This window comes from Pseudophryne corroboree, chromosome 2, assembly GCF_028390025.1.
Source record: "Pseudophryne corroboree isolate aPseCor3 chromosome 2, aPseCor3.hap2, whole genome shotgun sequence".
Lineage (NCBI taxonomy): Eukaryota > Metazoa > Chordata > Amphibia > Anura > Myobatrachidae > Pseudophryne > Pseudophryne corroboree.
In genome coordinates, this window is record NC_086445.1 from 353,795,973 (window position 1) to 354,084,330 (window position 288,358).

Here is a 288,358-nt window from a genome sequence, read left to right on the forward strand (position 1 = left end):
TGCTACCAGGTTCCAAGCAACTACAGGTAGTGCACCCTGTGCACCTATAGTTGCCCGGTTTACGAGTCAAAAAGTGTGGCAATCTTTCTTGACCCAAGTCAGATATATCATTGTGGACAACTATGTCTTTTATGTTGCGTCCACGTCTATATGATGCCATGAGTGTGGTGTCCTTAAAGGACGATAATTCTTTGTCTCTAGCAATCACTGGCCATATGCCCTTAGCTTGACGGTATAGTTTCTAACTTGCCGTCGTGTAATCTTGAGTCCAAATCATTCTATTATGGACACTTTTAGAATCTTTAGGAAGTAAAGTGTCTTGTCTGGGTGTACTGAGCGCTTTAGACAGACATCGCCAGCTGCAGAGATTCTTGGGAATATCCTCTAGTTTTAAATTTTTTTTTTTTTTTTAGCCATGATTTGCATCTGAACTTGGGCATCATCCTCATTACTGCAAATCCGTCTGATTCTCAGAAACTGCGAGAATGGAAGACTCCATTTCATAGATTCTGGATGATGGCTTTTTAAAACTAGAGGATATTCCCAAGAATCTCTGCAGCTGGCAATGTCTAAAGCGTCCGGCGGCAGGGAGAGGTAGACGGAGCCACGCGATTGGAGTCTGGTAAGGTACTGGTGTTGTATATATATGTGTTGTATTACAGGGTACTGGTTGTGTCTTGATAAAAGGGAGCAATCCCCGAAACGTTGACCGCATCAGCGTTGCCTCTGCGGTCGTTCTTTCTGAGTGCCACCACATGTTTCTCTAAATGCTCATATTGAGAGGTTAGGCACCGGACCTGTTGTCACAGCTGCAAGCGTGAGTGCCAGACATTTGTCTATATATATATGCCTTGTAGGTCACTGGGCACATCCCCTGGATCATTGATTTTTCTTGGTCTTCATTGGCAAAATACTTCACTTGGGGAATAGCCATCTATCCCCAAAAAGGATACTGTATGTTATTACTAGTTTAAAACTTTTGGTCATTTCAGAACATTTTGGGTTTCATACTGTACATTTCCGATGGGAGCCTACCCCTGCGATGTATAAAGGAAAGTGTTCGCATCAGCGACTTATTCTGCAGATCTATAGTACTGTGCGCGACTGACTGTTATTGGGCAGGGATCACCCAAAATGGTGCTGTCTTCCCGCTCTACACAGGATTATACTGGCCTAAGGTTTGATGCTGGCTGAGATCCGGTGACCCCGACAGGCTGTGTGACCAGTTTAGGGTATAGGAGCTGGCTCAGGGCGCCCCCTCACAGTGCCGCACTATGTACCGCTGAGCCTTCGGAGCGCAGTTAATACTGCGCTCCTACCCTGATGCCGCTATCTTCACTTCATGACCATGGGGTATAGACGGGATCCGCAGGAGCCATGTGCACTCTTTAGACTTTTCAATGGGTGTGAACTGGCTCCTCCCTCTATGCCCCTCCTCCAAACCTCAGTTATAGGAACTGTGCCCAGGGAGACGAACATTTCGAGAAAGGATTTACTTTAATACTAATGGTGAGATACATACCAGCTCACACCTCAACCATGCCGCACAACATGGCATTCAACATAACACACGCCAACAGGCATGAACCAATTACAGCAAACATGCTTAAACTAATAAAACACAACATGTGTAACTAATAAACAAAACTGCAGATAAAGTACGCACTGGGACGGGCGCCCAGCATCCTCCACGGACTAGGAGAAAATGATTTACCGGTAGGTATCAAAATCCTGTTTTCTTATACATCCTAGAGGATGCTGGGGTCCACTTCATGACCATGGGGTTTATACCAAAGCTCCAGTACGGGCGGGAGAGTGCGGATGACCCTGCAGCACCGATTGACCGAACTTGAGGTCTTCATCGGCCAAGGTGTCAAACTTGTACAATTTTGCAAATGGGTTTGACCCCGACCAAGTAGCTGCTCGGCAACATTGCAATGCCGAGACCCCCCCAGGCAGCCGCCCAGGAAGAACCCACCTTCCTAGTGGAATGGGCCTTCACCGACGTCGGTAACGGCAATCCAGCCGTAGTACGAGCGTGCTGAATGGTACTTCTGATCCAACGCGCAATAGTCTGCTTGGAAGCAGGACACCCAATCTTGATGGGAGCATACAAGACAAACAAAGACTCTGTTTTCCATATTCGCGCTGTTCTAGCGACATAAATCTTCAAAGCTCTAACCACATCTAGAGACTTTGACTCCGTGAACGTGTCAGTAACTACTGGCACCACAATAGGTTGGTTTATGTGGAAAGATGAAACCACCTTTGGAAGGAAATGTTGACGAGTTCTCAACTCTGCCCTATCTTCATGGAAGATCAGGTAAGGGCTCTTGTGAGACAAGGCCCCCAACTCAGACACCCGCCGTGCGGATGCCAATGCCAAAAGCATCACCACTTTCCAAGTGAGAAACTTCAACTCTATCTCTTGTAGAGGCGCAAAGCAATCCGATTGAAGAAACTGCAACACCACATTAAGGTCCCATGGTGCCACTGGAGGTACAAATGGAGGCTGGATGTGCAGAACCCCTTTCACGAAGGTCTGAACCTCTGGAAGAGAGGCTAATTGTTTTTGAAAGAACACTGACCAGGCCGAAATCTGGACCTTGACTGACCCCAATCGGAGGCCCACCTCCACACCAGCCTGTAGAAAATGGAGAAAACGTCCCAACTGAAACTCTTTCGTAGGAGCCTTCTTGGATTCCCACCAAGACACATATTTTCTCCAAATACAGTGGTAATGTTTGGATGTTACTCCTTTCCTGGCCTGAATAAGGGTGGGAATGACTTCCTTGGGAATACCCTTACGGGCTAGGATCCGGCGCTCAACAGCCATGCCGTCAAACGTAGCCGCGGTAAGTCTTGATACACGCACGGCCCCTGCTGCAGCAGGTCCTCGCGAAGAGGAAGAGGCCGAGGATCTTCTATGAGCAACTCCTGAAGATCTGGGTACCAAGCCCTCCTTGGCCAGTCTGGGGCAATGAAGATTGCTCGAACTCTTGTTCTCCTTTAATCCTGAGCACCTTTGGGATCAGCGGAAGTGGAGGGAACACATACACCGACCGGAACACCCACTGGGCCACTAGCGCATCCATTGCTATTGCTTGAGGGTCTCTCGACCTGGAAAAATATTTCTGAAGCTTCTTGTTGAGACGAGATGCCATCATGTCTACTTGAGGAACTCCCCAAAGACATGTCACCTCTGCGAAGACTTCTTGGTGGAGGCCCCACTCTCCTGGATGGAGATCGTGTCTGCTGAGGAAGTCTGCTTCCCAGTTGTCCACTCCCGGAATGAAAATTGCTGACAGAGCTTTTGCATGCCTTTCTGCCCAGAGGAGGATCTTTGTCACCTCTGCCATTGCTGCTCTGCTTTTCGTTCTGCCCTGCCTGTTTATGTACGCGACTGCTGTTACATTGTCCGACTGGATCTGCACGGGATGATCTTAAAGAAGATGTACCGCTTGTCGGAGGCTGTTGTAAATGGCTCTCAATTCCAGCACGTTTATGTGAAGGCAGGCTTCCTGACTTGACCATTTTCCTTGGAAGCTTTCCCCGAGTGACAGCTCCCCAGCCTCGGAGACTTGCATCCGTGGCTACCAGGACCCAGTCCTGAATCCCAAATCTGCGTCCCTCTAGTAGGTGCGGACTGTGTAGCCACCACAGGAGCGAAATCCTGGCTTTGGGGGACAGGATTATATTCCGGTGCATGTGTAGGTGGGATCCGGACCACTTGTCCAACAGGTCCTACTGGAATACTCTGGCATGAAATCGGCCAAACTGTATGGCCTCGTAGACGCCACCATCTTCCCCAACAACCGAATGCACTGATGGATCGACCCACTGGATGGTTTCAATAACTGTTTTACCATTTTCTGGATTTCCAGGGACTTTTCCACCGGAAGAAATACTCTCTGAACTTCCGTGTCCAGAATCATCCCGAGAAAAGACAATCTTGTTGTCGGTTCCAATTGTGACTTTGGATAATTTATGATCCAACCGTGTTGTTGGAGTATCGACAGGGAGAGTGTGATGTTTTGTAACAACTGCTCCCTGGATCTCGCCTTTATCAGGAGATCGTCTAGATAAGGAATTATATCGACTCCTTTTTGACGCAGGAGAACCATCATATCTGCCATCACCTTGGTGAATTCCCTCGGCGCCGTGGAGAGACCGAAAGGTAACGTCTGGAATTGGTAATGGCAATCCTGAACCGCGAATCTCAGATAAGCTTGGTGAGGAGGATGAATGGGAACATGCAGGTAAGCATCTTTTATGTCTACAGACATCATGTAGTCCCCCTTCTCCAGACTGGAAATCACTGCCCTCAGTGATTCCATTTTGAACTTGAATCGTTTCAAGTAGAGATTAAGATTTTTCAGGTTTAGGATCGGTCTGACCGAGCCGTCCGGCTTCGGTACTACAAAAAAGGCTTGAATAAAACCCCTCCCCTTGTTGTGGCAAAGGTACCAGGACTATGACCTGATCCTGACATAATTTTTGGATTGCCGCTGTTACTGCTTGCCTTTCTGGAAGAGAAGCTGGCAAGGTCGATTTGAAAAATCGACATGGGGGAACGTCTTGAAACTCCAGCTTGTATCCCTGGGACACTATTTGCAACACCCAGGGATCCAGGCCAGACAGAATCCAACCTTGGCTGAACAGTTTGAGAAGTGCCCCCACCCGAGCGGCCTCCCGCAAAGGAGCCCCAGTGTCATGCTGAAGATTTGGCAGAAGTAGGGGTAGACTTCTGCTCCTGGGAACCTGAAGCTGCTGTGGACTTCTTTCCCTTTCCCCTACCCGCAAAGAAGGGGGAACCTCTCGCTTTTTTGTATTTATTAAGCCGAAAGGACTGCATGTGCTGGTGATATGTCTTTTTTGCCGGTGCAGGCACAGAGGGCAAAAATGACGACTTACCTGCGGTAGCCGCCGAGACTAACGCATCCAGTCCATCGCCAAATAATGCCTCACCTTTATATGGGAGAGAGCCTCCATATTCCTTTTGGAATCTGCATTCGCGTTCCACTGGCGAATCCACAACGCCCGCCGAGCCGATACTGCCATGGTAGCGGCTTGTGAACTCACGAGTCCAATATCTTTCATTGCTTCTAGCATGCATGCGGCAGCGTCTTTGATATTCCCTAACTTCAGGAGTATCTCATCTTTATCAATTGTGTCAATTTCTGATGACACGCTTTCTGACCATTTTTCAATAGCGCGACTCACCCACATCCCTTCAAAGAGTGTATTTAGCTCGTTGGAAGGAGGGAAAGTGACCTTAGATTTCCTTTCTTTATGGAAATAAGCCTTCTCCTGAGGTACAGGAGTGGCTTCCGTGACTTCCAGAACTTCCCTTATAGCCACAATCATATATTGTATATTTTTGGCCAATTTATGATCTATTTCTCTGGAGTCACTATCGTCAACACAAGAATCAGTGTCTGTGTCGGTATCAGTATTCACAATATTCGCAAATGGTCTCTTTTGTGACCCAGAGGGGTCGCCTGAGGATAGAAAACAGATTTTCTCCAGCACTCAGCATGAGATTCACACTTATCTAATCTCCTATTGATATGATGCATACTATCACGTATTTCTTTCACCCATGCAGGCTCTTGGTGTGCCGGCAGCGTCACCACATTACACTTCTGTGTCCCTAAAATGGTTTCCTCCGGGGAGGAACTCCCTGCCTCTCACATGTCTTACACATGTGTACAACACACACAGACACACTGGGACTTATAGGGGACAGACCCACAGCAAAATCTGTCAGAGGGACAGTTTAGGAGCAGCCAGTTCACAACCCCAGCGCCAGTATCTAATATGAGAGGGGGTGGTACCAAGAGTGGGGTAAAGTGAAAAAGCAGAGGGAAGACGTTAGTATAAGGCAGTAGGGGAGACAAACAATGTTAGTACCTTTGGCGGGCACAAGGCCCTGCAGGCGAGAAACAGCCCCGACAGCAGAGTCCAAGCTCCGATTCCCAGCACCCAGACGGCAACAGGCGCCGTCGTCTCAGGCACCGTGCAAACACAAGTAGTCTATCACCACCTCCGTCCTCAGGAACAGCAGCGTGTCTGTCCCAGAGAGTCGGGCAATGCGCCCGCCGGTATAGGGCCAAAGAACCTCCCTGCGGCTAGCGTCCGTTTCCAGCACGATCCATCCGCCCGGGCCGGGAGAGGCAGAACTTACAGCAGGGTCGTGGGCCTCCGGCTAAGCAAAGGGTCCTCGGCAATAAGGGATCCCACACACCCCGACAGTAGCCCTCAACGTCAGGGACACCCAGCAGCAGCTCTTTAGGTATGGCGCCAGCCACCCGTACGCGGGAGCCCCGGGGTCCGGGCAAAGAACCCACAGGGTCCGTGCCGGAAAGTCAGCGCAGGGGGCAAGTCTCCAAGTGGGTACCCCAGATCAAGCGCCCAGCCAGCTCACAGAATTAGGGTTGCTTCCCCGCCGCAGCACTGTATGGGGTCCCCCCCAGCTGGGAGCTGCGATCGTGCAGCTTCCAGCGCCGCCCAGTAGCCCAGGCCGGGAGAAAGCTCCGCTGCTGCGTCTATTGTGTCAGGCAGGATGGGTGACACGGGATTCCTCTCTGTTGCAGCGGCCTCTACGTTCCCCACGCCCGCAGGATCCGGGCCGAGCGCCGCTCAGCTCCCGGCGCGGCTTAACAGCTAGGGTCAGGGTAAGCCGGTCCGCTGTCAGAGCCGTGCAGCCACGCGAGACTCGCCGGACAGAACGGGGCAGAAAGGATCTCCTCTTCGCCGCAACCACTGCTCCGTACGATCGGCGGCTCCCTCACATCATCCGGCAGCAGGATCCAGGTCAGAGGGCAAGCAGAGTCCCGAGCGGCAACCAGATCAGTCACTCACGCGGGTCCCGCAAAGGTCCGGTCCTCCCACAGACTGTCTCTCTTCAGCGGTCTGCACCCGACAGCTGGTATCCGCCTGATGCCAGCGAAGCAGGTAGGAATAGGGTGAGCCCGCTACAGGCCCGTCACCGCCATCTTGTTCTCGCCAACATCGGCGTTCATGCGGGCCATCACAATTTGTGGCCATAATAAAGGGGTTTTACAGGTGCGCCTGAGAAGGATTGTGTCTGCAAAGAATAGTAAAAATGACCTCTTTTCCTGATTTAGAATACAATTGGTAGGTTACTGTGGTCAACAAATGAAAGTAAGTAAATATCTTGATAATCACAAATGAGAGTAAATAAGAGAGTAATGGTCTTGATAATAACAAGAAGGCAGTAAACAATATAATGAAAATAAAACTTGTCTTTTTATTTTTAGAATATGTTGTTATATCTATTACTTTAAGAATGAATGAAAAAAGGGGGGGGGGGGGACCGGGGAGTTGTGGGCTAGGGAGAGATTGAACTGCTAACAATGTAGCAGTGAAAAAATCCCTGATTGTATACAGGTGTTAATAGGAATATAGTTGTTGTGGTAGTTACACTTCAGAAAAGTGGCGTCCCACCTCTGAGTGAAGTCTGAGATAATTGAAATTGTCCAGAGCTGATGATGGGGCTAAAATGTCTTTTTGGCACCGGTGGGATCCAAAAGCAAAAACAAAAAGAAAATAAGGGGTACCCCTGAGTTGCCACTGGCAATAAGGGGTCAGGATAGGGCTATTGCTAGGGTAGTGAGGACTCCAGACAGACCGTACCCCTCTACGCCCTGGATCACCCCGATGTCGCTCTAATGAGTGCACCGTGGTGCCCTGGGCAGAAGGGGATAGATCGTGAGTCTTGGAGAGAGAGGTAGGGGCTGCTTCTAGCACTGTCAGTGCTGTCCGCCGCGCCTTCTCCTCTCCTACAGAGTCCCTTACCTCTAGTTTCTGCTCCGTCTTCTTTTTCCCTCTGCCAGCGGTCTGTTCCGTGTCTGCTTCACCCGGTAACGCGTCCTCCCGCACTTCCGGGTATTCCGTCCACGTGACTAGGCTCAGGTGTCCCCGGGTCTCGTCTCTAGCGTCTTTCTTCCTTCCTCCTCCAGGTCACCGTTCAGTCGCTCTGTTAATTCGACGGGGGTATGAGAAATAATTGTAGATGAGTTTGTATGATTCATGCGCTCCAACGCGTATCGGCCAGTGTTGGCCTTCGTCAGGGAGTCCTGTTCCACCATCTTGGATGTGGGCTTTTTATGCCCACATCCAGCGGGAGTGGCCTAATAGATTTACTTCATAATCAAAAAAAGGGGGGGGATGGGTATGGTTTGAAATAGGAGGTTTTTTAGGGGAAACAGTTGAAAATGGAAATAAAATAAATATAATAAAATAAAAATAAAAATAAAATAAGACAAAAATAAAAATAAATAAAAATAAAGTAAAATAGAATCAAAATAATAATAATAATAATAATAATAAAAGTAAAAATAAGATAGGAATAAGTGATGGAAATTGAGATTTGAATTAGTGGGTTTTAACCCTCTTGTTCCTATGTGTCCATAAATTAATAGATGGACGTTGTAATATTTATAATGCTTATTGCAATGTTGCACTTCAAATTCATAGAAAAAAATAATAGTAATAGGAAAAAATAATATAATATAATAAAAATAATAATAATAGTGAAAAATAATAATAATAATAAAATAATATTGAAAATTAATAATTAATAATAAGTAAATAAAAACAAAAACAATAAAAATAAATCAAGATTTCTAAATAAGTGAGTTTTAAACCTCTTAATCCTATATGTCCATATGCTAGTTAATGAATACTGTAATATTTATATTACTTATCTGCAGTGTTGCACTTTAGATTCGTAATGATCAATATTCATGATGCGATTTATTAATCAATAATGACAAAGAAGTGAGATGTCTAAATAAGTGGGTTTTAAACCTCTTTCTCCTATGTGTCCATATGTTAGTTAATGAATGCTGTAATATTTATAATTTTACATCTATGTGTGTAGCTGCATGCACACAAATAATCTAAACTTGGGTCACTGATCACTTGCCTGTGATTATTGCTCTAACCTCATTGTCTAAGTTTAACCCATGCGGTCTTAAAGTCTTTAGTGTGAACATCCAATTTAACTCTTCCTTATTAATCATCCTTATAAAGTCCCCCCCTCTCCAGTTTTGTTTCAGCATTTTTATCCCTATAACTCTCATCCCTTCTGGATTCTGCCCATGTTTCTCTCTGAAGTGATTTGAGAGGCTGTGTGTCTCCAGACCTTTCTTTATGTTCCTTATGTGTTCTGAGGTTCTTGTTTTCAGTGGCCAGACTCCGGTGGCTAAAACGAATCCCGGGGAGATATAGGGGTCATCCGACTCAGCAGCACTTCTAGAGCCCGTATACGTGTTTAGTGACCCCAAGATTTGCCCCAGAGTGGGGGATGCAGGCAGATCATAGATCTCTAACCCGGGAGAGGAGTTAAAAGGCGGCCATACTCGATGCCCCGCCCACCGGAACTATAAAGTGACTTTTATGTTATGTTAGGTGCATATTAATATGAATTTATTTTATGATTGTTACTGAATAAATTACATTTTAATTCCCAACTTCAGACATTTTTTCTTCCTGTAAAGTTTCTTTGTTTTCTATTTAATACAAATTATTATTTAATAAGCACTTTCCATTTTTTTTTTCATGGTATGAGCAGTTTTGCTGCCATGGAATCAGGACTGGTTGCCACCACTGATGAAACCATGAATTGCAGAAGAAAATGACATTTATTGGTGAATTGAAACTAAACAGAGGTCTCGCAGCAAAAAAATAAACACACAAGTTAAGGCCCCATACATCAGCGAGAAATTGCTGCAGTTTCCTGATCCCCCAATGGCCTGGTCCGTGAGTCGGGAATATTAAACATGTTTAAAAATCCTGTTTCCCCGATTTCTGAATGAAAACGTCCGAGATTGGCAAGCCCAGGTTTTTAACATGTTTAAATTTCCCCGATGGATCACCGAACATTGCTGGGCGCCGATTGGCAGATGGACCGTTCTGGTTGGGGAATTGGCACTTCGATGTATCAGGGTCTTTAAATCAAAAAAATAGATGTTTGAAGCGAAAGAAAAAAAATAGTCAAAAATGCCTGAACGTAATCCAGTAGAAAATTGTGGCAATGCCTGAAGTAGGGTGCTCATGGAAGAAAACCCACGAACACCCATGAGCTGAAGCAGTTCTGTTAAGAGTAATGTGGTACAATTCTTCCAAGCCGATCTGGAACACTGATAAAAAGCATTCTGGAAGTCCGTTACAGCTTACGTTCACATAGATTTCTGACAAAGACACTTTGTGTTGGAAATTTTTAATCAATAAACAAATGAAAATATATCTCTCCGTGTGTTATTTGAAGTACCTGGTTTTCTAAAATTTTATGATGTAGATGAAGATCTAAACACATTTAGGGGTATAATCAATAACTGTCGGAAGCTGCCGTCTTGTCGGAAAGACGGCAGCTTCCGACAGAAATAGGTCGGAAGGGGTTCCGACCTATTCAATAGGGGCAGAATAGCCGCCGGTCTGTGTGCTTCTGTTGAAAACGGGGCCAAATCCGACAGGTTTTGGCCCCCTTTCCGACAAACTCAATCCGACTTGAAAACAAGTCAGATTGAGGTGAGGAGACGAGCAGTGCTGCGGGCGGCTAGGGGAGCTGAGATTGTCGGCCAGCGGGAAGAGCTGACAGCGGGGGGACATCTCTGCGGCGGTTGGCGCTGCAGGGATAGAAGTGGGGGGACGGCCATGCACCTCTCTCCCTGCAGCAGCGCACCCTCCCCCCCCCCCAGCAGACATGTCCCTCCGCTGTCAGCTCATCCCGCCGGCCGCCAATCTCAGCTCGTCCCGCCACCCAGCTTACCGGTCCCCGCATCCAAGGATGAAGGGCAGAGCTGCTTCGGACCCGGGGAGGATGAGCTAGTCTGGGTGGCGCACGGCGCCGGGGTCAGCAGCAGCACCGAAGATGAGGACGCCCAGCCGGCGGCGAGGGAGCAGCAGCAGGGAGGTTGAGGACGCCCAGCTGGTGCTGCGATCGGGGTGAGCAGCAGCAGCCAAATTTGACAGTCGGATTTGGCTCAAATCCGACAGTCGGATTTGGCAGTTTATTGAATAGTGCATGGTCAGATCCATTCCGATGAATATACCCCTTATGGTCACATTTATACAGAAATTCAGAAACTTCTAAAGAGTTCACCAATGTTCTAGCTCCACTGAAGACATTCCATTGAAACCTATATATCTAAAAAGCATAACATCCCAACGCCAGAAACATTTTATCCTTCAAATGCATATTTTATTTTACTTATAAAGCAATATTGTATTTCCACTGTTTATTACACCTATACCATGTAATCCAATCCACCTGAGGCAAATATTTAACAGTCATGGACAATACATGTATAGCAAAACACCAAGGCTAGTGCCAAACTAGGTAAGATAATGTGACAGTTATGGAAGGAAAATAACACCCAACATTGGTCCTTTTTACACCCTCAAATATCATTAACCATTATTAAAGACAAATTATTATCATTGTATTATGAGGATTAATGAATAGCAGCATTCAATAGAGCATTAGTGTTCTCTGAAATAATACCATTCTATTGTTCCATAAGGTGCCTGTGAAACTGGAATGGGTAAATAGACAGTACTATAACATACCAACAGCACTGCTGGTATAAATATGTGCAAACAGAAAAGTTTTCTACAAAGAATGACAAAAAAAGTATGGGGATTAGGTGTAGATTTAAAAACAGTTAGGTATATTTTAAGGTTCAGCATCCATATAAGGAAAAAGCCCTTATCTGGAAACATTGTCATTTCACACATTGGGGCAGATGTATTATTAGTCCCTTAAAGTTCGGTATTCCTGCTTTTACACTTCACCGCTTTTTCGTGGTGATCTGCTGTCACATACCACCTTAATGCATGTCCGCTTGGCCTCACCTCATAGCGATGTGCTATGTCTTGCCCCTGGTAAAGTGTAGTCTCCCCTCATAGCGCAGATGCTTGTGCATTGGCTCTCCTCCCGTGCATGCGCAGAAGGTCTCCTTCCCAGTGGTCTCTGTGACTGTCTCCCCTCGCATGCGATCTGGATCCTCAGGGACGCCGATGCTGACGAGGCGCAGGGACACCCGTTTGGCTGGAGCAGCGGATAGAAAACAAGCAAAGCCAGCTGGGAGGAGACGAAGAGAGCAGGGAGACATAACGAATCGATAAACGCAATGTCCCTGTTGATACATAAGGTACAGCAGCGGGTTGCCATAGACGGCAGCGGCTCCATAAATGAGGCATACGGCATATTCGCTAATAGAAATGCCGCTATGCACGCCCGATAAGCAGGCGGTAAATCACCATTCATAAATTTAGGAAAAGCGGTAACAGCTGGATATAACGTGTGCTATGTGCACATAGCGCACGTTCTTACATCTGCCCCATTGCTCCTATGACCATCCCTGCCTTATTAAACAGTGCTCCCCACAGTGACTCTTGGGGCAATATTCAATTGTTTTATCACGCCCAACCTCCCGTCTAACGTGACGGGAGATCAGGGGAGAGATAGTTAATTATTTTATCGCACCCTAAAAGACCGCTGCGTAAAAGGGCTAAACACGACTACACAAATGGGTACAGCGCATAAAGTGCCATTTGGGCACCCAAACGGGTCACTTTTCGCACATTTCAGCTTGCCACTACCCTAAGGTGCGAGCTGAAATGTCGATGCCTGCAGCTGTTCGCGCCTGACAGGAGCCAACAATTGAATTGCTCCATTGGACACACAGCAACTGGCATTCCTGTGTATAAATAACTCTTCCTTGAAATAGACTTCAGTGCAATATCTTCCCTTTTATAGCATTTATTTGCTCCTTTTATTGTTTCTCATTTTTAGTATTTATAGATACTGAGTTTTTGGAAAATGCATCCCATACTTGTAAATAAAGTATTTGCAGTGTTTGTCCAAGTGTTTAATCATTTATAGGTAAAAAGTATTGCCCATTTTTAGGCCACAAAAATAAAACCTTAAACTAGCAGAAATATATATCCAGTATGTAACTGCCCTTCACATAAAATATTTAACTGGAACAGTAGAATTTGCAGACATACACATTAGATAATTGCAGATAATTCACTGCTCTGTCTGAGTAAACTCAGTGCCTTTTTTAAGATTTGAGCTATAGTATGCCTCTAACGGGAGGCACTCGATATACCGGCTGTCGGGATCCCCGGTATACCAACACCTAATCTCTCTCTTGGGTTGTCCATGACACCCCTGGTGGGAGAATAAATAGCCCACCGTGCCTGCAGCGTGGCGAGTGCAGCGAGCCCGCAAGGAGCTCCTTTGCGCTCGCCCTGCTGCGGTATGCTGGGCGCCAGGATCCAGAGCGCCGGCCACTCATTGTACACCCGCCTCAAACATAACATTGAGCTTACCTTTCATTTAAACAGAGATCAAGCCACTCCTGTAAACTGCTCTATGTTACATGATTCATCTACCTGCACTCTGATCCATCAGTCCTGCCAAACAGTACTTAGATGTGCAATAAAAATACTTTTAAAGACTGTTTTTAACAAAAATAATTAAAACAAGATTTAGATTAAAAAGGCACATAGGAAGAAAACTATTCAAGGTTATCTCCAGGAAGTAATTGTACATATTTGGAGATTAGGTAAAATGGAGCATGGCCAAGACTGAAAATTGTGAGATTTCCAGTAATTTTTCTAAAGGAGTCCCAAACCAGCTTTGCTATCTAGAACTTTCCTGTAGCAAAGGGGTACACTGTTGTCTGTGAAGTCCATGGTTCAAAGGAACACTGGAGAAAAAGCCTGTAAAATAAGTTGACCAGCAGTCCCAGTTTGTCTCAAGTGCTCAATCGTTTGTCTGGTCTTGGAACACATTTGGTGATAGCTACTTTCCACAGGGCAGGTGCCAGAAGAAGGCTTAAGGTTGTCACGCTCAAAATAAGGAGGTAGACCTGAAATTAGATGGCAAATTCTTTAAACAAACACTAAAAGCAAGAAGAAATTTTACCAAATATCATCATGGTATTACAGGATAAAGTATACACTTTACACTTTTAGGCATTAACGTAGATCTAACCTTAAACGTAAAGCTCATTAGCTAAATGCAGTTTAACAAACATATGAAATGCTTTTGAAAATCAGCGCAGAGCCTTGCCCCTGCCTGCCTGTAATGCACAATGGGCCTGATTCAGATTTTGAAGCAAGCAGAAAAAGCATGTACTGTACGTTTGTATCTGGATCAAACCATTTTGCAATGCAAGGGGAGGAAATACATCTATATTTGTTCTGTGCATGGTATATATGGTCTGATTTTGAAAGTAGCTTTATTTTACACTGCAATTTAGATTTCAGGTTGGACACACAGCCCACCCAAATCTAACTCTCTGCACATGTTACATCTGCCCCACCTGCAGTGCAACATGGTTTTGCCCAGTCGCTTGGTTTTTTGGTTTACTTTTACATCTGAATGGCCTCTATATGTGACAAGTGAATCCTATAAAAAGTTGGACACTGCATTTACAGGTTTCTGTTCTGACAGAAATAATGTAACCCTCTCTTCATCTTAAGCCATATACACATGGGTCATTCCTGCAGTCGACACATGTCTTTGACAAAAGGAAAGTAAACTTTGCTATATGTATCCAAACTGGATAAAAATCCCATTCGTTAGGCAGAGCAACAGGACTGGCTCCTGGGACTACACAAGAAAATACTTTTCAGCAATACTACAATCTGTACATACACAGTACTCACCTCGCGGGAAATTATCCCAGACCTGCGGGCTCTGCTGCCTAAAACAAATGAGAACTCACTGACTTGAGCTAGACCAGCAGACACAATCCACTTAATGTACTGGCTGCTTTTAGGCAAAATCAAAGATAGTACCAGCACTGCCAAAACAAACTGTGAAGAGAGAAATACATGTAGATGATAAATTATAAAAATAAGCAAACTTAAAAAAAAAAAAAGTGAACATTTAATTGTTTAACGCTAATATCAGTATACTCTTTATGCAGTTTGTCATTTGTGATACCATTTACTGCATTTACTCCCATACTGCATTCAATATGCGTATTATTAAAATAAGAATTTACTCACCGGTAATTCTATTTCTCGTAGTCCGTAGTGGATGCTGGGAACTCCGTAAGGACCATAGGGAATAGCGGGCTCCGACGGAGGCTGGGCACTCTAGAAAGATCTTAGACTACCTGGTGTGCACTGGCTCCTCCCACTATGACCCTCCTCCAAGCCTCAGTTAGGTACTGTGCCCGGACGAGCGTACACAATAAGGAAGGATTTTGAATCCCGGGTAAGACTCATACCAGCCACACCAATCACACCGTACAACTCGTGATATGAAACACAGTTAACAGTATGAAACAATAGAGCCTCTCAACAGATGGCTCAACAATAACCCGATTTAGTTAACAATAACTATGTACAAGTATTGCAGACAATCCGCACTTGGGATGGGCGCCCAGCATCCACTACGGACTACGAGAAATAGAATTACCGGTGAGTAAATTCTTATTTTCTCTGACGTCCTAGTGGATGCTGGGAACTCCGTAAGGACCATGGGGATTATACCAAAGCTCCCAAACGGGCGGGAGAGTGCGGATGACTCTGCAGCACCGAATGAGAGAACTCCAGGTCCTCCTCAGCCAGGGTATCAAATTTATAGAATTTTGCAAAGGTGTTTGCCCCTGACCAAGTAGCAGCTCGGCAAAGTTGTAAAGCCGAGACCCCTCGGGCAGCCGCCCAAGATGAGCCCACCTTCCTTGTGGAATGGGCATTGACAGATTTTGGCTGTGGCAGGCCTGCAACAGTATGTGCAAGCTGAATTGTACTACAAATCCAACGAGCAATAGTCTGCTTAGAAGCAGGAGCACCCAGCTTGTTGGGTGCATACAGGATAAACAGCGAGTCAGATTTTCTGACTCCAGCCGTCCTGGAAACATATATTTTCAGGGCCCTGACAACGTCTAGCAACTTGGAGTCCTCCAAATCCTTAGTAGCCGCAGGCACCACAATAGGCAGGTTCAGGTGAAACGCTGACACCACCTTAAGGAGAAACTGGGGACGAGTCCTCAATTCTGCCCTATCCATATGGAAAATCAGATAAGGGCTTTTACATGATAAAGCCGCCAACTCTGACACTCGCCTGGCTGAAGCCAAGGCCAATAACATGACCACTTTCCACGTGAGATATTTCAGATCCACGGTTTTTAGTGGCTCAAACCAATGTGATTTTAAGAAACTCAACATCACGTTGAGATCCCAAGGTGCCACAGGAGGCACAAATGGGGGCTGAATATGCAGCACTCCTTTCACAAATGTCTGAACTTCAGGTACTGAAGCTAGTTCTTTTTGAAAGAAAATTGACAGAGCCGAGATCTGTACCTTAATGGAGCCCAGTTTTAGGCCCATATTCACTCCTGCTTGCAGGAAATGCAGAAATCGACCTAGTTGAAATTCCTCTGTTGGGGCCTTTTTGGCCTCACACCATGCAACATATTTCCGCCATATGCGGTAATAATGCTTTGCTGTAACATCTTTCCTGGCTTTAATAAGCGTAGGAATGACTTCCTCCGGAATGCCCTTTTCCTTCAGGATCCGGCGTTCAACCGCCATGCCGTCAAACGCAGCCGCGGTAAGTCTTGGAACAGACAGGGGCCCTGCTGCAACAGGTCTTGTCTGAGCGGCAGAGACCACGGGTCCTCTGAGATCATCTCTTGAAGTTCCGGGTACCACGCTCTTCTCGGCCAATCCGGAACCACGAGAATTGTGCTTACTCCTCGCTTTCTTATTATTCTCAATACCTTTGGTATGAGAGGTAGAGGAGGGAACACAAACTGACCGGTACACCCACGGTGTCACTAGAGCGTCCACAGCTATCGCCTGAGGGTCTCTTGACCTGGCGCAATACTTCTCTAGTTTTTTGTTTAGGCGGGACGCCATCATGTCCACCTGTGGACGACCCCATTGATTTACAATCATTTGGAAAACTTCTGGATGAAGTCCCCACTCTCCTGGGTGGAGGTCGTGCCTGCTGAGAAAGTCTGCTTCCCAGTTGTCCACTCCCGGGATGAACACTGCTGACAGTGCTAGTACATGATTCTCCGCCCATCTGAGAATTTTTGTGGCTTCTGCCATCGCCGTCCTGCTTCTTGTGCCGCCCTGTCGATTCACATGGGCGACTGCCGTGATGTTGTCTGACTGGATCAGCACCGGCTGGTGTAGGAGCAGGGATTTTGCTTGACTTAGGGCATTGTAAATGGCCCTTAGTTCCAGAATATTTATGTGAAGGGCAGTCTCCTGACTTGACCATAGTCCTTGGAAATTTCTTCCCTTTGTGACTGCCCCCCAGCCTCGTAGGCTGGCATCCGTGGTCACCAGGACCCAGTCCTGTATGCCGAATCTGCGGCCCTCCAGAAGATGAGCACTGTGCAGCCACCACAGAAGAGACACCCTGGTTCGTGGAGACAGGGTTATTAAACGATGCATCTGAAGATGCGATCCGGACCACTTGTCCAACAGGTCCCACTGAAAAATTCTGGCATGGAACCTGCCGAATGGAATTGCTTCGTAAGAAGCTACCATCTTTCCGAGGACCCGCGTGCAGTGATGCACCGATACCTGTTTTGGTTTTAGGAGGTCTCTGACTAGAGAAGACAACTCCCTGGCTTTCTCCTCCGGGAGAAACACACTTTTCTGGGCCGTGTCCAGAATCATTCCCAGGAACATTAGACGTGTCGTGGGGACCAGCTGTGACTTTGGGATATTCAGAATCCAACCGTGCTGGCTCAGCACTTCCTGAGATAGTGCTACTCCCACTAACAACTGTTCCTTGGATCGTGCCTTTATTAGGAGATCGTCCAAGTATGGGATAATTAAAACTCCCTTTTTTCGAAGGAGTATCATCATTTCCGCCATAACCTTGGTAAATACCCTCGGTGCCGTGGAGAGTCCAAACGGCAGCGTCTGGAATTGGTAATGGCAATCCTGTACCATAAATCTGAGGTACTCCTGGTGAGGATGGTAAATGGGGACATGCAGGTAAGCATCCTTGATGTCCAGGGATACCATGTAATCGCCCTCGTCCAGGCTTGCAATAACCGCCCTGAGCGATTCCATCTTGAACTTGAATTTTTTAATGTATGTGTTCAAGGATTTCAAATTTAAAATGGGTCTCACCGAACCGTCCGGTTTCGGCACCACAAAAAGTGTGGAATAGTAACCCCGGCCTTGTTGAAGTAGGGGTACCTTGATTATCACTTGCTGGGAATACAGCTTGTGAATCGCTGCTAGCACCGCCTCCCTGTCTGAGGGAGCAATCGGCAAGGCGGATTTTAGGAAACGGCCGGGTGGAGTCGCCTCGAATTCCAGCCTGTATCCCTGAGATACTATTTGAAGGATCCAGGAATCCACCTGTGAGCAAGCCCACTGATTGCTGAAATTCCTGAGGCGGGCCCCCACCGTACCTGGCTCCGCCTGTGAAGCCCCACCGTCATGCGGCGGACTTGGAAGAGGAAGCGGGGGAGGACTTTTGTTCCTGGGAACCTGCTGTTTGCTGCAGCCTTTTTCCCCTGCCTCTGCCTCTTGACAGAAAAGACCCTCCTTTTCCCCGCTTGTTTTTCTGGGACCGAAAGGACTGAACCTGATAAAATGGCGCCTTCTTAGGCTGTGAGGGGACATGGGGTAAAAATGCTGACTTCCCAGACGTTGCTGTGGAAACTAGGTCGGAGAGACCATCCCCAAATAATTCCTCCCCCTTATAAGGCAAAACTTCCATGTGCCTTTTGGAATCTGCATCTCCAGTCCACTGGCGAGTCCATAAGCATCTCCTAGCAGAGATGGATAATGCACTTACTTTAGATGCCAGCCGGCAGATTTCCCTCTGTGCATCTCTCATGTATAAGACTGAGTCTTTGATATGGTCAATTGTTAGCAGGATCGTGTCTCTGTCTAACGTGTCAACATTTTCTGACAGTTTATCTGACCACGCAGCGGCAGCACTGCACATCCATGCTGACGCAATAGCTGGTCTGAGTATAATGCCTGAGTGTGTATATACAGACTTCAGGATCGCCTCCTGCTTTCTATCAGCAGGTTCCTTAAGGGCGGCCGTATCCTGGGACGGTAGTGCCACCTTTTTAGACAAACGTGTGAGCGCTTTATCCACCCTCGGGGGTGTTTCCCAACGTAACCTATCCTCTGGCGGGAAAGGGAACGCCATTAGTAGCTTCTTAGGAATGACCAATTTCTTATCAGGGGAAGCCCACGCTTCTTCACACACTTCATTTAATTCATCTGACGGGGGAAAAACTACAGGTAGTTTTTTCTCCCCAAACATAATACCCTTTTTTGTGGTACCTGGATGTAAATCAGAAATATTTAACACCTCTTTCATTGCCTCAATCATGCAGTGAATGGCCTTAACGGGCATTAAATTTGACTCATCGTCGTCGACACTGGTGTCAGTATCCGTGTCGACATCTACTTGTGCCACCTGAGATAGCGGGCGTTTCAGAGCCCCTGATGACTTTTGAGACACCTGGACAGGCACGAGCTGAAGACTCGGCTGTCCCACAGTCGGCATGTCGTCAAATTTTTTATGTAAGGAGTCTATACGTGCACTCATTTCCTGCCATAATACCATCCACTCAGGTGTCTGACCCCCAGGGGGTGACATCCCTGCTAAAGGCATTTGCTCCTCCTCCACATCATTATCCTCCTCAAACATGTCGACACAGCCGTACCGACACACTCCACACACACAGGGAATGCTCAAACAGAGGACAGGACCCACAAAAGCCCTTTGGGGGGACAGAGTAAGAGTATGCCAGCACACACCAGAGCGCTATATATATATATACAGGGACTAACTGAGTTATGTCCCTAATAGCTGCTTTTCAATATAATATACTGTATACAGTGCCAATTTTAATGCCCCCCCTCTCTTTTCCCTCTTACTGTACTGTAGAATTGCAGGGAAGAGCCAGGGAGCTTCCTTCCAGCCAAGCTGTGAGGGAAAAATGGCGCCAGTGTGCTGAGGAGATAGGCTCCGCCCCTTTTTCGCGGCGTATTCTCCCGCTTTTTATGTGATTCTGGCAGGGGTATTTATCTCATATATAGCCCCAGGGGCTATATATTGAGGTATTTTAGCCAGCCAAGGTGTTTTTATTGCTGCCTCAGGGCGCCCCCACCCAGCGCCCTGCACCCTCAGTGACCGGAGTGTGAAGTGTGTATGAGGAGCAATGGCGCACAGCTGCAGTGCTGTGCGCTACCTTGGTGAAGACAGGATGTCTTCATGCCGCCGATTTTCCGGACAATCTTCTTGCTTCTGGCTCTGTAAGGGGGACGGCGGCGCGGCTCCGGGACCGAACATCAAGGCTGGGCCTGCGGTCGATCCCTCTGGAGCTAATGGTGTCCAGTAGCCTAAGAAGCCCAATCCGGCTGCAAGCAGGCGAGTTCGCTTCTTCTCCCCTTAGTCCCTCGCTGCAGTGAGCCTGTTGCCAGCAGGTCTCACTGAAAATAACAAATTCTAAGACTATAACTTTCTAAGAGCTCAGGAGAGCCCCTAGTGTGCATCCAACCTCGGCTGGGCACGAAATCTAACTGAGGCTTGGAGGAGGGTCATAATGGGAGGAGCCAGTGCACACCAGGTAGTCTAAGATCTTTCTAGAGTGCCCAGCCTCCTTCGGAGCCCGCTATTCCCTATGGTCCTTACGGAGTTCCCAGCATCCACTAGGACGTCAGAGAAAATAGTAGTACAATTATTGCCATTATGTGTACAAGTAAATGACTGACATATTATGTCACCTTTATCTTTGCAACTCTCAGTCTGCAGAAAAAACCCATACAGTCCTTAAAGTGAATAGTCACAGTACACAAAGCACTTTTTTCCCCTATGATAAATGGTGAACTGGCCCAGAATCTGTTTTCAAGCCTATGGGGTATATTCAATAAAAGTTGGATCCATTCCAACATGCATTTGTAGGAATGGATCCGACAAGCCCTATTCAATGAGTGGCCAAATCCCACGGATTTGGCAGTTGTCTGTGCCCCGTCCGTGCTGCAGCTGTCAGCAGCTCCCTGTGTGCGAGATCACAGGGAGCTGCTGGAGGAAGCCGCAGCGGTAGTCGCTGGAGTGAGCCGCAGCGGGAGCCGTGGAGGTAGCCGCAGCGGGAGCCGTGGTGGCAGCAGCTGGAGGGAGCCGCAGTTGGAGCCGTGAAGGGAGCCGCAGCTGGAGCCGTGGAGGGAGCAGCTGGAGATGGAGGGAGTAGCAGCAGGAGCAGCTGGAGGGAGACGTGTAGTCCAATGTCAGTCGGAAAGCGTTGCCGGGAGAGAGGAGCCTGTCCGGGGGGACGCCAGTCATAGGTACCTGCCCGCCGGCAAGCACTCTCTCCCTCCCTCGACCCGAACCCCCATCTGATCTCCTCAATCCGACTTTTTTTTAAAGTCGGATTGATATTGTCGGAAACGGGGACAAAACCTATTGGATTTGGCAGCGTTTACGACAAAAGCACGTGGATCGGCGGCTATTCCGCCGATCCACGTGTTTTCCGACAAGTCGGGAATTCCCCACTTGTCGGAAAAAAACGAGTTTTATGGTAAGAACTTACCTTTGTTAAAACTCTTTCTGTGAGGTACACTGGGCTCCACAAGTCTGGACAATGGGGTGTAGAGTAGGATCTTGAGCCGAGGCCCCAACAGACTCAAAGCTTTGACTGTTCCCAGAATGCACAGCGCCACCTCCTATATCACCCCGCCTCCCAGCACAGGAGCTCAGTTTAGTTAACCAGCCCAATGCAGTAGCAGGAAAGAGATGACAACGGTTAGTAGCCACATACACCACACTCATGACAAGAGAAGTGTCAGCGGCTAATGCCATAGCAACCCAAAGAAGCTAAGTGCGTCAGGGTGGGCGCCTTGTGGAGCCCAGTGTACCTCGCAGAAAGAGTTTTAACAAAGGTCAGTTCTTACCATAAAACTCGTTTTCTGCTGCGGGGTACACTGGGCTCCACAAGTCTGGACAATGGGGATGTCCTAAAGCAGTTCCTTATGGGAGGGGACGCACTGTAGCAGGCACAAGAACCCGGCATCCCAAGGAAGCATCCTGGGAAGCGGCAGTATCGAAGGCATAGAACCTTATGAACGTGTTCCCGGAGGACCACGTAGCCGCCTTGCACAATTGATCAAGGGTCGCACCACGTTGGGCCGCCCAAGAAGGTCCAACAGACAGAGTAGAATGGGCCATAATGTGAGCAGGAGCTGACAGATCAGCCTTCACATAAGCATGTGCAATCACCATTCTAATCCATCTGGCCAGGGTCTGATTGTGAGCAGGCCAGCCACGTTTGTGAAATCCAAACAAAACAAAGAGAGAATCAGATTTTCGAATAGAAGCAGTTCTCTTCACAGATACGGAGAGCCCGTACCACATCCAAAGACCGCTCTTTGGGAGACAAATCAGGAGAGACAAAGGCTGGAACCACAATCTCCTGATTAAGGTGGAACGAAGAAATCACCTTAGGTAAATATCCGGTCACGGTGAAAAATCAGATATGGGGAACTACAAGACAAGGCACCCAGATCCGACACTCTTCTAGCAGGCAATAGCCAGCAAGAACACCACCTTAAGGGAAAGCCACTTAAGGTCAGCTGAACCAAGAGGTTCAAATGGAGGCTCCTGCAACGCCTCCAAAACCACCGACAAGTCCCAAGGAGCCACAGGCGGGACATAGGGAGGTTGGATACGCAACAAAGTAGGAACATCAGGTAAAGTCGCAATTTTTCTCTGAAACCACAGCGACAAGGCAGAAATATGAACCTTGAGGGAGGCCAGACGCAGGCCTAAATCTAGGCCCTGCTGCAGAAAAGCCAAAAGTTTGGCTGTACTAAACTTGGAAGCGTCATAATTGTTAGATGCGCACCAATAAAAATATGAATGCCAGACCCTATGGTAAATCCGAGCAGAAGCTCTTCAGGAAAACCCTTAGCCCTCAAGACGGAAGCTTCAAGAGCCACGCCGTCAAAGATAGCCGGGCTAGGTCCTAGTAGACACAAGGGCCCTGAACGATGAGGTCTGGGCGTTGTGGAAGTAGAAGTGGACGCTCTGATGATAGGCCTAGCAGGTCTGAGAACCAGTGCCGTCTGGGCCACGCCGGAGCTATGAGAAGCAGATTTCCTTTTTCTTGCTTGAACTTCTGAATTACCCTGGGCAGGAGTGACACCGGAGGGAACATGTACGGCAGCCGAAACCTCCACGGCACCGGCAGCGCATCCACGAATGCTGCTTGAGGATCCCTTGTCCTTGCTCCGAAGACTGGAACCTTGTGATTGTGTCGAGACGCCATCAGATCCACATCTGGAAGACCCCACCTTTCCACGAGGAGTTGAAACACTTCTGGATGGAGGCCCCACTCGCCGGCATGCACGTCCTGACGACTGAGAAAGTCCGCTTCCCAATTCAGGAGTCCCGGAATGAATATTGCCGGTAGATGGCGTTCTGCCCACTGTAGAATCCGTGAGGCTTCCTTCATTGCCAAACGGCTTTGAGTGCCGCCTTGATGATTGATCTAAGCCACTGTGGTGGCGTTGTCCGACTGTACTTGAACAGGACGGTTCTGAATTAAATGCTGGGCCAGGTTCAATGCATTGAAGACCGCCCGCAACTCCAGAATGTTGATCGAGAGGAGAGATTCCTCCTTGGTCCACCGTCCCTGTAAGGAGTGCTGCTCCATCACCGCGCCCCAACCTCTTAGACAGGCATCTGTCGTCAACAGGACCCAGTTGGATATCCAGAAGGGACGGCCCCTGCACAAATTGTTGGTCCTGGAGCCACCAGAGCAGCGACAGACGGACCTCCAGAGTCAATAAGATCATTTGAGACCTGATCCGGTGAGGCAGGCCGTCCCACTTGGCTAGAATCAGCTTCTGGAGGGGGCGAGAATGGAATTGAGCATACTCCACCATGTCGAATGCTGACACCATGAGGCCTAGCACCTGCATCGCCGAATGTATCGACACTTGCGGACGAGAAAGGAAGCAACGAATCCTGTCCTGAAGCTTCAGGACTTTCTCCTGAGACAAGAACAACCTCTGGTTGTGAGTGTCCAACAGCGCTCCCAGGTGCACCATGCTCTGAGAAGGGACCAGGGAGATTTCTTCCAGTTGATGAGCCACCCGTGGGCTTGTAGAAACCGGACCGTCATATCCAGATGACACAGGAGAAGATCTGGGGAATTTGCCAGGATTAACAAGTCGTCCAGATACGGCAGTATCCTGACCCCTTGATGGCGGAGTACCACCGTCATCACCGCCATAACTTTAGTGAAGACTCGCGGAGTCGTTGTTAAACCAAAAGGTAACGCCCGAAACTGGTAATGGATGTTGCCAATAGCAAACCTCAGGTATTGTTGATGTGACACTGCTATAGGAATATGCAGGTAAGCATCCTGTATGTCCAAGGAGACCATGTAGTCCCCAGGTTCCAAGGCCAGAACTATAGAGCGAAGGGTTTCCATACGGAACTTGGAAATCTTCACAAACCTGTTCAATGCCTTGAGGTTGAGAATGGGCCGGGAGGGCCCATTCGGTTCCGGGACTAGAAACAGCAGAGAATAGTACCCCCGGCCCCTCTGAGCAAGAGGCACCTGTACTACGACTCCTGTATCCAGGAGGGTCTGTACCACCGAGTGTAGAGTTTTTGCCTTTGTCCGGTCCAAAGGGACGTCTGTCTGGCAAAATCGATGAGGGGGTCTTTTTGAAGGCAATGGCGTAACCTCGAGTGACGACTTCCCGTACCAAAGCATCTGAAGTGGTCTTCAACCATTCCTGGGTATACCCTAGAAGCCGGACCCCCACCCTGGGATCCCCCAGGGGGAGGCCCGCCCCGTCATGCGGCAGGCTTATCGGTCTTGGCAGCTGGCTGACGGGCAGCCCAGGCTTTTTTGGGCTTCGGCTTACCAGGTTTGGAAGTGCGGGCCTGCTTATGGTACCTGAAGGACGAAAGGGGCAAAAGGACGTACCTTTAGCCTTCGACACAGAAGGAGCGGTATTAAGTAGACAGGCAGTTTTGGCAGTAGCCAAGTCAGCCACTATCTCATTTAAATCCTCCCCAAACAGAATATCCCCCTTGAAAGGGAGTACCTCCAGGGTTTTTCTAGAGTCCAGATCCACAGACCAGGATCTCAGCCACAATATCCGGTGAGCCAGGACTGACGTAGTAGAGGCCTTGGCTGCCAGGATACCGGCATCAGAAGCCGCCTCTTTAATATATCGAGAAGCTGTGACAATATATGACAAGCATTGTCTAGCATGGTCAGAGGAGATTTCAGCTTCTAACTCCAAGGCCCATGCTTCAATAGCCTCAGCAGCTCATGAAGCTGCAATAGTAGGCCTTTGTGCAGCACCCATGAGGGTGTAAATCGCTTTTAGACAACCCTCCACACGTTTATCCGTAGGCTCTTTCAGAGACGTGACTGTAGTGACAGGTAGAGCTGAGGAAACCACCATCCTAGCCACATGTGAGTCCACTGGAGGAGGCGTTTTCCAATTCTTAGACAGCTCTGGCGCGAGGGGATAGCGAGCCAGCATCTTCTTTTGAGGCACAAACTTCGTACCCGGGTTCTCCCAGGGTTCCTGACGTATATCCACTAGGTGGTCAGAGTGAGGTAAAACCTGTTTAACCACCTTCTGACGCTTGAACCTATCTGGTTTCTTAGGAGGCACGGATGGCTCGGGATCATCCGTAATCTGCAGAATTAACTTAATAGCCACCAAAAGGTCAGAAACATCCACATGTGAACTACCCTACCTATCAGCCGTATCGGAGTCAGAACCTGTGGGGTCAGTGTAAGTGCCGTCCTCATCAGATGAGGTGTCAGTGACAGCAGTGGATTGTGAGGAGACGAGCGCTCGCTTAGAGGACCTCTTGGACTTAGGCGAGCGTTGGTCAGACTTTAGTAGTCAAGGACTGGTTCAACTTCTTTAATTGAGCAGATAAATCGTCCGCCCACAGCGGGTTAGCTGCAGGGACCACATACGGTTGTACCGGCATTGGGGGTCCCATAGGGGGTGTTAGTTTATGAACTAGCGTATGCAGAAGCGTGGAAAAAGCGGCCCACGGTGGGTCAGTAGGTGCCTCCGTTGCCACAGTCCCACTGGGGGCAAGGAGCCCCCAGAACCAGAGCCCACAGCTGCTATATTCTCCTCATATGTGCCTGTGGCTTCAGCAACACCAGCAGTGTGTTCCGCTTGTGGAGCCCAGTGTACCCCGCAGCAGAAACAGTCACTATTGAATAGGTCGGAACCCCTTTCAACCTAAATCAGTCGTAAGCTGCAGTCTTTCCGACAAGACGGCAGCTTCCAACTCTTATTGAATACACCCCTATACATTCATTTCCCCAGAACAGCAATAGCAGTAATTTTTTATGCATTTCTTATGTATTGTTAAATAGGAGAAAACTTAAAAGGTTACAGTCTTTGGCTCAACAAGCATGCCATGTGCAAAAAGGTGGCTAGTATTGCATTTATTATTAACCTGAAAATGTTTACTTGTTTTATATAAAATGTATTGAAAGGTCACAGTGAATACAGGCAATTACACAAACCAGTCATCAAATAGAGTAAAAATGGCAAAAATAATTTTACATTTTTTATTATTTATATTATGTTTACAAAAGGAGATAAAGAAAAAAATTATACTGATTACCTTCATTATGACCAGTGTCAACGTCAAGGACAAAAGAATAGTTAACTCATACATTACAAAGGTTGGAAATACATGAAGCCCTGTTAAAAAAAGAAGTTCATATAAATGTATAAATAGCATATTGAAAAATATTACACGGAATTGTAATGTAAAATATTTATAAAATACTGCCAATGAAATTCTGATCCAGTTGGATCTGATAGGGTATAGGGAAAACAACACATCTTTAATGACACTTGCCTGTATGCAGGGGGCTTGGGTAATTCTGTACAATCAGGATGTGAAGGCACCCAAGTGTACCCTACAATCTGGCTTGTGCACTTATTTTCTTCTAGCAATGGCTATAAACTATTAACTATACTTGGTTTGTATATATAGGGGTATATTCAAGAAGAATGGATCCAACAACCCCTATTCAATAGACGGCCAAATCAGACTGTCGGATTTGGCCATACACAGGGTTCTGTCCTACCGCTGCTGTCAGCAGCTGCGGATGCGCTGACAGCAGCGGCCAGGGATGCAGATGGCGGCGGGCGTGAGCTGGGTGGCGGAGGGGAGCAGAGAACAGCGGCTGGAGGAGCTGGCGGCGGGAGCACACGTCTGGGGCGGCGGGGGGAGACGCTGCAGGGAGAGAGGTGCCTGCAGGCAGCGGAGATCGGCGGCCGGCGGGAGGAGCTGGCTGTGGGGACACACACACACACGTCTGCGGCGGCGATGCGGGGAGAGAGGTGCCTCCCCCCGCCGCCACAGACATGTCCCTCTGCAGCCAGCTCCCCCCGCCGGCCGTCGATCTCAGCTTTCCCAGCCGCCCACAGCACCGCTTGTCTCCTCACCTCAATCCGACTTGTTTTCAAGTCGGATCGAGTTTGTTGGAAAGGGGGCCAAAACCTTTCGGATTTGGCCCCATTTCCGACAGAATCAGACTTGTTGGAAAAAATAAGCCCCTATTGAATAGGTCGGAACCCCTTCCGACCTATTTCTGTCGGAAGCTGCCGTCTTTCTGACAAGACAGCAGCTTCCGACAGTTATTGAATACACCCCATAGAGATCATTTTGTTGCTCTGTGAAAAACATTGGTGAAATGCTATTCTGCACCCATCTACTGAGGTAAAATAAAATATAATACATAAAACATAAAAAGCAATGACATTTCAAATAGTATAAACTCTGAAAGACCTATTTCCACAAAGTAGGAAACAGGTCATTCATCATACCTTTCTGATTTACAGTGAAATATTTGTGTCCAGAAAAAAACAAACCCAATTGTGTTTCTAGGATTAGGGAGATTTTCTCTGATTAACCTGTTCTAGTAAACTGCCATAACAAAATAAAGATGTTTAAAGAACTCTCTTTATAAACACCAGGTATAATCTATAATTATAAAACTGGAGCCTGATACTAATTAGGTTCATCAGGCATGATTGCGTGATGACCTAATCGAGACTGTACTACATGCACGTCACATCCCCCAGGTTCCCTACGCACGCCGTATGTGATGTGTACGCTCTGGGAGACAAGGGGATCGGGGACTGGAAAGGGGGTAGGGTGTAAGTATTACGGGACGGGAGGAATGGAAACCATTTATTTATAGTATTTACCTATAGATGCAAAGAAAATGATAGCCAGGAAGTCTCGTATTGGCTCAATGCATGACATAATCTCCTCTGTGACCATGTGTCCTTGGGAAGAAATAAGAGCTCCAGCTAGAAAACACCCCAGCTCCATCGACACATCCAGTAATTCTGTTAGCTAACAGGAAACAGAACATTTCATGTTAAAGATGAAACAAACCGAGCTATCAAATCAGAACACCAAGTTCCCGGGCAGTTTCAGTGCAGTTCAGTTCTGAATAACAATTAGCATATCCACATTGCATGTTTTACACGTGGATTTAACATTATCCTTTGTTCTGTTTAGAAATACTACTAGAATAATGATAGAAAATAAGAATTTACTTACCGATAATTCTATTTCTCGGAGTCCGTAGTGGATGCTGGGGTTCCTGAAAGGACCATGGGGAATAGCGGCTCCGCAGGAGACAGGGCACAAAAAGTAAAGCTTTAGGATCAGGTGGTGTGCACTGGCTCCTCCCCCTATGACCCTCCTCCAAGCCTCAGTTAGGATACTGTGCCCGGACGAGCGTACACAATAAGGAAGGATTTATGAATCCCGGGTAAGACTCATACCAGCCACACCAATCACACTGTACAACCTGTGATCTGAACCCAGTTAACAGTATGATAACAGCGGAGCCTCTGAAAGATGGCTCACAACAATAATAACCCGATTTTTGTAACTATGTACAAGTATTGCAGATAATCCGCACTTGGGATGGGCGCCCAGCATCCACTACGGACTCCGAGAAATAGAATTATCGGTAAGTAAATTCTTATTTTCTCTATCGTCCTAGTGGATGCTGGGGTTCCTGAAAGGACCATGGGGATTATACCAAAGCTCCCAAACGGGCGGGAGAGTGCGGATGACTCTGCAGCACCGAATGAGAGAACTCCAGGTCCTCCTTAGCCAGGTTATCAAATTTGTAGGATTTTACAAACGTGTTTGCCCCTGACTAAATAGCCGCTCGGCAAAGTTGTAAAGCCGAGACCCCTCGGGCAGCCGCCCAAGATGAGCCCACCTTCCTTGTGGAATGGGCATTTACATATTTTGGCTGTGGCAGGCCTGCCACAGAATGTGCAAGCTGAATTGTATTACACATCCAACTAGCAAAAGTCTGCTTAGAAGCAAGAGCACCCAGTTTGTTGGGTGCATACAGGATAACAGCAAGTCAGTTTTCCTGACTCCAGCCGTCCTGGAACCTATATTTTCAGGGCCCTGACCACATCTAGCAACTTGGAGTCCTCCAAGTCCCTAGTAGGCGCAAGACACCACAATAAGCTGGTTCAGGTGAAACACTGACACCACCTTAGGGAGAGAACTGGGGACGAGTCCGCAGCTCTGCCCTGTCCGAATGGACAAACAGATATGGGCTTTTTTGAGAAAAAAAACACCAATTTGACACTCGCCTGGTCCAGGCCAGGTCCAAGAGCATCTTCACTTTTCATGTGAGATGCTTCAAATCCACAGATTTGACTGGTTTTAAACCAATGTGTTTTGAGGAATCCCAGAACTACGTTGAGATCCCACAGTGCCACTGGAGGCACAAAAGGGGGTTGTATATGCAATACTCCCTTGACAAACTTCTGGACTTCAGGAACTGAAGCCAATTCTTTCTGGAAGAAAAATCGACAGGGCCGAAATTTGAACCTTAATGGACCCCAATTTGAGGCCCATAGACACTCCTGTTTGCAGGAAATGCAGGAATCGACCGAGTTGAAATTTCTTCGTGGGGCCTTCCTGGCCTCACACCACGCAACATATTTTCGCCACATGTGGTGATAATGTTGTGCGGTCACCTCCTTTCTGGCTTTGACCAGGGTAGGAATGACCTCTTCCTGAATGCCTTTTCCCTTAGGATCCGGCGTTCCACCGCCATGCCGTCAAACGCAGCTGCGGTAAGTCTTGGAACAGACATGGTACTTGCTGAAACAAGTCCCTTCTTAGCGGCAGAGGCCATAAGTCCTCTGTGAGCATCTCTTGAAGTTCCGGGTACCAAGTCCTTCTTGGCCAATCCGGAGCCATGAGTATAGTTCTTACTCCTCTACGTCTTATAATTCTCAGTACCTTAGGTATGAAAAGCAGAGGATGGAACACATACACCGACTGGTACACCCACGGTGTTACCAGAACGTCCACAGCTATTGCCTGAGGGTTCCTTGACCTGGCGCAATACCTGTCCCGTTTTTTGTTCAGACGGGACGCCATCATGTCCACCTTTGGTAATTCCCAACGGTTTACAATCATGTGGAAAACTTCCCCATGAAGTTCCCACTCTGCCGGGTGGAGGTCGTGCCTACTGAGGAAGTCTGCTTCCCAGTTTCCATTCCCGGAATGAAACACTGCTGACAGTGCTATCACATGATTTTCCGCCCAGCGAAAAGTCCTTGCAGTTTTTGCCACTGCCCTCCTGCTTCTTGTGCCGCCCTGTCTATTTACGTGGGCGACTGCCGTGATGTTTTATCCCACTGGATCAATACCGGCTGACCTTGAAGCAGAGGTCTTGCTAAGCTTAGAGCATTATAAATTTACCCTTAGCTATATTTATGTGGAGAAAAGTCTCCAGACTTGATCACACTCCCTGGAAATTTTTTCCTTGTGTGACTGCTCCCCAGCCTCTCGGGCTGGCCTCCGTGGTCACCAACATCCAAAACTGAATGACGAATCTGCGGCCCTCTAGAAGATGAGCACTCTGTAACCACCACAGGAGAGACACCCTTGTCCTTGGATATAGGGTTATCCGCTGATGCATCTGAAGATGCGATCCGGACCATTTGTCCAGCAGATCCCACTGAAAAGTTCTTGCATGAAATCTGCCGACTGGAATTGCTTCGAAGGAAGTCACCATTTTTTTACCATGGCCCTTGTGCAATGATGCACTGATTTTAGGAGGTTCCTGACTAGCTCGGATAACTCCCTGGCTTTCTCTTCCGGGAGAAACACCTTTTTCTGGACTGTGTCCAGAATCATCCCTAAGCACAGGAGACTTGTTGTCGGGATCAGCTGCGATTTTGGAATATTTAGAATCCACCCCTGCTGTTGTAACAGTATCCGAGATAGTGCTACTCCGACCTCCAACTGTTCCCTGGACTTTGCCCTTATCAGGAGATCGTCCAAGTAAGGGATAATTAAGACGCCTTTTCTTCGAAGAAGAACCATCATTTCGGCCATTACCTTGGTAAAGACCCGGGGTGCCGTGGACAATCCAAACGGCAGCGTCTGAAACTGATAGTGACAGTTCTGTACCACGAACCTGAGGTACCCTTAGTGATAAGGGCAAATTTGGGACATGGAGGTAAGCATCCCTGATGTCTCGGGACACCATATAGTCCCCTTCTTCCCGGTTCGTTATCACTGCTCTGAGTGACTCCATCTTGACTTGAACCTTTGTAAGTGTTCACATTTTTTTAGATTTAGAATAGGTCTCACCTAGCCTTCTGGCTTCAGTACCACAATATAGTGTGGAATAATACCCCTTTTCTTGTTGTAGGAGGGGTAATTTAATTATCACCTGCTGGGAATACAGCTCGTGAATTGTTTCCCATACTGCCTCCTTGTCGGAGGGAGACCTTGGTAAAGCAGACTTCAGGAGCCTGCGCAGGGGAAACGTCTCGACATTCCAATCTGTACCCCTGGGATACTACTTGTAGGATCCAGGGGTCCTGTACGGTCTCAGCGTCATGCTGAGAGCTTGTCAGAAGCGGTGGAACGCTTCTGTTCCTGGGAATGGGCTGCCTGCTGCAGTCTTCTTCCCTTTCCTCTATCCCTGGGCAGATATGACTCTTATAGGGACGAAAGGACTGAAGCTGAAAAGACGGTGTCTTTTTCTGCAGAGATGTGACTTAGGGTAAAAAACGGTGGATTTTCCAGCAGTTGCCGTGGCCACCAGGTCCGATGGACCGACCCCAAATAACTCCTCTTCCTTTATACGGCAATACACCTTTGTGCCGTTTGGAATCTGCATCACCTGACCACTGTCGTGTCCATAAACATCTTCTGGCAGATATGGACATCGCACTTACTCTTGATGCCAGAGTGCAAATATCCCTCTGTGCATCTCGCATATATAGAAATGCATCCTTTAAATGCTCTATAGTCAATAAAATACTGTCCCTGTCAAGGGTATCAATATTTTTAGTCAGGGAATCCGACCAAGCCACACCAGCTCTGCACATCCAGGCTGAGGCGATCGCTGGTCGCAGTATAACACCAGTATGTGTGTATATACTTTTTATGATATTTTCCAGCCTCCTGTCAGCTGGCTCCTTGAGGACGGCCCTATCTATAGACGGTACCGCCACTTGTTCTGATAAGCGTGTGAGCGCCTTATCCACCCTAAGGGGTGTTTCCCAACGCGCCCTAACTTCTGGCGGGAAAGGGTATACCGCCCATATTTTCTATCGGGGGGAACCCACGCATCATCACACACTTCATTTAATTTATCTGATTCAGGAAAAACTACGGTAGTTTTTTCACATCCCACATAATACCCTCTTTTGTGGTACTTGTAGTATCAGAAATATGTAACACCTCCTTCATTGCCCTTAACGTGTGGCCCTAATAAGGAATACGTTTGTTTATTCACCGTCGACACTGGATTCAGTGTCTGTGTCTGTGTCGACCGACTAAAGTAAACGGGCGTTTTAAAACCCCTGACGGTGTTTTTGAGACGTCTGGACCGGTACTAATTGTTTGTCAGCCGTCTCATGTCGTCAACCGACCTTGCCGCGTGTTGACATTATCACGTAATTCCCTAAATAAGCCATCCATTCCGGTGTCGACTCCCTAGAGAGTGACATCACCATTACAGGCAATTGCTCCGCCTCCTCACCAACATCGTCCTCATACATGTCGACACACACGTACCGACACACAGCACACACACAGGGAATGCTCTGATAGAGGACAGGACCTACTAGCCCTTTGGAGAGACAGAGGGAGAGTTTGCCAGCACACACCAAAAACGCTATAATTATATAGGGACAACCTTATATAAGTGTTTTCCCTTATAGCATCTTTTTTATATATTTCTAACGCCAAATTAGTGCCCCCCCTCTCTGTTTTAACCCTGTTTCTGTAGTGCAGTGCAGGGGAGAGCCTGGGAGCCTTCCCTCCAGCCTTTCTGTGAGGGAAAATGGCGCTGTGTGCTGAGGAGATAGGCCCCGCCCCTTTTTCGGCGGCCTCGTCTCCCGCTCTTAACGGATTCTGGCAGGGGTTAAATATCTCCATATAGCCCCCGGAGGCTATATGTGAGGTATTTTTGTAGCCAAAAATAGGTTTTCATTGCCTCCCAGGGCGCCCCCCTTCCAGCGCCCTGCACCCTCAGTGACTGCCGTGTGAAGTGTGCTGAGAGGAAATGGCGCACAGCTGCAGTGCTGTGCGCTACCTTAAGAAGACTGAGGAGTCTTCATGCCGCCGATTCTGGACCTTCTTCTTGTTTCAGCATCTGCAAGGGGGCCGGCGGCGAGGCTCCGGTGACCATCCAGGCTGTACCTGTGATCGTCCCTCTGGAGCTAATGTCCAGTAGCCAAAGAAGCCAATCCATCCTGCACGCAGGTGAGTTCACTTCTTCTCCCCTAAGTCCCTCGTTGCAGTGATCCTGTTGCCAGCAGGACTCACTGTAAAATAAAAAACCTAAGCTAAACTTTTCTAAGCAGCTCTTTAGGAGAGCCACCTAGATTGCACCCTTCTCGGCCGGGCACAAAAATCTAACTGAGGCTTGGAGGAGGGTCATAGGGGGAGGAGCCAGTGCACACCACCTGATCCTAAAGCTTTACTTTTTGTGCCCTGTCTCCTGCGGAGCCGCTATTCCCCATGGTCCTTTCAGGAACCCCAGCATCCACTAGGACGATAGAGAAATATATGTACGTTTTCAGTCTGAAGCAAGTTGTGCAAATTATTTACATAAAACGCTCAAGGTAAAATGAGACATGAATTTTTCACAGCTCAAAAATATTAGCTCTGAATGTGTCAGGAATGAATGTACACAGGACCACAGAACTGAATTCTAGTTTAACATGTTCATTTTTTCCCCATGTCTCAGAATGTGCAGAGCTTCTACAAGCCACAAAAACACGACTGTTCTCAGTAATTTATACAGCATCAGCAGCTGTAAGGAGTATAAAATCCTGATTTCCTTTCCTCTCTGGTAATATAGGTATCAATGAGAGGTGTTGTAAAGGAGAGTTATTTAAAATGTAAAAATAAATAAATAAATTACATTTTCTAAATGTACAGTTTCTAAACTTACTGTCAGCATAAGAAAAACAAATGCAGATATTCCCATGACAAGAATTTCTTTATTTCCTTTACTTTCAGTATGTAGCTTTCGATAATACGGTCCAATGAGATAGGTTTTCATAATAAGACAGATAAGAAAGACCGCAACCAATGAAAAAAGTATTTGTCCAGTCAGTATCAGAATTCGGAAAATCTCCAACACAACACTACAGAGAGAAAAATAAAATAAATACACCAACATCACACACAAAATAATGTCCCTACAAAAAAAAGGTTCCTTAACTGCGGAGGACGAGTTGTGCTTGACCTCCTTATGAACTTAAAACTGCACAGGACAAGTCATCATCCACACTGATCAGGGTAGTTAAAAAAAAAAAAAAAACCTAAAAAACCCCAACTTGCCAACCAGTGGGGACTACTGGCAGCTCATGCACAATGATGTAACTTTAATGGAATAAAAAGAAAAAAGAAAAGATGAATGGAATTTATGGGCGTATGATCTTTAAGTCCCTATAGGTCATCGACGCCTTGTTTTAAAAAGGTGGTTGTGATCAATAGACATTAAACCCTTCAATGCCAAAGAATGATGGAGTCCAGGGATGGGTAGCCCCTAGTAATATTACTCTGCACTACAGAAACATTTTATGCATATGGGTGGGAGAGCACTACATGCCCTAAGGCCCGCTCGGACATAAGAGGATACCCACATTTGAAAGAAGGAAGTTGCCCATTTAAAATGTTGTGGCCCCCTTGTAGTTAGTATTCTGTATATGGGCCTATAAATGTGGCGGTACCCATATTTGAAAGAAGGGAGCCTTCTCTTTCCAATGATGTGGCCCCTTAGCTGTTATCGTCTAAGGATCAGAAGACAAAATAACCCTGCGCTAGAGGGCGATATTCTCTGATGATCATCAGCCTTTTTTGGGCTACATATTATTTCAATATATCATAATGAGCATTAACTCTGGACGCAAAAATTAACAAACTAAAGAAGTGACATTTTAGATTTTGTTGTGAAAATCTCAGCATAGAATACAGCTTTTTTCAGTTTCGGAAAGGTGGAATGATGTTAAACCAAAAAACACAAAAAGTAAATCTTTATGGCTTGCATAACAAACAAAAAAAAAACAAAAAAACATACATTTGATTTGGTTCACATTTTGGAAACATTTTATTTGATGTGTTAGAACGAAGTAGCAAAATGACTAATGGTACTGTACCACAATGCAAGGTCTTCAACAAAAATGAATTGCATACAAAACTTCGGCGATATCGCTGTTTGAATGTGACTAGTGGACACGATGTAAAATGGTCACAACACAGCACTTAGAAAATCCTCAACAAACAAAGGGGTTAAAAGGAAAATAAGCAATATTAAATGTAACATTTTATTTCCATAACACTTAAATATTGTTTATTGCCAAAGCTCCCAGTAGTGACTAATGATAGAAACAGAGACAAAAGATTACATAAAAATATATTTTCCAAAACAATAAAAGAAATCTCTCAAAAATAAAAAATAAATTAAAAAAAAAGTTGGATTAAGGGAGTGAAAACCAAACATTTTTTTGCAATTTTTCTCCAATATTTTTTTTTTTCAGGTTATCAACTTTGGTCACCTGAAAATAATAATAATAAAATCTCCCGAAAACTGAGCTGTTTTCAAGGATTTGGTTTCACCCAAACTCCCCAAATAAGCAGAGGCTCACACCGGCTTATCAGGGCTAACTGAATAGCCCCTGGCAAAACAATGATCTCGGGTAATTGAATTCCACCTGTTGTCAGAAATACAGAGTGGAGCAAACTCTAGGAAACATATTTGCACTGTTTCTATTTTATATTGCTGGAATACTTTTCTGCATATTGCTGTCACATTTCACCCTTTAAAGACAAAAATCACCTGGAGTAAGTGCTCCCTCCTGCTTGAATAAGAGTTGGCATAGCAGCAATGAACAAGCTAAGCTGGACGTCCTGCATCACAAGCATGCCAAGTAGAACACTACTATAGTCAAGGTCACCTGCACAAACACAAACATGGAAATTGGTTTAGTGTCCAAAGCATAAGAGGGGGACATGTCATTTAATAGACAAATCCATAAAACTAATAAAGCTGCTTCATTAAAGCATGTCAATTAAAAACACTGCTGTAAATGGCATGTAGCCTCAAATGCCATAGTATAATGTCAGGACAGCCCTGCTAAGCCTTTTTTTATGGGTTTTAGTATGTATACTAGTTACAAAAAAAAAAAAGAAGAAGATCGTCTCACAAAAAATAACTACCGTATATAGTCGAGTATAAGCCGACTTTTTCAGCACTTTTTTGTGTGCTGAAAAAGCCCCTTCGGCTTATACTCGAGTCAGTATATAGGAGGGACACAGAGGGCACAGCGCACGGATCTCCTGTGTCCCTCCTGCGTCTCCGGCGTGTGTGTGTTAAAGGAAATGCACGAACCGGCACTTCCTTTAAGTACGGTAACTGGCACTGTGGGGCATATCTGGCAGCATGAGGGCACATCTGGCACTGTGGGTCATATCTGGCAGCATGAGAGCATATCTGGCACTGTGGGGCATATCTGGCAGCATGGGGGCATATCTGGTAGCATGAGAGCATATCTGGCACTGTGGGGCATATCTGGAAGCATGAGGGCATATCTGGCACTGTGGGGCATATCTGGAAGCATGAGGGCATATCTGGCACTGTGGGGCATATCTGGCACATCTGGCACTGTGGGGCATATCTGGCACTGTGGGGCATATCTGGCACTGTGGGGCATATCTGGCAGCATGAGAGCATATCTGGCACTGTGGGGCATATCTGGAAGCATGAGGGCATATCTGGCACTGTGGGGCATATCTGGCACTGTGGGGCATATCTGACAGCATGAGGGCATATCTGGCACTGTGGGGCATATCTGGCATTGTGGGGCATATCTGGCAGCATGAGGGCATATCTGGCACATCTGGCACTGTGGGGCATATCTGGCAGCATGAGGGCATATCTGGCACACCTGGCACTGTGGGGCATATCTGGCAGCATGAGGGCATATCTGGCACTATGAAGGCTGTGTGTGGCTAGAGCTGCATTTCCCACCCTAGGCTTATACTCGAGTCAATAAGTTTTCCCAGGTTTTTGTGGTAAAATTAGGTGCCTCGGCTTATATTCGGGTCGACTTATACTCGAGTATATACGGGTAACTATGAGACACTGACTACTCTGGGAGACCATTAGAGGCAAAAAGCCCTTGTGCCTTTAATGGGATGCTCTTTATTGATGGGAGTACAATCTCAAACATATAATATATTTGGGGAGGTCACAATCTATGCAGTACTCTGAGGAACAGACACAAACCTGAGCTTACGTTCTACCTTTTCTTAAGTCACCCAATATGCAGTTGTCTCTAGACAACGAGCCACGCTGTTATAAGTATTACTAACATATTTCTCAGCACAGTAAAACAGATCTATGGCTGCATGCAAGCAGCAGTTACTTGTCTGACACTTAACGGACTGGACATTATCGTGTCCTTTGTTAATAATTCCACAACATATTTATCTTTATGCTTATTACCAAATGTAATCTTTACAGATTTAAAGAAATAAAAAAGAATACACTTCAAAGAAATAATAATTTGCGGCATACTTTCAGATTAAAAAAAAAAAAAAAAAAAAAAAAATCCTATTTCCGCAAACAAATTATCCATTTTATACTAGGAAAGTATGTCAGTACGAAGTGCATTTTATTACCATCTTTATCTCCACGAGACCCGCCTCCAAGGAACCTGGATACCAAGGGTGTGCTGGACAAAGACAAACACGTTGAAATGAAGACACTTTGAGTAGGTTTGATTTGCAGGAAGTGGCCCCACAGCAAGCCAAATGCAATCATTAGAATTGTCATAAAGCATGGGCCTTGCACTGCTATTTTCCACACCTGCAGGACCAAAAATTAAATGTTGCATCTCATACAACACAACCATTACACCAGCAATACTGTTTTATAATAGTGGCCCGCAAAGCTACAGTTGTGGAAGCCATAATTCATTTCAACTCGTTTAAATGCATCAACGCCACTAAAGATGGGTACACACTAGACGATGTGCTCCGTGAGCGACAACGCCTAGTGTGTCCCCTCCAGGCCTGGGCCGCCCAACGGGAGGGCATACACACTGTGCGATATCACTAGCGATATCACAGAGTGACGTCATGCCACGGCCGGGACGTACATGAGCTTTGGACGATGAGTCCAAATTGAGCTGCATGTACGGCCGACACCTTGGGCCGTGCATCGGCCGTCGTCAGCTGCATACACACTGGGCGATATAGTAAACAATATCACTCAGCAGGGGGAAAATGAGTGATATCATTTACTAGATCGCTAAGTGTATATATAAATATTTATTTAGATTAATTCCAAAACAAAGCTTCTATTAACAGGAAAGAAGTAATTGATTTAAAAAAACAAAAAAAACTATTGTTTTGGAGTTCAGAAGATCTAAATTATCAATACAGTGGCTGTTTATAATATCGGTCACTGCACTAATCAGCTGAATTAGCTAAGAGCTTTCTAAGTATTCTAAGAGCTTCATACATCACAATGTTCTTCTCAGTCACTAGTAGATATTAACATTTAATATGAAATAATGCATCATTACCTTTCATTAAGTTATGGAGAACTCCATCAACATCCAATGATAAATAGAAATGTTATATCAAATCATTGTTAATGTGCTGTCTTTAGTCTCATAACATGTAGGTAAAACAATACCTATAAAAACAGAGGCATCCAGACCATATACTGCTTCATTCCATATAGAAATTGCAATTGCCATAGAAATTAATATTCATAAGCAAAATATATGGTCTTTTTTCTGTATGTTGGCACTGGATTAACGCATTCTTCAACGGGGGCGAAACAAACTGCCAGACTAGTAAATAGAAAACTCCTTTCATACATGCTGGCTTCAGCAGAGAACATCACTAACCATCATTTACACATTTTTTATTTATCTATTGGAAGATCAATATCTTAAATAAAAAATAAAGTTAAGTTAAGATTACACAAAATATAAGTATTTGCATAACAAATCATTGAAATACCATCTATGTATTGTGTTCCTTTTAGCACCTTGCCCCTGTCAGAACACGTCCAGTTCCTCTTTCCTGCCTGGGGTGTCCGTCTCTGCACTGGTACTTCTAGCATATTCTGGTCTGAATCTCATCGCTGAGATACAGACCAGAGTGTGTTAGAAGCACCAGAGCAGAGAGCGACACCCCAAGAATAAAGAGGAACTGCATGGGTTGCGACATGTGCAAGGTTCTAGAATGAACACTGTATGTAAGAAAATCACCAATTCACAATTTGACCTTTGAAAATAATTGCTTGTAGTTAATGATCTACTATACATAAATAGCACTCATTAAAAAGCATAAGAATGAAACTGTACAATGGTCATATTGTAGGATAAAGGTGGGTTCACACTTGGCGATTGACAACCATATAATTGAACGATATAGCATTCAACGATATAGTGTGTACACACTGAACGTTACTGGAACAGAAATATAATGATAAAGTCCTTGTGCGCACAATTAGGCAGCTCTAATTAACCATGAGATAAGGGATCACACCCAAGATCCCAAATAGCGGTACAAAAAAAACCAGATCATCTCTGGAAACTTATATGGTGACGGTTCTCTGTTATCAGCACTATATATGAAAAGCCTACTCTCTTATTCACTATTGTGAGTGATTTGATTTATGGGCAAAAATAAGATTTTACTCACCGGTAAATCTATTTCTCGTAGTCCGTAGTGGATGCTGGGACTCCGTAAGGACCATGGGGAATAGCGGCTCCGCAGGAGACTGGGCACAACTAAAGAAAGCTTTAGGACTACCTGGTGTGCACTGGCTCCTCCCCCTATGACCCTCCTCCAAGCCTCAGTTAGGATACTGTGCCCGGAAGAGCTGACACAATAAGGAAGGATTTTGAATCCCGGGTAAGACTCATACCAGCCACACCAGTCACACCGTATAACTCGTGATACTATACCCAGTTAACAGTATGAAATATAACTGAGCCTCTCAACAGACGGCTCAACAATAACCCTTTAGTTAGGCAATAACTATATACAAGTATTGCAGACAATCCGCACTTGGGATGGGCGCCCAGCATCCACTACGGACTACGAGAAATAGATTTACCGGTGAGTAAAATCTTATTTTCTCTGACGTCCTAAGTGGATGCTGGGACTCCGTAAGGACCATGGGGATTATACCAAAGCTCCCAAACGGGCGGGAGAGTGCGGATGACTCTGCAGCACCGAATGAGCAAACTCTAGGTCCTCCTCAGCCAGGGTATCAAACTTGTAGACTCTTGCAAAAATGTTTGAACCCGACCAAGTAACAGCTCGGCAAATTTGTAAAGCCGAGACCCCTCGGGCAGCCGCCCAAGAAGAGCCCACTTTCCTCGTGGAATGGGCTTTTACAGATTTAGGGTGCAGCAGTCCAGCCACAGAATGTGCAAGTTGAATCGTGCTACAGATCCAGCGAGCAATAGTCTACTTAGAAGCAGGAGCACCCAGCTTGTTGGGTGCATACAGGATAAATAGCGAGTCAGCTTTCCTGACTCCAGCCGTCCTGGATACATATATTTTTCAGGGCCCTGACTACGTCCAGTAACTTGGAATCCTCCAAGTCCCAAGTAGCCGCAGGCACCACAATAGGTTGGTTCACATGAAAAACTGATACCACCTTAGGAAGGAATTGGGAACAAGTCCTCAATTCCGCCTTATCCATATAAAAAATCAGATAAGGGCTTTCGCATGACAAAGCCACCAATTCTGATACACGCCTGGCCGACGCCAAGGCCAACAGCATGACCACTTTCCACGTGAGGTATTTTAGCTCCACGGATTTAAGTGGCTCAACCCAATGCGACTTCAGGAAATCCAACACCACGTTGAGATCCCACGGTGCCACTGGAGGCACAAACGGGGGCTGACTATGCAGCACTCCCTTAACAAAAGTCTGAACTTCAGGCAGTGAAGCCATTTCTAGTTTGGAAAAAAATCGATAGAGCCGAAATCTGGACCTTAATGGAACCCAATTTTAGGCCCATAGTCACCCCTGACTGTAGGAAGTGCAGAAATCGACCTAGCTGAAATTCCTCCGTTGGGGCCTTCCTGGCCTCACAGCACGCAACATATTTCCGCCATATGCGGTGATAATGGTTTGCGTTCACTTCTTTCCTAGCTTTAACTAGCGTAGGGATAACTTCCTCCGGAATGCCCTTTTCCTTCAGGATCCGGCGTTCAACCGCCATGCCGTCAAACGCAGCCGCGGTACGTCTTGGAACAGACAGGCCCCCTGCTGCAGCAGGTCCTGTCTGAGCGGCAGAGGCCATGGGTCCTCTGAGATCATTTCTTGGAGTTCTGGGTACCAAGCACTTCTTGGCCAATCCGGAACAATGAGTATAGTTCTTACTCCTCTCCTTCTTATTATTCTCATTACCCTGGGTATGAGAGGCAGAGAAGGGAACACCTACACCGACTGGTACACCCACGGTGTTACCAGAGCGTCCACAGCTATCGCCTGAGGGTCCCTTGACCTGGCGCAATATCTTTTTAGCTTTTTGTTGAGGCGGGACGCCATCATGTCCATCTGTGGCCTTTCCCAACGGTGTACAATCATTTGGAAGACTTCTGGATGAAGTCCCCACTCTCCCGGGTGGAGGTCGTGTCTGCTGAGAAAGTCTGCTTCCCAGTTGTCCACTCCGGGAATGAACACTGCTGACAGTGCTAACACATGATTTTCCGCCCATCGGAGAATCCTTGTGGCTTCTGCCATCGCCATCCTGCTTCTTGTGCCGCCCTGTCGGTTTACATGAGCGACCGCCGTGATGTTGTCTGACTGGATCAGCACCGGCCGGTGTTGAAGCAGGGTCTAGCCTGACTTAGGGCATTGTAAATGGCCCTTAGTTCCAGAATATTTATGTGTAGGGAAGTCTCCTGACTTTTCCATAGTCCTTGGAAGTTTCTTCCCTGTGTGACTGCCCCCCAGCCTCGAAGGCTGGCATCCGTGGTCACCAGGACCCAGTCCTGTATGCCGAATCTGCGGCCCTCTCGAAGATGAACACACTGCAGCCACCACAACAGCGACACCCTGGCCCTTGGAGACAGGGTTATCCGCCGATGCAGCTGAAGATGCGACCCGGACCACTTGTCCAACAGATCCCACTGGAAGATCCTTGCATGGAACCTGCCGAATGGAATTTCTTCGTAAGAAGCTACCATCTTTCCCAGGGCTCGCGTGCATTGATGCACAGACACCTGTATTTGTATTAGGAGGTCTCTGACTAGAGATGACAACTCCTTGGCCTTCTCCTCCGGGAGAAACCCTTTTTCCTGTTCTGTGTCCAGAACCATACCCAGGAACAGTAGACGCGTCGTAGGAACCAGCTGCGACTTTGGAATATTCAGAATCCAGCCGTGCTGTTGTAGCACTTCACGAGATAGTGCTACTCCGACGAACAACTGCTCCCTGGACCTCGTCTTTATAAGGAGATCGTCCAAGTACGGGATAATTATTTCGGCCATTACCTTGGTAAATACCCTCGGTGCCGGGGACAGACCAACGGCAACGTCTGGAATTGGTAATGACAATCCTGTACCACAATTTTGAGGTACTCCTGGTGAGGAGGGTAAATAGGGACATGCAGGTAAGCATCCTTGATGTCCAGTGATACCATGAAATTCTCCAGGCTTGCAATAATCGCCCTGAGCGATTCCATTTTGAACTTGAACCTTCGTATATAAGTGTTCAAGGATTTCAATTTTAGAATGGGTCTCACCGAACCGTCTGGTTTCGGTACCCCAAACATTTTGGAATAGTAACCCCGGCCTTGTTGAAGGAGGGGTCCCTTGATTTCACCTGCTGGAAGTACAGCTTGTACATTGCCGCCAGTACTACCTCCCTTTCTCCGAGGGCAGCAGGCAAGGCTGATGTGAGGTAACGGCGAGGGGGAGTCGCCTCGAACTCCAGCTTGTATCCCTGTGATACTACATGCAGAACCTAGGGATCCACCTGTGGGCAAGCCCACTGGTCCCTGAAGTTCCCGAGACGCGCCCCCACCGCACTTGTCTCCACCTGTGGAGCCCCAGCGTCATGTGGTGGACTCAGAGGAAGCGGGGGAAGATTTTTGATCCTGGGAACTGGCTGTCTGGTGCAGTTTTTTCCTTCTTCCCTTGTCTCTGTGCAGAAAGGAAGCGCCTTTGACCCGCTTGCTTTTCTGAAGCCGAAAGGACTGTACCTGAAAATACGGTGCTTTCTTAGGCTGTGAGGAAACCTGAGGTAAAAAATTTTCTTCCCAGCTGTTGCTGTGGATACGAGGTCCCAGAGACCATCCCCAAACAATTCCTCACCCTTATAAGGCAGAATCTCCATGTGCCTTTTAAAGTCAGCATCACCTGTCCACTGCCGGGTCTCTAATACCCTCCTGGCAGAATGGACATTGCCTTAATTCTGGATGCCAGCCGGCAAATATCCCTCATATATAAGACGACGTCTTTAATATGCTCTATGTTAGCAAAATATTATCTCTGTCTAGGGTATTAATATTATCTGACAGGGTATCAGACCACGCTGCAGCAGCACTATTCATGCTGAGGCAATTGCAGGTCTCAGTATAGTACCTGAGTGTGTATATACAGACTTCAGGATAGCCTCCTGCTTTTTATCAGCAGGCTCCTACAAAGTGGCCGTATCCAAAGACGGCAGTGCCACCTTTTTTGACAAACGTGTGAGCGCCTTATCCACCCTATTGGATATCTCCCAACGTGACCTATCCTCTGGCGGGAAAGGGTACGCCATCAGTAACTTTTTAGAAATTACCAGTTTCTTAATGGGGGAACCCACGCTTCTTTACACACTTCATTCACTCATCTGATGGGGGAACAAAACACTGGCTGCTTTTTCTCCCCAAACATAAAACCCCTTTTATGTGGTACTTGGGTTCATGTCAGAAATGTGTAACACATTTTTCATTGCCGAGATCATGCAACGGATGTTCCTAGTGGATTGTGTATATGTCTCAATCTCGTCGACACTGGAGTCAGACTCCGTGTCGACATCTGTGTCTGCCATCTGAGGTAACAGCGTTTTTTGAGCCCCTGATGGCCTTTGAGACGCCTGGGCAGGCGCGGGCCAAGAAGCCGGCTGTCCCACAGCTGTTACGTCATCTAGCCTTTTATGTAAGGAGTTGACATTGTCGGTTAATACCTTCCACCTATCCATCCACTCTGATGTCGGCCCCACAGGGGGAGACATCCCATTTATCGGCCTCTGCTCCGCCTCCACGTAACCTTCCTCATCCAACATGTCGACACAGCTGTACCGACACACCGCAAACACACAGGGAATGCTCTGACTGAGGACAGGACCCCACAAAGTCCTTTGGGGAGACAGAGAGAGAGTATGCCAGCACACACCAGAGCGCTATATAATGCAGGGATTAACACTATAACTGAGTGATTTTTCCCCAATAGCTGCTTGTATACACATATTGCGCCTAAATTTAGTGCCCCCCCTCTCTTTTTAACCCTTTGAGCCTGAAAACTACAGGGGAGAGCCTGGGGAGCTGTCTTCCAGCTGCACTGTGAAGAAAAAATGGCGCCAGTGTGCTGAGGGAGATAGCCCCGCCCCTTTTTCGGCTGACTTTTCTCCCGCTTTTTTCATGGATTCTGGCAGGGGTATTTATCACATATATAGCCTCTGGGACTATATACTGTGATTTTTTGCCAGCCAAGGTATTCATATTGCTGCTCAGGGCGCCCCCCCCCAGCGCCCTGCACCCATCAGTGACCGGAGTGTGAGGTGTGCATGAGGAGCAATGGCGCACAGCTGCAGTGCTGTGCGCTACCTTGTTGAAGACCAAAGTCTTCTGCCGCCGATTTCCAGGACCATCTTCATGCTTCTGGCTCTGTAAGGGGGGACGGCGGCGCGGCTCCGGGACCGAACGATCGAGGTCGGGTCCTGTGTTCGATCCCTCTGGAGCTAATGGTGTCCAGTAGCCTAAGAAGCCCAAACTATCTCCAGTCAGGTAGGTTCGCTTCTTCTCCCCTTAGTCCCTCGCTGCAGTGAGTCTGTTGCCAGCAGATCTCACTGAAAATAAAAAACCTAAAATATACTTTCTTTTCTAGGAGCTCAGGAGAGCCCCTAGTGTGCATCCAGCTCAGCCGGGCACAAGATTCTAACTGAGGTCTGGAGGAGGGTCATAGTGGGAGGAGCCAGTGCACACCAGGTAGTCCTAAAGCTTTCTTTAGTTGTGCCCAGTCTCCTGCGGAGCCGCTATTCCCCATGGTCTTTACGGAGTCCCAGCATCCACTTAGGACGTCAGAGAAAGACCCTGATTTACGTAACTATTAGTGAGGTGTTACTCCTTTTGAATGTGCAATTTTACCCAACAGTATTACACGAGGATCTGTGTGTTTTTCTGTTCTCTTTTATGTCATACATCATCTTAAGAGACAAGTGGAACACTTCAAGAATCACATTAAATCAGGGGAGTACATTTATCCTTTCTCTCATTTGATATTTTTTTCTTTAGGCGCACATATAAGCCAGAGATAATCTGTTTTTACTGAACGTTACTGTTCAACGATAACGATCAGTGACATCACCGCCGGCATTTCCGAACATGCAGCTCAGCCCAACATTGACGGGTTCAGCTGCATGTCAGCTCAATATTGGTGATCACTGAACATGGTGCGGGAGCGTGCATCGTTCACCAATATTGCCCCCATACACACTGGATGATATAAGCCTAAAAAAAAACCATAACAACATTTATGTCGTTATCGTTTATTAGGCTAAAATCGCCAAGTGTATACCCCCATTAACTGTGATATTAAAAAGAAATACATAAAGCTAGACATGACACTTTACTAGTCAGGAATATACCTATATCTCATACCATACCTGTAATTGTAGCAAGAATCATTTTTGGACTTGTAGATTACTACATAAGGTAAGGACAAAGGAATAAAACAGGCGACACATACCTTTCTCAGTTTTTCTGGGGAAAACTCCAAACCAACAAGAAAGAGCGTAAAAAAGACACCAAACTCCCCCAGAGTTTCCACTTGAACAATTGACTGAAGAAGAAGAAAAAGGTGAACACAATGTTATACCCAACTAATTGCAAAGCTAACTATAATTATTCCAACTAGATCCGTTTTCATTGCACTATACAACTTCTTCTGTAATCTAGCACCACAGTATGTGGATAGAAAATATGCATCATCTTTGTATAGAAGGACAAACAAAATAATTTTTAAATGAGGCGCATTTTGTACCTTACAGCTGCACAATCAGTGAGGGGATGTGAGGATTAAGTCAAGACCCAAATAAGGCTAAAAACAAACAGAAGAACTTAAAGGGCGATATCCACTTTGCTACAGTAATTTACCGCGGCTAATTCGCCACCCCCTGGGGATATCTAACTGCCCCAGAAGTACGGGCACTGGCAGTACTTATCAGGGATTTCTGAAAAGATATCCGCTATAACCAGCCTAAGCAGTCCCATTTTTTTGCTAAAACACATTGGATCTGGACCTGGTTCCCGGACCTATGTGTTTTTGTCTGAAAATTTAAAAATAAATAAATAAATAAAATAAATGAATAAATAAAATAATGTGGAAAAACACCCTTTTTTTCATGCCCCCAAAAATTTCAAGGCTAATTGGATACCCCCCAAAGTGTTAGAAAACTGGATTTTCACATAATGCTTCATTCAACCCCAGGCACTAAATGATATTTAGGGGACAGTTCCTGTTTCCAGACATGATTAGCTTGAACAAATTATATCAGGCCTTATTATTATTATTATTATTATGATACAGTTTTAAAAAGGTTTACTATTGCGCACAAAAACCAGGGAAAATGTTTACCATTCCACTTCAACAAAACTCACATTTTGCATTTTTAGACTTTTTAAATGTTAAAATAATATGTACAGATACTTGTTACTGACATATAAAAAGTTCTTCTAGATCAGTGGTTCTTAACCTGAGTTCGATCGAACCCCGGGGGTTCGGTGAGTCAGTCTCAGGGGTTCGGTGGAGGTGTGTGTCCATTCTGTTCGCCAGGTGCATTAATATACTTTTGACATTCACACAATACTTTTATGGCATTTTCAATATGTCACCGTTAGAAAATGAAGGCTACTGACGAATGGCAAAAAATGCCATACATGACACGACCTGGCAGCCCTGCCGTTCACCCCACTCGTATGATTCGTGATGTCACGCTCAGCATGGCCATCATTGGCTGCTCACTTGGCCTTGATATCTCTGCTGCAAGGAACCTTGGTGCGCTTAGTAGTCGACTTGTGACTGTCGTGATTGTACATCATTTGTGATTTCCTTTTAATATTCCAATCCCTTCGTACTATGTCGAGCAAAATAAGAAAGTGGTCGGACGAATACGTACAATATGGATTCACATGTAGAATAGAATGCGATGGAAGTCAGCGTCCTCAATGCATGATTTTCAATGCCAAGTCGAGCAATTCTAGTCTAGCACCGACAAAAATAAGGGAATACTTCCTAAAGCTGCATGGAGATATACAAGAACACACTGCTTGCTGAATTCAAGGTGAAGAGAGCCAGATTCAATGAAAGGGCTACGCTGCCTGTTCTCGGCTTTGTACCCATCGACAAACTGATCTTAACAGCATCACACAAAGTTGTGTACCTGATCGCAAAGCAGGGAAAACCACACACCATTGGTGAAATACTCGTAAAACCAGCTGCATTGAAGATAGCAAATATCATGCTGGGAAAAGCTGCTGAAAATAAGTTGTCCCAAATTCCTCTTTCAAATGACACCATCAGCAGCAGAATAGATGACATGAGCAATGACATCTTGGCTCAAGTAGCTGCAGATCCGATTTCAAGCCCAGCAAAATTTAGCCTCCAACTAGACGAGACCACCGATGTTTCCAATCTAAGCCAGCTTGCTGTATTTGTGCGCTATGTGAAAGACGACATGTCAAAGGGAGATTTTTTATTTTTTTTTGTAAGCCTCTTACAACAACAACTAAGGCAGCCGACGTGAAGAAACTTGTGGATGACGTCTTCAGAGACAACGATCTTTTGTGGGATATGGTTTCTGCAATTTGTTCGGACGGGGCAGACAGCAACTCCATCATCGTATGGGACAAAACAGCAACTAGCAACTGTGTGTCTCTGTAATGTGTTATCTAGTTTAAGGGAGGGAACTTTCTCATTCATGTTGAGTCACTGTTCTGTTCGTATGCTAAACAGGTTCAGCCTTGAAGACATCCAAAGAGCTGGCCTGAGTTTCCTGTCTACCACCTGTTTAGAATGTCTCTTGTCCTAATAGCAGTGACTTTAGCTTTCATACATTTAATCATAAATACTTGTTGCAATGTCCTACAACTTAATAACAAGTATTTAGTGAATCTACACATTAATCTGGTTGCTTTAATACCAAATATGACAGGTCTATCTTGCTTCGTTCCAATAATACACACACATGACATTACTCCATTATATAATTTTAAATCATTATAATGTCTGGCGCTTGATATTATAATTATGTGCTGTATGAAATAAGTGTCGAATCCATCTCTGTGGCATGTCCGTGTAAATGCGTATGTTACCATATATTGCGGTGCTCACTGCGCGTATTTGCAAGCATCGTGACTTATAATGTGTGTAGTCTGTATGTTCTCTCTATGTAATATTTTTGACTTCGACAGTCCACCCTTTGGCAGTAAACAATAACTGCCATCAATTATTAACATAAGAAAAAATATTTCAGACAATAATCGGTGACCTAGACACAAGTATGTATTCATTTCGCAAATCAGACACTTGACTATATTTGTGGCAGACATGGAGGACGAGACATCCTCTATATGCACTCGGCGGTCACGGGACCACTGGTTGGGTGTAGGACAACATTCAACCTATAGAGTATGCTGGGACAGTGCTTTGGCCTATAATGTCTGATTTGCGACGAACATTTCACACATACATGTACCTACGTCTTTGTACACTGATGTTTGGATTCGATTGGGGTTCTGCTGGGTAGATGAAGAAAAGACAAACAAATCGTGAAAGTGACATATAAAATTTTCATGATCTACATATTCCTATCATTTTCTGAACAATGTTTCCATTTCTGGAACGTATGCTAGGTTTGTTTAATAATTGAACAAGGGTTATAAGTAGTGTCCTTCCTACATAACATAAACCTTCGGAGTTCGGGGAGAGCCACTCATAAACCTTTCTTCCACATATATTAATGAGCTCTTTATCTGCAATGTGTGAATAGCCATTGTCTGATTGTTCCGGATTACCTCCGAACTCCATAACTACTAGACCTTTGATTTTTCTCTGGCTTTAACAAACTGATCGGCTAATCCTGGGATCCTATAGGGAAATCACTCCTTCCTCCAGAACCAGTTCCAGTCCCACACTCGACTCCTCATAAAAAAAAACCTCGCAAAAATAGAATGTCCTGAAAAAAAATGTTTGTCAGCGGGAAAGAGAGAAAAGAGAAATAGAACAAAACAACTCTTGTTCATAACAAATCAATTACAATGACTGGTCTTTCTGCAATCCTTTAGTACGCTCAGGTAGTGTTCAACAGTGCCGCCTCTCAGTCTTCACGGAACAGAGTCTCTGTCGATACTTTTGCAATCTCACTCCATTTACGAGTTCCTTCCGGGCTACCGACTTTCCTGCAAAGGGAATAGTGGACCCAAGTCTCTCTCTCTGCTACTTTCACTGGGATAGTGCTGTCAACAAAACTTGGTATGGTCCTTCCCACCTGTCTATTAGGCAACCTGAGCGTAAGAACAATCACACAGTCTCTTGGTTCACAATCAAGACAGTTAGTATTTGGCATACCAGCAATCAACAGTTTCAAGTTCTTTTGTCAAGTTCTCAAATGCTGGCTCATCTCGATAAAGTACTGTACTGTCACCTCATTGGTGTATTTCTGATCATTGTGCGGATCAATCATGACATGAGGTTGTCTTCCAAAATCAACAAAAAAAGACACAAATACCAAAACAAAAACCAAAACGAATTTCGAAGAGGGTGATTCGTTAAGTGAAGATCTGGGAGTGGTTCCGATGCTACATAATACTAGTGGCAGTATCTATGATCACAATAGCACACTTTCAAGCTTTGCTCCTACTTCTAGGGGTACCATTATCTACACACAAATTTCTGCGCAATTTTTTTCTTTGCGGTAAACACAGCAGCATCCGTGGCAGCAGGAAATGCCTCTACCCAGTTTGAGAAAACATCAGTGCACACCAATACATAACAATAATTCCTAAAGGGTGTTAACTGTACGAAGTCGTTGTGTGTTTGCAATGTAGAGTACCATGAGCATAACTCAAAAAAAAAGAAAAAGAAAAAAAAGAAACATCTCTAGAGGAGAGAAAGAAGGAGAAAATGAAAAAGAAAAATGTCAGGTTTGCCATTCACCAAAAGGCATATCAGTGTCTATACAAAATTTCCCTTCACCAGTATTCTCATCCTTCCTCCACCCTTTGTGCATGACAAGGCACACTGCAGTAATACTGGTGTTATCGTGCTGTTGAGATATACTGGGTTTGGGCAGAACTCTGAAGAACCAATTAGGCATATGGAGTTTGAACTGTAATTGGGTCCATGTATTGTACCACCCTGTGTGAACGCAAAAAGATGAAGAGGAAACTGTCGAGAAACAGAATAGAGGTTGGTGACAGGTGAGTTTGTAGAGGTGGAGAAGATTTTATAAAAAATTGATAACTGGATTGGGCACTACGGGGAAGTGGATCTCTGCTTGGTCTACTCCCCTTAAAAAAAAAAAATCTGTGTTTGTCGTATCGCTATTGGGACTATCCCAGCCATCAATCCAGTGTCCTGTCCATCCTAAGTTCATAGGGAACCCGGTATCTGTGAGATGATTTCCTCTACCTGTGATGGACATGCATCTAGAACAGTGAAATGTAACATTAGTCTTCGTGGATGTCTAACATACTTTGTACTTCCTGAGCGGGAGCACATTATATGTATACCATCTCTAACAAAACTCATGTTAAGTTAATCAGGGGCCATTTCTGCTAGGAAAAAGAAGCAAAAGTTTAGAGGCCCCATCTTAACCCCAGCAAGTTTTGTCAAAGGGTAATGTTGCATTTATTTTGTTCTTCCCATTAGCCGAATCTGTGTTTTCTATATGGCTTATGATTCCTTACTATATGTCCCTTGGTCCCGTCTATGTGTTTAATAATGTGGCTTGTGTTTTCTGTCTAGGGGGTCTATATTGACTATGTGTTCTACTACTCCTACAATCTCTGGCAAAATGCCCTTCCTTCCTGCAAGTGTAACATATTATTGACCATTAGGGATCTGGTGTTTGGACTGATGGGTCTTTCCTGTATGTGCCAGTATACTTACCGTCCTCAACCTCTCCACCTGTTGTTCTCTGCGCTTAGCACTATTCTTGTGATGTTCAATAGCACACTCTCTTAGATTAGCTACTGTGACCCCTTTCCAATTTTGCAAAGAAGTCTGCACCCTGACCCTCAATGCCTTATTGAGCCCGTCCATTAGCACAGAGACAGATACCTCCCATTTGCCGAATTAGTGTTTACCAGTGATCTTATCCAGACGGAGAGTTTTCTATTACTGCAAGAGAGACAAAAAAAAAAAAAAAAGTTTAACAAGCTTCTAGGTCATGCGAAGTATTCATTCAATCCTTCTCATCCCGTATTAAGGGTCTGTACATGGTCCAACAAACATTTCCGAGCTCATCTTGACTAGGAATGAATACTTCTTATATGGTAACTAAAAGAAATACCCGGGGGTTACCTTGTCTCTGTCCGCTTTCCTACTGGCAAATACTAATGTGCGGACAGGTTTTTCTCCATTTCTGACGTTGCTTTCTTGATTTTTTTGTTTTTATTTTTGGGTTTTACTATATATGTACACGAATGATACCATACTTACCTGTTCCACTGGTCTCAGCCACTTCCCCCACAGGCTACTGCTCTTCTTTTACCGGTTGGATACTCCTCTGAGTGCATGAGAAATGGCTGAAAACAATCAGGTCACCTTCTCCTCCTAAATAAAACTTCAACATTCATTAGTACATATATAGGTTACAGTCATATTTTTCATATTTTTATTATTTTCTATAGTTTGTATGCTAGCCGTAACTGCTTCCACATCTACATATGGCGGTGTACTTGCATGCTCTTTTTTTCTTCCTACTTGTTTATTGTTGCTACAAGTTCAAACAGTTCTTATATTTCCATTATTGTCTTATAGGACTTTGGTTAGACATACCACCTGCAATACCTTAGGATCAAACTCACCAACTCCTCTTGCTGCCACAGGTTTAAACAATTTGTATGTCTGACCCTTTGTTTTCTGGATTTTATCAGACATATTTTAATACCTACATTCTGCAGTACCTCTGGCTCAAAGCTGCCCATCCCAGGGAATGATGCCCTATCTTAGTCAGTCATACGTACCCATTCGTCACAGTAAACTTCAGTGTGGGGACCATATTTTCCACACATAATAAACCTTGCTGACCCTCTCGGCCGCAATTCTGACCTTCTCGGTCCCAAGTCTGACCTTCTCGTTCCCAACTCTTCTGCCTGAACCCTGGCTACCATACATCCCTTAGTTGAGCAACTGGCCTCCATAATTTGCGGGTCTTGCCTTCTCGGCTAATCCCACAAATGCCAAAATACTCAATATAAGGCGACGGTGAAAGTTCTCCGAGCGCTTCCACCCACTCTCGCCCACGTTGGCCGATACTACCATACACTGTCGATAGCAAAGGCGATGTACCCAACTTAGGGCCCCTAATTGACCTATATTTACTGGAAGTTTTTTAACTTACCCTTTCCAGTAAAGTATCTGTCGTTGGAGATTTTCCTGAGAGAGATCAGCGAAAACTCCCTATGCACTTTTTATACACAAATCACGCTTGCGTATGCTCTACACAGCGCTAATGATACCGCAATTTTACGCAAAAGATCGTAAAAGGGGCATCAAGTTGCACTATATATCGCACCCACAAACGCGCGGTCCAATCGCACAGCGTATAGGTACTTGTTACCTATCCACCCTACGACCACTGGAATCGAATCACAAGCTGCAAAACCTCAGCCGGAGCGTATCAAAAAACTATATGGGTCACAAAGTTCACAATTCCCTATCATGCTCCTGCGGGAGTCTCCTCACGACTTACGTATTCCAAATCTTATACTAACGTGAGTCAGCCGCCTCACGCCGCCAAGCCTCCACTCACTTGGTGTACCACACGACGGGATCCCGAATTCCCGGGGTTCAATACGTTCACTCCTACTTCCACTCACTCAAATATGCTTTGTTTTTCTGTACAGAAAATTTTCACTCGTTCTGATCGGCAGCTTTACCCCCAGAGGCAATAGAGTTTTGAAACTATATTTAGAGTAACCTGCTTTTGAAATCGGATAGTTATGTGCTATTGTATTAAATGTCTACTATTCCACCTTAATTGAACAAATATCGTGTGGTTTTATTATGCGCACACAACCCTATGCAAGCTTGCGTAATTACGCAACCGTGCGTACCCCTATGCCACGTGTGCGGCCTTGCGACACGTGCACGTTTTTGTACGCTGTCCTCACGTTCCGTACCACGTGTACCAATGTGCGTACGCAATAAAACAAATCACACAACTCTATAAACGTGAGCAATACTAACTATAATCGCTCACTTTACACAACACCCAGTTTTTTCCTTAACAACCAGGCCAGAACTGCGTTTCATATCTATAATTACTCCCTTAAAAACATTTATTTCAAATCTACCTATATAGCAACAAATGTAAGATCTAATGACTGCAATAATCTATAATTTAAATGATATGATTCAGATTGGATGCTATCTTGCAGAACATACACTGATATAAATATACACATAATTACAATAATTATATATATATATATATATATATATATATATATATATATATATTTATATATATATATATATATATATATAAAAATAATTTACTGGCCTATGAGACCCATTCACCCATTCAGTGCTTCTAATTTGCATATCAAAGATGTTTTGCCTGCCTGTACTAGTGGTTGAACCAGTTAATTAACATTTCAATGCCTATCTTATAAATCCTGGGAAATTAGAAGGGAAAAAAAAAAAAAATCTTTTTTTTTTTTTCTGTGTGCAATTTCTTACACCAAGGCAAGCATTTATCTCACCATTTCTCTCTCACTAGGCCCAATTGAAACTATTTGTAATTGACTATGGCATGGGTTAAATAAATTCATTGGTAACTCATAAATGGTGCTTGATGGGGCAAAGGAAACTGATTGTTCTGAGCAGACTGAAAATCAGCTATTTAGAAAGTGACCTTCCTAAAATGGCCACTGCTCCTCCCCCTTCCACATCCATGAGGTTTACACAAGATGGTGGACAGGCCATGTGGTTAGTCCAAAATGGAGGAGAGACCATGCGGCTTCCTTTGTCACAAAGAAATCACAAATTATACAAGCACCAGAAGTTATTTTAGGCCTGAGTTAAAAAAAAACAAAAAAAAACAAAAAAAAAAAAACTATATATCAAGGCTATGCAGCAACTTTTAAATGTACTTTTAAATCTACTAAACAGATAAACAATCCAATCTGAATCAAACACAATATGATTTATTTGAACTTTGTTTTGCAACAATAAAAATACATTTTAGCATTTTAAATATTATGAGAAACACAGTCTCTTGAATTTTCATATCATTGGCTTACTGATAACACAACAGAACACACGGATATGATTTTCTCAGCGTCACGATGCGTCCACCATAAGCTGATCGACCACAGCGTCGCGTTTGTAATGTACAGTGCATCATTAAGACCGTGATATCGCGGACGAGCTCTCATCTGTAAATACCAAATTGCTTTCTAACAAATATTTAAAATGCCCGCTCTAATATATACTACAGACGCCAGGCGCATCTTATTACCATATACTATAAAAGTGCGCTGTACATCTCAAAACACTGCATCCCGTAAGAGAAAACAATACACCCACACATTATCTGAGTTCCAAAGCTCATTGATGTATATATTTGTTATTAAAAGGATATGTATTCAATATATCACAATGCACAGTATACATATAGTTACATGGTTACAATTTATACAGTAAGCAGTTAATACAAAATACATACAGTTACAGGCCAGCGATACAATTACCATATCTTTCTCATATAAATTCGTCCCTCCATATCACTATCTCTGTAAATAAATACAGGAACTGGGCAGACAGCAACTCCATCATCGTCTGGGACAAAAAAGCAACTAGCAACTGTGTGTCTCTGTAATGTGTTATCTAGTTTAAGGGAGGGAACTTTCTCATTCATGATGAGTCACTGTTCTGTTCGTATGCTAAACAGGTTCAGCCTTGAAGACATACAAAGGGCTGGCCTGAGTTTCCTGTCCGCCACCTTTTTGGAATGTCTATTGTCCTAATAACAGTGACTTTAGCTTTCATACATTTAATCATAAATACTTGTTACAATGTCCTACAACTTAATAACAAGTATTTAGTGAATCTACACATTAATCTGGTTGCTTTAATACCAAATATGACAGGTCTATCTTGCTTCGTTCCAATAATACACATACATGACATTACTCCATTATATAATTTAAAATCATCATGATGTCTGGCGCTTGATATTATTATAATTATGTGCTGTATGAAATAAATGTCGAATCCATCTCTGTGGCATGTCCGTGTAAATGCGTATGTTACCATATATTGCTGTGCTCGCTGCGCATATTTGCAAGCATCGTGACTTATAATGTGTGTAGTCTGTATGTTCTCTCTATGTAATATTTTTGACTTCGACAGTTCTTTGAACATAGTGATTTTCTATGCAACTGATGCATGGTTCATTTTGTGCACTAATAAAATATATATCTCTATGTTTTGAATTTGAAAAGAAACCCCACTTTATTTTTTCCAACTATGAAGGGGTCGGTGAATGCACATATGAAACGTGCGTGGGTCGGTACCTCCAACAAGGTTAAGAACCACTGTTCTAGATGACATTAGGTTAGAGCAGAGTTTTTTTTAACTCGGTTCTCATGGCACCATAACAGTCCAGGATATAAAGGCTATCCATACTGAGATACTAATTAAGTAACCTGTGCTTAAAGATGGATATCCTTAAAACCTGGACTGTCAGGGTGCCATGAGGACCCAGTTTGGGAACCACTGGCTTAGTGATGACATTGTTAAAACAAAAGGTTATGACGTAAGAATCACTTCGGTGCTTTAATGCTAATAATCTTCTCTAAAAACGTACTTTGCTCCCTACCTGGATTACGAGCACATGGAGCATTAGCCAGCAATCTGAAGGCTCCTAGAAGATACTCTCAAACCGACCTATAGCTTTAAATGATCCAATGCATGCACTTGTTTTCAACATGAGCCTCTTAACTCTCGATGTTTTCCCCTATATACTATTTAGATTTTAAACCCATATGTCATGTACCTTCAATCTCTGCTTGTTAATAAGTTAAAACGTCCTTACGTTTTTTCAATAGCTTGTCATTTTGTAAGGCATTATTAAAAATGAAAACCCCCCCCCCTTCTGATTCAAGTATTTCTTGCATTATTCGTTCAAGAGAATACGTCCTTAAACCAGAATAGTGAAAATGTTTTTTTTATGGAAGTAAAATAATCCTACATGAAAGCTTCTTAAGCCTGATAACATGAGGAAGATACTGAGGCAGCAATAGCAATCAGTACACCTTAGGCATACATTAAATAATTAAAGGTTCTATGAAAATCCAGGATTAATGTTCCATGTTTACACAGTGAAAAAAAATCTGCATCGAAGTGAGAAAGAGCTCTTTAAAATGTGCTGCTGCCAGGAGTCAGTGCACAAACCAAACCCCAGGAGATGCTAACATTTTGTAGTTCTCTTTATTCCATTTAAGGGTATTATAAAAGGCAAACACAACAAAGTGCTTTTTCATCCTTATACCAACTAGGTTCCCAAAATAACTCAATCCTTTAATCTACGATTTCTAACTTTTACAGAGATAAAAAATAAGTGCATCTTATTGAAGGTTTGGTCCGGAGGCAGAACTACCATTGATGCAGCAGATGCTTTGCACCAGGGTACCTGGGGACTAACGGGCCCTCTGCTGCCAAGACCAGCAATGAGTTTTCCCCTGGGCCACCACACTACCATATTGAGCAAAGTCAGACGACTGGCTCAGCAAATGGAGCAGGGTGGGCCCCACTGCCTGAGGAACCTGCCCCTTACCTCAGGGAGGTGGGGTTGACCTTGTGTGTGTACAGGCTCATCAGTTTGCCATCTGAGGTGGACTGATATGGGAATTCTGCTGCCTGTTAGGGCTGATAATCACAGTATGGACTGCCTCTAATTCAGAGCTGTGAATTCTTCCTGAATCACAGCTGTCTGTGAATTAAAGGCAGCACAATGGTGATGGACCGGAGCTGGAAAGGATCGGGTTTTCATACAGCTCACCATACAGTGAGTGTATACTGCAAACAGGTAGCTTATGCAGGGGATGCTAGAACAGCATTATGGCATATGTTAACCAGGTCTCTCATAGGAGCTAAGAAGGAGAATTCAGTCTCACCATGTCACTACACAGTCTTATACAGTAAAGAAATAAGATGGTCCCTGCACATTCTCAAGTGTTCTTGGCAGCCATTTTGGAATAGGGCATGAGGCATCCCTAGAGGAAAGAAAGACGAGTCTGTGCAGCAGCACACTTCTTTTAACACCTACCATCATCAAGGTACATCCACCCTGGTCTCCACACAGCACAGGACTGTGTGATTGTACTCCCGTCACCCTCTCCTTCTCCCCGTTATCTCTTCCTGTCACTCTGTACCTCTATCTGCCACCCACTGGTTCTCCCTGTCATCTATTGACATGCGGCATATTATGAACTTGGGGTGGGTCAGAGGAGAGGGATATATTTCCCCTCCCCCCTCCCCTTCAAAGTATATTTTTCACCTGGGCTCACCACTCACAAGTTCTGCCAGTGACCAGGCCAGACATTGAAAGTAATGCTGGGCATACATTGTCAGATAAAATGTCTGTCAGACGGACAGACATGTTATTTGACAGCCTGATGCTCATCAGATATCGCGGCCGTACACTGAGATATTTCACAGTGAATGGCCACAATGTCAGTATCTGCCTTCCTCGTCTGGGGAGGAGACATTTCCCGGTTCCTCCCCGGTAAGGGAACAGTGGAAATGTCTGGCGGTTGGCAGCGACAGCGCATAAACCAGCAGATGCTACCAAGCTGCTATCAGATCTATCGGACAGATCGATAATTACTGATCAGTCACAGCAATGAGACTATTATCGGCTGATCAGGCAGATAACTGGACAGGGTATGCCCAGCATAACACAAGAGATACTTTGAGGGAAGGTCTCCAAAATGTGGGAGGAGCATAACACAGGTTAAAGGGGAGAGCCTAAGGTCAATACAGGTTTGTTTTGATATACTTGGGACATTTTTGGGACTGATCTAAACATACAGTCATATCTAAAGGTAGTGAATATAACCAACTCTACTCGAAATCTAAACTACACATAGTAAAAGGTGCTACCATGCTAGGACTTGTGGTGTCACACTGCAAAAAAAATAAAATAAAAAAAATAATGCAGGTGCACACTCTAAACACTTACAACACTGGCAATCAAAGCAATTATAGGAAACTCTGCAATTTAACATGAAATAAAATTGAGGTTCTTTACATAATTTTTGGAGAAAAAAAAAAAAAAGATTTTACTTACCGATAAATCTATTTCTCGTAGTCCGTAGTGGATGCTGGGGACTCCGTCAGGACCATGGGGATTAGCGGCTCCGCAGGAGACAGGGCACAAAAATAAAGCTTTAGGATCAGGTGGTGTGCACTGGCTCCTCCCCCCATGACCCTCCTCCAAGCCTCAGTTAGGATACTGTGCCCGGACGAGCGTACACAATAAGGAAGGATTTTGAATCCCGGGTAAGACTCATACCAGCCACACCAATCACACCGTACAACTTGTGATCTGAACCCAGTTAACAGTATGACAAACGTAGGAGCCTCTGAACAGACGGCTCACAACAATAACAACCCGATTTTTTTGTAACAATAACTATGTACAAGTATTGCAGACAATCCGCACTTGGGATGGGCGCCCAGCATCCACTACGGACTACGAGAAATAGATTTATCGGTAAGTAAAATCTTATTTTCTCTGAAGTCCTAGTGGATGCTGGGGACTCCGTCAGGACCATGGGGATTATACCAAAGCTCCCAAACGGGCGGGAGAGTGCGGATGACTATGCAGCACCGAATGAGAGAACTCCAGGTCCTCTTTAGCCAGGGTATCAAATTTGTAGAATTTTACAAACGTGTTCTCCCCCGACCACGTAGCTGCTTGGCAGAGTTGTAATGCCGAGACCCCTCGGGCAGCCGCCCAGGATGAGCCCACCTTCCTTGTGGAATGGGCCTTGACAGATTTAGGCTGTGGCAGGCCTGCCACAGAATGTGCAAGTTGAATTGTGCTACAAATCCAACGAGCAATCGTCTGCTTAGAAGCAGGAGCACCCAGCTTGTTGGGTGCATACAGTATAAACAGCGAGTCAGATTTTCTGACTCCAGCCGTCCTTGAAATATATATTTTCAATGCCCTGACAACGTCCAGCAACTTGGAATCCTCCAAATCGCTAGTAGCCGCAGGCACCACAATAGGCTGGTTCAGGTGAAACGCTGACACCACCTTAGGCAGAAACTGAGGACGCGTCCGCAGTTCTGCCCTGTCCGAATGGAAAATCAGATATGGGCTTTTATACGATAAAGCCGCCAATTCTGACACTCTCCTGGCTGAAGCCAGGGCCAGTAGCATGGTTACTTTCCATGTAAGATATTTCAAATCCACCGATTTGAGTGGCTCAAACCAATGGGATTTGAGAAAATCCAAAACTACATTAAGGTCCCACGGAGCCACTGGGGGCACAACCGGGGGCTGTATATGTAGTACTCCTTTTACAAAAGTCTGGACTTCAGGAACTGAAGCCAATTCTTTCTGGAAGAAAATCGACAGGGCCGAAATTTGAACCTTAATGGACCCCAATTTGAGGCCCATAGACAATCCTGTTTGCAGGAAATGTAGGAATCGACCCAATTGAAATTCCTCCGTGGGGGCCTTCCTGGCCTCACACCACGCAACATATTTTCTCCAAATGCGGTGATAATGTTGTGCAGTCACCTCCTTCCTGGCTTTTACCAGTGTAGGAATGACCTCTTCCGGAATGCCTTTTTCCCTTAGAATTCGGCGTTCAACCGCCATGCCGTCAAACGCAGCCGCGGTAAGTCTTGGAATAGACACGGTCCCTGCTGAAGCAGGTCCCGTCTTAGAGGTAGAGGCCACGGATCTTCCGTGAGCATCTCCTGAAGTTCCGGGTACCAAGTTCTTCTTGGCCAATCCGGAGCCACGAGTATCGTTCTTACTCCCCTTTGCCGTATAATTCTCAGTACTTTTGGTATGAGAGGCAGAGGAGGAAACACATACACTGACTGGAACACCCACGGTGTTACCAGAGCGTCCACAGCTATTGCCTGAGGGTCTCTTGACCTGGCGCAATACCTGTCCAGTTTTTTGTTGAGGCGAGACGCCATCATATCCACCTTTGGTTTTTCCCAACGGTTCACAATCATGTGGAAGACTTCTGGATGAAGTCCCCACTCTCCCGGGTGTAGATCGTGTCTGCTGAGGAAGTCTGCTTCCCAGTTGTCCACTCCCGGAATGAACACTGCTGACAGTGCTATCACATGATCTTCCGCCCAGCGAAGAATCCTTGCAGCTTCTGCCATTGCTCTCCTGCTTCTTGTGCCGCCCTGTCTGTTTACGTGGGCGACTGCCGTGATGTTGTCCGACTGGATCAACACCGGCTGACCCTGAAGCAGGGGTTTTGCCAGGCTTAGAGCATTGTAAATCGCTCTTAGCTCCAGTATATTTATGTGAAGAGACATCTCCAGGCTTGACCATACTCCCTGGAAGTTTCTTCCCTGTGTGACCGCTCCCCAGCCTCTCAGACTGGCATCCGTGGTCACCAGGACCCAGTCCTGTATGCCGAATCTGCGGCCCTCTAACAGATGAGCACTCTGCAACCACCACAGAAGAGACACCCTTGTCCGTGGCGATAAGGTTATCCGCTGATGCATCTGCAGATGCGATCCGGACCATTTTTCCAGCAGATCCCACTGAAAAGTTTGTGCGTGGAATCTGCCGAATGGAATCGCTTCGTAAGAAGCCACCATCTTTCCCAGGACTCTTGTGCATTGATGCACAGACACTTTCCCTGGTTTTAGGAGGTTCCTGACAAGTTCGGATAACTCCCTGGCTTTCTCCTCCGGAAGAAACACCTTTTTCTGAACCGTGTCCAGAATCATTCCCAGGAACAGCAGACGTGTCGTCGGGGTCAATTGAGATTTTGGAAAATTCAGAATCCACCCGTGCTGTTGCAGCACTACTTGGGTTAGTGCTACTACGTCCCCCAGCTGTTCCCTGGACCTTGCCCTTATCAGGAGATCGTCCAAGTAAGGGATAATTAATACGCCTTTTCTTCGCAGAAGAAACATCATTTTGGCCATTACCTTGGTAAAGACCCGAGGTGCCGTGGACAATCCAAACGGCAGCGTCTGAAACTGATAATGACAGTTTTGCACCACGAACCTGAGGTACCCTTGATGTGAAGGGCAAATTGGGACATGCAGGTAAGCATCCTTGATGTCCAGGGACACCATAAAGTCCCCTTCTTCCAGATTCGCTATCACTGCACTGAGTGACTCCATCTTGAACTTGAATTTTTGTATGTACAGGTTCAAAGATTTCAGATTTAGAATAGGTCTTACCGAGCCGTCCGGCTTCGGTACCACAAATAGTGTGGAATAATACCCCTTTCCCTGTTGTAGGAGGGGTACCTTGACTATCACCTGCTGAGAATACAGCTTGTGAATGGCTTCCAATACCGTCGCCCTGTCTGAGGGAGACGTTGGCAGAGCAGACTTTAGGAACCGGCGAGGGGGAGACGTCTCGAATTCCAACCTGTAACCCTGAGATACTATCTGCAGGATCCAGGGGTCCACCTGTGAGTGAGCCCACTGTGCGCTGAAATTCTTGAGTCGACCCCCCACCGCCCCTGAGTCCGCTTGTAAAGCCCCAACGTCATGCTGAGGGCTTTGCAGAAGCCGGGGGGGGCTTCTGCTCCTGGGAAGAAGCTGCTTGGTGCACTCTCTTACCCTTTCCTTTGCCTCGGGGCAAATATGACTGTCCTTTCGCCCGCTTGCTCCTATAGGAACGAAAGGACTGCGGCTGAAAAGACGGTGTCTTTTTCTGTTGGGAGGGGACCTGAGGTAAAAAGGTGGATTACCCGGCTGTTGCCGTGGCCACCAAATCCGATAGACCGACCCCAAATAATTCCTCCCCCTTATACGGCAATACTTCCATATGCCGTTTGGAATCCGCATCACCTGACCATTGTCGCGTCCATAAACTTCTTCTGGCAGATATGGACATCGCACTTACTCTCGATGCCAGAGTGCAAATATCCCTCTGAGCATCTCGCATATAAAGAAAAGCACCCTTTAATTGCTCTAAAGTCAATAAAATACTGTCCCTATCTAGGGTATCAATATTTCCAGTCAGGGAATCCGACCAAACCACCCCAGCACTGCACATCCATGCAGAGGCGATGGCTGGTCGCAGTATAACACCAGTATGAGTGTATATACTTTTCAGGGTAGTTTCCAGCCTCCTATCCGCTGGATCCTTGAGGGCGGCCGTTTCAGGAGACGGTAACGCCACTTGTTTTGATAAGCGTGTGAGCGCCTTATCCACCCTAGGGGGTGTTTCCCAGCGCGCCCTAACCTCTGGCGGGAAAGGATATAATGCCAATAACTTCTTTGAAATTAGCAGTTTTCTATCGGGGTTAACCCACGCTTCATCACACACTTCATTCAATTCGTCTGATTCAGGAAAAACTACAGGTAGTTTTTTCAGACCCCACATAATACCCCTTTTTGTGGTACATGCAGTATCAGAGATATGCAAAGCCTCCTTCATTGCCGTGATCATATAACGTGTGGCCCTACTGGAAAATACGTTTGTTTCTTCACCGTCGACACTAGATTCGGTGTCCGTGTCTGGGTCTGTGTCGACCGACTGAGGTAAAGGGCGTTTTACAGCCCCTGACGGTGTCTGAGACGCCTGTACAGGTACTAACTGGTTTGCCGGCCGTCTCATGTCGTCAACTGATTTTTGTAATGTGCTGACATTATCACGTAATTCCATAAACAAAGCCATCCATTCCGGTGTCGACTCCCTAGGGGGTGACATCACCATTACCGGCAATTGCTCCGCCTCCACACCAACATCGTCCTCATACATGTCGACACACACGTACTGACACACAGCAGACACACAGGGAATGCTCTTATCGAAGACAGGACCCCACTAGCCCTTTGGGGAGACAGAGGGAGAGTTTGCCAGCACACACCCAAGCGCTATAAATATATAGGAACAACCCTATAGAAGTGTTGTCTCCCTTATAGCAGCTTAATATATCAAAAAACGCCAAAAAAGTGCCCCCCCCTCTCTGTTTTACCCTGCTTCTGTAGTGCAGTGCAGGGGAGAGTCCTGGGAGCCTTCCTCGCAGCGGAGCTGAGCAGGAAAATGGCGCTGTGTGCTGAGAGATAGGCCCCGCCCCCTATTTCGGCGGGCTCTTCTCCGATGTTTGTGAGACCTGGCAGGGGTTAAATACATCCATATAGCCCCAGAGGCTATATGTGATGTATTTTTTAGCCAGAACAAGGTATTCTCATTGCTGCCCAGGGCGCCCCCCGCAGCGCCCTGCACCCTCCGTGACCGCTGGTGTGAAGTGTGTGACAACAATGGCGCACAGCTGCAGTGCTGTGCGCTACCTCATGAAGACTGAAAAGTCTTCTGCCGCCGGTTTCTGGACCTCTTCACTTTTCGGCATCTGCAAGGGGGTCGGCGGCGCGGCTCCGGGACCGGACTCCATGGCTGGGCCTGTGTTCGATCCCTCTGGAGCTAATGGTGTCCAGTAGCCTAAGAAGCCAATCCATCCTGCACGCAGGTGAGTTCACTTCTTCTCCCCTAAGTCCCTCGTTGCAGTGAGCCTGTTGCCAGCAGGACTCACTGTAAAATAAAAAACCTAAAAACTTTTTCTAAGCAGCTCTTTAGGAGAGCCACCTAGATTGCACCCTGCTCGGACGGGCACAAAAACCTAACTGAGGCTTGGAGGAGGGTCATGGGGGGAGGAGCCAGTGCACACCACCTGATCCTAAAGCTTTATTTTTGTGCCCTGTCTCCTGCGGAGCCGCTAATCCCCATGGTCCTGACGGAGTCCCCAGCATCCACTAGGACGTCAGAGAAATAAGATTTTAAACCTACCGGTAAATCTTTTCCTCCTAGTCCGTAGAGGATGCTGGGGATTCCGTAAGGACCATGGGGTATAGACGGGCTCCGCAGGAGACATGGGCACTCTAAAGACTTTAGAATGGGTGTGCACTGGCTCCTCCCTCTATGCCCCTCCTCCAGACCTCAGTTAGAGAAACTGTGCCCAGAGGAGACGGACAGTACGAGGAAAGGATTTTTGATAATCTAAGGGCAAGATTCATACCAGCCCACACCATCCACACCGTATAACCTGGAATATACGCAACCAGTTAACAGTATGAACAAAACAGAATCAGCCATCGACTGATCTTAACTGTAACATAACCCTTATGTAAGCAACAACTATATACAAGTCTTGCAGAAATAGGTCCGCACTGGGACGGGCGCCCAGTATCCTCTACGGACTAGGAGAAAAAGATTTACCGGTAGGTTTAAAATCTTATTTTCTGTTACGTCCTAGAGGATGCTGGGGACTCTGTAAGGACCATGGGGATTATACCAAAGCTCCAAACCGGGCGGGAGAGTGCGGATGACTCTGCAGCACCGATTGAGCAAACATGAGGTCCTCATCAGCCAGGGTATCAAACTTGTAGAATTTTGCAAAAGTGTTTGAACCCGACCAGGTAGCTGCTCGGCAAAGCTGTAAAGCCAAGACGCCTCGGACAGCCGCCCAAGAAGGGCCCACCTTCCTAGTGGAATGGGCCTTTACCGAATTTGGTAACGGCAATCCAGAATGAGCCTGCTGAATCGTGTTACAGATCCAGCGAGCAATAGTCTGCTTAGAAGCAGGAGCGCCAACCTTGTTGGCTGCATACAGGACAAACAGTGCCTCTGTTTTCCTAATCCGAGCCGTCCTGGCTACGTAAATTTTTAAAGCCCTGACTACATCCAGAGACTTGGAATCCTCCAAGTCTCCCGTAGCCACCAGCACCACAATAGGTTGGTTCATATGAAACGATGAAACCACCTTAGGCAAAAATTGAGGACGAGTCCTCAACTCAGTCTTGTCCACATGGAAAATCAGATAGGGGCTTTTGTGAGACAAAGCCGCCAATTCGGACACCCGCCTTGCAGACGCCAAGGCCAACAACATGACCACCTTCCAAGTGAGAAATATTAATTCAACTGTTTGAAGAGGTTCAAACTAGTGAGATTTTAGGAACCGTAACACCACTTTAAGGTCCCATGGTGCCACTGGGGGCACAAAAGGGGGCTGGATGTGCAGCACTCCCTTTACAAAAGTCTGGACTTCTGGGAGAGAAGCCAATTCCTTCTGAAAGAATATAGATAGGGACGAAATCTGTACCTTAATGGAGCCTAACTTCAGGCCCATATCCACTCCTGTCTGTAGAAAGTGGAGAAAACGGCCCAGGTGGAAATCTTCCGTAGGAGCATTCTTGGTTTCACACCAAGATACATACTTCCTCCAGATACGGTGATAATGTTTCGCCGTCACCTCCTTCCTAGCCCTTATCAGAGTAGGGATGACTTCCTCCGGAATACCTTTCCTAGCTAGGATTCGGTGTTCAACCGCCATGCCGTCAAACGTAACCGCGGTAAGTCTTGGAACACGCAGGGCCCCTGCCGCAACAGGTCCTCCCTGAGAGGAAGAGGCCATGGTTCTTCTGTGAGCATCTCCCGAAGATCCGAATACCAGGCCCTTCGAGGCCAATCTGGAACAATGAGTATTGTCTGCACTCTTTTTCGTCTTAGGAGTCTCAATATTTTTGAGATGAGAGGAAGAGGAGGGAACACATAGACCGACTGAAACACCCAAGGTGTCACCAGGGCGTCTACCGCTACTGCCTGAGGGTCCCTTGACCTGGCACAATACCTCCGAAGCTTCGTGTTGAGGCGTGATGCCATCATGTCTATCTGAGGAAGTCCCCAAAGACTTGTTATCTCTGCAAACCCTTCCTGATGAATTCCCCACTCTCCTGGATGGAGATCGTTTCTGCTGAGGAAGTCTGCTTCCCAGTTGTCCACTCCCGGAATGAAGACTGCTGACAGAGCGCTTACGTGATTTTCCGCCCAGTGAAGAATCCTGGTGGCTTCCGCCATTGCCACTCTGCTCCTTGTCCCGCCTTGGCGGTTTACATGAGCCACGGCTGTGACGTTGTCTGATTGAATCAGAACCGGTAGGTCGCGAAGAAGATTCTCCGCTTGCCGTAGGCCATTGTATATAGCCCCTAATTCCAGTATGTTGCTATGTAGACAAGCCTCCTGGCTTGACCATAGGCCCTGAAAGTTTCTTCCTAGTGTGACTGCTTACCATCCTCGGAGGCTCGCGTCCGTGGTCACCAGAACCCAAGTCTTGAATGCCGAACCTGCGACCCTCTAGAAGGTGAGTACTCTGCAGCCACCATAGGAGAGACACCCTGGCCCTGGGGGACAGGCTTATTTTCTGATGAATTTGAAGATGGGACCCGGACCACTTGTCCAGAAGGTCCCACTGAAATGTCTTCGCATGAAACCTGCCGAAGGGGATGGCCTCGTAGGTCGCCACCATTTTTCCCAGTACTCGAGTGCATTGATAGACTGACACTCTTGTCGGTTTTAACAGGTCTCTGATCATGTTCTGGAGTTCCTGGGCTTTTTCCATTGGGAGAAAACCCCTCTTTTGTTCCGTGTCCAGAACCATGCCTAAGAAAGATAGCCGAGTCGTTGGAACCAACTGTGACTTTGGTAGATTTAGAATCCCGCCATGTTGCTGCAGCTCTCTCAGGAGAGCGACACGCTTTTCAGCAACTGATCCCTCGATCTCGCTTTCATCAGGAGATCGTCCAAGTACGGGATAATTGTGACCCTCTGCCTGCGCAGGAGCACCATCACTTCCGCCATTACCTTGGTGAAAATCCTCGGGCCGTGGAAAGCACAAACGGCAAAGTCTGAAACTGGTAATGAAAGTCCTTTACAGCGAATCTCAGGTATGCCTGATGAGGGGGATATATGGGGACATGAAGGTATGCATCCTTTATGTCCAGTGATACAATAAAATCCCCCCCCCCCCCTTCCAGGCTGGAGATAACTGCCCGGAGCGATTTCATCTTGAATTTGAACTTTTTCAAGTACAGGTTTAGGGATTTTAGATTTAGAATGGGCCTGACCGAGCCATCCGGTTTCAGGACCACAAACAGGGTTGAATAGTACCCCTTCCCCTGTTGAACTAGGGGAACCTCGACAACCATTAGTTGTTGACACAGTTTATGAATTGCAGCTAAAACTATCTCCCTTTCTGGGGAAGAAGCTGGTAACGCCGATTTGAAAAACCGGCGAGGAGGCACGTCTTCGAATTCCAGCTTGTATCCCTGGGATACAATTTCCATTGCCCAAGGATCCACGTCTGACTAAACCCAGACGTGGCTGAAGAGTGGAAGACGTGCCCCCACCGGCGCGGACTCCCTCAGTGGAGCCCCAGCGTCATGCGGTGGATTTAGTAGAAGCCGGGGAGGACTTCTGCTCCTGGGAACTAGCCGTAGCAGGCATTCTTTTCCCTCTACCCTTACCTCTGGCGAGGAATTTAGAGCCCCGACCTCTTCTGGACTTATGCGGCCGAAAGGACTGCATCTGATATTGAGGCGTTTTCTTTTGCTGTGGGGCAACATAAGGTAAAAAAATAGATTTATCCGCGGTAGCTGTGGAAACCAGGTCCGCGAGACCTTCACCAAATAAAACCTCACCCTTGTAAGGCAAAACTTCCATTATTATTATTATCATCCTTTATTTATATGGTGCCACAAGGGTTCCGCAGCGCCCAATTACAGAGTACATAAACAAATAATCAAACAGGAAAACAGCAACTTACAGTTGACGACAATATAGGACAAGTACAGGGTAAAATAAGAATTTACTTACCGATAATTCTATTTCTCATAGTCCGTAGTGGATGCTGGGACTCCGTAAGGACCATGGGGAATAGCGGCTCCGCAGGAGACTGGGCACAAAAGTAAAAGCTTGAACTAGCTGGTGTGCACTGGCTCCTCCCCCTATGACCCTCCTCCAAGCCTCAGTTAGGATACTGTGCCCGGACGAGCGTACATAATAAGGAAGGATATTGAATCCCGGGTAAGACTCATACCAGCCACACCAATCACACCGTACAACCTGTGATCTGAACCCAGTTAACAGTATGATAAACGAAGGAGCCTCTGAAAAGATGGCTCACAACAATAATAACCCGAATTTTGTAACAATAACTATATACAAGTATTGCAGACAATCCGCACTTGGGATGGGCGCCCAGCATCCACTACGGACTATGAGAAATAGAATTATCGGTAAGTAAATTCTTATTTTCTCTAACGTCCTAAGTGGATGCTGGGACTCCGTAAGGACCATGGGGATTATACCAAAGCTCCCAAACGGGCGGGAGAGTGCGGATGACTCTGCAGCACCGAATGAGAGAACTCCAGGTCCTCCTCAGCCAGGGTATCAAATTTGTAGAATTTAGCAAACGTGTTTGCCCCTGACCAAGTAGCTGCTCGGCAAAGTTGTAAAGCCGAGACCCCTCGGGCAGCCGCCCAAGATGAGCCCACCTTCCTTGTGGAATGGGCTTTTACAGATTTTGGCTGTGGCAGGCCTGCCACAGAATGTGCAAGCTGAATTGTACTACAAATCCAACGAGCAATCGTCTGCTTAGAAGCAGGAGCACCCAGCTTGTTGGGTGCATACAGGATAAACAGCGAGTCAGATTTCCTGACTCCAGCCGTCCTGGAAATATATATTTTCAGGGCCCTGACTACGTCCAGTAACTTGGAGTCCTCCAAGTCCCTAGTAGCCGCAGGCACCACAATAGGCTGGTTCACGTGAAACGCTGAAACCACCTTTGGGAGAAATTGAGGACGAGTCCTCAATTCTGCCCTATCCGTGTGAAAAATCAGGTAAGGGCTTTTATAAGATAAAGCCGCCAATTCTGAGACACGCCTGGCTGAAGCCAGGGCTAACAGCATTACCACCTTCCATGTGAGATATTTTAATTCCACAGTGGTGAGTGGTTCAAACCAATGTGATTTTAGGAACCCCAAAACCACATTGAGATCCCAAGGTGCCACCGGGGGCACAAAAGGAGGCTGTATATGCAGTACCCCTTTGACAAACGTCTGGACTTCAGGCACAGAAGCCAGTTCTTTTTGGAAGAAAATCGACAGGGCCGAAATTTGAACCTTAATGGACCCTAATTTTAGGCCCATAGACAGTCCTGTTTGCAGGAAATGTAGGAAGCGACCCAGTTGAAATTCCTCTGTAGGGGCCTCTTTGGCCTCACACCACGCAACATATTTTCGCCAAATGCGGTGATAATGTTTCGCGGTTACATCCTTCCTGGCCTTTATCAGGGTAGGGATGACTTCTTCTGGAATGCCTTTTTCCTTCAGGATCCGGCATTCAACCGCCATGCCGTCAAACGCAGCCGCGGTAAGTCTTGGAACAGACAAGGTCCCTGCTGGAGCAGGTCCTTTCTTAGAGGTAGAGGCCACGGGTCCTCCGTGAGCATCTCTTGAAGTTCCGGGTATCAAGTCCTTCTTGGCCAATCCGGAACCACGAGTATAGTTCTTACTCCTCTCCTTTTTATGATTCTCAGTACTTTTGGTATGAGAGGCAGAGGAGGGAACACATACACTGACTGGTACACCCATGGTGTTACCAGAGCGTCCACCGCTATTGCCTGAGGGTCCCTTGACCTGGCGCAATATCTGTCTAGTTTTTTGTTGAGACGGGACGCCATCATGTCCACCTTTGGTTTTTCCCAACGGTTTACCATCTCTTGGAAGACTTCTGGATGAAGTCCCCACTCCCCCGGGTGAAGGTCGTGTCTGCTGAGGAAGTCCGCTTCCCAGTTGTCCACTCCCGGAATGAACACTGCTGACAGTGCTATCACATGATTCTCCGCCCAGCGAAGAATCCTTGCAGCTTCTGCCATCGCCCTCCTGCTTCTCGTGCCGCCCTGTCTGTTTACGTGGGCGACTGACGTGATGTTGTCCGATTGGATCAATACCGCCTGACCCTGAAGCAGGGGTTTTGCTTGAGTTAGGGCATTGTAAATGGCCCTTAGTTCCAGAATGTTTATATGAAGAGATGTTTCCATGCTTGACCACAAGCCCTGGAAATTTTGTCCCTGTGTGACTGCTCCCCAGCCTCTCAGGCTGGCATCTGTGGTCACCAGGATCCAATCCTGAATGCCGAATCTGCGGCCCTCTAGTAGATGAGCACTCTGCAGCCACCACAGAAGAGACACCCTTGTCCTTGGCGACAGGGTTATCCGCTGATGCATCTGAAGATGCGATCCGGACCATTTGTCCAGAAGATCCCACTGAAACGTTCTTGCATGGAATCTTCCGAATGGAATCGCTTCGTAAGAAGCCACCATTTTTCCCAGGACCCTCGTGCACTGATGCACTGACACCTGGCCTGGTTTTAGGAGATTCCTGACTAGCTCGGATAACTCCCTGGCCTTCTCCTCTGGGAGAAACACCTTTTTCTGGACTGTGTCCAGAATCATTCCTAGGAACAGGAGACGCCTTTTCTTCGAAGAAGAATCATCATTTCGGCCATTACCTTGGTAAAGACCCGAGGTGCCGTGGACAATCCAAACGGCAGCGTCTGAAACTGATAATGACAGTTTTGTACTACAAACCTGAGGTACCCTTGGTGAGAAGGGTAGATTGGGACGTGGAGATAAGCATCTTTGATGTCCAGAGACACCATATAGTCCCCTTCTTCCAGGTTTGCTATCACTGCTCTGAGTGACTCCATCTTGAATTTGAACCTCTTTATGTAAGTGTTCAAGGATTTTAGATTTAAAATTGGTCTCACCGAGCCGTCCGGCTTCGGTACCACAAACAGCGTGGAATAATACCCCTTTCCCTGTTGTAGGAGAGGTACCTTGATTATCACCTGCTGGGAATACAGCTTGTGAATGGCTTCCAAAACTGCCTCCCTGTCGGAGGGAGACTTTGGTAGAGCAGACTTCAGGAACCGGCGAGGGGGAGACGTCTCGAATTCCAGTTTGTACCCCTGTGATACTACCTGCAGAATCCAGGGGTCCACTTGCGAGTGAGCCCACTGCGCGTTGAAATTTTTGAGACGGGCCCCCACCGTGTCCGAGTCCGCTTGTAAAGCCCCAGCATCATGCTGAAGACTTGGCAGAAGCAGAGGAGGACTTCTGCTCCTGTGAAGAGGCTGCCTGGTGCAGTCTTTTTCCTCTTCCTCTGCCCCGGGGCAGAAATGAGTGGCCTTTTGCCCGCCTGTACTTATGGGGACGAAAGGACTGAGTTTGAAAAGACGGTGTCTTTTTCTGCTGAGAGGTGACCTGGGGTAAAAAGGTGGACTTTCCGGCCGTTGCCGTGGCCACCAGGTCCGATAGACCGGCCCCAAATAACTCCTCCCCTTTAAACGGCAATACTTCCATATGTCGTTTGGAATCCGCATCCCCTGACCACTGTCGCGTCCATAACGCTCTTCTGGCAGAAATGGACATAGCACTCACTCTTGATGCCAGGGTGCAAATATCCCTCTGTGCATCACGCATATATAGTAATGCATCCTTCAAATGCTCTATAGTTAGTAATATACTGTCCCTATCCAGGGTATCAATATTTTCAGTCAGGGAATCCGACCACGCAACTCCAGCACTGCACATCCAGGCTGATGCGATTGCTGGTCGCAGTATAACACCAGTATGTGTGTATATACCCTTCAGGATATTTTCCAGCCTTCTATCCGCTGGTTCTTTGAGGGCGGCCGTATCAGGAGACGGTAACGCTACTTGTTTAGATAAACGTGTGAGCGCTTTATCTACTCTAGGGGGTGTTTCCCAACGCGCCCTAACCTCTGGCAGGAAAGGGTATAGTGCCAATAATTTATTAGAAATTAGCACTTTTTTATCGGGGGAAACCCACGCTTTATCACACACCTCATTTAATTCATCTGACTCAGGAAAAGCTACTGGTAGTTTTTTCACTCCCCACATACCCCACCTTCTTTGTGGTACTTGTAGTGTCAGAAATGTTCAATGCCTCCTTCATTGCCGTGATCATGTAACGTGTGGCCCTACTGGTCATTACGTTTGTCTCCTCACCGTCGACACTGGACTCAGTATCCGTGTCTGGGTCGACCCACTGAGGTAACGGGCGTTTTATCGCCCCTGACGGTGTCTGAGACGCCTGGACAGGCACTAATTGATTTGTCGGCTGTCTCATGTCGTCAACAGTTTTTTGTAAAGTGCTGACATTGTCACGTAGTTCTTTAAATACAACCATCCAGTCAGGTGTCGACTCCCTAGGGGGTGACATCACTAATACAGGCAATTGCTCTGCTTCCACATCATTTTCCTCCTCATACATGTCGACACAATCGTACCGACACCCAGCACACACACAGGGAATGCTCTGATAGAGGACAGGACCCCACTAGCCCTTTGGGGAGACAGAGGGAGAGTTTGCCAGCACACACCAGAGCGCTATATATATATCAATAGGGATAACCTTATATAAGTGTTACTCCCTTTTATAGCTGCTGTTTATAATTTAGCTGCCAATAGTGCCCCCCCTCTCTCGTTTTTACCCTGATTCTGTAGGGACTGCAGGGGAGAGTCAGGGAGCCGTCCTTCCAGCGGAACTGTGAGGGAAAATGGCGCTTGTGTGCTGAGGAGATAGGCTCCGCCCCTTCACGACGGCCTTATCTCCCGCTTTTTTCTGGAAAACTGGCAGGGGTTAAATACATCCATATAGCCCAGGAGCTATATGTGATGTATTTCTTTTGCCATCCTAAGGTATTTCTGTTTTTATTGCGTCTCAGGGCGCTCCCCCCCAGCGCCCTGCACCCTCAGTGACCGGAGTGTGAAGTGTGCTGAGAGCAATGGCGCACAGCTGCAGTGCTGTGCGCTACCTTAGTTGAAGACAGGAACGTCTTCTGCCGCCGATTTCACCGGACCTCTTCGTTCATCTGGCTCTGTAAGGGGGCCGGCGGCGCGGCTCCGGGACCCATCCAGGCTGAACCTGTGATCGTCCCTCTAGAGCTAATGTCCAGTAGCCTAAGAAACCCAATCCACTCTGCACGCAGGTGAGTTCGTTTCTTCTCCCCTTAGTCCCACGATGCAGTGAGCCTGTTGCCAGCAGGACTCACTGAAAATAAAAAACCTAAAATAAACTTTTACTCTAAGCAGCTCAGGAGAGCCACCTAGCATGCACCCTTCTCGTTCGGGCACAAAAATCTAACTGAGGCTTGGAGGAGGGTCATAGGGGGAGGAGCCAGTGCACACCAGCTAGTTCAAGCTTTTACTTTTGTGCCCAGTCTCCTGCGGAGCCGCTATTCACCATGGTCCTTACGGAGTCCCAGCATCCACTTAGGACGTTAGAGAAATAAACATAGCTACATCAGCAGATGACACTGGAATAAGTATCAGGTGGCAGAAGAGTGCTGGATTTGATGCAGTTGAAGATTATTAAAGTAAGAAAGGGGTAAGCACATGAGGGAAGAGGGCCCTGCTCGTGAGAGCTTACATTCTAAAGGGGAGGGGTAGACAGACAGGGATGAGACAGATGGGGTACATAGAGAGCGTGGAACAGAGGTTTAGGATGAGATTTGGCTTGGTTTGGTGAAGAAGTGGGTCTTGAGAGCCCGTTTGAAGTTTTGTAGAGGTGGAGAGTCTGAGGGGGAGAGGTAGGGAATTCCAGAGAAGTGGTGCAGCACGTGAAAAATCTTGGAGGTAGGAGTGGGAGGAAGTAATCCGTAGGCAGGAGAGTCGGCGTGCATTAGCAGAGCGAAGAGGACGGGCGGGAGTGTAAAGCGAGATAAGGTCAGATGTAGATGGGAGAGGAGTGGGTGAGGGCTTTGTAAGCAAGTGTGAGAAGCTTGAAATGGATTCTGAAAGGGAAGGGGAGCCAGTGAAGGTCTAGTAAGAGAGGAGAGGTGGACGTAGTGCATTTGGTGAGGAAAATGAGCCGGGCAGCAGCACTGAGGATAGATTGGAGTGGAGAGAGGTATTTGTCAGGAATGCCAATCAGTAGGAGATTACAGTAGTCCAGTCTGGAGATGACCAGTGAGTGGATAAGAGTCTTAGTAGCATCCTGGGTCAGAAAGGGTCTGATCCTGGAAATATTTTTTAGATGAAAACGGCAGGTTTGTGAGAAGTGCTGAATGTGTGGTTTGAAGGAGAGGGAGGAGTCAAGGATTACTCCAAGACAGCGCACTTGGGGGGTAGAGGAGATAGTAGTGCCATCAATAGATAATGAGATTGTAGGAGGTGAGGTTATGCGGGAAGGAGGGAAGATGATCAGCTCGGTCTTAGACATGTTAAGTTTAAGAAAGCGCTGGGACATCCATGAAGAGGTAGCAGAGAGACAGCTGGAGATACGAGTGAGGAGAGCAGGGGAGAGGTCTGGAGAGGAAAGATAGATTTGAGTGTCATCAGCATAGAGATGATATTGGAAACCAAAAGAACTAATGAGCTTACCTAGTGAGGACGTATAGAGAGAGAAGAGGACCAAGGACAGAACCTTGGGGTACCCCTACAGTTAGTGGAAGTGAGTGGGAGGTGGAGTCATGAGAGGAGACAAAGAATGAACGGTCAGAAAGGTAGGAAGACAACCGAGGGCAGTGTCACGCAGACCAATGGAGTGAAGGATTTGCAGTAGGAGAGGATGGTCCACAGTGTCAAAAGCAGCAGAGATCAAGTAGAATAAGTAGAGAGTAGTGTCCCTTAGATTTAGCAGCATGGAGGTCATTGCATACTTTTGTAAGGGCAGTTTCAGTGGAGTGGAGAGGACGGAAGCCAGACTGGAAAGGGTCAAGCAGTGAGTGTGAGGAAAGAAAGGAAGTAAGGCGGTTGTAGACAATGCGCTCAAGGAGTTTGGAGGCAAAAGGGAGGAGAGATGGGTCGGTAGCTGGAGAGAGTGTTTGGATCAAGGGTAGGTTTTTTAAGAATAGGAGAGATGAGTGCATGCTTGAAGGCAGAGGGGACAGTGCCTGATTAGAGGGAGAGATTGAAAGGGTGGGAAAGATGGGAACAAGCAGAAGGAGAGAGGTAAAGGAGGAGGCGGGAGGGGATAGGGTCAAGTGGGGAGGGGACAAGGACGAATGAGGGCTATGACTTCCTCTCCAGATGCATGGGAGAAAGATGACAGAGTTGGTGTGACGGATTGGGAGGGTTGGTAAGGGATGGGAGAAGGCTGGTTACCGATGGTCTGGTGTGATGTGATGTCCTGACGTATGGAGTCAATTTTGAATGTGAAGTAAGTGGCAAAGTCAAGAGCAGAGAGTGAGGAAGGGAGACGAGGTGGAGGTGGGCAGAGGAGTGAGTTGAGAGTGGCAAAGAGGCGCCGGGGGTTGGAAGACTGGGAGGAGATGAGGTTCTTGAAGTATGACTGTTTAGCAAGAGAAAGGGCAGCACTGAAGAATGAGAGAATAAGTTTGAAATGGAGGAAGTCTGCCTTAGAGCGTGATTTCCTCCTGTGTCGCTCAGCAGTACGCGAGCATTTTTGCAGATATCTGGTGCATCTGGTGTGCCAGGGTTGAGGTGTTAATTTGCGAGGGTGAATAGTGGTTGGTGGAGCAACAGAGTCAAGAGCAGAAGTAAGGGATGCATTGTATGTGGAAGTGGCTTGTTCAGGGCATGAGAGAGAGAGAATAGGAGAGAGAAGTGAGTCAAACAGGGAGGAAAGGAATGTGGTGTCAATAGCTTCAATGTTACGCTTAGTGATGGTAGCCTTGGGAGGTAGAGATGGGGAAGTCGAGAGAGATAGGTTAAAGGAGAGCAGGTGGTGGTCAGAGATGGGAAATGGGGAGTTGGAATAATCAGAAATATCACAGCGGTGAGTGAAGACCAGATCCAGCGAGCTCCCATTCACATGGGAGGGTGAGGAGGTCCACTGGGAGAGACCAAGTGAAGAAGTGAGGTTAAGGAGTTTAGATGCAGGGGATTGTGTGGGGATGTCAATAGGGATGTTGAAATCGCCTAGGATAATGGTGGGAATGTCAGAAGAGAGGAAGTGAGGAAGCCAGGAAGTAAAGTTGTCGATGAATTTGCATATGCCTCTTTGAGTCGGCATCACCCGTCCATTGGCGGGTCCACAGGGTGCGCCTAGCAGAAATCGCCATGGCTTTGGGTCTCGAACCTAGCAGCCCAACGTCTCTCTGAGCGTCTCTCATATATAAGACTGCGTCTTTAATGTGACCTAAGGTCAATAAAATGGTATCCCTATCTAGGGTATCAATGTCTGCTGACAAGGTATCTGTCCAAGCTGCTACAGCGCTACAAACCCAAGCCGACGCTTCTGCTGGTCTGAGCAAAGCACCCGTATGTGTATAAATTGATTTTAAAGTAGTCTCCTGTCTGCGATCAGCAGGATCCTTGAGGGCCGCCGTGTCTGGAGACGGTAACGCCACCTTCTTGGACAAGCGCGTTAAAGCCTTGTCCACCCTGGGCGATGATTCCCACCGTACCCTGTCCTGTGCAGGGAAAGGATACGCGATAAGAATCCTGTTGGGAATCTGCAGTTTTTTGTCTGGAGTTTCACAAGCTTTTTCAAATAACGCGTTCAGCTCATGAGATGGGGGAAAGGTTACCTCAGGTTTCTTTTCCCATCAGGGACAGAGGGGTCATCTGTGATATGCAAAACATCTTTTATTGCAATAATCATATAATGAATACTTTTAGCCACCCTTGGGTGTAACCTCGCATCATCGTAGTCGACACTGGAGTCAGAATCCGTGTCGGTATCAGTGTCTGCTACTTGGGACAGGGGACGTTTCTGAGACCCCGAAGGGCCCTGTGACACAGTCAAAGCCATGGATTGACTCCCTGTTTTATCCCTGGACTCTGCTTTGTCCAATCTCTTATGTAATAAAGCCACATTTGCATTTAAAACATTCCACATATCCAACCAATTAGGTGTCGGCGTTGCCGACGGAGACACCACAATCATCTGCTCCACCTCCTCCTTAGATGAGCCTTCCGCTTCAGACATGCCGACACACACGTACCGACACCCCCACACACTCAGGGATATATCTATATGGAGACAGTCCCCCAATAAGGCCCTTGGGAGAGACAGAGAAAGAGAGCGTATGCCAGCACACACCCAGCGCTTTTTCACCTGACACTGGAATAAAATCACAGCCAGTACAGCGCCTTTATATATATAAAAAATAAAAAAAAATTATATATATATATATATATATATAATGGATAAAAGTATTCAGAGGGCGCACTATGACTTCAACTCCAAATATTTGAAACCAGCATGAACCAAATAGCAATATTTTTTAATACAACATTAAAAACATTAAAATCATACAGAAGTATAATAGTTCATAAGCACATTATTCGTTTGTACATGTGTAACACTTCATAAATACTATCATAAACCCCTTTTTTTTTTTAACGCGTTTCGTCCTATAAGGACTTCATCAGGGGTACAGTTCGTGGCTGGTCATGGAGGAAAGAGGAAGAAAAGGAGTAAAGTACAAGAGATAAAGAATATCAAATGATGTCATGAAATGCATTTCAATTTCAACATTCTTTTTCCTTAACAAGGTACCTAATATTATTTCAAAATATATATTCATTCAACTGATAAACAAGAGTAGATAATCAATACATACAGAGTATCATCAGACAATGAGAAAAGAGAGAAAGAATTCTCACTGGACACGATTTAGATGACGACTACTTACTATGGATATTGTTTCGGGTGGGTCCCGTGTAACCATAAGGTTTATTATTAGTGATAACCGTATTCCACTGTTAATAAAGGTATTTGATGTGTGGTACTCTAAAAAGAATAAAGTCTGTCAGAAAGAACCCAGTTACTTTCCATACTTTAAGCTATAAGATGACGATAGTCACTCACATTAAATGATACTCAAACATCAAAGGTCTTCCATGTAGAGTATGGTGGAGATATCTAGAGAAAAAGGGGGGGTTGTCTCAGACTTAATTTAATTTACTATTGTAACTAACCATTTACAATAGTTATACTCACATTTGAGTTCAGAAAGTGCCCATAGCCAATAATAAACTGTCTTCAATGGTTTGGGGGAGATCAGATAGAATCTAAATGAATTGAATAGATTTAGATAAGGTATATGCGAGCCTTTACATGGAGGTTCTATTTTCAAGATTATAAATTAACTTACTTTTAGAACTAGAATCAAAGATACCAAACAGGAATCCAGATAGGCCAATGGCAACCAACTAAAAAATGAATTAATTAAATAGATTTAATTAGTTAACTAGTAGAGAAAAATTAATTTAGTGAACAAAAAAGGAATATGCTGATTACTTACATAGTGAGATCCTGGACCTAGTGACTGCCTTCTCTCCTCAATGTCAAATGAATTGACTTATGAGGGCCTGACCTATTTATACCTATAGAGGTATTACATCACTTCCTTTCTCCCCTAATAGGTCAAGCAATAAAACAGCTATAGAGGGCTTTTTTAACCCCTCCAGATGCAATTTTATTCTTAAACTTAGAAAGGTTAAACTTACAAGTCTATAGGATAATATATAGTATGGAATAGAGGATTTAAATTGGGCAAAAAATCATTTATTACGGTTATGCGTTCCACCTGTCGTATGGTGGAACGCATGGACTTCCGTTCAATCCTAGCACTTCCCAGTCTAAATAAATATATTAAGCCCAAAGGGGACAGTTGATGTATTTTAATTAAGCCCAGAGAGGGTGCATCCGATCCGGGATCATTACAGATCCCAATCGGTGCAGCAAACGGAGAGGGAGAGTCCGAGTCCGCGGACCCGTGCGTTCCATCTAATACTAGGTGGAACGCAACGCGTCACTTCCGCAATACGTACTCGTGCGCTCCATCCATATTGGGGATGGAACGCTGTACGTCACCCCCGCGACAGGCGCTTATGCGTTCCACCTGTCCAGACGGTGAGACGCACAATATCAATTCCCATTCATACCAGGCATTCCGCCCACTCATATCAAAAACACTATACTTCAAAAAGATATTAGTGTTATATGGTCTCACTCTGAAGTATCCCACATTTTTAACCGAGTGTGCATCAATAGAATTTGATCGCTATTTTCTCAACGTCTTTACAAATGACAATAATAATATAATATGACATACAAAAAATTCTTATCACATGGGTTAATAGTTATTTGCTGATTAATATTCGAGAGATACATAAATCCTATTGATAGAATATGATGAAAAAGGTGATGAATAATAATTCACACAGTCATAATAAGAAAATAATAAGAAAATCACAATATGGTACATAAAAGAAATAGTCCTAAATATTAAGTTATTTGTTATTATAACATACAAATGGTGTAATTCAGGTTTATTCATAACATATAAAGTACCACAAGGATGACTTCTCTCATTATTAGGGGCTATTACATATAACCTACTTGAATAAGAGATATCAGGGATTGAACAAAACAAATGATTAGACGTCCCATATTATCAAAGTAGTTATTTCTTATCGTGAGGATGTATAAATATCATATTTCCAAAAAGTACTCCATTTTAACCAGAATGATGGACCTAACTCAACAACCCAGGAAGGAGACTATATCGATGTTCTCATTGAGACCAATCGGATGTAGAGTGTTCAGTTTTGCAGATATCTGGTGCATCTGGTGTGCCAGGGTTGAGGTGTTAATTTGCGAGGGTGAATAGTGGTTGGTGGAGCAACAGAGTCAAGAGCAGAAGTAAGGGATGCATTGTATGTGGAAGTGGCTTGTTCAGGGCATGAGAGAGAGAGAATAGGAGAGAGAAGTGAGTCAAACAGGGAGGAAAGGAATGTGGTGTCAATAGCTTCAATGTTACGCTTAGTGATGGTAGCCTTGGGAGGTAGAGATGGGGAAGTCGAGAGAGATAGGTTAAAGGAGAGCAGGTGGTGGTCAGAGATGGGAAATGGGGAGTTGGAATAATCAGAAATATCACAGCGGTGAGTGAAGACCAGATCCAGCGAGCTCCCATTCACATGGGAGGGTGAGGAGGTCCACTGGGAGAGACCAAGTGAAGAAGTGAGGTTAAGGAGTTTAGATGCAGGGGATTGTGTGGGGATGTCAATAGGGATGTTGAAATCGCCTAGGATAATGGTGGGAATGTCAGAAGAGAGGAAGTGAGGAAGCCAGGAAGTAAAGTTGTCGATGAATTTGCATATGCCTCTTTGAGTCGGCATCACCCGTCCATTGGCGGGTCCACAGGGCGCGCCTAGCAGAAATCGCCATGGCTTTGGGTCTCGAACCTAGCAGCCCAACGTCTCTCTGAGCGTCTCTCATATATAAGACTGCGTCTTTAATGTGACCTAAGGTCAATAAAATGGTATCCCTATCTAGGGTATCAATGTCTGCTGACAAGGTATCTGTCCAAGCTGCTACAGCGCTACAAACCCAAGCCGACGCTTCTGCTGGTCTGAGCAAAGCACCCGTATGTGTATAAATTGATTTTAAAGTAGTCTCCTGTCTGCGATCAGCAGGATCCTTGAGGGCCGCCGTGTCTGGAGACGGTAACGCCACCTTCTTGGACAAGCGCGTTAAAGCCTTGTCCACCCTGGGCGATGATTCCCACCGTACCCTGTCCTGTGCAGGGAAAGGATACGCGATAAGAATCCTGTTGGGAATCTGCAGTTTTTTGTCTGGAGTTTCACAAGCTTTTTCAAATAACGCGTTCAGCTCATGAGATGGGGGAAAGGTTACCTCAGGTTTCTTTTCCCATCAGGGACAGAGGGGTCATCTGTGATATGCAAAACATCTTTTATTGCAATAATCATATAATGAATACTTTTAGCCACCCTTGGGTGTAACCTCGCATCATCGTAGTCGACACTGGAGTCAGAATCCGTGTCGGTATCAGTGTCTGCTACTTGGGACAGGGGACGTTTCTGAGACCCCGAAGGGCCCTGTGACACAGTCAAAGCCATGGATTGACTCCCTGTTTTATCCCTGGACTCTGCTTTGTCCAATCTCTTATGTAATAAAGCCACATTTGCATTTAAAACATTCCACATATCCAACCAATTAGGTGTCGGCGTTGCCGACGGAGACACCACAATCATCTGCTCCACCTCCTCCTTAGATGAGCCTTCCGCTTCAGACATGCCGACACACACGTACCGACACCCCCACACACTCAGGGATATATCTATATGGAGACAGTCCCCCAATAAGGCCCTTGGGAGAGACAGAGAAAGAGAGCGTATGCCAGCACACACCCAGCGCTTTTTCACCTGACACTGGAATAAAATCACAGCCAGTACAGCGCCTTTATATATATAAAAAATAAAAAAAAATTATATATATATATATATATATATATATATATATATATATATATATATATATATATATATATATATATATATATATATACATATATACATACATACATACATACACACACACACACACTCACTGCGCCAATTAATAGTGCCCCCCCCCCCCTCTTCTTTGCCCTCTGTAACCGTGTTCAGCAGGGGAGAGTCCAGGGAGCCAGCTTCTCTGCAGTGTGCTGTGGAGAAAATGGCGCTGGTTAGTGCTGGAGACTCAAGCCCCGCCCCCTCAGCGGCGGGCTTCGGTCCCGCTCAAATTATTTATACTGGCGTTTTTTTTTTAATATACTGCCTCCGCAGTATCTACTCTAAATGCCAGTGTCCCTTGAGGCTTATATTGCTGCCCAGGGCGCCCCCCCTGCGCCTTGCACCCTTACTGTGCCCGCTGTGTGTGTGTGTGTGGGAGCAATGCGCGTTACCTCAGTGAAGATCTGAAGTCTTCTGCCGCCTTTGAAGTCTTCTTTTCTTCTTAATACTCACCCGGCTTCTATCTTCCGGCTCTGTGAGGAGGACGGCGGCGCGGCTACGGGACGAACGGCGAGGGTGAGACCTGCGTTCCAACCCTCTGGAGCTAATGGTGTCCAGTAGCCTAAGAAGCAGAGCCTATCATTTAAGTAGGTCTGCTTCTCTCCCCTCAGTCCCACGATGCAGGGAGCCTGTTGCCAGCAGTGCTCCCTGAAAATAAAAAACCTAACAAAAGTCATTTTCAGAGAAACTCAGGAGAGCTCCCCTGTAGTGCGCCCAGTCTCCTCTTGGCACAGGATCTAACTGAGGTCTGGAGGAGGGGCATAGAGGGAGGAGCCAGTGCACACCCATTCTAAAGTCTTTAGAGTGCCCATGTCTCCTGCGGAGCCCGTCTATACCCCATGGTCCTTACGGAGTCCACAGCATCCTCTAGGACGTAAGAGAAATATGGGCTCACCTACCGTAGCCAGGTGTTTTATCAGGCGAGTCCCTAACATTCATAAAGGTGGGTACACACTGGCCGATATATCGGTCGTTCTCTTGAACGGCCGATATATCGCGGGTCCGTCGGCCAGTGTGTACGGCCGATACGTCTGTGAATTTCGTCGTTCACAGACGTATCGCGTCGGCCCCGCAGCACAGCCGACGGGCAATATATCTACAGAAATATTGGCACGTCGCTGTGTGCATACAGGCGGTCGGCCGGCCCAGTTCATGACGTCAGTCCCCGATGGAACGGCCAGTGTGTATGCTCAACACACTGCCCGATCCGTCCATAGATATATCTGCCGATCAAATGATCGGCAGATATATCTTCCAGTGTGTCCCCACCTTAAGGTTCAAGTCCAGAGCATGGGATCCCCGGGGCTAGTACAACCCAACCGCCCAAGATATCACACTAGCGAGAAGCAGTAGTTTAGGTGTTAAAAGGTGTTACATTAATAAGAAGTAGGAGCACAGTACTAAAAGTATTACATAGGGTGAGAAGTAATAATACCTTGTTCCGATTGCCAGTGTATTAGTATTTAGAGTGTGCACCTGCACTTTCTAGTTGAAATCTAAACGGTCAGAAGGGTCATTGTATTTTAAGGGTGCTATGATTAGAAATCTAAAATTGTGCCAATTCCTACTTTTTTGGTGATATTGTAGAAATAAAAAAATAAAAAAAAACTGCAAAGGAAGGGAATTATAATAAAACAGGCAGTTTATATAAAAAGAAAAATACCTTGATGCTGTTTAATCCAGATGGTCCTAAAAGAACACCACAGATGATATATCCAAACATAGTTGGCAGTCCTATCATAGAACATGCCCATCCACAAGGCAAAGACAGCATAACAATAGTCACAATGTCCTAGAGAACACATGTGCATTAGTGAAGATTCATTCATCTGCAGAATATTATGTCTAATCTATGTACCTTCACTAAATTCTAATTCTTGCAATAACAATAAATGTTTTATGAAACGCATGAGGAAATCAGCATACAGGGCAACTACATGTCAACAAAGCACATCATATACACTATAGAGCATCACATAATCACCTAAGCTATAGAAATACGATAGATGATTTTGTGGTTTGCCTGCCAAGTGCCAATAGAAACAACGTACAGTAGTACCATACAACTGATGTGCAGAAGACGGCCGTACCTTGATAAAGTGGTGGTCAGCACGGGGCATGGTGGAATCTCTGGGCTTGGTCAATATGTACTGGTTATTTTGAGAGTCAATAAGCATGCTGAGCCCCAAGTCATCCTCTACTTGGTGATGGGATGTATTTCTTTTTACTTCATCTTCCTCCACTCGCAGGACTGCCTCAACATTTACACCACGAACCTGTTACAAATAGCAGCCAAAGTTCATTTGCAGTAGGATGCCTGGTTGAAACATACTATTTAAAAGAGTACCTTTGTTAAAAAGCAAGCTATGCAAAAAACAAAAATAGTACTTTATAAAGTAAACCTCTCAAATGCATGGACAATCACTCACTTAGTCACACAAGTTAATGCAGTTTGGAAACATGAGAAACAAGTGCTACATACTGTATGTGCACTGCAGTCCCAATATCTAACACGTCTCCTAAGTAAGAATAAAGCACCTGCTGCCATCTGTGATCGCCTGCACACAAAATATAAATTAGGCATGGAGGACAGACAACCAATAGTCTAGATCTTGCTGCGTGTGCCAAAATATGTGTTTTTCCCCACCATGTGTAGACAAAAGCATAGGGTGACGACCAATGTCACAGCCACTCCTACCAGATCATGACTCCACCTAACTGATGCCTCCAGACAATGCAGTAACAATCTCCTAAGCAGTAAAATAGGTGCATACATTTTAATAGTGTAAGGGGAAAAAAAAGAAAAACAAAAAAGATATCCAGGAAACCCTAAGGGCAGTGGAGATGTCTGAAAGGGAAATAAAATAAGATTTTACTTACCGATAAATCTATTTCTCGTAGTCCGTAGTGGATGCTGGGGACTCCGTCAGGACCATGAGGATTAGCGGCTCCGCAGGAGACAGGGCACAAAAATAAAGCTTTAGGATCAGGTGGTGTGCACTGGCTCCTCCCCCTATGACCCTCCTCCAAGCCTCAGTTAGGATACTGTGCCCGGACGAGCGTACACAATAAGGAAGGATTTTGAATCCCGGGTAAGACTCATACCAGCCACACCAATCACACCGTACAACTTGTGATCTGAACCCAGTTAACAGTATGACAACGTAGGAGCCTCTGAACAGACGGCTCACAACAAGAACAACCCGATTTTTTTGTAACAATAACTACGTACAAGTATTGCAGACAATCCGCACTTGGGATGGGCGCCCAGCATCCACTACGGACTACGAGAAATAGATTTATCGGTAAGTAAAATCTTATTTTCTCTAACGTCCTAGTGGATGCTGGGGACTCCGTCAGGACCATGGGGATTATACCAAAGCTCCCAAACGGGCGGGAGAGTGCGGATGACTCTGCAGCACCGAATGAGAGAACTCCAGGTCCTCTTTAGCCAGGGTATCAAATTTGTAGAATTTTACAAACGTGTTCTCCCCCGACCACGTAGCTGCTCGGCAGAGTTGTAATGCCGAGACCCCTCGGGCAGCCGCCCAGGATGAGCCCACCTTCCTTGTGGAATGGGCCTTGACAGATTTAGGCTGTGGCAGGCCTGCCACAGAATGTGCAAGTTGAATTGTGCTACAAATCCAACGAGCAATCGTCTGCTTAGAAGCAGGAGCACCCAGCTTGTTGGGTGCATACAGTATAAACAGCGAGTCAGATTTTCTGACTCCAGCCGTCCTTGAAATATATATTTTCAATGCCCTGACAACGTCCAGCAACTTGGAATCCTCCAAATCGCTAGTAGCCGCAGGCACCACAATAGGCTGGTTCAGGTGAAACGCTGACACCACCTTAGGCAGAAAATGAGGACGCGTCCGCAGTTCTGCCCTGTCCGAATGGAAAATCAGATATGGGCTTTTATACGATAAAGCCGCCAATTCTGACACTCTCCTGGCTGAAGCCAGGGCCAGTAGCATGGTTACTTTCCATGTAAGATATTTCAAATCCGCCGATTTGAGTGGCTCAAACCAATGGGATTTGAGAAAATCCAAAACTACATTAAGGTCCCACGGAGCCACTGGGGGCACAACCGGGGGCTGTATATGTAGTACTCCTTTTACAAAAGTCTGGACTTCAGGAACTGAAGCCAATTCTTTCTGGAAGAAAATCGACAGGGCCGAAATTTGAACCTTAATGGACCCCAATTTGAGGCCCATAGACAATCCTGTTTGCAGGAAATGTAGGAATCGACCCAATTGAAATTCCTCCGTGGGGGCCTTCCTGGCCTCACACCACGCAACATATTTTCTCCAAATGCGGTGATAATGTTGTGCAGTCACCTCCTTCCTGGCTTTAACCAGTGTAGGAATGACCTCTTCTGGAATGCCTTTTTCCCTTAGAATTCGGCGTTCAACCGCCACGCCGTCAAACGCAGCCGCGGTAAGTCTTGGAATAGACACGGTCCCTGCTGAATCAGGTCCCGTCTTAGAGGTAGAGGCCACGGATTTTCCGTGAGCATCTCCTGAAGTTCCGGGTACCAAGTTCTTCTTGGCCAATCCGGAGCCACGAGTATCGTTCTTACTCCCCTTTGCCGTATAATTCTCAGTACTTTGGGTATGAGAGGCAGAGGAGGAAACACATACACTGACTGGAACACCCACGGTGTTACCAGAGCGTCCACAGCTATTGCCTGAGGGTCTCTTGACCTGGCGCAATACCTGTCCAGTTTTTTGTTGAGGCGAGACGCCATCATATCCACCTTTGGTTTTTCCCAACGGTTCACAATCATGTGGAAGACTTCTGGATGAAGTCCCCACTCTCCCGGGTGTAGATCGTGTCTGCTGAGGAAGTCTGCTTCCCAGTTGTCCACTCCCGGAATGAACACTGCTGACAGTGCTATCACATGATCTTCCGCCCAGCGAAGAATCCTTGCAGCTTCTGCCATTGCTCTCCTGCTTCTTGTGCCGCCCTGTCTGTTTACGTGGGCGACTGCCGTGATGTTGTCCGACTGGATCAACACCGGCTGACCCTGAAGCAGGGGTTTTGCCAGGCTTAGAGCATTGTAAATCGCTCTTAGCTCCAGTATATTTATGTGAAGAGACATCTCCAGGCTTGACCATACTCCCTGGAAGTTTCTTCCCTGTGTGACCGCTCCCCAGCCTCTCAGACTGGCATCCGTGGTCACCAGGACCCAGTCCTGTATGCCGAATCTGCGGCCTTCTAACAGATGAGCACTCTGCAACCACCACAGAAGAGACACCCTTGTCCGTGGCGATAAGGTTATCCGCTGATGCATCTGCAGATGCGATTCGGACCATTTGTCTAGCAGATCCCACTGAAGTTTGTGCGTGGAATCTGCCGAATGGGATTGCTTCGTAAGAAGCCACCATCTTTCCCAGGACTCTTGTGCATTGATGCACAGACACTTTTCCTGGTTTTAGGAGGTTCCTGACAAGTTCGGATAACTCCTTGGCTTTCTCCTCCGGAAGAAACACCTTTTTCTGAACCGTGTCCAGAATCATTCCCAGGAACAGCAGACGTGTCGTCGGGGTCAACTGAGATTTTGGAAAATTCAGAATCCACCCTTGTTGTTGCAGCACTACTTGGGTTAGTGCTACTCCGTCCTCCAGCTGTTCTCTGGACCTTGCCCTTATCAGGAGATCGTCCAAGTAAGGGATAATTAATACGCCTCTTCTTCGCAGAAGAATCATCATTTCGGCCATTACCTTGGTAAAGACCCGAGGTGCCGTGGACAATCCAAACGGCAGCGTCTGAAACTGATAATGACAGTTTTGCACCACGAACCTGAGGTACCCTTGATGTGAAGGGCAAATTGGGACATGCAGGTAAGCATCTTTGATGTCCAGGGACACCATAAAGTCCCCTTCTTCCAGATTCGCTATCACTGCTCTGAGTGATTCCATCTTGAACTTGAATTTTTGTATGTACAGGTTCAAAGATTTCAGATTTAGAATAGGTCTTACCGAGCCGTCCGGCTTCGGTACCACAAATAGCGTGGAGTAATACCCCTTTCCCTGTTGTAGGAGGGGTACCTTGACTATCACCTGCTGAGAAAACAGCTTGTGAATGGCTTCCAATACCGTCGCCCTGTCTGAGGGAGACGTTGGCAAAGCAGACTTTAGGAACCGGCGAGGGGGAGACTTCTCGAATTCCAACCTGTAACCCTGAGATACTACCTGCAGGATCCAGGGGTCCACCTGTGAGCAAGCCCACTGCGCGCTGAAATTCTTGAGTCGACCCCCCACCGTTCCTGAGTCCGCTTGTAAAGCCCCAGCGTCATGTTGAGGGCTTTGCAGAACCCGCGGAGGGCTTCTGTTCCTGGGAAGGAGCTGCTTGCTGCCCTCTCTTACCCTTTCCTCTGCCTCGGGGCAGATATGACTGTCCTTTTGCCCGCTTGTTCTTATAGGACCGAAAGGACTGCGGCTGAAAAGACGGTGTCTTTTTCTGTTGGGAGGGGGTCTGAGGTAAAAAGGTGGATTTCCCGGCAGTTGCCGTGGCCACCAAATCCGATAGACCGACGCCAAATAATTCCTCCCCTTTATACGGCAATACTTCCATATGCCGTTTGGAATCCGCATCACCTGACCACTGTCGTGTCCATAAACTTCTTCTGGCAGATATGGACATCGCACTTACTCTCGATGCCAGAGTGCAAATATCCCTCTGAGCATCTCGCATATAAAGAAAAGCATCCTTTAATTGCTCTAAAGTCTGTAAAATACTGTCCCTATCCAGGGTATCAATATTTTCAGTCAGGGAATCCGACCAGACCACCCCAGCACTGCACATCCAGGCTGAGGCGATGGCTGGTCGCAGTATAACACCAGTATGTGTGTGTATATACTTTTTAGGGTAGTTTCCAGCCTCCTATCAGCTGGATCCTTGAGGGCGGCCGTATCAGGAGACGGTAACGCCACTTGTTTTGATAAGCGTGTGAGCGCCTTATCCACCTTAGGGGGTGTTTTCCAGCGCGCCCTAACCTCTGGCGGGAAAGGGTATAATGCCAATAACTTTTTTGAAATTAGCACTTTTCTATCTGGGTTAACCCACGCTTCATCACATACATCATTCAATTCCTCTGATTCAGGAAAAACTACAGGTAGTTTTTTCACCCCCCACATAATACCCCTTTTTGTGGTACTTGTAGTATCAGAGATATGCAAAGCCTCCTTCATTGCCGTGATCATATAACGTGTGGCCCTACTGGAAAATACGTTTGTTTCTTCACCGTCGACACTAGATTCAGTGTCCGTGTCTGTGTCGACCGACTGAGGTAAAGGGCGTTTTACAGCCCCTGACGGTGTCTGAGACGCCTGGGCAGGTACTAACTGGTTTGCCAGCCGTCTCATGTCGTCAACTGATTTTTGTAATGTGCTGACATTATCACGTAATTCCATAAACAAAGCCATCCATTCCGGTGTCGACTCCCTGGGGGGTGACATCACCATTACCGGCAATTGCTCTGCCTCCACACCAACATCGTCCTCATACATGTCGACACACACGTACCGACACACAGCAGACACACAGGGAATGCTCTATTGAAGACAGGACCCCACTAGCCCTTTGGGGAGACAGAGGGAGAGTTTGCCAGCACACACCCAAGCGCTATAATATATATGGGAACAACCCTATATAAGTGTTGTATCCTTATAGCAGCTTAAATATAGTAATATCGCCAAAAAAAAGTGCCCCCCCTCTCTGTTTTACCCTGTTTCTGTAGTGCAGGGGAGAGTCCTGGGAGCCTTCCTCACAGCGGAGCTGAGCAGGAAAATGGCGCTGTGTGCTGAGGAGAATAAGCCCCGCCCCCTATTTCGGCGGGCTCTTCTCCGGAGTTTGTGAGATCTGGCAGGGGTTAAATACATCCATATAGCCTCAAGGGCTATATGTGATGTATTTTTAGCCATAAAAAGGTATTATACATTGCTGCCCAGGGCGCCCCCCCAGCGCCCTGCACCCTCCGTGACCGCTGTGTGAAGTGTGCTGACAACAATGGCGCACAGCTGCAGTGCTGTGCGCTACCTCAGGAAGACTGAAAAGTCTTCTGCCGCCTGCTTCTGGACCTCTTCCATCTTCGGCATCTGCAAGGGGGGTCGGCGGCGCGGCTCCGGGACCGGACTCCATGGCTGGGCCTGTGTTCGATCCCTCTGGAGCTAATGGTGTCCAGTAGCCTAAGAAGCCAATCCATCCTGCACGCAGGTGAGTTGACTTCTCTCCCCTAAGTCCCTCGATGCAGTGAGCCTGTTGCCAGCAGGACTCACTGAAAATAAAAAACCTAAAAACTTTTTCTAAGCAGCTCTTTAGGAGAGCCACCTAGATTGCACCCTGCTCGGACGGGCACAAAAAGCTAACTGAGGCTTGGAGGAGGGTCATAGGGGGAGGAGCCAGTGCACACCACCTGATCCTAAAGCTTTATTTTTGTGCCCTGTCTCCTGCGGAGCCGCTAATCCCCATGGTCCTGACGGAGTCCCCAGCATCCACTAGGACGTTAGAGAAATAAGCAGTACATTTAAGTTTACTTTCCAAGGCAAAACAAAGAGTTTAAAAAGGGTAATACCTATTATGGCACTATGCACAATAGCAGCTGTCACTGATATCATATGCAGTTAATCCTGGTTTCAGATGTATAGACAGAAAAACATAAAGAGCAGCAATCTCCATGTCCTTATAAGGTATTTTATTGTTTTACTACTTTGTGGCTTATGCAAAAGAAAGCAAAATAAAAGGGTTCTATGTGATCAGGTTCACCAGGGTGAGTATAAATCCAGCAAGATCCCTATGTGCTACTGTATACCCTCTGCCAGGTCAGCTTCCAATAGCAACATAACAAGGATTTATGGAAGACGACAAGCCTGGGTGCAAGTATACTGTACTTTAAGAAGTTAAACTAAACCAAAATGTGCATATATCAGTTCATATACCATTATAAAAGTACAGTATATACAATAACTTTAGACAGTGACCTGTATTATCTAAATTGGTTTCCAGCTAAACAGCAGTGTTTGTCCAGTATGCAGAGTCATTATGCGGAGTTATTCAAGGTGTGGCTATAACAATCATTTAATAACTGTGCAAACAGCACAAATACACAAGAATTTACAGCAAGCAATCATAAATAAAGCTGGCCATATAGGTAGCCAATTCTCCTATAATCCACATCCCCGCCATATAAAGTCTAATCAGATTTGAAATGTTCAAGTTATTAAAAACTAATGCTGCCTTCCAGCTTGTTACACAACTTCCTTCTACTTTTTTATTCACATGAAACACATTTTACTCCAGTCAGGTTTTGTTATAACGCAATGCTTACAGACTTGTTGTCATCAAATGCGTGGTCTTCTATTTCTTCCTCTAGCCTATCAGCAGCTTTCCGGACATCTTCAAGGATCTCATCAAGCATAGAGAGGCTTTTATTCTGGTGCTGCATAATCTTCAGGGCTTCAACCTGATGTTTTTCCGCTGCCAGAAGTTCTACATATTCCTGTTCTTCCTAGAAATAAATGGAATTTAGTCTTCATATAGAAATATTGCAAAAGTTAAATGGCAATAGTAAAATTAATAAATGGCATACTACAATTAATAAACAATATAGATTACAGAGCAAAAGTAACAAAACGGTTGCTGAAAAACACCAAAATAAAAGACAAATCTTTATCATGTTGTGATGAAAAAATAAGAATTTACTTACCGATAATTCTATTTCTCGGAGTCCGTAGTGGATGCTGGGGTTCCTGAAAGGACCATGGGGAATAGCGGCTCCGCAGGAGACAGGGCACAAAAAGTAAAGCTTTAGGATCAGGTGGTGTGCACTGGCTCCTCCCCCTATGACCCTCCTCCAAGCCAGTTAGGTACTGTGCCCGGACGAGCGTACACAATAAGGGAGGAATTATGAATCCCGGGTAAGACTCATACCAGCCACACCAATCACACCGTACAACTTGTGATCTAAACCCAGTTAACAGTATGATAACAGCGGAGCCTCTGAAAAGATGGCTCACAACAATAATAACCCGATTTTTGTAACTATGTACAAGTATTGCAGATAATCCGCACTTGGGATGGGCGCCCAGCATCCACTACGGACTCCGAGAAATAGAATTATCGGTAAGTAAATTCTTATTTTCTCTATCGTCCTAGTGGATGCTGGGGTTCCTGAAAGGACCATGGGGATTATACCAAAGCTCCCAAACGGGCGGGAGAGTGCGGATGACTCTGCAGCACCGAATGAGAGAACTCCAGGTCCTCTTTTGCCAGGATATCAAATTTGTAGAATTTTACAAACGTGTTCTCCCCTGACCACGTAGCTGCTCGGCAGAGTTGTAATGCCGAGACCTCTCGGGCAGCCGCCCAAGATGAGCCCACCTTCCTTGTGGAATGGGCCTTAACCGATTTAGACTGTGGCAGGCCTGCCTCAGAATGTGCAAGTTGAATTGTGTTACAAATCCAACGAGCAATCGCCTGCTTAGAAGCAGGCGCACCCAACTTGTTGGGTGCATACAGTATAAACAGCGAGTCAGATTTTCTGACTCCAGCTGTCCTGGAACATATTTTCAGGGCCCTGACAACTCCTAGCAACTTGGAGTCCTCCAAGTCCCTAGTAGGTGCAAGGCACCACAATAAGCTGGTTCAGGTGAAACACTGACACCACCTTAGGGAGAGAACTGGGGACGAGTCCGCAGCTCTGCCCTGTCCGAATGGACAAACAGATATGGGCTTTTTTGAGAAAAAACCACCAATTTGACACTCGCCTGGTCCAGGCCAGGGCCAAGAGCATGGTCACTTTTTATGTGAGATGCTTCAAATCCACATATTTGACTGGTTTTAAACCAATGTGATTTGAGGAATCCCAGAACTACGTTGAGATCCCACAGTGCCACTGGAGGCACAAAAAAGGGGTTTGTATATGCAATACTCCCTTGACAAACTTCTGGACTTCAGGAACTGAAGCCAATTCTTTCTGGAAGAAAATTTACAGGGCCGAATTTGAACCTTAATGGACCCCAATTTGAGGCCCATAGACACTCCTGTTTGCAGGAAATGCAGGAAACGACCGAGTTGAAATTTCTTTGTGGGGCCTTCCTGGCCTCACACCACGCAACATATTTTCGCCACACGTGGTGATAATGTTGTGCGGTCACCTCCTTTCTGGCTTTGACCAGGGTAGGAATGACCTCTTCCGGAATGCCTTTTTTCCCTTAGGATCCGGCTTTCCATCGCCATGCCGACAAACGCAGCTGCGGTAAGTCTTGGAACAGACATGGTACTTGCTGAAGCAAGTCCCTTCTTAGCGGCAGAGGCCATAAGACCTCTGTAAGCATCTCTTGAAGTTCCGGGTACCAAGTCCTTCTTGGCCAATCCGGAGCCATGAGTATAGTTCTTACTCCTCTACGTCTTATAATTCTCAGCACCTTAGGTATGAGAAGCAGAGGAGGGAACACATACACCGACTGGTACACCCACGGTGTTACCAGAACGTCCACATCTATTGCCTGAGGGTCTCTTGACCTGGCGCAATACCTGTCCCGTTTTTTGTTCAGACGGGACGCCATCATGTCCACCTTTGGTATTTCCCAACGGTTTACAATCATGTGGAAAAAACTTCTCAATGAAGTTTCCACTCTCCCGGGTGGAGGTCGTGCTGAGGAAGTCTGCTTCCCAGTTTCCATTCCCGGGATGAAAAACTGCTGACAGTGTTATCACATGATTTTCCGCCCAGCGAAAAGTCCTTGCAGTTTCTGCCATTGCCCTCCTGCTTCTTGTGTCGCCCTGTCTGTTTACGTGGGCGACTGCCGTGATGTTTTTCCCACTGGATCAATACCGGCTGACCTTGAAGCAGAGGTCTTGCTAAGCTTAGAGCATTATAAATTTACCCTTAGCTCCAGTATATTTATGTGGAGAAAAGTCTCCATACTTGATCACACTCCCTGGAAATTTTTTCCTTGTGTGACTGCTCCCCAGCCTCTCAGGCTGGGCTCCGTGGTTACCAGCATCCAATCCTGAATGCCGAATCTGCTGCCCTCTAGAAGATGAGCACTCTATAACCACCACAGGAGAGACACCCTTGTCCTTGGATATTGGGTTATCCGCTGATGCATCTGAAGATGCGATCCGGACCATTTGTCCAGCAGATCCCACTGAAAAGTTCTTACGTGAAATCTGCCGAATGGAATTGCTTCGTAGGAAGCCACCATTTTTACCAGGACCCTTGTGCAATCATGCACTGTTTTTAGGAGGTTCCTGACTTGCTCGGATAACTCCCTGGCTTTCTCTTCCGGGAGAAACACCTTTTTCTGGACTGTGTCCAGAATCATCCCTAGGCACAGCAGACGTGTCGTCGGGATCAGCTGCGATTTTGGAATATTTAGAATCCACCCGTGCTGATTGTAGCAGTATCCGAGATAGTGCTACTCCGACCTCCAACTGTTCCCTGGACTATGCCCCTATCAGGAGATCGTCCAAGTAAGGGATAATTAAGACGCCTTTTCTTCGAAGAAGAATCATCAATTCGGCCATTACCTTGGTAAAGACCCCAGGGTGCCGTGGACAATCCAAACGGCAGCGTCTGAAACTGATAGTGACAGTTCTGCACCACGAACCTGAGGTACCCTTAGTGAGAAGGGCAAATTTGGGACATAGAGGTAAGCATCCCTGATGTCCCGGGACACTATATAGTCCCCTTATTCCTGGTTCGTTATCACTGCTCTGAGTGACTTCATCTTAATTTGAACCTTTGTAAGTGTTCAAAAACAAATTTTTAGAATAAGTCTCACCTAGCCTTCTGGCTTCAGTACCACAATATAGTGTGGAATAATACCCCTTTTCTGTAGTAGGAGGGGTAATTTAATTATCACCTGCTGGGAATACAGCTTGTGAATTTTTTCCCATACTACCTCCTTGTCGGAGGGAGACTTGGTAAAGCAGACTTCAGGAGCCTGCGAAGGGGAAACGTCTCGACATTCCCATCTGTACCCCCGGGATACTACTTGTAGGATCCAGGGGTCCTGTACGGTCTCAGCGCCATGCTGAGAACTTGTCAGACGCGGTGGAACGCTTCTGTTCCTGGGAATGGGCTGCCTGCTGCAGTCTTCTTCCCTTTCCTCTATCCCTGGGCAGATATGATCTTATAGGGACGAGAGGACTGAGGCTGAAAAGACGGTGTCTTTTTCTGCAGAGATGTGACTTAGGGTAAAAAACGGTGGATTTTCCAGCAGTTGCCGTGACCACCAGGTCCGATGGACCGACCCCAAACAAGTCCTCTTCCTGTATACGGCCATACTGTGCCGTTTGGAATCTGCATCACCTGACCACTGTCGTGTCCATAACATCTTCTGGCAGTTATGGACATCGCGTTTATTCATGATGCCAGAGTGCAAATATCCCTCTGTGCATCTCGCATATATAGAAATGCTCTATAGTCAATAAAATACTGTCCCTGTCAAGGGTATCAATATTTTTAGTCAGGGAATCCGACCAAGCCACCCTAGCTCTGCACATCCAGGCTGAGGCGATCGCTGGCCGCAGTATAACACCAGTATGTGTGTATATACTTTTTATTATATTTTCCAGCCTTGTCAGCTGGTCCTTGAGGACGGCCCTATCTATAGACGGTACCGCCACTTGTTTTGATAAGCGTGTGAGCGCCTTATCCACCTTAAAGGGTGTTTCCCAACGCGCCCTAACTTCTGGCGGGAAAGGGTATACCGCCCATAATTTTCTATCGGGGGGAACCCACGCATCATCACACACTTTATTTAATTTATCTGATTCAGGAAAAACTATGGTAGTTTTTTCACATCCCACATAATACCCTCTTTTGTGGTACTTGTAGTATCAGAAATACGTAACACCTCCTTCATTGCCTTTAACGTGTGGCCCTAATAAGGAATACGTTTGTTTATTCACCGTCGACACTGGATTCAGTGTCCCTGTCTGTGTCTGTGTCGACCGACTAAAGTAAACGGGCGTTTTAAAACCCTTGACGGTGTTTTTGAGACGTCTGGACCGTACTAATTGTTTGTCGGCCGTCTCATGTCGTCAACCGACCTTGCAGCGTGTTGACATTATCACGTAATTTCCTAAATAAGCCATCCATTCCGGTGTCGACTCCCTAGAGAGTGACATCACCATTACAGGCAATTGCTCCGCCTCCTCACCAACATCGTCCTCCTACCTGTCGACACACACGTACCGACACACAGCACACACACAGGGAATGCTCTGATAGAGGACAGGACCCACTAGCCCTTTGGAGAGACAGAGGGAGAGTTTGCCAGCACACACCAAAAACGCTATAATTATATAGGGACAACCTTATATAAGTGTTTTCCCTTATAGCATCTTAATATATATATAAGCATATCGCCAAATTAGTGCCCCCCCTCTCTGTTTTAACCCTGTTTCTGTAGTGCAGTGCAGGGGAGAGCCTGGGAGCCTTCCCTCCAGCCTTTCTGTGAGGGAAAATGGCGCTGTGTGCTGAGGAGATAGGCCCCGCCCCTTTTTCGGCGGCCTCGTCTCCCGCTCTTAACGGATTCTGGCAGGGGTTAAATATCTCCATATAGCCTCCGGAGGCTATATGTGAGGTATTTTTAGCCAAAATAGGTATTCATTTGCCTCCCAGGGCGCCCCCCTCCCAGCGCCCTGCACCCTCAGTGACTGCCGTGTGAAGTGTGCTGAGAGGAAAATGGCGCACAGCTGCAGTGCTGTGCGCTACCTTTAGAAGACTGAGGAGTCTTCTGCCGCCGATTCTGGACCTCTTCTTACTTCAGCATCTGCAAGGGGGCCGGCGGCAAGGCTCCGGTGACCATCCAGGCTGTACCTGTGATCGTCCCTCTGGAGCTGATGTCCAGTAGCCAAGAAGCCAATCCATCCTGCACGCAGGTGAGTTCACTTCTTCTCCCCTAAGTCCCTCGTTGCAGTGATCCTGTTGCCAGCAGGACTCACTGTAAAATAAAAAACCTAAGCTAAACTTTCCTAAGCAGCTCTTTAGGAGAGCCACCTAGATTGCACCCTTCTCGGCCGGGCACAAAAATCTAACTGGCTTGGAGGAGGGTCATAGGGGGAGGAGCCAGTGCACACCACCTGATCCTAAAGCTTTACTTTTTGTGCCCTGTCTCCTGCGGAGCCGCTATTCCCCATGGTCCTTTCAGGAACCCCAGCATCCACTAGGACGATAGAGAAACATAATGCATTATATCAGGCTGTCCTTGATTATTTAAGCAGTAGATGGGAAATATATTGGTATCCAGTCGAATGGTCGTCAGTAACCATGGGTTGACACCAGAATGTCGACGTGGCTCAAACTATCAACTGGACAGGCAGTTGGTGTTAGGATTAGACACCAGGGGGAGGGTCAGGGGTAGGGATAAGGGGAGAAATACTCATCAGGATGCTGTGGCAGTGGAGGGTGACACCAAAAGTGACTTTCACATGACTGCCGGGACCCAGAAGACACTGGAGCTGCCGCCGAGAGAAAGAAGCCACTAGACTCCCGGGGACTTTCTTTTGACAGTTCATCATGTCGACATATGTAGACGTGATGAGTGTCGTCACGCTGAGCATGCCAGCATGTTGCATGTGGACAGTTCAACATTCTTATGTCGACAAGTCATACCACACCCAATATATTGGGTATAGATATTTAAACCAAATAAGTCTCTACTTTACCTCTCAAATTGCTTGTCCAAGATTTTAGCAGGACTTAAGGTGCATACACATTAGACGGTTTAAGTGGCCGAAATGCATGATGAAGATAAAGATATCATCGTGCATATTGTCAAGTGTGTATGCACTATAACGATGCGCACTCCTGCAGATCGTTATTGCTTATCTTTATCAACTGAACATACAGTCCAATTCAGGCATCTTTCATGACTGCATGTTCAGGGGGGATCCGGTCTCTAGGTTGACAAGACTTAGGTCGGCCACTATTGGTCGACAGTAAGTAGGTCGACATGGTTTCTAGGTCGACATGGACTCTAGATGGACATTTACTAGGTCAACATGACAAAAGGTCGACATGAGTTTTCCAAATTTTTTCTTCATTTTTTAAAACTTTTTCATACTTTACGATCCACGTGTACTACAATTGGGAACGGTAACCTGTGCCAAGCGCAGCGAGGCACCGTGCCCGAAGCATGGTGAGCGAAGCGAGCCATGCAAGGGTACACGTACACTAATTGGGGTTCCCGGTCACTCTACGAAGAAAACGACAATTTCTTTTTTTTTTTTAAACTCAGGTCAACCTTTTTTCAGGCCGACCTAGAGTCCCTGTCGACCTGGAAACCATTTTGACCAATAGTGGTCGACCTAGACACTGTCGACCCAAGTCTATTCCATCTAACATACCACACCCATTCAGGGATGGGAGGGGTGATGTCACTGAATGATATCGTATAGTGTGTGAGCTCTATACAGTATCTTTTTCATTTTGCTGCTGGGGACATTTAAAGGGAAATATTTATCTTTATTGTTTTAAAATCGTCTAATGTGTATGCTCCTTTAATTTCAGGCCATTTTTATTAGAGAGATGACCTTGTTGCAGTTTTCTAATAGAAATCGTTTGTACTTGCCAAGTAACCCTCAGTTATAGTCAGGAAAGGCAAAAGTACCAAAATTGGTCTCTTAGGGGTCGATTCAATTCGGTAACAGATGAATAGCGCCGGGAATTAGCTCCCGATGTTATTCAATTCAGCTGCTAGTTACCCGCAACTGTCGGGAATTCTTCTCTCATCCCCGGGGGGTGAGAGAAGAAAACCGACAAAAGTGCTGGCGCGAGGTTGATTCTGTCGGGAATCAGCATCGCCACGGGTAGTTAAGTCGGAAAATGCCTGTTCTCCCGACAAAACTACCTGTTAAGTCGGCGAGAACGGGCATTCGCCGACTTAACTTTAGCTGAATTGAATAGCGTTGGGAGCTAATTCCCGGCGCTATTCATAAATTGCCGAATTGAATCGACCCCTTGGAGTTTTAACGTAATCAACTTTCTGACCCAGCTAAACTGGAAGAGTCAGTACTACTGTAGCTACAGATGCTTTCCATGCATTTTTTAAAAAATGTTTATACAACTGTATTTTAATGAACAAACATTAAAAAAATTATAACTGTCACATTCAAAATAACTTAATACATATTATAACTTAATCATATAACAGTCAATTTTAATACAAATACAGTAGATAAAACATAACAACTTAACCAAACAAAAAAAGGGCACATTAAAATAACCATTAATGATGGGCCTCCCTGCTTTTACATCTCTGGCATGTGGGTCATTCCACGTCAAATCACTCCCCCCCCAAAGAATAAAAAAAAATGAAATGTCCACCACCCATCTCAGAATTTTACAAATTTTTTTTTCGTTAGGAGAGGATGTTGATGAAAACAACTATTTCTGACAAATATCTCGACTTTCAATTTATTAAATTATTTACTAATCGCGGCTTCTTTATCCAGTTTATTTGAAGTATCACGGGTGTTTATTAAGGATTCACCATGAAATTTGCACACCTAAGGTAACTCACCCTCCTCAATCCGAATAAAATTAATTTATCTGCTTTAAGTTTTGAGTTATGGTAAAAACGCATGTTTTTCGAAAAGACTTAAAACGCTAGATTCAATCAACACTAGATATCCCAATTTTTTTATGCGCTTAACAAATGTATACATTATTACCACACAAAAAGTCAACATGGTACTCTGTTGCATAGCGGGGAAAAAAAACAAACATGAAGTTGACACTCAATTACTGTTGTACCGCATATATAATTAACACAAGAAATCATGAAATTTCAAAACTTAAACATAACTGGAGTTAATTTAATGTCACAGAATACATGGTAAAACAATCAAGAAAACTTAAACCCACAGCATACTGGCAGAACCTGAAAAATATAGAGGGAAAGTCCTTCCTGTACAAATCGTTCATCAGGTACAGCAGTTTTACGAAGATGATGAACATTCTCGGATGTGCCCTGGAAATAAAGTCTGGTTCTGTAAAAGTTCCAGGAGGAAAAATAATTCACAAACAGAAAGGCTACTCCTAGTAAACATGAAAGTGCTTTATCTTGCTTTCAAATACAGTTTTACAGACATTCAAGTTGGATTGTCTAAAGTTTGTTCCTTACGACCTACATGGTGTGTTAGTTAGCGTTGCTGCAAGAGGTATGCATTCTGTGTGTGTTTGTGAAACTCACCAAAACATAAAAAATTATTGCTTGCTGCTCTGCCACTAAAGATGGGACTACAAAGACCTAACTGAAAACCTTGTTTGTTCTTCAGTGTCAAAAACTTGTATGTTTCATCAGTGTGAAAAAGTTCCAGGTCTGGAAGCACTTCAGAAAATAGCTAAAAAACCTTTTCATGATAGTGACATGGATGATGAGGACAATTGTTTATAAGCAGTGGGTCCACACTAACCAAAGTCAATTGGTTACAATCACTAGTACCGTGGAATATGTAGAAAATTATTAATTTGTGTGTTAGGATGCAATTCAAGGATTCCACTGGTATCCACTGGTACACTTCACAAGCAACACTTCACCCATTTGCTGTATACAGACAGAGCCACACTCATATATGCTGCGATGCGTGTGCATGGCATAGTAGAAAATCATCACATCTTGACACCTTTGGACCTGTATAGCTGGGCTGAAAAGATACATGGCATAAAGTTTTTCTACGTGTCACAAAATGAAATACAAAACTGCAAAACCAAGCCGCATAACCATCTGGAAACAGCCAAGACTGTGGTAGGAATACTTGCTCATCACCAATTTCAGCCTATTAGTTATGATGAACTACACATATTTCGATTGTCATCAGATGACAAGAAGACAGCAGGAACCATAGTTTGGGGGGTATCCAATTACAGATGAAAATACATCAGTCGATTTTTCCTGATGTTTAACCCATATTTTTTTTTTTTTTTTTTTTTTTTACAGGCTATCCAATTAGATCGCCTGTAAAAAAAAAAATACATTATCTCCCAAAAACACACAGGTTCAGTGAAACAGCCCAGTTTCAATGGATTTGGTTTCACTTCTTAAAAAAAAAATAAGAATTTACTTACCGATAATTCTATTTCTCGTAGTCCGTAGTGGATGCTGGGAACTCCGTAAGGACCATGGGGAATAGCGGCTCCGCAGGAGACTGGGCACAAAAGTAAAGCTTTAGGACTACCTGGTGTGCACTGGCTCCTCCCCCTATGACCCTCCTCCAAGCCTCAGTTAGGATACTGTGCCCGGACGAGCGTACACAATAAGGAAGGATTCATGAATCCCGGGTAAGACTCATACCAGCCACACCAATCACACCGTACAACTTGTGATATGAACCCAGTTAACAGCATGATAATAGAGGAGCCTCTGAATAGATGGCTCACAACAACAATAACCCGATTTAGTTAACAATAACTATGTATAAGTATTGCAGACAATCCGCACTTGGGAAGGGAGCCCAGCATCCACTACAGACTACGAGAAATAGAATTATCGGTAAGTAAATTCTTATTTTCTCTGACGTCCTAGTGGATGCTGGGAACTCCGTAAGGACCATGGGGATTATACTAAAGCTCCCAAACGGGCGGGAGAGTGCGGATGACTCTGCAGCACCGAATGAGAGAACTCCAGGTCCTCCTCAGCCAGGGTATCAAATTTGTAGAATTTAGCAAACGTGTTTGCCCCTGACCAAGTAGCTGCTCGGCAAAGTTGTAAAGCCGAGACCCCTCGGGCAGCCGCCCAAGATGAGCCCACCTTCCTTGTGGAATGGGCTTTTACAGATTTTGGCTGTGGCAGGCCTGCCACAGAATGTGCAAGCTGAATTGTACTACAAATCCAACGAGCAATAGTCTGCTTAGAAGCAGGAGCACCCAGCTTGTTGGGTGCATACAGGATAAACAGCGAGTCAGATTTTCTGACTCCAGCCGTCCTGGAAACATATATTTTCAGGGCCCTGACTACGTCCAGCAACTTGGAGTCCTCCAAGTCCCTAGTAGCCGCAGGTACCACAATAGGCTGGTTCAGGTGAAACGCTATAACCACCTTAGGGAGAAATTGAGGACGAGTCCTCAATTCTGCCCTGTCCGTATGAAAAATCAGGTAAGGGCTTTTATAGGATAAAGCCGCCAATTCTGACACACGCCTGGCCGAAGCCAAGGCCAACAGCATTACCACTTTCCATGTGAGATATTTTAAGTCCACAGTGGTGAGTGGTTCAAACCAATGTGATTTTAGGAACCCCAAAACTACATTGAGATCCCAAGGTGCCACTGGAGGCACAAAAGGAGGCTGTATATGCAGTACCCCCTTGACAAACGTCTGAACTTCAGGAACTGAAGCCAGTTCTTTCTGGAAGAAAATCGAAAGGGCCGAAATTTGAACCTTAATGGACCCCAATTTTAGGCCCATAGACACTCCTGTTTGCAGGAAATGCAGGAATCGACCCAGTTGAAATTCCTCTGTAGGGGCCTTCCTGGCCTCGCACCACGCAACATATTTACGCCAAATGCGATGATAATGCTTTGCGGTTACATCCTTTCTGGCTTTAATCAAAGTAGGGATGACTTCATCTGGAATGCCTTTTTCCTTCAGGATCCGGCGTTCAACCGCCATGCCGTCAAACGCAGCCGCGGTAAGTCTTGGAACAGACAGGGTCCTTGCTGGAGCAGGTCCCTTCTTAGAGGTAGAGGCCACGGGTCCTCTGTGAGCATCTCTTGAAGTTCCGGGTACCAAGTCCTTCTTGGCCAATCCGGAGCCACGAGTATAGTTCTTACTCCTCTACGTCTTATAATTCTCAGTACCTTGGGTATGAGAGGCAGAGGAGGGAACACATACACCGACTGGTACACCCACGGTGTTACCAGAGCGTCCACAGCTATTGCTTGAGGGTCCCTTGACCTGGCGCAATACCTGTCCAGTTTTATGTTGAGGCGGGACGCCATCATGTCCACCTTTGGTTTTTCCCAACGGTTCACAATCATGTGGAAGACTTCTGGGTGAAGTCCCCACTCTCCCGGGTGGAGGTCGTGCCTGCTGAGGAAGTCTGCTTCCCAGTTGTCCACTCCCGGAATGAACACTGCTGACAGCGCTATCACATGATTTTCCGCCCAGCGAAGAATCCTTGCAGCTTCTGCCATTGCCCTCCTGCTTTTTGTGCCGCCCTGTCTGTTTACGTGGGCGACTGCCGTGATGTTGTCCGACTGGATCAGCACCGGCTGACCTTGAAGCAGCGGTCTTGCTAGGCTTAGAGCATTGTAAATGGCCCTTAGCTCCAGGATATTTATGTGAAGTGATGTCTCCAGGCTTGACCACAAGCCCTGGAAATTCCTTCCCTGTGTGACTGCTCCCCAGCCTCGCAGGCTGGCATCCGTGGTCACCAGGACCCAGTCCTGAATGCTGAATCTGCGGCCCTCTAGAAGATGAGCACTCTGTAACCACCACAGGAGAGACACCCTTGTCTTTGGTGACAGGGTTATCCGCTGATGCATCTGAAGATGCGATCCGGACCATTTGTCCAGCAGGTCCCCCTGGAAAGTTCTTGCGTGGAATCTGCCGAATGGGATTGCTTCGTAGGAAGCCACCATTTTTCCCAGGACCCTTGTGCATTGATGCACTGAAACCTGGCCTGGTTTTAGGAGGTTTCTGACTAGCTCGGATAACTCCCTGGCTTTCTCCTCCGGGAGAAACACCTTTTTCTGGACTGTGTCCAGGATCATCCCTAGGAATAGAAGACGCGTCGTCGGGATCAGCTGCGATTTTGGAATATTGAGAATCCAACCGTGCTGCCGCAACACTACCTGAGATAGTGCTACCCCGACTTCCAACTGTTCCCTGGATCTTGCCCTTATCAGGAGATCGTCCAAGTAAGGGATAACTAAAACTCCCTTCCTTCGAAGGAGTATCATCATTTCGGCCATTACTTTGGTAAAGACCCGGGGTGCCGTGGACAATCCAAACGGCAGCGTCTGAAACTGATAGTGACAGTTCTGTACCACAAACCTGAGGTACCCTTGGTGAGAAGGGTAAATTGGGACATGGAGGTAAGCATCCTTGATGTCCAGAGACACCATATAATCCCCTTCTTCCAGGTTCGCAATCACCGCTCTGAGTGACTCCATCTTGAATTTGAACCTCTGTATGTAAGTGTTCAAGGATTTTAGATTTAAAATAGGTCTCACCGAGCCGTCCGGCTTCGGTACCACAAACAGCGTGGAATAATACCCCTTTCCCTGTTGCAGGAGGGGTACATTGATTATCACCTGCTGGGAATACAGCTTGTGAATGGCTTCCAATACCGCCTCCCTGTCGGAGGGAGACGTCGGTAAAGCAGACTTTAGGAAACGGCGAGGGGGAGACGTCTCGAATTCCAATTTGTACCCCTGAGATACCACCTGAAGGATCCAGGGGTCCACTTGTGAGTGAGCCCACTGCGCGCTGAAATTCTTGAGACGGGCCCCCACCGTGCCTGAGTCCGCTTGTAAAGCCCCAGCGTCATGCTGAGGACTTGGCAGAGGCGGGAGAGGGCTTCTGTTCCTGGGAACTGGCTGTTTGCTGCAGCCTTTTTCCTCTCCCCCTGCCACGGGGCAGAAATGAGGAGCCTTTTGCTCGCTTGCCCTTATGGGGCCGAAAGGATTGCGCCTGATAATACGGCGTCTTCTTATGTTGAGAGGCTACCTGGGGTAAAAATGTGGATTTCCCAGCAGTTGCCGTGGCTACCAGGTCTGATAGACCTACCCCAAATAACTCCTCCCCTTTATAAGGCAATACTTCCATATGCCTTTTGGAATCCGCATCACCTGACCACTGCCGCGTCCATAACCCTCTTCTGGCAGAAATGGACAGCGCACTTACTCTTGATGCCAGTCGGCAGATATCCCTCTGTGCATCACGCATATATAGAAATGCATCTTTTAAATGCTCTATAGTCAGTAATATACTGTCCCTGTCTAGGGTATCAATATTGTCCGTCAGGGAATCCGACCAAGCCACCCCAGCACTGCACATCCAGGCTGAGGCGATTGCTGGTCGCAGTATAACTCCCGTGTGAGTGTATATACATTTTAGGATATTCTCCTGCTTTCTGTCAGCAGGTTCCTTGAGGGCGGCCGTCTCAGGAGAGGGTAGTGCCACCTGTTTAGACAAGCGTGTGAGCGCTTTATCCACCCTAGGGGGTGTTTCCCAACGTGCCCTATCCTCTGGCGGGAAAGGGTATGATGCCAATAACCTTTTAGGAATTATCAGTTTTTTACCGGGGGAAACCCACGCTTCATCACACACTTCATTTAATTCCTCAGATGCAGGAAAAACTACAGGCAGTTTTTTCTCACCAAACATAATACCCTTTTTAGTGGTACTTGTATTATCAGAAATATGTAAAACATTTTTCATTGCCTCAATCATGTAACGTGTGGCCCTACTGGAAGTCACATTCGTCTCTTCATCGTCGACACTGGAGTCAGTATCCGTGTCGGCATCTGTGTCTGCCATCTGAGGTAACGGGCGTTTTAGAGCCCCTGATGGCCTTTGAGACGTCTGCCTGGACAGGCACAATCTGAGTAGCCGGCTGTCCATAAGCCCATCCACTCAGGTGTCGACTCCCTAGGGGGTGACATCTCTATTACAGGCAATTGCTCCGCCTCCACATCATTTTCCTCCTCAAACATGTCGACACAATCGTACCGACACACAGCACACACACAGGGAATGCTCTGATAGAGGACAAAACCCCACTAGCCCTTTGGGGAGACAGAGGGAGAGTATGCCAGCACACACCAGAGCGCTATATATATATAGGGATACCACTATAAAATGTGTTTTCCCCTTATAGCTGCTGATATTATCAAACTGCGCCAAATTAGTGCCCCCCCTCTCTTTTTTACCCTTTTCTGTAGTGCAGGACAGCAGGGGAGAGTCAGGGAGACGTCCTTCCAGCGGAGCTGTGAGGGAAAATGGCGCCCGTGTGCTGAGGAGATAGGCTCCGCCCCCTTCTCGGCTGACTTTTCTCCCGCGTTTTGCTGTATTCTGGCAGGGGTTAAAATACATCCATATAGCCCTGGGGGTTATATGTGATGTATTTTCGCCAGCCAAGGAGTTTTTATTGCTGCTCAGGGCGCCCCCCCCTAGCGCCCTGCACCCTCAGTGACCGGAGTGTGAAGTGTGCCTGAGGAGCAATGGCGCACAGCTGCAGTGCTGTGCGCTACCTTGTTGAAGACTGATGTCTTCTGCCGCCGATTTTCCGGACCTCTTCTTGCTTCTGGCTCTGTAAGGGGGCCGGCGGCGCGGCTCTGGGACCGGACTCCGAGGCTGGGCCTGTGTTCGGTCCCTCTGGAGCTAATGGTGTCCAGTAGCCTAAGAAGCCCAAGCTGGCTGCAAGCAGGCAGGTTCGCTTCTTCTCCCCTTAGTCCCTCGATGCAGTGAGCCTGTTGCCAGCAGGTCTCACTGAAAATAAGAAACCTAAAACTAACTTTTTCTAAGAAGCTCAGGAGAGCCCCCTAGATTGCACCCTGCTCGGTCGGGCACAAAAATCTAACTGAGGCTTGGAGGAGGGTCATAGGGGGAGGAGCCAGTGCACACCAGGTAGTCCTAAAGCTTTACTTTTGTGCCCAGTCTCCTGCGGAGCCGCTATTCCCCCTGGTCCTTACGGAGTTCCCAGCATCCACTAGGACGTCAGAGAAAAACTGTTCAGAGAGATTCAAACCCTACAGGACTGAAGAAGCAGAGTGCACATAAACTAGTATAGGAACAGGAGGAGTGTGATGAAGGTTCCATTTTATAGGAAGGTTGAGTTGCTCGTCCAATCAAGTGCCAATTTACCTTTACTACAGACCATGAATGCCAATCGGCCTTTGCAGCCCTCCATATATGGAATCTCAAATCATTCAGGACTCTGTATGCATAACTAAATGAGAGCAATAGAAAGGGAGTGGTTTGGATCCATGAGAAAATAATTTAACTTTGCAGCTATATGGATAGAAGAGCATCATGACCTAAAGTTTGCAAGCACAGTAATGTGTAACCTACCCAAACAAACAATCTATTGTTATTTTAACAATGTGCGAGGTAGTTTCACAACTAGCTAGGATGTTACTAGGATGTATATGAAATGTTACACCAAAGAAAAGAAAAAGAAAAAAAAGACACCAACCTTGATGGCAGCTTCCCTTAAAGCTTCCAGCCTCTGCCTACTACTTTCCTTCATGTTCACAACATCTTTGTAATCTCCCTGCAAAGCTCTGCGCAGCCCATGAACTGCCTGAAACACAGAGTTCTCACTCTCATTCAGTTCCTTTTGGAAGATTTCAAACGTGTGCACCTGAAACAGTTTCTCTTCTGGAGACAGACTTGGGTCTTTCTCCACTGCTTTGATTGCATTTTTCAGCTTGTTTAGCACTACATTTTTCTGGTGAATGAGACCAGACAGTTTTCGGCAGTTATTCACCAACCACTCCTTTCTTTGGCTGGCTGTGGCTCCCTTGCCTCGATGTAGCTTGATGGCATGCTTAGCTACACCTTCATGCTCTGCGGCAAACGTTACGTGGTAAAACAGTTGTAAAATCATCCACAGAATGTAGAACTTCATGGCTGCTTCAAGTTACAAGTTATGTTACGACAAACTCTTCAGCTGGTTCACTGTTTCTGGTGCACATGGCTTGAATGTCTAAAGTGAAAATATGGCAGGAATTATTAATGAGCAAGAAACACTGTACTTTGATACATTAAAGCATGCAGTAAAAGAAGCCATGAAGTCTCTACACAGAGAACAGAAACAAAAAGTTAATTTATCAAAACAGACATTTTTGTATTAGAAAAAAAAAACGGTTTCACAGATCTTCTAAAAATTAACAGATTGTAGAATGGAATACTGAAACAATAAAGAGAACCAACATGTTTTTATAATATTGAAACACATGAGTTACATGGCTTCCAGTAGTTTTAATGACTGTTAAGAGTGTCTCCACATGTGGAACCTAAAATGTCTAATTTGAGGTCACAATGAACAGGCAAATATAAAATGAGCCCATTTCTCTCCAAGGGCCAGATGTACTTAGCCTTAAAAAGTGAGAGTAATCATTCCTACAATTGGGAACAAGGGCATAAAGGGAATAATCAGATTTAATGGCAAACTTTGCAGATACAAGTTAATTTATTAATTTGTGGGACAAAGTGAAAAGTGATAAAAACAGGTAAATATATGAGTAAGAGATAGTTTCCCATGCTATGGGGGAGTAGGTTATGAGGTGCATGAGAATTGTGATTATCTGGCCAGATGTCTGCTAGAAGGAGTTTTAATGTTTGTGAAACCAGTTTATATAACTTTGTTTAGAGACATGTGCCGGCATATGCAATAACAAGATCTAGTTACAATTAGTTACAATGGATTAATTCAAACTGAAAGGGGTACCTATGAGAAATGTCAAGGTTGAAAGCTTACAAGAAGCTCGTCATATACAGTATCACTCACAACTCAACGTACAGGACCTTTAGAAACAAACATTCAATGCAAAGGAGATTTCTTTGGGAAGGAAAACACTTTTGTCCACTGATCAAAGATAGAACCCCTCAATCAGCTTACTAAACAATGTGTCTATTTTGTTACTGCATAATCAATAAAAACAGCTAAATATCATGCATACTGAAGAACAAATGAAGATTTCATGATGAAATAGTATAATGGACTATTCTTCTACTGAAGCGTCATAGCATTAATTGTGCTTCATCTCATTATAGTATATACTTGTTGACATTCTTTTACTGCTTGATGGCATTTGTGTTACTTTATAAAGTAAATTGCAAAACATGTCAGATAACTAAAGGTAGAAAAATTATATCTAGTAAATACTGATACAGAATACTTGTTGGACCAGGTACACCAGTGGTTCCCATACTCAGTCCTCAAGGCACCCCAATGGTCCAGGTTTCAAGGATATCCATGATTGCGCACAATCAAATTTATTAGTACATTAATCATTTTTATTTAACCATCTGTGCTCAGGCATGGATAGACTTAAAGCCTGGACTATTAGCATGCCTTAAGGACTGTGTTTGGGAACCACTGAGTTACACCATTGTGCAGAGGTTCCTAAACGCGGTCCTGAAGGCACCCTAACGGTCCAGGTTTTAAGGCTATCCATAGCTGAGCACAGATGGCTATAATCAACTTGACTGAGGTACTAATAAATTCACCTGTGCCCAAGCTTGGTTTTCCTTAAAACCTGAACTGCTAAGGTGTGTACACATGGTGAGATTTTTATTTTTGCGATTTTTGACTATATGGTCAAAATCGCAAAGAAAGTTAGTGCAGATCGCAAAGTGAAAGTCACTTTGCGATCCCGACGCGCAGTCCCGCGTGGTCGGTATCGCAAGCCCAGATAGACTGTGTAGGCAAGTCAATTTTGACTATCTAGTAAATAAGATAGTCAATTTTGACACTTAACCAAAATCGTACAAAGCCAGTATCGCAAGCTCAGTGATCTTTGCTTGAGATACTGACCTAGTCTCTATTGCATAGTGAGAATCGGTGTTTAGCCCGAATCTCACCGTGTATACACCGCATTTGAGATCATTTATTTGTACTGAATTATTGATGACATACTTGCTCAAATGTCAATGGTAGAGTGAATATAACATGTCCATAATTTCACACGGTGAGATAATACAGGTTGAGTATCCCATATCCAAATATTCTGAAATACGGAATATTCCGAAATACGGAATTTTTTGAGTGAGAGTGAGATAGTGAAACCTTTGTTTTGTGATGGCTAAATGTACACAAACTTTGTTTAAAACACAAAGTTATTAAAAATATTGTATTAAATGACCTTCAGGCTGTGTGTATTAGGTGTATATGAAACATAAATTAATTGTGTGAATGTACACACGCTTTGTTTAATGCACAAAGTTATTCAAAATATTGGCTAAAATTACCTTCAGGCTGTGTGTATAAGGTGTATATGAAACATAAATGCATTCTGTGCTTATACTTAGGTCCCATCGCCATGATATCTCATTATGGTATGCAATTTTTCCAAAATACGGAAAAATCCGATATCCAAAATACTTCTGGTCCCAAGCGTTTTGGATAAGGGATACTCAACCTGTATATAGTGAAAATCGTATGAAAAGTTAGTGCATATCTCAAGGTGTTAAGGCATGTACACATGGTGCGATATGCACTTAACTTGTCTTGCGATTTTGACTATATAGGAAAGTTATGGTGAGTACACACGGTGAGATATTTTCTTACGATTTTGACTATATAGTGCAGATCACAAGGTGAAAGTCACCTTGCGATCCCGATTCGATGCCGATGCGCGGTCGGCATCGCAAGTCTAGATAGACTGTGCAGTCAAGTCAATTTTGACTATCTCTATAGAAGAGATAGTCAAAATTGCCACTTAGCCAAAATCGGTATCGCAAGCACAGTCATCTTTACTTGCGATACCAACCACAGTCCATGACGCATAGTGAGAATCGGCCATAGCCCGAATCTCACCGTGTGTATGGACCTAGAGTGGACTATCTAGTACAAAGTATACTCAAAACTGGCACTTAGTCAAAATCGTACATAGACAAAATATGAAGCACAGATAGTCAAAATCTGTGCTATCTGGGTTCTGGGGGAGTTCAAAGGAAATTGCATAGTCAAACTCAAACATAGCAAGGATCCCACCGTGTATACCACTGTCTAGTTTCAGGTAGTAAAATGCATGTAAATGACACATGGTCTTCCCCCAACATGATGGGAGGCATGGTCCCTCCCACCAACCCCTGCATTACAGGAGGCATGGTCCTACCCCCGCCATGACAAGAGTGTGGTCGCCCCAATTCCTACATAACAGAAGGCATGACCCCCCCCCCCCCCCCTTCTTCCTAGCATGACAGGAGGCATGACCTCCCCCACCCCCACTTTCCCAGCATGACAGAGGGGCATGATCTTTCCCCCAGCAATGACAGGAGGCATGGCCCTACCCCCCAGCATGACGGTAGGCATGGTTCCCCGGCATCACGAGTCAGTGTGCCACACTGTCCATTAGATACCCAGGCTATCAGGCAGTACACTTGAGTACCAGAATCCTATGTCAGAGAGCGGGAGAGAGGGTGGGGAGCAGCACAGTACCTGCAGCGCCGGCCCAGGTTCCTCATCTCCCCGGGCACTGCCAGCGTCACCAAGCGACGACAGCGCTGCTCGCAACAGCACTCACACCCGTGCACCTCACACATCACAACATCCTCCCCGGCCGCGGTCATCAGAGCGCGCCAGGCGCGGGGGGTTATGGGAAGTGTAGTCACGCAATGACGCCGGTGTCACGCAGCGGTTGCTACATGTGACTCCCGCACAGGCCTGTGTTACCGGCAAGCTGTAAACTGGCGAGTCTTAGAGGACCGCGGTCCGCGCCTGCAGACAGAGGGGAAAGTGACAGCAGCATTCGCTGCGTAGTGGGTGGGACACTTACTGATACTCCCCGCCCCACTGTACTGCAAGACCACAACTCCCGGCATGCCTGGCGGCGGGGGCGGAAATGTGCGGAGGGGATTGCGCATGCGTGCCCCGCTCCTCCGAGCCGTAGAGCTGTGTGATCCGGTGGAGATAAAATGGTAGGTAGTGGGGGGAGGAAGGTTGTGTGCACTGCGGGCCACCAGGGGAGACGACCCCCAGTGGGGCGGAGGGAGCAGGGTAGACGGAGCCCGTGCTCCCGTCACTGTGTGCGGCGGGGATGGCGGAAGGTCACCCCCCGGACAGTAGTATACATTACATGCACACACCCGTAGCCGCCCGTATCCCGCAGCACCGCGCACACCCGTCCCGGTATAGTGCAGCCAGAGCAGAGCCGGTGAGCGGGATGTGGCGGCGCCCTGTGCCTGTTACACGTGTATGTGCAGCAGCAGAGCCGCCGCCTGGACGTAGTTGCTGTCAGCAGGGAGCGGGGGTGACACGGGGCAGGCCCGGGCTGGGCGCGGAGTGACAGCAGGCAGGAGGGGGAGTTGCTGGTATTTTGAGAGCTCTCGCAGGCAGCACTCGGCTTTGCCTTTTTTGGGATGCGGTGTAGGTGCAGAGAGGGCTGAGCTGTGCCCCCCAGGCTCTGCCTACTTCCAGGCTGCTAACACAAACACTGACTGGCCGGAGGGAGAGGGGCTTGCTGGCAGTCTCAGCACACGCTCAGGTAGGGCTCCTTATTCCTGTGTGTATGTATGCATTTATACATGCATACATACATACACTATACACACAGTAGGGCTACAGCGCTGTGTGTATTGTTTATTGGGATTCCTCTCGGTGTCACGTGGGTCACTGGTTTAGTTCCTATTTTTGCCCAGTCATCCCACCCTGTAATTGCCACACCTACAGAAAGCCTGCTGTATTGGGAAGGGCTGCCCCTGTCACTTGTTTTCTCTTATGATGTAAACAGTCTTGAATGTATTCTTACATTTTCTTATATTTATGTATTGCATATATTCTGGAAAATGTATCTTTCAAAGATATGTCTACGCTTACCAGTGAGACTGCATTTATTAAGAAAAACAAGACTTAAGTAAATATTGACTTACACTGAATAAGTATATTGTAACAACTGTGTAATGGTGGCTGGTTGAAAACTACTTTGTAATCCTGCTTGGATATACAGTACATACAAACCTAGTCAGGTAACGCTCACTGCCCAATTTAGCTGACTTTGCTTTACTAAATACTACCAATAGCTGTGCGCAACTGGTGTCTTGTCACAGTGGAAATGTATCATTTTGGTTGGGGAGCTCCTTGTGAAGAGCCACCTTAGTGTGAGCATAAGTTTGTGCTCTGACTGTGGTGCAGGGTTTGGACATTCCCATGTAAAACATACTGCTTTTTCCCAGCCAGAGGAAGTTTAGAACTATTTATTTTTTGTAGTGCAAAAAGTTGTGTATAACTTTGTTTTTTATTAAAATTACTTTCTCTCTGTAATGGCTTTTACACAGAAGGATTCTCCACCATTGTCTACAACCACCTGTCTCACTTTCTGTCCATCCAGTCTCTTATTGATCCCCCTCACTCCACTGAAAATGACCTCACTAGAGTGATCGGTAATGTACTATTAGCTCAGTGGAAGGGTCACTGCTCCCTACTCGTTTTCCTTGAGCTCTCAATCACCCTCTGCTCCTTGGCTATTGCAGCGCTGTGCTTTCCTGGCTTACCTTTTCAGTAGTTCCTTTAATGTTTCTAATTGATTTCCACTCCCTTTCTGTTTATCTGTCAGGGTCCCTAAAAGCTCTTCTCTTGGCCCTCTCCTCTACACATGTTCTTTCTGCAAACTCCTTACTGCCTCCTATTAGAAGTATGATACCCAAATCTTCCTTTCCTCCCATGACCCCTCCCCCTTTGCCATGTGTTTACCTGCGTCTCTGCTGCCTGTATGTCCCGCAATGCTACCTCAAACTTTGTCAAAGATGGAGTTCATAATCTCTTCCATTTGTAGCATCACTTCCCCTCATCTCTCATGGTAGACAACAATACATTTGGCTTTTTTCTCCGTGCATGCCTGTGCAGGGTCATCTGACTGCCTTTAGTGTTTCTCCCCCTGTTTTAATGATTTTTAATTTTGTTTTTCCTAACTAAACCATACTGACTATGGTGGGCATGGAAACTTTTTGCTCCAGCCTGCTACTCTATCTTCTTAAGTTTACAAGGACCACCTTCAGCTAAAAACCTACTGTTTTTAGCTGTAGGATTTACCGCTGGCTCACACAGCATTGTAGGAGAATACACTTATTAGGATTTTCTGCACTCATTACATTTTAAACAAATAATGTATCTTTTTTTTTATTTATTTTTTAGTTTATATATGCTACAAAGGCCACTGTTTTGATGTGTAATGTATATCCCTACCTGCAAAGTGGGTAGTACATTTGATTATGTATAAGGGATGGACTGTGCAGGCATCAGTAAGTGTGGGTTGGATATGCGTGACTGGTGGTGTCTCCACGCTGCGGGTTCGGTGGCAAGCTGCGCTCGGCACAGGTTATATTCCCACTCTATGGGTGTCGTGGACACCCACGAGTGGGAATAGCCCCTGCTGGTCGGCATGCTGAGCAGGTGGAATTCATGGGTTGGTATTGTGACTGGCAGTCTCCTGAGCGCCGGTCACATGACTACATCCTGTAAGTGCTCATACACATGCATTAGATGCACAAAATCAAACAAGTAGTGTTCTGAAAGCTCCCAATGTTACCACTGGAAATTATGGTTTCTAGTGCATGTAATATATACATACATAAAAATGTCACTGTATTTGTTGTCGAAATAGTACTGTGAGTTCATAAGCTCTACATTTGTGCGTAACATATTACAATGGGGTCTTTCTTCACAGTTGGCATAGCAGTTTTTGAACAACAAACTTAATTAGGGGCCATACACTGAGTCGGTCTGATGGTTTTGTGATTGTAGGGGTTCTCTTGAATTTTCTCAATCTGTGACTCTGTCTAGGTTGCTGATATAGGATTAGAATGGGTGTGTGTGACTACAGAAGCTTAGGTTTGCAATGAAAGTACATTAGAGGTGCGATGTAGGTGCATTTTTGCAGAGTGCAACTAAAATGACAGCCAAAAAATGCTCAAAAAGCCCGTACACACGGGGCGATTTTGAGCTCAAAGTATCTCACTTTTGGCATTTTGAGCTACTTTGAGCTCAAACTCTGCCAGTGTGTATGGGTGGGCGGTGAGCACTGATGCGCGCTTCCGCATCATCGCTGTCCATCGGCTTGTTTTACAAGCCGAGAGAACCACTTTCCACCGTCTTTCTGTGGAAAGTGGTTCACCCCCGTGAACATCCCTGGGCCTGGGCGAAAATACACACGGCATACACACTGAGCGATTTTCCGCCCAGTGATGTTTACATCATCGCTGTACATAAAAGCTGGGCAAAAACACACTGCTTCCTGGAGAGCTGTAATGCATGTGGTCTGATACTGGTGCAAACACACATTTCTGCAAAGCCTACATTGCATTATCCACTTGTTTTACACAAATAAAGACTGCTTTGGACAAAACGGGACAAGGGAGCATGCACATCTGTTTTTAAACTGTTGCCTTAAAGTGTATTTGTGTCATCTTTGCTAAGCATTGCATTTGTGCCAATCCATTTGGGTTGTTGTTTGCTCTAATTGGCCCTTAATGTAACATTTTCTTTGTGTACCTATATTTCTCTATCGTCCTAGTGGATGCTGGGGTTCCTGAAAGGACCATGGGGAATAGCGGCTCCGCAGGAGACAGGGCACAAAAAGTAAAGCTTTTCCAGATCAGGTGGTGTGCACTGGCTCCTCCCCCTATGACCCTCCTCCAGACTCCAGTTAGATTTTTGTGCCCGGCCGAGAAGGGTGCAATTCTAGGTGGCTCTCATAAAGAGCTGCTTAGAGAAAGTTTAGCTTAGGTTTTTTATTTTACAGTGATTCCTGCTGGCAACAGGATCACTGCAACGAGGGACAGAGGGGAGAAGAAGTGAACTCACCTGCGTGCAGGATGGATTGGCTTCTTGGCTACTGGACATCAGCTCCAGAGGGACGATCACAGGTACAGCCTGGATGGTCACCGGAGCCGCGCCGCCGGCCCCCTTGCAGATGCTGAAGTAAGAAGAGGTCCAGAATCGGCGGCTGAAGACTCCTGCAGTCTTCTAAAGGTAGCGCACAGCACTGCAGCTGTGCGCCATTTTCCTCTCAGCACACTTCACACGCAGTCACTGAGGGTGCAGGGCGCTGGGGGGGGGCGCCCTGGGAGGCAAATGTAAACCTATATAAAGGCTAAAAATACCTCACATATAGCCCCCAGAGGCTATATGGAGATATTTAACCCCTGCCTGTATTCACAAAATAGCGGGAGACGAGCCCGCCGAAAAAGGGGCGGGGCCTATCTCCTCAGCACACGGCACCATTTCCTCTCACAGCTCCGCTGGTCAGGACGGCTCCCAGGTCTCTCCCCTGCACTGCACTACAGAAACAGGGTAAAACAGAGAGGGGGGGCAAATTTAATGGCAATATCTTGATATATATAAAGCAGCTATAAGGGAGCACTTATTATAAGGCTATCCCTGTCATATATAGCGCTTTTTGGTGTGTGCTGGCAGACTCTCCCTCTGTCTCCCCAAAGGGCTAGTGGGTCCTGTCTTCGTTTAGAGCACAGGTTCTCAAACTCGGTCCTCAGGACCCCACACAGTGCATGTTTTGCAGGTCTCCTCACAGAATCACAAGTAAAATAATTAGCTCCACCTGTGGACCTTTTAAAATGTGTCAGTGAATAATGAATACACCTGTGCACTTGCTGGGTTACCTGCAAAACATGCACTGTGTGGGGTCCTGAGGACCGAGTTTGAGAACCACTGGTTTAGAGCATTCCCTGTGTGTCTGCTGTGTGTCGGTACGTGTGTGTCGACATGTATGAGGACGATATTGGTGTGGAGGCGGAGCAATTGCCAAATATGGGGATGTCACCTCCTAGGGGGTCGACACCAGAATGGATGCCTTTATTTATGGAATTACGGGATAGTGTCAACACGCTAAAGCAGTCGTTTGACGACATGAGGCGGCCGGACAATCAATTAGTGCCTGTCCAGGCGCCTCAAACACCGTCAGGGGCTGTAAAACGCCCTTTGCCTCAGTCGGTCGACACAGACCCAGACACAGGCACTGATTCCAGTGGTGACGGTGACCAATCAACCGTATTTTCCAGTAGGGCCACACGTTATATGATTTTGGCAATGAAGGAGGCGTTACATTTAGCTAATACTACAGGTACCACTAAACAGGGTATTATGTGGGGTGTGAAAAAACTACCTATAGTTTTTCCTGAATCAGAAGAATTAAGTGACGTGTGTGATGAAGCGTGGGTTGCCCCTGATAAAAAGCTGATAATTTCAAAGAAATTATTGGCATTATACCCTTTCCCGCCAGAGGTTAGGGAGCGCTGGGAAACACCTCCTAGGGTGGACAAGGCGCTAACACGCTTATCAAAACAAGTGGCGTTACCTTCTCCTGAGACGGCCGCACTTAAAGATCCATCAGATAGGAGGATGGAAAATATCCAAAAAAGTATATACACACATGCAGGTGTTATACTACGACCAGCTATAGCGACTGCCTGGATGTGCAGTGCTGGGGTAGTTTGGTCAGAGTCCCTGATTGAAAATATTGATACCCTGGACAGGGACAATATTTTACTGTCGTTAGAACAAATAAAGGATGCATTTCTTTTATATGCGTGATGCACAGAGGGATATCTGCACACTGGCATCACGGGTAAGTGCTATGTCCATTTCGGCCAGAAGAGCTTTATGGACGCGACAGTGGACAGGCGATGCGGATTCAAAACGGCATATGGAAGTTTTGCCATATAAAGGGGAGGAGTTATTTGGAGTCGGTCTATCAGATTTGGTGGCCACGGCTACAGCCGGGAAATCCACCTTTCTACCTCAAGTCACTCCCCAACAGAAAAAGGCACCGACTTTTCAACCGCAGCCCTTTCGGTCCTTTAAAAATAAGAGAGCAAAGGGCTATTCATATCTGCCACGAGGCAGAGGTCGAGGGAAGAGACAGCAACAGGCAGCTCCTTCCCAGGAACAGAAGCCCTCCCCGGCTTCTACAAAAGCCTCAGCATGACGCTGGGGCTTCTCAAGCGGACTCGGGGACGGTGGGAGGTCGTCTCAAAAATTACAGCGCGCAGTGGGCTCACTCGCAGGTAGATCCCTGGATCCTGCAGATAATATCTCAGGGGTACAGGTTGGAATTAGAGACAGATCCACCTCGCCGTTTCCTGAAGTCTGCTTTACCAACGTCCCCTTCCGAAAGGGAGACGGTTTTGGAAGCCATTCACAAGCTGTACTCTCAGCAGGTGATAGTCAAGGTACCTCTTCTACAACAAGGGAAGGGGTATTATTCCACTCTATTTGTGGTACCGAAGCCGGATGGCTCGGTATGGCCTATTCTAAATCTGAAGTCCTTGAACCTGTACATAAAGAAGTTCAAGTCCAAGATGGAGTCACTCAGAGCAGTGATAGCGAACCTGGAAGAAGGGGACTTTATGGTATCCTTGGACATCAAGGATGCGTATCTCCACGTTCCAATTTACCCCTCACACCAGGGGTACCTCAGGTTCGTTGTACAAAACTGTCACTATCAGTTTCAGACGCTGCCGTTTGGTTTGTCCACGGCACCTCGGGTCTTTACAAAGGTAATGGCCGAGATGATGATTCTTCTTCGAAGAAAAGGCGTATTAATTATCCCATACTTGGACGATCTCCTAATAAGGGCAAGGTCCAGAGAACAGCTAGAGATGGGATTAGCAATATCTCAAGAGGTGCTAAAGCAGCACGGATGGATTCTGAATATTCCAAAATCCCAATTAATGCCGACAACTCGTCTGCTGTTCCTAGGGATGATTCTGGACACGGTTCAGAAAAAGGTTTTTCTTCCCGAGGAAAAAGCCAAGGAGTTATCCGACCTGGTCAGGAATCTCCTAAAACCAGGAAAGGTGTCTGTACATCAATGCACGCATCTTCAGATGCACCTGCGGATAACCCTGTCTCCAAGGACAAGGGTATCTCTTCTGTGGTGGTTGCAGAGGGCTCATCTATTGGAGGGCCGCAGATTCGGCATACAGGATTGGATCCTGGTGACCACGGACGCCAGCCTGAGAGGCTGGGGAGCAGTCACACAAGGAAGAAACTTCCAGGGAGTGTGGTCGAGCCTGGAGAAGTCTCTTCACATAAACATTCTGGAACTAAGAGCAATCTACAATGCTCTAAGCCAGGCGGAACCTCTGCTTCAAGGAAGACCGGTGTTGATCCAGTCGGACAACATCACGGCAGTCGCCCATGTAAACAGACAGGGCGGCACAAGAAGCAGGAGTGCAATGGCAGAAGCTGCCAGGATCCTTCGCTGGGCGGAGAATCACGTGATAGCACTGTCAGCAGTGTTCATCCCGGGAGTGGACAACTGGGAAGCAGACTTCCTCAGCAGACACGATCTTCACCCGGGAGAGTGGGGACTTCATCCAGAAGTTTTCCACATGCTAATAAACCGTTGGGAAAGACCAATGGTGGACATGATGGCGTCTCGCCTCAACAAAAAACTGGACAGGTATTGCGCCAGGTCAAGAGATCCGCAGGCAATAGCTGTGGACGCGCTGGTAACACCTTGGGTGTACCAGTCGGTGTATGTGTTTCCTCCTCTGCCTCTCATACCAAAGGTATTGAGAATCATACGGCAAAGCGGAGTAAGAACGATACTAGTGGCTCCGGATTGGCCAAGAAGGTCTTGGTACCCGGAACTTCAAGAGATGGTCACGGACGATCCGTGGCCTCTACCTCTAAGACAGGACCTGCTTCAGCAGGGACCGTGTCTATTCCAAGACTTACCGCGGCTGCGTTTGACGGCATGGCGGTTGAACGCCAGATCCTAAAAGGAAAAGGCATTCCAGAAGAAGTCATTCCTACCTTGATTAAGGCAAGAAAGGAAGTCACCGCGAAGCATTATCACCGCGTTTGGCGGAAATATGTTGCGTGGTGCGAGGATCGGAGTGCTCCGACGGAGGAATTTCAACTGGGTCGTTTCCTACATTTCCTGCAATCAGGATTGTCTATGGGTCTCAAATTGGGATCTATTAAGGTTCAAATTTCGGCCCTGTCAATATTCTTCCAAAAAGAATTGGCCTCAGTTCCTGAGGTCCAGACTTTTGTCAAAGGAGTACTGCATATACAGCCTCCTGTGGTGCCTCCGGTGGCACCGTGGGATCTAAATGTAGTTTTAGATTTCCTCAAATCCCATTGGTTTGAACCACTAAAAAATGTGGATTTGAAATATCTCACATGGAAAGTGACTATGTTACTGGCCCTGGCGTCCGCCAGGAGAGTATCTGAACTGGCGGCTTTATCTTATAAAAGCCCTTATTTAATTTTCCATTCGGATAGGGCAGAGCTGCGGACGCGTCCGCATTTTCTCCCTAAGGTGGTATCAGCGTTTCACCTGAACCAGCCTATTGTAGTGCCTGCGGCTACAAGCGACTTGGAGGACTCCAAGTTGTTGGACGTTGTCAGAGCTTTAAAAATATACATTTCAAGGACGGCTGGAGTCAGAAAATCTGACTCGCTGTTTATACTGTATGCACCAAACAAGTTGGGTGCGCCTGCTTCTAAGCAGTCGATTGCTCGTTGGATTTGTAACACAATTCAACTTGCACATTCTGTGGCAGGCCTGCCACAGCCTAAATCTGTTAAGGCCCATTCCACAAGGAAGGTGGGCTCATCTTGGGCGGCTGCCCGAGGGGTCTCGGCATTACAACTCTGCCGAGCAGCTACGTGGTCAGGGGAGAACACGTTTGTAAAATTCTACAAATTTGATACCCTGGCAAAGGAGGACCTGGAGTTCTCTCATTCGGTGCTGCAGAGTCATCCGCACTCTCCCGCCCGTTTGGGAGCTTTGGTATAATCCCCATGGTCCTTTCAGGAACCCCAGCATCCACTAGGACGATAGAGAAAATAAGAATTTACTTACCGATAATTCTATTTCTCGGAGTCCGTAGTGGATGCTGGGCGCCCATCCCAAGTGCGGATTATCTGCAATACTTGTACATAGTTATTGTTAACTAATTCGGGTTATTGTTTAGGGAGCCATCTTTCAGAGGCTCCTCTGTTATCATACTGTTAACTGGGTTTAGATCACAAGTTGTACGGTGTGATTGGTGTGGCTGGTATGAGTCTTACCCGGGATTCAAAATCCTCCCTTATTGTGTACGCTCGTCCGGGCACAGTACCTAACTGGAGTCTGGAGGAGGGTCATAGGGGGAGGAGCCAGTGCACACCACCTGATCTGGAAAAGCTTTACTTTTTGTGCCCTGTCTCCTGCGGAGCCGCTATTCCCCATGGTCCTTTCAGGAACCCCAGCATCCACTACGGACTCCGAGAAATAGAATTATCGGTAAGTAAATTCTTATTTTTTCACATTCTGTGAATACTTGTTGGAAACACATGCACAGTCATAATCCCATCTCATTTCCCTCCGTTACAATCTGGGCCAGTCCCATCTAATTTTCCCCCGTTTACCTGGGCCAGTCCCATCTCATTTCCCTCTGTTACAACAGGGGCCAATCCCATCTCATTTCCCTCTGTTATAATGAGCAGAGAGTTGAAGCTGGAGATTTGTGTAATGCATTCACATGAATAATGGTTAAACTGATATTAATGTTTCTAAATGGCCTGGCCCTTTAACCCTTTTGTTGTGGACATGTACAGGGGGAAATTCAGTTGCAGGTGCTAACCAGTTTTACTTTTTGTAAAAACTGGTTATCACCCAATTCAATTGCAGGCGGTGATAATTCTCCATAAGGTTGAGCACTTTGGGCGTGATATATCATTTGAATTCCACCCCATCTCCTGTCTATAATGATCCCCGTTATACATATCGTGCCCATAGAAATCAGGTTTAGCTGTGTAAATGGTTGGGTGCCTCGCTACTCCAAGGGCAGCAAGCTGAAATAATGATACCATGCCCCCGAGGGCAGAAACAGAACGGGTGTAGAAAGGGGTGAAAAGAATTGAATCCTGCCCTTGTTTTGTTTTGTTTTTTTACTACCTCCTGAACAAGTCAACAGTTGGGAAAATCCATATTTAAAGGTGAAAATGTTGGGACTTGGTTCAGAGTCACTGGGACAATTTTTTAGCTACTTACAATGTTAATTAACTTAATTTGCCCAATAATGGTATGTCATTTTTGGGGTGCAAATGTGCAGAATGCAGGAAAATGGGCCAATTGATGCGGGGCAGGTGTATGAGGGTGCTGTATGCGACATGTTTGTAAGATAGCAGGTGTGTGTTTTTCTTTTTTAAAAAGTGGTTTGAAATGTCGCCTATATTTATATATTAATAGTTTCTTATATAGTGCAGCAAATTCCTTTACACTTTACAGTTGGAAACAGCATTGATACATTCAAAACGGGTAATAACAAACAGTCAAAGAGGTAGGAAGGCAGTATACATATGTGCATTTTTATGAACCCCTCATTTAAATAGAGCATTTATTTCGCAGAAACGCACTTGCTTTCTATCCTTTTTTTATTATTTTTATTATATATATATATATATATATATATATAATATATTATATTATTTTTTTACGGTTTTAGAAAAATGCTTGTAACACATTTGACACAATTTAAAAACAAAACAAAAAAAAACATCTTTTTTTTCCATTTTCACCTGTACTTAACACGTGAAAAAACCAGCAGTAATTATAGTGAAACACTTAACACCTATTTTCTAAGTTAACAACTGATAACAGGCGATAAATGAAATTAACGGGCAATATGCGTGAAAGTTTAACATTCAAATTTGAACTGTGTTCAGGGGTACCCACATTTGAAAGAGGAAGGCCTTAATGCTTAATGTCTGATCATTAGTTGCAGTTTAGAAGTTACAGAGTAGTGGGCCCTACACACTGGAGATTTGCCGCAGCGGTGCCCGATGGCTGATACGTACGACCCGGGATGGGGGGGGTTTGAAGTTTCTTCACTCCCTGATGTCACCCGGCCCATAGCCCTGCATGCTAATATGGACGATATTGTCCATATTGGCTTGCAGGCATAGATGAGCTGACGCCAACGAATGAGCTCGGGGCCGTGCCTCGTTCATCATTGATCGTTGGTGCCTACACACTGAAAGATATGAACAATTTCTTGTTCATTGCTGAACGAGATTGTTTATATCGGCCGCACACATCGGCCAGTGTGTAGGCCCCTTAACAAATAAAGTAGAAGATACACAATGTAAAAATAAAAAGAGATACATTTGCTTTTTTGTACACTTTCTTGAAACGGCCTAGAGTTTTCTATTGCGCAATTACTGTCATTTGTATATCCTTTTATTCATTACCGTATTTTGAAACTTCAATAAAAAAACTTTTCTTTTTTTTTGGCCATTTTAATTACATTTTATTTAAAGTGTTACAGTGAACACACAAGGCATAGTATTTTCTGAAACAAACAATTCTCCTAGCAAAAAAGATTGCGTGGGTAATAAACAAACAAAAAAACCAAAACATTGCTGTTGATGTTGTAATGGGACGAGAGCAAATGTGGAAAAGTTATTTCAGCATAGGGGTGAGAACATTCAGCAGTGTAGGGTTTAAGCCAGTAGCGGATCTTGCCACGGGCAAGCAGGACTTTTGCCCGGGGTGCCGCCTTCCGGAGGGAGCCGCACCACGGCAAGATCCGCTGCTGCTGTGCCCCCTGCTAGTTTCCCTTCGTGGAGAGGACCTTTTCTGTAATGATGTGCGGTGCGCGTTGACGTCATCGCGCACCGCACAGCAAAGGTCCTCTACACGAAGGGAACTAGACGCATAGCGTCTAGTTTTCCTTCATGGAGAGGACCTTTGCTGTGTGCGATGATGTCACCGCACATCGTTTCAGCGGCGCTACTACTGTACAGGGGGCGTAACTGACCACGCCCCCTGTATGAAGCCACGCCCCCTATGGCCGCCCGGGGCGCTCAAAGACCCTGAGCCGGCCCTGGTTTAAGCAAGTATGTTTCCAAACTTCTGTAATGGAAAGACTTCACAAAAACCTAAACCTTCATTATTTGATGCGTGCACAGTTGTTTTGCAATGAACAGGGTATCCCAGTCTTGATGCATTGCGCCCATTCTGGCTTTCTATGTATAATCCTATACTTTAATGCACTTTTAGATTTATTTTATATATATATATATATATATATATATATATATAGAATTTTTTTTTTTTTAATTCTTGTTACAGCATATAAATCAACATTTACATCAAGAGAGAAAAAACAAAAAGGCACATAGTGGGTATTTGCATATAGTCAGGCAATGGGGAAAGAGCAAACTTAGTCGTCAGGTTCATAATAGGGATTAGACACAGCCCAAGAGGTTATGTATAATTGTCAATTTAAATATACAAATCCGGGGGGGGGCGGATAATATGGTCAGTATAAACAGGAAGTTCAAATACCAGTATTTTCCAAATCCTCGGACAATATAGCTCTAATGTGGAAGATAAACAACAGTGCCTGATAAATGCCGCAACAAAAAACCTTCTTAAAGGGGCGGAGGCCAGTCTCAAGTCATCCGTTCTACACTCTCCATGTACCCCATCTGTGTCACCCCTGTCTGTCTACCCCTCCCCTTTAGAATGTAAGCTCTCACGAGTAGAGCCCTCTTCCCTCATGTGCTTATCCTTTCTTACTTTAATAATCTTCAACTGCACCACATCCAGCAGTCTTCTGCCACCTGATACTTATTCCAGTGTCATCTGCTGATGTAACTATGTGTATTTACCCTGTACTTGTCTTATACTGTCATCAACTGTAAGTTGCTGTTTTCCTGTTTGATTATTCATGTACTCTGTAATTGGGCGCTGCGGAACCCTTGTGGCGCCATATAAATAAAGGATAATAATCCGTATCCCCACATAAATTCACATTCAATTATTAATATAGTACAACATGAAGAATTTTGAGAGAATACTTGTATATATATATATATATATATATATATATATAGTGGGAACAATAATAAATCTGAATCATTGTTATTCCAGGTTAGCTGAGGAGCGAAAAATGGATTCCAAAATCTGGGACTGCATTTGGGGAGATTTAGTACGAATAAAAGGGCCCCATTTACATAAAAAGACATCAAACGTTTTCAGCGTGTTAGGTTGTATATCGTACCTATCGTAGTACGTAATGGATTGTAGCAAGTCTTCAACCTTACGTACTGTGGGAACATGTCTAGAGAGCCAGGTATTTAGGATCACCTTCTTTTCCACCGTAACCACCAAAGTCAAAAAAGGGATTAGAGGTCTATGAGAGTGAACAATATTCCACACATCAAAGTTAGCAAAAAGCAACGCAGTAGGCTGTAAAGATACAGATACGTCATAGTTGATATTAATATATGATCTTGAACCAGAATTATTAAACATACCCACATGACCATAGGTTATTATACAGGGTGGCCGAGGAGGAGCCGCATTCCGGGCATCTTCCAGATGCCTCCTGAACATAGTGTCTCCTCTGGCTTTGGGACACACAAGCTCTGTATACTGTTTTTACGTTTACTTCTTGAAGCATAGAGGAGTGCACCATGCGAAGGGCATTCTCCTCATAATATTTAAATACGACATCATCATGTTGAATTAAGGGTATATCCCTATTCCATGCCATAGTCACTTCATGTCTCAAGGGAATTGAAAACGGTTTCAAGAGCAGTGAATATATTGCTCTGGGTTTGTATTTACCCTTCATAAAATTGGTGAAGATAGGGACCAATGGATCAGGAGTAAGGGGAGAAAATAGCATCGGTGGGAGTGATCGTACATAATGGGTTATCTAGAAATATGAAATAATATGAATTTGGGAGGCCATAGGTGAGCTGGAGATCATGAAATGACAATAGACGGCCTCCTGGATCAAAAACCTGGGCTATTGCTTTAATACCTTTCAATGCGAGGCTGCGGAAAATAGTGTTGTCTAGGCCCGGGGTAAACATTGGGTTGCCCCAGAAGGGAATCTAAGGAGAGCTATATGGGTTATGTTGTAATTTCGTGTTTATAAAGCACCAGGCTTCATAGGTGTCTTTAAAAAACAAGTTATTGTAAATATGTTTGGGAATATCAGACTTGGGGGTATGGAGAAGTGCTCCCGGTGTGAATGGCACAATCTACCGAAGCTTCAGAGAAAAGATTACTAACCATCAGCCAGTCTATGGCATACCTAAACAGCAGTGCACGTGAATAGTAGGTGAGATTTGGAAGGCCCAAACCTCCCTGTCCTTTGGGCATCTGTAATTTAGCCAGTGAGACTCTAGGTTTTTTGGCGTTCCATATAAAGCGGCTACATATTGTCATTATATGTTTGACGTCTCGTACCGTCAATTTGATTGGTAACATCTGCAAAGCATAAATTAGCTTAGGGAACAAGACTGTTTTAACCACCTCCAGTCGGCCCAGAAGGGATAACGGGAGATTATGCCATCTTTCCAAAGATTTTTCCAAGCCGGGGATGAGCGGAGTGTAATTAAATCTATAAAGATTCTCCAGATTGGCAGGGATATGTATGCCCAAATATTTGATCTTTGAATCGATCATTTTAATAGTCTGTATCATCAGTCTCAAATAAATTGGTCCGAGGGCCACTGAGCAATAGTAGTTAAGATTTCGCAACATTTAATTTTGTATCCTGAGAAACTTCCAAACTGAGTTATGATGTCAAGTATAATCGGGACAGAGTATTCAGGATAAGAATGGTATAGTCCATGTCATCCGCAAATAAGGACATATGGCAATCCGTATCGCCTAAAACAATACCCTGATATAATGGGGAGTATCTGAGCGCAATAGCCAATGGCTCTATAGCAAGCACGAAAAGCAGGGGGGAAAGGGGGCATGTTTAATGCACTTCTATTCACACCACTAAACTGCCCTCTAGATGGGAATGCAATGGGTAAGTCACATCTAGTATGTCTTCCTGTTGGAGCCTTTGTGCTCTTAGGGCCTGATTCGTTATGGATAGCTATTGGGGCTGCGATAGCGATGTTTACAAATCTTCTGTTGCTAAAATTTGCATGTGAAAGCCGCCCAGAAAGGATAAAAGATGCCCACCGATGCATTCGCAAATCTGCGTAGGCAGCAGATTCGCAAAGCATATGCAAAAAAAAGGACACCAACATTTGTGTCTGACTGACCCCAGTATACTCAAATTAATGAGAAGGCAGTCACACTGGGCGCCATGTTTCTGAATGCAGTGTTCACAGATGCTGTCACATACATGCCCCGAAAGCGGCCATGACACACCTGGGTTTTCCCCACCTCTCCCCACAAATGCCGTGTTACCACCCACAAATGGTCACTTCCTATCAATCAGAATGCATTCACTTAGGCTGCATACGCATGGTGATCGCATTTTGCCATTGGTGCACGCGCAGTTTAACCGATAATTGCTTAATGGGTGCAATCCCACATTTGCAATTGGTAATGAATCGGGCTCTTAGTTACATTTGGAACCATAAATATCACACTTTCTGTAATGCCTTCTGTCTTCTAAGTGTGTGCATAAGATGAACACTTTAACAGGTTTTCAACATGTGGCTCTCCAGCTGCTGTGGAACTATACTAACCAGCATGCCATGCCAAAGATTTGCTACTAGGGCATGCTAAAACTGTGGCTGTGCATGTTGACTATCCCTGCAAGCACCATGCCAAGCAACATTTAGACATGCAAATCTGGACAAAATTGACCCTACCCTAGATACTCCTACATTTGGGAGAGCTCCCGTTCCTTTGAAGTCCATTAATCAGGACTGTCTGCCAAAATGAGGAAGTGTCTTGGGAGGTTTGTAGCTTCTCCCATATAACATTCCATTTTGTATCCTAAGAAACAACGGATTTTGGTTGTGAATTTCAGCTTTCCAATATACTTTGAAATCTACATTAATTTCCCAGTTTCTTCTGATATGGACTTGTCTCTGAGTTTGAGGTCAATTAAAGTAGGCACAAGTTGGGTCTTGCGAGTTGTCTTCACAGCGAATTAAATTTATAATGCAATTCCAAACTCATATTGTATCCCTCCGGGGGTGCGAGCAGAAATTCAACAAAACTAGTGCCGCAATGTTGTTTTGTGCCCTTGCGCGGAACAAACAGCATCATGGCGGTGCACTTATGTCGTAGAGTGCTTGTTCTTGCTCCTAAACACCCTGTTTAGGGCACGCGTATGGGCATTCTCGGACAAAGCAGCTTGCTGAATTGAATAGCACCAGGACCACTTTCCCGGCTCTATTAACTTCACAATCGGTTAAATCAACCCCAGTATGGATTAAATGTTTTGTGACATGTATGTGTTGTATTGATGTGAGAGACGTTTTAGAATTTTCAGATGTAGCTGTTTTCTTTTTGCAACTTTTACACTGAAAAATCACATTACAATACTGTTAAGGTACAGAAAACTGTTTAAAGATTTACATTTTACTGAAAAACAATTGTGGCTTATCTTTTTTCTCCAGTACATTCCTTTTGGGGACTAATCGCCTCCTATATATGGTCCTGACACTTTTATAGGTCTGGAATGATTTTTCCCACCTTTTCATGCATTTCTGCCTTTTGTAGAAATGTTAAGCTGCCTTGCTGTGAGTTCCACATTGCCAATTCAAATTGAATCTCGCATTTTGCAGGTGTGTGCATTGCCATGATGTGTGTGAGTTTCGTGATGAGAGTTTGCTTTTGCAGACGTCATATGATTGAAATGGCCCATATGAATGCTGACCCTTTTTTGTAACATTGCAGAGATCTTGGTGAATAATTGTCGCACTGTAGGGAGTGTCAGTTGTTTGGAAGTCAGATATGTTTTGTACATTTCTTACTTAATCTTTTTCAGTTCTTGTCATGTTTTGCTTTCAGTATATTGTGAATTCTGTGTTTGTAGTTCAGTAGCTCATCTATACAAGCAAGTAGTAATGTGTGTGTCTTTGTAATGCATACACCACCGCGCACACATACTGTACCTTGAGGTTTTCTGTTCAGCCATGTTGCATTCTTGAAATCAGTGCCGTAACTAGACATTTTAGCGCTGTGTGCAAGAAATGGCATCGGCGCCCCCCCCCTTTATTCAAAATAGGGACAGTGCGTAGCGTAAGCGCACGCCAAAAATATAGGGGCGTGGCACAGTAGTCTCCATTATTCCAATTACGCTGCCCAGTAGCGCCACTACACCAGGTAGAGCCTCTTTTTACACATTACAGCAGGCAGAGCCCTCTTTTTACACATTACAGCAGGCAGAGCCCTCTTTTTACACATTACAGCAGGCAGAGCCCTTTTTTTACACATTATGGCAGGCAGAGTCCCCCTTTTTACACATTACGGCAGGCAGAATCCTCCTTTTACACATTACGACAGGCATATGCGTAACTAGACATTTTGGTGCCCTGTGCCAGATTGAGAATTGGTGCTCCCTCTTCCCCCATATTTAAAATAGGAATGGCATGTGCCCAAAATATAGGGGTGTGGCTTTATGGGGAAGTTATGGGGCCACAGAATGGTACCAATTCACATTACACCGCACAGTAGTATCCATTAGTCACATTATACCACACAGTAGCGTCCGTTAGTTACAGAACAGTAGCATCCGTAAATCCCATTATATCACACAGTAGCATCCGTTAGTCCCATTACAACACACAGTAGCATCTGCTAGTCCCATTACACCGCACAGTAGCATTCATTAGTCCCATTATACCACATAGTAGCATCCGTTAGTCACGTTACACCACACAGTAGTATCCGTCAGACCCGTTACACAGCACAAGGGGATCCACCAGTCCCATTACACTGCACAGTAGCGTCCAATACTCACAGTACACCACACAGTAGTACCCCTTATACACGTTACACCACAGTAGAGCCCCTTATAAATTTTACGCCACAGTAGAGCAGAGTCCTGGTGAGATGCCATCTGCACTAATGGCCAGGTGGAAGCAGGTGTCAGAGGCAAAAGAGACATAGGGAAAGACACACATGGGAAAAGAAAGAGAGACAGACAAATGAGGAAAGAGAGAGACACACACACACAGAGACACAGAGACAGGAGAGAGAGGCAGAAGAAACACACACAGGAGAGAGATAGGAGAGACAGAGGCACGCACAGGAGACAAGAGAGACATGGGGAAAGAGTGAGTGAGACATGGGGAAAGAGTAAGAGAGACATGAGGAAAGAGAGACACGGGGAAGAGAGAGAGAGAGAGGGACATGGGTAGAGAGAGACATGGTGGAGAGAGAGAGACATGGGGAAAGAGGGCTGGATACACTCGGAAGGCGAAATACATTCCACCACACACCGCATCTGCACCACTGTGGTACTAATCACATATGTACTAACGTATACGATTAGTTCCGCAAAGGACATCTTTTCCTATAAGCGCTGCCCTTTTCGATGAGCGCCGGTTACTGGACTTTCGGGTATCAGCCCCGGGAGTCTGTTTGCATATGCGCAGAGGGACACATCAGACGCGAGGGATTCTAGGAGGGATACTAATGGATCCCTCTCACAGCACAATGCAGAAAGAAGCCCATAGGCTTCTATAAGGTTTTGCCAGCTTTCGCTGATGCTACCCTCTGGAACAAAGCCTAGGGATAGAGGGCCTTAGTGCATATGGAAATGCGGTAACCCCCTGAAAAATTGAGCTTTTACTGCATTTTTCCCCTTAGTATATCATGTTCAGAGAGAGAAAGAGAGAGACTTGGGGAAAGAGACCCACACAGACACGCATGAGACACAGGAGAGAGACAGGAGACATACACACAGGACAGAGAGGCAGAGGCGGGAGAGAGACAGAAGCACACACAAAAGACGAGAGAGGGACAGAGGCAGGATAAACACACACACATAGGAGACAAGAGAGAGAGACAGATGAGAATATATATATATATATATATAAATATATATATAGACCCGGCACTCACCCTTTATATAATTGCGTATATGCTCTGGTGCCCTCCCACGGTATGGCGGCAGCTCACATAGAAGAAAATTGTGGCGCCACTCATGAGACTTTCTGCAAACTTTAGTATTTAATACATCCTACAAATATTTCGGGCACATGCCCGTCGTCAGGGGATCCCTGACAATGGGCATGTGCTCGAAACAACATATGTAGGACGTATTAAATCCTAAATTTTGCAGCAAGTCTCATGAGTGGCGCCACAATTTTAATATAAATATATATATATATATATATATATATATATATACATTTTTAAGAGGCTAGGTGGATGGGATAAAATAGAGATGCAAACAGCCCCCTCCTCAATGACATCAGCAGCAGCCAAAAACACATACTAATGGTCATAAATACCCTCTTCCTCCTCCCCAATACTCATAAGTAGCGGCAGGCACCCTCCCAATACTCGTCAGAGTCAAGAGCTCTCTCCCCCCCCAGTACACAGCTTCCTCATCCCACCTCTGCCTTGTGCATAGCAAACACCTGGCCCCTGAGCCCCCCCCCCCTCCCCCCCTTGTGCCCCCTCAGCAGCACATACATACAGTAGCAGCTGCGTCTCCTACTCCGTGGCAGGTCAGAACCGCGGCTATGTCCCCTTACCCGATCCCACAACTCAATGCACCTCCCGCTTCAGCCGCAGCCAGTAAGCCAGTTCTGGGTTCCTTACCTGAGCCTCCGGCTGTTCCGCCAGTCATACTGAGCTGGAGAAACGTGTGCCGAAAACACTGCTGTGTGGGGGTCCTGCGCGGGGAGAGATGTATCCGCCGGGCCGGCTCCTGTACCCGGAAGTCCCCTTCTCACATAACAGAAGAGGACAGGGAAGATGGGTGGAGCACATTGGGGGGGGGGACGCTCTTGTCACTATCTGCCAAGCGCTGCGGCTGTTCTAGTAATATGCACTGGACAAATAACACGGGTGGCCAATCGGTGTCATTGCGGACAGTGCGCCCCCACAGCAAATGCGCTGTGTGCGAGGCCCCATCCGCACAGCCCTAGTTACGGCGCTGCTTGAAATGAAAGGAAAACAATTATCAAAATGTATATTAGCTGTAGATCTAAATGAAATCTGCAATATGTAGAAAAACATGCCTTGTTTTATTTTGAAAACTCATTCATTGACTTTTTTGTGTTCACTGCAGGCATGCCATCATGTACTTTGCAGTTATCTTGGGAATTATTGCCTACTATGGCTACTGCTTCTGTTCATTATAGTGTAATTGGGGATACATATGATATCCTGGCAGACGGGTTGCCAGCAATCACTATACCGACAGCGGCATCCCATCTGCCAGAGCTCCGGCAGCGAGTCCCCTTGGGGTCTCGCTGCGCTCGCCAAGCACCAGGTCAGCTGGCTTGCTTCGCTCGCCACAGATTCTATTCCCACTCGGTTGGTGGCGTGGTCGCACCAACCGAGTGGGAATACCCAGCGTGTGTTGGGATTCTGCCCGTCGGTATATCAGTGGCTGTCGGGATTCTGGCGTCTGTCTCCTGAACGCCGGGATCCCGACAGCCGGTATATTGACTGCATCCTGTGTAAGAAATGTATGGCATATCTAATATCCACCCTATTTTAGTGGCAGTTCATTATCACGTCAGACTCTATACTAGCTTCTGTCTCTGCTTACATAGATCGGAAGTAGTGTTAAGCTGGGTACACACTACATCGATCACTCTGCAGATCAGTTACATCTGATCAGTGTGACTCCTGCATACACTGCTAGAAATAGCTCCTTCTATGGGATTGGGAGGTCAGCAGTTTAAATATTTCTCTGACGTCCTAGTGGATGCTGGGAACTCCGTAAGGACCATGGGGAATAGCGGCTCCGCAGGAGACTGGGCACAAAAGTAAAGCTTTAGGACTACCTGGTGTGCACTGGCTCCTCCCCCTATGACCCTCCTCCAAGCCTCAGTTAGATTTTTGTGCCCGGCCGAGAAGGGTGCACACTAGGGGCTCTCCTGAGCTTCTTAGTGAAAGTTTAGTTTTAGGTTTTTTATTTTCAGTGAGACCTGCTGGCAACAGGCTCACTGCATCGAGGGACTAAGGGGAGAAGAAGCGAACTCACCTGCGTGCAGAGTGGATTGGGCTTCTTAGGCTACTGGACACCATTAGCTCCAGAGGGACCGAACACAGGCCCAGCCTCGGAGCTCGGTCCCAGAGCCGCGCCGCCGGCCCCCTTACAGAGCCAGAAGCAAGAAAAGGTCCGGAAAAAGCGGCGGCAGAAGACATCTGTCTTCAACAAGGTAGCGCACAGCACTGCAGCTGTGCGCCATTGTTACTCAGGCACACTTCACACTCCGGTCACTGAGGGTGCAGGGCGCTAGGGGGGGGCGCCCTGAGCAGCAATGTAAAACACCTTGGCTGGCGAAAATACATCACATATAGCCCCCAGGGCTATATGGATGAATTTTAACCCCTGCCAGATTCCACAGAAAAACGGGAGAAAAGGCAGCCGAGAAGGGGGCGGAGCCTATCTCCTCAGCACACTGGCGCCATTTTCTCTCACAGCTCCGTTGGAGGGAAGCTCCCTGGCTCTCCCCTGCAGTTACTACACTACAGAAAGGGGTTAAAAAAGAGAGGGGGGCACTAATTAGGCGCAGTATAACAATACAGCAGCTATAAGGGGGAAAACACTTATATAAGGTTATCCCTGTGTATATATATATATATATATAGCGCTCTGGTGTGTGCTGGCATACTCTCCCTCTGTCTCCCCAAAGGGCTAGTGGGGTCCTGTCCTCTATCAGAGCATTCCCTGTGTGTGTGCTGTGTGTCGGTACGTTGTGTCGACATGTGTGAGGAGGAAAATGATGTGGAGGCGGAGAAATTGCCTGTAACAGAGATGTCACCCCCTAGGGAGTCGACACCTGAGTGGATGAGCTTATGGAAGGAATATGTGACAGTGTCAGCTCTTTACAAAAGATTGATGACATGAGACAGCCGGCGACTCAGCCTGTGCCTGTCCAGGGGTCTCAAAAGCCATCAGGGGCTCTAAAACGCCCGTTACCGCAGATGGCAGATACAGACGCCGACACGGATACTGACTCCAGTGTCGACGATTAAGAGACGAATGTGACTTCCAGTAGGGCCACACGTTACATGATTGAGGCTATGGAAAATGTTTTTACACATTTCTGATAATACCAGTACCACTAAAAAGGGTATTATGTTGGGTGAGAAAAAACTGCCTGTAGTTTTTCCTGCATCTGAGGAATTAAATGAAGTGTGTGATGATGCGTGGGTTTCCCCCGATAAAAACTGTTAATTCCTAAAAAGTTATTAGCATCATACCCCTTCCCGCCAGAGGATAGGGCACGTTGGGAAACACCCCCTAGGGTGAATAAAGCGCTCACACGCTTGTCTAAACAGGTGGCACTACCGTCCCCGGCTACGGCCGCCCTTAAGGAACCTGCTGACAGAAAGCAGTAAAATGTATATACACTCACACGGGTGTGATACTGCGACCAGCAATCGCCTCAGCCTGGATGTGCAGTGCTGGGGTGGCTTGGTCGGATTCCCTGACTGACAATATTGATACCCTAGATAGGGACAGTATATTACTGACTATAGAGCATTTAAAAGATGCATTTCTATATATGCATGATGCACAGAGGGATATTTGCCGACTGGCATCAAGAGTAAGTGCGCTGTCCATTTCTGCCAGAAGAGGGTTATGGACAAGACAGTGGTCAGGTGATGCTGATTCCAAAAGGCATATGGAAGCATCGCCTTATAAAAGGGGGGAGTTATTTGGGGTAGGTCTAACAGACCTGGTGGCCACGGCAACGGCTGGGAAATCCACATTTTTACCCCAGGTAGCCTCTCAACATAAGAAGACGCCGTATTATCAGGCGCAGTCCTTTGGGCCCCTTAAGGGCAAGCGGGCAAAAGGCTCCTCATTTCTGCCCCGTGGCAGAGGGAGAGGAAAAAGGCTGCAGCAAACAGCCAGTTCCCAGGAACAGAAGCCCTCTCCCGTTTTCTGCCAAGTCCTCAGCATGACGCTGGGGCTTTACAAGTGGACTCAGGCACGGTGGGGGCCCGTCTCAAAAATTTCAGCGTGCAGTGGGCTCACTCACAGGTGGACCCCTGGATCCTTCAGGTGGTATCTCAAGGGTACAAATTGGAATTCGAGACGTCTCCCCTTCGCCGTTTCCTAAAGTCTGCTTTACCGACGTCTCCCTCCGACAGGGAGGCGGTATGGGAAGCCATTCACAAGCTGTATTCCCAGCAGGTGATAATCAAGGTACCCCTCCTACAACAGGGAAAGGGGTATTATTCCACGCTGTTTGTGGTACCGAAGCCGGACGGCTCGGTGAGACCTAATTTAAATCTGAAATCCTTGAACACTTACATACAAAGGTTCAAATTCAAGATGGAGTCACTCAGAGCGGTGATTGCAAACCTGGAAGAAGGGGATTATATGGTGCCTCTGGACATCAAGGATGCTTATCTCCATGTCCCAATTTACCCTTCTCACCAAGGGTACCTCAGGTTTGTGGTACAGAACTGTCACTATCGGTTTCAGACGCTGCCGTTTGGTTTGTCCACGGCACCCCGGGTCTTTACCAAAGTAATGGCCGAAATGATGATACTCCTTCGAAGGAAGGGAGTTTTAATTATCCCTTACTTGGACGATCTCCGGATAAGGGCAAGATCCAGGGAACAGTTGGTAGTCGGGGTAGCACTATCTCAAGTAGTGTTGCGGCAGCACGGTTGGATTCTTAATATTCCAAAATCGCAGCTGATCCCGACGACACGTCTTCTATTCCTAAGGATGATCCTGGACACAGTCCAGAAAAAGGTGTTTCTCCAGGAGGAGAAAGCCAGGGAGTTATCCGAACTAGTCAGAAATCTCCTAAAACCAGGCCAAGTGTCAGTGCATCAGTGCACAAGGGTCCTGGGAAATAATGGTGGCTTCCTACGAAGCAATTCCATTCGGCAGATTCCACGCAAGAACTTTCCAGTGGGACCTGCTGGAAAAATGGTCCGGATCGCATCTTCAGATGCATCAGCGGATAACCCTGTCACCAAAGACAAGGGTGTCTCTTCTGTGGTGGTTGCAGAGTGCTCATCTTCTAGAGGGCGCAGATTCGGCATTCAGGACTGGGTCCTGGTGACCACGGATGCCAGCCTGCGAGGCTGGGGAGCAGTCACACAGGGAAGAAATTTCCAGGGCTTGTGGTCAAGCCTGGAGACATCACTTCACATAAATATCTTGGAGCTAAGGGCCATTTACAATGCCCTAAGCCTAGCAAGACCTCTGCTTTAAGGTCAGCCGGTGCTGATCCAGTCGAACAACATCACGGCAGTCGCCCACGTAGACAGACAGGGCGGCACAAGAAGCAGGAGGGCAATGGCAGAAGCTGCTAGGATTTTTTGCTGGGCGGAAAATCATGTGATAGCATTGTCAGCAGTGTTCATTCCGGGAGTGAACAACTGGGAAACAGACTTCCTCAGCAGAAGTCTTCCACATGATTGTAAACCGTTGGGAAAAACCAAAGGTGGACATGATGGCGTCCCGCCTAAACAAAAAATTGGACAGGTATTGTGCCAGGTCAAGGGACCCTCAGGCAGTAGCTGTGGACGCTCTGGTAACACCGTGGGTGTACCAGTCAGTGTATGTGTCCCCTCCTCTTCCTCTCTTACCAAAAGTACTGAGAATTATAAGACGGAGGGGAGTAAGAACTATACTCGTGGCTCCGGATTGGCCAAGAAGGACTTGGTACCCGGAACTTCAAGAGATGCTCACGGAGGACCCGTGGCCTCTACCTCTAAGAAGGGACCTGCTCCATCAAGGACCCTGTCTATTCCAAGACTTACCGCGGCTGCGTTTGACGGCAGGGCGGTTGAACGCCGGATCCTGAAGGAAAAAGGCATTCCGGATGAAGTCATCCCTACCCTGATCAAAGCCAGGAAGGATGTAACCGCAAAGCATTATCACCGCATTTGGCGAAAATATGTTGCGTGGTGCGAGGCCAGTAAGGCCCCGATGGAGGAATTTCAACTAGGTCGATTCCTGCATTTCCTGCAAACAGGAGTGTCTATGGGCCTAAAATTGGGGTCCATTAAGGTTCAAATTTCGGCCCTGTCAATTTTCTTCCAGAAAGAACTAGCTTCAGTTCCTGAAGTTCAGACGTTTGTAAAAGGGGTACTGCATATACAGCCTCCTTTTTGTGCCTCCAGTGGCACCTTGGGATCTCAATGTAGTTTTGGGGTTCCTAAAGTCACAATGGTTTGAACCACTTGAATCTGTGGAGTTAAAATATCTCACATGGAAAGTGGTCATGCTGTTGGCCCTGGCCTCGGCCTGGCGCGTGTCAGAATGGGCGGCTTTATCCTGTAAAAGCCCTTATCTGATCTTCCATTCAGACAGGGCGGAATTGAGGTCTCGTCCTCATTTTCTCCCTAAGGTGGTTTCAGCGTTTCATCTGAACCAACCTATTGTGGTACCTGCGGCTACTAGTGACTTGGAGGACTCCAAGTTGTTGGACATAGTCAGGGCCCTGAAAATATATGTTTCCAGGACGGCTGGTGTCAGAAAATCTGACTCACTGTTTATCCTGTATGCACCCAACAAGTTGGGTGCTCCTGCTTTTAAGCAGACTATTGCTCGTTGGATTTGTAATACAATTCAGCTTGCACATTCTGTGGCAGGCCTGCCACAGCCAAAATCTGTAAAAGCCCTTTCCACAAGGAAGGTGGGCTCATCTTGGGCGGCTGCCCGAGGGGTCTCGGCTTTACAACTTTGCCGAGCAGCTACTTTGTCAGGGGCAAACACGTTTGCAAAATTCTACAAATTTGATACCCTGGCTGAGGAGGACCTGGAGTTCTCTCATTCGGTGCTGCAGAGTCATCCGCACTCTCCCGCCCGTTTGGGAGCTTTGGTATAATCCCCATGGTCCTTACGGAGTTCCCAGCATCCACTAGGACGTCAGAGAAAATAAGACTTTACTTACCGATAATTCTATTTCTCGTAGTCCGTAGTGGATGCTGGGCGCCCATCCCAAGTGCGGATTGTCTGCAATACTTGTACATAGTTATTGTTAACTAAATCGGGTTATTGTTGTTGTGAGCCATCTATCCAGAGGCTCCTCTGTTATCATGCTGTTAACTGGGTTCAGATCACAGGTTGTACGGTGTGATTGGTGTGGCTGGTATGAGTCTTACCAGGGATTCATAAATCCTTCCTTATTGTGTACGCTCGTCCGGGCACAGTATCCTAACTGAGGCTTGGAGGAGGGTCATAGGGGGAGGAGCCAGTGCACACCAAGTAGTCCTAAAGCTTTACTTTTGTGCCCAGTCTCCTGCGGAGCCGCTATTCCCCATGGTCCTTACGGAGTTCCCAGCATCCACTACGGACTACGAGAAATAGAATTATCGGTAAGTAAATTCTTATTTAAACTGAACATAAACTAGTGTTCATTCTAGCACCCTGCACCTTTCAAAATCCATGCAGTTCTTCTTTCCTGCCTGGGGTGTCGCTCTCTGGTGCTTCTCAGAACACTCTGGTCTGTATCTCAGCACTGAAATACAGACCAGAGTGTGCTGAGAAGCACCAGAGCAGAGAGCGACTCCCCAGACAGGAAAGAGGAACGGCACATGTTTTGAAAGGTGCAGGGTGCTAGAATGAACACTACATAAACTACCACCTCACAACTGTTTGCAGGAGTGTTTTAAGCCTTTTTCTGCTACTACTCCAGCATGCACACACATACAGTCATTGGGCGGCTGATTGGCCCAACGGTTGTATAGGTGTGTTCCTAGCTTTTGTCTAAAGCTCAACCTACAAATACTTCTGTTTGCACCATGTACTTAATCCCTGTAGCAGGAAGACTTAAGGTGGGTACACACTAAGCAATACGCTCCGTGAGCGATATCGCATAATGTTTCCGTTTCCCTCTACTCCCGGGCCGCCGACATAGTGCATACACACTGTACGATATCCCACAGTGACCTCACGCCGCAGCCGGCCCGAACATGCAGCTTCTGGCAATATTGTCAGATTGAGCTGCATGTACAGCCGACAGCGTGGGTCAATAACGACCCCTGGGAGCGAGCATCGCTCATAGCATACACACTGGACGATATTTTAAACGATTTCTCATGAGAGTAAAAGTGAGCGATATTGTTTACATTATCGGATAATGTGTATGCACATTAAGATTCTACATTTTACTATCTGACTGTAATTACTAATTAACACTGTCTTTCTCCTATTAGCCTGCACAGAGAATTATGTAATCTGACCCTTTACAATAATGGCTCTTGATTGGTAAAAAGGCGTTCACATAAGTATGTATTACCTAGTTGTAGAACAGGAAATATGTATACATGCGTATAAATAGAAAATGAATGACAGCCCAGTGATGTACTAGAACGGTGCATGATTCACCTTTGTTAGCATCCATTCTCTGTTAACATTCCTCTATAATCTGTTAATTGTCTTTTATAATACTCAGTGATGCCAACTTTCCTATAAATTAATGCTCCAGTTACCATTCTGCAAATACAACATAACTTGGACAGAACAGATGGGTCGGTCTTTGTGACTGGTTACCTAACAGATACACCATTAAAAAACTTTTTGTTTTGGGAGGTTGAACTGTTCTGAATATGTGTTAGCCATCAGCAGTTGAGAGCTGTTTATTACACTTTTTGATAACTACTTTAATCTTAGCACAATGTTTCACAGAATTCTGGTTTGTTTATAATAGAGATATAGGTGCTGTCCTTTGAGTTTGCAGATAAGGCATTTTAATCTCAGAAGAACAAAGCTTTGTCTTATGCTGATATGACGCATAATGCTGAAATGAAGCATGCGCACATCGAGAGACCTAAATCTTTGTAATGAGTAAAATAAGCATAAGTACAATGCTGAAACAACTTCTGCTGCTTCTTTTGCATCCCAAAGCACAAACTTAAATCGTCTCAGAAGGACAAGGTGCGCCAGTTTATGGCATTTACCCAGGCTGGGGAAAGGACTGCAATATACTGTTTAACACAGAATGACTGGAAATTAGAACTGGCAACAGACAACTACTTCCAGAACACAGCCTTGTACTGCAAAGAGTCAATGAAAAGTACAGTAGATAAAAAGAAACTAGAGCAATTGTATAATCGATACAAAGGTAAGGAACACCTTTTAACTGCTTGGCTCTTTGTGTTATATATTGTTCATATGCAGGGTCCCTGTTATTTAGGTTATATGAGATTAGGAGCTCAGTGGTTGGAGCTAATTTAGGGGCAATCCAGTTAGGTGCGAGCAGCTCACGGGGTGAGTTGCTGTTGCAGTGGCGTGTAAACCTCGGCAACAGCACCCGAACTTGCACGTCTCGCGGTACTTTCTAGTGCCGGACTCGCACATTTTTGTTGCGATATCGTAAGTACAGATGCTCTTACTCGGCTGGTGCGAGCTGGTCACGCCTAACTGGATTCCCACCCCCTATGTGTAAACTATTTACTAAAGTGTATTTAAATTTGGCATAAAATCCTTAAATGTGTGTCAAAAGTAAATGTAATTATTGTTTGTGTTGTATAAAGCAGTTTCTTTTCACACACTAAAGTAGTGATATTAAATAGTCATGGGTGTAAATTGTTAGCCTTCTGTATAATTCTTTACGTTTTATCTGAAATGTAAGAGATTTTACTAATTAACTTTATTGTCTTTATTCCACCAGCAGAAATTTTAATGTAATCCGATTAATATCGCTAATCACAGACCTATATAATGTATAACAAAATAACACAATGACTTGACTTTTTCACAGAGTAGCACTTAAGTGTTGTGGCTGATCTTGCATACAACAATATACAGTGCATCCGGAAAGTATTCACAGCACTTCACTTTTTCCACATTTTGTTATGTTACAGCCTTATTCCAAAATGGAATAAATTAATTTTTCCCTCAAAATTCTACACACAATACCCCATAATGATAATGTGAAAAAAGTTTTTGGGAGATTTTTGCAAATGTATTAAAAATAAAAAACTAAGAAATCACATGTACATACGTTTTGCAGCCTTTGCCATGAAGCGCAAAATTGTGCTCAGGTGCATCCTGTTTCCACTGATCATCCTTGAGCTGTTCCTACAGCTTAATTGGAGTCCACCTGTGGTAAATTCAGTTGATTGGACATGGTTTGGAAAGGCACACACCTGTCTATATAAGGTCCCACACTTGACAGTGCATGTCTGAGCACAAACCAAGCATGAAGTCAAAGAAATTGTCTGTAGACCTCAAAGACAGGATTGTCTCAAGGCACAAATCTAGGGAAGTGTACATAAAAATATCTGCTGCTTTGAAGGTCCCAATGAGCACAGTTGCCTCCATCATCCGTAAATGGAAGAAGTTAGAACCAACAGGACTCTTCCTAGAACTGGCCGGCCGTCTAAACAGAGGGATTGGGGGAGAAGGGCCCTAGTCAGCGAGGTGACCAAGAACCCAATGGTCATTCTTTCAGAGCTACAGCATTGCTCATTGGAGAGGGGAGAACCTTCCAGAAGGACAACCATCTCTGCAGCAATCCACCAATCAGGCCTGTATGGTAGAGTTGCCAGACTGAAGCCACTCCTTAGTAAAAAGCACATGGCAGCCCACCTGGAGTTTGTCTCATCAGACCAGAGAATTTTGTTTCTCATGGTCGGAGAGTCCTTCAGGTGCATTTTGTCAAAGATTGAACTCTTTGGTGTGAATGCCAGGCGTCATGTTTGGAGGAAACCAGGCACCGCTCATCACCAGGCAAATACATCCCTACAGTGAAGCATGGCCGTGGCAGCATTATGCTGTGGGGATGTTTTTTAGCGGCAGGAACTGGGAGATTAGTCAGGATAGCGGGAAAGATGAATGCAGGAATGTACAGTGACATCCTGGATGAAAACCTGCTCCAGAGCGCTTGTGATCTCAGACTGGGGCGACGGTTCATCTTTCAGCAGGATAATGACCTTAAGCACACAGCCAAGATATCAAAGGAGTGGCTTCAGGACAAGTCTGTGAATGTCCTTTTGTGGCCCAGACTTGAATCCGATTGAATATCTCTGGAGAGATCTGAAAATGGCTATGCATCGACGCTTCCCATCCATCCTGATGTAGCTTGAGAGGTGCTGCAAAGAGGAATGGGCAAAACTGCCAAAAGATAGGTGTGCCAAGCTTGTGGGATCATATTCAAAAAGACATGAGGCTGTAATTGCTGCCAAAGGTGCATCAACAAAGTATTGAGCAAAGACTGTGAATACTTATGTACATGTGATTTCTTAGTTTTATATTTTTACTAAATTTGTAAAAATCTCAAAAAAACTTTTTTCACGTTTTCATTATGGGGTATTGTATGTAGAATTTAGAGGGAAAAAATGTATTTATTCCGGTTTGGAATAAGGCTGTAACATAACAAAATGTGGAAAAAGTGAAGCGCTGTGAATACTTTCCGGATGCACTGTATTTGTGTGTGAATGTACTAGGGTTTTATTTGATTAGGGAGTTTAAATTCTCAGGGAAGTTCTGTTGCACACAAACTGCATCTGAGAAGACAGTGTATTTAATATGTATCATGTTAACATTTGTGTAAATATGATTTTCCAGAAAAAAAGCACTTTACTAAAAGTAGTGCTCCCACTATGCCGTGTCAGCGGGACGCCGCACTCTGCCTGTTTTTACAATTGCAAAATGTGCCCTGCCCTTATGGCAGCTCCCTGCTGAAACAGACTGCCCTCTTCTGTCCCCACATGCAGGCACAGTGTCCCACGGGTGGGAAAGTTGCTGGGTAGCACTCAATGCCGGTAAATAAAAGTGCATCTATTGACCGTAATGGGAGAGCTTGGGGGCAGCCCAGCATGTCCCAAGAGTGACGAACAGGGGGCATGTTGTGAGAGCACGCCTCCTTCCCAGCCGGTGCCCTGCCCGCAGTTCATCCTAGCATGAACACCAAAATGGCCCGTATTAATCACTTAGGGGTACGTTTTACGAAGGTGGGAGTTTTTAGAACTGGTGATGTTGCCCATAGAATCCAGTCAGATTCTATCTATTATCTTCTAGAAGCAACTACATATATGTTTTGTAGAATCTGGTTGCTATAGGCAACATTACCAATTCTAAAAAACAAGCCTCCCACCTTTAGTAAATTTACCCCAAAGTAGTCAGTCCAATTAGCCGTGGATGTGAGTAAGCGAGGCTATATGCTGGATACGTGTGTTTGGTTCTCAGTCCTGTAAGGCTGCATACAGTAATCTAGGGTGAGTGCAGATGCGGTTCCCAGCGTTTACACTCTAATGCAAAAGCAAGTTGCCACCGTCGCATTAGGGTCAGTTCAGTGCATGGAAATTACTATTATATATTAAGTATAGGTTACTGCAACTGTCAGGAAATAGTTTGGGAACTTATACAGTGTTTTATACAGATTGAGTCTCCTATACACAAAATGCTTGTGACCAGATTTAGTTTTTCTCTTAAGTCCTAGAGGATACTGGGGTCCACATTAGTACCATGGGGTATAGATGGGTCCACTAGGAGCCTTTGACACTTTTTAAGAAATCAGTAGTGTGCACTGGCTCCTTCCTCTATGCTCCTCCTACCAGACTCGGTTTAGAAAATGTGCACGGAGGAACCGGTAACGTTTGGGAAGCTCCTGAAGAGTTTTCTGCATTTATTTTCTATCTTTTGTTTTCGGGCAGATCTGGTTTGGCACCAGACTGCCTGCTTTGTGGGACTTAGGGGGGGAACGGCCCAACCTCCTTGTTCCTAGTCCCGTTCCCTGCTGACGTGACACTGAGCTCCTGAAGGTACTATTCGCAAGCCCCACCACGGCAAGCGTACAGACCCGCAGCACACAGCCTCCCCTAACAGAGCCAGAAGTAAGAAGAGTGGTGACTAGGTGGCTGGCGTCCTGGTTAGCGGGTCGCCAGTTGTATTGGCGGCACAAGGGTATGGGCGTAGTGCTGACAAGCGGGCTGCGGCTCCAGGCTTCAGAAACATGCAGGGTGTTGCGTGGTCCGCTGTGAGGGGCGAGCTGAAGCCATAACTATTAATACCCACACTGGCAGTACATCTTACAGGGGTTTTAACCCACTGTAGAGCAGAAATATTACCTCAGCCAGTATAAAAAACCGTGAAGACTGCGCACCATTAAGGGGGCGGGGCTTCACTATGGCCAATTTCCATCTGCAGCTATACACAGACAGGCTGGCGGTAAAGCGCTGCTCCTCCACAAAGACTCCAGATCACCTCAGCGGTAGCAGGGGGTCCTAGCAAGGTGGGGAGCAATAATAGTATACTAAACTCCTATTAAGGGTGCTTTAGCTTGCGACCCAGCTAAATTTGGAAATTAGCTATAGGGGCGCGGTGTGGCTGGCTCCATCATACTCTGTCTCCCTAGAGGGCTCTGTGTGGGTTAACTGTGCTTTTAACCTATATTGTGTGTGTGTGTGTGTGTGTGTGTGTGTGTTCTTTCACATTTTACTATGTTAAAGGAGTGTGTCTCATGCACGGCAGAGTGTTTTTGTCACTCGGGGATCACTGCAGTGTACTCGGGATAGTACACATTCTCAGGCTAGGGGATCTGAACCTGTATGGTTAGATTCACTGAAAGGGATGATCTCGAATATTTCCCATAAATTATCCCAAAATGAGGAGACGCAATACTTAAGACAGTCAGTAGATGACCTGATGAATAGAGATTGTGGCCATTCCGGCATCTCGGACCCCTGCCATTTGTCCACAAAAGCGTACACTGGCCCATATCCTGAAGACTGATATGGATACTGATGATGATGATGTATCAGACGTTGAGGAGGGTGAGGTGGACTCGGGAGGGGGGGTTGCAGCTTTGTCACAGGAAATACAGGCCCTGATAGAAGCTATTATAGATGTCCTGCACATTCCTGACAAAGTGACAGAGGATGAGGAGGAATATTATTTTCTCTGACGTCCTAGTGGATGCTGGGACTCCGTAAGGACCATGGGGAATAGCGGCTCCGCAGGAGACAGGGCACAAGAATAAAAGCTTTAGGATCAGGTGGTGTGCACTGGCTCCTCCCCCTATGACCCTCCTCCAAGCCCCAGTTAGATTTTTGTGCCCGAACGAGAAGGGTGCAGGCTAGGTGGCTCTCCTGAGCTGCTTAGAATAAAAGTATATTTTAGGTTTTTTATTTTCAGTGAGTCCTGCTGGCAACAGGCTCACTGCATCGTGGGACTAAGGGGAGAAGAAACGGACTCATCTGCGTGCAGAGTGGATCGGGTTTCTTAGGCTACTGGACATTAGCTCCAGAGGGACGATCACAGGTTCAGCCTGGATGGGTCCCGGAGCCGCGCCGCCGGCCCCCTTACAGAGCCAGAAGAGCGAAGAGGTCCGGTGAAATCGGCGGCAGAAGACGATCCTGTCTTCAGACTAAGGTAGCGCACAGCACCGCAGCTGTGCGCCATTGCTCTCAGCACACTTCAGACTCCGGTCACTGAGGGTGCAGGGCGCTGGGGGGGGAGCGCCCTGAGACGCAATATAACATGATATACCTTAGATTGGCTAAAGAATACATCACATATAGCTCTGGGGCTATATGGATGTATTTTAACCCCTGCCATTTTTTACAGAAAAAGCGGGAGATAAGGACGTCGTGAAGGGGCGGAGCCTATCTCCTCAGCACACAAGCGCCATTTTCCCTCACAGCTCCGCTGGAAGGACGGCTTCCTGACTCTCCCCTGCAGACTTGCTACTGAATCAGGGTAAAAAAGAGAAGGGGGGGCACTATTGGCAGCTAAAAACTATATAAACAGCAGCTATAAGGGATTAACACTTATATAAGGTTATCCCTGTATATATATATAGCGCTTGGTGTGTGCTGGCAGACTCTCCCTCTGTCTCTCCAAAGGGCTTGTGGGGTCCTGTCCTCTATCAGAGCATTCCCGGTGCGTGTGCTGTGTGTCGGTACGTGTGTGTCGACATGTATGAGGAGGAAAATGATGTGGAGGCGGAGCAATTGCCTGGGTTAGTGATGTCACCCCCTAGGGAGTCGACACCTGACTGGATGATCGTATTTAAAGAATTAAGTGATAATGTCAGCACTTTGCAAAGAACGGTTGATGACATGAGACAGCCGGCAAATCAATTAGTGCCTGTCCAGGCGTCTCAGACACCGTCAGGGGCCCTAAAACGCCCGTTACCTCAGTGGGTCGACACAGATCCAGACACAGATACTGAGTCTAGTGTCGACGGTGAGGAGACAAACGTAATGTCCAGTAGGGCCACACGTTACATGATCACGGCAATGAAGGAAGCTTTGAACATTTCTGACACTACAAGTACCACAAAGAAGGGTATTATGTGGGGTGTGAAAAAACTACCAATAGTTTTCCCTGAGTCAGATGAGTTAAATGAGGTGTGTGATAAAGCATGGGTTTCCCCCGACAAAAAACTGCTAATTTCTAAAAAATTATTGGCACTATATCCTTTCCCGTTAGAGGTTAGGACACGTTGGGAAACACCCCCTAGGGTAGATAAGGCGCTCACACGTTTATCTAAACAAGTAGCGTTACCGTCTCCTGATACGGCCACCCTCAAAGAACCAGCAGATAGAAGACTGGAAAATATTCTTAAAAGTATATACACACATACTGGTGTTATACTGCGACCAGCAATCGCTTCAGCCTGGATGTGCAGTGCTGGCGTCGCGTGGTCGGATTCCCTGACTGAAAATATTGATACCCTGGATAGGGACAATATACTGTTAACTATAGAGCATTTGAAGGATGCATTACTATATATGCGTGATGCACAGAGGGATATTTGCACCCTGGCATCAAGAGTAAGTGCTATGTCCATTTCTGCCAGAAGAGCGTTATGGACGCGACAGTGGTCAGGCGATGCGGATTCCAAACGACATATGGAAGTATTGCCGTATAAAGGGGAGGAGTTATTTGGGGCTGGTCTATCGGACCTGGTGGCCACGGCAACGGCTGGAAAATCCACCTTTTTACCCCAGGTCACTTCACATCAGCAGAAAAAGACACCGTCTTTTCAAACTCAGTCCTTTCGTTCCCATAAGTACAAGCGAGCTAAAGGCCATTCCTTCCTGCCCCGGGGCAGAGGAAGGGGAAAAAGACTGCACCATGCAGCCGCTTCCCAGGAGCAGAAGCCATCCCCTGCTTCTGCCAAGTCTTCAGCATGACGCTGGGGCTTTACAAGCAGACTCAGACATGGTGGGGGCCCGTCTCAAGAATTTCAACGCGCAGTGGGCTCACTCGCAAGTGGATCCCTGGATTCTACAGGTGGTATCGCAGGGGTACAAACTGGAATTCGAGGCGTTTCCCCCTCGCCGGTTCCTGAAGTCTGCTCTACCAAAGTCTCCCTCCGACAGGGAGGCAGTTTTGGAAGCCATTCACAAGCTGTATTCCCAGCAGGTGATAATCAAGGTACCCCTCCTACAACAGGGAAAGGGGTATTATTCCACGCTGTTTGTGGTACCGAAGCCGGATGGCTCGGTGAGATCAATTTTAAATCAAAAATCCCTGAACACTTACATAAAGAGGTTCAAATTCAAGATGGAATCACTCAGAGCGGTGATAGCAAACCTGGAAGAAGGGGACTATATGGTGTCTCTGGACATCAAGGATGCTTATCTCCACGTCCCAATCTACCCGTCTCACCAAGGGTACCTCAGGTTTGTAGTACAAAACTGTCATTATCAGTTTCAGACGCTGCCGTTTGGGTTGTCCACGGCACCTCGGGTCTTTACCAAGGTAATGGCCGAAATGATGATTCTTCTTCGAAGAAAAGGCATCTTAATTATCCCTTACTTGGACGATCTCCTGATAAGGGCAACGTCCAGGGAACAGTTAGAAGTCGGAGTAGCACTATCTCAGGTAGTGTTACGTCAGCACGGGTGGATCCTAAATATTCCAAAATCGCAGCTGATTCCAACGACACGTCTACTGTTCCTAGGAATGATTCTGGACACAGTCCAGAAAAAGGTGTTTCTCCCGGAGGAGAAGGCCAGGGAGTTACCCGAGCTAGTCAGGAACCTCCTAAAACCAGACCAGGTGTCAGTGCATCAGTGCACGAGGGTCCTGGGAAAAATGGTGGCTTCTTACGAAGCGATTCCATTCGGAAGATTCCATGCAAGAACGTTTCAGTGGGATCTACTGGACAAATGGTCCGGATCGCATCTTCAGATGCATCAGCGGATAACCCTGTCGACAAGGACAAGGGTGTCTCTTCTGTGGTGGCTGCAGAGTGCTCATCTACTAGAGGGCCGCAGATTTGGCATTCAGGATTGGGTCCTGGTGACCACGGACGCCAGCCTGAGAGGCTGGGGGGCAGTCACACAGGGAAAAAATTTCCAGGGCTTGTGGTCAAGCATGGAAACATCTCTTCATATAAACATTCTGGAACTAAGGGCCATTTACAATGCCCTAAGTCAAGCGAAACCCCTGCTTCAGGGTCAGGCGGTATTGATCCAATCGGACAACATCACGTCAGTCGCCCACGTAAACAGACAGGGCGGCACGAGAAGCAGGAGGGCAATGGCAGAAGCTGCAAGGATTCTTCGCTGGGCAGAAAATCATGTGATAGCTCTGTCAGCAGTGTTCATTCCGGGAGTGGACAACTGGGAAGCAGACTTCCTCAGCAGACACGACCTTCACCCGGGAGAGTGGGGACTTCACCCAGAAGTCTTCCACCTGATTGTAAACCGTTGGGAAAAACCAAAGGTGGACATGATGGCGTCACGTCTAAACAAAAAACTAGACAGATATTGCGCCAGGTCAAGGGACCCTCAGGCAATAGCGGTGGACGCTCTGGTGACACCGTGGGTGTACCAGTCAGTGTATGTGTTCCCTCCTCTGCCTCTCATACCAAAAGTACTGAGAATCATAAGAAGGAGAGGAGTAAGAACGATACTCGTGGTTCCGGATTGGCCAAGAAGGACTTGGTACCCGGAACTTCAAGAGATGCTCACGGAAGACCCGTGGCCTCTACCTCTAAGAAAGGACCTGCTCCAACAGGGGCCTTGTCTGTTCCAAGACTTACCGCGGCTGCGTTTGACGGCATGGCGGTTGAACGCCGGATCCTGAAGGAAAAAGGCATTCCAGATGAAGTCATCCCTACCCTGGTCAAAGCCAGGAAGGATGTAACCGCAAAACATTATCACCGCATTTGGCGAAAATATGTTGCGTGGTGTGAGGCCAAGAAGGCCCCTACAGAGGAATTTCAACTGGGTCGTTTCCTCCATTTCCTGCAAACAGGACTGTCTATGGGCCTAAAATTAGGGTCCATTAAGGTTCAAATTTCGGCCCTGTCGATTTTCTTCCAGAAAGAACTGGCTTCAGTACCTGAAGTTCAGACATTTGTAAAAGGGGTACTGCATATACAACCTCCTTTTGTGCCTCCAGTGGCACCTTGGGATCTCAATGTTGTTTTGAGGTTCCTTAAGTCACATTGGTTTGAACCACTCACCACTGTGGACTTAAAATATCTCACATGGAAGGTGACGATGCTGTTAGCCCTGGCTTCAGCCAGGCGTGTGTCAGAATTGGCGGCTTTATCATATAAAAGCCCTTACTTAATTTTTCATTCTGACAGGGCAGAATTGAGGACTCGTCCTCAATTTCTCCCTAAGGTGGTTTCTGCTTTTCACATGAACCAACCTATTGTGGTGCCTGCGGCTACTAGGGACTTGGAGGACTCCAAGTTACTTGACGTTGTCAGGGCCCTGAAAATATATGTTTCCAGGACGGCGGGAGTCAGAAAGTCTGACTCGCTGTTTATCCTGTATGCACCCAACAAGCTGGGTGCTCCTGCTTCTAAGCAGACTATTGCTCGTTGGATTTGTAGTACAATTCAACTTGCACATTCTGTGGCAGGCCTGCCACAGCCAAAATCTGTGAAAGCCCATTCCACAAGGAAAGTGGGCTCATCTTGGGCGGCTGCCCGAGGGGTCTCGGCTTTACAACTTTGCCGAGCAGCTACTTGGTCAGGGGCAAACACGTTTGCTAAATTCTACAAATTTGATACCCTGGCTGAGGAGGACCTGGAGTTCTCTCATTCGGTGCTGCAGAGTCATCCGCACTCTCCCGCCCGTTTGGGAGCTTTGGTATAATCCCCATGGTCCTTACGGAGTCCCAGCATCCACTAGGACGTCGGAGAAAATAAGATTTTACTTACCGATAAATCTATTTCTCGTAGTCCGTAGTGGATGCTGGGCGCCCATCCCAAGTGCGGATTGTCTGCAATACTTGTACATAGTTATTGTTACAAAAATCGGGTTATTATTGTTGTGAGCCATCTTTTCAGAGGCTCCGCTGTTATCATGCTGTTAACTGGGTTCAGATCACAGGTTGTACAGTGTGATTGGTGTGGCTGGTATGAGTCTTACCCGGGATTCAATATCCTTCCTTATTATGTACGCTCGTCCGGGCACAGTATCCTAACTGAGGCTTGGAGGAGGGTCATAGGGGGAGGAGCCAGTGCACACCACCTGATCCTAAAGCTTTTATTCTTGTGCCCTGTCTCCTGCGGAGCCGCTATTCCCCATGGTCCTTACGGAGTCCCAGCATCCACTACGGACTACGAGAAATAGATTTATCGGTAAGTAAAATCTTATTTTAATGTAAAAAAGAAATCCTCTGCTACTTTCCCTGCATCTAAGGAATTAAATTCCCTATTTGAAGAAACTTGGGTTAATCCTGACAGAAAGTTTCAGATCCCTAAAAGGTTACTGACATCCTTCCCTTTTCCTCAGGGCGATAGGAAAAAATGAAAAAAACCCACCGGTTGTTGACACATCGGTATCTAGATTGTCCCGTAAGATAGTCTTACCGGTCCCGGGGCAGCCTCCTTAAAGGATGCTGCTGACCGCAAGATTGAGACCACTCTCAAGTCTGTATACGCAGCTGCGGGGTTGGCCCAGAGACCCACTATAGCTTGTGCTTGGATCACTAGGGCCATTGCAAAGTGGGTCGGGTTAGATTCCTTACCAAGAGGTGAGATACTTTTACTCCTGCACTATATACAGGACACTGCAATTTTTATTGTGGAAGCCATAAAAGAAATCTGAATGCTCAATGCACGCACCACAGACATGGCAGTGTCTGCACGCAGGGGCCTATGGCTACGTCAGTGGATGGCGGATGCGGATTCCAGAAAGGAGGTGGAAAGCCTACCTTTCACAGGCGAGGCCCTGCTTGGTGACGAACTGGATACGTGGATATCCAAGGCTACGGCAGGTAAGTCTATATATCTTCCTTCTGCAGCCCCCCCAGCTAGGAAGGCCTATTCTGCTCCGGACGGGTCGGTTTTAAACCTCAAGTCGCTGAACCCGTGTTTACGGGTGTTCAAATTCAAGATGGAGTCTCTGAGAGCGGTGGTCTCGAGTCTGAAGGAAGGGGGAATTCTTGGTGTCTCTGGATATCAAGGAAGCATACCTTCATATCCCAATCTGGCCTTCTCATCAGGCTTATCTTAGGTTTGACTATAGAAGGAGAGTATAGGCCCTTTAAAGGACAAGAGGGGAGTCTTGATCAAAAATGATAATGACATAGCAAACAAACTAAACAAGTTTTTTTTCAACGGTATTTACCAGAGAGGACCAAATGCTGGGTCTAACACAAAATCTCAACAAAGATAATGTCCCACTGCTAAATGCTTATTTATGTGAGGAGGTAGTCTGTGACCGATTAAAAAAGTTAAAGATTAATAAGTCACCTGGTCCCGATGGAATTCACCCGAGGGTTCTTATGGAGCTGCACGCTGAACTAGCAAGACTTCTATTTTTTATATGTATGGATTTGGTTAAATCGGGTATTGTTCCCAAAGATTGGCGTATAGCGGAGGTAGTTACGATATTTAAAAAGGGGAGCAAAGCTGAACCAGGTAATTATAGACCAGTTAGTCTTACATCTATAGTGGGGAAAGTATTAGTAGGTATTCTAAGGGACAGTATTCAAAAGTTCCTTGAAGCAAATAAGGTCATTAAAAGGAACTAACATGGATTTGTGAAGGACAGATCATGTCAGACCAACTTACTTGGCTTTTATGAAACAGTAAGTGCGAACCTGGATCAGGGTAAGGCGGTGGATATAATCTTTTTAGACTTTGCCAAAGCTTTCGACACTGTACCACACACGCGTCTTATCTACAAGCTACAAGAAATAGGGCTAGGGAGCACAATATGCACTTGGGTCAGTAATTGGTTAGAGAATAGGGAGCAGCGCGTTGTGGTCAATGGATCATTTTCAAATTGGAGTGGTGTGCTACAAGGGTCTGTACTTGGACCACTTTTGTTCAACATATTCATCAACGACCTAACAGTAGTTCTAGAGAGCATGGTATCAATTTTCGCAGACGATACCAAATTGTGTAAGGTTATAAATACAGAGGGGGATGCCGAGTCTCTTCAGAATGACTTAACTAAACTGGAAGCATGGGCAACAAAATGGAGAATGAGATTCAACAAAGACAAGTGTAAGGTAATGCATTGTGGGGGCAAGACCAAAAATAACACCTACATACTAAATGGGGTAATATTAGGGGATTCTGTACTGGAAAAAGACTTAGTGGTTCACATATATAACAAATTAAGCAGCAGTACCCAAAGTAGGAGTGCAGCAAAGAAGGCTAATAAGATATTTGCATGCATAAAACGGGGAATTGATGCAAGGGACGAGAGTATTATACTCCCATTATATAAATCACTAGTGAGGCCTCATCTTGAATACTGTGTGCAGTTTTGGGCACCACATTACAAAAAGGATATACTGGAGCTAGAAAAGGATCAGAGGCGGGCAACCAAACTAATCAAGTGCATGGAAACGCTGGAATACGAGGAAAGGCTTGCAAGGCTAGGCATGTTTACATTGGAAAAGAGGAGAATAAGAGGGGACATGATCAACATCTACATATAAGGGGTCAATACACAGAGCTTGGGAGGGACCTGTTTTCTAGAAGATCAGCACAGTGTCCTACGTGGTCACTCACTTAGGTTAGAGGAGAGGAGTTTCCGCACATTAAGGCAAAAAGGTTTTTTCACAGTAAGGACAATATGTGTTTGGAATTCCCTGCCTGAGAGAGTAGTAACTGCGGACTCTGTCAACACCTTTAAGAATGGGTTAGATAAATTCCTATTGGATAAAGATATTCAGGGTTATGGTGCGTAGGCACGCATTATAGTTAATATAACTAGTCCTAACATAAAAATAACTAGTCCTATAATAAGACTGCATAGGAGACCACAAATAGGTTGAACTCGATGGACAATTGTCTTTTTTTCAACCTTAGTTACTATGTTACTATGCCTTACAGGACTGTCACTACCAGTTCCAGTGTTCACCAAGGTAATGGCGGAGATTATGTTCCTCCTCTGCAAACGGGGAGTGAACATAATGCCGTACCTGGACGATCTGCTGATAAAGGCACCATCTAGGGAGCGGTTGTTGGACAGCTTTGCCCTCTCAACTCTGCTTCTCCGGGATCACGGGTGGACTCTGAACCTACCAAAATCTCAACTAGAACCAACACGGAGGCTTACGTTCCTGGGGATGATACTGGATACGGAAGTACAGAAGGTATTCCTTCCATTGGAGAAGGCAGTGGTGATCCAGTTGATTGGTGCGGGATGTTCTCAAACCAACCAGGATATCGGTGCATATCTGCTTTCGCCATCTGTGAAAGATGGTAGCCACTTACGAGGCACTGCAGTACGGAAGGTTTCTTGCCAGACCCTTCCAGCTGGACCTGTTGGACACATGGTCCGGATCACATCTCCACATGCACCAGAGGATACGTCTGTCGCCAAAAGCCAGGATTTCTTTGCTGTGGTGGCTCCAGATTTCTCACCTGACCGAGGGCCGAGTCGGACAATGTGACGGCGGTAATGTACATAAACTGACAGGGCGGAACGAAGAGCAGAGCAGCAATGTCAGAGGTAACACGAATTCTCCTTTGGGCAGAAAACATGCTGTGGTGTTGTCTGTGATCTTCTTTCCGGGAGTAGACAACTGGGAAGCAGATTTCCTCAGCAGACATAACCTCCACCCAGGAGAGTGGGGTTTTCACCCGGAGGTGTTCAGGTGCGTTACACGTCGGTGGGGAACTCCACAAATCGACATGATGGCCTCTCGTCTCAACAAGAAACTGAGGCGGTATTGTTCCAGGTCAAGAGACCCTCAGGCAGTGGTGGTGGACGCTCTGGTGGCTCCATGGGCCTACCAGCTGGTGTATGTGTTTCCACCACTTCCACTAATCCCAAGAATTCTCAAAAGAATAAAAAGGGAAAAGGTTCAGGCAATTCTCATTGCTCCGGATTGGCCAAGAAAGGCTTGGTACGCGGATCTACTGGACATGCTTCTGGAGGATCCGTGGCTTCTACCTCTCCAAGAGGATCTTCTGCAACAGGGGCCGTTCGTCTATCAAGACTTACTGCGGCTACGTTTGACTGCATGGAGGTTGAGCGTCAAATTTTAGCCGTAAAGCAATTCCGTACAGGGTAATTCCTACCCTGATCCAAGCCAGAAAAAAGGTAACGTCTAAACATTACCACTGAATTTGGAGAAACTATGTCTTGGTGTGAAAACAGGAGAATTCCTGTAGTGGAATTTCAACTGGGTCGGTTTCTGCTTTTTCTGCAGTCTGTTGTGGATGTGGGCCTACGCCTGGGCTCCATAAAATTCCAGATTTCGGCCTTGTCCGTTTTCTTCCAAAAACAGTTGGCTTCCCTCCCTGAGGTTCAGACATTTTTGAAAGGTGTTCTGCATATCCAGCCGCCCTTTGTGCCTCCCACGGAACCTTGGGATCTCAACGTGGTATTGCAGTTTCTACAGTCTGAATGGTTTGAGCCTTTACAGGAGGTTGATAAAAAAGTTTCTTACATGGAAGACTGTCACGTTGCTGGCCTTGGCTTTGGCATCGCGTGTGTCGGAATTGGGGGTGTTGTCTCACAAGAGCCCTTATTTGATTTTTCATGAAGATAGGGCTGAACTCTGAACTAGTCAGCAATTTCTTTCTAAGGTGGTGTCTGCATTTCACATCAACCAGCCTATTGTGGTTCCGGTGCTTACGGACACCTCTTCCACTTCAAAGTCCCTGGATGTTGTGCGGGCTTTGAAATTCTATGTCAAATGGACAGCTTGTCACAGAAAATCAGACTCGCTGTTTGTACTCTATGATCCCAATAAAATTGGGTGTCCTGCTTCAAAGCAGTCTCTTGCTCGCTGGATCAAGCTTACTATCCAGCATGCTGACTCTACGGCAAGTTTGCCGGTTCCTAGATCTGTACATGCCCACTCCACTAGGTTGGTGGCTTCTTACTGGGTGTCTGCCCGGGGTGTCTCTGCCTTACAACTTTGCCGAGCAGCTACTTGGTCTGGTTCAAACACGTTTGCTAAGTTCTACAAGTTCGATACTTTGGCTTCTGAGGACCTTCAGTTTGGTCAATCTGTTCTGCAGGGACCTCCGCACTCTCCCACCCGGTTTGGGAGCTTTGGTACATCCCCATGGTACTAATGTGGACCCCAGTATCCTCTAGGATGCAAGAGAAAATAGGATTTTAATTACCTACCGGTAAATCATTTTCTCGTAGTCCATGGAGGATACTGGGCACCCACCCAGTACTTGGTTCTTCCTCCACTGTTACTTGGTTAAGTAATGTTGGTTCGGCCGTTGCTGTTCCTGTTTCAAGTTTGGTTAGCATGGCTTTCCTCGTGTGTGTGTGTGTGTGTGTGTGTGTGTGTGTGTTGGTTCGGAATCTCACCACTATCCTCTCAAAGTATGTCCGTCTCCTCGGGCACAGTTTCTAGACTGAGTCTGGTAGGAGGGGCATAGAAGAAGGAGCCAGTGCACACTATTAATTTCTTAAAGTGCCCAAGGCTCCTAGTGGACCCGTCTATACCCCATGATACTAATGTGGACCCCAGTATCCCCTACGGACTACGAGAGAGGATTTTCCGGTAGGTAATTTAAAATCCCCCCCCCCCCACCGTATTTTAGAATATTTTGCATAATATAATAAGAGATCTTGGGGATGGGACCCAAATCTAAACACAGAATGCATTTATGCGTCGTATAAACCTTGTACACATAGCCTGAAGGTAATTTAATACAATATTTCTAATTTTGTGCTCGAAACGTTTGTATATGGACCCACCAGAAAGCAAAGTCATGCTCACAAAACTTTTGTATATTGGATTTTCGGATATGGAAGACTCATCCTGTATGTGTTTATTTCCTGTTTCTAATTTTCACACCTAACCTATTTCTTGTGATTTAAGTTAGTTATTTTAAGTGATTAACATCTGAAATCCAGTGTGACAGATGTTACGGTCTATAGTAAATATCCTGAAATCCCAACCCAAAAGACGACTTACCTGGGGGCTGACATTCAGTCTTATTCTCTGATGTGTAGCACATGCCTGGCCTGCTCTACTGTTATCTGCATGTAAATAGATGGGGGTTTATTTACTAACTAGAAGGATGTCAGAGCTATTGATCAGCAGCAGCTGTGATAGATACATTGGCAGTAGAAATAAATGCTAAATCAGGCTTGTATATATTTCCAATACCGTGTTAAATCTTTCAGCCAAAATCTCTGATGACCAATGGTTAGTAAATATACACTATCGAGTTGGCCCTAGCGAAGTCAATCCCCATAAGTCTCCCACATTCTGCTTGTCAGTGCCCACTCCATCTTTATATGGTGTCATAATTATGCTGCTTATAGTCAAGCAGGTGCAACAGGTTAGCCGTGCACACCAGAGATCAGGAAACCTTCCCTCGATTGCTCTCTAGATGATAGTTCCACAATTAAAAAGTCAACATGCATATTATCAACATGGTCAATAGGTTTAATGGTCGACGCATCATATGGTTGACATGAGGATTTATTTATTTTTTCCCATACTTTACTATCCATGTGGACTACAATTGGGAATAGTAACCTGTGTCAAACGTAGCGGAACAAGGCGGTGCACTAATTGGGGTTTTACGTGCTGCTCTAATTGGGGTTTTAATTGACCTTTTTTTATAGGTCGACCATTTCCATGTTGACTTTTTGATTATACCAACCTTGCATGTCGACCTAGACATTGTTGACCCATAACCCCCTAGATTGTGTTGGCTGCTAAACCCCATTTAGTAATGTTCTGGAATTGAGTTACATGTCTTACTACAATATATTAATACAGTATTATCAGTGCAGTGTTCCCCAGCAACAGTCACTCCCAGGAACTGTTAAGGTCAGTACTCACGGCCCGATTTGGGAGAGATGTGTGCTGAGCAGTTTAATACTTAATACAATATCACCCAGTGGGTGAAGTGAGCGACCTGCTAGATTGGACTGCATGCAGGCCAATCTAGCGATAGCGATGCGCGGGGCTGCGCTTCGCTATCGCTGTGAGGGGTACACACGGAGTGATCACTGCTTAAAATCTAAGCAATCTAGTCAGATTGCTTAGATTTTAAGCAGCGATCGCTCCGTGAGTACCCCCCCTTTACAGTAGTGCCCACTATTGTATTTCTGATCAAATGAATGAACGTGTGTGTAGTAATGTGTAAGGTAATAATTAGTAATTCAGGGGCAATTTTATTAAGCCTTGAGAAGTGAGAAGGCCGTGACAGGAGCTGATTGGCTGGTACGTTATCACCTTCCACTTATCACTGCTTTATTCCTTTTCCAGGCTTAATACATCTGCCCCTAAGTTTTTTATCTCCCCGTTATAGATGATACATTTATGGTAGACATTTATGCCATCCAGATTTTTACAGTTTATCCTGAAAGTAATTGCACATGCTACTAGTTAGCAGGTGACTTATGTTTGTCTCACTGTTTTCAAGTTTTCTTTGTAAAATTGTCCTTTTATTTTTCTGTCTCGCCTTCACAAATCCAGACCCTCAAGATGAAAATAAAATAGGTATAGATGGAATACAATTATTCTGTGATGATTTACACTTGGATCCAGCCAGTACTAGTGTATTGGTAATCGCATGGAAGTTCAGAGCTGCTACACAATGTGAATTCAGTAAAAAGGAGTTTGTAGATGGGATGACAGAACTTGGGTATGTATAGAAGTGGTGCTAATTGCCCACTCCATTACCAATTTATGGTGTAAATCAAAAGTTCTCAAGTACTAACAGCTCATGTTTTCAGGATTTCCTTAACATGTATGAATAAATTAATCTATTTTGTTTAATCCGCCATTAACCCACCTGTTTCCACTGAAAAAAAACATGGCTTGTTGGTGGTACATAAGGATTGTAGTTGATTTAAACAATTAGTAGATCACTTACTACTTTTATTCTCATTCCCCAGTCATAATATACCAATCCCCTATTCTCTCATGTACCAAGTATGCAGGACCTTTTTAGCATTTCAGAGAAGATAAATTAGTTTTTTGGGATCCCAAGGAGCTATTCATTTGTTGTTCCGATTGGGTGTGCCCAAAAGCACCAGGTTTAGCTGCGTAAAACGGCTCAGCCCGTAAAAAAAACAAAAAAAAAACAGGCACACTACCAAAATGGCAGTAGAGGGATTTTTCACTGATTTCACCTCAGGAGGGTGAGAGTAGAAATAATGGGCTCCCGCTGCACTTGCACCTGATTAGAGGAACAGTTGAATAGCTCCGTCGGGTAGCAAAAATAAAAACAATCTCCCCCCTTTACATTGTTGAGGAAATGTAAATATGATCTCCAGCAGAGGGATTACCAATACATTTCACAATTTTATAGTACAGATATGACCTCATACACAATTGCTGCAGTCGTGTTAAACAGCCCCTATTGGCGTGCCATGTCTCGCATGACCGCTAATGCAGGACGTCTTTGTATCTGAATAATGCTTCTTAGTAACAATGCGATGTGACTAGAACGCACCTGGAAACTGCAGATTAATTCATGTGTACTGTAACACTTGTATATATGTGTGCGACTGAGTTTGAATCTGTATACGAAGTGGTACAATTCAGAGGCCGTGGCTTTTTTTTCTATGACAAGTTATGTTGTACTTTGTATACAGTCTGTCGCACACATACAAGTGTCTCATATATTAAGCAGCACAGTCTCCTGGTGCAACATAGTCGCATCGTATTGTGACCAAGACACACTTTTCTGTAAACAAAAAAAACAAAACAGCAGTAGCAGAGTCGCACGGACCTGTCTTGCATTTCATGCTGTATTGAGGCAATAAAGTCCAACTCAGGAGTTGACATTATCAGAAGGAGAGCGGAGAATTGGGTTGGAATGGGAGGAACCTCATAGGAAATTATTCCTTTCCATGAAGTCAATATACAGTAGGTGTAAAATTGATAATGTTCCCCGCTTAAAGACACAGCGGAGGAATGTTATTAATGTGAGACCATGAGCACCATTTCTAAGCATACAGGTCATTCATTCTATTTCATATTTGCACCCGCTTCTCTTCAGGCGGGCACCTATGGTAGATTGTTTCAGAGATAGCAAAAGATTATCAATAAGGTTGATAACTGCATTTATCGATGTTTAGCCATCTTATTGAGGGGCTTTGACAATTCAGGGATTGAAATAAGACATGCATGGCCTAGAAAGGTAAGGGCATAGATAGTACAGATAACTGGACAGGGCAACAATTTATGGGGGTAGGAACCAAGTTCTTGGCTCCCTCTCAAACACAGGTGGAGGCTGTGGAATATATACATATACAGGGAGTTCGGAAAGTCCATCTGCAGTGACTGTGTGCTAAGCAAGTCTCCCACAGAGAATGTGTGCTAAGTAATGTGACAAAATAATTGTTTTAAAACACTATATAATTGTAATAAAATAGTCATGAACTTACTTACATTAAGTGTTGAAAGTTTTGCCCCTCTCTGTACTCCCACGGCTGCAGAGGACAGCGCTCCCTGTGGAGGGTCTTTTTGAACTACCTGTACTATATAGATTGGTCTAGACTAGGTACTGTTACAACTGAAGAATCTACTTTCCGAAGGGTGGGTGGCTACTGTAGATCTTCTGGGCATTGACCCCTTGTACCCCCCGGGTTAAGACTCGCAGAACTCTCCAGCAGGTCTTCTTGCCTATAATAGCCACTTTTCCCATAAGGCGTGATGTGCCTTCCGGTACTGTGCTGCCACTGGTGGTAATGCGAGCTTAACCTTTGAGTGACTCGGCTTAATGCACATCGAGCAGAAGACAAAAAGAAGATAGGAGCTGCTCTAGACAAGAGACAGGAGAGCAAACTGTAGACACTTAAACAAAAAACTCCCCCAAACTCTGGACAGCTTTCGGGTGAGGAGAGTACATGAAGTATCCAAACAAACAATACACTAGAGAAACAAGTTAGACAAAAAAAAAAAAGAGACACTGACAGTGGGAGTACTGAAGGAGAAATAGATAAAAGAGGAAATACTAGACTGTATAGCAAGAAGACAAGGAGTAACAGCAGAAATAACAAAAGCAACACAACAGATTATGCAACTGAGGCAGAGTTGGATGCTGGTTATTATGCAGCTGACACAGAGCTAGACGCAGAAATGCTGCAGCGGACGGTAGCAGAATAACCAGACAGATGTATCCTCGGCTAGTACTAGGAACAAGGGCTCCTGCTGCAACCTGGAACTATGACCAGCAGGGAGTGAGAGACCGACAACACATATAGGAGACAAGAGCCAATGAGCTAGCCTCCCCTAATTACCAACTGTCTGCAGCTGTTCTGCTGCACATCCACCAGCCTCTTGACTTTCACAAGAGATAACATGCTGGAGTCAGGTAACATTCCCAAACAGGTGTGCTGCTACACGTAGTAGCCAGCTTCCACATTGCTAGGAGACAGCCAGAAACCCATACAGAAATGAGCCGCAGCAGCGACTCAACACGTACACACACATCTTTACATATTTTTAGATTCTTGTTGGGCACTGTCTTTGTTACAAAATATTTGCACTAGATTTTGTAACATGAGGTCCTACTAACAATAATGACCTTGAGCAAATGTCTCCCAGAATCCCTTACATTAACTTTGCAGAACAGTTTAAACGGATATGATTGGTTTTATCTGTCTTTAAGAAAATGTTAAACTTTGAGAAAAATATATATGTGGGTTCATATGTTTCTCTGACGTCCTAGTGGATGCTGGGACTCCGTAAGGACCATGGGGAATAGCGGCTCCGCAGGAGACAGGGCACAAGAATAAAAGCTTTAGGATCAGGTGGTGTGCACTGGCTCCTCCCCCTATGACCCTCCTCCAAGCCTCAGTTAGATTTTTGTGCCCGAACGAGAAGGGTGCAGGCTAGGTGGCTCTCCTGAGCTGCTTAGAATAAAAGTATATTTTAGGTTTTTTATTTTCAGTGAGTCCTGCTGGCAACAGGCTCACTGCATCGTGGGACTAAGGGGAGAAGAAACGGACTCACCTGCGTGCAGAGTGGATCGGGTTTCTTAGGCTACTGGACATTAGCTCCAGAGGGACGATCACAGGTTCAGCCTGGATGGGTCCCGGAGCCGCGCCGCCGGCCCCCTTACAGAGCCAGAAGAGCGAAGAGGTCCGGTGAAATCGGCGGCAGAAGACGATCCTGTCTTCAGACTAAGGTAGCGCACAGCACCGCAGCTGTGCGCCATTGCTCTCAGCACACTTCACACTCCGGTCACCGAGGGTGCAGGGCGCTGGGGGGGAGCGCCCTGAGACGCAATATAACATGATATACCTTAGATTGGCTAAAGAATACATCACATATAGCTCTGGGGCTATATGGATGTATTTTAACCCCTGCCATTTTTTACAGAAAAAGCGGGAGATAAGGACGTCGTGAAGGGGCGGAGCCTATCTCCTCAGCACACAAGCGCCATTTTCCCTCACAGCTCCGCTGGAAGGACGGCTCCCTGACTCTCCCCTGCAGACTTGCTACTGAATCAGGGTAAAAAAGAGAAGGGGGGGCACTATTGGCAGCTAAAAACTATATAAACAGCAGCTATAAGGGATTAACACTTATATAAGGTTATCCCTGTATATATATAGCGCTTGGTGTGTGCTGGCAGACTCTCCCTCTGTCTCTCCAAAGGGCTTGTGGGGTCCTGTTCTCTATCAGAGCATTCCCGGTGTGTGTGCTGTGTGTCGGTACGTGTGTGTCGACACGTATGAGGAGGAAAATGATGTGGAGGCGGAGCAATTGCCTGGGTTAGTGATGTCACCCCCTAGGGAGTCGACACCTGACTGGATGATCGTATTTAAAGAATTAAGTGATAATGTCAGCACTTTGCAAAGAACGGTTGATGACATGAGACAGCCGGCAAATCAATTAGTGCCTGTCCAGGCGTCTCAGACACCGTCAGGGGCCCTAAAACGCCCGTTACCTCAGTGGGTCGACACAGATACTGAGTCTAGTGTCGACGGTGAGGAGACAAACGTAATGTCCAGTAGGGCCACACGTTACATGATCACGGCAATGAAAGAAGCATTGAACATTTCTGACACTACAAGTACCACAAAGAAGGGTATTATGTGGGGTGTGAAAAAACTACCAATAGTTTTCCCTGAGTCAGATGAGTTAAATGAGGTGTGTGATAAAGCGTGGGTTTCCCCCGACAAAAAACTGCTAATTTCTAAATAATTATTGGCACTATATCCTTTCCCGTTAGAGGTTAGGACACGTTGGGAAACACCCCCTAGGGTAGATAAGGCGCTCACACGTTTATCTAAACAAGTAGCGTTACCGTCTCCTGATACGGCCACCCTCAAAGAACCAGCAGATAGAAGGCTGGAAAATATTCTTAAAAGTATATACACACATACTGGTGTTATACTGCGACCAGCAATCGCTTCAGCCTGGATGTGCAGTGCTGGCGTCGCGTGGTCGGATTCCCTGACTGAAAATATTGATACCCTGGTTAGGGACAATATACTGTTAACTATAGAGCATTTGAAGGATGCATTACTATATATGCGTGATGCACAGAGGGATATTTGCACCCTGGCATCAAGAGTAAGTGCTATGTCCATTTCTGCCAGAAGAGCGTTATGGACGCGACAGTGGTCAGGCGATGCGGATTCCAAACGACATATGGAAGTATTGCCGTATAAAGGGGAGGAGTTATTTGGGGCTGGTCTATCGGACCTGGTGGCCACGGCAACGGCTGGAAAATCCACCTTTTTACCCCAGGTCACTTCACATCAGCAGAAAAAGACACCGTCTTTTCAAACTCAGTCCTTTCGTTCCCATAAGTACAAGCGAGCTAAAGGCCATTCCTTCCTGCCCCGGGGCAGAGGAAGGGGAAAAAGACTGCACCATGCAGCCGCTTCCCAGGAGCAGAAGCCATCCCCTGCTTCTGCCAAGTCTTCAGCATGACGCTGGGGCTTTACAAGCAGACTCAGACATGGTGGGGGCCCGTCTCAAGAATTTCAACGCGCAGTGGGCTCACTCGCAAGTGGACCCCTGGATTCTACAGGTGGTATCGCAGGGGTACAAACTGGAATTCGAGGCGTTTCCCCCTCGCCGGTTCCTGAAGTCTGCTCTACCAAAGTCTCCCTCCGACAGGGAGGCAGTTTTGGAAGCCATTCACAAGCTGTATTCCCAGCAGGTGATAATCAAGGTACCCCTCCTACAACAGGGAAAGGGGTATTATTCCACGCTGTTTGTGGTACCGAAGCCGGACGGCTCGGTGAGACCAATTTTAAATCTAAAATCCCTGAACACTTACATAAAGAGGTTCAAATTCAAGATGGAATCACTCAGAGCGGTGATAGCAAACCTGGAAGAAGGGGACTATATGGTGTCTCTGGACATCAAGGATGCTTATCTCCACGTCCCAATCTACCCGTCTCACCAAGGGTACCTCAGGTTTGTAGTACAAAACTGTCATTATCAGTTTCAGACGCTGCCGTTTGGGTTGTCCACGGCACCTCGGGTCTTTACCAAGGTAATGGCCGAAATGATGATTCTTCTTCAAAGAAAAGGCATCTTAATTATCCCTTACTTGGACGATCTCCTGATAAGGGCAAGGTCCAGGGAACAGTTAGAAGTCGGAGTAGCACTATCTCAGGTAGTGTTACGTCAGCACGGGTGGATCCTAAATATTCCAAAATCGCAGCTGATTCCAACGACACGTCTACTGTTCCTAGGAATGATTCTGGACACAGTCCAGAAAAAGGTGTTTCTCCCGGAGGAGAAGGCCAGGGAGTTATCCGAGCTAGTCAGGAACCTCCTAAAACCAGACCAGGTGTCAGTGCATCAGTGCACGAGGGTCCTGGGAAAAATGGTGGCTTCTTACGAAGCGATTCCATTCGGAAGATTCCATGCAAGAACGTTTCAGTGGGATCTGCTGGACAAATGGTCCGGATCGCATCTTCAGATGCATCAGCGGATAACCCTGTCGACAAGGACAAGGGTGTCTCTTCTGTGGTGGCTGCAGAGTGCTCATCTACTAGAGGGCCGCAGATTTGGCATTCAGGATTGGGTCCTGGTGACCACGGACGCCAGCCTGAGAGGCTGGGGGGCAGTCACACAGGGAAAAAATTTCCAGGGCTTGTGGTCAAGCATGGAAACATCTCTTCATATAAACAGAAGTCTTCCACCTGATTGTAAACCGTTAAGAAAAACCAAAGGTGGACATGATGGCGTCACGTCTAAACAAAAAACTAGACAGATATTGCGCCAGGTCAAGGGACCCTCAGGCAATAGCGGTGGACGCTCTGGTGACACCGTGGGTGTACCAGTCAGTGTTGTGTTCCCTCCTCTGCCTCTCATACTAAAAGTACTGAGAATCATAAGAAGGAGAGGAGTAAGAACGATACTCGTGGTTCCGGATTGGCCAAGAAGGACTTGGTACCCGGAACTTCAAGAGATGCTCACGGAAGACCCGTGGCCTCTACCTCTAAGAAAGGACCTGCTCCAACAGGGGCCTTGTCTGTTCCAAGACTTACCGCGGCTGCGTTTGACGGCATGGCGGTTGAACGCCGGATCCTGAAGGAAAAAGGCATTCCAGATGAAGTCATCCCTACCCTGGTCAAAGCCAGGAAGGATGTAACCGCAAAACATTATCACCGCATTTGGCGAAAATATGTTGCGTGGTGTGAGGCCAAGAAGGCCCCTACAGAGGAATTTCAACTGGGTCGTTTCCTCCATTTCCTGCAAACAGGACTGTCTATGGGCCTAAAATTAGGGTCCATTAAGGTTCAAATTTCGGCCCTGTCGATTTTCTTCCAGAAAGAACTGGCTTCAGTACCTGAAGTTCAGACATTTGTAAAAGGGGTACTGCATATACAACCTCCTTTTGTGCCTCCAGTGGCACCTTGGGATCTCAATGTTGTTTTGAGGTTCCTTAAGTCACATTGGTTTGAACCACTCACCACTGTGGACTTAAAATATCTCACATGGAAGGTGACGATGCTGTTAGCCCTGGCTTCAGCCAGGCGTGTGTCAGAATTGGCGGCTTTATCATATAAAAGCCCTTACTTAATTTTTCATTCTGACAGGGCAGAATTGAGGACTCGTCCTCAATTTCTCCCTAAGGTGGTTTCTGCTTTTCACATGAACCAACCTATTGTGGTGCCTGCGGCTACTAGGGACTTGGAGGACTCCAAGTTACTTGACGTTGTCAGGGCCCTGAAAATATATGTTTCCAGGACGGCGGGAGTCAGAAAGTCTGACTCGCTGTTTATCCTGTATGCACCCAACAAGCTGGGTGCTCCTGCTTCTAAGCAGACTATTGCTCGTTGGATTTGTAGTACAATTCAACTTGCACATTCTGTGGCAGGCCTGCCACAGCCAAAATCTGTGAAAGCCCATTCCACAAGGAAAGTGGGCTCATCTTGGGCGGCTGCCCGAGGGGTCTCGGCTTTACAACTTTGCCGAGCAGCTACTTGGTCAGGGGCAAACACGTTTGCTAAATTCTACAAATTTGATACCCTGGCTGAGGAGGACCTGGAGTTCTCTCATTCGGTGCTGCAGAGTCATCCGCACTCTCCCGCCCGTTTGGGAGCTTTGGTATAATCCCCATGGTCCTTACGGAGTCCCAGCATCCACTAGGACGTCAGAGAAAATAAGATTTTACTTACCGATAAATCTATTTCTCGTAGTCCGTAGTGGATGCTGGGCGCCCATCCCAAGTGCGGATTGTCTGCAATACTTGTACATAGTTATTGTAACAAAATTCGGGTTATTATTGTTGTGAGCCATCTTTTCAGAGGCTCCGCTGTTATCATGCTGTTAACTGGGTTCAGATCACAGGTTGTACAGTGTGATTGGTGTGGCTGGTATGAGTCTTACCCGGGATTCAATATTCTTCCTTATTATGTACGCTCGTCCGGGCACAGTATCCTAACTGAGGCTTGGAGGAGGGTCATAGGGGGAGGAGCCAGTGCACACCACCTGATCCTAAAGCTTTTATTCTTGTGCCCTGTCTCCTGCGGAGCCGCTATTCCCCATGGTCCTTACGGAGTTCCCAGCATCCACTACGGACTACGAGAAATAGATTTATCGGTAAGTAAAATCTTATTTTTTTCACATTTGAAATAGTTTCCTAGGTGTAAGGCAATAGGATATTACCTGGACTTAAAAGACTTTTGACATCTTGCAGAATGCTTAGTGATTTGTGTGGCAGTATCATATAGTGTGTGTTCCTGATTTATGTTCTTGTTAGCAGGTGTGACAGCACAGACAAACTAAGGGCCCAGTTGCCCCGGCTAGAACAAGAGCTCAAAGATCCTCTTAAGTTTAAAGACTTCTATCAGTTTACATTTAATTTTGCAAAAAATCCTGGACAAAAAGGGCTAGGTAGGTATGGGTATTTCTTACATATTTCTGTTGTTGCTTATATTGAAATGGGATCAACCATATACCCATGTAGAAATTTGTTCAGAATACTTCAAGAAAGAGACTACGTGGTTTTCACAGGGAGTTCAAAAAGTCCCTCTGCAGTGATGGTGTGCTAAGTAATATGACCACTTCATTCACATGAAATAAATGAATTTGTTACATACTGTACATACCTACATTGAGTCTCTCTCTGGTTTCCCATGGCTGCCGAGGAGATCTGTAGCCAGAAACCACGCATTGTGGAGGGACTTTTGAACTTCCCTGTATAATAAAGATTAAGGTGCTAATTTTAGTAGGGATCACTGATGCTCAGCCTGCCGTTGCAAATGAACATCAAGACCGATGGTCCCTGCAAAGGCAGGGAGGAGGTGGTATGCATCTCCTGCAATTTGCATTGCTAAGGACTGCAATTACAAAGCTGTTGCGAGCAGCTTTGCATTTGCCATCCTTAGTGAATTAGGCCCTAAGTTAACTACTGGACAACTTGACTTAGTGGGTAAAAATGGTGCTTGCTCGTCTGCTCCATCCAACTAATGTAAAATAAATGAAGGTCCAAATCTCCATCCCAAGTATCAAAAAAAATAAAAATATCAACAGTTTAAACATGGACTGACATATCTTAATAAATGCATGAATATTGTAATGGAAAATACATGTATCCCAAAACTAGAAAAAAAAAGGTGGTTTCACTGCAGTTTTGTAAGGACAGTGACAGCTCTGGCCCCAGTTACTACCATCATAAGAATTTATACATTTGGGCATTCGTAAAGATGTGAAATAAGCACTGCTAAAAATTAAAATGGATGCCTTCTTTTTTTCTGTTAAGTCAGTATATTTGTATAAAGTAAATACATTTGGTATTTCTCTTATGTCTTAGAGGAAGCTGGGGTCCACATTAGGACCATGGAGTATAGACGGGTCCACTAGGAGCCATTGGCACTTTAAGAGTTTGAGAGTGTGGGCTGGCTCCTCCCTCTATGCCCCTCCTACCAGACGCAGTTTAGAAAATGTGCCCGGAGGAGCCGGTCACAGCTAGGGGAGCTCTACAGAGCTTCTTTAGTAAAAGTTTATTTTAGAGTTTATTATTTTACAGGGAGGCTGCTGGCAACAGCCTCCCTGCTTCGTGGGACTAAGGAGGTAGAGTAGTGTCCGCCCTGCGGGGTCTGAGCCACTATCTCCGCTGACAGGACACTGAGCTCCTGAGGGGATCGATCGTTCCCCGCCACAGGGGATCGCTCACCCTGGCAGCATGCTGCCACCCAGTGGCGGAACTAGCGAGCGGTGGGCCCAGGTGCGACAAAATGCTTTGGGCCCCCCTCATCCCATCCAAGTCCACCCCCTCACCCCTGGAGAGGATCTGGTGAGGGGGACCTGCTCAGGGCCAGAGAAATGGATACCTAGCAACAGTGCCATAACTAGACATTTTAGCACTGTGTGCAAGAAACGGCATCGGAGCCCCACCCCTGCATGGAAAACAGGGGCAGTGCGCGCCGTAGGCACGCGCAAAAATACATAGGGGTGTGGCTTTGTGGGGAAGGGGTGTGGCCACAAAATAATACCAATTCATAAAACGGTGCACAGTATTCTCCATTATTCAAATTACGCCGCACAGTAGCACCACTACACCAGGTAGAGACCCTTTTACACCTTACGGCGGACAGATTCCCCTTTTTACACATTACGGCAGACAGCGTCCCCTTTTTACACATTAAGGCAGACAGCGTCCCCTTTTCTCTGACGTCCTAGTGGATGCTGGGGACTCCGTAAGGACCATGGGGAATAGACGGCTCCGCAGGAGACTGGGCACATCTAAAGAAAGATTTAGGACTATCTGGTGTGCACTGGCTCCTCCCCCTATGACCCTCCTCCGAGCCTCAGTTAGATTTCTGTGCCCGGCTGAGCTGGATGCACACTAGGGGCTCTCCTGAGCTCCTAGAAGAAAGTATAGTTTAGGTTTTTTATTTTCAGTGAGACCTGCTGGCAACAGGCTCACTGCAACGAGGGACTAAGGGGAGAAGAAGCGAACCTACCTAAGTGGTGGTAGCTTGGGCTTCTTAGGCTACTGGACACCATTAGCTCCAGAGGGATCGAACACAGGACCCGACCTCGTCGTCCGTTCCCGGAGCCGCGCTGCCGTCCCCCTTACAGAGCCAGAAACAAGAAGGTGGTCCGGAAAATCGGCGGCTGAAGACTTCTGTCTTCTCCAAGGTAGCGCACAGCACTGCAGCTGTGCGCCATTGCTCCTCATGCACACCACACACTGCGGTCACTGATGGGTGCAGGGCGCTGGGGGGGGGGGGCGCCCTGAGCAGCAATAAATAACACCTTGGCTGGCAAAACTAACACCATATATAGCCCCAGAGGCTATATAGGTGTATATTAACCCCTGCCAGAAACGATAAAATAGCGGGAGAAAGCCCGCCGAAAAAGGGGCGGAGCCAACTCCCTCAGCACACTGGCGCCATTATTCCCTCACAGCTTCGCTGGAAGGAAGCTCCCTGGCTCTCCCCTGCAGTCCTGCACTACAGAAAGGGTAAAAAAGAGAGGGGGGCACAAATTAGGCGCAGTATATATATATATTATAGGCAGCTATAGGGGAAAACACTCTGTATAGTGATATCCCTGTGTTATATAGCGCCCTGGTGTGTGCTGGCATACTCTCCCTCTGTCTCCCCAAAGGGCTTTGTGGGGTCCTGTCCTCTGTAAGAGCATTCCTTGTGTGTCTGCTGTGTGTCGGTACTGCTGTGTCGACATGTAGGATGAGGATAATGATGTGGAGGCGGAGCAAATGCCTGTGAATGTGATGTCACCCCCTGCGGGGTCGACACCAGTGTGGATGGACTTATGGAAGGAATTACGTGACAGTGTCAGCTCCTTACATAAAAGGTTTGACGACATAGGATAGCCGGCTACTCAGCTTGTGCCTGTCCAAGCGTCTCAAATGTCATCAGGGGCTATAAAACGCCTGCTACCTCAGATGACAGATACAGATGTCAACACGGATACCGACTCCAGTGTCGACGATGATGAGACGAGTGTACCCTCCAATAGATCCACCCGTTATATGATTGAGGCTATGAAAAATGTATTACACATTTCTGATGATACCCCAGGTACCACAAAAAAGGGTATTATGTTTGGTGAGAAAAAACTACCAGTAGTTTTTCCTGCATCGGACGAATTAAATGAGGTGTGTGAGGAAGCGTGGACTTCCCCAGATAAGAAACTGATCATTTCTAAACGGTTAATGGCTGCGTACCCTTTCCCGCCAGAGGATAGGTCACGCTGGGAAACACCCCCTAGGGTAGATAAAGCGCTGACACGCTTATCAAAGAAGGTGGCACTACCGTCTCCGGATACGGCCGCCCTAAAAGAACCTGCTGATAGACAGCAGGAAAGTACCCTAAAAGCTATATACACACACACTGGCATTATATTGAGACCCGCTATTGCATCAGCTTGGATGTGCAGTGCTGCTGCTGCGTGGTCAGACTCCCTGTCGGAAAACATTGATACCATGGATAGGGACAATATTTTGCTAACGATTGACCATATAAAAGACGCCGTCTTATACATGCGTGATGCACAGAGGGATATTTGCCGGCTGGCATCAAAAATAAGCGCTATGTCCATTGCCGCCAGACGGGGGTTATGGACTAGGCAATGGTCAGGTGATGCCGACTCCAAGCGGCACATGGAAGTTTTACCCTATAAAGGGGTGGAACTTTTTGGGGACGGTCTTTCAGACCTCGTTTCCACAGCTACTGCTGAGAAATCGACTTTTTTGCCACAGGCTACCCCACAGCAAAAGAAAGCACCGTATTATCAGGTACAGTCCTTTCGGCCCCAGAAAAATAAGCGGGCTAGAGGCTCATCCTTTCTGCCGAGGGGCAGAGGAAGGGGGAAAAAGCTGCAGCACACAGCTAGTTCCCAGGAGCAGAAGTCCTCCTCTGCGTCCGGTAAGTCCACAGCATGACGCTGGGGCTGTTCAGGCGGAATCGGGAACGGTGGGGGCACGTCTCAGGTTTTTCAGCACACAGTGGGCTCTCTCACAGGTGGATCCCTGGGTCCTTCAAGTGGTATCTCAGGGGTACAGGCTGGAATTCGAGACGTCTCCCCCCGCCGTTTCCTAAAATCTGCCTTGCCGGCAACTCCCTCTGCCAGGGAGGCAGTGTTGGTGGCTATTCAAAAACTGTATTCACAGAAAGTGATTGTCAAGGTACCCCTCCTTCAGCAAGGAAAGGGTTACTACTCCACAATGTTTGTGGTACCGAAACCGGACGGTTCGGTGAGACCCATCTTAAATTTAAAAGCCTTGAACACTTATATCAAAAGGTTCAAGTTCAAGATGGAATCGCTCAGGGCGGTTATTGCGAGCCTGGAGGAGGGGGATTACATGGTATCCCTGGACATCAAGGATGCGTACCTGCATGTCTCCATTTACCCTCCGCACCAGGAGTACCTCAGATTTGTGGTACAGGACTGTCACTATCAGTTCCAGACGCTGCCGTTTGGGTTATCCACGGCACCGAGGGTCTTTACCAAGGTAATGGCCGAAATGATGATACTCCTTCGCAAGAAGGGAGTTTTAATTATCCCGTACTTGGACGATCTCCTGATAAAGGCGAGGTCCAAAGAGCAGTTGATAGTGGGGTTGGCACTTTCTCAGGAAGTGCTAGAACAGCACGGCTGGATTCTAAACATTCCAAAGTCACAGCTGGTCCCGACGACACGTCTTCTGTTCCTGGGAATGAATCTGGACACAGACCAGAAAAAAAGTGTTTCTTCCACTGGAAAAAGCCGAGGAATTGTCATCTCTGGTCAGAGACATCCTAAAACCAGGAAAAGTGTCGGTACATCAATGCAGACGAGTCCTGGGAAAAATGGTAGCTTCGTACGAAGCAATTCCATTCGGAAGGTTCCACGCAAGGACGTTCCAGTGGGACCTGTTGGACAAATGGTCCGGGTCCCATCTCCAGATGCAACAGCGGATAACCCTATCGGCCAGAACCAGGGTGTCGCTGCTGTGGTGGCTGCAGAGGGCTCATCTACTAGAGGGCCGCAGATTCGGAATACAGGACTGGGTCCTGGTGACCACGGATGCCAGCCTTCGGGGCTGGGGGGCAGTCACAAAGGGAAGAAATTTCCAAGGACTGTGGTCAGATCAGGAGATTTCTCTTCACATAAATATCCTGGAGCTAAGGGCCATTTACAATGCCCTAAGCCAGGCAAGACCCCTGCTTCAAAACCAGCCGGTACTGATCCAGTCAGACAACATCACGGCGGTCGCCCATGTAAACAGACAGGGCGGCACGAGAAGCAGGATGGCAGAAGTCTTCCAAATGCTGGTCAACCGGTGGGAAAAACCACAGGTAGACATGATGGCGTCCCGCCTCAACAAGAAGTTGACAAGATATTGCGCCCGGTCAAGAGACCCTCAGGCGATAGCGGTGGACGCTCTAGTGACACCATGGGTGTATCAGTCGGTTTATGTGTTTCCTCCTCTACCTCTCATACCCAAGGTACTGAGAATAATAAGAAGGCGAGGAGTGAAAACCATACTCGTGGTTCCGGATTGGCCAAGAAGAGCTTGGTACCCGGAACTTAAAAAGATGCTTACAGAGGACCCTTGGCCTCTGCCGCTCAGACAAGACCTGCTGCAGCAGGGACCCTGTCTGTTCCAAGACTTACCGCGGCTGCGTTTGACGGCATAGCGGTTGAACACCGGATCCTGAAGGAAAAGGGTATTCCGGAGGAAGTCATCCCTACCCTGATCAAAGCCAGGAAGGATGTCACCGCAAGACATTATCACCGCATTTGGCGAAGATATGTTGCTTGGTGTGAGGCCATGAAGGCCCCGACGGAGGAATTTCACCTGGGTCGATTCCTGCACTTCCTGCAAGCAGGGGTGACGTTGGGCCTCAAATTGGGGTCCATAAAGGTCCAGATTTCGGCTCTGTCGATTTTCTTCCAAAAAGAACTGGCTTCACTGCCTGAAGTTCAGACTTTTGTCAAATGAGTACTGCATATTCAGCCTCCTTTTGTGCCCCCAGTGGCACCTTGGGATCTCAATGTGGTTTTGGCATTCCTGAAATCACATTGGTTCGAACCACTTAAGACTGTGGATTTAAAATATCTCACGTGGAAAGTGGTCATGCTGTTGGCCCTGGCGTCGGCCAGGCGGGTTTCAGAATTGGCGGCTTTGTCTTGTAAAAGCCCTTATCTGATTTTCCATATGGATAGGGCAGAATTGAGGACTCGTCCTCAGTTTCTCCCAAAGGTGGTCTCAGCTTTTCACTTGAACCAACCTATTGTGGTGCCTGCGGCTACTAGGGACTTGGAGGATTCCAAGTTGCTGGACGTAGTCCGGGCCCTAAAAATTTTTATATTTCCAGGACGGCTGGAGTCAGAAAGACTGACTCGCTGTTTATCCTGTATGCACCCACTAAGCTGGGTGCTCCTGCTTCTAAGCAGTCTATTGCGCGCTGGATTTGTAGCACTATTCAGCTGGCGCATTCTGCGGTAGGCTTACCGCAGCCTAAATCTGTAAAAGCCCATTCCACACGGAAGGGGGCTCATCTTGGGCGGCTGCCCGAGGGGTCTCGGCTTTACAACTTTGCCGAGCAGCTACTTGGTCGGGGGCAAACACGTTAGCAAAATTCTACAAATTTGATACCCTGGCTGAGGAGGACCTGGAATTCTCTCATTCGGTGCTGCAGAGTCATCCGCACTCTCCCGCCCGTTTGGGAGCTTTGGTATAATCCCCATGGTCCTTACGGAGTCCCCAGCATCCACTAGGACGTCAGAGAAAATAAGAATTTACTCACCGGTAATTCTATTTCTCGTAGTCCGTAGTGGATGCTGGGCGCCCATCCCAAGTGCGGATTGTCTGCAATACCTGTACATAGTTATTGTTACAAAAATCGGGTTTTGTTGTGAGCCATCTCTTCAGAGGCTCCATTTGTTATCATACTGTTAACCGGGGTTCCTATCACGTGTTATATGGTGTGATTGGTGTGGCTGGTATGAGTCTTACCCGGGATTCAAAAATCCTTCCTTATTGTGTCAGCTCTTCCGGGCACAGTTTCTAACTGAGGCTTGGAGGAGGGTCATAGGGGGAGGAGCCAGTGCACACCAGATAGTCCTAAATCTTTCTTTAGATGTGCCCAGTCTCCTGCGGAGCCGTCTATTCCCCATGGTCCTTACGGAGTCCCCAGCATCCACTACGGACTACGAGAAATAGAATTACCGGTGAGTAAATTCTTATTTTTTTTTTACACGTTAAGGCAGACAGCGTCCCCTTTTTACATATAACGGCAGACAGCGTGCCCTTTTTACACATTACGGCAGACAGCGTGCCCTTTTTACACATTACGGCAGACAGCGTACCCTTTTTACACATTACGGCAGACAGCGTGCCCTTTTTACACATTACGGCAGGCAGATTCCCCCTTTTTACACATTACGGCAGACAGTCCCCCTTTTTGCACATAAAGAAAGAAAGAATTATACTTACTCTCTCCGCTGGCTCAGGCTCCTCGGTGCAGCTTCTGGCAGAGATCACGATTCCCGGGCAGGAGAGAAGGAGGAGGAGGGAGGTGGAGGAGGGAGCCGCAACAGTGCTGTGTTATTGGTGGAGGCGATGCTGTTGCTGTCCCAGTCCTTCACCATAGGCTGTTCTCCGCCACTGTGAATGCTGGGATGCGCTTCTCAGCGGCGGAAGTCAGCCTATAGTGAAGCAGAAGGACAGCAGCAGCAGCGCCTCAACCAATAAAACAGCCCTGCTGCGGCTCCCTCCTCTACCTCCCTCCTCCTCCTTCCCCTCGTGTCTGCTGCGCTCCTCTCCTCTCCTGGCGGCTGTGGGTAGTGTCAGACTGGGGCTTTAAGGGCCCACCCGGGAAATGCAATCACAGGGGCCCACTAAGGAGCATTGTCATATGCTGGAATGAGTGTGGCCACGTGACCAGAGAGGAGTGGGCAGCCATTATAGTCGCCACCTAGCATAATATATAAAGAAAAAGCGCTCTACCTCGCTGCCCACTTCAAGCTGTTGAAAAAACTGCACTAATTCAACACTATTCAATTGCAGGCATTTTTCGCCCGTTTTTGAATCCATTTTTGCCCATGCCATCTCACTTTTTATTTTCTCTGTCGAATTGGCATGGCCGAAAACGGACCCAAAAATGGGCAAAACCACCTGTGAATCCGCCAAAACACATGTATCAGCAGCGAATTCGCTGATACACGTGATTTTCACCAGTGCCGGATTTTTCGACCAGTCGAAAAAACATGGGCATTAACAATTAGCCACATGAAGCTGACAATGGTACCATCTTCCTGCGGATGATGCAGCTACAGGGGGTCATTCAGATCTGATCACTGCTGTGCGTTTTTGCACAGCGGACGATAAGGTATTAAATGCGCATGCTTATGCACCGCAATGCGCAAATCATGTCAGACAACTACCGATGGTATCGCTGGTCAGTGGCGGCATGGTGCAAAAAATCTGTTTGCACGGGCGTTCGCAAGGTGACTGACAGGAGGAAGCCGTTTGTGGGTGGTAACTGACCGTTTACTGGGAGTGTTTGGAAAACCGCAGACATGACAAGTGTTTTCAGGGCGGGTGTCTGACGTCCGCTCCAGCCCCGATCAGCCTGATGTGATCGCACTGTAGGAGTAAGTCTTGGGCTGCGCAGAGACTGCACACAGTGGATTTTAGCATCTCGGTGTACACCAGAATTGCACACTTACACGGCAAATATACACTCCCCCTGTAGGCGGCGACTATCAGAACGCAGGACAGCAAAACATGCAGCCCAGCACTCAGATCTGAATGACCCCAACAGTACAGTAATCACTGAGTTGTACCCTGAGACACTGTTATAAAATTCCAGTTACAGTGAGTGAAATGGGGAGATACAGTTGGATTGGGGTGCAGTATATAAGGGACAAAATAGATGAGATGATCACTATAGGATCAGATCAGGGTGCAGTTTGGAGTGAGGGAGATGAAGGATATATTCTGGACACTTGAACTTTGTAATAGGTGAGATGTGGTATGTAATCATGCTGGGGGGCAGTATAAGGGGGTAAAGCTAGGGCCACACATAGCGGCCAAAACGGAGACTGCACATGGGCTAAGAACCAGTAGGGCCTACCAGAGATCTCCTCTGCTCCCCTGTGGCCCAGTCCGAGCCTGGCTGTGTGCTGCGGGCAACGGTTGCCCGCAGCACACAGCTGCATGTAATGAGTCAGTTTGACTCATTACATGCTTTGGGCCCCTGGACAGAGGCGGGCCCCAGTGCAACGCATTGGTTGCACTGGCGGTAGTTCCGCCTCTGCCGCCACCCCCTTACAGAGCCAGAAGATCAGAAGAGGCGAGCTATGGTAGCACAAGGGTAGGAGCGCAGCTCTGAGCAGCTGCGCTCCGGGAAGGCTCAGCGGCACACAGTGTTGGCGCTTTGAGGAGCGTCCTGAGCCAGCAACTTAATACCCTACACTGGTCACAGACTCTAACAGGAGACTGAATCCCCAGGCTAGCGTCACAATCCTCCGTACTCAGGTGCTCAACAGGGGACAGAATCCCCCGCCTTGCGACTGAGTCCTCAGGCCAGTATAAAGAATTTGTGCGGGAAGACGCGCCATCTTCAAGGGGCGTAGCTTCTCCTAAGAGCAGACCCAGAAGCATTCAGCGCCATTTTTCTCTGACGTCCTAGTGGATGCTGGGTACTCCGTAAGGACCATGGGGAATAGACGGGCTCCGCAGGAGACTGGGCACTCTAAATATAAGATTAGGTACTACATCTGGTGTGCATTGGCTCCTCCCTCTATGCCCCTCCTCCAGACCTCAGTTAGAATCTGTGCCTGGCCAGAGCTGGTTGCACACTAGGGGCTCTCCTGAGCTTCCTAGAAAGAAAAGTATTTGTTAGGTTTTTTATTTTCAGTGAGATCTGCTGGCAACAGACTCACTGCTACGTGGGACTTAGGGGAGAGAAGCAAACCTACCTGCTTGCAGCTAGCTTCTGCTTCTAGGCTACTGGACACCATTAGCTCCAGAGGGATCGAACACAGGGCCCGACCTCGATCGTCCGTTCCCGGAGCCGCGCCGCCGTCCCCCTTGCAGAGCCAGAAGACGGAAGAAACCGGAGGAAATTGGCGGCTGAAGACTTCGGTCTTCATTAAGGTAGCGCACAGCACTGCAGCTGTGCGCCATTGCTCCCTATGCACACCACACACTCCGGTCACTGATGGGTGCAGGGCGCTGGGGGGGGGGCCTGGGCAGCAATTAGAGTACCTTACATGGCAAAAAGCACATAATACAGTCTAATAAACTGTATATGTGCATAATCCCCCGCCATAAAAGTATATAAAAAAGCGGGAGAAGTCCGCCGAGAAGGGGGCGGGGCTATCTCCCTCAGCACACCGGGGCCATTTTCTCTTCACAGCTCCGCTGGAAGACAGCTCCCCAGGCTCTCCCCTGCAGTTTCCAGGCTCAAAGGGTAAAAAAGAGAGGGGGGGCACTAAATTTAGGCGCAAACTGAGTATATTAAGCAGCTATAGGGAAAATTCACTTTTGTTAGTGTAAATCCCTGTTTATATAGCGCTGTGGTGTGTGCTAGCATACTCTCTCTCTGTCTCCCCAAAGGACTTTGTGGGGTCCTGTCCTCAGTCAGAGCATTCCCTGTGTGTGTGTGCGGTGTGTCGGTACGGCTGTGTCGACATGTTTGATGAGGACGCTTACGTGGAGGCGGAGCAGGTGCCGATAAGTGTGATGTCGCCCCCTGCGGGGCCGACACCTAAGTGGATGGATATGTGGAAGGTATTAACCGACAGTGTCAACTCCTTACATAAAAGGTTCGATGACGCATCTTTGGGACAGCCGGCATCTCAGCCCGTGCCTGCCCAGGCATCTCAGAGGCCGTCAGGGGCTCAAAAACGCCCGCTACCTCAGATGGCAGACACAGATGTCGACACGGAGTCTGACTCCAGTGTCGACGAGGATGAGACAAATATACAATCCACTAGGGCCATCCGATGGATGATTACGGCAATGAAAAATGTGTTGCACATTTCTGACATTAACCCGGTTACCACAAAAAAGGGTATTATGTTTGGGGAGAAAAAGCAGCCAGTGACTTTTCCCCCATCTGATGAGTTAAACGAATTGTGTGAAGAAGCGTGGGGTTCACCAGATAAGAAACTAGTAATTTCTAAGCGGTTACTAATGGCGTACCCTTTCCCGCCAACGGATAGGTTACGCTGGGAGACATCCCCTAAGGTGGACAAGGCGCTCACACGCTTATCAAAAAAGGTGGCACTGCCGTCTCAGGATACGGCCGCCTTAAAGGAGCCTGCAGATTGAAAGCAGGAGGCTATCCTGAAGTCTGTGTATACACACTCAGGTACTATACTGAGACCTGCTATTGCTTCAGCATGGATCTGCAGTGCTGCAGCAGCGTGGTCTGATTCCCTGTCTGATAACATTCATTCCCTTGACAGGGACACTATATTGCTAACCATAGAGCATATTAAAGACGTAGTCTTATTTATGAGAGATGCACAGAGGGACATTTGCCGGCTGGCATTTAGAATTAATGCAATGTCCATTTCTGCCAGGAGAGTATTATGGACTCTGCAGTGGACGGGTGATGCTGATTCTAAAAGGCACATGGAAGTTTTGCCTTATAAGGGTGAGGAATTGTTTGGGGACGGTCTTTCGGACCCCGTATCCACAGCAACAGCTGGGAAGTCGACTTTTTTTACCTCAGGTTCCCTCACAGCCTAAGAAAGCACCGTATTATCAAGTACAGTCCTTTCGGCCTCAGAAAGGCCAGCGGGTTAGAGGCACGTCCTTTCTGCCCAGAGGCAGGCGTAGATGGAAAAAGCTGCACCATACAGCCAGTTCCCAAGAACAAAAATCCTCCCCTGCTTCTACTAAGTCCACCGCATGACGCTGGGGCTCCACATGTGGAGCCAGGTGCGGTGGGGGCCCGTCTCCGGAACTTCAGCGACCAGTGGGTTCGCTCACAGGTGGATCTCTGGGTTCTACAAGTGGTATCTCAGGGATACAAGCTGGAGTTCGAGACGTCTCCCCCTCGCCGTTACCTCAAATCAGCCTTGCCAGCTTCTCCCCAGGACAGGGAGGTAGTACTGGCGGCAATTCACAAGCTGTACCTCCAGCAGGTGATAATAAAAGTTCCCCTCCTTCAACAGGGACGGGGTTACTATTCCACAATGTTTGTGGTACCGAAACCAGACGGTTCGGTGAGACCCATTCTAAATTTGAAATCCTTGAACACTTATATAAGGAAGTTCAAGTTCAAAATGGAATCGCTCAGGGCGGTTATTGCAAGCCTGGAAGAGGGGGATTACATGGTATCACTGGACATCAAGGATGCTTACCTACATGTCCCCATTTACCCACCTCACCAGGTGTACCTCCGTTTTGTGGTACAGGACTGCCATTACCAATTCCAGACGTTGCCGTTTGGTCTGTCCACGGCACCGAGGGTATTTACCAAAGTAATGGCCGAAATGATGATACTCCTTCGAAAGAAGGGAGTTATAATTATCCCGTACTTGGACGAGCTCCTTATAAAGGCGAGGTCCAGGGAGCAGTTGTTGGTCGGAGTAGCACTATCTCAGGAAGTACTACAACAGCACGGCTGGATTCTGAATATCCCGAAGTCGCAGCTGGTTCCTACGACGCGTCTGCTGTTCCTGGGTATGATTCTGGACACAGAACAGAAGAAGGTGTTTCTCCCGGAGGAGAAGGCCAAGGAGTTGTCATCTCTGGTCAGAGACCTCCTAAAACCAAAACAGGTGTCGGTGCATCACTGCACGCGAGTCCTGGGAAAGATGGTAGCTTCTTACGAGGCAATTCCATTCGGCAGGTTCCATGCACGGATCTTTCAGTGGGATCTGTTAGACAAGTGGTCCGGATCGCATCTTCAGATGCATCGGCTGATCACCCTGTCCCAGAGGGCCAGGGTGTCTCTGCTGTGGTGGCTGCAGAGTGCTCATCTTCTCGAGGGCCGCAGATTCGGCATACAGGACTGGGTCCTGGTGCCCACGGATGCAAGCCTCCGAGGTTGGGGGGCAGTCACTCAGGGAAGAAACTTCCAAGGACAATGGTCGAGTCAGGAAGCTTCCCTACACATAAACATTCTGGAACTAAGGGCCATTTACAATGCCCTAAGTCAGGCAAAACCCCTGCTTCAAAACCAGCCGCTGTTGATTCAGTCAGACAACATCACGGCGGTCACCCATGTAAACCGACAGGGCGGCACAAGAAGCAGGATGGCGATGGCAGAAGCCACAAGGATTCTCCGATGGGCGGAAAATCACGTGATAGCACTGTCAGCAGTGTTCATTCCGGGAGTGGACAACTGGGAAGCAGACTTCCTCAGCAGGCACGACCTCCACCCGGGAGAGTGGGGACTTCATCCAGAAGTCTTCCAGCTGATTGTAAATCGTTGGGAAAGGCCACAGGTGGACATGATGGCGTCCCGCCTCAACAAAAAGCTAAAAAAGGACCCTCAGGCGATAGCTGTGGACGCTCTAGTGACACCGTGGGTGTACCAGTCGGTTTATGTGTTCCCTCCTCTTCCTCTCATACCAAAGGTACTGAGGATAATAAGAAAGAGAGGAGTAAGAACTATACTCATCGTTCCGGATTGGCCAAGAAGGACTTGGTACCCGGAACTAGAAGAAATGATCTCAGAGGACCCTTGGCCTCTGCCTCTCAGACAGGACCTGCTACAGCAGGGGCCCTGTCTGTTCCAAGACTTACCGCGGCTGCGTTTGACGGCATGGCGGTTGAACGCCGGATCCTGATGGAAAAGGGCATTCCGGTTGAAGTCATTGCTACGCTGATAAAAGCTAGGAAGGATGTGACAGCAAAACATTATCACCGCATATGGCGAAAATATGTTGCTTGGTGTGAGGCTATGAAGGCCCCAACAGAAGAATTTCAGCTGGGTCGATTTCTGCACTTCCTACAGTCAGGAGTGACTATGGGCCTAAAATTGGGATCCATTAAAGTCCAGATTTCGGCCCTGTCTATTTTCTTTCAAAAAGAACTGGCTTCACTGCCTGAAGTTCAGACGTTTGTTAAGGGAGTGCTGCATATTCAGACCCCTTTTGTGCCCCCAGTGGCACCTTGGGATCTCAACGTTGTGTTGGATTTCCTAAAATCACATTGGTTTGAGCCACTTCAGACCATGGAGTTGAAATATCTTACGTGGAAAGTGGTCATGCTTTTGGCCTTGGCTTCGGCTAGGCGTGTGTCAGAATTGGTGGCTTTGTCATGCAAAAGCCCCTATCTGATCTTCCATATGGACAGGGCAGAATTGAGGACTCGTCCCCAATTTCTCCCTAAGGTGGTATCAGCGTTTCATTTGAACCAACCTATTGTGGTGCCTGCGGCTACTCGGGACTTGGAGGCTTCCAAGTTGCTGGACGTAGTCCGGGCCCTGAAAATCTATGTTTCCAGGACGGCTAGAGTCAGAAAAACTGACTCGCTGTTTATCCTGCATGCACCCAACAAGCTGGGTGCTCCTGCTTCTAAGCAGACTATTGCTCGCTGGATCTGTTGCACGATTCAACTTGCACATTCTGCGGCTGGACTGCCGCATCCTAAATCAGTCAAAGCCCATTCCACGAGGAAGGTGGGCTCTTCTTGGGCGGCTGCCCGAGGGGTCTCGGCTTTACAACTTTGCCGAGCTGCTACCTGGTCGGGATTAAACACGTTTGCAAAATTCTACAAGTTTGATACCCTGGCTGAGGAGGACCTTGAGTTTGCTCATTCGGTGCTGCAGAGTCATCCGCACTCTCCCGCCCGTTTGGGAGCTTTGGTATAATCCCCATGGTCCTTACGGAGTACCCAGCATCCACTAGGACGTCAGAGAAAATAAGATTTTACTCACCGGTAAATCTATTTCTCGTAGTCCGTAGTGGATGCTGGGAGCCCGTCCCAAGGGGGTCATTCCGAGTTGTTAGCTCGGTAAATTTCTTCGCATCGCAGCGTTTTTCCGCTTAGTGCGCATGCGCAATGTTCGCACTGCGCCAAGTAAATTTGCTATGCAGTTAGGAATTTTACTCACGGCTTTTTCATCGTTCTGGTGATCGTAATGTGATTGACAGGAAGTGGGTGTTTCTGGGCGGAAACTGGCCGTTTTATGGGTGTGTGTGAAAAAACGCTACAGTTTCTGGGAAAAACGCGGGAGTGGCTGGAGAAATGGAGGAGTGTCTGGGCGAACGCTGGGTGTGTTTGTGACGTCAAACCAGGAACGACAAGCGCTGAACTGATCGCAGATGCCGAGTAAGTCTGGAGCTACTCAGAAACTGCTAAGAGAGGTCTAATCGCAATATTGCGAATACGTCGTTCGCAATTTTAAGAAGCTAAGATTCACTCCCAGTAGGCGGCGACTTAGCGTGAGCAAATCTGCTAAAAGCAGCTTGCGAGCGAACAACTCGGAATGAGGGCCCAAGTGCGGAATTCTGCAATACTTGTATATAGTTATTGCTTAACTATAAGGTTTTTTGTTCTGAGCCATCAGTTTAATGAGGCTCAGTTGTTATTCATACTGTTAACTAGGTATAATTATCACAAGTTGTACGGTGTGATTGGTGTGGCTGGTATGAGTCTTACCCTGGATTCCAAATCCTTTCCTAGTAATGTCAGCTCTTCCGGGCACAGTTTCCCTAACTGAGGTCTGGAGGAGTGGCATAGAGGGAGGAGCCAGTGCACACCAGATGTAGTACCTAATCTTTTCTTTAGAGTGCCCAGTCTCCTGCGGAGCCCGTCTATTCCCCATGGTCCTTACGGAGTACCCAGCATCCACTACGGACTACGAGAAATAGATTTACCGGTGAGTAAAATCTTATTTTCTGCCTGTAGTTCCTGTACACAGACGCTGACAGAGCTGTCCCTCCAAGCAACTCTAGCTATCCTGTGCGGTGCCAGAAGGTTGTAGAAGGGAGGGGGGAGGGAGGCGCTGAATTAGATCTGTGCAACTATTACAGTACACAGTGGGCGCTGATAAGGGGTGTCCTTTATATGTAACAGCGCTGTGAGTGGGTTGTCTCTGATCTGTGTCTCTTTTGCCATTCTCAGGGGGGAAACTCTGTATAACCTACCGCGCGTGTGTGTGTGTGTGTGTGTGTGTGTGTGTGTGTGTGTGTGTAGTATTTGGGGTCTCCAGTCGGCTATGTCCAGGGACTTTGTGTCATGTGCAGCTGAGGACATGTCCTCTCAGGATTATCTCATTCCATGTAATCAGGATTGAACTGTTTTAGCGCAGATACCAGCAAGAGAGCCGGAGTGGTTATCAAAACTATGATTTCTCAGATTTCTGCTAGGGTTGCTCAGAATGAATCTGCAACTCAGGTTTTACAGAATTCTATGGCAGTTTGGTCTGGTTCTGTTACCTCAGGACCCCCCCCTTGGTCCCCACATACGTACTCTTGCCCAGATCATGCAAGATGACACGGATACCGACTCTGACACGGCAGACGGTGATGGGGACGTGCTCAGGGGGCCGCATCTCTTGCAAAAGGGGTGCAGTTTATGATGGAAGCTATTAGAGATGTGTTGAATATTACTGACACAACACCTGAACAGGTTGAGGAGGCTTACTTCACTGACAATAAGAAAGCCTCGCTAACCTTCCCCGCATCCAAATAATTAAATGCTATTTTTGAAAAAGCATGGGAAAATCCAGAGAAAAAATTCCAGATCCCTAGGAGGGTTCTGGTTGCTTTCCCCTTCCCTGAGGAGGATAGAAAGAAATGGGAAAACCCACCCATAGTGGATGCGTCTGTATCCAGACTCTCAAAAAAGGTGGTTTTACCTGTCCCTGGATCAACCACCTTAAAGGAGCCAGTTGATCGCAAAATTGATACGCTCAAATCCATATACACGGCTTCAGGGGCGATACTCCGTCCTACTATTGCCTGTGTATGGATTTCCAAAGCTACAGTAAAGTGGTCCGGCACGTTACTTGAAGATTTGGATGCGTTAGTTAAGAGTGACATTGAATTGTTTCTCCGAAACATTCAGGATTCTGTTTTTATGGTGGAATCCATGAAAGACCTGGGTTCAGTGGCTGCAGGAATTTCTTCCATGTCCGTCTCAGCTCGTTGAGGACTGTGGCTGCGCCAGCGGTCTGCCGACGTGGAATCCAGGAGAGATGTGGAGACCCTACCCTACACAGGTCAGGCTCTCTTTGGGGAAGCATTGGATTTCGTGGATCGCCACGGCTACAGCGGGTAAGTCCCTTTTTCTTTCCTCAGCAGATCCTGCTATGAAGAAACCTTTTTCTTCACCTGCATCTCAGTCCTTTCGGGTTTCTAAACCAAGAAAGACCAAACCGGCCAACACTTTCATTAGAGGGGGCCGACCAAAATCCAAGAAACCTGCGGCAGGTTCCCAAGAACAGAGAAGCCTGCTTCAGGTGTGCCAAAGTCCTCCGCCTGACGGTGGACAGCGCAGCCTGGAGATAGGGCCGGTGGGGGCGAGACTCAGACATTTCAGTCACGTCTTGGTGTCGTCCAGCCTGGACACCTGGGTACTAGGTATTGTGTCCCAGGGGTACCGGCTGGAATTTCAGGATCTACCTCCTCATCGGTTCTTCACATCGGGCTTGCCAGTTTTGCCGGCAGACAGGGCTACCCTACAGGGAGCCATCCAGAAATTGGTGGAAGCACAGGTCATTGTACCAGTCCCTCCCAAATGCAGAACGCAGGTTACTATTCGAAACTTTTCGTGGTACCGAAACCGGATGGTTCGGTCAGTCCCATTCTGAACTTAAAATCACTAAACCCCTTTCTGAGGGAGTTCAAGTTCAAAATGGAGTCTCTAAGGGCAGTGATATCAGGTCTGGAGGAGGGTGAATTCCTGGTATTCCTGGATATCAAGGATGCGTACCTCCACATTCCAATTTGACTGTTGCATCAAGCTTATCTCTGATTCGCTCTGTTGGAATGTCATTTTCAGTTCCAGGCCCTACCATTCGGCCTCTCCACAGCACCAAGTGTTTTTACCAAGGTGATGGCGGAAATGATGGTACTCCGCAGGCAGTAGGTGAACATAATTCCGTATTTGGACGATCTGCTGATAGAGGCATCGTCCAAGGAGAAGCTGTTTCAGTCAATAGCTCTCACGACCCTGCTTCTCAAGGAACATGGTTGGATCCTGAATATCCCAAAATCACATTTGGAACCAACCAGGAGATTGTCCTTTCTGGGAATGATCCTCGACATGGAGGTGCAGAGGGTGTTTCTTCCAGAGGAAATAGCGTTGGTGATACAAACAATGATCCGGGATGTCCTGAAGCCAGCCCGGGTGTCGGTTCATAAGTGCATTCGCCTTCTGGGGAAGATGGTATCCTCTTACGAGGCTCTGCAGTATGGGAGGTTTCATGCTCAGTCCTTCCAACTGGATCTCCTGGACAAGTGGTCGGGATCCCATCTACACATGCACTAGAGAATACGTCTGTCACCAAAGGCCAGGATTTCACTCCTCTGGTGGCTGCAATTACCTCACCTTCTGGAGGGCTGCAGGTTTGGGATTCAGGACTGGATCCTTCTAACCACGGATGTAAGTCTCCGGGACTGGGGCGCAGTCACTCAAGGGGAAACCTTCCAAGGAAGGTGGTCAAGTCTGGAAGCCAGCCTGCCGATAAACATTCTGGAACTAAGAGCCGTATACAACGGTCTTCTCCAAGCGGCCCATCTTCTGAGAAATCTGGCCGTTCAAGTACAGTCGGACAACGTAACGACAGTGGCTTACATAAACCGACAAGGTGGAACGAAGAGCAGAGCAGCAATGTCAGAGGTAACAAGAATCCTCCTCTGGGCAGAAAAACACACGTTGGCGCTGTCCGCAATCTTCATTCTGGGAGTAGACAACTGGGAAGCGGACTTCCTCAGCAGACACGATCGCCATCCAGGGGAGTGGGGTCTCCATCCGGAGGTGTTCAAGGAGGTAACAGATCTTTGGGGCGTACCCCAAATTGACATGATGGCCTCTCGTCTCAACAAGAAGCTTTGGCGGTATTGTTCCAGGTCGAGGGAACCGCTAGCAGTGGTGGTGGACGCCCTAGTGACTCCGTGGGTGTTCCAGTCAGTGTACGTGTTTCCTCCACTTCCACTCATGCCAAGAGTTCTCAAACTCATAAGGAGACCAGGGGGTTTATTTACTAATATTCGTGTTTTAGCCGTTTTTGGTGTTTAGCCGTCAAAGAGTGTTTGATCTCGAATGGTATCTGGTGCATTTTACTGCAACTTTTTGAATCCTGATACGGTCATTTACTAAGCTGCTGAGTTTTCCACATTCGTTTTTTCCGATGTCGATGTGATTCGTAATGTCAGGCAGTGTTTTACGGGAGTGATGAGTAAAACACTGCCTGACAAAACACAAGGAATCCCGGACGGATCTGTGAGATCCGTGCAGGGCTTCATTGTGTACCTTTTAAAAGGTGTTTAAAGTGTTACAAATTATGAAAAAATTTGCTTGGGGTCCCCCCTCCTAAGCCAAACCAGCTTCGGGCTCTTTGAGCCGGTCCTGGTTGAAAAAATATGGGGAAAAAATTGACCGGGGTTCCCCCATATTTGATCGACCAGCACCGGGCTCTGCGCCTGGTCCTGGTGCAAAAAATACGGGGGACAAAAAGCGTAGGGGTCCCCCGTATTTTTTGAACCAGCACCGGGCTCCACTAGTCAGAGAGATAATGCCACAGCCGGGGGACACTTTTATATAGGGCCCTGGCATTAAATCACTAACTAGTCACCCCTGGCCGGGGTACCCTGGAGGAGTGGGGACCCCTTAAATCAAGGGGTCCCCCCCTCCAGCCACCCAAGGGCCAGGGGTGGAGCCCGAGGCTGTCCCCCCCCATCCATGGGCTGCGGATGGGGGGCTGATAGCCAAGTGTAAATTAAAAGAATATTGTTTTTTGCACAAGAACTACAAGTCACTGCAAGCCTCCCCCGCAAGCTGGTACTTGGAGAACCACAAGTACCAGCATGCGGGGGTTAAACGGGCCCGCTGGTACCTATAGTTCTTCTGCAAAAAAAATACCCAAATAAAAACAGGACACACACACCTTGAAAGTACAACTTTATTACATACATTCCGACACACACATACTTACCTATGTTCAGATGCCGACTCGGCCCACGTCTCGACGTCGATTTCAGGGTACCTGTAAATAAAATTATACTCACCTAAATCCAGTGTGTCGTGTCCTTTTTTTTATAATCCACGTACTTGGCAAAAAAACAAACCGCATACCCGATCCACGCACAGAAAGGGGTCCCATGTTTACACATGGGACCCCTTTCCCCGTCTGCCGGGACCCCCCCTGACTCCTGTCAAAGAGGGTCCCTTCAGCCAATCATCGAGCGCCACGTTGTGGCACCCTCCTGATTGGCTGTGACCTCCTGTAGTGTCAGTGAGGCTGTGCAGTGAAGATACAATGTAGCGCATAGGCGCACCATTGTATCCAATGATGGGAACTTTGCGGTCAGCGGTTGAGGGAACTCGCGGTCAACAGTCTCGGGCTTCACCCCTGGCCCTTGGGTGGCTGGAGGGGGGGGGGGGACCCCTTGATTTAAGGGGTCCCCACTCCTCCAGGGTACCCCGGCCAGGGGTGACTAGTTATTGATTTAATGCCAGGGCCGCAGGGACCTATATAAAAGTGTCCCCCGGCTGTGGCATTATCTCTCTGACTAGTGGAGCTCGGTGCTGGTTCAAAAAATACGGGGGGCCCCTACGCTATTTGTCCACCGTATTTTTTGCACCAGGACCAGGCGCAGAGCCCGGTGCTGGTTGATCAAATATGGGGGAACCCCGGTCAATTTTTTCCCCATATTTTTTCAACCAGGACCGGCTCAAAGAGCCCGAGGCTGGTTTGGCTTAGGAGGGGGGACCCCACGCAATTTTTTTTTCAAGTTTTTACAGTAAACAGACCCTTTCCCATAGATAACCATGCACAGATCTCACTGATCCGTGCATGATTATCCAAACTCGCCTGGAAAAAGCAGGTCTATTTTTTTGCTGCTTTTTTTAACGAATCGCAAAAAAATACACCCGCAGTTGAGCACTCAGAGACTAACACCAAAATACGAATGAATAGTGAATACCCGTGTTGTATGAAATAACAGCCGCGTTTGACCGATGGTCTATTCATTCGTATTTCTGAACTTTGTTATTCAAACCATTACGAATAGTCCAAACACTGCCGAGATTGGTGCTTAGTGAATTCCTGTGTTGGGACTTAAAAAAACACAAATCGGACAAACTCGATTTTTTAGTAAATATTGGCCCAGGAGTTCAGGCAATCCTCATTGCTTCGGACAGGCCAAGAAGGGCTTGGTACATGGATCTTCTGGATCTACTGCTAGAAGAGCTGAGGCCTCTTTTCTCTTCGAGAGGATCTGCTGCAGCATGGGCCATTTGCCTATCAAGACTTGCCACGGCTACGTTTAATGGCATGGAGGTTGAACGCCAGATACAAGCTCGGAAGGGCATTCCGAACAAGGTTATTCCTTCCCTGATACAGGCAAGGAAAGGAGTAACGTCTAAACATTACCATCGTATGTAAAAAAAAAAAGTGTCTTGGTGTGAGTCCAAGAAGTTTCCTAAGGTGGAGTTTCAACTGGGACGGTTTCTCCTTTTCCTGCAAGCAGGTGTGGATATGGGCCTGAGGTTAGGATCCATAAAGGTCCAGATTTCGGCCCTATCCATTTTCATCCAGAAACAGATGGCTGCCCTCCCTGAGGTTCAGACTAGTTCTGCACATCCAACGTCCCTTTGTACCGCCTAAGGTGCCCTGGGATCTTAACGTGATGTTGCAGTTCCTCCAGTCGGACTGGTTTGAACCTCTACAGGAGATCGTGTCGGCATTTCATATCAACCAACCTATTGTGGTGCCAGTTGCGACTGATTCCTCAATGTCATCAAAGTCCTTAGATGTTGTAAGGGCTCTGAAAATCTATGTTAGGAGGATTGCTCGTCACAGAAAATCGGACTGTTTGTCCTGTATGATCCCAAGAAAATTGGGTGTCCTGTTTCTAAGCAGACGATATCTCGCTGGATCAGGTTCACTATCCAGCATGCGTATTCTATGGCAGGCTTGCCGTGTCTTACGTCTGTTAAGGCCCACTCTACTCGTAAGGTGGGTTCTTCCTGGGCGGCTGCCCGGGGTGTCTCGGCGTTACAACTCTGCCGAGCAGCTACTTGGTCAGGGTCGAACACGTTCGCAAAGTTGTACAAGTTTGGTACTTTGGCCTCTGAGGACCTTATGTTTGGTCAATTGGTTCTGCAGGAGCCTCCGCGCTCTCCCTCCCGTTCTGGGAGCTTTGGTACATCCCCATGGTACTAATGTGGACCCCAGCATCCTCTAGGACGTAAGAGAGAATAGGATTTTAATTACCTACCGGTAAATTCTTTTCTCGTAGTCCGTAGAGGATGCTGGGCGGACGCCCAGCGCTTCGTTGTCCTGCAGTGGTTATTTAGTTCAGTACTGCTTAGTTCTGGGTAAGTACTGTCTTGTTACTGGGTAAGTAATCCTGTTCAGACGTTGCTGATGTTTTAAGCTAGTTAGCTTGTATTGCCTTGTGTGTGAGCTGGTGTGAATCACGCCACTATCTGTGTAATCCTTCGAAGATGTCCGTCTCCTAGGGCACAGTTTCTAGACTGAGTCTGGTAGGAGGGGCATAGAGGGAGGAGCCAGCCAACACTCTCCAATTCTTAAAGTGCCAATGGCTCCTAGTGGTCCCGTCCATACCCCATGGTACTAATGTGGACCCCTGCATTCTCTGTGGACTACGAGAAAAGGATTTACCGGTAGGTAATTAAAAACCTACTTTCTCGGGAGGATTCATCTGGCTTTAATTGCCTTAAGCAGTTTTGGGAACAGCTGTGATAAACCTATGTTTATTGGTGTTTTGCTAAATTTTCCCTATATAAATCCTATAAAATGTTTATTCTTATGCTACCAAATGAAAGCTATATACAGTTTGACCACCTTAAAGCCATATGTATAACCTTTTCTTGAATCCATTTTACAAAGTAGAATAGTTGTCAGTGACAGACATTGCTCTAAAATATGAAAAATTGTACTTGTCATGAAGGAGTGGAATGCGATCCTGCATCACTTCTAGATTGCATCAGTTCCTTTATCCCTATAGATGTGCATACAAAAATCCATGTATATAGCAAATATACCAGTATTGCAACATTTATTAGAATCCATTCCTTTATGAGTCTATAAAAAAAAAAAAAAGATTATGGTTCTTAAGTGCGGCCTATTATTGAATCCTGCTTTTTATAGTTTTGAAAAGATGAATTAATGCCGAGCCAAAAACCTCCAGAGTATTTCTTAAACTGGGTACACACTGGCCGATATATCGGCCGTTTTATTGACGGCCGATATATCACTGGTCCGTCGGCCAGTGTGTACGAAATAGGTCTGTGAACTCCACCGTTCAGACCTATCGTATCGACCCTGCTGCACAGCCGACGGCCAATATATCGTTAGATATTTTGGCACGTCGGTGTGTTGAGTGTATGGGTGGCTAGCCAACCGCTCGTACACAAGCTGCAGCAGCCGGCGGTGACTGACAGCTGAACTGGGTGCCCGCCTCTGTGCTTTGACTTTCCTGCAAGTTATTGTTCTTTGGTGAAGTTGCTACACAGGTGTTTTCTGGTTTCACTAGCAATTGCTAGTGTGTTTGTTCTGCTGTGTGCTGGTTCGTTAATCTCATCACTGTTGTATTGTCATGTTTCCTCCTCTCAAGTATGTCCATCTCCTTTGGGCACGGTTTTCCTAGACTGAGCTGTGAGGGAGGGCATAGAGGGGAGGAGCCAGCACACCCTGTTGAAGAAATTTAAAGTGCACCGGCTCCTTTGGACCCCATCTATACCCCTTCGTATTAAGTGTCCCCAGTATCCCTTATGGACTTCGAGAAAAGGATTTACTAGTAGGTAATTTGAAATCCAATTTTCTTTTATTTTTCAGATTTGGATATGGCAGTTGCGTACTGGAATTTAGTATTGTCAGGAAGATTCAAATTTTTAGATCTTTGGAATAAGTTTCTGTTGGTAAGTATCACTGGTACTGTTTTCATAATTCAAAAACATGTATATTGGAGCCTTAAAAAGAACATATCTTCTATAGATACGGCACAAAATAATATTAATGTGCTTACTGTGGACCATAGACTTGGATGCATGCATTAGAATAAGTGTGATATTAACTGTTGCCGCTTTGGAGGCATAGAAGTCTTGTGGCCTTTTTATCAAGATATCACCCACAAGCATTATAGAATATAAACTTATGAGTCAAAACATTATGACCGCTACCATATGAAGAAAATGACATGGGTTTTCTCATAATGGTGCTTGTTATGGTCAGGAATATGTTAGACAGTAAGCTGAAATTAGATACTTGTAATTGACATATTGAATTCAGAAGGTATGGGCAAGTGTAAAGACAAGAGTGACTGTAAAATGGGCCAAATCGCTATTGCCTGGGTCAGGGTATATCTAAACGGCTAGGTTTGTGGGGGTGCTCAAGGTCCGCTATGGTGATGAGGAAAAAAGTATGAACTGCTGATAGGTGTTTGGGTGTGAGAGATCAACGAAGGCCATCTTGTCTGATGAGAACCAACAGAAGGGCTACACTGCTAAAATCACAGAAAATGTTAATGATGGTGACCTGGAACAGTGCTGTGTAGCTGCAAGCCAGTCGGAGTTTCATTGCTAGCCCCTATCCACCATTGAAAATGCTTACAATGTGCATACGAGCATTTGAACTGGACCTCTTTGGTCAATGGAAGAATGTCACCTTTTCCGATGAATCCTGTTATTTGTTGTATCGTGTCGACGGGTGCATACACGTGGATTATTTACCCTGGAGAAAAAAATGCCCCTGGATGCATTATGGGGAAAAAACTGGTGGAAGAAGTGTGATGTTTTGAGTGAAAAGCCTGGGGCCGGTCATTTCATATGGATGTCAATTTAATGCCTATCACTTTCCTAAACATAGTTTCAGACTAGGTGCATCCTGCAATGGCAGCGGTATTCTCAAATGGAAGTGGCCTCTTTCAGCAGGGTAATGTACCCTTCCACACTACATGGATTCTTCCAGAATGGTTTGAGGATCATAGTGAATCATTCAAGGGGTTGCCATGGCCTCCAATTTCACCAGACCCCAATCCAGTGAGCATTTTTGTTTAGCGATGGGACAATAAGTCCTACACACGCAGCTCCACCTCAAAAGTTGCTGATAACATCCTGGTACCAGATACCACACATTAAGACAGTTGTTTTGGTGGCACAAGGAGGAGCAACAGCATATTAGGCAGGGGGCCAAGTTTTGATTGATCATGGTATAACACCCTATGTGGATTGGTCACTTTCAGCATGGGGTGCAGACGGCACTCCCAGGAAAAAATCATCACAAGTGCATATGTGCTGTCAACGTTTCAGAGAGCTCTAGAAACACTTTGCCAAGGGAGCTGGATCCTTACTGCACTTTTTCCATTCTTTAGGTGCATACACACGGAGCGATATAACTGAGCGATTTTGACTATATAGTCAAAATCGCTCAGAAAGTTAGTGCAGATCGCTCCGTGTGTACACAGCCAGCGATAGCGATGCGCGTCCCCGCTAGGTCGCTATCGCTGGGAAAAATAGTCAGTGCAGGCAAGTCAATTTTGACTATGTCGCTGCAAAAGTTAGGCAAAATCGCTAACACTTTAAGAGGCCAGCGATTTTGCCCAGCGATAGCGATGTGCAGGCGGCGGTGGTGCGGGCGGCGGCGGGTTGTGGCGGCGGTGCGGGCGGCGGCGGGTTGCGGCGGCGGGTTGCGGTGTGGGCGGTGCGGGCGGCGGCGGTGCGGGCGGGGGAAATTTACCTTTCTATTGCAGAGTTTGGCAGCGGAGCGGTACCAGTTTCAAAAATGGCGCCTCAGCGTCATTTTTGAAATTCAAGATGGCCGCCGCGAGCCAATCACGGCTCGCCGCGTCATCGCCCCGCCCCCTCCCGCTGACTTATATAAGTCAGCGCGAGGCAGCGGCTGTCAGTCCGACGGCGGAGGAGGAGCGGAGAAAAGCTCCTGAAGACGCCGTGGAAGTCCTGGATGGGCGGCGGCTATGCAAAAGAGCTTAGCAGCCGCCGCCCACCAGGTGAAGATGCCGGAGCAAGACCACAGAAGCCCTGGGGAGGTGGCGCCCCCCCAGGTGAAGACGCCGGAAGCCCTGGGAAGGCGGCGGCCATGCAAAAGAGCTTAAAGGCTGCCGCCCCCAGGTGAAGACCCAGTTTAATAAAGGATTTTTAAAAGAATGTGTTGTGTTTTTTTTTTTATATTTTCTTTACAGGTGGACTACAGGTGCCAGCGGGCCCTTTATGTCCGGGCATGCTGGCACTTGTGGTTCTCCAAGTGCCAACATGCTGGGGCAGGCTTGCTGGGACCTGTAGGCCTCCTGTAAAGAACAATATTACTATTGAAAGGCTATCAGCCTCCCATCCACCGGGCCACGGATGGGGGGGACAGCCTCGGGCTTCACCCCTGGCCCTTGGGTGGCTGGAGGGGGGGGACTCCTTGATTTAAGGGGTCCTCACTCCAGTGTACCCCAGCCAGGGGTGACTAGTTGGGGGGGTAATGGCACGGCCGCAGGGACCAATATAAACGTGTCCCCCGGCTGTGGCATTATCTCCCTGGCTAGTGGAGCCCGGTGCTGGTTTGGAAAATACGGGGGACCCCTATGTCTTTTGTCCCCCGTATTTTTTAAACCAGGACCGGACGCAGAGCCCGGTGCTGGTTGTCTAAATATGGGGGAACCCTACTCATTTTTTCCTCTGTATTTTAACAACCAGGACTGGCTCAAAGAGCCCGAGGCTGGTTTTACATAGGAGGGGGGACCCCACGCAAATTTTTTTTTTAACTTTCAGCTATTTAAATACCAGCCACCCTGTAAAATCGTCCTATATATGACACTCATCCCCTTATTTAAATGAGATAGTCAAAATCTCCCATAGCCAAAATCTCTTGCATAGTTAGACAAAATCTCTGGTAAAGTTAGTCAAAATCTCCTACTGCCAGTTCAAGGGAAAAGTTAGTCAAAATCTCTCATAGCCAAAATCTCTCCGTGTGTATGCACCTTTTGGTCATGCAACATTGTCTAGCTGTCGCTTGCAGGGCATAAACTATATTTCTTTCAGGCCGTGAGTACAAGCAAATGTGCTTACTGTGGCTAATTAGTGTAATAATGAGATGGTGTTTTCCATTTTACTTGAGTGCTGGACTCTCAAAAATTAAGCATTTGCCAATGGCCCCAAACAATGTTTATGTGCTTGTGAAACACAGTTTTAACAGGTTTGTTTCTTCATTGTAAGATAAAACATTCATATAAAAATTATCTAATTTAACCAAACTGTTGCAAATCATCAATGTTTCTTGTTAAGAAACACTTGATAGCTGAATTATTTCATTTCTTTTTCTTTTTTGCTTAAACCTGTAAGTGTGTACAACCCGTCTCATCCATGCTTACCTCTGTATAAATAATACGTAACTTAGTTTACACAGGTTGTTTTCTCTATCGTCCTAGTGGATGCTGGGGTTCCTGAAAGGACCATGGGGAATAGCGGCTCCGCAGGAGACAGGGCACAAAAAGTAAAGCTTTTTCCGATCAGGTGGTGTGCACTGGCTCCTCCCCCTATGACCCTCCTCCAGACTCCAGTTAGATTTTTGTGCCCGGCCGAGAAGGGTGCAATCTAGGTGGCTCTCCTAAAGAGCTGCTTAGAGAAAGTTTAGCTAGGTTTTTTATTTTACAGTGATTCCTGCTGGCAACAGGATCACTGCAGCGAGGGACTGAGGGGAGAAGGAGTCAACTCACCTGCGTGCAGGATGGATTGGTTTCTTGGCTACTGGACATCAAGCTCCAGAGGGACGATCACAGGTACAGCCTGGATGGTCACCGGAGCCACGCCGCCGGCCCCCTTGCAGATGCTGAAATCAGAAGAGGTCCAGAATCGGCGGCTGAAGACTCCTGCAGTCTTCTAAAGGTAGCGCACAGCACTGCAGCTGTGCGCCATTTTCCTCTCAGCACACTTCACACGGCAGTCACTGAGGGTGCAGGGCGCTGGGAGGGGGGCGCCCTGGGAGGCAAATGAGTACCTATAAAGGCTAAAAATACCTCACATATAGCCCTAGAGGCTATATGGAGATATTTAACCCCTGCCTAATTTTTCTAAATAGCGGGAGACGAGCCCGCCGGAAAAGGGGCGGGGCCTATCTCCTCAGCACACGGCGCCATTTCCTCTCACAGCTCCGCTGGTCAGGACGGCTCCCAAGTCTCTCCCCTGCACTGCACTACAGAAACAGGGTAAAACAGAGAGGGGGGGGCACATTTATGGCGATATTTTGATATAACAAAGCAGCTATAAGGGAGCACTTATTATAAGGCTATCCCTGATATATATATAGCGCTTTTGGTGTGTGCTGGCAAACTCTCCCTCTGTCTCCCCAAAGGGCTAGTGGGTCCTGTCTTCGTTAGGAGCATTCCCTGTGTGTCTGCTGTGTGTCGGTACGTGTGTGTCGACATGTATGAGGACGATATTGGTGTGGAGGCGGAGCAATTGCCAAATATGAGGATGTCACCCCCTAGGGAGTCGACACCAGAATGGATGCCTTTATTTATGGAACTACGGGATAGTGTCAACACGCTAAAGCAGTCGTTTGACGACATGAGACGGCCGGACAATCAATTAGTGCCTGTCCAGGCGACTCAAACACCGTCAGGGGCTGTGAAACGCCCTTTGCCTCAGTCGGTCGACACAGACCCAGACACAGGCGATGACTCCAGTGGTGACGGTGACGAATCAACCGTATTTTCCAGTAGGGCTACACGTTATATGATTTTGGCAATGAAGGAGGCGTTACATTTAGCTGATACTACAGGTACCACTAAACAGGGTATTATGTGGGGTATGAAAAAACTACCTATAGTTTTTCCTGAATCAGAAGAACTAAATGACGTGTGTAATGAAGCGTGGGTTGCCCCTGATAAAAAGCTGATAATTTCAAAGAAATTATTGGCATTATACCCTTTCCCGCCAGAGGTTAGGGAGCGCTGGGAAACACCTCCTAGGGTGGACAAGGCGCTAACACGCTTATCTAAACAAGTGGCGTTACCCTCTCCTGAGACGGCCGCACTTAAAGATCCATCAGATAGGAGGATGGAAAATATCCAAAAAAGTATATACACACATGCAGGTGTTATACTACGACCAGCTGTAGCGACTGCCTGGATGGGCAGTGCGGGGGTAGTTTGGTCAGAATCCCTGATTGAAAATATTGATACCCTGGACAGGGACAATATTTTACTGTCGTTAGAACAAATAAAGGATGCATTTCTTTATATGCGTGATGCACAGAGGGATATATGCACACTGGCATCACGGGTAAGTGCTATGTCCATTTCGGCCAGAAGAGCTTTATGGACGCGACAGTGGACAGGCGATGCGGATTCAAAACGGCATATGGAAGTTTTGCCGTATAAAGGGGAGGAGTTATTTGGAGTCGGTCTATCAGATTTGGTGGCCACGGCTACAGCCGGGAAATCCACCTTTCTACCTCAAGTCACTCCCCAACAGAAAAAGGCACCGACTTTTCAACCGCAGCCCTTTCGTTCCTTTAAAAATAAGAGAGCAAAGGGCTATTCATATCTGCCACGAGGCAAAGGTCGAGGGAAGAGACAGCAACACGCAGCTCCTTCCCAGGATCAGAAGCCCTCCCCGGCTTCTACAAAAGCCTCAGCATGACGCTGGGGCTTCTCAAGCGGACTCGGGGACCGTGGGGGGTCGTCTCAAAAATTACAGCGCGCAGTGGGCTCACTCGCAAGTAGATCCCTGGATCCTGCAGATAATATCTCAGGGATACAGGTTGGAATTAGAGACAGATCCACCTCGCCGTTTCCTGAAGTCTGCTTTACCAACGTCCCCCTCCGAAAGGGAGACGGTGTTGGAAGCCATTCACAAGCTGTACTCTCAGCAGGTGATAGTCAAGGTACCTCTTCTGCAACAAGGGAAGGGGTATTATTCCACTCTTTTTGTGGTACCGAAGCCGGATGGCTCGGTAAGGCCTATTCTAAATCTGAAGTCCTTGAACCTGTACATAAAGAAGTTCAAGTTCAAAATGGAGTCACTCAGAGCAGTGATAGCGAACCTGGAAGAGGGGGACTTTATGGTATCCTTGGACATCAAGGATGCGTATCTCCACGTTCCAATTTACCCCTCACACCAGGGGTACCTCAGGTTCGTTGTACAAAACTGTCACTATCAGTTTCAGACGCTGCCGTTCGGATTGTCCACGGCACCTCGGATCTTTACAAAGGTAATGGCCGAGATGATGATTCTTCTTCGAAGAAAAGGCGTATTAATTATCCCATACTTGGACGATCTCCTAATAAGGGCGAGGTCCAGAGAACAGCTAGAGATGGGATTAGCACTGTCTCAGGAAGTGCTAAAACAGCACGGGTGGATTCTGAATATTCCAAAATCCCAGTTAATGCCGACAACTCGTCTGCTGTTCCTAGGGATGATTCTGGACACGGTTCAGAAAAAGGTTTTTCTCCCGGAGGAAAAAGCCAAGGAGTTATCCGAGCTTGTCAGGAACCTCCTAAAACCAGGAAAGGTGTCTGTACATCAATGCACAAGAGTCCTGGGAAAAATGGTGGCTTCTTACGAAGCAATTCCATTCGGCAGATTCCACGCAAGAATTTTCCAAAGGGATCTGTTGAACAAATGGTCAGGGTCGCATCTTCAGATGCACCTGCGGATAACCCTGTCTCCAAGGACAAGGGTGTCTCTTCTGTGGTGGTTGCAGAGTGCTCATCTATTGGAGGGCCGCAGATTCGGCATACAGGATTGGATCCTGGTGACCACGGACGCCAGCCTGAGAGGCTGGGGAGCAGTCACACAAGGAAGAAACTTCCAGGGAGTATGGACGAGCCTGGAAACGTCTCTTCACATAAACATTCTGGAACTAAGAGCAATATACAATGCTCTAAGCCAGGCAGAACCTCTGCTTCAGGGAAAACCGGTGTTGATCCAGTCGGACAACATCACGGCAGTCGCCCATGTGAACAGACAGGGCGGCACAAGAAGCAGGAGTGCAATGGCAGAAGCTGCAAGGATTCTTCGCTGGGCAGAGAATCATGTGATAGCACTGTCAGCAGTGTTCATCCCGGGAGTGGACAACTGGGAAGCAGACTTCCTCAGCAGACACGATCTTCACCCGGGAGAGTGGGGACTTCATCCAGAAGTCTTCCACATGCTGGTAACCCGTTGGGAAAGACCAATGGTGGACATGATGGCGTCTCGCCTCAACAAAAAACTGGACAGGTATTGCGCCAGGTCAAGAGATCCGCAGGCAATAGCTGTGGACGCGCTGGTAACGCCTTGGGTGTACCAGTCGGTGTATGTGTTTCCTCCTCTGCCTCTCATACCAAAAGTATTGAGAATTATACGGCAAAGAGGCGTAAGAACGATACTAGTGGTTCCGGATTGGCCAAGAAGGACTTGGTACCCGGAACTTCAAGAGATGATCACGGAAGATCCGTGGCCTCTACCTCTAAGGAGGGACTTGCTTCAGCAGGGTCCCTGTCTGTTTCAAGACTTACCGCGGCTGCGTTTGACGGCATGGCGGTTGAACGCCGGATCCTAAAGGAAAAAGGCATGCCGGAAGAAGTCATTCCTACTTTGATTAAAGCAAGGAAGGAAGTAACCGTGCAACATTATCACCGAATTTGGCGAAAATATGTTGCGTGGTGCGAAGATCGGAGTGCTCCGACGGAGGAATTTCAACTGGGTCGATTCCTACATTTCCTGCAATCAGGATTGTCAATGGGTCTCAAATTGGGATCTATTAAGGTTCAAATTTCGGCCCTGTCGATTTTCTTTCAAAAAGAATTGGCTTCAGTCCCTGAAGTCCAGACCTTTGTTAAGGGAGTGCTGCATATACAGCCTCCTGTGGTGCCTCCAGTGGCACCGTGGGATCTCAATGTGGTTTTGGATTTCCTAAAATCTCATTGGTTTGAACCACTAAAAAAGGTGGATTTGAAATATCTCACATGGAAAGTGACCATGCTTATAGCCCTGGCTTCTGCCAGGAGAGTGTCAGAATTGGCAGCTTTATCTTACAAAAGCCCATATCTGATTTTCCATTCGGACAGGGCAGAACTGCGGACTCGTCCGCATTTTCTCCCTAAGGTGGTGTCAGCATTTCATCTGAACCAGCCTATTGTAGTGCCTGCGGCTACAAGTGACTTGGAGGACTCCAAGTTACTGGACGTTGTCAGAGCATTAAAAATATATATTGCAAGGACAGCTGGAGTCAGAAAATCTGACTCGTTGTTTATATTGTATGCACCCAACAAGATGGGTGCTCCGGCGTCTAAGCAGACGATTGCTCGTTGGATCTGTAGCACAATCCAACTTGCACATTCTGTGGCAGGCCTGCCACAGCCTAAATCTGTAAAGGCCCACTCCACAAGGAAGGTGGGCTCATCTTGGGCGGCTGCCCGAGGGGTCTCGGCATTACAACTTTGCCGAGCAGCTACGTGGTCAGGGGAGAACACGTTTGTAAAATTTTACAAATTTGATACTCTGGCTAAGGAGGACCTGGAGTTCTCTCATTCGGTGCTGCAGAGTCATCCGCACTCTCCCGCCCGTTTGGGAGCTTTGGTATAATCCCCATGGTCCTTTCAGGAACCCCAGCATCCACTAGGACGATAGAGAAAATAAGATTTTACTTACCGATAAATCTATTTCTCGGAGTCCGTAGTGGATGCTGGGCGCCCATCCCAAGTGCGGATTATCTGCATAAATTGTACATAGTTATTGTTAACTAATTCGGGTTATTGTTGAAGGAAGCCATCTTTCAGAGGCTCCGCTGTTATCATACTGTTAACTGGGTTTAGATCACAAGTTGTACGGTGTGATTGGTGTGGCTGGTATGAGTCTTACCCGGGATTCAAAATCCTCCCTTATTGTGTACGCTCGTCCGGGCACAGTACCTAACTGGAGTCTGGAGGAGGGTCATAGGGGGAGGAGCCAGTGCACACCACCTGATCGGAAAAAGCTTTACTTTTTGTGCCCTGTCTCCTGCGGAGCCGCTATTCCCCATGGTCCTTTCAGGAACCCCAGCATCCACTACGGACTCCGAGAAATAGATTTATCGGTAAGTAAAATCTTATTATTTATAGTTATGGATTACTGTAGATAAAAATGTATTTACATTTATATGTAAATTATAATAGGAGTAGATACAAATTAAAGAAATGTGATTCTTTTGTTATTAAATATAGCAAATCATTTTATAATCACTAAGGGCCAAGGCATTCATTAGCTCTAAATAGGATCATAACGAAGGGGTGTAATGATGTCTAAATGATGTCTATATAAAATTCAGTATAACTCCACCAGGTACTTTTAGGAGTATATCCTCCGATTAAACCAAAATATAATTTTGCTTCACACGTTTCTCTTACCTCAAACTGTTCGTATTGCTGTTCTAAAGATAGTACAAACTTGCAGTAAATACCAAGAGGAATTGGTATGTTTTACCATTAGGCGGAACGCCGGCTTTCAGTATACCGGCAGCGGCTACGCTCGCCACGCTTTGGGCCAGGTGGCTCGCTTCGCACATCTGTATTGAATGTAGATACATAATGAACTGATTAAATCTGTTAAACCAGAGCATCTCCTAAATCAAACTAATACTAATACTTAGTATTTATATTTTCATTCACTCTGCTTATGCCTAAAACGAATGAAACGATAAAATATGTACACCAGTGCTAACATCATCTTTAGTTACTATCAAAAATTAAATCTTAAGGATGTGATTAAATAATTAGTGGAATAAGTTAAACTGGTATACAGGTATTATAAAAGTGGTTATTAATTATAAAGTGTATTGATACATTTTAAATGTACTGAACCCAAATTCTTTAACATATAAAATATATGGAATTGAATATAAATATTATGCAAAGAAAAACTTGCTAAATATTTATGTAAGAAAAATAAGTACACACAAATCCATTATAGATACTCTCTCAAAGACAAATTGACCCCAAATATGACAGCCTTATGGGTGAGTATAGGCAAAAGCCAATAATTCTCCCTATGCTGGCTAGGAAAGAGAAAACCCCTTCCTCCTACAATGGTAATCTCTTGCAAAATGGTGAGGATGCATGATGGATCTACTAACAGAAACAGGAAAATTCTTGCATTATTTGTCTGTGATATACCTTAATATCTAGTAATGCCATTACTCATTCTTTAGGTTGTCCTGTCTTATTTGCCATTTTAGAAACCATGCATGTTATGTTCTTGTCTTCTAACACCATATATTGTACTAGTGGAGGCCTGGTCGCATCCCAACATGCTCTGCCACAGTTTTAGCATTTCCTAATAGCAACATTTTAGAAGGGCATGCTGGGACTTGTAGTTTCACAACAGCTGGAGAGCCACAGGTTGGCCAGGCCTGTACTAGTGTCTATCTTACTCTTGAGTGCATCAATTAGTTGAGATACCTACAAAATACTTTTCCAAGTGTTATTGACATTGGTGTCATGCATTTCAGAATTTCTGTGGTTGTTTTGTTCATTTTTATTCAGTGCCATCCTCTGTTTTTGCAAAGTCATAATTTGTAATTACAGTGGTGACAATATTCTTTAAAGGCATTATCTGGTAGTGATTTTCTATCTGATCTATTTCCTGTTCACGAAAATACTTATTGTCACAATTTCCCTCTGACATTGTGAAAAAAAAATTACTGATTATACATTCTTTGTTCTATCATTTTAGGAGCATCATAAGAGGTCCATCCCCAAGGATACATGGAACCTTTTATTGGATTTTGGAAATATGATTGCAGATGATATGTCCAATTATGACGAAGAAGGTATTTAACTTTTTTTATTTTACATTATTATTGTTTTGCTAACATTATCGGTCGCCAATGTAATAAAGTAATGTTTAGTTTGCAACTAGGGTGTCCAATCCCAGGCCATTTTTTCAATCCTGGGTATCGAGATTAAAAAATGGACACCCGGAATTGGCTATTCCCCATGTGTCCGCCCCCTCCAGCCCCGCACACATAACTCTGCATACGACGGGGGCAGGAGGGTGGGACACATCCTTTGAGCTCAGCGGCAGGTGACGGCGGACAGCTGACTGCACAGCGTGATCTGTGACTGCACGTCACGCTGCGCATGGGGAGTTGGGCAGCATCTGAGCATCCTGAGGATGCTCAACACTGCCCGGCTTTAAAAACACAAAAGGCTGCATGATCCTTCAGTCCCCAGGATTGGAGCTTCCAATCCCAGGATTGAATCCCGGACGATTTTTTACCTAAATCCTGGGATCCTGCCGATCCCGGGATTGGCCACCCTAGTTGCAACAAAAGTAACGCTGCATATTCAGCTTTCTCTTACATCCTAGAGGATGCTGAGGACTCCAAAAGGACCATGGGGTATAGACGGGATCCGCAGGAGACATGGACACACTATAAGACTTTGGGTGTGAACTGGCTCCTCCCTCTATGCCCCTCCTCCAGACCTCAGTTAGATTCTGTGTCCAGGGAGACTGGACACACACTAGGGGAGCTCTCCTGAGTTTCTCTGAAAAGACTTTAAGTTAGGTTTTTTATTTTCAGGGAGACCTGCTGGCTACAGGCTCCCTGCTTCGTGGGACTGAGGGGAGAGAAGTCAGACATACTTCTTCTGAGTTAAAGGCTCTGCTTCTTAGGCTACTGGACTCCATTAGCTCCAGAGGGTTCGATCACTTGGTGCGCCTAGCTGCTTGTTTCCGGAGCCGCGCCGTCATCCCCCTCACGGAAGCCAATAGAAAGAAGCCGGGTAAGTATACAGAAGAAAGAAGACTTCAGTGACGGCAGAAGACTTCAGTAATGGAGGTACAGCGCAGCGGTCGCGCTGCGCCCCATGCTCCCACACATACACCAACGGCACTCATATGGGCGCAGGGGGGGCGCCCTGGGCAGCAGGTTACTGAAGTGTTACACTGGCAAAAGTGCAACTATAAGTGCCTAGGCACTAAATATAAGACCCCCGCCAGTATAATTATTTGAAAACGAGCGGGACTACAGCGCGCCGGGAGGGGGCGTGGCTTAGCCGTACAGTTTACCAGCGCCATTTTCTCTCTTCACAGACATTGCAGAGACGCTGGCCCGGACCTCCACTCTCCTTAGCAAGTACAGGGTGCAAAATGGGGTGGGGGGCACACTCAATTCGTGCTATTCAAACAGTGCGGGGATCATATATTATTGTTTCAGTAGTATATGGGCGCTGGGGTGTGAGCTGGTATACTCCCTCTGTGTTTCTCCAACAGGCTTCCCTGTGGGTCTGTCCCCTATTGCCAGTGTCGGTACAGTGTGTCGACATGTCTGAGGCTGAGTGCTCCTCCCCAGAGGAAGTTATTGGGGGCGCAGAGAAGGATTTGGGAGTGACTCTGTCGGCACCGCCGACTGCTGATTGGGTGAATATGTTGAGTACATTGAATGCAAATGTGACGTTATTGTCTAAGAGGCTGGATAAATCTGATTCTCAGACACAAACGTGGAGAAAATCCATAGAGGACGCTTTATCCCTGGTACAGGCCCCTCGGGGTCACAAAAGCGTTCATTTACCCAAATAGCTGATACGGATACCGACACGGACTCTGACTGCAGTGTCGACTATAGTGAGGCTAGTTTACATCCAAAATTGGTTAAGAGTATTCAGTACATGATTGTGGCTATTAAAGATGTTTTACATATTTCTGAAGTGCCTGCTGTTCCTGATACAAGGGTTTGTTTGTATAAGGGAAAGAAACCTGAGGTGACGTTTCCCCCCCTCTTATGAACTGAACGCTCTTTGTGAAAAAGCTTGGGAATCGCCTGATAAAAGGTGGCAGATTCCCAAGAGAATTTTTATGGCATATCCTTTCCCCTCTGACAACGGGGAAAAGTGGGAGTCATCTCCCAATGTGGACAAGGCTCTGTCCCGGCTGTCCAAGAAGGTGGCGCTTCCGTCTCCCGACACTGCTGCCCTCAAGGATCCTGCGGATCGTAAGCAGGAAACGACATTAAAGGCCATTTATGCCACTACAGGTGCGCTCCTCAGACCTGCCATGGCATCGGCATGGGTGAGTAGTGCTATTGCTAAGTGGGCTGATAATTTGGCATCGGACATGGATACCCTCGATAGGGATAACATTCTTTTGACTCTCGGTTATATCAGGGACGCTGCAGCTTACCTAAAGGATGCGGCGAGGGATATTGGCCTCTTGGGATCAAGGGCTAATGCCATGGCAGTCTCGGCCAGGAGAGCGCTGTGGATTCATCAATGGAATGTTGATGCAGACTCCAAGAAAGCTATGGAAGCTCTCCCTTATAAAGGTAGTGTCTTGTTTGGTGACGGCCTCGCTGACCTGGTGTCTACCGCTACAGCGGGTAAGTCATCTTTTCTTCCTTATGTTCCCGCACAACAGAAAAAGGCACCCCATTATCAGATGCAGTCCTTTCGGCCTAACAAATACAAAAAAGGAAGAGGCTCGTCCTCCCTTGCTTCAAAAGGTAGAGGAAGGGGAAAAAGGTCGCCTGCTGTGTCAGGATCCCAGGACCAAAAGTCCTCCCCGGCCTCTGCCAAGTCCACCGCATGACGCTGGGGCTCCCCTACGGGAGTCCGTGCCAGTGGGGGCCCGTCTCCTACTCTTCAGTCAGGTCTGGTTTCACTCAGGCCTAGATCCTTGGGTCTTAGACATAGTGTCCCAAGGGTACAAACTGGAGTTTCAGGAGATGCCCCCCCCCCCCCCCCCCCCCCCCCCCCACCGATTTTTCAAATCAGCCTTGCCAGTTTCGATCCCAGAAAGGGAAGTAGTGAGTGCGGCGATACAAAAGCTGTGTCAACAGAGTGTCATTGCCCGGGTACCCCCGTCCCAACGGGGAGATGGGTTCTATTCGAGCCTCTTTGTCGTGCCAAAGCCGTACGGCTCGGTCAGGCCGATTCTGAACCTAATATCCCTCAGTCTGTATTTGAAAACTTTAAAGTTCAAGATGGAATCTCTTTGAGCAGTGATCTTCAGTCTAGAAGGGGGGGATTTTATGACGTCAGTCGACATAAAAGATGCCTACTTACACGTCCCGATATATCCTCCACATCAAGCTTTCCTGAGATTTGCGGTGCAGGATTCTCATTACCAATTTCAGACGTTGCTGTTTGGGCTTTCCACGACCCCCGAGGGTCTTCACCAAAGTCAAGGCGGAAATGATGGTACTCCTACACAAGCAGGGTGTCACAATTATCCCGTACTTGGACGATCTCCTGATAAAGGCGAGATCGAAGGAGCAGTTGCTAAGAAATGTGGAGCTCTCCCTGACGGTTCTGCAACATCATGGTTGGATTCTAAAAAAGCTCTGGAAATCCAAGGCATGGTCAAAGAGTTTCTGAAACCGGCAAGAGTGTCGATTCATCAATGCACTCGAGTGCTAGGGAAGATGGTTGTGGCGTACGAAGCCATTCCGTTTGGCAGGTTTCATGCCCGGGTGTTTCAGTGGGACCTGCTGGACAAATGGTCCGGGTCTCATCTACACATGCACCGGAAAATAAGTCTATCTTCCAGGTCCAGAATTTCTCTCCTGTGGTGGCTGCACAGTTCTCACCTTCTAGAGGAACGCAGCTTAGGGATCCAGTATTGGGTCCTGCTGACCACGGATTCAAGTCTCCGAGGCTGGGGAGCAGTCACACAAGGAAGAAGTTTCCAGGGAAAATGGTCAAGCCAGGAAACTTGTCTCCACATAAATGTTCTGGAGTTAAGAGCCATTTACAACTGCCTTCTGCAAGCGGAAAACCTTCTTCGAGGTCTACCTGTCCTGATTCAGTCGGACAACGTAACAGCGGTGGCGTACGTAAACCGCCAGGGCGGAACAAAGAGCACAGCGGCGATGAGGCCACAAGAGTTCTCCGCTGGGCAGAAAAGCACGTAAGCGCTCTGTCAGCAGTCTTCCTTCCGGGCGTGGACAACTGGGAAGCAGACTTCCTCAGCAGACACGATCTCCACCCAGGAGAGTGGGCGCTTCATCAAGAGGTATTTGCAGAAGTGACAAGGCGTTGGGGAATCCCTCAAATAGACATCGCCTCAACAAGAAGCTTCCGAGGTATTGTTTCAGGTCAAGGGACCCCCAAGCCAGTGCAGTGGACGCCCTGGTAACTCCGTGGGTGTTTCAGTCGGTGTATGTGTTCCCTCCACTTCCTCTCATTCCAAAAGTGTTGAGGTACTCGTCGTTCCAGATTGGCCACGGAGGGCCTGGTACCCGGATCTTCGGGAATTGCTCATAGAAGATCCGTGGCTGCTTCCTCTCAGAGAGGACCTGTTACTGCAGGGGCCGTGCGTATTCCAAGACTTACCGCGGCTGCGTTTCACGGCGTGGAGGTTGAACGCCAAATCCTAGCTCAAAAGGGTATCCCCGGGGAAGTCATCCCCACTCTCCTTAAGGCTAGAAAGGAAGTCACGGCGAAGCATTATCACCGTATTTGGAGAAGATGTGTAGTGGCGTGAAGCCAGGAAAGCTCCTACGGAGGAGTTTCAGCTGGGTCGTTTCCTCCATGTTTTGCATGCAGGCGTGGATGCAGGCATGAAATTGGGTTCCATCAAAGTGCAGATTTCGGCTTTGTCTATTTTCTTTCAAAAAGAATTGGCCGCCCTTCCTGAGGTTCTGACTTTTGTGAAGGGAGTGCTGCATATCCATCCTCCGTTTGTGCCACCCGTGGCACCGTGGGATCTGGACGTGGTGTTACAATTTCTTATGCCTCACTGGTTTGAACCTTTGCGGAAGGTTGAGTTGAAATTTCTCACTTGGAAAGTGGTCATGCTTTTGGCCTTGGCGTCTGCTAGACGGGTGTTGGAATTGGCGGCTCTGTCTCATAAGAGCCCATATTTAATTTTCCATGTGGATAGAGCGGAATTGAGGACTCGGCAGCAATTTCTGCCGAAGGTGGTTTCTTCGTTTCACATAAATCAACCTATTGTGGTGCCTATGGCTACGGATGCCGTGACGGTGCCAAAATCTCTTGACGTCGTAAGAGCTTTGAAAATTTATGTCGCCAGAACGGCTCTTGTTAGGAAAACGGAGGCTCTGTTTGTCCTGTATGCTTCCAACAAGATTGGAAATCCTGCTTCCAAGCAGACTATTGCATGCTGGATTTGTAATACGATTCAGCACGCTCATTCTACGGCTGGACTTCCGTTGCCGAAGTCAGTGAAGGCCCATTCTACCAGGAAGGTGGGCTCATCTTGGGCGGCTGCCCGAGGGGTCTCGGCACTTGAACTTTGCCGAGCAGCTTCATGGTCGGGTTCAAACACTTTTGCTAAGTTCTACAAATTTGATACCCTGGCTGATGAGGACCTCATGTTTGCTTAATCGGTGCTGCAGAGTCGTCCGCACTCTTCCACCCGGTCTGGAGCTTTGGTATAGACCCCATGGTCATTTTGGAGTTCCCAGCATCCTCTAGGACATAAGAGAAAATAGGATTTTAATACCTACCGGTAAATCCTTTTCTCCTAGTCCATAGAGGATGCTGGGCGCCCATCCCAGTGCGGACTGTTACTTGCAGTTGTATTGTTCGTGGTTGTTTTCGGTTACACGAAGGTTGTATATCTGTTATGTTCAGCTTGTTGCTGTTTTTCGTTCATACTGTTATCTGGTATTCATGCTACTCCAGTTGTACGGTGTGTTGTGGTGTGAGCTGGTATGTGTCTCACCCTTAGTTTAACAAAAATCCTTTTCCTCAATGTCCGTCTCCCTGGGCACAGTTCCTATAACTGAGGTCTGGAGGAGGGGCATAGAGGGAGGAGCCAGTTCACACCCGTTCAAAGTCTTAGTGTGCCCATGTCTCCTGCGGATCCTGTCTATACCCCATGGTCCTTTTGGAGTCTCCAGCATCCTCTACTGACTAGGAGAAAAGGATTTACCGGTAGGTATTAAAATCCTATTTTTTGTTGCAGTTTTGTCATTTAAAATGGATCTATGAACAATTCTTATGTCTTATTCTTAGCATTCATAAAATCCTGTAATAGACATTGCAGCCAGCGGTTTAAGCTGGTTTCTGAGTATTATTACTCTTTATTTATATGGCGCCACAAGTTGTCCACAGTGCCATACATAAGGCAAACCATAAGACAGAACATTACAGTAGCCAAAGAACAGAATACAAGTAACAATTAGCACCTCCGATCTCCGTACAACTGGTAAGCAAGGTGAGCGCCGAAGGTGGAAACCGGTTACCAGGTTAAGAGCCACTGGAAAAGATGAACGACTACAACCTAGCGATATTCCAGAAAATGGCTGGAGCGTAGGCGAGAGCTGTACTAGAAGGACCCTGCTCCTGGGAGCTTAAAATCTCAGGGCAGACACAGGAGACATGAGGCCGTGAGCAAGTCAATGGGGACTTGAGGGCAGGATTGGAGTGAGATTGAGATGGGCGGGGTGTGCGGGTGGGTGAGGTGAGCCACCTGGTGAATGGGCTATGTGGTGGATGGGTACACTGTGATGAACAAGTGGGTTTTTAGTGCCCGTTTAAAGCAATGCAAGGTCGGGGAGAGGGCGGGAGGAAGTGAGTATGTATGGAGATTCTCCTGCACAGGGAGTATGTATGGATTTATTCTCCTGCACAGGGAAGACCTGCACCTCCCTCTCCGAATGTGCATGTCAGTCTCTATTTTTATATACATATCCCAGTATGTTGCAAGGAAATACTGTGTTCAGATTAAATATAACATTATTTGTATACAGTTGTGAAGAGGAGTATGGCCACTTTTTTTATATCCGCCGCCTAGGTTACAACAGTTAGGGACTTGTGTCCAGTTTGTTGCTATCCTGATCATAAGTAATGGTGAAATATTCCACGGATCAGAAACTGGAATTCTTGACCTGTTGTATCACTACTTTCTTTTTCATCCACTAGGGGTCACTGGAGTACTCTTGGGATATGGACGGCTTCCGCAGGAACAAGGCACTGAATATTTAAATTTAGAACTCTCCTCCCCTCCATATCCCAGAGTACCTCAGTGTTTTTTCTGTGCTCATAGTAGCAACAAGGCTGGTGTGGAGCTTATCCACACTTCTTTTGAATATTTTTATTTTTAATTTTTGCTTTTTTTACAAACAGCACATCCCTTCCCAGTTTCTGTAAAAACGTGGGTCCGGGATAGTGCCGCTGCACGGAGGCAGCGCATGGCGTGTCGGTCCTCACAAAGAGCACCCTCACAGCCACACGCAGCCCACTGACTGCTGCTACAGCTGGACGGAGCTTACAGATAGAAGCCCCGTCACAGCCATCGCTACTGGAGTCAGGTATGCTGGGGGGACGGGGCGGTCAGCGCACGCAGCCGCCCCGCTGTGTGGGGAAAATGTAACATGCACCCGCACCCGCCTCTCCTTACAGGCCGCCCGCCCCAGCCGCCCCGATCAGCGCCGCGCTCCTCCGCCGCTAAGACCCACCGTCCGCTGCTCACACCAGCCGGCCGCCGCTGCAGGACCGCTCTCCACTACAACGCTCCCTGCACCCGATCTCGGACTGCCGGATGCCTCCCGCTCAGACAGCGGTACCCGGGCGGCCACAGGGGAGGGAGCAGAAGGGGGGGGGGGATGCATGACATTAGCGGAGGGCTGCATAAGGGGGGTGACAGCATTAATGACATAGGCTGTTAAGCCTATATTAACGGGTTTGCTGCAGTAGTTACAGGTTATAGGAATATACCCTGCACTGTGATCAGGACTGTAAGCATGGCATGGTGGCCATTTTAACCATGCTTCCTGTTTCTTCCTGTTGTGATTCCAGAACGTTCCTGTACTACATCTCTACTCCACCGGAGGCACAGGGGTGGGAATTTGGGATCAGATTTCATATAGTACTGGCGTGCACTGCACTTGGCCAGATATATATATATATATATATATATATATATATAGAGAGAGAGAGACACCTTAGTACTATTTTACTGAGTTGTGCAAGTTGTCTGTCTTTGTATATTGTGTTGTCTGTCTGCATAATGAGTAAGGCACCAGCAAAAACAAAAAAAGCAGTTTCCCTGCCAAGTCTGTGAGAGTGTGTTACCGGATGGATCTACCACATGTACAGTATGTTTTGTGGGTTCAGCTACAAATACAATTTCGGCTCCGGTTTCATCCCCGGACCCGCCATGGGCTATGCTGGCGGATGTCATGGCTGGATTGCAATCAGAATTGGCCGCCGCTCGACAGGAGCGGGAAGCTGCAAGATCTGAGTCTAGGGTGAGACCGCTAGAACTACCGGAGGGGTCTCAGCCTTGCCAAAAGTCCAAGTCCATTTTGGGTAGTAGGGATAAATGTAATTTGTCTTTTGATTTACCAGTTTCTGCTATGTTGCATTCTGACGATTCTATGCCAGACCTCAGTGCACAAGATGAAGGTGAGGAGGGCGAAGTAGATCAGCACTCAGATAGTGAAGATTTTGACAGCCCAGGCATTGATAATCTCATCAGAGCGGTGCGTCAGTCTCTGAAGTTTACAGAAACTGAGGAGCCTCTGACAAATGATGAAGTCGTCTTTGCTAAATGACAGAGGACTCCGATGTGTTTTCCTGTTTCGGAATCTCTTAATAAGATGTTACTAGAAACACGAAAAAATCCGGATAAACGGTTTTCTATACCTCGCAGATTTAAGTCTAGTTACCAGTTTCCAGAGTCTGTGACAGCTACATGGGAGAATCCGCCATTGGTGGATTCGTCTGTGTCTAAACTTACAAAGAAATTAACTATACTAGTACCAATGACTACTACGCTTAACGACCCTTCAGACCGTAAATTAGAAGCTATGCTAAAGTCCATGTATATAGCAGCAGGTGTGTTGCTTAGACCTGGGTTGGTTGGCATTTGGGTAACTAAGGTGCTAATGGTATGGATAACAGAACTCAAGTCTGCCCTACGTGACGATCACCTTATACTTCTCGCTGATCAAATCTGGGAAGCTGCTGATTATCTATGTACAGCTTCTACTGACGTCTGTCAGCTCACTTCTCGCCTTTCATCGTCGCTAGTTACAGCACGACGAGCACTCTGGCTGCGCTCTTGGCAAGCGGAGGCGGAGGTCAAAAGAGGTATAGAGGCGTTACCTTACGGTGGCGAGAAGTTGTTTGGTCCTGAATTGGACAAATGGATTTCTGAGGCCACGGGGGGAAAGTCTGTTTTCTTACCATTGCCTCCAACGGTACCTAGACGGAAATACTCGGGCCCAAGGTTCAAATCCTTTTCGGACTCAGCCCTTTCGAGGCCGTGGTAGAGGACCAGCCACGCCCGGTAGACTAGGTTGAGGGCGTGGTTTCCAACAAACCAACGCCAGTCGTCAAGACGCTAAGGTCTCCGACAAGCCAGTGGCATGACGGACTCCCAACCCATCTTGGATCTTGGATCTCCAATTGTGGGAGCACGCCTTCAGGCGTTCCATTTGGCGTGGTTCCAGACGTCCACAGATGGGTGGATCCGCAATTTAGTGTTAAAAGGTTACAAAATAGAGTTCGACTGTCTCCCGCCACTGCGGTTTTTCAAGACAGGACTGCCTGTGTCGGACGACAAGAGAGCGGTTCTGCAAATTGCCATTCAGTCTCTGCTGGAGTCAGCAGTTTTGATTCCGGTCCCTGTACACCAACAAGGTCAGGGTTATTATTCCAGTCTGTTTGTGGTACCAAAGCCGGATGGCTCGGTCAGGCCAATATTGAACTTGAAGGGCCTCAATCAGTACGTCACTTACTACAGATTCAAGATGGAATCTCTGCGGTCAGTAATTGCAGGTTTAGAGCCACAGGAATTCATGATTGCGCTGGATCTCAAGGATGCGTACTTACACATTCCGATTTGGCCACCTCATCAGAGGTTCTTGCGGTTTGCAATACGGCAGAACCATTACCAGTTTCAGGCTCTACCGTTTGGCCTCTCGTCAGCGCCTCGGGTATTCACCAAAGTGATGTCTGTGATGATAGCTCATCTCAGATCCCTGGGAGTGATAATAGTTCCGTACTTAGACGATCTGCTCATCAAAGCTTCCTCTCAACAGATGCTCCTCCAACATGCGTTGCTAACGTACGATGTACTAGTTCAGCACGGTTGGATTGTCAACTTCAAGAAATCACATCTGATTCCGTCTCAACGACTCCAATTCCTAGGTATGATTCGCGATACGGTAAATCAAAGAATTTACCTACCAGAACAGAAATTACAGGTCATTTGTCATCTGGTACAATTAGTGCTCAAGCCACGCACAGTCTCGGTACATTTGTGCAATCGCCTCTTAGGCACAATGGTGGCGGCTTTCGAAGCGCTTCAGTTCGGTAGATTTCACTCGCGTCCTTTTCAACTGGATGTGCTCGCACAGTGGTCGGGCTCGCATCTGCAGATTCACCACAGGGTGAGGTTGTCGCCACGGGCCAGAGTATCTCTATACTCTGGTGGCTCAAAGTACACAATCTAACCGCAGGGAAACGGTTCGGCACCTGGAATTGGATAATTCTAACGACGGACGCGAGTCTCAGAGGTTGGGGAGCTGTAGTTCAAAATTGTCAGCTCCAGGGTCTCTGGGCGGATCACGAAAGATTGCTGTCTATAAATGTCCTGGAACTCCGGGCAATTTACAATGTGCTACGACAAGCAGTGCACATGCTTCGGTCTCAGACTGTCCAGGTGCAGTCAGACAATGCGACGGCGGTCGCATACATCAACAAACAAGGAGGAACAAGAAGCCGCATGGCAATGCGGGAAGTTGCTCGAATCCTCAATTGGGCAGAGCATCACCAAGTGATATTGTCGGCAGTGTTCATTCCGGGAGTGGACAACTGGGAGGCGGATTATCTCAGCCGTCGGGATTTTCATCCAGGAGAATGGGCATTAAATCCAGAAGTGTTTCACATGTTGGTCCAGAGGTGGGGTTACCCTCAGGTGGACCTGATGGCATCTCGCCACAATCGCCAAACGCCCCAGTATGTGTCCAGAACGCGAGATCCAAAGGCAGTGGCTATGGATGCTCTAACAATCGCGTGGCCATACAGCCTCGTGTACCTGTTTCCACCGTTTCCCCTGCTCCCTCTGTTGCTAAAACGGATCAAAAGAGAGTCCGCCACAGTCATACTAGTGGCGCCTCATTGGCTTTGGAGAGCTTGGTTCTCGGATCTCCGCGGTCTACTCGCAGACTATCCTTGGCCGCTCCCACTACGTCCGGACCTATTACAACAGGGTCCGTTCCTTTACCCCGATTTAGAGCGGCTGCGTTTGACGGGGTGGCTGTTGAGACCGCCCTCTTAAGAAGAGAGGGCATTCCAGAATCGGTTATACCAACCATGTTACGTGCTAGGAAACCAGTTACGGCAGCTCATTATTACAGAATTTGGCGTGCCTATATAGGTTGGTGTGAAGATCGGAAGTTTCCGACATCATCTTTCAAGTTATCCCGTCTTTTGTTATTTCTACAGACGGGGTTAGATGGAGGACTGCGTTTATCTACACTAAAGGTGCAGGTATCTGCTTTGTCAATTTACTTTCAAAGACGATTGGCTCTATTGCCGTCTGTACACACCTTTCTGCAAGGTGTCCTCAGAGTACAGCCTCCATTCATTCCACCTACAGCGCCAGGGGACTTGAATCTGGTTTTAGATTTCTTACAGTCTTCATATTTTGAACCCTTACAACAAGTGGATATTAAGTTTCTCACTTGGAAAACAATTTTTCTACTAGCCTTAGCTACGGCAAGGCGTGTTTCAGATTTGGGTGCCTTGCCATGCAAGCCACCGTATTTGGTGTTTCATGATGACAGAGCGGAACTTCGGACGAATCCCGTTTTCTTACCAAAGGTAGTGTCATCTTTTCACATCAATCAACCAATAGTAGTTCCTGTGTTGACAGGAAATTCTGGAACCTTGGATGTGGTACGCACATTACGCGTTTATGTATCCCGAACGTCTACAGTTCGTAAGACGGATACGTTGTTTGTTATCTATGATGCTGCCAAGATGGGTTGGCCAGCTTCTAAGCAGACCTTACCCAGATGGATTAAACTGACCATACGTCAGGCTTACCTTCATGCTAGGTTACAGCCGCCTACATCAGTAACAGCTCATTCCACACGTTCTGTGGAAACTTCGTGGGCAGCTGGTCGTGGGGCTTCTACGACGCAGCTTTGCCGTGCAGCTACATGGTCATCAGTGCACACGTTTGTGCGCTTTTACAAGTTTGATACGTTTGCGGCATCAGCATCTAGCTTTGGCTACCTAGTGTTACAGGTGCCAACCTGCTTTCCCGCCCACGGGGGAAGCTTTGGTACGTCCCAAGAGTACTCCAGTGACCCCTAGTGGATGAAAAAGAAAATAGGATTTTGGTACTTACCAGGTAAATCCTTTTCTTTGAATCCATAGGGGGCACTGGACGCCCACCCAGAGCAGTTTTACCTGGTTCGTGGTACGTTCAGTGGATCTTATGGTAACACATTCTCACTGACTGGTTCAATGTTTCAAGTTCTATCGGTTATAGTTGTCAGTCACGTTATGTGTCAACTTTATTGTTGTCCGTTATGTTATATGTAATTCTCCATTGTCAACCTCTCTATAGCTCCTGTTCGGCTCAGTAAAAAACACTGAGGTACTCTGGGATATGTAGGGGAGGAGAGTTCTAAATTTAAATATTCAGTGCCTTGTTCCTGTGGAAGCCGTCCATATCCCAAGAGTACTCCAGTGCCCCCTATGGATTCAAAGAAAAGGATTTACCTGGTAAGTACCAAAATCCTATTTTTATTTCTCAAACCTGATTCCCTATGAACCCAGTTTTCTGGAATTTTAAATGTCATTTGACAATGTTACCATAAGTTTGAATGGTTGTGAACTCTCATGGTCATTCGTATCACTTTACTGCCCTAGCACATCTTATATGGTTTGCATATCAGAATTTGCAATAGGATAAAATGCCTCTGCTACTTTGTCTACATGTTTTGGGAGTTTTTATGGCAATGCCTATTTATATTTGAATATGTAAAACATAGTTTGAAAACATAGTTTGATCTTCAGGGTCCACAGGGATTACGCTGGGGTGTAGGTAGTTGGAGCTGATCAGCCCAACCAAACAGTTAAAAGCTTTAGCCCCCTATTCCTTGTGACAGCAGCTCAGTCACAAGGAATAGAGGCTTTTATAGAGGCTATCAGAGCTGTTCTGCATATTCCTGATAAGGTGTCAGAGGAGTGTGATGAATCTTATTTTAATGTAAAAAAGAGGTCCTCAATCACTTTTTCTGCGTCAAAGTAGTTGAATACCCTGTTGGAAGAACCATGGGTTAATCCTGATAAGAAGTTTCAGATCTCTAAAAGATTTCTCTCATCGCTTCCTTTTCCTCTGGTGGATAGGAAAAAATGGGAAAATACACCGATAATGGACGCATCAGTCTCTAGGCTGTCACGTAAAATTGTATTGCCCGTTCCTGGTGCAGCCTCCTGAAAGATACGGCTGATCGTAAAATTGAGACTACACACAAATCATTGTACACAGCTGCTGGGGTGGCCCAAAGACCCACTATTGCATGTGCGTGGATCACTAAAGCCATTGCTAAATGGTCAGGTAACCTAATTGAGGAGTTAAATTCCTTATCTAGGGGGGATGTTGTCTTACTCCTGCAGCATATACAGTACTCTGCGAACTTTATGGTGGAAGCCATAAAGGAAATAGGAGTGCTTAACGTACGCACCACCGCTATGGCAGTGTTGGAACGCAGGGGCTTGTGGCTACGCCAGTGGGCCACTGGCGCGGACTCCAGGAAAGGCGTGGAAGGCCTACCATTCACAGGAGAGGCCTTGTTTGGAGATGAATTAGACAAATGGATCTCCACAGCTACTGCGTGTAAGTCTACGTATCTTTCTTCCGCAGCCCCCCCCAACCAAGAAGACTTTTTCAGCTTCTAAGTTACAGTCCTTTTGGACGGCCAAGTTCAAGGGCAAATCCAGAGATGGTTCTACGTCCTCCGGCTGTGCAAGAGGTAAGCCACGCAAACCAGCAACAGCAGGTGCTCCGGAACAGAGCTCAGGTTCTGCTTCCTCAAAAACTTCAGCATGACTGTGTACCGCAATGCCTGGAAGGCTGTCAGGTGGGAGTCCGACTACAATTCTTCAGTCAGATCTGGTCAAATTCGTGCCAGGATCCCTGGGTCATAGATCTTATTTCCCAGGGCTACAGACTGGAGTTCCAAAAGCTCCCATCTCAGATTCTTCAAATCAGGCTTGCCAGTTTCACAAGAGGCAAGTATAACTTTACAGCATGCCATCCAAAAACTGGTACAGACTCTGGCCATTGTTCTAGTTCCACCTCATCTACTAAACAAGGGGTACTATTCCAACTTGTTCGTAGTGCCGAAGCCGGGCGGTTCAGTAAGACCAATTCTTAACCTCAAGTCTTTGAACCCGTACTGTCGAGTGTTCAAATTCAAGATGGAGTCTCTGAGAGCGGTGATCTCAGGTCTGGAGGAGAGGAAATTCCTAGTGTCTCTGGATATCAAGGATGCATACCTATATATTCCGATCTGGCCGCCTCATCAGGCTTATCTCTGGTTTGCACTGCAGGACTGTCACTACCAGTTCTAGGCCTTGCCATTTGGTCTCTCCACGGCTCCGAGGGTGTTCACCAAGGTGATGGCAGAGATGTTTCTACTCTGCAAACAGGGAGTGAACATAATTCCGTACCTGGACGATCTCTTGATAAAAGTGCCGTCCAGGGAGAGTTTGCTGGACAGCATTGCTCTCTCAACCAAACTCCTCCAGGATAATGGGTAGATTCTGAACCTTCCAAAATCTCACCTAGAGCCAACACTGAGGCTCCCATTCCTGGGAATGATACTGGACATGGAGTCCCAAAAGGTGTTCCTTCCGTTGGAAAAGGCATTGGAAATCCAGTCAATGGTTCGCGATGTCCTGAAGCCAGCCCGGGTGTCGGTGCATCTGTGAATTTGCCTTCTAGGGAAAATGGTGGCCTCTTACGAGGCACTTCAGTATAGAAGTTTTACGCAAGACCCTTCCAGCTCGATCTGTTGGACAAATGGTCTGGATCGCATCTTCACATGCACCAGAGGATCCGTCTGTCGCCAAAGGCCAGGATCTCCCTTCTGTGGTGGCTACAGTCTTCACACCACGTCGCAGGACGGAGATTCGGAATTCAGAACTGTATTCTGTTAACCACAGACGCAAACCTCAGAGGTTGGGGAGCAGTCACTCAGGGGTGCAGTTTCAGGGAAGATGGTCAAGTCAGGAAGGTTCAAGCAGTACTCATTGCTCCGGACTGGCCAAGAAGGGCCTGGTACTCTGACCTGGAAATGCTTCCCGAAGATTCGTGGCCTCTACCTCTTTGCGAGGATCTTCTGCAACAGGGCCCATTCATATATCAGGCCTTACCGTGGCTACGTTTGACGGCATGGAAGTTGAATGGCTGATTCTAACCAGGAGAGGGATCCCTAACAAGGTTATTCCGACTATGATCCAAGCCAGGAAGGGGGTAACGCCTAAGCATTACCATCGTATTTGTAAGAAATACGTCTCTTGGTGTGAGAGCAGAAATTATTCTGCCGTGGAATTTCATCTGGGATGTTTGCTGCTTTTTCTGCAGGCAGGTGTGGATGTGGGCCTCCATAAAAGTCCAGATTTCGGCCTTGTCCATTTTCTTTCAGAAAAAAATTGGCTTCTCTCCCTGACGTCCAGACATTCTTGAAAGGTGTTCTGCACATCCAACCTCCCTTTGTGCCTCCCATGGCACCTTGGGATCTCAGTGTGGTGCTGCAGTTTCTCCAATCAGACTGGTTTGAACCGTTACAGGAGGTGGACGTAAAATATCTTACGTGGCAGACGTCACACTGTTGGCCTTGGCTTCAGCAAGACGCGTGTCGGAGCTGGGGGCTTTGTCTCACAAAAATCCCTATTTAATTTTCCATGAGGACAGAGCTGAACTCAGAACTCGTCAGCAATTTCTTCCTAAAGTGGTGTCCGCATTTCACATCAACCAACCTATTGTGGTTCTGATTGTCACAGACAGCTCTGCTACTTCAAAGTCTTTGGATGTTGTGAGGGCTTTGTGAAAAGAACAGCTCGTCTCGCTGTTTGTTCTTTATGATACCAATAAGATTGGGTGTCTTGCTTCAAAGCAGGCTATTGCATGCTGGATAAGACTTACTATCCAGCATGCTTATTCCATGGCAAGTTTGGCGTGTCCAAAATCTGTACAGGCCCACTGTACTAGGTCGGTGGGTTCTTCCTGGGTGGCTGCCCGGGGTGTCTCGGCTTTACATCTCTGCCGAGCAGCTACTTGGTCAGGTTCGAACACGTTTGCTAAGTTCTACAAGTTCGATACTTTGGCCTCTGAGGACTTTCAGTTTGGTCAGTCAGTTCTGCAGGAACCTCGGCACTCTCCCACCCGGTTTGGGAGCTTTGGTACAGCCCCATGGTACTAAGTGGACCCCAGTATCCTCTCGGAAGTAAGAGAAATTAGGTATCTAATTACACACCGGTAAATCATTTTCTCGTAGTCTGTAGAGGATACTGGGCGCCCACCCAGTGCTTCGTTCTTCCTGCACTATTACTTGGTTAAGTAATGTTGATTCAGCCGTTGCTGTTCCTGTTTCAAGTTTGGTTAGCTTGGCTTTCCGCTTGTGTGTGCTGGTTTGGAATCTCACCACTATCCTTATCTATCCTTTTCTCAAAGTATGTCCGTCTCTTCGGGCACAGTTTCCTAGACTGAGTCTGCTAGGAGGGGCATAGAGGGAGCAGCCAGCCCACACTATCAAATTCTCAAGGTGCCCATGGCTCCTAGTAGACCAGTCTATACCCCATGGTACTAAATGGACCCCAGTATCCTCTATGGACTACGAGAAAAGGATTTTCCGGTAGGTAATTTAAAATCCTATTTTTAATTTTTATTTTTGTCGGCCATAACAATCACTTTCCTTCTTTCATAACCCTTACATACCAGGTTTTAGGGGTTCATAATACCTCAGAAACTGCTCCTAGTAACTTACAGTCCAATGGGAGACAGACAGAAGATATGATGCATGAGCAAGTCAATGGGGACTTGAGGGCAGGAAAGGGAGTAAGATTGAGATGGTCAGGGTGGGTGAGCTGAGCCACCTGGTCAATGGGTTATATGATGGAAGGGTATGTTGTGATGAACAGGAGGGTTTTTAGTTCCCGTTTAAAGCAATGCAAGGTCGGGGAGAGGACGTGAGGGAGTATGTAGGGAGATGAGGTTGGGGACGTAGGGAACACATTTCACTGTATTTGTGAAGGTAGTCGCATTGCATTTTGGCTATACACTCACTGCGTGACTGTCATACTGTTATTACCATGTCTTCCAAAGGCAAAGGTAGTAAGGAGGCTGGGACGTCTATGCTGGTTACATGTAGATCCTGTTCAGCGGGTTTATCCCTTCAGGATCCTGTACGGGACAGTGTCTTTTTGTAAACTGTTCTACCCCACAGCCCGCTTCGGTACAGGAACCACCCTGTATTTCCTTTTCTCAGGATGTTAGTTAGTGGACCGCTTATCAGCTCCCACTCCGCCTCCTACCGTGGTGTTCCACACAGCAGTCATATCCTGCTTGGCCTGCACCAACTATGCATAATCCCTGGATGGATGCTTTCTCCCACTCTGTCCCACATTTTGCCCATACATCAGCAGCATGTCAGCAAATGTCACAGAGTGACAGACCATTAGCTATCAAAGCCCATAGGCGTGCTGTGACATCCTCACAGACTACGCAGTTTTCAGAGTCTGAGCCTTCCTTGGAGGAAGCAGAGGAGGATATCTCTCCATCCAAGTTTCCTTCGGCTGCGAAAGAACGACATTCCACTGTGGATATCCACACGATTGTGCATGCAGTCAAAACTATTTTTCTCTATCGTCCTAGTGGATGCTGGGGTTCCTGAAAGGACCATGGGGAATAGCGGCTCCGCAGGAGACAGGGCACAAAAAGTAAAGCTTTCCGATCAGGTGGTGTGCACTGGCTCCTCCCCCTATGACCCTCCTCCAAGCCTCAGTTAGATTTTTGTGCCCGGCCGAGAAGGGTGCAATCTAGGTGGCTCTCCTAAAGAGCTGCTTAGAGAAAGTTTAGCTAGGTTTTTTATTTTACAGTGAGTCCTGCTGGCAACAGGATCACTGCAACGAGGGACTTAGGGGAGAAGAAGTGAACTCACCTGCGTGCAGGATGGATTGGCTTCTTGGCTACTGGACATCAGCTCCAGAGGGACGATCACAGGTACAGCCTGGATGGTCACCGGAGCCTCGCCGCCGGCCCCCTTGCAGATGCTGAAACATGAAGAGGTCCAGAATCGGCGGCAGAAGACTCCTCAGTCTTCTAAAGGTAGCGCACAGCACTGCAGCTGTGCGCCATTTTCCTCTCAGCACACTTCACACGGCAGTCACTGAGGGTGCAGGGCGCTGGGAGGGGAGCGCCCTGGGAGGCAAATGAAAACCTATTTGGCTAAAAAATACCTCACATATAGCCTCCGGGGGCTATATGGAGATATTTAACCCCTGCCAGAATACACTAAAGAGCGGGAGACGAGCCCGCCGGAAAAGGGGCGGGGCCTATCTCCTCAGCACACAGCGCCATTTTCCTTACACAGCTCCGCTGGTCAGGACGGCTCCCAGGTCTCTCCCCTGCACTGCACTACAGAAACAGGGTAAAACAAGAGAGGGGGGGCAAAATAGTGGCAAAAAATTATATTATAAAAGCAGCTATACAGGGAGCACTTATTATAAGGCTATCCCTGTCATATATAGCGCTTTTGGTGTGTGCTGGCAAACTCTCCCTCTGTCTCCCCAAAGGGCTAGTGGGGTCCTGTCTTCGTTAAGAGCATTCCCTGTGTGTCTGCTGTGTGTCGGTACGTGTGTGTCGACATGTATGAGGACGATATTGGTGTGGAGGCGGAGCAATTGCCAAATATGGGGATGTCACCTCCTAGGGGGTCGACACCAGAATGGATGCCTTTATTTATGGAATTACGGGATAGTGTCAACACGCTAAAGCAGTCGTTTGACGACATGAGACGGCCGGACAATCAGTTAGTGCCTGTCCAGGCGCCTCAAACACCGTCAGGGGCGGTAAAACGCCCTTTGCCTCAGTCGGTCGACACAGACCCAGACACAGGCACTGATTCCAGTGGCGACGGTGACGAATCAACCGTATTTTCCAGTAGGACCACACGTTATATGATTTTGGCAATGAAGGAGGCGTTACATTTAGCTGATACTACAGGTACCACTAAACAGGGTATTATGTGGGGTGTGAAAAAACTACCTATAGTTTTTCCCGAATCAGAAGAACTAAATGATGTATGTGATGAAGCGTGGGTTGCCCCCGATAAAAAGATGCTAATTTCAAAGAAGTTATTAGCTTTATACCCTTTCCCGTCAGAGGTTAGGGCGCGCTGGGAAACACCTCCTAGGGTGGACAAGGCGCTCACACGCTTATCTAAACAAGTGGCGTTACCCTCTCCTGAGACGGCCGCACTTAAAGATCCAGCAGATAGGAGGATGGAAAATATCCAAAAAAGTATATACACACATACAGGTGTTATACTACGACCAGCTATAGCGACAGCCTGGATGTGCAGTGCTGGAGTAGCTTGGTCAGAGTCCCTGATTGAAAATATTGATACCCTGGATAGGGACAATGTTTTACTGTCTTTAGAGCAAATAAAGGATGCATTTCTTTATATGCGTGATGCACAGAGGGATATCTGCACACTGGCATCACGGGTAAGTGCTATGTCCATTTCAGCCAGAAGAAGTTTATGGACGCGACAGTGGTCAGGCGATGCGGACTCAAAACGGCATATGGAAGTTTTGCCGTATAAAGGGGAGGAGTTATTTGGAGCCGGTCTATCAGATTTGGTGGCCACGGCTACAGCCGGGAAATCCACTTTTTTACCTCAAGCTACTCCCCAACAGAAAAAGACACCGACTTTTCAACCGCAGCCCTTTCGTTCCTTTAAAAACAAGAGAGCAAAGGGATATTCATATCTGCCACGAGGCAGAGGAAAGGGGAAGAGACACCAACAGGCAGCTCCTTCCCAGGAACAGAAGCCCTCCCCCGCTTCTACAAAAGCCTCAGCATGACGCTGGGGCTTCTCAAGCGGACTCGGGGGCGGTGGGCGGTCGTCTCAAGAATTTCAGCGCGCAGTGGGCTCACTCGCAGGTAGATCCCTGGATCCTGCAGATAATATCTCAGGGGTACAGGTTGGAACTAGAGACAGATCCGCCTCGCCGTTTCCTGAAGTCTGCTTTACCAACGTCCCCCTCCGAAAGGGAGACGGTTTTGGAAGCCATTCACAAGCTGTACTCTCAGCAGGTGATAGTCAAGGTACCTCTTCTACAACAGGGAAAGGGGTATTATTCCACTCTATTTGTGGTACCGAAGCCGGACGGCTCGGTAAGACCTATTCTAAATCTGAAGTCCTTGAACCTATACATAAAGAAGTTCAAGTTCAAAATGGAGTCACTCAGAGCAGTGATAGCGAACCTGGAAGAAGGGGACTTTATGGTGTCCTTGGACATCAAGGATGCGTACCTCCACGTTCCAATTTACCCCTCACACCAGGGGTACCTCAGGTTCGTTGTACAAAACTGTCACTATCAGTTTCAGACGCTGCCGTTCGGATTGTCCACGGCACCTCGAGTCTTTACAAAGGTAATGGCCGAGATGATGATTCTTCTTCGAAGAAAAGGCGTATTAATTATCCCATACTTGGACGATCTCCTAATAAGGGCAAGGTCCAGAGAACAGCTAGAGAGGGGATTAGCACTGTCTCAAGAAGTGCTAAAACAGAACAGCACGGCTGGATTCTGAATATTCCAAAATCCCAGTTAATGCCGACAACTCGTCTGCTGTTCCTAGGGATGATTCTGGACACGGTTCAGAAAAAGGTTTTTCTCCCGGAGGAAAAAGCCAAGGAGTTATCCGAGCTTGTCAGGAACCTCCTAAAACCAGGAAAGGTGTCTGTACATCAATGCACAAGAGTCCTGGGAAAAATGGTGGCTTCTTACGAAGCAATTCCATTCGGCAGATTCCATGCACGAATTTTCCAGAGGGATCTGTTGGACAAATGGTCAGGGTCGCATCTTCAGATGCACCAGCGGATAACCCTGTCTCCAAGGACAAGGGTATCTCTTCTGTGGTGGTTGCAGAGTGCTCATCTATTGGAGGGCCGCAGATTCGGCATACAGGATTGGATCCTGGTGACCACGGACGCCAGCCTGAGAGGCTGGGGAGCAGTCACACAGGGAAGAAACTTCCAGGGAGTGTGGACGAGCCTGGAAACGTCTCTTCACATAAACATTCTGGAACTAAGAGCAATCTACAATGCTCTAAGCCAGGCAGAACCTCTGCTTCAAGGAAAATCGGTGTTGATCCAGTCGGACAACATCACGGCAGTCGCCCATGTAAACAGACAGGGCGGCACAAGAAGCAGGAGTGCAATGGCAGAAGCTGCAAGGATTCTTCGCTGGGCAGAGAATCATGTGATAGCACTGTCAGCAGTGTTCATCCCGGGAGTGGACAACTGGGAAGCAGACTTCCTCAGCAGACACGACCTTCACCCGGGAGAGTGGGGACTTCATCCGGAAGTCTTCCACATGCTGGTAACCCGTTGGGAAAGACCAATGGTGGACATGATGGCGTCTCGCCTCAACAAAAAACTGGACAGGTATTGCGCCAGGTCAAGAGATCCGCAGGCAATAGCTGTGGACGCGCTGGTAACGCCTTGGGTGTACCAGTCGGTGTATGTGTTTCCTCCTCTGCCTCTCATACCAAAAGTATTGAGAATTATACGGCAAAGAGGCGTAAGAACGATACTAGTGGTTCCGGATTGGCCAAGAAGGACTTGGTACCCGGAACTTCAAGAGATGATCACGGAAGATCCGTGGCCTCTACCTCTAAGGAGGGACTTGCTTCAGCAGGGTCCCTGTCTGTTTCAAGACTTACCGCGGCTGCGTTTGACGGCATGGCGGTTGAACGCCGGATCCTAAAGGAAAAAGGCATGCCGGAAGAAGTCATTCCTACTTTGATTAAAGCAAGGAAGGAAGTAACCGTGCAACACTATCACCGCATTTGGCGAAGATATGTTGCGTGGTGCGAGGATCGGAGTGCTCCGACGGAGGAATTTCAACTGGGTCGATTCCTACATTTCCTGCAATCAGGATTGTCTATGGGTCTCAAATTGGGATCTATTAAGGTTCAAATTTCGGCCCTGTCAATTTTCTTTCAAAAAGAATTGGCTTCAGTTCCTGAAGTCCAGACTTTTGTTAAGGGAGTGCTGCATATACAGCCTCCTGTGGTGCCTCCAGTGGCACCGTGGGATCTCAATGTGGTTTTGGAATTTCTAAAATCTCATTGGTTTGAACCACTAAATAAGGTGGATTTAAAATATCTCACATGGAAAGTGACCATGTTACTAGCCCTGGCTTCGGCCAGGAGAGTGTCAGAACTGGCAGCTTTATCTTACAAAAGCCCATATCTGATTTTCCATTCGGACAGGGCAGAACTGCGGACTCGTCCGCATTTTCTCCCTAAGGTGGTGTCAGCATTTCATCTGAACCAGCCTATTGTAGTGCCTGCGGCTACAAGTGACTTGGAGGACTCCAAGTTACTGGACGTTGTCAGAGCATTAAAAATATATATTGCAAGGACAGCTGGAGTCAGAAAATCTGACTCGTTGTTTATATTGTATGCACCCAACAAGATGGGTGCTCCTGCGTCTAAGCAGACGATTGCTCGTTGGATCTGTAGCACAATCCAACTTGCACATTCTGTGGCAGGCCTGCCACAGCCTAAATCTGTAAAGGCCCACTCCACAAGGAAGGTGGGCTCATCTTGGGCGGCTGCCCGAGGGGTCTCGGCATTACAACTTTGCCGAGCAGCTACGTGGTCAGGGGAGAACACGTTTGTAAAATTTTACAAATTTGATACTCTGGCTAAGGAGGACCTGGAGTTCTCTCATTCGGTGCTGCAGAGTCATCCGCACTCTCCCGCCCGTTTGGGAGCTTTGGTATAATCCCCATGGTCCTTTCAGGAACCCCAGCATCCACTAGGACGATAGAGAAAATAAGAATTTACTTACCGATAATTCTATTTCTCGGAGTCCGTAGTGGATGCTGGGCGCCCATCCCAAGTGCGGATTATCTGCAATAATTGTACATAGTTATTGTTAACTAATTCGGGTTATTGTTTAGGAACCCATCTTTCGGAGGCTCCTCTGTTATCATACTGTTAACTGGGTTTGATCACAAGTTGTACGGTGTGATTGGTGTGGCTGGTATGAGTCTTACCCGGGATTCAAAATTCCTCCCTTATTGTGTACGCTCGTCCGGGCACAGTACCTAACTGAGGCTTGGAGGAGGGTCATAGGGGGAGGAGCCAGTGCACACCACCTGATCGGAAAGCTTTACTTTTTGTGCCCTGTCTCCTGCGGAGCCGCTATTCCCCATGGTCCTTTCAGGAACCCCAGCATCCACTACGGACTCCGAGAAATAGAATTATCGGTAAGTAAATTCTTATTTTGACATACACACTGAGGAACTGGCTCCAAAGCCTAAAGCCCCAGTGTTTAAACACCAAAAAGTGATTAAAGCTCAATTCCCTCATTCAGATCAGCTTACTGATAGAAGCTCTACTTTACCTATCCCTACAGCATCTTTTCTCTCAAGGAGGACACGTATAGAAAAATTGAGACCTGTCTCAAGTCCGTGTATTCGCATGTAGGCGCTATTACACATCTAGCTATGGCCTTTGCCTGGGTAGCTTAGGCTTTTGATGCTTGGGCGGATGCACTTGAGGACAGCCTCCCTTCAGATTCTACCAGGGAACAACTGGCCCACATCTCCCATATCCGGAAGGCAGCCTTTTACCTGGGTAATCAGTCTTGGATACTGGACTATTGGCCTCTAAAGTGTTTTCCACCTCTGTGGTTGCTCGTAGATTCCTGTGGTTACGGTCCTGGAAAGCGGACAATGACTCCAAAAATGTGCTTGAATTTCTACCCTTCGCTGGAGATATCATGTTTGGCGCTGTATAGGACAAGATAGTGGCTAGCCTGACAGCTTCTAACGCTTCCTCTTTGCCCTCAGTGGCTACTCAAAGCCTAGACTGTCCTCTATTTGGTCCTTTTGCCCCTAGGGTAAGGCTAAAGGCAATCCTTCTCTCGGTAGAATGGCTCACACAAGTCCACCAAGCCTCGCCCTAAACAGGTTTGGGCTGCCAAACGTCCAGCTGCTAAATCTGAAGTCAAGCCTTCCGCCTGATGGGGGCTGGTCCCCAGGGTGGGAGGATGACTTCTTCAGTTTACAGCCACCTGGCGCCAGACACCGCAGGCATCAAGGCACAAGAAGTGGCCTCTCACAAGTACACTCGCCTTTCTGGGGCACGCCCCCACCCACCCAGCAGTTCTTTTGTATGCGCCCTCCATCAGGTCCAACCAAGGCCCTTGCCTTCCATACAGCCACTCATTCCCTGCTACATTCAGGAGTGATTTATACCACCCCCCCCCCCCCCCCTCTTCCCTGTACAACGGGGGAGAGGTTTTTGTTCCACACTTTTTCTGGTTCAGAAGCTGATTCCCATCGGCCTAAGATTATCTGCGTGCCCAAGTTTTGCATGAACATGCTGTGTTCCATTGTCCTGGCATTGAATCCTGGGGATTTAATGGCATCTCTAGACATTCAAGATGCCTACCTGCATGTGCCCATTACTCCCAAACATCAGCAATTTTTCAGATTTGCTGTCCAACAACATTATCAATTTCAGGCACTGCCCTTGGGTCTGTCTACTGCCCACCAACGGGTCTTTACCAAAATGATGGCACTCATGGCAGCACAGCTCAGTCGTCAGGGAAATGGAAAAATAGCAGCACTCGTGGGAGCAGCAGTACACTTAAAATGAATGGAGAGCCGGAAATAAATGTTAAATGTTTACTAAAAACTGCAATAATATGCAAATGACATAGAATACAAGCAATATTATAATCGTTAAAAATATGGATTATAGGGCCACGGCGGCAAGGGACTAGGCAGCAGGATCGAGGAGCTCCCTGGATATTGATACTGAAACAATCCTGGGGCTCTTTTTTGCGGTCTTCCTCGGTCTCCCCTCCTGCCTGGCAGCACTGGGGAAGTGGCAGGCACAGTTGCTGATCTGTGCGAGCACTCCCGGCCCGCGCCAGCGGCCGCCCGGACTCCGGGCCTAGGCCGCAACTCAATCCCCGGCCTCAGTTTTGGAGCTCCGCCGGGCGCGTGTGCGCGCGCACGATCGCGCGCCCGAGGCGGACACAGCGGCTGGCAGCTCCGGAGGACAGCGGCACCTCACTCCTGCACCCCCAGGGCTCCACACAGGCATAATTCAGCTCCCCTGAAGGCTGGTGCGGGGTGGGGAGAGGGGGAAATCTGTGTGCTGGGCGGCCATCTTGCCTGCAGCTTCCTGTCTCCCTCCTCACAACAGGGTGCAGTGAGTGTGAAGATCGTGCTGGGCTGGAGGAGTTTGGACTGGTCCCAGCTACCCTGCCTTTTGCCTTTATCCTTGGAACACCACATATTGGATTTATATTTATATTTATATACCACTGAACTCACCTGGTCCCCCCTTCTCCCATCGGCCTGGCAGCTGGCTCTCCCGGTGCCTGGCGTGCTGCTGATACTGCATTCACCACCCACTGCAATACTTCTTGACACTGAATATCGAGACTCTGAGTTTTGCTGGGCATTGATACGATGGTGAGGGGTGGCCAGAGCGCGGCCGCGGCTAAATTGGAGAAGTTTGCACGACAGCCTGCAACCCAGTCGACGCAGTCATCCCCTAAGCTCTCTGCCCCTGCCAGAATGGATCCCTCGGCCGGGGCCGACTCGGGGGCGAATACACAGTCACCCGTTCCCTCCATCCAGCAGGTCCTGGAGGCCATAGCGGCCAGCGAACAACGTCTGTCGGACAAAATGGAGAAGGTGCAGTGTGATTTATCGTTGCTGTGACAGGACGTCCAGCGAATACGGGAGAGAGTGGGCGAAACCGAGACAAGGGTCTCCAACTTGGAGGACCTCAGTGGCCCTCTACAGCGATCGGTGTCTGCAGTTACACAGCAAGTCGCGACGATGCAAACCAAACTCCTGGACATGGAAGGCAGACTCCGCAGAAACAACGTGAGATTCGTGGGCCTCCCCGAAAAGGAGGAGGGGGCACATCCTGAAGATTTCCTGGAGTCCTGGCTAAAAGAGGCATATGGCGCTGAATCCTTTACCTCCCAGTTTGCAGTGGAGCGGGCTCACCGTGTGCCCTTCCGGCCTTTACCCCCAGGCGCCCCGCCACGAACTTTTATAGCAAAGTTCCTGCACTACAAGGATCGGGACTCCGTCCTGCGCCTGGGCCGTGTGAAGGGCCCCCTACTCCGGAATGGAATCAGGGTGTCGGCATTTCCGGACTTTGCAGCGGACGTTCAAAAAGACCGGGCCCAGTTTCTTCCCATTAAGAGACGTCTTCGAGACTTGAATCTGCCCTACTCGATGCTGTTCCCCTCCAGGCTCCGTGTGGTGGCGGACGGGGAGACAAAGTTCTTCGGCTCGCCGAGGGAGGCGGCGTCCTGGTTAGACAGATATGCTCCGGGGGTCCGCCAGCTGGCTCCAGACTGACACCGGGTCGCCCTCCTATATGGGCCAACATTCCGCAAGTATAAGTCCAGGGAGCTTCCTCTAGTTTAATGGTTCTGGACTTTGCTGAGAAGTGACATTAACGTATAAAAGGGTTTTGTATTGGGGTTGTTTTGATCTGTACACCTGGTACAGTGTTGCCGTAGGCTTTGGGATCTCCAAGGTTAGAGTTTAGTTAGGGATATGGGTATACCACAGTTCGGGGAGGTATACGGGGTGGGGGGAAGTTTGGGGGCCGCCGTTGGCCTCTCAGCAGTTATTCTGTTGCTTGTTTTGAAGTTAAGAAGCCTATATACTTATCACTCAGAGGGTGTGGTGGGTTTGCACTGCTTTATGGGGTCCAGCTCGGGGCCTGCGGACGACATGATTACAAGTGCGAAGCACCGGTTGGACGGGTAGTTGCTAGAAGAGCTGTGTCCCTGTTGATACTTCGGCTGACATGCCTCCCTTGAAATTTCTGGCGTGGAATGTCCGGGGTATCAACAACAAAGTTAAACGATCCCTAGTATTTAAAATGATCAAGAAATATGGCCCGGATATCATTTGCTTGAGTGAAACCCACTTGGAGGGGAATAGGCTGTTGTCGCTCCGCAGGCCTTGGGTGGGGTGGGCGTATCATTCCTCGCACTCCTCTTATTCCCGAGGGGTGTCAGTGATGATAAGGAGGACTGTACAGTTTGAGATGATCAGGGTAAATACAGATCCTTATGGTAGATACGTATTTCTAGAGTGCAAACTGTTTTCACGTAATTTTTTCCTATTGTCTGTGTATGTTCTCCCCCCCCCCCCCCCCATTCTCCTATGATGTCCTGCAAAAGGCCGCCTCATTTGTTGCCTCCTCCCCCCATACTCCTGTCATCTGCCTGGGGGACTTCAACGCTGTGTTGGATGCCTCTTTGGACAGATGGAGGGCTCCTTCGAGACAGGGAGCGGGGGGCGACTTGATTCCTCCCAAATCTAAATTTGCAGAGTTTCTAGACAGTATGCAGTGGGTAGATGTCTGGAGAGTTCGGAACCCTACTCTTCGGCAATACTCCTGTTATTCGGGTACACATGGCTCCTTTTCCAGAATCGACCTGGCCCTGGTCTCACCTGAGCTTTTGCCTGGCGTGACGGACGCCCATTACGAGGCACGGAGGGTGTCCGATCATTCACCCCTGGTGCTGTCACTGGTCGGGGACTGTCAGAGGGGACAGTCATATTGGAGGTTGCATCCATCCTGGCTTGCCCAGCTGGGCGATTGCCCTGAATTAGCGCCCACATGGGAGGGATTTTTCGCGGATAACGCGGACACGGCCCCGGCTCCGGTTGTTTGGGATGCATTCAAGGCGTATTTGCGAGGTACCTTAATTGGCAAAATTGCTGCCTACAAGGTGGCTCGCAGGGCGACGAAAAGACAGCTTGAGACTGAGTGTAGGGACCTGGAGACACGCTACCTGACTGAGGGCACCCCTGCGCTGAAGGCCCCGCTGGCTGACGGCTCAGGAGGCCTGGCTGGCTCACCTCTCAGACAAAAATGCACGCTCCCTCTTGTTCAGGGCCAATAATATATACATGCAGGCGGACAGACCAGGTAGTTTGATGGCCCACTTGGTGCACTATGACCGACCTGGGACCACGATAGCGCAGCTGCTTGGCGCCGACGGCTCCATGAAAGATAACACCCCCGACATTGCACAGCTGCTCCTCTGTTATTTTAGGGAGGTATATAATAGTCGATTGACATGTTCCGGGGAGGAGCTAGACCTTCACCTGACAAATATCCCCCTTTCTAAACTTTCCCCTGAGGCTAGGGATGCCCTGGACGCGCCTCTGACCTTGGAGGAGGTGACGTCGGCGGTTGAGGCGGCTCCTAGTGGTAAATCCCCGGGTAGTGACGGTATTCCCACGGAACTATACAAACAGTACATTAAGTTTTTTGGACCTCAGCTACTAGACATGTATGTTAATATATCTGCCGCTGACTGCCTTCCTCCCTCAATGTCCGAGGCTATTCTCATAATGCTTCCAAAACCTGGTAAGGACCCTAAACTCTTGGAGTCATACAGGCCGATCTCCCTCATTCCCACAGACGCTAAGATCCTAGCGAAAATTCTTGCGGTCCGTCTCAACACGGTGATTGAATCTATAATCCATCCCGATCAAACCGGCTTCATGCCTGGGAAATCCACATCCATTAATTTGCGCAGGCTGTACACTATTTTGCAGGCTCCTCATGATTTCCCTTCGGACGAGGTCGTGGTCTCATTGGACGCGGCCAAGGCTTTTGATAGCGTTGAGTGGCCCTACCTGTGGGGAGTTATGGGGAGCATGGGCTTTGGCCCTAACTTTATACAATGGGTCAAACTGTTATACCAGAATCCACGCGCCAGGGTCCTGGTGAATGGATACATTTCCTCCTCCTTCCCTTTGACACGGGGCACCAGACAGGGATGCCCCCTCTCTCCTGCCCTGTTTGCCATAGCCATGGAGCCCCTGGCCTGTTTGATTAGGTCACACCCGGACATTGAGGGAATCAGTATGGGTCCCTGCACTGACAAATTGACCCTTTATGCGGATGACCTGTTGCTATTCCTCCGAGACTACGCGGTGGATATGCCCATTGTGTTGCGGGTCATAGAGACCTTTGGTGGGTACTCTGGTCTCCGCATAAACTGGTCCAAATCGTTTATCATGCCCGTTATAGGCTCCCCCCCCCCAGACTCTGAAAATATCCTTACTGCTGTGTTGGACAGTCCAGTTTAAGTACCTAGGGATCCTGGTCACTAACGACCCATCGGACTTTGTGCCCTTAAACCTTGACCCTCTGGTACAGACGGTTGTGCGCAAATCGAGAGCTTGGTGCAAGCTGCCACTGACAATGACGGGTAGGGTCGGCCTCATTAAAATGGTAGTGTTGCCTAAACTATTGTATGTTCTATTGCAGTCCCCTGTTTACATATTTCCAGCCTTCTTCAGAAAATTAAATAGTGTCCTGACGTCCTTGATATGGGCCAATAAAAGATCCAGAATTAAATTATCCACTCTTACCAGACAAAAAAGGGACGGCGGCTTGGCCTTACCCCACTTCCAACTGTATTATTATGCTGCTCAGCTATCACACATTGGTATGTGGCTTCGAGGAGGGGAGGAAGATGGACTAGGCTGGGCGTTCCTTAGATGCTATTACCCAGGTCTTTCCCCGGCACAGGTCTTGGCGGGGGGTAACCCTTCCAGACTCTCACCTCCTATTGTCTTCCAGGCTATGAAGATATGGTTGGCATTGAAGGCCCTGCTTGGGTACGAGGGAATGGACCCGGATACTCCTCTGTGGCACTTCAGATTGCTCAGTGAACTGGGGTCCCTGGGGGGTGAGGAGGTATGGGCTCCGTATTCGATAGTTTCGGTGTCCCAGCTATATAGCAATGGTACGTTGAAATCATTTCAGAAATTGAAGGAGGAGTTTGGACTCCCGAACTCTCACTTTTACAGATTCTTACAACTGAGACACTCCCTGCGGGCGCAATTCGCAGATTCTTCCCCGACGCTTTTCCCCTTCCCCATAAAAGCATTTCTACATTCACTGGGTCGAGTTAAGGTGATCTCTTTTACCTACTCGTATCTCCTTCAAACGACACATGCAGACCCGCTCTCGAGTCTTAGGGAGAGATGGGAGGGCGACGTGGGTCCCATGGACGGGGAAGACTGGGAGGGCGCTCTGGGTAACCCGAGCAGGTCACCAAATCGCTGCGGTTTCAACAGATACAGTTTTTCATTCTGCATAGATCATACATGACGCCGAGCAGGCTGGCCAGATTTAGGACAGATAGCGCTGATGCTTGCCCCAAGTGCGGGGTTGCCGGAGGTACATTCTGGCACCTCATATGGGAATGCCCGCTGCTGCAGGTGTTCTGGGCTGGGGTCGGGTCGATTCTGGAACATACGGGGTTACAGAGAAGTTTGCTGACTCCGCGATTCTGCATTTTGGGGGTGGGAGACCCCGTTTCTGGGTCCCGCTGGGAAGACATGTACGCCCGCAGCATGTGCGCTCTTGCAAAGGTGTGCATCGCGCGGACGTGGATGGCCCCGCGACCTCCCACGATACATGCTTTTAAAGGTTTGGTAAATGATACCCTAACAAAAGAACGTTATGTATACATGAAATATAATGCCCTTACCAAATACGAGAAGATATGGTCTCCCTGGATCAATTCCACATACTCATCCCTTGCCCTTCGGACTTAGAGGGCACCGGCCTTCGTTGCGGTGTGTTATTTGGGCCCTGGGGCGCTGGGCCGGACCTTCATCTCTCCTCTATCATAGCTGTTTACATATCTAGTTGCCACACCACACCACACATATGTCAGGTTAACTAGGCTTAAGTTAGTTAAAGGGTTTGTTTGGGGGTAGAGGGGTTGTGGGCTATTCAAGGCCTGCTAGACGGGGTAATTTATAATACAGGTCCTGGGTGGGGGAAAATTATAAAATGTTAAGTATGTGAATCACGACCTGGGGGGAAATTTACTAAGCTCCCGATTTTGACCGAGATGCCGTTTTTTCATCAAAGTGTCATCTCGGTAATTTACTAAACACTAATCACGGCAGAGATGAGGGCATTCGTAATTTTTTGCAAGTCCAAGTAAAAAATTACGAATGAATACACCATCGGTCAAAACGCGGCTGTTTAAGTATGAATCTCGGTCATTTACTAAGAAGTGCAAAGCAAAAAAAAAAAAAAACACTGCCGTGAAAAATTACAACTCGTAAAAAAGTGCTAAAAAAAAACCAGACCTTTTTTTTTTATTTGTGATTGGATAGGCATGCACGGATCCATGAGATCCGTGCATGTATATCAGTGGGAAGGGGTGGGAAAGTGCTTATTTTTTCAAAAAAAATTGCGTGGGGTCCCCCCTCCTAAGCATAACCAGCCTCGGGCTCTTTGAGCCGATCCTGGTTGCCGAAATATGGGGAAAAAAATGACAGGGGTTCCCCCATATTTAAGCAACCAGCATCGGGCTCTGCGCCTGGTCCTGGTCCCAAAAATACGGGGGACAAAAAGAGTAGGGGTCCCCCGTATTTTTAAAACCAGCACCGGGCTCCACTAGCTGGACAGATAATGCCACAGCCGGGGGTCACTTTTATATAGTGCCCTGCGGCCGTGGCATCAAAAATCCAACTAGTCACTCCTGGCCGGGGTACCCTGGGGGAGTGGGGACCCCTTCAATCAAGGGGTCCCCCCCCCCAGCCACCCAAGGGCCAGGGGTGAAGCCCGAGGCTGTCCCCCCCCCCATCCAATGGGCTGCGGATGGGGAGGCTGATAGCCTTTGTTGTAAAAGAAAAGATATTGTTTTTAGTAGCAGTACTACAAGGCCCAGCAAGCCTCCCCCGCATGCTGGTACTTGGAGAACCACAAGTACCAGCATGCGACGGAAAAACGGGCCCGCTGGTACCTGTAGTACTACTACTAAAAAAATACCCAAAAAAAGACAAGACACACACACCGTGAAAGTATAATTTTATTACATACATACATACACACATACATACATACATACTTACCTTAAGTTCCCACGCAGGTCGGTCCTCTTCTCCAGTAGAATCCAAGGGGTACCTGTTGAAGAAATTATACTCACGAGATCCAGGGGTCCAGGCTCCTCGGGAAATCCAGGGGTAATCCACGTACTTGAAAAAAATAACAAAACGGTGTCCCGACCACGAACTGAAAGGGGACCCATGTTTGCACATGGGTCACCTTTCCACGAATGCCAGAAACCCACTTTGACTTCTGTCTAAGTGGGTTTCTTCAGCCAATCAGGGAGCGCCACGTTGTAGCACTCTCCTGATCAGCTGTGTGCTCCTGTCCTCACTGACAGGCAGCACACGGCAGTGTTACAATGTAGCGCCTATGCGCTACATTGTAACCAATGCTGGGAACTTTCTGCTCAGCGGTGACGTCACTTTAGGTCAACCGCAGGGCAGAAAGTTCCCATCATTGGTTACAATGTAGCGCATAGGCGCTACATTGTAACACTGCCGTGTGCTGCCTGTCAGTGAGGACAGGAGCACACAGCTGATCAAGAGAGTGCTACAACGTGGCGCTCCCTGATTGGCTGAAGAAACCCACTTAGACAGAAGTCAAAGTGGGTTTCTGGCATTCGTGGAAAGGTGACCCATGTGCAAACATGGGTCCCCTTTCAGTTCGTGGTCGGGACACCGTTTTGTTATTTTTTTCAAGTACGTGGATTACCCCTGGATTTCCCGAGGAGCCTGGACCCCTGGATCTCGTGAGTATAATTTCTTCAACAGGTACCCCTTGGATTCTACTGGAGAAGAGGACCGACCTGCGTGGGAACTTAAGGTAAGTATGTATGTATGTGTGTATGTATGTAATAAAATTATACTTTCACGGTGTGTGTGTCTTGTCTTTTTTTGGGTATTTTTTTAGTAGTAGTACTACAGGTACCAGCGGGCCCGTTTTTCCGTCGCATGCTGGTACTTGTGGTTCTCCAAGTACCAGCATGCGGGGGAGGCTTGCTGGGCCTTGTAGTACTGCTACTAAAAACAATGTCTTTTCTTTTACAACAAAGGCTATCAGCCTCCCCATCCGCAGCCCATGGGATGGGGGGGGACAGCCTCGGGCTTCACCCCTGGCCCTTGGGTGGCTGGGGGGGGGGGACCCCTTGATTGAAGGGGTCCCCACTCCCCCAGGGTACCCCGGCCAGGAGTGACTAGTTGGATTTTTGATGCCACGGCCGCAGGGCACTATATAAAAGTGACCCCCGGCTGTGGCATTATCTGTCCAGCTAGTGGAGCCCGGTGCTGGTTTTAAAAATACGGGGGACCCCTACTCTTTTTGTCCCCCGTATTTTTGGGACCAGGACCAGGCGCAGAGCCTGATGCTGGTTGCTTAAATATGGGGGAACCCCTGTCATTTTTTTTCCCATATTTCGGCAACCAGGATCGGCTCAAAGAGCCCGAGGCTGGTTATGCTTAGGAGGGGGGGACCCCACGCAATTTTTTTTTAAAATTTTACAGTGTTTAATTAAAAAAAAAAAAAAAATAGAACCTTAGCACGGATCACACAGATCCGGCCGAGATTAATTGTAAAAAAGTCGGCAGTGTTTTGCTAATCACTGCCGTAAAAAACACAAAAAAAACACGAATGACATCGACATCGGAAGAAAAGAAAAACCCGAATACGACAGCTTAGTAAATCCATCGTAACAAATTCAAAAAGTTGCCGTTTTACACTTTCGATGTCATTCGTGATTGAACTTTGACCTGAAACGGGAAAATACGAATCTTAGTAAATTTACCCCCTGGTTACAGACTTCAGAAAATATGTATATTGTGGGAAGAATGCACGGGAACTGCAACACGGGAAATGTCATTCGTATTAGTATATGTATATCCTTGGAGACAAAACTGCTTTGAACAACGTGTAATACCAAATGTGCTTCCCAGTGTACACTGAAATGTCTGTATATATAAAAACGCTGTTGAATAAAAATTACTCTATTAAAAAAAAAAATATGGATTATAAATGTTCCCTATTCAGTGGAAAATACGACATTAAGTGTTGACTTAATGGGGGAGATTCAAATGTTAGGAAAAAACAGACTCCCAACTGACTTTTCAAACATTTGAATTCCACCCAATGAATGATCATATAAAAGTCCACAGAACAAAAACGCTGAATGGGATGTCCACGCCAGAGAGTGAGCTCTACATCCAGAAGTCTTCCAGCTCCTCATGGACAAACGGGGCCTACCAGAAGTCAACCTCATGGCCTCTCGACACAATGACAAAGTACCCCTCTACGGGTCCAGGGCCAGGGATCCCGCAGCCGCCTTTGTGGTCGCTTTGGCAGTAATGTGGACCTTTCTTCTAGCGTACATCTTCCCTCCAGTCTCCCTCCTTCTGTGGGTTCTTTGCAAGTTCAAGCAGGAAAGAGGCAACATGCTATTGATAGTCCCAGCCTGACCTAGGCGCCATTGGTTCGGAGACCTACAGAGTCTCTCCATAGACACTACCTTTCCACTTCCTCCATGGACAGATCTGCTAACTCAAGGCCCTTGTCTGCACCCGGACCTAGTTTGTCTGTCTTTGATGACATGGGTCTTGAGTCATCCCTCATAAGAGCCAAGGATTTCTCCCACTCAGTAGTTCGGACGATGCTCAAGGCCTGTAAACACGACTCAGCCTGCATCTATTACAGAGTTTGGCACTCTTGCTTTTAGTGGTGTTCTAAAAAGAGGTTATAACCCTACAGCTTCTAAGAGTTTCTCGAGTGTTTGCCTTTCTCCTTGCTGGGTTGGTCCTCCGCCTGGCATCCCTAAAGGTTCAGGTATCAGCTCTGTCTGCTTCCAAAGAAGGATTGCTTCCCTGTCTGATGTTAGAACGTTCCTTCAGGGTGTCCTTCACCTTTAACATCCTTTTGTCCCTCCAGTTGCTCTGTGGAACTTGTCATTAGTTCTTCGAACTCTACAGACTCATCCGTTTGAATCTTTTGGATTCCGTTGACCTCAAGTGGCTGACGGCGAAAATAATTTTGCTCCTTGCTATTGCCTCTACTCACAGGGTCTCTGATTTGGGTAAGCTTTCCTGTTCCTCCCCCTTTCTGACTTTTCCATTCTGGCAGAGCTGTCCTATTAAGCCGAGCAGACTACCTTCCTAAAGTGGTATCCAGGTTCCAGCTTAATGAAGAGATTGTTGTTCCGGCATTTCAATCTCCAGATCATCTCTCTTCAGGTGAAGTGTACTTGGATATAGTCCGTGCTCTTTGGATTTATTTGAATCGCACTAGCTCATTCAGGAAAACCTATGCTCTTTGTGTTATGGATTTCACAAAAGGGGCTGGCTTGCTAATAAACAGACTTTAGCGCAATTGCTTCGCATGACCATTTTTTTATTTACGCGCAGGCTGACCTCCCTGTGTCATCTACGGTTACTGCCCATTCTACTCGTTCTGTGGGACCCTTGTCAGCGGTCCGTTGTGGCGCCTCTGCTGAACAACTGTGCAGGACACCTTTCTCAGGATCTATGCATTTGATACCTTTGCCTTTCAGGATGCTTCCTTAATGGAAACTGCTTTGAGACATCCCAGCGTAATCCCTATGGACCCTGAAGAAGAAAAGGAGAATTATGGTAGACTTACCTTCGTTAACTCTTTCTTCGAAGTCCACAGGGCAGCCATCCTGATGCACCTGGCTTCATGGGGTCTTTCTAAGAGTTCCCCTCTTGAGTGTGTTCTTGTGTATACCATTCTTCCTTTACCTGTATTCTGCTCCTGTTTTGGGCATGTTCACTAAACTGGTTAGGCTGGGGGATGGGGGGTGTAAGAGAGGAGGGACCAGTGCATCCTGGGAGCTAAAGCTTTTAACTGGTGTCTGGATCAGCTCCAACCACCTACAGTACATACACCCTAGCGTAATTCCTGTGGACCCTATGGACTTTGAAGATAGAAAGTTAACCAAGGTAAGTCTACCATAACTCTCCATATTCCTTTATTAAATAAATAAAATTGTCTATTGTACAGCTGGCATCTTGAAATGTATCTATCTAATGTTTATCCTCTGAATTGCACCAGGCTGCAGATACAAGTGTGTGATTGTATACTGTACATAATATCCACTGCATTTCATGCTATCCTGGTAACTGTTTAAATACTGTATGCAATAAAGTACACCTGTTTATAATTGTTATTTAGTGTGCAAAATTAAATTCTTTTTTTTCTTTCAGGAGCATGGCCTGTTCTTATAGATGATTTTGTGGAGTATGCAAGACCGTTAGTGACGAGTGGAAAACGCAGACCTCTTTAACCATAGACTTTTGAAAAGAACTAGTTATGCTTTGCCATTTCATTAGATAATGAACACTGTTTTTGGCCAATTACTGAGTATGCGGCAGAGTTTCCTGGGCACATGGACATGGAAAATGCCACTGTCTGACTTCTGCCGTAGAACATTCTGGTGGACAGCTCTTGGACAAGATGAAAATAAGGACACTGGCTGGCAGTGGGAGAACTGGCTGTTTGTAGGATGCTGGCTTCATATCTTATATTGGTTGTATCATATAGGATGTAGAGATTGCATGATTTTATACTTTGGATCAGTTTAAACAGAGGCCATTTTATTGAAGAAGTCTAAGTAAAAAATAATTCAAAAGAGCATGCCATTCAGTTTACGAGCCAGAATAAACACCAGCAGTTTCTGAACAGCTGTATTATATTGTATCTATATAAAAAGCAGTATTTGTGTTATAAATTAAATCTCTAATAGAACCTAATGGCATGTTGTTGTTTTTGTTTTTTCTATCGCTCTTTGATACAATTATGGGAATGGTAGTCGTATGCCCAGATGATTCTTACGAAGATAGTAATCCGCTTGATGGCTTGAGATCATAGCTATAAATCAGCCACCTCTTGGTTAAACTCTTCTACCTGAGATCCAAGTATACAAATGAGACTGTACGCTCTTATGGGCAGGTATTCATTGTGACTATGTACATTTAATAAATATAAATTATAGTGTCAATTAGCCTTAATGTATAACTTTTGCCTTGTTTTTATTCATTGTTTATTTAATTAAATATTCTTTAAATATAATGGAAATTAATTCATTTTGAAATATTAAAGTATAAAAACAGATGAATATGTTAAGAAATAAAACAGGTGATTGTTAATGGGCTAGTGCATTGGTTCTCAAACTGGGTGCCTTGGGACACTTGCAGGGGTTCCTTGGATTAGTGGTCCAGGACCAATTAAAATTATTTATGGTCAATGTAACAGGCAAAACCAGTTCTGGTGGCTGTCAATCATAAAATACGTGGACAAACAGAAGCAAATCTTGTCCATTACCACATCTAAACACAATTTACTTAAATTATTTCTTTATAAATTTCTCAATAAGAAACTTTTGGCCTAGGGGTGCTGTGAAAAAAAATTCTGTTCGCCATGATCCAAAAAAGTTTGGGAACCACTGGGCTAGTGTATATTGTTAGGGATATTCTATTTGTCTAGCAATATCCTTCAGTTGTCTGATGATTCTTGTACCAGCATCTGGGAGTCAGAAATCAAGACACAAATGCAGTATCTATGTCAAAGTTGATTCTGAGCTGCGCTCGTTTATTTTCAAGGGGTTTTTATGGCAAAGTTTCACATAATGGAAAACGTCACAAAGTGGTTTGGTAATAACTACAAATTTCTACAGGACAATACAGAACATTTTAGCAACATCACAAATTTCTGCATGTTAGCAAGTTCTCTTGAGACTCTTAGTCTAGGGAGTTGTATCCTGTAGCTGTTAATTCAATGTTCCCTCAAAGTTGTGCGGCTGGAACATCCCACCTCTAGTTACTAAAAGTTGTTGGCATCGAGACTCCTCTGCCTCATATCTGCTATAAACTGCTTAAGGTTTAAAACACATATTTTCTGCTGCGGGGTACACTGGGCTCCACAGGGAATGACATTGGGGTATAGAGTATGATCTTGTTCCGAGGCACCAACAGGCTAAAAGCTTTGACTGTTCCCATAATGCATAGCACCGCCTCCTCTAAAACCCCACCTCCGTGCACAGGAGCTCAGTTTTGTAGTTGGTGCCATGCAGTAAGCAGGCATACAACAGGGGGGCTGCTCCAGCAGCCCTGAGAAGAACTTTTAAAGTGAAAAATGAAGACTTCAAGGGCTGCAGCAGAGGCACTGTAAGTGTTAGATGTAAGTGAGACATCTGCTGCTGCAGCTCCATCACCTTCCCCAGCGGCGCTGCACACTTCCACGCCCTGGTTGCCGGTTACCTACAGCGGAGGCTCCGGTTTCTCTCAAGTTAGTCACACACACCACCGCTGCTCTCCAGGATAGCGTGGCTGCAATCAGGGAGGAGGTAAGTGGGTTCCCCAGATAGGACCCGCTGGAAATTGCGATCCTGCGCTACCAGTAGGAAGCGTGCTGGCGTGGACACTGTGGTAGCACAGGGACCCCACTAGACCACCAGGGCAAGGGTACAGGTCGGTTTTGATAAAAAAAACATTTATTATATATCCCACAGTACCTGGTGGTGAAGTCCAGCAGGGGATAAGGCTTTGACCTGTAGCCCCTCCCCCAGCCCCAGGGCGCCATTTAGAGAAAATGTTCTTGCCCTGGAGCTGCATATCTCTCTCTCCCTCACTACCTGTCAGCGTTTGGGCGCCATTAGGACAAGCTGAGCTGAGCCTGGGACTGTTTGGACAAATCCTCCTGTAAAGCCGCCTGCATGTCAGCACTGTGAGTTTTACAGGACGCTTAAGTATTCTAAATGTCTGCTGACAGTGTTAGTTAAGAAAAAGTGCATTTAGTCAGGGTTATATAGTACAAGTACCCTGTGATATACATCCAGTCTTTACTGTGCATTGTTATATCTATTGAGTGTATAGCTATACTTAGTACTACTCTGTATTGCTAGTCCAGTGCAGTGTTATTGCATGTCATAATTTCTGCCATGTACAATGTGACTCTGTGTGTGCATATAGCTGCTGTCTGACCTCCATTTCTGGTATCTCACTCAGATTGCTATCCCTATATTCTATAACCTGAGGGGGATAGGTGCATCAGGTTTATCATTTAATATAGGTATTTCACAGGATATACTTGGTGTGTATTTTTCTCTGTGATTTTTAGTCACCCATATACCTCATGAATTCCCTGTTTGTGTGGTTGCATTGCACAGGGGGTTCTTGTCAGATATTCTGCTGCTGATATTGTACTGGGTTGCCTTGCATTGAGCTTTCAAATATGTCAGCTACAAAGGGCAATGGTGCTGGGGCTGATCCCATATTGTGTGGTGGTGACACTGCAGACACCTTTGAGGAAAATATAGCAGCTGAGGGTTCAGGGTCTGGGGTTTCCTTGCCGCCAGTGGGATCGTAGCAATGGGGGTTCAAAATTACCCGCCTTGGGCTACCTTCTCCACGCTATTGAATATGCTGGTAACTAGACTAATGCCCCCTATGGGACCAACTGTCTGCTCAGTTACAGCAATTGAACCAATCACTGACTACTCAGAAGTCTAACCCTCACCCGCCTAAGACCAAGGGGTCCTCTAAGCGGGCAATTACTTCCTCACAATCCACCAACGTCCCTGACACCTCGACTGATGAGGATGGCGTTTATACTGACCCCACAGATTCTGATCCTGACGCTTCTGATGGGGAATCTGTTTTACAGGTGGATGTTCCTAACTTGTTGGAGGCTATCAGGCTCATTCTTCAAATTACTGATGACCTGGAGCCTGATGCTGCCCCTAAGAAACCAGACAGATTTAAACATCAGAAGGTGGTTAAACAAGTTTTACCTCATTCTGACCATTTAGTTGACATACATCAGGAGTCCTGGGAAAATCCAGGAAAGAAATTCCCGCCTCTCAAGAAGATGCTGGCTCGCTATCCCCCCGCTGCGGAGCTAAGTAAAAATTGGGAGACACCCCTACCAGTGGATTCGCAGGTGGCGCGGCTGATGATATCCTCAGCTCTGCCAATAACTACCGTCACGTCTCTGAAAGAACCGACGGATAAGCATGTGAAGAGTTGTTCAAAGGTGATTTACACCCTAGCAGGCGCTGCGCATCGGCCCACCATTGCAGCGACATGGGCTATTGAAGCGTGCGCTCAGGAGTTGGAAGCTGAGATGTCTTCCAACGCTTCTGATCATGCTAGACAATGCTTATCGTATATTGTCACAGCTTCTCATTACATTAAAGAGGCGGCTTCTGATGCCGGTATTCTGGTGGCCAAGGCTTCTACTACGTCCATACTGGCTCCCTGGATTCCATGGTTGCGGTCCTGGTCTGTGGATCTGGACTCTAAGAAAACCCTTTTAAAGGAGACATCCTTTTCGGAGAAGACCTCAACAAGATTGTGGCTGACTTAGCTTCTGCTAAAACAGCTTGTCTGTAGAACAAAGGAAATTTCTGAAGTGCGCAATAAGTGTTACCCTAGGCAGCCGTCACACATCACTGGGGGAACACCACATCCCACCATATAGAATGCAAACAAGAGAAGAAAGTGGATATGTGCATAGGCGCCCTTGTAACAGAGATGCTTGAAACTGGTATTAAGATAAAAACACAGTACTTTAATGCATAAGGTATTGCACCACAAAAATAAAGATAACACATATATACAATAAAATGCCAATCCCAAAATATCTCACCCTAAATGGGATTTGCGGTGGGCAGAGAGCCTTTTTGGAAAAAGGCAATCCGGTCCCGGTGGAATTAGTGTGGCACCACCGCAAATGAGCTTATTCCAATTGGAGGTAGAGTAGGGAGTCAGGCAATGTTGGATCCAAGCTTGAAAAAGGAGAACAATCTCCGAAACTCGTCGTTTGGACGACACTGATGCCTTTTATCAACATTGCCTGACTCCCTACTCTACCTCCAAGCAGTGTTCGTGGACGCACTGGCATTTCCATGGAACTTTCAGCTGCCATACGTGTTCCCTGCGGTGTCGCTCCTGTCCAGAGTAATAAGGAAGTTCAAGCAAGAAGGAGGAATCGTACTTCTGATCGCTACCGCGTGGCCCAGACGGCATTGGTTCTCAGACCGTCAGGGTCTCTCGACAGAGCGTCCCATTCTACTTCCACAGCGCCCAGATCTCCTCGTTCAGGGCCCCTGTGTATATTAGGATTTAGCCCAGTTGGCTTTGACGGCGTGGCTCTTGAAACTTCCGTCTTGAGGGCTAAAGGATTTTCTGAGGCGGTCATTCAAACCATGTTGAAGGCCCGGAAACCGGCTTCTGCTCGGATTTACCTTAGGGTTTGGAATTCTTACTTTGCTTGGTGCGCATCTAACAATCATGACGCTTACAAGTTTAGTATGACCAAACGTTTGGCCTTTCTACAGCAGAGCCTGGACTTGGGCCTTCGTCTGGCCTCCATCAAGGTTCATATTTCTCCCTTGTCTGTTTGATTCCAGAGAAAAATTGCGACTACCTGATGTGCATACGTTCACTCAGGGTGTGTTGCAGATTCAGCCTCCTTATACCCCGCCTGTGGCTCCTTGGGACTTGTCGGTGGTTCTGGAGGCATTGCAAGGGTCTCCATTTGAGCCTCTTGAATCTGCAGACCTTAAGTGGCTTTCTCTTAAGGTATTGTTTCCGCTGGCTATTGCCTCTGCTAGATGGGTGTCGGATTTGGGTGCCTTGTCTTGTCGGTCACCATAACTGATTTTTCACCGTGATCGGGCGGTTCTTAGAACACGTCCCGGGTATTTATCTAAGGTGGTGTCTACTTTCCACCTTAATCAGGAGATTGTGGTTCCGGCCTTTGCTTCTCCTGAACTGTCCTCCAAAGAGCGGTCTTTGGATGTGGTACGGGCTCTTTGTATCTACGTGAAGAGAACTGCCTCCATCAGGAAGTCTGATTCTCTCTTTGTTCTGTTTGGTTTTCACGTGGCTGACCTGCTCAAAAGCAGACCTTAGCCAGATGGATTAGAATGGTGATTGCACATGCTTATGTATGGGCTGGCCTTCCAGCTCCTGCTACCATAAAGGCCCATTCTACTCGGTCGATTGGACCTTCTTGGGTGGCCTACCGTGGGGCGACCCTTGAACAATAGTGCAAGGCGGCTACGTGGTCCTCAGTGAACACGTTCATAGGGTTCTATGCCTTCGATTCTTCTGCCTCCCAGGATGTTTCCTTTGGACGCCGGGTTTTTGTGCCCACTACAGTGCGTCCCCTCCCATAAGGAACTGCTTTAGGATATTCCCAATGTCATTCTCTGTGGAGCCCAGTGTACCCCGCAGCAGAAAACGAGATTTATGGTAAGAACTTACCGTTGTTAAATCTGTTTTCTGTTAAATCTGTTTTGGCGAGGTACACGGGTTCCACCGGACGCCCACCCTGACGCACTTAGCTTCTTTGGGTTGGTATGGCATTAGCCGCTGACACTTTCTCCTGTCCTGAGAGTGTGGTGTATGTGGCTAATAACAGTTGTCGTCTCTTTTGCATGCTACTGCATTGCACTGGTTAACAAAAACTGAGCTCCTGTGCACGGAGGCGGGGTTATAGAGGAGGTGGTGCTATGCATTCTGGGAATAGTTAAAGCTTTTAGCCTGTTGGTGCCTCGGATCAAGATCCTACTCTACACCCCAATATCATTCCCTGTGGAGCCCAGTGTACCTCGCAGAAAGATTTAACAACGGTAAGTTCTTACCATAAATCTTGTTTTTCTTATTTGATTTGCAAGCATCTAATTTAACCCTTACATTTATTAAAGCTCTCAGTCTCTCCTCTATGCTTCCTCATTTGAAATGCACAGGAAGGTCTGTTAGATTATCACTGCTCGTATATTGTTGCAGACTTTACTATATTTTGTACAGAGCCAGACGTAATTATGGACAGCAAAGTGTGGTTTGAGTTATTTTTTCCTGAAGCAGTGAGTGGAACAGAGTATTTATACATGCTGTATGTCAAGTGCAAAGATAACCACCAGTTTCTTAAATGATCAGGAAGGCTGTGGACAGTGCACATTTAAGAAGAGTACCACTGCACAGTGTATTACACACAGATTCTTCTAAAAAATGATTAACAATTATTTTTATGTAACATAAGTATAAATGCTCTTCTTTGTAGAGGAAGAAAGGGGTGGAGCAATCTGGATACCAGGGAAGTTAAAAGGCCTGCATGAGTTAAATCGAGCAAAGCAGACCTGATCCTGTGAAAGCTGGTACAGCTGAGGCTGTTACAACAAGGTCCTGAAGGTGGCAGTTGGATCTTGGCGTGACCTGTGAAACGCGTAGCTGGAAAGATGTAGCATTGTGAAAAGTGTGATGTTTTGTAGTTGGACAATATGAGATCTAGCACCACAGGATTTTCAGATGAAGTCCTAAAAGGAAAAGCTAAGGGCCGGAAGTAATGTCGTTATGAGGGTGGAATCAAGATGGCGGTGCAGCGACTGTGTGGATTTACTGATGTGGTGGTTTGGACTGGGTTGCTAGTATCGAGCACTTTGTATGCCTGTGTCTGTCACTGCTGATTGGCTTCTTGGGCTATGGTGGCGGGTGCGGGTTTGTCTATCCCCACGGAGAGTTGCTGCGGCTGGTGGCCCTGAATTCCAGTGGAAGACTCCTGGTGGTGCATGCTGGTCCTGCATAGGGCCTTGTGAGAACTGGTGCGGCCACGTCTATTGCAGTGTCTGCTGGGCCAGGGGCTCGGCTGCAGCAATGAAGGCTGTTTACGTCGCCCACGCTGCCATTGCGGCATAAAACGCAGGCACAGACAGTGCCGGCGGTGTGGTGCCTAGAGCGTTGAGTGGTTCTAGAGGTGAGATGATGCCCATGGATGGGATTACCCATGATGCCAGGGCCGGTGCTGTGGTGTAGCAGGGTGGGAGCCCTGGCTCTGCCTATGGCAGGTCTTGGAGTTGAACGGATGAGGGCAGTAATGGAGGCTACAGACATAATGGGGTATTACCCTAGGAGCGGGCAGCAATGTGGATATTCCCTTCGCCTACTTCGGGCACGTGGATGGAAAAGGTGTCCTAGGAAGGAGAGAAGACAAAAAAGGGGGAAAAGGGCTGATATTAAAGCCAGAATGAATGCTTGATCTATCAGACCCCCGTTGCCTAGTGTACTTCTCTCGAACGTCCTGTCCTTAGTTGGTAAACTGGATGATCTGCCAGCGGACTTGATTTATAAAAGGTTTTTACAGAACTGCTCTTTTTTTTTCTTTTACTATTTATACTGAGATTTGGCTAAGGATTATGTTCTGGTTTCTGCGGTTGATAATTACACGCCTTCTAATAGGTCTGGATCTTTTGGCCAGATGTTTGTACACCGGTAGCAAGAACAAAGACAAATGATCCAAACGACCAATGTGTGGGCATGCAGTTATTTCATAAACCGTATTCAGGTTCGTATAAACCTGATCTAAAGTATTTTCACCCCTAGTAGGGACAATATGTTTATAAAATTTTGGGGGGAATTTTTTTAACTCAGCCTGATTAAAATCACCAGCCACTATAAACAGAATCTGAAAAGACTGTTTGGAGATCCATGATTGAATCATGAAGGGATTCCAAAGCTTTACCTACATTTGCTTGAAGAGGAATATATAGACAGCTAAAATAATCAAAACTGCAACCTCTCTGTGCAGATTAGAGAGCCTACATTTTACTATCTATTTTATGTCAGTGGTGCAAAATGATTTAACACAGACTGCTTCCTAAAACCACATGCAGTTGATATAAGCGCAGAGCCCCCCACCTCTACTTTTCACGGACTCAAGAGTTCTGTCTGCTCTAAATAACATCCTATTCTCAAGTCGAATATAACCAGTGATCACACCAAGCTAATAATTATGAGAATTCTAGTTACAAATCATTGAAAAAAATAATGAAGTCTGAATTAATTGTTTCTAGGCCCTACCATCATTTATGGTTTTGAAATTTGCCATCAGGCTTCCTCACATGCTATCACATCTTCCCAAGGGCACCTTAAATGCCACTCAGTACTCCTCACATGCCATCAAATCCCCCAAATTAATTTTAAATGGCACCAACCCATCTCAGTCACAAGCACTTAGTTACTGCAGTTCTGACAGTTTATTTTTTATTTCTCTTATGTCCTAGAGGATGCTGGGGTCCACATTAGTACTATGGGGTATAGATGGGTCCACTAGGAGCCATTGGCACTTTTAAGAGTTTGAGAGTGTGGGCTGGCTCCTCCCTTTATGCCCCTCCTACCAGACTCAGTTTAGAAAATGTGCCCGGAGGAGCACGGTCACAGCTAGGGAAGCTCTACAGAGCTTCTTTAGTAAAAGTTTATTTTGGAGTTTATTATTTTACAGGGAGGCTGCTGGCAACAGAACCAGAAGATCAGTGGCGAGTCAGTCACTGGCCCCTCTAACAAGCGGGTAGCCGGCGTGAAGATGGCGGCAACAGGGTATGGAGCGCAGTACTAACTGCGCTCCGGAGGTCAGTGGTACATAGTTCAGCGCTGTGAGGGGCGCCCTGCACAGGACAGCACCTACACCCTACACTGACCTCTTAAGCCTGTCATTGTCCTGGGATCGCTGCCAGCATGAATCATCAGGCCAGTATAATCTCATGAAGATCAGGAAGACAGCGCCATTAGGGCAGCAGGGCTTCTCAGAGCAGACCCAGCAGCATTCAGCGCCAATTTCCTGCCTGCAGAAATGCTGTCAGTGAAGTTCAGTCCCTCCAGAGCAACTCCAGCTATCTCTTACGGTACAAGGGGGTTGTAAAAGGGGGGGGGGGGGGCTGTGTGAAGACTGTGTAAGCTATTAAGTTGCACAGTCAGCGCTGGTTGGGATCTCCCTATACCTTGAAAGCGCTGTGTGTGGGTTGCCTCCAATCTCTGTGTCTCTCTTGCCATTCTTGGGGGTGAAACTGTCTAGCCTCGTGTGTGTGTGTGGAGTGTTTGGGGTCTCCAGTTAGCTATGTGCAGGGACTCTGTGTCATATGCAGCTGAGGATATGTCCTCTCAGGATGATCTCATTCCATGTAATCAGGATTACGCTGTTTTAGCGCAGATACCAGCAAGGGAGCCGGAATGGTTATCCTCTATCAAATCTATGATTTCTCAGATTTCTGCTAGGGTTGCACAGAATTAATCTGCAACTCAGGTTTTACAGAACTCTATGGCAGTTTGGTCCGGTTCTGTTACCTCAGGGCCCCCTTCTGTAGGTTCCCACAAACGTGCTTTTGCCCAGATTATGCAAGATGACACGGATACCGACTCTGACACGGCAGACGGTGATGGGGATGTGCTCAGGGGGGCCGCATCACTTGCTGAAGGGGTGCAGTTTATGATAGAGGCTATCAGGGATGTGTTGAATATTGCTGATACAACACCTGAGCAGGTTGAGGAGGCTTACTTCACTGACAATAAGAAAACCTCGCTAACCTTCCCTGTGTCCAAAGAATGCTATTTTTGAAAAAGCTTGGGAAAACCCATAGAAAAAATTCCAGATCCCTAGAAGGGTTCTAGTTGCTTTCCCCTTCCTTGAGGAGGATGCGAAAACCCACCCATAGTGGACGCGTCTGTATCCAGACTCTCGAAAAAGGTGGTTCTACCTGTCCCAGGATCTACCGCCTTAAAGGAGCCGGCTGATCGCAAAATTGATACTACGCTCAAATCCATATACACGGCTTCAGGGGCGATACTACATCTTACTATTGCCTGTGCATGGATTTCCAAAGCTATAGTAAAGTGGTCAGGCACGTTACTTGAGGATTTGGATACAATGGATAAAAGTGACGTTGAATTGTTTTTACGTAACATTCAGGATTCTGCAGGTTTTATGGTGGATTCCATGAAAGTCTTGGGTTCAATGGCTGCAGGAATATCTTCCATGTCGGTCTCAACTCGTCAAGGTTTGTGGCTGTGCCAGTGGTCTGCCGACGTGGAATCCAGGAGAGGTGTGGAGACCCTACCCTACACAGGTCAGGCTCTCTTTGGGGAAGTGTTGGATGCGTGGATCTCCACGGCTACAGCAGTTAAGTCGCCTTTTCTTCCCTCAGCTGCACCTGCTACGAAGAAACCTTTCTCTTCAGTTGCATCACAGTCCTTTCGAGTTGCAAAACCAAGAAAGGCCAAACCGTCCAACACCTTATTTAGAGGTGGTCGACCAAAATCCAAGAAACCTGCTGCTGCGGATTCCCAGGAACAGAAGCCTGCTTCCAGTACGTCAAAGTCCTTAGCATGATGGTGGACCGAGCAGCCTGGAGAGACTCAGATATTTCAGTCACGTCTGGGTGTCGTCTGGCCCAGATCCCTGGGTACTAGATATTGTATCCCAGGGGTTTTGTATGGAATTTCAGGATCTCCCTCCTCACCGGTTCTTCACATCGGGCTTGCCAGCTTTGCCGGCAGACAGGGCTACCCTACAGGGAGCCATCCAGAAGTTGGTGAAGGCACAGGTTATTGTACCAGTTCCTCCCCAGATGCAAAACAAAGATTACTATTCAAACCTTTTCGTGGTTCTGAAACCGGATGGTTCGGTCAGGCCCATTCTGAACTTAAAATCACTAAACCCCTTTCTGAGGCAGTTCAAATCAAAATGGAGTCTCTAACGGTGGTGATATCAGGTCTGGAGGAGGGGGAATTCCTGGTATCCCTGGATATCAAGAATGCGTACCTCCACATTCCGATTTGGCTGCCACATCAAGCTTATCTCTTGTTCGCACTGTTGGACTGTCATTTTCAGTTCCAGGCCCTGCCATTCGGCCTCTCTACAGCACCGAGAGTATTCACCATGGTGATGGCGGAAATTATGGTTCTCCTCCGCAGACAAGGGGCGAACATAATTCCATATCTGGACGATCTGCTGATAAAGGCATCATCCAAGGAGAACATGTTACGGTCCATAGCTCTCACGACCCAGCTTCTCAGGGAACATGGTTGGATCCTGAATCTTCCAAAATCACATTTGGAACCAACCAGGAGGTTGTCCTTTCTGGGAATGATCCTCGACACGGAAGTGCAGAGGGTGTTTCTTCCAGAGGAAAAAGCGTTGGTGATACAAACCATGGTCCGGGATTTCCTGAAGCCAGCCCGGGTGTTGGTTCATCAGTGCATTCGCCTTCGGTGGTAGATGGTGGCCTCTTACGAGGCTCTGCAGTACGGGAGGTTTCATGCTCAGTCCTTCCAACTGGATCTCCTGGACAAGTGGTCGGGATCCCCTCTACACATGCACCAGAGAATACGTCTGTTGCCAAAGGCCAGGATTTCACTACTCTGGTGGCTGCAATTACCTAATCTTCTGGAGGGCCGCAGATTCGGGATTCAGGACTGGGTCCTTCTAACCACGGATGCAAGTCTCTGGGGCTTAGTCACTCAAGGGGAAACCTTCCAAGGAAGGTGGTCAAGTCTGGAAGCCGGCCTGCCGATAAACATTCTGGAACTAAGAGCCGTCTACAACGGTCTTCTCCAAGTGGCCCATCTTCTGAGAAATCGGGCCATTCAAGTGCAGTCGGACAATGTAACGACAGTGGCTTACATAAACTGACAGGGTGGAACGAAGAGCAGAGCTGCAATGTTAGAGGTAACAAGAATCATGCTCTGGGCAGAAAAACACGGGTTGGCGATGTCAGCAATCTTCATTCCGGGAGTAGACAACTGGGAAGCGGACTTCCTCAGCAGACACGATCTCCACCCAGGGGAGTTGGGTCTCCATCCGGAGGTGTTCAAGGAGGTAACAGATCTTTGGGGCATACCCCAGATCGACATGATGGCCTCTCGTCTCAACAAGAAGCTTCGGCGGTATTGTTCCAGGTCGAGGGACCCGCAAGCAGTGGCGGTGGACGCCCTAGTGACTCCGTGGGTGTTCCAGTCTGTGTACGTGTTTCCTCCACTTCCACTCATTCCAAGAGTTCTCAAACTCATAAGGAGAACAAGAGTTCAGGCAATCCTCATTGCTCCGGACTGGCCAAGAAGGGCTTGGTACGCGGATCTTCTGGATCTACTATTAGAAGAGCCGAGACCTCTTCCTCTACGGGAGTACCTGCTGCAGCAGGGGCCGTTCGCCTATCAAGACTTACCACGGCTACGTTTGACGGCATGGAGGTTGAATGCCAGATACTAGTTCGGAAGGGCATTCCGAACAAGGTTATTACTACCCTGATACAGGCTAGGAAAGGAGTAACGTCAAAACATTACCATCGTATTTGGAAAAAATATGTATCTTGGTGTGAGTCCAAGAAGTTTCCTACAGTGGAGTTTCAACTGGGACGTTTTCTACTCTTCCTGCGAGCAGGTGTGGATATGGGCCTGAGGTTAGGATCCATAAAGGTCCAGATTTCGGCCCTATCCATTTTCTTCCAGAAACAGTTGGCTGCCCTCCCTGAGGTTCAGACTCTTTTGGAGAGAGTTCTGCACATCCAACCTCCCTTTGTACCACCTACGGCGCCCTGGGATCTTAACGTGGTGTTGCAGTTCCTCCAGTCGGTCTGGTATGAACCTCTACAGGAGGTTGAGGTCAAGTTTCTCACGTGGAAGGCCTTAGCTTCTGCTAGACGTGTATCAAAGTTGGGGGCTTTGTCATGTACAAGCCCATACTTGATCTTCCATGAGGATAGAGCTGAGCTTTGGACATGTCAGCAGTTTCTTCTGAAGATTGTGTTGGCATTTAATATCAACCAACCTATTGTGGTGCCAGTTACGACTGACTCCTCAATTTCATCAAAGTCCTTAGATGTTTTAAGGGCTCTAAAGATCTATGTGAGGAGGACTGCTCATCACAGAAAGTCAGACTCTCTGTTTGTCCTGTATGATCCCAAGAAAATTGGGTGTCCTGCTACTAAGCAGACAATCTCTCGCTGGATTAGGTTCACTATCCAGCATGCGTCTTCTACGCCAGGCTTGCAGTGTCCTACATCTGTTAAGGCCCACTCTACTCGTAAGGTGGGTTCTTCCTGGGCGTCTGCCCAGGGTGTCCCGGCATTACAACACTGCCGAGCAGCTACTTGGTCGGGGTCGAACACGTTCGCAAAGTTCTGCAAGTTCGATACTTTGGCCTAAAGTTTGGTCAATTGGTTCTGCAGGAGCCTCCGCGCTCTCCCTCCCATTCTGGGAGCTTTGGTAAATCCCCATGGTACTAATGTGGACCCCAGCATCCTCTAGGACGTAAGAGAAAATAGGATTTTAATTACCTACCGGTAAATCCTTTTCCCGTAGTCCGTAGAGGATGCTGGGCGCCCGCCCAGCGCTTCGTGATCCTGCAGTGGTTACTTAGTTCAGTACTGCTTAGTTTTAGGTTAAGTACTGTTTTGTTATTAGGCAAGTAATCTTGTTCAGCCGTTGCTGATGTTTCAAGCTAGTTAGCTTGGACTGCCTTGTGACTGAGATGGTGTGAATCTCGCCACTATCTGTGTAAAATCCTTCTCTCGAAGATGTCCGTCTCCTCGGGCACAGTTTCTAGACTGAGTCTGGTAGGAGGGGTATAGACTGGGGGAGCCAGCCCACACTCTCCAACTCTTAAAGTGCCAATGGCTCCTAGTGGACCCGTCTATACCCCATGGTACCAGCATCCTCTACGGACTACGAGAAAAGGATTTACCTGTAGGTAATTATAATACTATTTTCTTATTTACAGTTCTTCCAACAACAGATCTGTATCAGCACACACTGCACAGCCTCCTGCTTGTACTCAGCTTGGCAGCACAGGCATGCGTCCTACTCTGCAAATGGTGCAGGTGTCGCATTCCCTGTCCCTGCTCACATTTCCATACATTTCTTAAGCAAAAAATGGACACATTAATAGGGAGAGCGAGAGAAAACACATTCCCCACATTTTCCCCCTCTTCCTCCGATGCGGATGTGATGGTAAATACCACTAGCTGATGTTAGGAACATTGGATTGTCAGCTGGGGACAAATCTGCGGAGTGTCTTTATGTTTAAATGTTCTGTTTTATTGTGTAATATTGAAAACAGCATTAACATGTATATTACATTGTTGAGTAATGGAGGAAATAGGATTATTTTATTTTATTTTTTTTGTGTTGGGGACATATATAGGGTAAATAAAAAGTTATATAGATGGATCTGACTAGAAGGGCCAGAAAAACTAGCATTTTGACTAAAACTGGCTCTGCTATGATGCTCTCTTGATTGTATGGCAGTTATTAAGATGCTCTCTGTATTGTTTACTAGTCACAGAGATGCTCTTATTGTATGGCAGACACTGAGATGTAAAGCACATTGTTAATTCAACATTGTAATGAGTATGAGGAAAGTCTCCCTTTCACAACACAGTTGCTTTTAGTGGTATGTACAAAACAATATAATATCACGTTCTGTCTATGATTACAGAAAAGAAGTGCAGGTTTGTTACCAAATCAACATCTTTCCATCCTCTTCCATATAACCAGGACACTACAGCAAACCAGCCGATTAGGAACAAAGCCAGAGGGTGGAGGAATGATCAGGGGCTGCAATTCAAATGTATGACAATTTAATTTATTTAAGAATTAAAAATGTAATAGTTTTCTTTTGGCGTTGTCCTTTTTTTTACAGAATTTGGAGAGAGTATTTCTATGCGTGAAATATAGTACCAGGGAGTGGTGGTTGGTGATAGATATTACAGTTGGTGGGGTAAAGTGCCAGGGATGGGTGAAGGCTACATATGGTGCCAAGGAATGGTGTTGATTGATGGCTATTTCAGTGAGCAAAGCCAGAGCTCGACAAGGACTTTGGGTGACCTGGGGCAATTAAGAACCCTATGGTCAAATATTAAAAGTATAGTGATATCATTCATGAGAAGATTTTTAAGTTTGTTGCAGTTATTAAAGAGGTAGTCAGACACATTCCACCATCAAATGATTATTTCTTCAACATATACTGAAATACAATGTAGAGAACCTAGTGTCCAAAATACATTAAATAGGGAATCCAGTGAACAAAGTACAATACACATAGCATCCCAGTGACTGCCATTAAATACACAGAGCATCCCAGTGACCTCAATCATGAAGCATTTTTGTGAAGCCACATAATATAATCCCCTCAAGATTAATTTACAAATAATGATTATAAATAACCCAGAATCCATAAATGTTCTATTATTGTTGTAGTGACAATAAACTATTTGAATTGAGCAGTAGCTGAGATTGTGACGGTAGAGACGTGTGCCACAGCTTTCTCCTGGGTGCCGATCTATTGCATAAAAACTAAAGTCATCTTATATGATCCCAGCCACTCCTTGCCCACAATAAAAAAAAAAAAAAATCTTCCTAGGCTCGCACCCTCCCTCACCCCCCCCCCCCCCCCCTCCACCCCCCTCCCAAAATAAAAAGAAACAATAATATCTTGTTACACTGAGGAGTTACATTACTTTAAAAAAAATAACTGTATGCTCACTGGTCATAGCCCTCTGCATTACCAATTACCACTACCAGTCAAGAAAGAATCAATATTTTAGCAACATAGTGTGTCACTGGTTGCCCAGTTATTTTGGGACTGGTAAAGCAGAGTGCTGTAATGATAGTAATATTTATAAATTGAAGTGTAAAATAATTATTAATGCAGTGTATATATGTCATTACCAGCACCATGTTCTTCCCATTTAAAAGCACTGTGCTATGGTTGGGTGTCAGGTTTAGAAAAAAACAAACACACAATTCCCCCAGCACACTATAATGGAACAATAAATGAGATTTAAATCCCATTAAATAATAGAAATGCAGAAATTTCAGTAACATATATCTGAAAAGATATGATTAAGCCACCAGCCACTTCATGGTGTCTTTGATATGGTGGCCCTAATACTACATAATAGTACCCACTTTGGGTCATACATTTGTATATTGCAATAATAAGACATACATTTACAGATTTCTAAATTGAGAGCAAACTCACTTGGAGGCACCCTAAGATCCTCCAAATGGCACTACAAGGACCAGCATGCACTCCAACTACTGATCTGGGTGTCAAGTTATACAGATGTGACTTCATTTAATATACTCACTCTGTTTGAGACACTTACTGCTTTCATGGCAAAAATAAATTATATTATTACACCGGCATGTTTTAAAATAGACATGGTGTACAGGAAGCCATAGCACCCCAACCCAAAGATGTGCAAAAGCAATCCCTTTTCATTTCTATTACGCCCCAGCCAGCTGTGCACTGCTGCAGTCATCCATATGGTTTTGGCGAGAACAAAATTTGAGGGGTCTGACGAGGTGCGTGATTTTTCTGTACAAGCCTTGAAAGTTTCCAAAATACACAACTTTCTTCAGTTGTAGCTTTACAATATCATCAGCAGCAAATTGTCCAAAAAGAGAGTGTTTAAGGAAAAGTGGAAAGTTAACTTTCCACTGTTAGAATACAAAGGGGCTGATTCAATTGTTTTGGGTATCTATAATCCTGTCTAAACCAGACTTTTTAGACGCCCAAACAGTTGTCACAATTCAATTGAAGTTTGGATACCCAACGCATGTTGCACCAAAACAGACCGGGTTTAGCCGTGCAAAATGGCTAGACCCGCCTAAAGTCCTGCTTTGGGCGTCCAAACGGGATGCCGACTTAACACACATTTCTTCTCGCCCCTCAGGATGCTGCAAGAAGAAATGTTAGCCCTGTGGCTACTAGGCGTTTAACTGGAGCAACAACTTCTAGTGGTAGCAACTGGGTAAAACAATTGAATTGGCTCCAAAAATGGTAAAATGTTCTGTGAAACATGCTGTAAATTAAAGATAATTCATTTACAAGACATAATTTCGGTCATGACGAGAAGAACAAATGGCATAGTGGTAAAGCTGATGCAGGAACGTGCAATGCATTTGATGCAAATACACTGTGCTGCACAGTGTTTTTAGCCTTCACTCAGGCAGCCAACAGCATCACAAAAGGTAAAACACGTAGAACTGACGCTGCCCCAGTTGCTTCATTCTCAGACATTAAATTAAAGGACCCAAAACAGATTAGATGGTTGAGCTTCTATGAAGCAGAGTGCCGTTTTAAAAAATATATTCTGATGACCGGTCCTGAGTAAGTGTACAGGAGGATGAGGACACGGGACTCAGTGAGAAATTCTTCTTCCGCTGTGTCCTGTTCACAAATTCTATACTGACAATATCAAGCATCAGTTTTATACTTTGTCATTGGAAACCTAAAAATGTTGATCAGAAGAAACTCTGGGTTTACCAACCTGCTTTGATGATGGTATAAACCCCCAAAATTATGCAGCTTTACCTGCTGATTTACAAGACTATGAAAATGGAGAACTGGAAATTTTAATTCAGCAACTGACTTCTGGTGCAATTCTCCACTTTGATTAGCAAGATTTGCGTAGCAGCTTTTTGCAATTTAAACACATCCGTAGCATATTTTGGGGGAAACCTATTGAATGTTTTTCTAAGATCCTGATATCTGAATATAAACAGGAATTTCCAAGCTTTGTAACGCTAGCCAACATTGCTGCGGCAATTCCTATCAGCTACTTTTCTTACACCGATTGTGCCTGGAAGTGCTGGCAGCCACATGTAAAGTGCCGTTTGGCTGCCCAAATGGATTACTTTTTGCACATTTCTGCTTGATGTTAGCGTGGCCATCGGTGAAACAATTGAATAGCTGCCGGGGGGGGGGGGGGGCGCACACTGGTGCGCGGGGTGTGAGATAACAACTGAATTGTCCCCATGAGCTTAATAATCAATTTTCTATTACAAGTGCCCACCAACCTTTTCCCTAACACAGCAGATTGCTCCTACAGAGTCTCTTGCTGATCCTTATTACTTTGTAGGCCGCTGCAGGAGTTATTAGGAAATTCTACTTGGAATCACTAAGGAAGAGGTAATGGAGATGTCACAACCGAGGGCCTGAGCTGACGGGAGGCAGCCTCAGTTGTAGGGGCTGAGATGTAACGGAACCTGGGAGGTTGTATCAGACCCCTAGACATGTAAGTAACATGTAGAATAACTGCCCGAAGGCGTGACCACGACAACCAGGATAAAAGTCAATGATGTTTATTATGACAAACTCCGTAACACAGCAGCAGTAAAAGGAAACATAAAAGTCAACAGAGGATAAATACAATTCCTGGGTACTACAGGGTGGCAAGGGCCACAGGCACTGGTAGTGTGAGACAGTTCTTATAATCTTCTAGTTGGAAAGTCCTTACCAGGCCTGACTGTAGCAATGGAGAGAACCCAGGATCGTACCAGCTGATGTTCCAGGAAAGGCTGGGCTGCTGAAGGTAAAACGGCTGCTGTGGATACTGGCTGGAACCAGACTGTTGTTGGTACGGAGTGGATACTGGCTGGAACCAGTTAAATAATAAACGAACTTGAGAGCGATGAAATAATAATGAAGTTTGGAGTTTGAGAGCGGTGAAATAATAATACCGGTGGAGAGTGGTAAACTGCAGAAAAGGACACCGGCCCTTTAAGAGAAGCTATACACTGCTGGAAGCTGGGCTGGAAGCAGGTGATTGTTTGAGAGCGGTGAAATAATAATACCGGTGGAGAGTGGTAAACTGCAGAAAGGACACCGGCCCTTTAAGAGAAGCTGTACACTGCTGGAAGCTGGGCTGGAAGCAGGTGATTGCTGTAGCTGGAAACAGGTGAGTCCAGAATGGATCGGAGAGTCAGGCTACACCGCAGATGGAATGCTGGTGTGGGTCTCTATAGCAGAAGTCTGGAGACAGGAGCTGGAACCTGGAAGACAACCACAGGAGAGAGACAAACTGGAACTAGGTTAGACAACCAAAGCACTGACGCCTTCCTTGCTCAGGCACAGCATACTTATACCTGCAGCAAGGAAGGGGTTGGCTAGGCAATTATGCAAATCAACAATACAGACAGCAGATTGGTGGAAATAATCAGATGACAAAATCCAAGATGGCTGCGCCCATGCAGACACTTGGAGGGAAGTTTGGTTTGTAATCCATGTGAGAATTGAAACAGTAATGGCGACGCCGGCCACAGGAGACAGGAGACGCCAGACTGACAAGCGCACATTTAACCACGCGGGCACAGCGGAGGCCGCGGCTGATGAAATCACCACTCTGACATTCTGCATGTGGAAACTCAGGAACAGCGGGATCCGGTCCTGGAACGCTGAGCCAGCCTTAGGAGGCATCTGAAGGGTAAGTAATGGCGTCCAGATACCCGGATCGTGACAGCACCCCCCCCTTTAGGAGTGGCCCCAGGACACTTCTTAGGCTTTAAAGGAAACTTTGCGTGGAAATTTCGGACCAAGGCAGGAGCATGGACGTCTGAGGCATTGGTCCAAGAGCGTTCTTCAGGACCATAGCCCTTCCAGTCAATGAGGTATTGTAACTGACCGTAACGGAAACGTGAGTCCAAAATCTTGGCCACCTCGTACTCGACTCCCCGTTGAGTCTGAACTTTGGGAGCTGGAGGAAGTGCGGAATGAAACCGATTCAGGATCAGCGGTTTCAACAAAGAAACATGAAATGTCCTGGGTATTTTCAAGAAGGATGGTAACTGTAACCTGTAGGCAACAGGATTGATGACTTGTTCAATCTTGAAGGGTCCGATGTAGCGAGGTGCAAATTTCATGCTGGGAACTCTCAACCTCAAATTCTTCGTGGACAGCCACACACGATCACCCACCTTGAGAGCAGGAACCGCTCTACGCTTCCTATCAGCAAACTTCTTATACCTGAATGAGGCTTTAAGCAGGGCTGCGCGGACGTTCCTCCAGTTATTTGAAAACTGACGCAAGGTGACATCCACTGCTGGAACAGAAGTTGCGGGAAGCGGTTGGAATTCTGGGACTTTAGGGTGGAATCCATAATTAATGAAGAATGGTGTAGAAGAAGATGAGGAATGGTATTGATTGTTGTGGCTGAACTCGGCCCACGGAAGGAGTTGAACCCAGTCATCTTGAGAGGAAGACACATATATACGGAGGAAGGCCTCCAAGTCCTGATTCACCCTCTCGGTTTGACCATTGGTCTGAGGATGGTAAGCCGTGGAAAACTTTAACTTGACTTGGAGGGCTTGACACAAACTTCGCCAAAATTTGGCTACAAATTGTACTCCACGATCCGAGATGATCTCTTCAGGAAGACCGTGAAGTCGGAAGATCTCTTGTATAAACACTTGAGCCAACTTGGAAGCTGACGGAAGACCGGTGAGAGGGATGAAATGTGCCATCTTGGTGAACCGGTCAACTACCACCCAGATGGTATTAAACTTGTTGCAGATAGGTAGATCGGAAACAAAGTCCATCGACAAATGGGTCCAAGGTCGACGGGGAACAGATAATGGAACCAGTTGCCCCGCAGGCAACTGGCGGGAGACTTTGTGTTGGGCACACTTTGGGCAGGAGGCAATAAATTCCATAACGTCCTTCTTCAGAGTTGGCCACCAGTAGGACCTAGAAATAAATTCAAGGGTTTTCTGAATGCCTGTATGTCCAGCAAAACGGGAAGCATGGGCCCAATGCATGAGCTTCTTCCTTAGAACTGGCTTAACAAAACTTTTCCCTGGTGGAGGCGTAGAGTCCATCCCTACCGTGGAGAATGCCAACGGATTAATAATAGGATGCTTGTCTGCAGACTCGGACTCATTTTCTTGCTCCCATGAGCGGGAAAGGGCATCGGCCTTACGATTCTGAGAACCCGGACAGAACTGGAGTTTAAAGTCAAACCTAGAGAAGAAAAGTGCCCATCTGGCCTGACGAGGATTCAGACATTGTGCGCCTTTGAGATATAAAAGATTTTTGTGGTCGGTAAGTATGGTGATTGAGTGGGAAGCTCCCTCCAACAGGTATCTCCACTCCTCCAGAGCGAGCTTGATGGCTAGCAACTCCTGATCGCCAATGGCATAGTTGCGCTCAGCTGGGGAGAACTTCCGGGAGAAGAAACTGCAAGGATGTAGATGTCCATCTTTGGCCCTCTGGGATAACACTGCTCCTACTCCAACGGAGGAGGCATCTACCTCTAAGATAAAAGGAGAGTCGGTGTCGGGCTGTTTCAGAACTGGTGCAGAGATGAACCGTTGCTTCAGAAGGTGAAAGGCCTGTGTAGCTTCCTCGGACCACTTGGACGGATTAGCACCTTTCTTGGTTAATGCAGTGATAGGCGCCACGATGGTGGAAAAGTCTCGTATAAATTTTCTATAATAATTGGCGAACCCTAAGAACCTCTGGACCCCTTTGAGGCTTAAGGGTATAGGCCAATTCTGGATTGCTTGGAGTTTCTCAGGATCCATCTCTAGTCCGGAACCGGACACAATGTAACCTAGAAACGGAATGGTTTTAACTTCAAACACACACTTCTCCAATTTACAATAGAGGTGATTGACACGGAGACGGGAAAGAACCTCTTTCACCCAGAAACGATGATCTTCAAGATTATTAGCAAAGATGAGGATGTCGTCTAGATAAACCACGACATGGCGGTACAAGATGTCCCTGAAAATCTCATTCACGAAGTGCTGGAAGACTGCTGGAGCGTTGCTCAATCCGAAGGGCATGACGAGGTACTCATAATGTCCGTCACGGGTGTTAAAGGCGGTCTTCCACTCGTCACCCTCATGGATTCGGATGAGATTGTAGGCACCCCTCAAGTCCAGCTTTGTGAAAATAGTTGCACCACTAACTCTATCAAAGAGCTCGGTAATCAGGGGTAAAGGGTATCGGTTCATGACGGTAATGTCGTTCAGACCTCTGTAGTCGATGCACGGACGCAGACCACCGTCTTTCTTCTTAACGAAGAAGAAGCCTGCGCCGGCTGGAGAAGAAGATGGTCGGATGAAACCCTTCGCCAGGTTCTCTTTGATGTACTCTTCCATGGAGTGTGTCTCAGGCAGAGACAACGGATAAGTTCGGCCTCGCGGTGGAACCTTCCCTGGAATGAGGTCGATTGGGCAGTCCCATTCTCTATGAGGAGGAAGGATATCAGCAGAGGCTTTACTGAACACGTCCGTGAAGTCTTGATATGGAGGAGGCGGAACATCAGATGACCTGGGGAAGGAAGAACAAACAGGAAGAACTTTGGCTAAACAAGTCTCAGCACAGGAGGGACCCCATGCCAGTATTTGCGTAGTCGTCCAGTCAATTGATGGGTTGTGGAGACGGAGCCATGGAAGGCCTAAAACCACTGGATGTGTGGCTCTTGGAATCACTAAAAAAGAAATATACTCAGAATGAAGAACTCCCACTCTCAGACGAACTGGAAGAGTCCTTAAGGAAATGACTGCGTCAAAAATCTTGCTGCCATCCACGGCAGTCAAAGAGATGGACGAGGACAGTCTCTCGGTGGGTAGGGACCACCGTTTAACATAAGCTTCGGTTATGAAATTCCCAGCTGCTCCGGAATCAAGGAGGGCAATGACGTTCCTGTAACGTTGAGCAATTTGGAGCGACACTGGGAGGTTACAGTCATGAGGAGATGGAGAGGAGATCATTACTCCTAGCCGGCCCTCTCCTTGGCGAGCTAGGATCTGGAGTTTCCCGGACGTTTGGGACAGGCATTGATAGTGTGCGACGGAGCTGCACAGTAGAGACAGAGAGACTCAGAGAGACGTCTTCGGCGCTCAGCGGGAGATAGACGGGAACGACTAATTTGCATAGGCTCATCCTTGGATGGAGATGGTTGACGAGGAGGAGGAGCAGAAGATTTAGGAGTAGATGATCTTCCTCGCTCGGTTGCTCTCTCTCTGAAACGTAGATCAACCTTCGTGCAAAGAGAAATTAGCTCATCCAACTTAGGGGGCAAGTCTCTGGTAGCTAACTCATCCTTGATGCGTTCTGATAAGCCATGCCAGAATGCAGCATACAGGGCCTCGTCGTTCCATGCCAGTTCGGATGCCAGGATTTTAAACTGTATAAGATACTGTCCCACAGTACGTGTTCCCTGGCGTAAACGGAGAATCTCAGATGAAGCAGATGTTATCCGGCCTGGCTCGTCGAAGATGCGCCTGAATGTAGCTACAAAGTCAGTATAGGAGGATAGCAGGGGATCAGACTTCTCCCATAAAGGTGATGCCCAGTCAAGGGCTGAGCCACTGAGAAGGGAGATGATATAGGCAATTTTGGTACGGTCACTGAAGAAATTGCCAGGTAGAAGCTCAAAGTGGATTTCACATTGATTGAGAAATCCCCTGCAGAACCTTGGAGATCCATCAAATTTTGCTGGCGTTGGAAGATGAAGATGTGGACTGGAAATGGGTAAGGTGGGTGGGGTTACAGCTGGTGTTACTGTAGTGGACGCACCGGACGTGCCAGGTCCACGGAGGGTCGTTTGAATCCCATCTAGCCGTGTAGAGAGATCCTGGAGACAGCGGATGATGTGGCCCTGTGCAGCCTCCTGATGTTCAAGTCGGGCTGCCAGTTCTTGCATCGGCCTGGCCGCTTGATCCTGGTCTCCGGCTGGATTCATTAGGTCAGTGCTTACTGTCACAACCGAGGGCCTGAGCTGACGGGAGGCAGCCTCAGTTGTAGGGGCTGAGATGTAACGGAACCTGGGAGGTTGTATCAGACCCCTAGACATGTAAGTAACATGTAGAATAACTGCCCGAAGGCGTGACCACGACAACCAGGATAAAAGTCAATGATGTTTATTATGACAAACTCCGTAACACAGCAGCAGTAAAAGGAAACATAAAAGTCAACAGAGGATAAATACAATTCCTGGGTACTACAGGGTGGCAAGGGCCATAGGCACTGGTAGTGTGAGACAGTTCTTATAATCTTCTAGTTGGAAAGTCCTTACCAGGCCTGACTGTAGCAATGGAGAGAACCCAGGATCGTACCAGCTGATGTTCCAGGAAAGGCTGGGCTGCTGAAGGTAAAACGGCTGCTGTGGATACTGGCTGGAACCAGACTGTTGTTGGTACGGAGTGGATACTGGCTGGAACCAGTTAAATAATAAACGAACTTGAGAGCGATGAAATAATAATGAAGTTTGGAGTTTGAGAGCGGTGAAATAATAATACCGGTGGAGAGTGGTAAACTGCAGAAAAGGACACCGGCCCTTTAAGAGAAGCTATACACTGCTGGAAGCTGGGCTGGAAGCAGGTGATTGTTTGAGAGCGGTGAAATAATAATACCGGTGGAGAGTGGTAAACTGCAGAAAGGACACCGGCCCTTTAAGAGAAGCTGTACATTGCTGGAAGCTGGGCTGGAAGCAGGTGATTGTTGTAGCTGGAAACAGGTGAGTCCAGAATGGATCGGAGAGTCAGGCTACACCGCAGATGGAATGCTGGTGCGGGTCTCTATAGCAGAAGTCTGGAGACAGGAGCTGGAACCTGGAAGACAACCACAGGAGAGAGACAAACTGGAACTAGGTTAGACAACCAAAGCACTGACGCCTTCCTTGCTCAGGCACAGCATACTTATACCTGCAGCAAGGAAGGGGTTGGCTAGGCAATTATGCAAATCAACAATACAGACAGCAGATTGGTGGAAATAATCAGATGACAAAATCCAAGATGGCTGCGCCCATGCAGACACTTGGAGGGAAGTTTGGTTTGTAATCCATGTGAGAATTGAAACAGTAATGGCGACGCCGGCCACAGGAGACAGGAGACGCCAGACTGACAAGCGCACATTTAACCACGCGGGCACAGCGGAGGCCGCGGCTGATGAAATCACCACTCTGACATTCTGCATGTGGAAACTCAGGAACAGCGGGATCCGGTCCTGGAACGCTGAGCCAGCCTTAGGAGGCATCTGAAGGGTAAGTAATGGCGTCCAGATACCCGGATCGTGACAGGAGAAGTCTGGCAGGTTGTTGTTTTTTTGGATGTGTTTAATTTTACCACATATTTTATTGAGGTACAAATAAGACAAGAAAATATACAAAAAGGAGAAGGTGAAACACAGTTTTAAAGGACATAATGGAACACAATAAATGATTAAAATACAGTGTCCACAGTAAGACTTCAAAATTTTCTAATTTTCCTACAAAACAAAATCTATATAACGGTAAAAGAGAACCATCGTTCCAAGATAGTACAATGAATACAGCATCATAAATGGGTACAGGATAGCAGACAAACAGACTCGCAAAGAAATCCATTTACGCAACTGGTAAAATGCATCAAACTGGACTACAGGGTGCTGAGCTTAAGTAAACACCCAAGGAGGAACATACGATATACAATAAAAGGAAAAAAAGAAAGCTTAAAAAAAATAACAAAAACAGAGACAAAAACATATTGCATAAACATTGCTCACTACGCTTGCCTCGCAGTGTGCTCGCTGCGCTTGCCACAAGTTCTATTCCCACTTTATGGGTGTCGTGGACACCCACGAGTGGGAATAGCCCCTGCTAGCCGGCATTCCAGCTGTCAGCATTGTCAGTGGTCGGGATCCCGGCGTCGGTATCCTGAACTTTAGGATCCCGACTGCCGGCAAATCAACTACATCCAGTACGCCTGTTGTCTGATGGATCTTTTTTTTACCAGGTATAGGGCTGGCTCACATGCAGACTGATGATGATGGATTGGGGCAGTGCGGTCACAGGGATGTGGGAATATCTGCATGTTTCTCAGTGCACACATTGCTGGTGTATTACACCATACAAGTCTACATCGGCAAAGCAATTTTTTTTAATTCAACACCTGGAAGTGAAGCCTCATTAGATGAAGCTTTTACCTCTTTCATTGTTATAGTGCAGAGTCTGCAGAGAACAGTGCAATACTCTGAGGGGATGTTATTGGCATCAGTGGCCCATCAACTCAGCACAGGAGTAGTAAGTCTGAGTTTCTCTCTCCCCACTGGGAGCCAGATGCAGCCACTACTCACAGCAGTGGCGTGCGGTGAGGTCAGTAGCTGGGGAGGCACAAGCAGCTAACATCCCCCCCCCCCATCCCATAGAGGGGGGGGGGGGAAACGTAGCCCCCCCCCCCCTTTATTTGTAAAATCAGCACCAGGCACAACCAGCCAGGGGGGGTAATGCCATAGCAGGGGAGACACTCGGTATGGGGTCCCCCTGCCATAGCATTAATCTACCCCCCCAAGCTAGTCAGCCCAGGGCTGGAATTCCTCGGAAGTGGGGTCCCCAAAAAATAAACATGGGGTCCCCCTCCCGAGCAATAACCAGCACTGGGCTGATAGCCCAGTGCTATGCCCCGCACCCCTGGTGGCGGTGGGTGCGGGGTTCATTGTTAAAATTGTTCTTTACAGGTGGCCTACAGATCCCAGCAAGCCTGCCCCAGCATGCTGGCACTTGGAGAACCACAAGTGCCAGCATGCCCGGACATAATGGGCCCGCTGGCACCTGTAGTCCGCCTGTAAAGAATAGTAATATTGTTCTTTACAGGTGGCCTACAGGTCCCAGCAAGCCTGCCCCAGCATGCTGGCACTTGGAGAACCACAAGTGCCAGCATGCCCGGACATAAATGGCCTGCTGGCACCTGTTGCCCACCTGTAAAGAAAATATTAAAATAAAAACACCACAGTCTTAAAAAATACGTTTTATTGCACAGGGTTGCATGGCCGCCGCTTCCCCAGGGCTTCAGGCGTCTTCACCTGGGGGGGCGCCACCTCCCCAGGGCTTCCAGCGTCTTCCTCTGAAGTCTTCACCTGGGAGGCGGCGGCCTTAAAGCTCTTTTGCATGGCCGCCGCCTTCCCCAGGGCTTCCAGCGTCTTCACCTGGTGGGCGGCGGCTGCTAAGCTCTTTTGCATAGCCGCCGCCCATCCGGGACTTCCGGCGTCTTCAACCTTCAGGAGCTATTCTCCGCTCCTCCTCCGCCGTCGGACTGACAGCCGCTCCCTCGCGCTGACTTATATAAGTCAGCCAGAGGGGGCAGAGCGATGACGCGGCGAGCCGTGATTGGCTCGCGGCGGCCATCTTCAATTTAAAAAATGACGCTGAGGCGCCATTTTTGAAATGGGTTACCGCTCCGCTGCTCAAACTCTGCACCGCCGCCCGCACTCACGCCGCCCGCACAGCCGCACCCCCGCCGCCAGCACCCACGCCGACGCCCGCACCTCCGCCGCGCCCACAACAGTGATTGACAGCGGATCCAGTGACGGATCCGCTGGCTAATCACTGTGGCCTGACTGACAGGGGACGTGCTTTCATAGGTTGAAAGCACGTCCCTGTGTGAAAGCAGCACCACTAATGATGCCGCTTTCCCATGATTTTTCAATGGGCTTTTAATGCCCATTGCTAGGCCCCGCCCGCGCCCGCCCCCCGCTCCCATACTTTTCCCTATCTGACAGGGAGGCACCACGATCGGTGCCTCCCAAACACTTTACACAGATCTGGGATGATTAGGATAATATAAAGCAAATACTTATGACACAGAATATGTGTCGTAAGTATCTTCTTTATATTATTTTAATCAGTAATGACAGGGGAGGCACTGCCTCCCCTGCCTCCCCTGACTCACAGCACACCATTACTGCTGGGTATGCTGCTGGATATTCTCCTACCACATTTGCACTAGTTGTATAAGCTACCAACCTCTGGCATAAAGGGCCTGACTCAGACATGGACGCAGGTTTGGTCCTTCCACTTAAGGCCAATGGTTTGTGGTCTGCGCATGTGTCTGAGCCGCACTGCAACCATTTGGGGGCTATGATGGGAAGCGGCGAGTAAAACTGCATGTTGCTGCCGTTTTAGGGGTGAAACCAGCGACTGCGCCTTTGTATGCAGTGTCACTGGCCCCGGCAGCTTAGTTGCAGTGTACATGCTCAGCGCCTATAGGGTTCTACAGAGGTCCAATGGTCTGGCCACAGTTTCCAATGTTCTTCCAATGCTGCTCCTTCAGATACATGCAGCGTATGTGAGAAGCCGGCGGTGGGCCAGTCATTATGGAAGAAGGCTCCTGTGGCATTGGCTTATCTTCTCACATCCGCTGCAACAGAAGATGCAGCACTGACCTGACCTCTGAATCAGGCCCATAGTTATAGCATGTAACTTGGGACCTGTACTGCATGCAGAGGGAGGAGAATACGGTTAGTGTCTGTATTGTATTCTTGATGTCTGCTGATGAATGGACAGGTAAGGCTGGGCTGGGAATTGGCAGAAGAACCCCTATAGGGCCTAATTCAGCATGGATTGCTAATTAGAGAATGTGCAAATAGAGCGCTTATCAAATGACTGCGCATGCATAGCATTCGCATTATGCATGTGCATGGGGTAATAGTGTAAGAAAATGCGTACAGATTGTAAACGCAATGCAGCCGGTGTTTGACAGGAAGCCGCCATTTCTGGATGGAAACCTGCTGTTTTCTGAGAGTGTCAGAAAAAAACGCAGGCATGCCCAGCCATTTTGGGGAGGGTCTCTGACATCAGCACAGACCACTTACAGGCTGTCTCAGTCACCTACTCACATTTGCTTAGATGGCAAAGACTCTTCGATGTTCCGGGATTTGCGTATGCATCTGTGAGTGTATAGCGGTCTGCGATGCATTTGCAAATTTGCACAGGGCGATTTTTCTTTCTGTCAGGGAGGTGCCCTTTCTACTCGCAGACAACTGCAATTTCTCAGATTAAGGATCCATGCTGAATTAGGCCCAAAGTCTTTTACTTTGCCTAAGACCTCTCTTTGTTTTACTATGGCTACCTCCTTTATCTCCTACAGTGGCAATGCTTCTGGAGGCAGTGGAGGGGATTCCTCCTGGCTGACATTGGGGGTGGTGCCAGGAGGGTCATCTAAAGGGAGGAGATACCGTTCATGTCACTATACATATCCACCCCCTCAGTGGTTGACCTACTATCAGGATACCCCCACCCACTCAGTGCCTCCAGTTTCATCTTCCTACAAAGCGCTGACTTTGTATTCGTTTAGTTCTGTCTGTGGGAATCTAACAGGGTGACCTATAATCAGCGCCATAACTCGGGGTGTGCAAGAGGTGCCATCGACCAGAGCACATAGAAATAGGGGAAGCTCAAGTGCTGGATTTGGCTTGCAGGGTGCCTGGAAAGCCACCCCCATTTGACCCTTATAATGATTGAGCCCATTATAAAAGACTTATGGAAACTTGAGTATACGTACGTGTAACAGGCCTAATCGTGATAATGAACTGGCCCTATATATTGTGTAGACGTAGAAGTGTTCTGCAGCACATTTACACAAGTGCATAAAACATAGACAAGAATATAAGGGCCTAATTCAGACCCTGTCGCTGATGTGCAAAAATCACTATAAAGCACATCTGCACAATGCGCGTATACCGGTACACGCATATGCAAGGTCCTAAACTGAATTTTCTTCGTATCGCAGTTTAAGACCTGGAGGGGGGCGGGAACGAGGAATCGACGCCGTGTTTTGTGTGCATCGACGCTCCATTTAAAGGGCGCCGTCCGGTCAACAGAGGCGCGTCCAGACCGTTGTTGGGGTGGGTCGCAGCAGCTGCGTGACATCACATGCAGGCGCTGCAAACCCTTAACATGGCGGGTAGGGGGGGGGGGGCTGGATCCGGCAAGCGGTGAAGATTTGCCCTGTGCAGGGCGTCCCCCCGCATGTCATAGAATTTGATCGTAGATGGGTTCGTTTTACAATCAGGTCTGTAGTACCCCCTAAATCATCACAAAGTAGTATCTGTTGCAATCTTATTGCAGAAAGATTTTTCTTTTTCTGAAATCAAGCATTTTACAACCACCTTGTATAGCCCCTGTCAGACTTGTTACTCAATGATTTCGGTCAAATGTATCAATCCCACTACTGACCCATAACAAGTCTGATCTGTCAGGCAAAAACTAATTTGTAAAAATAGGAAATTAATACTTACAGGGACCCTCATGCTTTTCTTTGCGCATTTCAATGTAAAATTTTCTTTTTCTGCAATTCTTTGCAGAATGGACATTGCATATTATAATCAACACTTATTTCTTTTTATTCTTAGTACAGATATTAATTATATACTAGCAAAGTATTCATAGTATGAACATATAGGATTTTTTGTATTAACAAGTAAAGATTTGTAAAATGGCGCTATTAGTTCAATGTCGTAGACTAAAGATGGGTACACTCTGAAGCGACGGGCATTCATTCCAATGGGCATGCCCATCAGTGGGGATTGCCAGTACACACTGGCACGATGTTAATGAAGAATGGAACGACTATGTTCCGTCCTCCATTAGCATAAACAAGTACGCTAGCGGCAGACGCTAGGTTTGATGTACAGCACATCAAACCAAGCATCCGTCGCTAGCGACCGCAGGAGCACACAATCCTGGGTACACACGGAACGATGTAAGCGATATATCATTCCAAAATGGTATTTTGTAATGATATCGCTCCAGTGTGTACCCAGCTTGACCCATGAACCCCGAGGCAGCTGTTAGGAGATGGCACTCAGGTCCCAGAGGTGAGTGGTATGCCTGGGACAGCAGTGAAGAGATGCATACAGGTCCCACAGGTGAGTGAGGTGCCTGGGGCAACGTTTGGTGCCCGGGACAGTGGTGAGGAGAGAGTGAGGTGCCCAGGGCAGTTGTGAGGAGATGGCATAAGTCTCAGAGGTGTGTGAGGTGCCTGGGGCAGTGGTGAGGAGATGGCACACAGGTCACAGAGGTGAGTGTGGCCCCTGGGGCAGCTTTAAAGGTGTATGTTTGACATGCTGGCATTCACATAGGAGTGTCAACAAGCTGTCTACATTCACAATGTAGACATACTGGCAATATCTACATTACGTCAGTTTTGACTTGTCAACATCCCGTCAATGTCGACAATTTGAACATGTCAATATTCAGTTTATAGAGGTTTCCTACAGCATAAAGTATACTTATTGGGCCTAATTCAGAGTTGATCGCAGCAGCAAATTTGTTAGCAGTTGGGCAAAACCATGTGCACTGCAGGGGGGTCAGATATAACATGTGCAGAGAGAGTTAGATTTGGGTGGGGTGTATTCAAACTGAAATCTAAATTGCAGTGTAAAAATAAAGCAGCCAGTATTTACCCTGCACAGAAACAAAATAACCCACCCAAATCTAACTCTCTCTGCACATGTTATATCTGCCCCCCCCCCCCTGCAGTGCACATGGTTTTGCCCAATTGCTAACAAACTTGCTGCTGCGATCAACTCAGAATTACCCCCATTGTGTGTTAGCGTAAGACACCACCATTGTTAGTGTCTATGGAAGATGCCGGTTTCTTTAGTACTGAGCTAATAATAAGCAACAATATTACCTGCTTCGGCAGAGGCTGCTTGGCGCTTATGGTTTTCGTCCTCTGATGTTATTCGCCGTCTTTTATTACCTGATCAGGACAATGTAAATATTATTCCATATTTGCTCCTTCACACATATCTTCTCACATCCACTGCTACAGAAGGTGCAGCGCAAACCCGACCTCTGAATCAGGCCCATAGTTATAGCATGTAACTTGGGATCTATGTGATCTTATTACATGCACAGGGAGGAAAATAAGGTTAATGTCTGTATGTGGTGTGTCTGGGGGTGTGGCCGCCACACTGGGTGTCACCAGTACCAGTGATGCCTCTGCAGTAGTGATATTGAATAGGCACCTATATATTGTATAGGTGTAGAAGAGTTCTGCAGCACATTTACACAAGTGCATGTTCTAACTACATTTCTTATCCTACTTGTTAAACAATATTTTATAACACATTGGAATTGAAACCGCACAGGACCTATTACCGATAAATAAATAGTTTGTAAACCAACATACTAGCTGTTACTGCCAAATTAATTGCTATCAGCTCTTGGTTGGTGGTGCTCCCAGATAACTAGTCCAAATAGACTCAACACAAAGGGTTTTTTTCACAAGAGAATGCAGAAAAAAGGAAAAAGGGGGACTACAATGCCTTTTCTGGGGCACACTTATAAAATTATGAATATTTTACATGATTAAAAATTAACTTTTAATTCATTTTTAAAAAAAATTGTGAATATAACAATTTTTACACCAAGTTTTTTGGCATACCCTGCTATTCTGGTAATGTATATTAACACACCATATGTCTAATATTCAGCTCTAGCGAAAATATCAAATAACAATCTATATTTCTCAAACGGTATCCGGAGACCTCAAATTTCTCTATGAATAAATTTAATTATAATGGTCTGATCATCCTATTCATCACTTCTCACCATCAAAACCAAAACAGAAGAAGAAAGAAACACTAATGAGCTCAAAAGTGGTTTTTTTTGTTGGAGTTTATACGTACTCCATTTTTCCTAAAATTACTTAGCTGAGGAGTAATTCTTCTGCTTTGCTGCTCACCAATCAGTCATGTGGGCAAGCAATCTAGAAACAGCTGTTAGATAAAGTTTTTGTTAGCACTGACTTGGTATATATAAATCACCCCGGTATCTCTAACTACATAGGCAGAAGTCCACCATTCAGTTGTGTGGAAGTCCACCTAACCTGCAAATCTTAATTGCTCTAATTCTATGTAACAGCTGTTAATTAGCCTTTAAGGTAAATAATACCAGTTGTCGCTGATAGTCTAGAATGCAATTGCAATAACATGCAAAAAATTCAAATGAAAATAACTAGCTTGGTTGAGTGATTATGTCAGATAGTATACACTGTAGGTCATATGCAGAGATCCTCTGTCAATATATTAGGTCTATGGATGCATGTATACACAATAGTACAGAGAGATTAGTGGGAATATCTAGCTAGAATTGCATATTGAGAGATAATTAGATCCTTAGTGGAGGAATTCTAGTAAATCAGAGTGTAAGGAGATAGGGATTCTTCTGCTGTCCTGTATCTGTTATGAAAACATCGAATACAGGATGAGAGAGACTACCTAAGCTCCACTCTGTTTGGAAAAGTGCAGAGAGGAGCTGGCTTCTGCTTTTTCTATATTGCTGCACAGGGAACCCTGATGCTCTAATAGCAGTGCAGGGTAACCCAGCTGCAGAAATGAGAGAGCCCGTTCCTGTGGAAAAAAAGAAAAAGTACATAGGACAAGAGAAATACTATTGTCCCTGTCTGCACTAGCTAGTTACCACCAAGATCTCTCTGAATGATGAGCGCTGGAGTGCGGTGATGTGAGGCACGATCCCCGGCGGCCGTCGCCCAGTGAGACGGACCCGGACCGGAACCGGAAGTGACGTACGTTTCGCTTTAACAGCTTGATCACAGTTGCCTGGTGATAACCTTCCTAGCAGCCTGTCTTATACTAAGCAGATGCCATTTTGGCTGTGACAATGTCATATATTGCAGACATTGTACAGAATGGTTTATGCACTTCTAGTGTCAAAAAATATATACTCATAAATAGTGATATCCAAAGCACCCAATTAACCCATTCTAAAGCCAAAACCAATCAACTATCCATTGAAAGAATATATTAATTATATGGGAGGAAATGACTACATGGCTCTCACAGCAAAGATATATAAATAGATATGAAAAATACAATAAGTCACTATATTATATACAGACAAAAATAGAACCTATTGTGATGGTACCATATAGTTTAAATTTAAACGGGACTATAATGCAGCCTAATTGTTAAATTATAAAATAATTTAACCAACTGTGTCCCAAATTTATCAAAGAAAAGGGAAAAAAAGGAGAGAGAGTGAGGGTTTATATTGTAATGTGTCTAACACAAAATTAATGTTTTCTTCTTTTTATCCAAATGCAGATTGCTGAATCAATGAAGGATAGCAATAATCAATAAAGAATGGCATTAATAGCCATTCCATATGAAAAATAAAATAAACAATAATATATGTATATATATATATATATATATATATATATATAGAAAGAATGACTTTGGTTTATATGTGTATAATATGACCAACAAGGGATCACTTTTAAAGTGATCGTGATCATGACATATGTGTAATAAACTCTTGTGCATATGAAGCAGGAGAAAGTGCACTATGTAAGCCTCAGTGGAAAAAGAAAAAATGTGTAATTGAGAAAGAGAAAGAAAAACAGTGAACTACACGTGATCAACCATAGATGATACTTCTGTACCTAAATGTGTGAACAATTGTGTAAATGTGTCTTACAAAGAGAAAGCGTGAGAGAGAAAAAGGAAAAAAAGAAACAAGAAGAGAGAAAGGAAAAGTAATATGTTTGTTCACACATTTGGGTACAGAAGTATCATCTATGGTTGATCACGTGTAGTTCACTGTTTTTCTTTCTCTTTCTCGATTACACATTTTTTCTTTTTCCCCTGAGGCTTACATAGTGCACTTTCTCCTGCTTCATATGCACAAGAGTTTATTACACATATGTCATGATCACTTTAAAAGTGATCCCTTGTTGGTCATATTATACACATATAAACCATAGTCATTCTTTCTATTATATACATATATTATTTTTTATTTTATTTTTCGTATGGAATGGCTATTAATGCCATTCTTTATTGATTATTGCTATCCTTCATTGATTCAACAATCTGCATTTAGATAAAAAGAAGAAAACATTAATTTTGTGTTAAACACATTACAACATAAACCCTCCCTCTCTCTCTCCTTTTTTCCCCTTTTCTTTGATAAATTTGGGACACAGTTGGTTAAATTATTTTATAATTTAACAATTAGGCTGCATTATAGTCCCGTTTAAATTTAAACTATATGGTACCATCACAATAGGTTCTATTTTTGTCTGTATATAATATAGTGACTTATTGTATTTTTCATATCTATTTATATATCTTTGCTGTAAGAGCCATGTAGTCATTTCCTCCCATATAATTAATATATTCTTTCAATGGATAGTTGATTGGTTTTGGCTTTAGAATGGGTTAATTAGGTGCTTTGGATATCACTATTTATGAGTATATATTTTTTGACACTAGAAGTGCCTAAACCATTCTGTACAATGCCTGCAATATATGACATTGTCACAGCCAAAATGGCGTCCGCTTAGTATAAGACAGGCTGCTAGGAAGGTTATCACCAGGCAACTGTGATCAAGCTGTTAAAGCGAAACGTACGTCACTTCCGGTTCCGGTCCGGGTCCGTCTCACTGGGCGCCGGCCACCGGGGATCGTGCCTCACATCACCGCACTCCAGCGCTCATCATTCAGAGAGATCTTGGTGGTAACTAGCTAGTGCAGACAGGGACAATAGTATTTCTCTTGTCCTATGTGCTTTTTCTTTTTTCCACAGGAACGGGCTCTCTCATTTCTGCAGCTGGGTTACCCTGCACTGCTATTAGAGCATCAGGGTTCCCTGTGCAGCAATATAGAAAAAGCAGAAGCCAGCTCCTCTCTGCACTTTTCCAAACAGAGTGGAGCTTAGGTAGTCTCTCTCATCCTGTATTCAATGTTTTCATAACAGATACAGGACAGCAGAAGACTCCCTATCTCCTTACACTCTGATTTACTAGAATTCCTCCACTAAGGATCTAATTATCTCTCAATATGCAATTCTAGCTAGATATTCCCACTTATCTCTCTGTACTATTGTGTATACATGCATCCATAGACCTAATATATTGACAGAGGATCTCTGCATATGACCTACAGTGTATACTATCTGACATAATCACTCAACCAAGCTAGTTATTTTCATTTGAATTTTTTGCATGTTATTGCAATTGCATTCTAGACTATCAGCGACAACTGGTATTATTTACCTTAAAGGCTAATTAACAGCTGTTACATAGAATTAGAGCAATTAAGATTTGCAGGTTAGGTGGACGTCCACACAACTGAATGGTGGACTTCTGCCTATGTAGTTAGAGATACCGGGGTGATTTATATACACCAAGTCAGTGCTAACAAAAACTTTATCTAACAGCTGTTTCTAGATTGCTTGCCCACACGACTGATTGGTGAGCAGCAAAGCAGAAGAATTACTCCTCAGCTAAGTAATTTTAAGAAAAAGGGAGTACGTATAAACTCCAACAAAAAAAAACACTTTTGAGCTCATTGGTGTTTCTTTCTTCTTCTGTTTTGGTTTTGATGGTGAGAGGTGATGAATAGGATGATCAGACCATTATAATTAAATTTATTCATAGAGAAATTTGAGGTCTTCGGATACCGTTTGAGAAATATAGATTGTTATTTGATATTTTCGCTAGAGCTGAATATTAGACATATGGTGTGTTAATATACATTACCAGAATAGCAGGGTATGCCACAAAACTTGGTGTAAAAATTGTTATATTCACAATATTTTAAAAAGTGAAATAAAAGTAAATTTTTAATCATGTAAAAAATTCATAATTTTATGTGTGCCCCAGAAAAGGCATTGTAGTCCCCTTTTTTCCTTTTTTTGCATTCTCTTGTGAAAAAAAAACCCTTTTGTGTTGAAATAATGTTTTATGTCACTTGTAGCAATTCCATTACCTGACCTATAACAAGTCTAATCTGTGGGGGGGGACACACAGATATAACATGTGCAGAGAGAGTTAGATTTGGGTGTGGTGTGCAGGGGTGTATCTAGGGGTCCGAGAGCCCCTGGCAAAATAAGGGACTAGCGCCCCCACATATCTGAAATACGTAAGGTGCATGTGCAAAAAAGGGACATGATCTTGTGGGAAAGGGGCATGACCATACAGTAGTTCCCCCAATTCAAATTACGCTACACAATAGTAACTCTTATACACATCATGCCCACACAGCAGCAGTTCCCTTTACACATTATGCCCACACAGTAATTCTTATAACACTGAGGAAACATCAGCAGTGCCTGGCCGAGGAGGCAATGCCACCCAAGGCAGGTAGTATAATAAAATATTAGTGCAAAGAAGTGCAGTGCAGCGCACTACCCAGTGGTGCAAGTAGAAAAAAATTGTTAGTGGTACTGTGTGTGCGTACCGAAAAGATGGGTTTGGCCACATAGGGCATGGCCAATGAAAATGGGGGCGAGACACACATATGACCCCACAGTGCCAGACACACACATGCCCCCACAGTGCTAGATATGCCCCAACGGTGCTGGATATGCCCCCACAGTGCCAGATACACATTCCCCCACAGTGCCAGATATGCCTCCATAGTCATATAGTCATAGTCCCCATCTCCCTCCCAGCACATAGACATAGTCCCCTCCCAGTAAATAGCCATAGCCCCCACCTCCCCAAGCAATAGCCATAGTCCCCCCAGCACAAAGCTGTAGTCTCCACCTTTCCCAACACAGTCACACAGTAGTCCCTACCTCACTCCCATCACATAACAATAGTTCCCTGCCAACATAGATAGCCATAGTCCCCCTCCCTGCACATAGCCCCTCACCTCCCCAAGCACATAGCCATAGTCCCCATCCCCCTCCCAGCACATAACAATAGTTCCCTGCCAGCGTAGATAACCATATTCCCCTTCCCCCTCCCAGCACATAGCTGTAGTCCGCCCTTAGCACATAGTATTAGTCTTCCCCACTCCCAGCATATACATAGCCTCCCCACACAGCACATAGCCCTAGTCCCCACCCCACAACATCCCAGCAGATAGCCGTAGTATCTGGCAATACCTGCTGTGCCGAGCTGCCTGGGATGGAGGGCGGAGGATCGCTCTGCAGGCAGGAGCTGGTGCCGGTGTCTGGCGCCGCACCAAGCTATGTGAAGACACTGAAAAAAAAACCTACAGCTCCTAGCAGCTCTTGCCGCCAGGAGCTCCTGACAGCAAGGGTCGCTGGGAGTTGTAGTTTATTTTCAGTTTCTTCCCTGTAGTGCACCGGCGCCAGCTCCTGCCTGCTGAGCGATCCTCCGCCCTCCATCCCAGGCAATGCACAGGCAGGTATTGCCAGACACTATGGCTTTAGGGATTCCACCCATTGGCCGAGGGTGGCACCGTTGGGCATCGCCCCCCTGCTCGTCTAGCGCCCCTGGCAAGTGCCATCCTGGCCAATGGGTAGATACGCCCCTGGTGGTGTGTTCAAACTGAAATCTAAATTGCAGTGTAAAAATAAAGCAGCCAGTATTTACCCTGCACAGAAACAAAGTGACCCACCCAAATCTAATTATCTCTGCACATGTTATATCAGCCCCCCCCTGCAGTGCACATGGTTTTGCCCAACTGATAACAAATTTGCTACTGCAATCAACTCTGAATTACCCCCATAATACTCACAGCTAGCCTCATCCTGCTTTACTTTGCGGAGGCTACTAATGATTGACTTTTGCTTTCTGCACTTCCCTGTCATTGCAGAATGGACATTGCATATTATAATTTACTTTTTTTTGTTATATCTAAACAATATATTGTGATAAACAGCATACTTACCATTAGGTGGTATCAATAAAGGGGCAGGTCTATAGGTGGCATTTAGGCCAATGCTCTACTGAATCTTAAAATTAAAAATATGTATTTATACAAGATCAGTTTAATAGTCTAACTAAGAGAGAACATTATAATAGATTTAATGAAAAATAATTCTGTAATAGTCTGAATTGTTTTGCATTATATAGTAAGAAATGACACATAAGTGAGGCTTAACCACTGTTCTGCTCTACTCTGTGGTCCTAGACCCAGTCATAGTACAGCCTCCTATAGTCCAGATTCCCTATGTTCTACTGATTGCTGGAGTACACAGGTAAAAGTGAGTCCAGAAGGTGGGGTAGGAATCTGAGTTCAGGTGCCTCTATAATTGTGCTGCTTAGACAAGGCTATGACCTAAATTCATGTCAGGAACAGACCAGAATGTTGTCTTATTCTGGAATAGCATAACTGAATAGAGAGAATAGACAGTCCTTAAAACCAGCAAATCACTGGCCTCAATGTACAGACCATAGAGAAAAATCTTTTGCCTCAGCAATAAGAAAAGCCCACCCTCCAAATTAGAGTTATAGAAATACTTCTGACAATCAAACCCAATTTCACACGTGATGTATAAAATTATACCAACAGCTTACATCCAATCCAACTCGAAACTGAGTTTTACAGGGTGCTCACCTTCCTATTATAACATATGCTCAATGGGATGTATTGAGTGTGGACATAGCTATAGCTGAACTCAATGAAACTATTAATGGTCACAAGGCTCCAGGCCCAGACAGAGTTACTGGGGAGTATTCCAGACTCTCACACCTAGAACTTTATCAGAAGCTTCATGTGGAACAACGAGCATTTTCTTCTTTCCATGAAGCGCAAGACCCTATTTATCACTAAGCCCAATAAGATTTACCAGCTAGAAGATTCATACAACACAAGCAATCCAACATGTAGCTAAGCTTAGATACACACACAAAGCTTTTGCTAGTCACTTGGCCACATTTAATCGCTGTGCTCCAAAGTCGAGAATTTCACCTGTCATTTATTCAGCAAAGAAAACAAATCTCTCTAACACCATCTGTATAATTCTACAAGTACAGTACAGTATCTAACACATTATACAGGCCTTTACGGGGCCTAAACTAGGATTTTTGCCACCCGGGCTAGGCAGTAACTTGCCCGCCCCCCACACAGACACAACCCGTAATGAAGATTGCTCTGGTGTACAGGAACTGACTGGCAAATTTCTGCCTGGGAGCCATTTACGGCACTAACGGTTGAAAAGAACCTTAACACGCAGTAAACCGGCCTTTTGCACAGTAAGCCAGAAAACTAGCACAATTAGAAACAGAAAACCACAATTAGCAGGATAATAAATAGTGATATAATAGCAGTTCTCTTTACCCAAATACTCGGTATAGCTGCAAGGGATTAAACAATAAATTGGTGTCATTTCTGTTTTTCAAAAGGTTCATTACACAAAAAATAAAAAATAGAATAAAGTGCACAAATATATAATACAAAATATATTGAGGGGTGAGTCCCAGCCTACCAGAAATGGTTGGAAAGTGTGCAGTGGGTTGTAAAGCAGGAAAGTCCTGGACACTTGGCACAGCTCAGCCTCCATAGTCCATTCTACTTGCACCCCCCTTGGATCTGGGTGTCACCCACCTAACCTCTTTATACTGTGGTTTGGCTGTGGTGTGCTCAGGGAAGCCAAGGTGCTTTTTCCACTTGCTCACATTACTGGCCTCCATTATACTAGCTAATTAGCCTTTATTGCTGGAGCTTTGGCTCCCTCTTGTGGTGGTCTACTACAATTTCACTCCATAACTTTCTGCTCAGTTTTACAGTAACCACTATAATATGCCGTAGCAAGGGTGTATCTCCTTCTACATAGGCATGCGTATGAGGGGTACCTGGGGCGCACAGGCACCCCCTAATGTCCGGCACCCCCCATATGCCACTCCTGTGCAGCACAGTGATTATTGCCGCGGCCCGCTGCCAAGCCCAGCTTGCTGCTTATTCATGGCTGTCAATGTGACTCCCCCCTCTGCTGCGGCCGCCGCCAGGGCAGGATGATATATATGCTGAGTGCTGCCACTGAGTATACTTTACTGACCGGTCGCTAAAAAGACGGAACAGACGTCATGTCGAAACATCCTTCTAGCTCACATCACACGCCTCCTCCCTCTCTTCTCCCGCGCATGCTCTCCTCCCACACTGCGCGGTACGCTCTCAATCAAGGTTCCTAAGGTTCCTCTCAGGAGGACTCGGAGACACCACTGGAGGACACATTCAACTGAGACATTTCAACAAAGACTGTCACTGAAACAGTAAGTCATTGATCACTGATTGCTTGCGGGGGAAAAAGAGGGGGCCAGGCCAGCCAGGGGGAATTAAATGATGTATATAGTTACAGTACATCCATGAAAAAAAAATGCAAAGAAAAGAAGGGTTATATATAGAGATGTGCACCGGAAATTTTTCGGGTTTTGTGTTTTGGTTTTGGATTCGGTTCCGCGGCCGTGTTTTGGATTCGGACGCGTTTTAGCAAAACCTCCCTGAAATTTTTTTTGTTGGATTTGGGTGTTTTTTTTTCAAAAACCCCTCAAAAACAGCTTAAATCATAGAATTTGGGGGTAATTTTGATCCCATAGTATTATTAACCTCAATAACCATAATTTCCACTCATTTCCAGTCTATTCTGACTACCTCACAATATTATTTTTAGTCTTAAAATTTGCACCGAGGTCGCTGGATGACTAAGCTAAGCGACCCAAGTGGGCGGCACAAACACCTGGCCCATCTAGGAGTGGCACTGCAGTGTCAGACAGGATGGCACTTAAAAAAATTAGACCCAAACATCACATGATGCAGAGATAAAAAAAAAAAAAGAGCTGCAAGATGGAATTGTCCTTGGGCCCTCCCACCCACCCTTATGTTGTATAAATAGGACATGCACACTTTAACAAACCCATCATTTCAGCCAAAGGGTCTGCATGTGGCTGAAATGACTGGTTGGTTTGGGCCCCCACTAAAAAAGAAGCAATCAATCTCTCCTTGCACAAACTGGCTCTACAGAGGCAAGATGTCCACCTCCTCCTCATCATCCGATTCATCACTCCTTTCACTGTGTACATCCCCCTCCTCACAGAGTATTATTAATTTGTCCCCACTGGATTCCACCATCTCAGGTCCCTGTGTACTTTCTGGAGGCAATTGCTGGTGAATGTCTCCACAGAGGAATTGATTATAATTAATTTTGATGAACATCATCTTCTCCACATTTTCTGGAAGTAACCTCGTACGCCGATTGCTGACAAGGTGACCGGCTGCACTAAACACTCTTTCAGAGTACACACTGGAGGGGGGGCAACTTAGGTAAAATAAAGCCAGTTTGTGCAAGGTCCTCCAAATTGCCTCTTTTTCCTGTCAGTATACATACGGACTGTCTGACGTGCCTACTTGGATGCGGTCACTCATATAATCCTCCACCATTCTTTCAATGGTGACAGAATCATATGCAGTGACAGTAGACGACATGTCAGTAATCGTTGGCAGGTCCTTCAGTCGAGACCAGATGTCAGCACTCGCTCCAGACTGCCCTGCATCACCGCCAGCGGGTGGGCTCGGAATTCTTATCCTTTTCCTCGCAGCCCCAATTGCGGGAGAATGTGAAGGAGGAGCTGTTGATGGGTCACGTTCCGCTTGACTTGACAAGTGTCTCACCAGCAGGTCTTTGAACATGTGCAGACTTGTGTCTGCCGGAAAGAGAGATCCAACTTAGGTTTTAAATCTAGGATCGAACACGGTGGCCAAAATGTAGTCCTCTGATTTCAACAGATTGACCACCCGTGAATCCTGGTGAAGCGGATTAAGGGCTCCATCCACAAGTCCCACATGCCTAGCGGAATCGCTCCGTTTTAGCTCCTCCTTCAATCTCTCCAGCTGCTTCTGCAAAAGCCTGATGAGGGGAATGACCTGACTCAGGCTGGCAGTGTCTGAACTGACTTCACGTGTGGCAAGTTCAAAGGGTTGCAGAACCTTGCACAACGTTGAAATCATTCTCCACTGCACTTGAGTCAGGTGCATTCCCCCTCCTTTGCCTATATCGTAGGCAGATGTATAGGCTTGAATGGCCTTTTGCTGCTCCTCCATCCTCTGAAGCATATAGAGGGTTGAATTCCACCTCGTTACCACCTCTTGCTTCAGATGATGGCGGGGCAGGTTCAGGAGTGTTTGCTGGTGCTCCAGTCTTCGGCATGCGGTGGCTGAATGCCGAAAGTGGCCCGTAATTCTTCAGGCCACCGACAGCATCTCTTGCATGCCCCTGTCGGTTTTTAAAAAATTCTGCACCACCAAATTAATTGTATGTGCAAAACATGGGACATGCTGGAATTTGCCCAGATGTAATGCACGCACAATATTGGTGGCGTTGTCCGATGTCACAAATCCCCAGGAGAGTCCAATTGGGGTAAGCCATTCTGCGATGATGTTCCTCAGTTTCCGTAAGAGGTTGTCAGCTGTGTGCCTCTTATGGAAAGCGGTGATACACACAGGAGTTGGGTATCTGCACACTCAAAATGTATTACTGATATTGTGAGTGTATGTTAACCAGGGCCGGATCTTGCCCTTGTGGCGCCCCGGGCAAAAATAGGGGCGTGGCCTCATATGGGGGCGTGGTCAGTTACGCTCCCATTTGTGCCCCCTGTAGGGCAGCTGGAAAAAAAAATACAAGTATACTTACAATCCCCGCTCCTGATTGCAGACCTCCTCCTCCGCCGGCGCCGCTCTTCTCCTGTCATCAGATGGTTGTGTCTGTCCTCGGATCTATGGGAGAGACGTCATTACGTCTCTCCCATAGCACAGCATAGACACTAGAGGTCAATTATGACCCCTAGTGTCTGTGCCACTATGCTGTGCGGTGCGCGATGACGTCATCGCGCACCGCACAGCAAAGGTCCTCTCCATGAAGAGAAACTAGATGCTTAGCGTCTAGTTTCCCTTCATGGAGAGAACCTTTGCTGTGCGGTGCGCGATGATGTCATCGCGCACTGCACAGCACAGCACAGTCCTCTCCATGAAGGGAAACTAGACGCTTAGCGTCTGGTTCCCTTCAAAGCGGGGGACCAGCGGCGGGCACAGCGGGGGGCACAGTGGCGGATCTTGCCATGGTGCGGCGACGGCGCCCTCCGGACGGCGACGGCGCCCTCCGGAAGGCGGCGCCCCGGGCAAAAGTACTGCTTGCCCGTGGCAAGATCCGCTACTGATGTGAACCATCATCATACCCTCACTGGTCTGAACCCTTTTCCCCTATATAAGACAATGGTTGATTTGGTAAGGGGGTGCTGTCAATTACAGTATGTGAACAATAAGGTTGATAGGAAAAATAAGCAGAAACTGTATGGTTGACGCACTAGAAAAAATTGCTTTATTATAAAACGTAACCTTTATTAGATATATATTAAATTATGAGTTTATTACCCAGACTACAGTGAAACATAAGAGATAAAATCAGACAAACTAACATATATGCGAAACCTTAAAGATAGAGAATTGTGAATAAAGAGATTTAAAAGGCGTGTCCGCGTGTATTTTGTACGTATGATACTCGTAAGATTATTATATCTATTCCGATGTTATCAATATTTAGTCTATTAAATAATAAGATTTTACTCACCGGTAAATCTATTTCTCGTAGTCCGTAGTGGATGCTGGGAACTCTGTAAGGACCATGGGGAATAGACGGGCTCCGCAGGAGACTGGGCACTCTAAAAGAAAGATTAGGTACTATCTGGTGTGCACTGGCTCCTCCCTCTATGCCCCTCCTCCAGACCTCAGTTAGGATACTGTGCTCGGAAGAGCTGACACAATAAGGAAGGATTTTGAATCCCGGGTAAGACTCATACCAGCCACACCAATCACACCGTATAACTCGTGATACTATACCCAGTTAACAGTATGAAATATAACTGAGCCTCTCTCAACAGATGGCTCAACAATAACCCTTTAGTTAGGCAATAACTATATACAAGTATTGCAGACAATCCGCACTTGGGATGGGCGCCCAGCATCCACTACGGACTACGAGAAATAGATTTACCGGTGAGTAAAATCTTATTTTCTCTGACGTCCTAGTGGATGCTGGGAACTCCGTAAGGACCATGGGGATTATACCAAAGCTCCCAAACGGGCGGGAGAGTGCGGATGACTCTGCAGCACCGAATGAGAGAACTCAAGGTCCTCCTCAGCCAGGGTATCAAATTTGTAGAATTTAGCAAACGTGTTTGCCCCTGACCAAGTTGCAGCTCGGCAAAGTTGTAAAGCCGAGACCCCTCGGGCAGCCGCCCAAGATGAGCCCATCTTCCTTGTGGAGTGGGCATTTACAGATTTTTGGCTGTGGCAGGCCTGCCACAGAATGTGCAAGCTGAATTATACTTCTAATTCTTCCACGTGAGATATTTCAAATCCACAGTTTTAAGTGGCTCAAACCAATGTGATTTTAAGAAACCCAACACCACGTTGAGATCCCAAGGTGCCACAGAAGGCACAAAAAAGGGGCTGAATATGTAGCACTCCCTTTACAAATGTCTGAACTCCAGGCAGTGAAGCCAGTTCTTTCTGGAAGAAAATCGACAGAGCCGAAATCTGGACCTTAATGGAACCCAAATTTAGGCCCATAGTCACTCCTGACTGTAGGAAGTGCAGAAAACGACCCAGCTGAAATTCCTCTGTTGGGGCCTTCCTGGCCTCACACCACGCAACATATTTTCGCCAAATACGGTGATAATGGTTTGCGGTTACTTCTTTCCTGGCTTTTATCAGCGTAGGAATGACTTCCTCCGGAATGCCCTTTTGCTTTAGGATCCGGAATTCAACCGCCATGCCGTCCAACGCAGCCGCGGTAAGTCTTGGAACAGACAGGGCCCCTGCTGTAGCAGAACCTGTCTGAGCGGTAGAGGCCATGGGTCCTCTGATATTATTTCTTGAAGTTCTGGGTACCAAGCTCTTCTTGGCCCATCCGGAACCACGGGTATCATTCTTACTCCTCGTTTTCTTATTATTCTCAGTACCTTTGGTATGAGAGGCAGAGGAGGGAATACATAAACCGACTGGTACACCCACGGTGTCACTAGAGCGTCCACAGCTATTGCCTGAGGGTCCCTTGACCTGGCGCAATATCTAGTTTTTTTGTTTAGGCGGGACGCCATCATGTCCACCTGTGGCCTTTCCCAACGGTTTACCAACAGTTGGAAGACTTCTGGAAGAAGTCCCAACTCTCCCGGGTGTCGGTCGTGTCTGCTGAGGAAGTCTGCTTCCCAGTTGTCCACTCCCGGAATGAACACTGCTGACAGTGCTAAGACGTGATTTTCCGCCCATCGGAGAATCCTTGTGGCTTCTGCCATCGCCATCCTGCTTCTTGTGCCGCCCTGTCGGTTTACATGGGCGACTGCCGTAATGTTGTCTGATTGGATCAGTACCGGCTGGTTTTGAAGCAGAGGCCTTGCCAGACTTAGGGCATTGTAAATGGCCCTCAGTTCCAGAATATTTATGTGTAGGGACGACTCCTGACTTGACCAAAGTCCTTGGAAATTTCTTCCCTGTGTGACTGCCCCCCAGCCTCGAAGGCTGGCATCCGTGGTTACCAGGACCCAGTCCTGTATGCCGAATCTGCGGCCCTCTTGAAGATGAGCACTCTGCAGCCACCACAGTAGAGATACCCTGGTCCTTGGAGACAGGGTTATCAGCCGATGCATCTGAAGATGCGATTCCGACCACTTGTCCAAGAGGTCCCACTGAAAGGTTCTTGCATGGAACCTGCCGAATGGAATTTTGCTTCGTAAGAAGCTACCATTTTTCCCAGGACTCGTGTGCAGTGATGCACCGATACCTGTTTTGGTTACAGGAGGTCTCTGACTAGAGATGACAGCTCCTTGGCTTTCTCCTGTGGGAGAAACACTTTTTTCTGTTCTGTGTCCAGAACCATCCCCAGGAACAGCAGGCGTGTGGTAGGAACCAGCTGTGACTTTGGAATGTATAGAATCCATCCGTGCTGTTGTAGCACTTCCCGAGATAGTGCTACTCCGACCAACAACTGCTCCATGGACCTCGCCTTTATAAGGAGATCGTCCAAGTACGGGATAATTAAAAACTCCCTTTTTTCGAAGGTGTATCATCATTTCTGCCATTACCTTGGTAAAGACCCTCGGTGCCGTGGACAGTCCAAACGGCAGTGTTTGGAATCGGTAATGGCAATCCTGTACCACAAATCTGAGGTACTCCTGGTGAGGATGGTAAATGGGGACATGTAGGTAAGCATCCTTGATGTCCAGGGATACCATGTAATCCCCCTCCTCCAGGCTTGCAATAACCGCCCTGAGCGATTCCATCTTGAATTTGAATTTTTTTATGTATGTGTTCAAGGACTTCAAATTTAAAATGGGTCTCACCGAACCGTCCGGTTTCGGTACCACAAACAGTGTGGAATAGTAACCCCGTCCTTGTTGAAGTAGGGGCACCTTGACTATCACCTGCTGGGAATACAGCTTGTGAATTGCCTCTAGCACAGCCTCCCTGCCTGAGGGAGTTGTCGGCAAGGCAGATTTGAGGAAACGGCGGGGGGGAGACACCTCGAATTCCAGCCTGTACCCCTGAGATACTACTTGAAGGATCCAGGGATCCACCTGTGAGCGAGCCCACTGATCGCTGAAATTTTTGAGGCAGCCCCCCACCATACCTGGCTACGCCTGTGGAGCCCCCGCGTCATGCGGTGGACTCAGAGGAAGCGGGGGAAGAATTTTGATTCTGGGAACTGGCTGACTGGTGCAGCTTTTTCCCTCTTCCCTCGTCTCTGTGCAGAAAGGAAGCGCCTTTGACCCGCTTGCTTTTCTGAAGCCAAAAGGACTGTACCTGATAATACAGTGCTTTCTTAGGCTGTGAGGAAACCTGAGGTAAAAATTTTTCTTCCCAGCTGTTGCTGTGGATACGAGGTCCCAGAGACCATCCCCAAACAATTCCTCACCCTTATAAGGCTCTATGTGCCTTTTAAAGTCAGCATCACCTGTCCAGTGTCGGGTCTCTAATACCCTCCTGACAGAATGGACATTGCATTAATTCAGGATGCCAACCGGCAAAATATCCCTCTGTGCATCCCTCATATATAAGACGACGTCTTATGTACGCAAAATAGTATCCCTGTTTGACAGGGTTACAGACCACGCTGCAGCAGCACTATCTGCAGGTCTCAGTCTAGTACCTGAGTGTGTAAATACAGACTTCAGGATAGCCTCCTGCTTTTTATCAGCAGGTACCTTCAAAGTGGCCGTATCCTAAGACGGCAGTGCCACCTTTTTTGACAAACGTGTGAGCGCCTTATCCACCCTAGGGGATATCTCCCAGCGTAACTTATCCTCTGGCGGGAAAAGGTACGCCATCAGTAACTTTTTAGAAATTACCAGTTTCTTATCGGGGGAACCCACGCTTTTTCACACTTCATTCACTCATTTGATGGGGGAACAAAACACTGCCTGCTTTTTCTCCCCAAACATAAAACCCTTTTTTAGTGGTACTTGGGTTAATGTCAGAAATGTGTAACACATTTTTTATTGCCGGGATCATGTAACGGATGTTCCTAGTGGATTGTGTATATGTCTCAACCTCGTCGACACTGGAGTCAGACTCCGCGTCGACATCTGTGTCTGCCATCTGAGGGAGCGGGCGTTTTTGAGCCCCTGATGGCCTTTGAGACGCCTGGGCAGGCGCGGGCTGAGAAGCCGGCTGTCCCATAGCTGTTACGTCATCCAGCCTTTTATGTAAGGAGTTGACACTGTCGGTTAATACCTTCCACCTATCCATCCACTCTGGTGTCGGCCCACAGGGGGCGACATCCCATTTATCGGCATCTGCTCCGCCTCCACATAAGCCTCCTCATCAAACATGTCGACACAGCCGTACCGACACACCGCACACACACAGGGAATGCTCTGACTGAGGACAGGACCCCACACAGCCCTTTGGGGAGACAGAGAGAGAGTATGCCAGCACACACCAGAGCGCTATATAGGCCCTCATTCCGAGTTGTTCGCTCGCAAGCGGATTTTAGCAGATTTGCTCATGCTAAGCCGCCGCCTACTGGGAGTGAATCTTAGCATCTTAAAATTGCGAACGATGTATTCGCAATATTGCGATTACACACCTCGTAGCAGTTTCTGAGTAGCTTCAGACTTACTCGGCATCTGCGATCAGTTCAGTGCTTGTCGTTCCTGGTTTGACGTCACAAACACACCCAGCGTTCGCCCAGACACTCCTCCGTTTCTCCAGCCACTCCTGCGTTTTTTCCGGAAACGGTAGCGTTTTTTCCCACACGCCCATAAAACGGCCTGTTTCCGCCCAGTAACACCCATTTCCTGTCAATCACATTACGATCGCCAGAACGATGAAAAAGCCGTGAGTAAAATTCCTAACTGCATAGCAAATTTACTTGGCGCAGTCGCAGTGCGAACATTGCGCATGCGCATTAAGCGGAAAATTGCTGCGATGCGAAGATTTTTACCGAGCGAACAACTCGGAATGAGGGCCATAATGTAGGGATAAACACTATCACTGAGTGAATTTTCCCCAATAGCTGCTTGTATAAACAATATTGCGCCTAAATTTAGTGCCCCTCCTCTCTTTTTAACCCTTTGAGCCTGAAAACTACAGGGGAGAGCCTGGGGAGCTGTCTTCCAGCTACACTGTGAAGAGAAAATGGCGCCAGTGTGCCGAGGGAGATAGCTCCGCCCCTTTTTCGCTGACTTTTCTCCCGCTTTTTTATGAATTCTGGCAGGGGTAATTATCACATATATAGCCTCTGGGGCTATATATTGTGATTATTTTGCCAGCCAAGGTGTTTCTATTGCTGCTCAGGGCGCCCCCCCCCCCCCCCCCAGCGCCCTGCACCTTCAGTGACCGGAGTGTGAAGTGTGTATGAGGAGCAATGGCGCACAGCTGCAGTGCTGTGCGCTACCTTGGTGAAGACTGAAGTCTTCTGCCGCCGATTTTCCGGACCATCTTCATGCTTCTGGCTCTGTAAGGGGGACGGCGGCGCGGCTCCGGGAACGAACACCAAGGACGGGTCCTGCGGTCGATCCCTCTGGAGCTAATGGTGTCCAGTAGCCTAAGAAGCCCAAGCTAGCTGCAAGCAGGTAGGTTCGCTTCTTCTCCCCTTAGTCCCTCGTTGCAGTGAGCCTGTTGCCAGCAGGTCTCACTGTAAAATAAAAAAACGAACATATACTTTCTTTCTAGGAGCTCAGGAGAGCCCCTAGTGTGCATCCAGCTCGGCCGGGCACAGAAATCCAACTGAGGTCTGGAGGAGGGGCATAGA

The 288,358-nt window shown here is 46.8% G+C and overlaps 2 protein-coding genes across 7 annotated transcripts; one reads left to right on the forward strand and one right to left on the reverse strand.

Annotated features, from left to right (window-relative positions):
- Positions 1-11,208: 11,208 nt before the first annotated feature.
- Positions 11,209-111,874, reverse strand: TMCO3 (transmembrane and coiled-coil domains 3). 2 transcript variants are annotated; one of them, XM_063953108.1, is made up of 13 exons: positions 111,565-111,873; positions 107,593-108,105; positions 91,766-91,945; positions 84,525-84,710; positions 84,098-84,226; positions 46,589-46,681; positions 38,276-38,462; positions 36,432-36,549; positions 34,542-34,737; positions 28,276-28,426; positions 26,678-26,757; positions 14,713-14,862; positions 11,209-13,910 (listed from the first exon to the last, which is right to left on the reverse strand). In XM_063953108.1, exons 2-13 carry the CDS (start codon positions 108,025-108,027, stop codon positions 13,797-13,799), a joined length of 2,019 nt encoding a protein of 672 aa, XP_063809178.1. In that variant the 5' UTR covers positions 108,028-108,105; positions 111,565-111,873; the 3' UTR covers positions 11,209-13,796. The 2 variants fall into 2 exon arrangements, with proteins under 2 accessions (XP_063809178.1, XP_063809179.1); XM_063953109.1 differs by lacking the exon at positions 84,098-84,226 and having other exon boundaries at positions 111,565-111,874.
- A 29-nt stretch (positions 111,875-111,903) lies between these two features.
- DCUN1D2 (defective in cullin neddylation 1 domain containing 2) lies at positions 111,904-239,082 on the forward strand. 5 transcript variants are annotated; one of them, XM_063953114.1, is made up of 8 exons: positions 111,905-112,043; positions 113,400-113,504; positions 139,872-140,088; positions 157,815-157,983; positions 166,525-166,658; positions 190,724-190,806; positions 201,583-201,679; positions 238,218-239,082. In XM_063953114.1, the coding sequence occupies exons 3-8, from the start codon at positions 139,914-139,916 to the stop codon at positions 238,295-238,297; spliced, it is 738 nt and encodes a 245-aa protein (XP_063809184.1). In that variant the 5' UTR covers positions 111,905-112,043; positions 113,400-113,504; positions 139,872-139,913; the 3' UTR covers positions 238,298-239,082. The 5 variants fall into 5 exon arrangements, with proteins under 5 accessions (XP_063809180.1, XP_063809184.1, XP_063809181.1 ...); XM_063953113.1 differs by lacking the exon at positions 111,905-112,043 and adding an exon at positions 112,474-112,609; XM_063953110.1 differs by lacking the exon at positions 113,400-113,504 and having other exon boundaries at positions 111,904-112,043.
- The last annotated feature ends 49,276 nt before the right edge of the window (positions 239,083-288,358 follow it).

What these genes read in the sequence shown, in the direction of transcription:
- TMCO3 (XM_063953108.1), bottom strand. Translation starts at nt 108,027, where the DNA reads ATGAAGTTCTACATTCTGTGGATGATTTTACAACTGTTTTACCACGTA. An exon ending in GGAGGGAGCACTTACTCCAG is followed by an intron (nt 34,738 to 36,431) that starts GTGATTTTTGTC and finishes TTCTCTCTGTAG; the next exon opens with TGTTGTGTTGGAGATTTTCC. An exon ending in TTGTTTTTCTTATGCTGACA is followed by an intron (nt 28,427 to 34,541) that starts GTAAGTTTAGAA and finishes GTTTCCTGTTAG; the next exon opens with CTAACAGAATTACTGGATGT.
- DCUN1D2 (XM_063953110.1), top strand. An exon ending in ATTGTATAATCGATACAAAG is followed by an intron (nt 140,089 to 157,814) that starts GTAAGGAACACC and finishes TCACAAATCCAG; the next exon opens with ACCCTCAAGATGAAAATAAA. An exon ending in TCCTGGACAAAAAGGGCTAG is followed by an intron (nt 166,659 to 190,723) that starts GTAGGTATGGGT and finishes TTTATTTTTCAG; the next exon opens with ATTTGGATATGGCAGTTGCG.